At 40.3% G+C, this 255,719-nt stretch overlaps 10 protein-coding genes, 1 long non-coding RNA gene and 1 pseudogene across 21 annotated transcripts; 6 read left to right on the top strand and 6 right to left on the bottom strand.

Annotated features, from left to right (window-relative positions):
* Window positions 1–17,394: 17,394 nt before the first annotated feature.
* On the top strand, window positions 17,395–20,231 carry LOC106926659 (cytosolic sulfotransferase 3-like). The gene is made up of 8 exons (XM_015001714.2): window positions 17,395–17,491; window positions 17,657–17,789; window positions 18,275–18,403; window positions 18,492–18,592; window positions 19,240–19,366; window positions 19,458–19,555; window positions 19,642–19,816; window positions 19,897–20,231. The coding sequence occupies exons 2-8, from the start codon at window positions 17,657–17,659 to the stop codon at window positions 20,007–20,009; spliced, it is 876 nt and encodes a 291-aa protein (XP_014857200.2). The 5' UTR covers window positions 17,395–17,491; the 3' UTR covers window positions 20,010–20,231.
* A 1,222-nt stretch (window positions 20,232–21,453) lies between these two features.
* Window positions 21,454–23,838, top strand: LOC148160443 (cytosolic sulfotransferase 3-like). The gene is made up of 7 exons (XM_088011007.1): window positions 21,454–21,728; window positions 21,833–21,961; window positions 22,045–22,145; window positions 22,912–23,038; window positions 23,130–23,227; window positions 23,314–23,488; window positions 23,571–23,838. Exons 1-7 carry the CDS (start codon window positions 21,593–21,595, stop codon window positions 23,681–23,683), a joined length of 879 nt encoding a protein of 292 aa, XP_087867133.1. The 5' UTR covers window positions 21,454–21,592; the 3' UTR covers window positions 23,684–23,838.
* Window positions 23,839–34,682: 10,844 nt separating this feature from the next.
* nms (neuromedin S) lies at window positions 34,683–40,541 on the top strand. Its single transcript, XM_014974909.2, has 7 exons — window positions 34,683–34,972; window positions 36,891–36,937; window positions 37,278–37,334; window positions 38,810–38,836; window positions 38,935–38,988; window positions 39,291–39,365; window positions 40,048–40,541. The coding sequence occupies exons 1-7, from the start codon at window positions 34,900–34,902 to the stop codon at window positions 40,078–40,080; spliced, it is 366 nt and encodes a 121-aa protein (XP_014830395.1). The 5' UTR covers window positions 34,683–34,899; the 3' UTR covers window positions 40,081–40,541.
* Window positions 40,396–44,370, bottom strand: pdcl3 (phosducin-like 3). The gene is made up of 6 exons (XM_014974908.2): window positions 44,261–44,370; window positions 43,722–43,839; window positions 43,206–43,296; window positions 42,866–43,009; window positions 41,262–41,470; window positions 40,396–40,907 (listed from the first exon to the last, which is right to left on the bottom strand). Exons 1-6 carry the CDS (start codon window positions 44,264–44,266, stop codon window positions 40,759–40,761), a joined length of 717 nt encoding a protein of 238 aa, XP_014830394.2. The 5' UTR covers window positions 44,267–44,370; the 3' UTR covers window positions 40,396–40,758.
* Window positions 44,371–47,731: 3,361 nt separating this feature from the next.
* tbc1d8 (TBC1 domain family member 8) lies at window positions 47,732–69,934 on the top strand. Its single transcript, XM_014974907.2, has 20 exons — window positions 47,732–48,076; window positions 53,651–53,761; window positions 53,859–53,977; window positions 54,064–54,292; window positions 54,956–55,196; window positions 57,071–57,278; window positions 59,199–59,396; window positions 61,867–62,016; window positions 62,130–62,280; window positions 63,964–64,178; window positions 64,921–65,038; window positions 66,137–66,422; window positions 66,551–66,695; window positions 67,265–67,363; window positions 67,459–67,527; window positions 67,613–67,883; window positions 67,967–68,032; window positions 68,112–68,198; window positions 68,289–68,404; window positions 69,202–69,934. Exons 1-20 carry the CDS (start codon window positions 47,950–47,952, stop codon window positions 69,571–69,573), a joined length of 3,378 nt encoding a protein of 1,125 aa, XP_014830393.2. The 5' UTR covers window positions 47,732–47,949; the 3' UTR covers window positions 69,574–69,934.
* A 750-nt stretch (window positions 69,935–70,684) lies between these two features.
* neb (nebulin) lies at window positions 70,685–137,811 on the bottom strand. Of its 11 annotated transcripts, XM_088010968.1 has the most exons (140): window positions 137,709–137,811; window positions 136,919–136,967; window positions 136,564–136,649; window positions 134,008–134,061; window positions 132,340–132,447; window positions 132,124–132,231; window positions 131,897–132,001; window positions 131,696–131,800; window positions 131,481–131,585; window positions 130,826–130,930; window positions 130,054–130,158; window positions 129,870–129,977; window positions 128,673–128,789; window positions 128,296–128,397; window positions 128,109–128,216; window positions 127,888–127,992; window positions 127,682–127,780; window positions 126,073–126,177; window positions 125,872–125,979; window positions 125,656–125,769; window positions 125,363–125,560; window positions 125,152–125,259; window positions 124,956–125,054; window positions 124,754–124,858; window positions 123,568–123,675; window positions 123,151–123,462; window positions 122,841–123,047; window positions 122,632–122,736; window positions 122,436–122,543; window positions 122,038–122,349; window positions 121,728–121,934; window positions 121,526–121,630; window positions 121,281–121,388; window positions 120,863–121,174; window positions 120,572–120,778; window positions 120,358–120,462; window positions 120,160–120,267; window positions 119,756–120,067; window positions 119,469–119,675; window positions 119,250–119,354; window positions 119,048–119,155; window positions 118,639–118,950; window positions 118,351–118,557; window positions 118,149–118,253; window positions 117,916–118,023; window positions 117,510–117,821; window positions 117,223–117,426; window positions 116,657–116,761; window positions 116,438–116,545; window positions 115,997–116,308; window positions 115,714–115,917; window positions 115,511–115,615; window positions 115,273–115,380; window positions 114,876–115,187; window positions 114,568–114,771; window positions 114,347–114,451; window positions 114,156–114,263; window positions 113,714–114,025; window positions 113,426–113,629; window positions 113,232–113,336; window positions 112,682–112,789; window positions 112,263–112,574; window positions 111,975–112,178; window positions 111,783–111,887; window positions 111,590–111,697; window positions 111,180–111,491; window positions 109,849–110,052; window positions 109,631–109,735; window positions 109,359–109,466; window positions 108,961–109,272; window positions 108,672–108,875; window positions 108,455–108,559; window positions 108,233–108,340; window positions 107,830–108,141; window positions 107,641–107,745; window positions 107,421–107,519; window positions 107,211–107,312; window positions 107,009–107,116; window positions 105,929–106,240; window positions 105,738–105,842; window positions 105,539–105,643; window positions 105,326–105,430; window positions 105,136–105,243; window positions 104,929–105,039; window positions 104,408–104,605; window positions 104,127–104,231; window positions 103,924–104,028; window positions 103,723–103,827; window positions 103,515–103,622; window positions 103,306–103,419; window positions 102,969–103,166; window positions 102,760–102,864; window positions 102,553–102,657; window positions 101,583–101,690; window positions 101,396–101,503; window positions 101,195–101,302; window positions 101,002–101,106; window positions 100,795–100,899; window positions 100,606–100,704; window positions 100,392–100,496; window positions 99,970–100,074; window positions 99,771–99,875; window positions 99,557–99,661; window positions 99,360–99,464; window positions 99,167–99,271; window positions 98,976–99,080; window positions 98,231–98,335; window positions 96,515–96,619; window positions 94,930–95,031; window positions 94,721–94,828; window positions 93,664–93,768; window positions 93,468–93,572; window positions 93,277–93,381; window positions 93,093–93,197; window positions 92,884–92,994; window positions 92,675–92,785; window positions 92,476–92,577; window positions 91,563–91,667; window positions 91,051–91,140; window positions 89,125–89,238; window positions 88,415–88,519; window positions 87,204–87,308; window positions 85,786–85,890; window positions 84,592–84,702; window positions 83,340–83,450; window positions 82,654–82,767; window positions 82,300–82,404; window positions 82,112–82,216; window positions 81,779–81,883; window positions 81,270–81,362; window positions 79,781–79,873; window positions 79,369–79,461; window positions 76,688–76,780; window positions 75,565–75,657; window positions 75,063–75,170; window positions 74,635–74,821; window positions 73,665–73,757; window positions 72,545–72,685; window positions 72,346–72,449; window positions 70,685–71,493 (listed from the first exon to the last, which is right to left on the bottom strand). In XM_088010968.1, the coding sequence occupies exons 3-140, from the start codon at window positions 136,627–136,629 to the stop codon at window positions 71,320–71,322; spliced, it is 19,002 nt and encodes a 6,333-aa protein (XP_087867094.1). In that variant the 5' UTR covers window positions 136,630–136,649; window positions 136,919–136,967; window positions 137,709–137,811; the 3' UTR covers window positions 70,685–71,319. The 11 variants fall into 11 exon arrangements, with proteins under 11 accessions (XP_087867094.1, XP_087867064.1, XP_087867071.1 ...); XM_088010938.1 differs by lacking the exon at window positions 91,051–91,140; XM_088010945.1 differs by lacking the exons at window positions 79,781–79,873; window positions 91,051–91,140.
* A 5,551-nt stretch (window positions 137,812–143,362) lies between these two features.
* arl5a (ARF like GTPase 5A) lies at window positions 143,363–151,689 on the bottom strand. Its single transcript, XM_015000380.2, has 6 exons — window positions 151,321–151,689; window positions 147,764–147,824; window positions 147,480–147,627; window positions 145,639–145,722; window positions 144,140–144,291; window positions 143,363–144,029 (listed from the first exon to the last, which is right to left on the bottom strand). Exons 1-6 carry the CDS (start codon window positions 151,364–151,366, stop codon window positions 143,981–143,983), a joined length of 540 nt encoding a protein of 179 aa, XP_014855866.1. The 5' UTR covers window positions 151,367–151,689; the 3' UTR covers window positions 143,363–143,980.
* A 95-nt stretch (window positions 151,690–151,784) lies between these two features.
* On the bottom strand, window positions 151,785–187,545 carry cacnb4a (calcium voltage-gated channel auxiliary subunit beta 4a). Its single transcript, XM_088003851.1, has 16 exons — window positions 187,532–187,545; window positions 187,069–187,261; window positions 185,375–185,458; window positions 175,009–175,068; window positions 165,086–165,205; window positions 164,563–164,685; window positions 163,727–163,854; window positions 162,225–162,301; window positions 162,026–162,045; window positions 161,048–161,128; window positions 158,272–158,330; window positions 158,078–158,187; window positions 157,792–157,943; window positions 156,887–156,982; window positions 156,580–156,756; window positions 151,785–154,366 (listed from the first exon to the last, which is right to left on the bottom strand). The coding sequence occupies exons 1-16, from the start codon at window positions 187,543–187,545 to the stop codon at window positions 154,100–154,102; spliced, it is 1,761 nt and encodes a 586-aa protein (XP_087859977.1). The 3' UTR covers window positions 151,785–154,099.
* Window positions 187,546–188,764: 1,219 nt separating this feature from the next.
* On the bottom strand, window positions 188,765–202,178 carry stam2 (signal transducing adaptor molecule (SH3 domain and ITAM motif) 2). The gene is made up of 14 exons (XM_015000377.2): window positions 201,995–202,178; window positions 199,295–199,379; window positions 199,075–199,150; window positions 198,885–198,980; window positions 198,286–198,432; window positions 196,232–196,298; window positions 195,857–196,055; window positions 195,252–195,346; window positions 194,975–195,057; window positions 194,807–194,894; window positions 194,668–194,722; window positions 194,441–194,588; window positions 192,040–192,206; window positions 188,765–190,931 (listed from the first exon to the last, which is right to left on the bottom strand). The coding sequence occupies exons 1-14, from the start codon at window positions 202,032–202,034 to the stop codon at window positions 190,727–190,729; spliced, it is 1,551 nt and encodes a 516-aa protein (XP_014855863.2). The 5' UTR covers window positions 202,035–202,178; the 3' UTR covers window positions 188,765–190,726.
* A 1,491-nt stretch (window positions 202,179–203,669) lies between these two features.
* On the top strand, window positions 203,670–215,379 carry hacd2 (3-hydroxyacyl-CoA dehydratase 2). The gene is made up of 7 exons (XM_015000375.2): window positions 203,670–203,878; window positions 206,307–206,424; window positions 206,753–206,771; window positions 207,920–208,008; window positions 208,573–208,694; window positions 212,437–212,615; window positions 214,679–215,379. The coding sequence occupies exons 1-7, from the start codon at window positions 203,754–203,756 to the stop codon at window positions 214,759–214,761; spliced, it is 735 nt and encodes a 244-aa protein (XP_014855861.1). The 5' UTR covers window positions 203,670–203,753; the 3' UTR covers window positions 214,762–215,379.
* A 7,056-nt stretch (window positions 215,380–222,435) lies between these two features.
* Window positions 222,436–225,128, top strand: LOC148160442 (adenylate cyclase type 5 pseudogene; annotated as a pseudogene).
* Window positions 225,129–230,406: 5,278 nt separating this feature from the next.
* Window positions 230,407–239,498, bottom strand: LOC148160441 (uncharacterized). The gene is made up of 2 exons (XR_015764890.1): window positions 238,875–239,498; window positions 230,407–230,591 (listed from the first exon to the last, which is right to left on the bottom strand). It is a non-coding gene; the product is annotated as an uncharacterized LOC148160441 (long non-coding RNA).
* Between the last annotated feature and the right edge of the window lie 16,221 nt (window positions 239,499–255,719).

The raw sequence follows: 255,719 nt of genomic DNA, 5'->3' as shown, positions 1-255,719 counted from the left end.
CTCATTTTAATTTGACTAGATATTGAAAGAGTCCACAAATTTTAAACTTCTATCCATTAGCCATTTCTGAGGAGTCCAAATAGTTATTAAATGGACAGAATCAGTACATTTATATATAAAGTCCTTATAAGGGACTTGTCCCAATTCCTCAAAATAGCCTAAAGTTGTCTCTGAATATGTGCAGTGGCCCAGTTTTTGTGATCTGCTGTGAAGTAAAACATTTGCCATTCCTCCCAGAGTTAGAAATCATTTACACAACAGGCTAAACACGATGTTCTAAATTAGTTCTCATTTTAAACTTCACACACACACAAAACTCTAGTTTTAGCTGATTTTTTAAATCAAAGAGTTTCTAGAAAAATATTTATTCTTCAGCCTTGACTCTAAAGCAGCATTTCCCAACCCTGGTCACTGATGAACATTTGCTTCTTAATTTACGCTTTTAATTTATGGACGCCCTCAAATTACACAAGCAAAACCCTAAACCTACACACTGTATGTCAGCCTGAAACAAGCAAACGCTCATATTTGTACAACTCATAGAAACTATAACACTTTTTTTCCCCTGTAACATAACATTTTGTTATTCATGAATTAAATCTGATTTTTGCACTTACTCACTTTGTACCTTTAGATAAAGCACAGTTCAGTAAATTGTAAAAAAATGGGACGTGCTGTTAAAACATAAAGCTCTGAATCCAATCTTTTCATAACCACTAATCAAAAACATTACATGTATCACAATTAAGCCATAAAGTTATGCAGTCAGTAAAGGAGAAACCTTACATATTAGTTTTTATCTTCTTCATGACCCTCCTCTCTCTCTCTCTCTCTCCCTCTCCCCCTCCCTTCCACTCCAGCAGGTTTAATAAGTGCAAAGTTGTATAATGATTGCAAAAACGCTTGTGAGTCATTCTCTGCTGTGTTGTAAAAGCACCGTTTGTCCTATATGTTCTCTGACAGAGGGGAGTCTTTGTGTGGCTTGATAAGTTTGGACAAAATGGCCGCGTACGTCCAAACAGAAATTCATATTCAGATCTGAATGATGTCTGATGATAGTGAACTCTCTGAAACACCTGAGTTGTGTTTTTTGCTTGCTTGTTTGTTTTTTTCTCCTTATGAAACAAATTTCAGCGACTTACATAAACCTTTAACCCTGTTGCACAACTTGTATAGTCTAATATTAAAATGCAGCAGAGCTTCTTTGGTATGGGGGCATAAGATTTCAGCGAGGGATCATTTCACAGCCGTCGGATCGCGTGGTCTGGATAAGAATGACAAAGGACATTTTCTACTTTCATTAGAAGAAGTACGACAAAATATCCCGAAAATATCATAGAAAGTCTCTGTGTCAGAGGGAAACATGCTTTCTATTTCGATAATACAAATCAGGTTAAATAATTATGAATAATTTATAATGATGATTACACACGGGTGCAAAGAAACGCTTTATGTTTATGCTATTCAAATTTTGTGACTCATCCATACAACGTTCTATATTTGATAAGTAGCTCACTGGTAATCTACTTACGGTCCACACTCATCATAGGAAACAATGTTTCCACCTTCCATAATGGATCACAGAGCTGGCCTGAGATGGGCCACAATTTTGGCAGCATTGTGCTCCATGCTGCCAAAATTAAATCAAAATAAGGAGAATTATCTTTCCGTTGCGCTGCAGGAAAAAGACTCCGAGAATGAACTCCGAGAAGCGCTAAAGCCGAGTTCTTTTGTATAAAAAGGAATAAAAAAAAAAAAAAAAATATATATATATATATATATATATATATATGGCTGAAACTTGGACACGTTTCAGCTAAAATATTTAAAGAAGATTTTATCCAATGTTTTTGTGTCAGCCGTGGGTAAATAAATTAACATTCAGCTACTTGTTCAAATAGTTCCAGCTCCATGACTTGTAAGAAATGTGGGAAAGTCTCACCTTTCTGATCATCTATGTTGTTCTCAAAGGACGGGGAAAGGGAGAAAGAGAAAAAGGAGCTCATTCCGTCCAGTGTGCTTGAATCTCATGTTAGTCAGTCTTTTTTTTTTTCCCAGCAATTCAGTAATGTAAACAGTTCCACCTGAGTGGAAGAAGCTTCAGTTTCTCTCGCCTAGAAGTAACACGCTGGTGTTGGGCTTTACTGTGTCTTCAGGTGATAGGAGGCTGAATTTGTAACTGTCTTTATGTGACTCTGAAGGTTCAAGTCTGAATCCACCACTGAAGTAGATTTCAGGCCTGATCACTAGTTTCTATTTGTGTCTAGCAGCATGCTGACTCTTGATCATTCCTCTTTAGGTTGAAAAATTATCGCTTCCCTTTTGAGAACATTATGGCACATCCCACATGTTGATTTGTTCTAAGTATCCGTTCGGTTCTTGGATGGGTTCATGTAGTCCCCTGGTGACATCGCAATATAGAGCTGTGCATCATCTTTGTTGTTATGGTAGCTAATCATATTACTTGTTATAATCTGAGCTGGGAAGTGCATGTAAATTTCAAACAAAAGGGGCCCCAGGGTTGAACCTTGAGGTATCCCACATGTGATTTAAAGTTACGTTTTGACATGATAAAACGTGTTCTGTTGAATAAGACTTGACCCAGTCAAGTACTGTACTTCAATTGCATCTTGTTTAGAATGTTATTTTTTCATTAGTGGTGATGACTGCTGTTTAAAACCCAAGGGAAAACACCTGACAAGAGAGATGAGTTTACTATTTGAATCAGATCGGATGCAATGATGGGAAGAAGTTTCTTAAGGAAATCTGTGGGTTGGATGTCAAGTTATAGGAGTATAGTTGATGTCAAATTTCTTCTAAGTTTTTATGGTTGGCTTGATGGAACTATGTTGGGTTCTTTATTAGTCAGTGTTGCAGTTATTAATTAAAGGCAACCCTAACCAAATGGGGTTTTAGCATCGATTCAAAGGAACTCAGCGTGTCTGCATTTTTGAAGTTTTTTTGAAGACTGAGCGATGGCAGGTTGTTCTTTTCTTCTGCATAATTTAACTAAATTAATCGGCCTAATCATCTCACAATGTCATGATTGTCGGATGATGACGTTACGGATACGGTACGACACACTTTCATGTTGTCAGTTTTCTGCCGTCAGAGGTAGCCGTGATGTTCGTAGGAGACTCTCTGTATTTTCTGTACCTACGTATTGTCTTTCAGACTTTTGACTTCTTCACCAGCTTCAGGGCATTCCCTTAGGCATAGCTGGAAAACCTATAGAGTAATTCTATACCCTCAGAAAACCCACAAGGGTTAGGCTGTCAGCTAAGGGTCAATGACTCTGTATGGTGTTGGTTAACACACATAGGCATAAAAAGAGATTCTTCCAGATATTTCAGCGGTACAAAAAAGAAACATGTTAAATTGGGATCAATAGTGACAGTAAAACTTAAAAATATGTTTCTGTCTGCTTGTGAGCTCTTTTGTGTAAAACGTGTATCAGGTTTGATACTTGAGCCCTCGCCACCCCAGATCGTTTCATCGAGTATTCATCTCCTCAGTGCTTCTTCTCTGCTACCAACATCACACAGTAGGTACAGTTGTATAACTGCCCAGTTTCACTCATCTCCGCTGTGCAGTGCCGTGCTTCCCACGGCGTTCACGTGGCTCCAGTTCCACCCAGCATCAACACATGTGCCGAGGCCCCTGAACGTCACCTGTCGTCCAGTTTTTGTGTGTGTTGAGGCAGCTGTGTGTGTGTGTGTGTGTGTGTGTGTGTGTGGGGGTGTGTGTGCGTGTGTGTGTGTGTGTGTGTGGAGTCGGTGGGAGTTAATAATGAGAGCGGGCAGCGGGTAACACGTGAAGCCGGCTCCTCCTGCTGTGTCTCGCACACTTGCGGAAGGATAAAGAAGGAGATGTTGCGGTGACCATGGCAACACGTTTAGTTCAAGTTTACATAAGGAAAAAAAAACACATATCCTGCTCTTTTTTTTACTTACAATAAATTAGCATAAATCTTTACCATCTCATTCCCATAAATCATTTTGAATAGCACTTAAAAATAAAATAAAATAAAATAAAATAAAAGTGTCCCAGCGGCGACAAACCTGAGTCATTTACGAAAGTCGTGTCAGGTGGAGTGGGAGAAAATTTGGCAAACTAATGTGAGAAGCTTGTCTAAAAGGGAGATACATAAAATGCTAATGAAATGCATGTATAATTCTTAATCTGAGGACATTTTTTTCCATCTCTAAATAAATTTTCTTGCACGCATTTTTGTGGCATCTGGCAAAAAGAAAAAATTCTGGCAAAAATATATCATGTATATATATATATTTGCTATATTTGATGGCGCAACTATAGCAAAAATCGTTTGCTATATTTGCGTTATCGAAAAGAAAGATAACGCAAATATAGCAAATGATATTCGCGTTATCGTTTGCCATTTCGATACAACCTGACTTGTATTTGCATTATCGAAATAGCAAACATGAAAGAAAAAGATTAATCAGATCAGTTGTTTGTTAGAGAGATGAAAAGGTTGTGTTTCCTTTATGCAAATATCCGGATCATCTGTTTACAACTGAATTACAACTGCAGTTACAACTGAATCCATATAAAAGAAACACATGTGGACTCCGTTTTCTGTGATACTCACGGACAAGTGTGCTAAATCTTATTTTGGGACATCAGAGTGATGGGGGCCTAATACAAACACACTTTTAAGACTTTTATTAATAATATAATAATGTTCTTTAAGAAAGTGAATGATTGTTCATGGTCTCATGCAGCCTCATTTCCAAACCTGGTCCTGAACATGTATTTAAGCACGTTTTTATTTATTTATTTATTTCCAGTCGGTTGGGACACATGTTTAAGTCTCCGTTAGTTTTTAAAGCAACCCCTTTCCGCTTGGAGATTTGAATAAACTCAGATCAAGTATGTTAAGAACTTGTTTTCTATGAATGAAGCACATTTTAAAAAAAAGAAATGACATTGGTTTGGTTTAGTTTTTAAAACATCATACCGTGACCTCATTTAACGACAACAAGGATTAGGGTAGGCAGCAGAACAGATTGAACCACTAGATGGCAGTCTAAAGTCTTCTAAAAATGTGCTTTACACACTGCCAAAGTCTTCTTTTTCTTTTTCTTCTTTAATTTTTTAAAGAAACGGTTTTATTAACAGGAACAAGGCTAGAGAGAGAGGAGGAGAAGTCATGTAGCAAATAAAATGGCCAGTGGTCGGGATTCAAACAGGGGACACCTGCGTTGCGGTCTGTGTTCTGTACTATGGTGCAGCATGCTCTATAACTGAGTAATGAGGCAATCCCACATAACTGAAACTGTTAGACAACCACATAAAAATGACCAGCTCTTCATCTGTTGCTCTGACTGTTTTAAAACATATGTTTAATTTGGATTGTACAGACAATTTCATTCTAAATCAGAATTTGGAAAGAAGCAATGCATTTTTTAGGCACCTGCTCTATGTGATGTAGGATTGTGGAAATCTCACATTTTCTTGTCACTACACTTTACATCTTCACTACAGAACAAACTCCCTCTACGTACAATGGTCTTTCTCGCAGGCCGATAAAATTCCAGAACAACCCCACAACACTCGCAGGTAATTCTTGGAAGATGTCGTCATTGCAGGATTCAGAGACCCACTTGGCTCTGCTGCCCCGTGAGTCACTGGATGACTGTATGAATTAGCAGATCACAGCCAGGAAGAACAGAATGCATTTCTTAAGCCGGTGCTCTTAACTTCTCGGGCCATAAAGCCAGCTGGAGCTGCACGGTGCAGTCAGGCATGATTAACGAGAAAACAAACTTATTACCAGCCTCCCACTCCCCAACCCACATCCCCGAGGAGTGACTTCAGTCATCACATCCAGTGCACATTTCTCATGCCAGGGGAGGAGCGATGCATTGCCTTACCCACAATGGCAGCATTAATTGCTCCCTTTCATGTCGCGGTTCTGCGGATGCATTAGTAGCAAAATGGAAATGCACGTTTCCTGGGGAGACCACCTTGTGAGACTGTGGTGTAACGCCGTGCTCCATCAGTGAGTCTCAGAATAAAAACACAATACACAATATGCAGAGTATAAGTTTTATTAAAGATCTTGGAATCGTACACAAACCTCCCCGCTAAATACAGAAAGAAGACCGGGGGGAATAAAAACATTGTTACTGAGAGGTCAAGCGGTACATTTCTAGGTAAAGTAGTGTTTAAATTAAGTTTCTGCTCCCACTGCTTTCACTGGATGAGGCATTAAAACGTGTATAATGACAGAAGTCAAAGGCCAAAAACAGCACAGCCTTAAATATTCATATTTTCACACAATACGAGTAGATAAGGTGAATGACATTTTGTGCAGCCTAAATAGCTTATCATTTGCGTAATATAGGAGCTTTTAATGGCAACGCAACCATTAAAAAGCAAATGGAAAAAAAAGGAAACATTATTTTAGTAGGCTAATGGATAGAAATGAAATATGCATGTGTGCATTTATAGACCATGTGAATTCATAAGCAGATGTGGAGTAGAGCCAGTTTTGGGTTGCGGTCAACACGGATTACGACTGATTGAGGACTAAATACACATCCCAACGTTTTTCAACCTACTGCCCTACAAACTACAGTTCATGCAACATATTATTTGAGTTTCTCATTCCTCATTCCACTTCTTAAAAAAAAGTATTTTCCGTATATTGAAAAGCTATGCCAGACCTATATTCAGCCACTAATATAATAGAAATTTCCAACAATTTTCACATTCATCACAGTGACAAGGACTGTCTCCACTTTGAAGAGTTACAAATTGCAATTTTTTCAAAACATGTATATACATATTCACCAAACTCAACAGCATAGCAGATGACGGATAAAGAACGGTAAGCTGTTTTTCCACCATTAGAATATTGAGCGGCATACAGGAGGTTGATTGACAGCACTAAGATCTTCTTCTTGGCTCTGATTGGTTGTTTTTGACCGGAAGTTGTACAATCGACTTTTTTTTCCCACAGATTATCTGCCTCATGTTTTACTGTCCTTACATGGTGACAGTTTGAACAAATATGGAAAAAACACATTTTTATAAAAGTTACATCCTGCAGCTTTATTTGCGATTTTGTTTCTTTAGTGTCTGAACTCCATAAGACGGAGACGAATTCACATTGGCTCCTTCCTACCCTTGCCTGGCAGGCAGCAGCAAAGCAACCAGTGAATCCCACAGTTTCCCCAACTACAACTCGCTCAACTCAGGCGCGGCGCCATTCCCAGGTGCCAGCTCCGATTTCCGAGACAGTCTGAACGCAGCATTACCCTCTCGCTTTGTGAGAACAACGAGCAGCAAATAGGATCCCCACACATATCCTCGCAGACTGACCCCTTAACACCGCTGGGGACGGGTGTGAACGTTTGGCCCAGTCATCAGGAGTGTGCTGCTTGGCGACACGTCGCAGGTAGCCTAATGCTGCCGTGTGCCACCAATCAACAGTCCGCTTCAGAGGCTGCAGCGCCCGCACTTTCCTTACCTTAATTGCAGCTTGCATGCGACACTGACAACACCTCTGATTCACCTCAAAGTGAGCCTCATGAAGCCTGAGGTGATGTGGATTTTTTTTTTTTTGCTTTTATACGTCTACTTTTCCTCCTCACCAAAGCTAAACTTCCGTCTTCGCCTCACCTTCACTCGTCTTCATCGATGTCCAAATCCGAGAAGCTGGCAGTGACCGACTCTCCAGCGCATATCCACCACGCTGAAAAACGAAAACAGTTGAACGAACTTAATTGAATTGCTTCAATTAAGTAATTCAATTAAGTTTATTCAAATTAATTTATTAAGTTGGTTTAACTTGACAAATTTAACTCACTCAAATCATTTAGTTTACTTCAAATAAAGAAGTAAACTAAAAGAGGATCTTTTTTTTTTGGCCCTGGCAGCCTTTCTTTGAGAGAGAGGGAAAAGATTAAGCAAACGCCATCAGGCCGGGAATCGAACCTACAACTGCTGCGTTGAGGACTAAGAGGCCTCCTTATGTAAAAAGTTCCTTTAAGTAAAAACAAACAAAAAAAAAAAAAACTTTTAAGTTAATTCAACACAAAGCAGTAAGTTGTCATCACAAAACCTAAAGAATTAAGAGAAATGTAAATAAGTCCATAACATGAACTACAGCCCAAATACAGCCTGAAGCCACTTTTTAGAGTGTGTTGGGAAGCATAAAGTTTTTTTTCTCTTTAAAGCTACAGTATGCAACTTTTATATATAAAAAATGTTTTCTATGTCGTGACTGTATGCTATGCAACAAATCATCTGTGAAAAAAATCGAGGTCCCCCTGCTCTTACTATTGCCATCTTCAGAAATCCATGCTCCTGGCAACCAATCAGAGCCAGGAGGAGGGTCCTAGTGCTGTCAATTACACTCGTATGCACGCTGCTCAATGTTCTAAAGCTGAGAAACAATTTATTATTATGGGTTATCCCTTTTTTCCGCCGTCGTCAGTGTCTATGCTAACTAGCCTGAGCATTCCCGGTAGGCTATGCCCGTAAGGAAGAAGCTGTAGCGTAGCAGAGAGCAACAGGGAAAATGTGGACAGTACACAAGGATGATTCACTGCACACATTTTTTTTAAAGCTCCACAATTGTCATACTATAATCTCTAAAATCTCATTGTGTGTGCTACATTGGATTAAAAAAAGCAGCCATAAAACAACCGAGTGAATGATTTGGGCACAGACTATCACCTGGTTCGGTCTGGCACGTCCACCTGCTGCTTTTAAACAAGGCTGCTTGAGAACGGCACTGAGGTTTTATTTATTTATCTTGATTATTCATCAGACTTCAGTTACGCTTTGCAAAAATCTCTTTATTGAGGCTGTGAAGGGGGACTTTCATCACCCGAGCTGACGTTACGTTTATGTGTGATGCTTTACGGCTCATCTCGGCGGACTCGGAACGTTCGCTTATTGAACGTGCAAATCATGCAGAGCACGTTTGGGATTTTACGATTTTCTCACAAACGACTCTGCCAAGACGAGGCTTTTCCTCGTGTGCTCGGAGGTCGCAGGAATCTGGCCAGAAAATATCAGACGGTTGGGAAAATACTGAAAAACTCAGCCCCACTGCTGCTGCTGTGCCACTACCACGAACAACAACAAAGAAATCAGTTAATTTGGGGTCACAAACGTCAAACCGTGAGCTGGTTCATACTAAAATCACTGAAATCTAATCTTAGATTTGAGAACAAAACACAGCTTCCACACTGTCAACAAGTATTTATTAAAATAAAATCAAGAAGCTGTGTGTGGAGAAACTACATTTCACACACTGAGGGGGGATTTTCTTTTCACAGTGACCCTACATTTTTAAATAGATATTTGCTGAATAAAGAGACACAAACACTTTTTTTTTATCACTGTCTGAAGTTAAATCAGACCAAACTTTTCTTTTCTTGAAGTAATTCTTGTAGTTAGAATTACCAAAATCATTTCTGTTTGCTAAATGCCAGTGAACTTGGCGATAATTAAAATTTTTTTTGGTAACTTTTTCTGAATTCAAAAGTTTACATGTCAGGGATGACTGTCTTTTAAACTGCATGACTTGGGTTGAGCCTTTTGGGTTATGTCAGACAGTCCACTCATGGTGGTTCTTCTAAATAGATACTTTTGATATGTAAGTTCTGTGCTGTTTTCTGACCCAATAGCCAAAAATGTCTCAAAGTATTTCGAGAAAGTTTTAAGAGGATCTATTTCTGTTTGATCCAAGAGTCTTTGCCGGGTGCCGGAGAGGTAGGAGCGCCAGAGTTCACACCAACAACGAGTTGAACTGGGCTTCACCGGCTTTTGTTCTGTTCATGAGCTTCCTGGTGGCACCAGCAGTAACACACTGACCCATAGTTGACAGTAGGTGTTGCTTTTATTTCTGACAAAGTGACGGTGCAGGGTAGCTTAACTCATGACTCGCATCCCACTTTCTACTGATGGGAACAGTGTTGATTCACAAGTAAGGCTGATTTAAAACGAGTCCTACTCCCCAAATGAGAGTCTATGCTTTTGATGCTCAGACGAAACGTCACAAACTTCTCGATTTTTGCTCCTTTAAATAAATCTAAATTTTAGACAGTAAAGTTGCTTCCCTCATTAGGAAAACTGTTCAACTTCCTCGGGCTTTCCACAGACCTCTCCAATGATTTTAAAAAGTTTCAACCACGCTCGGGGTTTTATCAGCTTTCTGTTCCGGTCCCCTCGTTTCATTGAGATTTAGCGAATCGTCACACTAAGAAGGCGTCTTGGGTTTCTTCGGCCCTTTGAGAAGCCGTTGGATGCAAATCACGGCTGTCAGCTTCCTTGTTTTCACCTCGTTTCCACCTGCCGAGGGTGTTGCTGTCCTGTGACACGTCCTGCACCGGTCGTCGGACGTTAACACAAAGCATCTGTTTTGCACCTGCTGACTGGATGTGGAGACATGCTGAACATGTCGCACCACCCTGCTACAAAGCACAGTAATGGTGATGCATCCCTTCTCATGCCTCACGATTATAAATACATACATGCGCCTTGAAACACCTTCATTTGAAAGTTTCTCCAACCATATATTACTATACTTGACCAAAGTGTATTCAGTGCTCTTAATTTCGACAACCCTATTTAAATTGCAACCACGAGTCACCAAATCGGTAAGTAGAGCTGTTCGATGAAGGCCTCAAAGGGTTGTTGGGGAATATTACTGAGCAAACAGCATTATGAAAACACATCAGACAAGTCAGGGATAAGGTTGTGGAGGAGAGTCGGGGTCTAAAACAACGCGCCAGGATTTCAACATCTCACAGATTACTGTTCAGTTACTGTGGAAGATAAATGTAGAAATGTAGAAGAAATCCTGTTAAGAGGTTGGAGTTAGACTTGGAAAAACGGGATAAAGATTGGACAAAAACCGAGTTGAGAATCTCTGTCAATGCTCAAAAACTGAGGTTGAGAGACTTTCTATTCGGTGTGAGCGAGTCTCACATGTCTTGCTAAGAGAAATTGTGAAAAATGCCAATCAGTGACATTATTTATTTATTAACAAGGCATATATTATAAGTTTATACATCCTTTTGCGCCTTTCATTCATGATTTTTTGTAGTTGTGACATGAACTACTGGTATTTATCATTGAGTGAATGACATGAAAAACAAAAAATGGAATGTTCCTAAAGTGTCCTGAATACAAATGCACACCACACTTTTCAGTTTTTTCTTTCTAAATTACGATGAAAACTGTGCATAATTTCCCATCCACTTCAGAATTACCTGCCACTTTGTGTCAGATTCAGTAAATTTGAATATGCATTGTGACGAGGTTCCCTTGACAGATTAAAAGTAATTTTTTAAACTGATAACATTTAAACAACTGTTAAACATACTTTTTATCATTGACATTTTTGTATTAAATATATATATATATATATATATATATATATATATATATATATATATAAATATATATATATAAAATTGTCTGATGTAAGATTCTAATTTTAAATGTCACGTTTTCATTTAAAGTAAAGCTTTCAATCTGTGTGTATTTAATCTACATAATGCATAGTTCCATTTGGAGATAATGTGTCTGAAATAAATTGACTTTTCAATAATCTAATTTATTGACTGGGTCTGAACGTATCTAAATCTGCGTGATTTTATTTTATTTTTGTCTTTATAAAATATTATATGTTTTCTTCAATTTTCAATCCCACATTTCTAAATAACTTACTTATAAATGACCCCCCAATTTGGACGTAGCTTACTTCATTATAAAAACAACATGTATCTATTTTTCGTCAATGCTTTGATTTTATAAATTGTATAGTATATCCATCCAGTCTTTGACGGGAAAGTGATCAAAGTTTTAACCCGTCAAACCCAACAGGACCAACCGAGGTTATAAGGATGCAAAGGTGAACATCCTCCTCCAGTGGACTCCTCACTCTCCAATCACGTAAACGTAATTCGATCACGGTGTTGAGCAATGTCGTCGGAGCTGAAAGCGGAGCTGAAAGCGGTCTTGTGTTCCCCCAGCAGCCCTCGGGCCACATCGACCGTGTTGGATGTTCCACAGCGGGCCTTTTTAAAGGTAAGGTCAGCTCGCAGGGAAAAGCTGAGTTATGGGGCTAATAAGGGGAGGAACATTGATGTGTCTCTGCGACAAAGCGATGCTGGAGCCGTTCATTAACGCAGGGGGTGTGATAAACATGTAGAGCCAAACAAATTAAACACTGCGAACCCTGTTGTCCGTTAAAGTTAAGCTCCGACGGGGAGATTGTTGTGTTTCTTGTTAGATCAAATAAAACATTTTCTCAGTGTTAGCCTGAAAATCTTTCAATCCAATCTTAATCCGCTCCTTATCCTGGTCTGAAATCTCCCCGTTCAACATTTAACTATCTTTTAATTAAGTTTTGAAGAGTTCAGAAATTAGGACCCACCATCTTACTGAGACCATACAAAGCAATTCCACTTGATAAATACTTTAGTATTGACCTTTTGAGGGTTTACCCTTCTTATAGCTGCAAACTATGACCATTGTGCTGGAAAAGGTCAACTTTTCGACAGTTTGTAATTTTTGAGGTGTTCCTGTATTTCCATCACCGTCAAGTACATTTTACCAGTGATGCCGATGAACAAACAAGATCCTGTATCTGATTAACCTTTTCAAAATAAAAGAGGTTTATTATAATACCCTCTTAAAGTATTTGTTATGCCCCTAAAGGTTAAGTCTGGATAGGAGGTGAAGCCTTTAAAAAAAAAAAAAATTCAAATTACTGTTTAGTGTGTAGTGTTTAGTCCAGCTGCAGTCTAAACATTTAACTTTCCGAATAAAAATGATTTCTTTTTTTTTTTATCTGGGTGATTTTATGTACTCCAACCAGTTCTAGATAAAATGAGGGACTTTGTGATGGAGGAGAAGAGAAACATGGGCAGCACATTGTTATCTTTAGCAGAGATGAGTCATTTCAATGTGTTCGCACATTGTTTTGCATTTGACAAAAAAAAACAAAAAAAAACTTTAAACTGTTTCTGATCATCTGTTGATTTGTCCAGGCATGTCTGTTATACTATTAGAAAAAAAAATGCATAGAATTTTGTTTTTACCAGGGCAGTGTTATGTACTTTCCAGGCACATTGTGCCAATTTATAGCAAAATCAAGTTACCTTCAATTGGTATAAAAATGCTACATAGATTTAACATGACTTAAATTAAATTTGACCTCATAGTTTAACACCTTGGAATTGGACCTCTGTCTCTTTAACATGTTCTGCTCTTTTAGAGATTCCGCCTTCAGGAAAACATCACAAAATTGTTCCTCCATTAACGCTTCAGCAACATTATTTTACTAGCATTGCATCATAATGAGCTCAGCAGATGCACAGTTTTGCCGGGTGGTTGCTAATTGCAGCTGGCTAGTCTAAAGGAGCTGAATGGAGGTGTTTAGGTGGGGAGGGATTCTTAAAGGCGGGGCTAGGTGCACCCTGGTGTTTTGCACAACTGAATGGTTTCCACGGGAGATTAAAGGATTCCTCAAACATGCATGAAAGAATCAAATCAACACTCCAGGTTTGTTTTTGATGAGGGAATTACATTACAACATGATATAAAGCTCAAAAAAGTCGATTTGACTTTAACAGAAGCAAAAAAAAAAAAATCAATGAAATCCTATCTACTACATTTGTGACTTTTGATTGGATTTTAAACATTTTCAAAGACGGCCAAAAAGACGGGGAGTAAATAGATACAACAAGTAGTGTTTATCTCAAACTCACAGGGAAAGGAAACATTGTGCCTTTCCCGCTCCTACGGCTCCAAACCACAAGTAGGAGTTGGCAGTCGAGGACCATCCTGCATCTGAACACTGCAGCACATTTGCAGAAATGAGGCAGCTGCTGAAATCAACCAATCACTCTAAAAGGTTGCACTGAAAACCACCAAACGGCAGGACGCTTCAGCCATCACAACGCATCGCTGACGAGTCTATCCCGAGCAGCTGTGCAGGCAGAGCATGTGTCAGGTTATGGGACCCACAGGGGCATGCGGTGGGAGTGCCTGGGAAACTTAATGGGCAATATTTGTGGTGGATTGCATTGTGCTTCGTATTGTCTGGAGACGCCGACGACAGAATGAGTGTCGCACATACCATTAGATTTATATAAATCGGGCGTCTGTCCTGTGGATCTGGAGCTGTAAAGAGGCTCCAATGCACCGAAGGTTCAGCTTACTAGTTCTTAAACCCTCAAGACTCAACCTTATTCCTGCATCTATATCAAATACACAGTTCCCCCTTCACACACATTATGCAATGTAAATTACAGACCGTTTTCTTTCCTTTGTCAGGCAGATGGACGACTTTCTACTCCAGGTAAAAGAAGCAATTGATGATAGTAATACATCAAACTTATACAGCGATTTTTTGAGGGGCACTCAAGGAAGCTATACAAGGAAATACAAACGACATAAAACAAGTGGCTGAGAATTAAAAAGAGGCATATAGGCCAAGGTTAACATTCTGGTGTAGAGTCCGAGTTCTTGATGTTTCTTAGGGAAGAGAGTTGCAGAGGCGTTGGGCGGAGAAAGTTTGATCTCGCTGGGTACGGTGTTAGGTTCTGATGGGGGTCAGCGGAACGAAGGTGGTGAGAGTGACAGTGAAGGGAGTCAGTGAGATATGAGGGGGTGAGGTTATTGAGGGCTTTCCAGGTGGCGACTCTGGCCAGGAATATTTTTTGTTGAATTGGGAGCCGGTGGAGATTTTTTAAAAACTGCGTTGATGCAGGTAAGTAGACGGGCAGATGAGCTTTGAATACACTGTTAAAAAAGTCACTGTAGAGTTTACAGTAACTTACCTGCAGCAGGGTGGCCAGCTATTACTGTAATGTTAAAAGAAAAAGTTTTAGTAAATTTACTGTATTTTCTTTTACAGTTTCCTGTAATTCTATTAGTCTTACTAAAAATGATTACAGTCTTAGTGTAAATTTATTAGTTTTACTGTAATTTTATTACACTTTTACTGTAAATGTATTACAGTTTTGTGTGTGTATCAGATAAGTCTGGTACACACACAACCCTGATCCCTGACAGTTTCAGTTTTTACATAGTTTTTGAACTTTTCTTTACTGCAAACCTCTGTTGAGAAGCTGCTAATGAGGCAAACTAATGAACAACTAACCAATTCAAAAGGTATTAGGTTTTAAAATTAGACACTTTGGATAGCTTTCCATATAGCCACCGTTGACTTGTTGGCAAATTTAGGCCGTCAGATCCTAAAACATCAAAATCATTACAGCTACAGATAAAAAACAACATGGCTCTAAAACAACCATGACTCTGCATGTCAGTGATTTATGATGGGCAAAGATTTATCATGATTACATTAAGGGTCACCGGGTTTAAATGTTATTAGAGTTCAAATCGTCGTTCTTTTAGTAAAAACTCTTATATAGCAGCTACTGCATTTGTAATTTTCAAACAACCAGGTAGAAGTTTGTTTTCTGGGAAAGAAAACAAGAGTTTGCTTATGCAATTCAGGAAATGAATATATAGATTCATTTTCAATAAGATGGAAATTCCCCAAGACATTTTTGACTTCCTGGAGGAAAATTAAAACCCGGTAAAGGTATTCCACATCACCGGTCATCCGTTAACATTCATTTCCAGTAAACAGGTCTGGACTGCTCCTTGTTTCCGGGGGATCTACTGGATCTACTGTGTCTTACTTTTAACTTTACAGTAAGACACAGAAAGCTTGAGAAGCAGCAACCATAATCATTGTTTGCTTTGTTTATTAAAACCGTTGTGGCGTAGAAATATTTACCTCTTTCCATACATTACTAATCAAGATATGCCTGATTTTTGCCACAGATTATGCAAACATAAAAAAAAAAATCCAGTCTGAATAACCTTTGTCTTTGTTACTTAAAAGCAATTTTTTGACAAGTTAAAATCTGTAAATGAAACACTTCCCCGTTCACACTTATGTTATGCATATGTGGAAGGTACAGTTGTGAGAACAAGCGTGGTTATGAAGCGCTCACCAGCAGGAGTTTCAATGTGTTTCTTTCTATTTTTTCTCAAAAAACAAGGGGAGAAATTACAGTCAGCACGGAAGGTGAAGAAACAAACGAGAGAGAGCTTTTTCAGGAGCGTCATCGTTATGCAACGTGAAGTAAAAAAACAAAAAAAATGCTTCAAAGCACTACGATTCTGCCTCTCATTAACCTTGTCATTGTGGATGTTATTTAACCTGTTGGAAAATTATACCGGCAGGAACCTGGGATCACTTACGGGGAATTTAATTTTTAACAGTGTGGAGCAGAAGGAATGCATCAACAATAATGACAACTGTTATAGTGTTTGTGAGAAATGACTTTTAATTATCATACAAACAAATTTATTGGGAGCACAGCAAACTCATCACATTAGCAAAAACAAAACAAAAAAGGTAATAACTAGAAAATTCAAGTGTGAATGCTGAATGATCAGTGCCTAATGCCTTTGGTGAAAATGCCAAAAGCGTTTGAAGCCGACTGCTGCAGATTTGCAGAATGGTAAGAAATAGTCCATGCAGTGTGAAAAACCCAGATGAAAGTAAAAAAAAAAAGCTAAAATGCTAAAACTAGCTAAAATACTAATGATAGCAAATAGGCTACCACTAGCATGCTGGGTTACAGTAATAGATTCCATGAAATGTAAACAAAAAACAAACTTGTGTGAACCCTAAAATGTGAAAAGGACAGAAAGGTTTCCCTATTCCCTCTGATAAAAACAGTGGGAGAATGAAATCCACACCTTTTATGGTTCCTGAGATATCAACATTTGCTTGGAGGCACCGTTTAGCACGGTGACTACAAAAAAACATTTTCAGAGAGGTACTGCACCACCTTTGCTGCCTTGCACTCACCCCATCTCTAATTTCTACCAAGAGCAGTGTGTAAAGAAACAAAGCTCACTGATATATAAAACATCATACATACATACCACATACCACTGCATACTTTCAGGGGCCTGAAGGAGACCATGTCTCATCAGTCCGTTTTGACAATAAAAGATGATCAGCACACCATCAGGCAGGAAATGTTACCCCTAATTGAGACATTCTGCATTTAAACAGCACCTGTTTTCCTCTGTCACACACCAATTATCATATCGGGGCGACTAGAGCGTCACATGTTGATCGCAGGGCATTGTGACCGCTTTTGTGATAAAAGCAGCAAGCTTAGAAAACGAAAATAAATCCCAGAATATTTAATATCAAGCGAAAAACCTGTGACGTTTATATAGCTGCGGCTCAGAAAAACAACTTTAAACTGCATGTGATGATTGCATGATTGTCAAGAGCTACGGTGAATCCTGACCTCCTGAATTTTGAAACTTCTGCTCTTTTTATCTTTGTCACATTGCAAGAGTAAAGTGTGGAGTGTTAAATATTAACTATAAAAACTGACAAAGAGTAGCTGACAGAGACAGAGGGAGCACAAACCAGCTGGGGAACGCCACAAGAAAGGTAAACCATTTATTTCCCAGCAGTGCTAAACGAAGTCATTTATGTTTGAATTAATTTGACTGTTAAAAAACCAACATTTAATCGAGAAATGCTGCTTTTGGCTTAAACGTCTTGAACGTGTCTTGTGAGTCTTCCTGCGTCAAGGCCTGATTTATCATTTTGCAGATGAGTTCTCGACCACAACTGTACGATTTCCACGGAGTCGCGATGACTCACTGCGTCACCGACAACTGGGAGAAGGTTAAAAACTTTCAGGCCAGACCAGACGACATACTCATTGCGACATACCCGAAAGCAGGTCAGTCTACCAACATGTGCAAACAGGTCTTACAGTTTGTAGAGCATAGATGCCAGGAACTGTTCCCCTCTCCGGTAACACTTTATTTGAAGGGGAGTGAATAAGACTGACATGACACTGTCACAAACATGACATAACACCTGTCATGAACATGAAGGAGTCTTTATGAATGCTTATGACAGTTGTCATGAAGTAAATAATGACACTTTTAATGCAAAGTTGCTCTAAAAGTTGCATTGAAAGTCCATTAAAAATGCCAACTTTGCATTAAATTGTCATAATTTACAAAATCATGCAAAGTTGGCATTTTTAATGGACGTTTAATGCAACTTTTAGAGCAACTTTGCATTAAAAGAGTCATTATTTACTTCATGACAACTGTCATAAACATTCATAAAGACTCCTTTATGTTTATGACAGGTGTTATGTCAGTCTTATGCACACCCCTTCAAATAAAGTGTTCCCCACTCTCCTGCTCTGTATAGGAACTACGTGGGTCTCCTACATCCTTGACCTGCTGTATTTTGGACACCTATCTCCAGAGCGTCAGACGTCCATCCCCATCTTTGAAAGAGTTCCTTTTTTGGAGATAGCGGTCTCTACTGTAGCTCCAGGTTAATGCCCAAACTTTACTTTTCTGTTGAATACTCGTTCACTTGAAATCACCCTAGTGGTTCGATGCCTCTGTCTGTCCGTCCGCAGGAACAGAGCTGGCAGACAGGCTGCCCACCTCCCCTCGACTCATTAAGACTCACCTCCCGGTTCAGTTGGTGCCTCAGTCGTTTTGGGATCAGAACTGTCGGGTAAAGTTGACCGAGTGTGGTTTGGATAAGTTTTCAAAGTAAAGGTAGTGTTTCCTTCAGATAAAGATGACAGGAGTATGTAAAAGAAAAAAACAATAACTTGAATTCAGTTAAAACATTCCTTTACTAATCCCACTGACGATACCTTTGAGATTGACATACATTACATTGAATTAATGTTATTGAACACTGAAATTCTTTTTTTTTAAAGCTCTGATGCTCCACTATGAGCAGATATGATGACATTTTATAAGACAATTTGTCCAGTGAGGAGGAGGAAGTTGAGATGAATGTTGATTAAGTGGAAAGCCAAATCTCAAGGCACACAGTGGTTGCTAAAAAAAATAAAATAATTAAAAATAGCAACAGTGAATGGAAGCAGCTGAAAGTCTGGCTTTCCTACACATAATTGATTTATTGTTTTTACATTAAATCAAGAGTAAAATGTAATATAGTAATGAATCTTTAAAGTTGTTATTTTGAGAAGAGCTGAGATTGATGGTTTTCTAACATCAATCTCTCAGTTAAAACAGGTGTGGTTTTAACTTGACCACTAGAGGGCCTTTGTGAGTCAGAACTGTTTTAGGAATGATCCATTTTGGATCCATAATGGTTGTTGTTCATTTTGTCCATTCTTCCTTTGGTAGATGGTGTATGTGGCCCGCAACGCAAAGGACAACATGGTGTCTTTTTACCACTTTGATCGCATGAACATGGTGCAACCGGAGCCTGGAGAATGGAGCAGCTACTTCCAGAGGTTCCTGGATGGACAGAGTGAGTACAGATTGTCAGAAAATGTTTGTGTTTGGTGCTTTTTCTTTTTGGTACAGGCTTCTTACTTTTCTGTGTTTTCCTGTGGCCTCAGTGTTGTATGGGTCGTGGTATGACCATGTGGGAAACTGGTGGAAAAAGACGAAGACCTATCCCAAACTTCATTATATGTTCTATGAAGATATAGCTGAGGTAATTTATTTGTTTGAACCTTTACGTTCTGGCTGCTCCTCTGACTGTTTTTACCACAAAGTCGACATTTGATCTTGTGTTTCCAGGACACTGACAGGGAAATAGATAAACTTTGCTCCTTCCTCGGGTTATCCCCGTCAGCTGAAGACAAAAAGACCATCGTTAAACAAGTGCACTTTGATAATATGAAGAACGACGAAATGGCCAACTGTTCCAAACTCAACTTCTTGGATTTCAAAATTTCTCCCTTCTTGAGAAAAGGTAAATTATGACGCAAAAAATGAAAGTGACGGCTACTGTTTGGGAGGAAGACATGAATGATGGGTCTGTGGCTTTTCCAGGAAAAGTTGGTGACTGGAAGACCCACTTCACTGTCGCTCAGAACGAAGCGTTCGACGAGGACTACAAGAGCAAGATGAAAGATCCGACACTTCGGTTTCGCACCGAAATATAAAACTGGACCTGGCGTATTGTAGATTTCAGATGATTTATGACAGAGGTGATGTTTTTAAAATTTAGAGTAACTGAATCTCAAATCTAAAAGTGTGGACCATTTTCCCCTCATAGTTGAAACTTTTCTGCTAGTAAACGGAATCAACTTTTTATAATGAAGCTCAGGAAATAAATATTTTGTTTGGAGTTTGTATTAAATAAAGCGAAAGCTTGCTCATGAAAATTTTCAGATTTGTAAAAGGTATTTATTTGGCTGTTGTGCCGTCCAAATTTTGCTTTTAAATCTTAACATTTTTCTGGTAGTGAAGATGAAGAGGAGCTACGTTGACTTTCGGACACAGTGATGAAACAATGAACTGGGAAGGCAGGAGTCAGAAGTATAATTTAGACAGTTTCCACTGTCAACCAGTTTGATTCACAAACCAAAGGCTGGTATGTGGGATGTCAGTGAAGAAAGGGATCCTGTCAGAACCAGTAGCGTAAAAATTACATAATTTTATACCATGTAAATCCTTTGTCTGTGGCTCCCAGTCACAAACCAAATAAGATTCAAGAATAGTCCAAGGAGCTCAATGAAGTGCTGTCTTAATCTCCAAATTTACCAAATCTTCCTCCAGTTGTATATCAGATGTTCAACACAACAAAATCCGATGCCACCTCACGATTTCAAAGACCTGATGCTAACACCTGCTGCCAGAGACCACAGCATATATTTGGGGGATCTAATGGAAACCATTGTTTGTCAGAATAGAGGTTGTTTAGGCAGCAAAGGGGGGTAAACACACCATTAGTCCTGTGGTCATAATGTTACACACCAATAAGCACATTTGGGAGTCTGGAATTTTTCATTATGATCTCGGGACGTTTTGACATTTTTGTGGATAAATTTTCTAGTAAGGACACAAAATTACATTCCAGAGTTTGTAATGTCAAGCAGAACATTCAAGTGTGGTGAGACATTTCCATCACCAGAGTGTCACAGAGTGCAAAAATGTGGATGAAAGATTCATGGAACGATGGTTACTTATCAACAGAGGAGTTAGAACTTCAGGGAAAACAAATGACACCTCATCCATCCCTTTGGCTTACACGGTATGGAAAAGTCCTGTTTTATAATATGTTACATCATAAATGTTTTTCTTTGACTTATTTACCTGTTTGAAAACACCACAACCACTGAAGGTATCTGTGATGTTTTCTTAAATATCTATATCTCACAGAATGTCCAGCATGTGTGGGTTGTGCATTGAGATTATCTCTTGAGTTCTGAAACCACGGCTGCAGTAACCGTTATCAATGTACAGAGGCAAAAATGTGCCTGTAAGACCAAAGTATGGGATGTTAAATATTAACTATGAACACTGACAAAGAGTAGCTGGCAGAGACAGAAGAAGCACAAACCAGTTGGGGAACGCAACGAGAAAGGTAAAAACACTTGTTTTCCAGCGGCGCTACACGGAGTCTTTGTCGCTGAAGTGATTTTAATCTGAAATTGTTTGATCGAGGAAATGCAGGATGTCTCTCAAACATCTTGAATTTGTGTAGCCAGACTTGTGCATCAAGAGCTGATTTTTAATTTTCCAGATGATGAGTTCTCGACCACAACTGTACGATTTCCACGGAGTCGCGATGACTCACTGCGTCACCGACAACTGGGAGAAGGTTAAAAACTTTCAGGCCAGACCAGACGACATACTCATTGCGACATACCCAAAAGCAGGTCAGTCGGATTGTACTGTAAAACCTGTACGATCAGGTTTTACAGTTTGTAGCGCTTGGAGGAAACTAACAGTTTCATGTTCCTCCCTCTTGCTGACTGCCTAGGAACTACGTGGGTCTCCTACATCCTTGACCTGCTGTATTTTGGACGCGTCTCTCCAGAGCGTCAGACGTCCATCCCTGTCTTTGAACGAGTTCCTTTTTTGGAGATAGCGGTCTCTTCTGTGGTTTCAGGTTGACGGTCAAACTTTACTTTTCTGTTTACTATTCATAAAAGTCACCCTAGTGGTTCGATGCCTCTGTCTGTCCGTCCGCAGGAACAGAGCTGGCAGACCGGCTGCCCACCTCCCCTCGACTCATTAAGACTCACCTCCCGGTTCAGTTGGTGCCTCAGTCGTTTTGGGATCAGAATTGTCGGGTAAAGTTGCAAGAGCTTGGTTTGAATACGTTTTCAAAGTAAAGTCACAAGATTATATGTCACAGCTCCAAAAAAAAAAAAAGCTCCAAAACAAGAAAAGGGCTATGGGTGGCAACAAGTGGTTTGTTTCTTTACCACACTTCTGACTTGATTGTTTTAAAAATACATGTTGTTTCTTTTGAAATAAAATTCAAATTACAATTTTCTTGCAACTCCGATGTAAAGAAAGAGTTCAAACTTAATCCGATCTCACGTGTTCAAGAAGTGGTCAAAATATCGTTTTTAAAACATCCTTCCGTCATCACGCTGGACAGTCGTCAGACAAAGAGCATCTCCACCACTCCCCTCACCCCGGTGTGTTCTTAGTTTCTTAAATTGATGGGAGTGTCTACAAATTACCAACGTAATCACATCAACGCCAAATACAAAAATGATTTATAGAAAAACTAGAAAAACTAAATTGATTGAACCTATGATTTACAAAAATTCAACATAAATATCTTTATTATGGCCTCTTCCCAAGACTGCAACGCAACATCATAGTGTCTTCAGTCAGAAGCTTCTAAAAAGATGCTGTAGCACCGACAGCTACAACCACCAACAAGTACCTTTTGAAGAAACGTGGACCGTAATAGTTACGATTGTGTAGTTGTTTATTGTTGTTTTGCTACCAAGGACTGCAAAACAAACATTTAGTTTGAAGATGTCCAGTCATTCATGCAGCTGTAATGGTTGTTGTTCATTTTGTTCATTCTTCCTTTGGTAGATGGTGTATGTGGCCCGCAACGCGAAGGACAACATGGTGTCATTTTACCACTTTGATCGCATGAACGTGGTGCAACCGGAGCCTGGAGAATGGAGCAGCTACTTCCAGAGGTTCCTGGATGGACAGAGTGAGTACAGATTGTCAGAAAATGTTTGTGTTTGGTGCTTTTTCTTTTTGGTACAGGCTTCTTACTTTTCTGTGTTTTCCTGTGGCCTCAGTGTTGTATGGGTCGTGGTATGACCATGTGGGAAACTGGTGGAAAAAGACGAAGACCTATCCCAAACTTCATTATATGTTCTATGAAGATATAGCTGAGGTAATTTATTTGTTTGAACCTTTACGTTCTGGCTGCTCCTCTGACTGTTTTTACCACAAAGTCGACATTTGATCTTGTGTTTCCAGGACACTGAGAAGGAAATAGACAAACTTTGCTCCTTCCTCGGGTTATCCCCGTCAGCTGAAGACAAAAAGACCATCGTTGAACTGGTGCACTTTGATAATATGAAGAACAATGAGATGACCAACTGTTCCAAACGGCCGTTCTTTGATTTCTCAATTTCTCCCTTCATGAGGAAAGGTAAACTCCATTTAATGGAATAAAAAAGTGACAGCTACTGTTTGGGAGGAAGACATGAATGATGGGTCTGTGGCTTTTCCAGGAAAAGTTGGTGACTGGAAGACCCACTTCACTGTCGCCCAGAATGAAGCGTTCGACGAGGACTACAAGAGCAAGATGAAAGATCCGACACTTCGGTTTCGCACCGAAATATAAACCTGGACCTGGCGTATTGTAGATCTCTTATGGCAAAGGAGATGTTTTGAAATTCAAAGAAATGGATTCTGAAATGTAAAAATAGTTGAATAATTTTAACTTTTTCTCCTAGTGAATGACAAACTTTTTATATTAAAGATAAAAAAACAAACATATATGTTTGTCTGTAGTTTAATATTTCCAATGTGCACAGCATTGCCAAAATGATTGGACCATTCACTAACATTGTGGATGAGGAGTCGTGATTTGGTCTATTTCAAGTTCATGATTTTGCTCATAAACTCCTGGGTTACACTTTTTTTCTTCTTCATTTTAATTTTGGCTTCGTCGTCGTTTAACATGGTGAAATCCTAAAGGAATTGAAATGATTTGATTCTCAAAGTGAGAAATCCTAAAATTGAAAAGTTTGTTAAATTCTCCACACTCTGAAAATATCAGTAAGCAATAAGTGGACCCCATAATATAGGATTAATTTTCAAAATCTTCTACGTCTTATTATTTTTCTATGTACCTGTGAATGTCCAGTCACTGGTGATTCTTGGTGGGGTTTTTTTATTTTCAACAGAAAGTAGGTAATCTAGTCTCCCAGTATACTTATCACAACTTCAAGATACAATATATTTTGTTTTCTATTTTTCAGGTGCCCTGCCCCTTTCTAATATCTCCCTGGGGAACTGCCCAAGAATATTGTGAGAATATGTGAACCCTCGGAGAGTTTGTGCTGTGAAATCAGGGGTCAGAAAAGGTCACCTGGACATTCTGCCCGATCGGAGCAGTTAATCCCCACGCATGAAAACATGCCAAACGGCATCCACATCCAAACAACACCTGACAGAAGGCCTGTCATCTGATAAGTTACATAAAAACAAGAACACGCTCAGGCCAGCCGCTCAAATTCACATGCAGCAGGAGAGGGAGCTGTTTTCATTTAGCCACAACAAAAACATCACGGGTTACATAAAGAAAACGCAAAGGTTGTTGGCATATTAATCAGTCTCAATGGTACCTTTTGGAAATGAAATGATAAAAAAATAAATCCTGAGTCAGTACGTCTTTGGTTGATGCCATTTGAATCAGGATTTGGAGAATGTTTGCGCTTTCCCTGGAAAGACAAACAAAGATGGTTACTGGGAGGATATTGGTGCTTTGTTGGAGCGGGAACTTTAATCTACAGAGGATAGAAGAGATAAAAATAGTTCAGTGACTCTTGAGAATAGGGACAAAACAGGTCCTATGGATAAAGCACAACATTTGAATATAATATACACAAAATATAATTTTTTCAAATATCTGACTAAACTAACCTGGGTCATGTGAGCACATCAATGTATATTTTCCTGGTGTTAATAATAATAATATTCTGACTTTAAAATTTAGCTTCTTTAATGTTGTTTCAAGGTACAACATTAAATAATGCCAAAATTTGGCAAAAATGCCAAATCCTTAAATTATTTGTTTAGTTTCTACTGCAAATATCTTAATAGACTTTGATAAAGACAAAACTAATTTAGATGTAACTTTTTAGCAAGATATAAGAGCTTGTTTCAGTAAATAATTCCTGAAAATATATGAAACTCTTAAGTTTCATTGGCAGATTTTTCACCTGTAACAACATTTTTCCCACATTATAAGTAAAACAATCTGCCAATGCAACTAGTACATTTTTAACTAATATTAAGGAATTACTGACTTAAAACAAGCTCTTCTATCTTGCTGAAAAGTTACTTGTAAGTTAGTACACTTGAAATAAGATCAAACTAAGATATTTGCACTAGAACCTAAACATAAATACTTGGTAAGTTTTTGTGTTTTTGCAGTGCAGAGTGAGATGTTGCTGCTGCAATAAAAGACTGATTCATTTGGATGCTTTTTACACGTCTTCACCAGGTGTGCTGACAAATCTGTCTGTACATGCATTCAGTTTTTCAAAATAAGAGAAGAAACTAAGGTGAATCAAAACGCCACAGTGCCTGGACGCAGGATGCCAGACGACAGGAAGGCCTTTAAAAAAAAACAAAACTGTACTTTTTCTCTTGTTTTTATGCAGATGGAGTCATCATGAGGCCTCCTGCTGGAGAAACAGTTCAGCCTGATCTTGTTGAAAAACCTTTTTTTCCCAGACTAAGCAGAACAAATCAGGTAATGCTAACATCTGACAGATTCAAGTCATTTCTTACAAAAAAGCTTTCTCATTTCAACTCACCGCCCGCTGGGATTTACGTCAATATTTTTGAGAAAACATGGAACAAATTTTCAGTCTGGTTTGTTTTGTAATGTATGTAAAATGAGTTCCTCAGATTGTTGATGTCAGTATTAATTTCTTTCTATATTAACCAACTATTAGTCACTATTAATCAATTAAGTATTCCTATCGAAGTGGAAATAGAGCTTTCATTAACATTGTTGTACTGAACATTTGAAAAATTTATATATATATATATATGTGTGTGTGTGTGTGTGTGTGTGTGCATACACACACACTTTCATATGGGCCAGTTTCACTGCAAATAGCTTAATATTTAGTCAATGCCAAAGCCAGGTTAATAAAATTGTTGCTTTTTGGCTTCCTACCTGTGTTTGCAGGATTGTTGTGACCTTGATTATTTCCCTTCATTCACGTTCCTCTACTTTGGATGACTCTTTTCAACACAACAGATCTAATCCAACGGAGTGCTGCTTTATATGAGGAGAAATAAACTCGAAAGCATCTCTTCTTTTGACTCTGTTGTTTCAATTTTGAGCCATCAAGGAGGAGTCTGCAAATCAAACATCTGTGCCAAGAACCTAAACTGAGATGCATAATAGTACAAACCCTGTTTGATCGGGGTTGATCATGCCTTTCCAATCTTTTTGCTATCATTTTTGCAACTAATTTATAATTGGTATTGAGAAGTGAGATTGGACTATAAGAAGAACATTTTAGAGGATCTTTCCCCTTTTTATAGATGACTGTTATAACAGCTTGAGCAATAATTAAAAAATTATTTTATGTTTATTTTTTGTCAGATGGTGATGACAAAGTTCTGGGTCAAGTCGATTAAATATGTAATTTTAAATAAAATGTTGCAACTGGGAGCCTGCTCCTTAGCATCTTTACATTTCCAAAACATTATTTGTCATATTTGCATATATAAGGATGAGAAATTAAAAAAAAAAGGGAAAATTAAAAATCATTTTGTCCCTGTTCTCAAGAATCACTGAGTTATCAGTGTAAGAGATGTCTGCGGAAATAGAGCTTAGCATAAATGTAAAACAAATATACATGCAGGCCTCCATAAACATAACGTATGCTCCAGGGCCGTGCAGAGACCACTAAAGGGGCAGGTGCTCAAAAAAAAAAAAAAGGGCACATCTTACCGCATTCTAGGACAGAATATTAACAAAGCCACACAGCTTTCAGAGTTTAATAAACAATGATAAATTACAAAATTATGAAATATACAATCAAAGCTAAGGTAAATCTCTATACAGAGCATACAACTATGCATATGTAAGATATTTTCTTAGTAATTTCTTTCTGCAGGTCTATTTTGTTATAGGAAAGTATTGCAATATTCAAACCCGCAATTTAGCAAGATATGTAAATCAGAGCTGGTGGTTTAGCTCTGATTTACATATTTTGTCTTTACAGAATTACACTATTAAAAATATAAACAAGGGCACAATGCAACCTTTTAGTGACTGTAATCTATAAAAAAAACAGCTGCCTGTTTGCTGCAGTGGAGATGAAGATGGTTCATTCAGGAAAGCAGAGCTGCATCAAACTTTAAGGTGGAATTGCAGAAAAAAAGAAAAACACAAAAGCAAAAATTGAATTGTTAATGCATGTCACTAGGGGAAAAGCCTACTGAGTTTTGCTTAAAACTTTTTTAAACATTTAAATCATACATTTGTCTCATGAAGGGAAGTTTTTTTTGCAAAACAAACTTATTTGTGCATGTCAGAAATCTTTTCTTGATATTCTAAGTTTTTGTTTGACTCAAAGTTTTGCTTGTGATTCTCACATGACATCATGGGCAGGACCCAAAATCGCAACAAAAGATTTCTGATGTGTGCAAATAAAAGTTTGTTTGGCAAATAACTTTTTAAGTTCACAAGACAAAAATTTGTTATTTAATTTAAAAAAGTTTTTTAAACAAAATTTGTTTTAAAAAAAGAAATCATTACAATTCCAAAAGTTTTGATTACAATTTTATTTTACTTAACTGAGGTTAGTTTATTTTTTTCCCATTGAATAATTGGGGAAAAAATTTAACTACATACTCTGCGAACCAGACCCTAAACTTAAAGTCTGGGTTGAGTTTTTTCCCCTTCATTAATGACATACATTATATCTATCATGGTAATTCAGGGTGAGTTATTTTTAATTCTAAATGAATATACTTGTTGGACTATTATTTAAGTGCTATTCTCTTTCAAGACACATTTACCTAACGCCAGAATAAATGTAATGTACATTATGCAGCAAAGGAAATTAGAAGATCGGACATATATCCATTATGGAGATGATCGGTTTTGGACGGGCGATGTGCCTCGTACACAGGGAAGAAGCTTTTCAGTTATATAGCTTTGCTAGCAAAGTCGTAGCTAGCAGCTAGCTAATAGCACAACAACAACAGCCTAATGTCTGTATGATAAAAATACTGAATCGATAGATAAGAACAGTTTTTCTTTACCCGAGTGTCTCCTCCCGTTCAGTCGTTCTTCAGAGAAAAGCAGACGCAGAGGCCTGCCAGTGTCTGTTGTATTTCATTACCTTTCTGCTTAAACCGCGACTCCGTGCTGAAGCAGAAACGATACTTCAACGTTTTTTCCGTCATCTGACAAGTAGCAAGTCTACTCCACTTTATTCACCAAAAACGTTTTTTTAAATATATAATTCACCAAAAATTGTTCTGTAATCTGGAACGTTCCCTACGTTGAGCTCCAGTTAACCGCCTTATCTCACTGCGCGAGAGGCAACTGCGTCATGCGTCACGGGCAAAAGGTCAAAGGTAACAAGGTAACAGGTGTTATGCCCTGAAACGCATGCCTGCCCAAAATTGCATCCCCTCTCGCGGGAGCGCGCATCGTTCTAAGCTCTCGCATATTGACGAGAAAACGGACTGAAATATGACCGAAGAGGAAATTTTAAAGATATAACACCGGTCAGAAAGACGCATTTAGTTCAGTGTCCATGAGATGATATTCAGAAAGGATTCTTTTACTGATTGATTTTAGTTTCCTCTGCGATGCACTCTTTGCTAAAGTCTATCACATCCTCGCATGAGGGTGTTAATTATAACCTGTCAAATCACCGACGGGCTTTAAATTTTCATGTAGTTAAAAAAATAAATAACCGGTCAAATACGGAAAATATTCCGCTAACGCGACCTCTGGGTCGCATGTAACGAAGCACAGCACATGGCGCTACACCCCCCGCCACCAGGAAGGCGGCATCCTGCTACAGAGCCAAGAAGGACCGGTGGAAACGCGGTCACTCCGAAATAGAGCCGAGCCGAGCCGAGCCGGGTTGTTTCTATTGCCGGTGGAAAAGGGGCATTTGAAAGTCATCAAGCAAATCAGAACAGCGGAGAGGACTTAACAGAATGTCGCCAGTGAAAGTCCATGAGTAGCAGGAATAAAACAAGACCACCAGAGGGCGGTGTTGTCACATAGAACAGAATGGAATGGGTCAAACACGTCACAGGGTCCGAACTGCGTCACGTGTTCCCTCATGACGTAATTATTATAAAACTTAAAAGTATTTTTAGGTGTTTATAACGTGCTGCACAGTTGGCGCAGTTGGTAGAGCTGTTGCCTTGCAGCAAGAAGGTTGTGGGTTCGATTCCCGGCCCGGACGCTTCTGCATGGAGTTTGCATGTTCTCCCTGTGCATGCGTGGGTTTCCACCCACAGTCCAAAAACATGGCTGTCAGGTTAATTGGGGTCCCTCTAAATTCTCCCTAGGTGTGAATGTGTGTGCATGGTTGTCTGTCTCTATGTTCCCCCTGGGATGTGCTGGTGATCTGCCCAGGGGCGTTAACCCGCTCACCCCCAAAAGTTCAACTGGCGAACGAGTCGGGTAATGCTTCGTCCGAAACGTTACCCTCTGTGAGGGCACCTGTTCGGGGGGATACTCACAGGGGGAGGGTTAAAGTGAATGATGAATGAATGTTTTACCTCACATTCAAAAAATAACATTTTTCAGATAAAAATATTTACATGATTGTTCCATTTCTGAAACATGAGTTAGAAAAACAAAATATGAATGTGGAATCAAAAATAAAATATAAGTAAGAGTGAAGAAATAATAATATGAATTGGATATATTAAATGGGTAATTATTGAAGCCATTCAACTCTGTATTTATTTTATATTGATGTGCCGCAGCAATCTGATTGGTCACACAATTATTCGCTGAAGTTATTCTTTAAATCCATTTAAAGAATAACACCTGGGCATAACACCGGACGCTTTGGAGCGTCTGGTTAGGAAGGCCATTCAAAAACCTTGGTAGAAATGGCGCGTTTAATTTCAGTCTCCATTACATACAGAACAGAGAAAACTAAAGAGAATGCAATGTTGAACCCATTTATAGTCTAAACAGAGGAGCCGGCAGTTTATCTTGAGGAAATAAATAAAGGTGAACAAGTTAATTAGATCGTAACGTGCGCAGTTCGCTGCGGCTGCACAACCAACGCGGACGCGGCTCTGCCGCTGCAAAGAATTAAACTTAACTCACGCTGTGGCTTTAACTAATGGAGTTGAAGACGTGACCCTAACGCACCCAGAAGGAGAGCGGCGCTCAGAAGCGCGGCAGACATAACGTCTGCTCGCACGCACAGGGTAAAAAAAGAAAAGTTTAATGGATCGGTTTGGATCAGACAGATCCAACTGCCTGATGAACCAGCGCAGATTTCTCTGCAGATGCGAACCAGGAGGAATTTGTGAAGCTGTGCGTTCAGACCCCGGCAGGTGAAGTGCTGGTAATTTAAGTGGAGTCGTTTAATTTCATTTATTATAAGTTATTGGGGGCAATAGTCAGTGGTTTTTCTCTCTACCGAGAAAAACCACGGGCTGCGGACCGGTCCAAGTCTTGACCGGTCGGTGGTAATAAAAAAGGTTGGGGACCACTGACGTAGAGGACGTTTATTTGGAGTAACGAGATTTGCTTCCTCTGGTAAACATCTAGGTTTTCTGTGGTCAACTGTTCTTGTATGTTGCATTTGTAAAATTATTTTGTTTCCATCTACAGTTTAAGGTTTGTTGGCCAATCAAGAGTAGGAAAACGATGGTCGTTGAACCTTCTTTTTTTGTTGGTATTTTTAGCAGAGTAGGCAAATGTCAAGGCCTGATGGGAAATGAAATCATCATCTCTGTAAAGTTTGTCGTCAGAAGGAAGCATAAAGTTCTTTAAAATGATCTGGTAGATGGTTGAGCTGACTGGACTTCAATAAACCCCATAGACCGACACCAGGAGCAGACATGGCAACCCAAACCATCCCACTTTAAGCAACATTGATTCTTTGCTTCTCCACTCTTCCTCCAAACTCTGGGACCTTGATTTCCAAAAGAAATTAAAACTGTGGACCAGTCAGCAACAGTCCAGCTGTTTGTCCTCTGTAGCCCAGTTAAGATGTTTCTGACTTTTGTCTCAGCATCGTGAGGAATGTAAAGTTGTAGGATCTGTCTGCACACAGTCGTGGAATTTAATCACAACAACTTATGGTATTACATTATGAATCAGAAACTGAAAACTATTCATGTGACATCAAGTCACTGTTTTTGCCATGTGCCATGTGCTGTGCTTCGTTACATGCGACCCAGAGGTCGCATTAGCGGAATATTTTCCGTATTTGACCGGTTATTTATTTATTTTTTTAACTACATGAAAATTTAAAGCCCGTCGTTCATTTGACAGGTTATAATTAACACCCTCATGCAAGGACGTGATAGACTTTAGCAAAGAGTGCATCGAAGGAAACTAAAATCAATCAGTAAAAGAATCCTTTCTGATTATCATCTCATGGACACTGAACTAAATGCGTCTTTCTGACCGGTGTTATATCTTTAAAATTTCCTCTTCAGTCATATTTCAGTCCGTTTTCTCGTCAATATGCGAGAGCTTAAAGCGATGCGCGCTCCCGCGAGAGGGGATGCAATTTTGGGCAGGCATGCGTTTCTGGGCATAACACCTGTTGGCTTATTATGTTGTACAAAAAACAAAACAAAACAAAAAAATTATTTTAGTACATGTTATTATGTGTCAGAAGAGGGCTTTGAAAATAATACAAAAAAAAAAAAAAAGACCAAAAGGGCACTTTGGGGCAAGGAGCAAAAAGGGCAGGTGCTCAAGCACCCCCAGCCCCCCCCCCCCCTCTGCACGTGCCTGGTATGCTCCATGTGAAGAGCATCGGTATTATGTGTTAATTCGGAAGTTTTAAGTTGAATGTCGAAAATAAACCATGTAATTTAAGTTTGATTGTGCTAACTTTCTTTTTTAAAATACACTTAAATTCTAGCGGTGTTTCAGCATTATAACATATTCTTCTTTTTCATGACAGTAGAAACCAGAAGTGGATAAAAACTTTTATTTTCTCCCTGTCTCAGGTGACATCAGGTAAGCTTCACCAGCTTTAGGTCAGCTCGAAACTACCCAAATTATTTCTATTTTCGAAATGCCACAATAACAAGAGGCGGGTTTCACTGTGGCACAGTTCCAGATGTTCACCATCTCGAACAAACACGTATTCATATCCAGATCTTGGTTTTCTGAGGCCGTATGAGGAGAAAGGAAAAACAGCACACCGGAGATTGCGCTGCAATTTGCTTGCTATCTAAGAAAATTATGGTAATGATTGCAAGTTATCTCCTCGTGCTATAAAATCAAAACTTGTTTCCTATATAACACCGCTCAAAGAAATAATAATAATAAAAAAAACAGTCTTGTGGTTGAAATGAAGATCTTTTCTGATTCTTCTATAAAACGCAGCCTTGTCAGGTGGTGCCACAAACTGAAACCACAATCTTGTGTGAACCGTTTGCTTCAAATAAAAACAATATGGCTTTGTCTGAATCATCTGCAGATAATTAGTTCTTACCCACAGGACTCTAATCTCCACAGACAGCATATGTTGAGTGGATCCCAATAAAAACACACGCTAGCGTGTACGCAGACAGTTTTAGCATGACATCTGACGGCATGTTTTCATTCCTTATAAGCGTTTCCAACTCTGTTTCCTTTGTTTCAAACTGATTCGTTGATACGAATAGCCCTAGTTTATAATTTTCAAGATTTTCTTAACGTTTTGTTGTGAAAGCCAATCCAGCTCGTGAATCTGTGAAAGTATAAATTTGCTGAATTCATTTGAAATACCTGTAATAAAAATGACTGTCTTCCAACACAGTATCAGGAAACATGCAAATTGGAAGGGCAAGACGAATATATAAACAGAAAGTTTTTAGCCTTACTTTAATTCAGATTATAAGCTCTAATGTAATCATCTGCTCACAATGTTGGGAAAAAAAGGATTTGGGAATATTCTTGGACTTGTTAAGAATTACAACATCTTCCACATTTATTGGCACTCGCCTTCTCTTTAGTGTTTAGTTGGTCATGAGTCATTTTTAATGCTCTTTTCTCGCTCTACAAGTTTTCTTTTGAGATGATCATTAACCCCCCCATAGTGAATCATTTCTATCTTGACTCATTTTAGATCAAGGCCCAACAGTAGCCCATTTTCCCTTTACTTGAAGACTCCAAGTTATGGCTACTGTCTTTGCATTTAAAAGAATGTATGATGCTATGTCCTCTAATAAGTTCGCAGAGGCATTTGGAAGAGAAACAGGCCCGCGGTATTACAGATCCTCCACCGTGCTTAACGTCGGGCTTCAGCTGCTTTTCCATGCATCCATCCTTTTATTCACATGAACCCCAACCTGAGCGTTTGTTGCTGAAAAAGCTCAAAATAGTCAAAATTATCAACACATCTGGTTCCAATCAAAAGAGCTAGAGCACAGCAAGCTCCCATGTTTGACTCTGTGAGCCCAGTTTCACTTAGTGGAGGTGTGCGAATCGATCCAAAGTGCACATAATATCAATATCAATTTGGTATCAGTATTGGTTTGGTACTAGTATGGCAAGATCGATACTTTAGTTTCAGATTCCTGCTTGAAATGTTTGTTTATTTTTCCGCCGTAATTTCTCAATCGCACTTCAAAAAGATTTTATTTTGATTTGCTCTCAAATTGTCTTTTTTTGCAGTTTATTTAGGAAAAATGCAATATTGTATTAAAGTATTTTATAGACACGTATAAACTTTGAATTATTTTGTTCAAACCTAGAACAGAGTTTACACAAAGAAAAAAAGTAACACAAAAGCACCTAATTGTCAGTAGTTTGTGACACATCAATCTTAGAAACTATCAGTATCGGTGATACTGATACCAATACTTTGTAACAAATCAATACCAAAATACGTAGTATTGCACACCTCCACCACTTAGTGTCAAGTGCTTGCTAAACATTCCCTTACAATTTTTAGAACTTTAAAGCAAACTGAAATCACTTAATATCATTAATATTTTTAACTTAAATTACTTATGGCAAAAAAGTAGTTTTTTGTGTTTATGACGAACAAAGTGCAAATTCGTTGTTTCTCGAAATGTTACAAATACACACATATGTATTTGTTATGTATTTAGAAATGATGCAAACAAATAAACTCTTGGTTATTGCGGCAAATTCCAGCAATCAGAGAAAGAGAAGAAGTTGTCATGTTCCTGCAACGCATGACTACAACTATATTGATGTACCTGCGGCACACCTTCCTCCTATTTCCCACTTATTCCAGCTCAACTTTGGTCTAGTCTTTGGATTAATTGCTCATTTAAAACTATGATCATCCTCTAACCGAACGACAATCGCATCTATGTCCTGACGTAAGCACAGGTTTACATCAGTCCGGTAATCCCAGTGATCGGCAGCCCGTGTGGACTGGTGATGCGCGCGCGGAGGAGTGAGTGTGGAGAGTTGCGCACGCGGCCGATTATCGGATCGGCCTGTGATTGGTCGACGGTGAGGTTGCCCGAGAGCCTGCGAAGAGTTTAAAGTGCTGCACGAGAGCACGACGTGGTCACAGCAGACACGAACCGAGCCGAGCGGGTCAGAGAATCATAAACAGAACCACAAATAGGGAGGAGAAGAAGAAGAAGAAGAGCGAGGAAACGAGAGAGATGACTCTACCGACGGTGCGACAACTTTTCCTGCTGTGTTTGTTGGGGATTTTTGGATGTTTGAGCACAACAGGTGAGCGACAGGGTTTTTACCAAGTACTTGGTTTTTAATTTAATTGCAATTCGTGTTTCAGTGTCAAAATATGGACTGATAATCTGTCCGAGGTGTAAAACTCTGTGCGGAGGTTTTATAAACATTAATAGTTTAATTTGAGTAACCCGGAGGCTGCTGGGGGTAAATAGATAACAATGTCCTTTTAAGAAATGTACTTTTATTAAGGTTATACCAAATAATGCCTGAGCTCACTAAAGAATAAATAAAAGCAAATCATAATAATAATGAATTGCCGTTTTCCAACTCCATAAATATGTTTATTCATAAATGGGGGAGAAAAATATTGCTAATATTAGCAGGGCTCTGCTAGCCTGACAGGGCTTTAATGTTATTTTTTTTATCCTCCAAATATTTTATTTAACATACCTGGACTGGGAATTTAGGTAGCATTTTCCAAAAATGAAAATATTCAGCAACACATGAAAACCATGTTTCAATAAATCTGTGCTAAAAAAAAGGCAGTTATAAAAAAAACAAGAAATTTTAGAATAATAATAAAAAAAGATTTCCCCCAATTAGTGTAAAGTTTAGATTGTGTTAAAATATTAAACCAAACAGAGAAGTGGGATTAATGAAAACCAAATGTAATACCCACTTAAAGGTTGTTGTTTTCTAAAGGTGCTTTTAATCTCACTAACAAGCCTCATCCGAATGCATGTATTCCCTGATTATGGCTAAATTAGCACGGAGGCTACATAAGAAAGCTGTAAGGATTATAAATGGTTTATATTGAATATGAGACACATAACATGATACTAACTAAAGTGTATTCATTTAAATTCTACAATGTAGAACAATTCAAAGCTGTGCAGCATGCAGCCATGTTCTTCAAACTCTGTTCAGAAGTTGTTTGACGTTAAAAACAACAACAAATAAAAACAAGTAAAAGCTGAGAGGTAAATGTGTGTTTAACAAAAGTAAAGGTGCAAAAATAAGGAATGGAAAAAGTAATATTGACAGGCTAATGCTTATACAAAATATTTAATACAGGCGGTGAAGGAATGTTAAGTGATATTTGATCATTATTGTCTATAAAATATGACGTCTTTCCAGCTTGATGTGCCTTTTTAGTACATTTGATACTAATCAACATGTTAGCCATATTTAAAAACATAACTGCAAATGTCATGCTGTGAGAAATTTGGATAAACTTTACCACCTGTATAAGTAACAATTTTTATTTAAAAATAATATATGAAATTTTAGGCATTCCAGAGCAGTCTTTAAAGCATATATACTTGATCTCAATCAGATTAGATCAATGTTAAATAAAAAAAAAGACAAACTTATCCACAATTGCCAGAGTCCCACAGGCTTAGCATTTTACACATGCTCGTTTAATTCTTAATTTAAATATAGTTTGAATGATGTGTAGCTTGTGTTCAAATCTTACACACACAGAGCACCACAGTTAATCTCAGTCTCTACAACACGGTTTGTTCCTCTCCTTCCCTCTCATCAGCTCCCTTCATAGTAAGTGGCAGACTTTGCTGGAGCAACAAGTCAGCGTTATGGTGACATTAAGCGGTTTAGCCACTGGGGGTCAGCTGAAACCAATTTTTAGCTGATGTTTTGTTTGTCACTAATGATTAGATTCTCCCTAAGAGATCTTAATGATCCTGTGGATTTTTTAGTTAGATTGGATTTGAAACCGCTGCTTAAAAGTCCCCTCATTTCGCCTGAAGCCACACAGAATTACCCAGTCTTTGATTCAGTGTGCAAATCTCATTTAAAAATGGCTCAAATCACTTTTTTGGAGCTAACTGCTACGGGATGGATTAAGAGTGCACTCCAAAGTGCTGGAGATGCAGCCATATTTTTGTTTCTCATGCAACGTAATTAGAGAATGCTAACTTTACATGTCCTGTTTGTCCAGATGCCAGTCTTTTTGGACAGTGGCGGGATGACACCGCATTACGAAAGGTAGCGAAATAACTTCTCTTCATCCACCTTTTCACCACCCCTCATCAGTCCCTCTTCCCTCTTCATGGATGTTCATTTTGATGTCTCACAGTTTTTGCCATTTCCTTCTATTTTAATGGCCCTGAAGCAGCCATCTTGTTTAATTATCACAAATTAAAAGTCCAATTAAATACAATAGGTCACTCTGATGTGTAGCAGCCAGACCAAGATGAAGCAGTAGTGATGCTGAGCCGTAATTAAACCTATGGACTTTCCAAAAGCATCCATTTATTTTGAATACTATACTGTATTCTTTTAATCCGTTAACAAAATCCTAAAAGCTCTTGTTGTTTGTCCGAAGGTGCGAGGCGTCCAGAGCGACGATATGAGTAATGTGTTGTGGAGAGACCAAAACGAGGTGAGTCGACATCACAATCGCTCTGGACTCCCCGAGCGATTGGGCTGCCGTGATAACATTAAACATTTAAGATTGAGGAGAAGAAGAAAAGATTGAGCACCGCATTTCCCGTCAGCCTCGGTTCCCGAAAGAGCGATGATGTATTTTCCTCTCAGAGATAATGTGTGTCGATGATGCCATTGTTCACCAAACTCAGAGGACGTTTTCCGCAAATGGCTGCCGGGATCAGCTGAGGAGTTTCTATTAGTGCATTTAAAAAATAAAAAAAGTCTGTGATGCAGATTTCATTCTTGGAAAAAGAAACCTAAGGAAAATGAAGAAAAGTTTTATAAATGAATTGTCGGTTTTGGGTTTCTTTCAGTTTTCAGCTCTTTCGTGATTTTACAAACAGAATAAAGGGTTTAAAGAACAGAAATTGTCAAACCTCAGCCTGAGTTTTAGTGAATCTGTTCAGCATAGAACTATTCAACTCACGTTTTGATCAGTGCAGATATTTTAGGCTTTAGCTATCGCCGTTCCCAATATCTCTTGATCGGAAACAGGGATAAGTAATATGTTTTTTGTGATAAAACTAACAAATTAGCTTTTTTCACAAAAGGGCCACCCCCTGACACAATGGCACCCTGGGCGGTGTGCTGTATCTCCAACACCAAACACCGCCATCATGACAAAGTAGAAAATAACTACTTTGTTTCAATGGCGTTAAGCGGGTGGGACTGGATGCTTTTTTTTTTTTTTTTTTTTTTTTTAACCACTTTTCCTGCTTTATCTTTGGTGCCGATTCACTGAACCCATTTATAGTTTACAGCTAAATTTATTTTGAGTATAACCACTGAGATGCTATTTCTACCAGTACTTCACCTCTCCTCTCTAACTCAAGAGATTGTGTTAAGATTAAACAGCTTTTATTTCCAAATCAAATGGTGTCACAGGGAATGAAGTGGACTCAACCAGCTTTGACATAAAGTTGCAATTATCTGAGATAATTTATTTTTAGCTTGCTAGGTTAAAAAAAAAGTAAAAGAAATGTTATAATCCTGGACTTTTTCAGGGTCAAAGCTTTTCACTTGATACATCTAACGCCGAGGTCAACCTACGTCTTTCTGACGCAGTGAGTTCAGGCTGGCCTTGTTCTTTAGGACTCAGAAATTATGAGCATCCAACATTTGTGGTAAAATAAAATACAAGAAACTGGCAAATAATCAAAGACGTGCTTCACAGATGGGCCGGTGCAGAAGTAAAACACATGGAGTTGGTAAAATATGCAGAACAATTATTGGACGTTATCACAAAACACAGGGAAATATATAGAGATAGAACATGCAGAAGTACAACAACCTGGATAAGCAGACAACGCCTCTGAATTTCTCTGTGTGCCTCTTGTATATTTGTTTTCTAGAGTTATGACAGATGCAGTTATAACAGTTTTTTTCAGTTGATGTTTCTGATGTTAATCTGTTAATTTTCTTCCTCAGGAGCAAGTTCAGAATATTTTCAAAAGGGTAAGATTTGCTTAGTTTTATTATATTTAACTTATAATTTGGATGGTAAACAACAGCATGTAGTTTAATATTGATGTTTTTTTCTTTCTACCCCACAGTTTCTGTTTCATTACTCCAAAGCACGCAACTCTGTTGGAGCTGTTCAACAAGAGGTGAGACAAAAAGATGGCCGGAAGTGTCTGTGTTTGTAAAAACAAGTCCCATCACACACGGAGCATATGTACATCATTCATCGTATTCAGATGTAAATTTCCTTCTAGATGTTCACTAAAGTAATTTAAAAATGTAAAGAAAATTGGCATCCAAGCACAACCGCTGGTCGTACAAATCACTGACTAATGACAATAAAGTTGTTTTATTCTGTAAAACCAATACTCAGGGGTGGGATCAATAATTTAGCCCTTTTTATTCCGCCTAACCACTATTAATGATCTAATCTCCGTTTCTCGTTTAGTCCCACTCAGTTCACCCTTTGATGCGACTTTCGCCTAAACTATCCCAGAGGAGAAAGAAGAAGGTGCTGCTTGTGGTAAGAAAAGTTTTCACTCCTGCAGCTCTGGAAAAAAAACTCAAGAGCCCACTGCACTATAAAACCTCCTGGTTATTCCACCAAACGTTGATTTATGAGTTCAAACATTAGTATTGTTTCTAAATGAATGTGAACTTGTTTTCTTTGCATTATTTGAGGTCTGAGAGCACAGCATCTTTTTTCGTTATTTTGACCATTTCTCACTTTCTGCAAATAAATACTTTTTTTTGCTTGTAATTTCAGAGGCATGTTGTCAGTAGTTCATAGAATAAAAGAACAATGTTTATTTTACTCAAACATAAACCTATAAAAAGTAAAATCAGAGAATGGAGCAGCATGTCTTTAACTCGACTCAGAAGCCACATCTCTACTCATATGAAGTCATTTTATTAAAATTCTGAGTTGTTCCTTTAATAAGAACAAAAAGCAAAGAGCAAAAAACATCGTCTACAATAACTTATCACTCTGCAGGATGTTAAAGTCCAGACACCGTCAGAGAAAAGGACTCGTCCCATTATTTCTCCTCTGCCTTTAAAGACTTAACCTTTCAGGCAGAGAAGAAGAAGAAGTGATTAGGACGGAGCCCGAATAAATCGCATCAACTTCTTCATCACTGCTCTTGTTCATTGCCGGCTTTCACTGACATTTCTCTGCCTCTCATTACCTGCTGCTAATTGAACAGAAACTCCGAGACCTGCCAGAGGGAATGCTGTAAAGGAGGAGGAATCTGAGAAAGTCAGGGGAGGAAACGACACGCAATGAGAATGAGGAGGAGGAGTAGGAGGAGGAGCAGCTGGCAGCTCCGGCCTGGATGAGGAGTCTACCGATACCGAGCGACACGCAGCATCTCTGGCTCTGGACAGAAACATTTTATTATTTTTTTCCTGAACAGAAAATTACTTATAAAGACGAAAAAAAAAAAAAAAGAAAAAAAAAACGACCGTTCTGCGATGACGCACCTGCGTCTCGATGCTTCCGAATGTTACCGAGTTTCTCTCTAAAACAAGATATAAACACTTTAAAACTCTCATCAGCAGTGACTTTTTTTATTTCAAAAGAGAACTTTGGAAACTAAATGTGGCAAAAAGGGGCGAACTCTAATTAAAGGAGGATGAAATGTATATGTACATTTTGTGACATAATTACCATGTAATAATAAAAAAAAAACAGTTAAAATTTGTGTCTAATGGTTGTGTAAGGTTACAAAAAGAAAACAGAGGTGTGTTGTTCCAGCAGAGTGGCCTGCCCACGTGCCTTTAAGCAGGACTGAGCTCTGTAAAAATAAAAAAAAGAAGATTATATATGACAAAGGAGGTCCTGCTCGGTTCTTTAATGTTCTGTCTCCAAAGGCGTGTTCCTCTGTTGGGAGTGTTTTTTTTGTTTTGGTGTTTCTTTAATCGTCCTCGTCCTCAGAGCCGCTGTCCTTCCGTGTCGGAAGCGAACTTCTGATCGACGACATCATCTTGTCTTCGATTTGTTTCCTGGGGTTTTCTTCCAGGTCGGTCTTCACTGCGCCGGTTTCCGATAACCTCCACTCCAGCTCTGCACATAAAAATAAAAATAAAAACAAAAAGAAACACGCAAACAATGAAAAAACACAAAGGGAATATTTCACGTAAAGTTTCTCAAACTAAAAAATGAAACAGAAGAATACGGGAGGTTAAATTTTTAAAACTGCACACGATTCCCAAAGTCAGGAGTTTATTTCCACTTCAGATACAATAATTTACAGGCGAGAGCGTTGGGTGCAGTTACAGAGCGCAGAGTCAAATGTTGTGCTTCTGTTTCCTAGCAACACTTAGAAAAACTTGTAAATCTGAAATGCACAGATTTATGTACACTTCCGACCTCAGCTAAAACCAAAAAATAAAAATAAAAATAACAATGTTGCCCTACCTTCGACCTTGAGGTTCATGCCTCCGAATACGAGCGGGCCGATGAACTGGGCCTTCATCTCTCCCTCAAAGTAAACAAAGATGGTGGGCAGGTTGCGGTCGGGGTAGTTGGGGATGCAGGTGGTGGAGATGGATCGGAGGAACTTGGTCTGAGGGAATTTCCTGGCCAGGCCGCTCAGGTGCTGGTTGATCAGGGTGCACAGAGGGATGCTGGGCCGAGACCAAACGGACACAGAGATCAGCACTGAACTCTCAACTTTGTACGAAAAAAATTCATGTCTCGATAGTCTGAAGAAGCAGTAAACAAAAGGAAGTCGGGTCCAAGTTAGTTACCACAGGAACACTGACTTGTTTTAAGCGTGTCTGATCATCTATCAAACTTTGGTTTTAGGTTTGTTTTCTAGTCTTTTCCTGATGTTTAAAGTCACCACAAAAAGCAGCTTTACGCCGTTTCTCTTCTCCAGTAATGTCTATGGTTAAATTTAAAAGGCATCATCAACCTAAATATTTTGCTATAGGCTGAATTCATTAGGTTAAGTTTTACAAAATAAAATGTTCCACCATGGATTAAAAATAGGCAAAACAGGCGTTGAATTGTTTTAGCTGATCACCGGCCTTTAAAAAGCCTGACCTGCTGATTCCAATTTTGTAAGATACCAATTTTCTTTTTTTTTTTTATCTGAAAAGTTGCTAAATATAGAATAAAGTTGCCAAGTTGGCAACAGTGGAGCGATTATTGTTAATCGGGTAAATACAGACGTGCCGGGCGACATGGAGTTCAACTTTTACGACGATACTTTGTAGCACTACTGTGGTAACGATAAAAATGATGATTAAAAACTGTCACTTCTTTATTATGTAACTGCACGGCACAGCATTCATGGCGCCACGTATATAGATGCTGCCGTTGAAAAACTGGCATCACTAAGCTGCACATACAGACTTCATGTTGTCGTATTTTCTGAATTTACAATGTCAATGTCAAATTTATTTGTATAGCACTTTTAAAAGCAGGTGTAAAACTCCACCAAAGTTCTGGACAAAAGTGATGACACAATAGAATAAGTTGATGAAAAGAGAGGGGAAAAAAAATACTAAATAATAATAATGATAAGTGAATAAAATAAAAAATAACACAAATATTACTCATATTGATGTTCTTGTAGGGAAAAAAATAGAGGAGAAAATAGTAAAAAATAACATTTTACACCTTTTTTTAAACTAACTGAAATGTATTGTGACAATGATAAGTCAAAATTCTTATCATGACGAGAAACTGTTAAAAATAAATGATAAACGATACGATAAGTCCCACCCTTAGTGGGCTGGTCTGTCAGTCGGCCCTCTGTTAAGGGAGAGAAGACAGAGACAGAGGCTGATTGTCAGACCTTTGAGGAGGTAAATAAGATCAGCGGATAAGAACGGTTTGTCATGCAAGTATCAGAAGATCGCTCTGAAAAATTTAAGAAATTGGAGCAGATTTATCAGCAGCACCCCTAAGGGAAGCAGTGTGTCTTAACTTACATCGACCGTCAGCTGACCTACAGACTGACCTACAGACTGACTTACAGGTTGACCTACAAGCTGATCTACAGGTTGACCTACCCCTGCTTGTAGAGGTGCAGCACCACCCAGATCCCCTCTCCAGCCTTGTTGACCTCCTTCACGTAATCCTGCCCGGAGATTTCACCCAACTCTCCGAACACGTTCTTCATCTGAGCCGCCTTCCACTCGGCGAGACGTTTCTGCCTGAAAAGAGATCCGGTACGTCAACATCTCCGAGTCGGAGAAATCCCCCCCAGTCGACACACCATGAGTAAATACTGGACTGGATAAACCAGCATTACCACTGGACTAAATACGATAAAAACCTACGTTTTTCAAACATCTCCGGTTTTTGAGATCTTTTCACACGATGCGAGAAAGCCAAATCCTTTTTACTCACTTGTACATCTCCATGGCGGCCTCGTCGTCCTCGCCAAACTCGTCCTCGTTCTCCTCGAGTTCTTCCAGCGTCATGCTCTCGTAGGTTTTCACTGCGGAGACAACAATGAGTGACCGCTTACATCTCACCTATTTGTTGAAAATAAGTCAAATAATAAAATTTTGATCTGTTAAAATATTTAATGAGCACACGGTGCCAAATGTTTGTATGGTACTTAGCAATAATCTAAATCTCTATGATAATTTCACAGAAAGGAAATTATCATAGAGGTTTTTTTGAGGGGTGGGAATGCATCATGATATTCATTAGTTTTAATTGATGATGTTTGCAAACTAAACATCATCTAGTTTTTCCAATTATGATTCCATTAAAGCATTGACAAATATCAATTTATATAAAATATAAAGAAATGCAATCACAACCATTTTTAACGCAGTAATTGCCTCTGTGTCGTGACATCCAGTCATATCCTTATAACTTGCTTCCCGTCTCTTCCATCAAACAAAATACTCATACCAACAGACTGCTGCTGAAGGGCCACTTCCTCCTCTTCATCATCTTCAGGAATCTCTTTTGGAGGAAGGATGCCTTTCTTCCTCAGGATATCATTCCACTCTGTGTCTTCGTTCGGGTTCTTCAGGTAGAAAAAAAGTGGATAATTTTATTTTTGTTTGTTAGCTGTTTTTGACATAGTAGTAATAATAATAATTTTTAAAAAGCTGAAATTCATATATGAACGCCGAAACCTTTCTCTGTTTTACATTTTTCGTTCCATACTCACTTAAAAAACACACTACTGTTCATAAATATTGTTTGTTTAGCTGTTAATACGATTCGGGGAGATAAATTGTCATTTTAAACCGTCTCTTTCATTAATAATGTGGTCGTTCTTAAAAGTTCTAGGCTGAGATGCCTCTCTGCTAGCTGGGTGTCACAGCTTCAGTCTGAAGTGTCGTAAATTTACTTCCAGCGCTACGACATCGGGTCATAGTGAATCGCTTGGCTCACAAAAAGTCAACCGGATTCATTATGGAACCATAAAAAGTTGAGCTAACCTGCATTTTGTCAAGTAAAGAAAGTCCCTTGAAATCACACCACTGCTCTACTCCCTGTCACGGAAACAGAAGGAGCTCACGTTGGGTGATTCCGGAAGAAACTACAAAACCCAAAACTGCTCCAATTAATGCCACGTGTGCTATTTAATTCTAAAATTCGGCTAATTTCTATAACTATGTTCGTATTGTGCTCCGTTATTTTTTTATTGCTGCAGACTTCTGTGTTTTTCAGTTGACAATATCTGGAACTGTTGCTTCACTAGTACGACAAAAATAAAGGTGACACCGACTTCCTTCGGAGCTCAATATGACCAAATAAGGCGTGGGAGCGCAACATTCCACGTGACGGTGCTGACAGCGAAACCAAACAGGTGTTGCCCACTCTGACACACAGATGCAGACAAACCGACATGCTTTTTAATAGTTCGTCTGGTACATTCACTCTATATACAAGTGAAGAAGATTGAAAAATAAACATAGTTAAAAGAAAAAAATTATTTAGATAGGAACCAGGAGTGTTGTTGGGATCCTGAAAAACTGGGGCCTAAAGTCAGCCCAGAAAGTTAGACTTTTGCATGACATTGTATATGTTTTATGTTATTTGGAAAACAAACATAGGACATGTTGCACAAGTGATTGAATGTCTTACAAAACTAAATAATAACTATTAAGATCTAAGTATCAGTAGCTGACAAAATCATAAGAGTAATATGTGGTAGGTTAGCGCCAGTTGCTAGCATAAATACCCAATGAAGGATAGGTTAAAACAAACAAAAAAAATCAATAAAAACAATTCACATGAAACAAGTTGGTCTGCAAAGACTGCAGGCTATGTGAGCTTTCAGATCAGGTAACAGAGATTGTGGAATAAAATGGACGTGGCTTATGACACTTGGATGATTTCTATAGGCAGAGGTCAAGCTTGGCCTTGTCTCCCAATCCTGATACAGGATGTTCAAATCCAGTCAGTTTCAGCTGTGGTGTGTATCTGTAACTGTCAGCAAATTAAAGGGTCAACCAGTTCAGCACAGAAACACACACAACACACACTCGTACCTAATGGCTACTTAAGAGACTAATCAACCCAACTTGAATGTTTTTGGACTGTGGGAGGAAGATGGAGTAACTAGAGATAACCCAAACATGCACAAGGAAGACACACTAACTCCACTCAGAAAAAACTCAGACTGACATTTTAAACATTTTTCTTGCAAGACAACAGTGTTAACAAGTTCACCACACAAAAAGACACCCTTATACTGGAAAATGATATGTTTTAATAAAAAATACTCAAGCAAATATTTGAACATTAAAGCCACACAAAGACACAATGTGCTTTAAAGACTAAAAACAACCTACTAGTTTATTTTTTAAAAAATGTGGTATAATTTTTTGCAAGTAATATTTTTTTTCTCAATGAAGCATTTTCCTTGTTTACTTTCTACATTTCAGTTTTCTGCATATCTGCTCAAACAAGAATTTAGCAGTCCTAGATAGCTTGTTCTTAGATTGCTTTAAAAGATCTGCCAGATAATGCACAACAGGACTGTTCTATTAACCACCAGAAAAACCAGGCACAAAATCGACCTGAAACATAATTTTGATATTGCACTAAAATTGCGTTAATAGTTAAAATAATATTTTCACCAGAGAAGAACAACATGGAAAAAAAGATGTTTTATGTATATAAAATGTTTTTTTTAATTGACTTTTTTATTTTGAAAATGATACGTGGAACATTTATAAGTCAAGATACAATCAGTATTTTTTTTAATTGACTAACTTACTGCTACATATCTAGAATTAAAAACATCCATGCACAAATCAATTATTAAATTGATTATGCAGTAATTTTACTCAGCATCAATTACTATGTGTATGGAGAGGTCATTGAGATTAAAATGCTACCCATAGTGCTTTGCAACAGTTTTTTTTCCCATACAGATAAACTTTCAAACTGATAAAAAAACTGTTTCCCCAATTGTCAAGTTGATTTTGTTTCATTGATGGAAAATGTTTTAAATATTTTTTAATCACAAAAGTATCCGATTGTAAATCACATATCTTGGGCTGTCATCCAATGAGCAAGACACACTGATAAGTACGAATTAAATATGATTTTGATATTGGCATGCACTTGGCAGCCTCTGATAGATAAAAGCAAAACAGTAGAAACAGATTATATAATCTGTGGGAGTTAATTAGCTCAACAGACAATATTTGGGTTTTTCTGTAATCATTGTGAAAGTATTATTATCAGAAAATCCTAACAGGATGTTGTGGCTTAACACACTTTTCACCTTTCTTAGAATACATTTCCAGTCTGAAATATTTTTTACTTCCTGTAGTTATTATAGTTTCTGATTTTAATCTATATCATACAGCAACTCACAAACACTGGATCTTCAGCTGCGCTTTACGGCTAATCTGTTTTGAACTATCCAAATATTTTTCACATGCGTTATTGAGCTTAATTTGTACAGTGATGTTTGTGTGACAACGAGCAAAAGAATACAGTGAAAATCCAGTCACTGAAGGGGCAATAAATCTGAAGCGGAACTGGCGAAAGGGAAAGTCGGTGGAATGAAAATGATAGGATAAGAGAATCAAGACCTACCACTCCGACTATTTTTCAGGAGCCACGCATAAATTAACCTACAAAAAGATGGACATTTCAAGTAATGGCTTTTCCAACTTTTCAAATATAGCATTGGTTTTCAGTTATCAAATTAAGATTTTTTTAATTGTTATTTTTTGCATTTCCCCTCTTCTTTTACCTGTGCTATTAGGAAATGTTTGGCCATAATTATGCTGTCATTCTTTTAAAAACTATTTCAACCCCAAATACAATTAACGATTACATTCATAATTATGGATTGTTAAATAAACTGCTCTAATAATAATAATAATAATAGTATTAGCCTGTGTTTTATTTCAATCACATATTCATCGATTTTGTAGAACCTATTGTAGAGCCATTTTAAAATAAAAATCAGAAATCTTTTTCTGTCACCAACTTTCTGTCATCAGCTTTTGTATGCAAAGCAGAAATATTGTATTTTGAGATTGAGTAAAAAACAGAGTTGATTTACTTAACTTGAAGCCTGGCAAATTCAGCTTCTATACAACATTGTTGTACTTTAAAACATTACAGTAACATGTTCATGAAAGAAAGCTGAGTAAAATATTTTTTACTGTGGTTGTATATTTTAAATGCAAGGCGGCCATATTGGATTTTTGAAGTCAGTGTAAAATAAACTGTGGTTAAAAAACAAAACAAAACAAAATCTTTGTATTGATTTTAAAATATTAACATTCAGAAAACGATCAGGTTATTTTAGTATTTATTATTTACTGAGGTTGTGCTGATTAAAAAAAAAAAAAACTTTCACTTGATATAGTAACCGTGTACGTCGTTGTGTCACGTAGACGATCTTCGAACAGTGTGTACAGCTGCTGCAAGTCGTGGGGGTGAGGCTGCAAGCAAGCGGACGCGTATGAGGCGAGGAAGTCCGAAGCCTGCTGTTGTCAGGCGAGCGGGATAGTCATGGATAAACCCCGAAACCCCCCGCTTTAGCCCCAGCAAAGGCCGCTCCCAGAGCAGGAAGACGGGCGGGAATCTTCATACTCCTCCGCAGCACCGACGGACACGGCGGAGGGCTTCCTCCTGTTCCTCCCCGCTGGAAGAAATGTGGCTGAACCCGGAGGAAGTTCTGCTGAAAAACGCTCTGAAGCTCTGGGTGACCGTAAGGAGCAACGACTTCTTCCTGCTGCAGAAGAGGAGAGGCCACGGAGAGCACACAAATAAGATAACAGGTAAACAAACAAACACACAAAAAGCCCATAAGAAGCAACAGGGGGGAGCAGGCTCGTGTTGTAGGGTGAGCTGAACAGAGGGGGTGGAGGCCGGAGGGAAGCAGGTGGGAAACAATAAAAGTGGAAGGAAGGCTTACAGGTAGACCATCGGTAATCTCGGGGCGTGTGGTTCACGCACTACACAGTTTACAGCGATTATTAAAATCAAAGTCCAGCAAAGCTCGGAGGATTATCTTCTGCTCTGGAGCTGACCTCTTGACAACAGGTAACAGCTTAATGCAAACCTAGCAAAGACTGTGTCCACGTTGGTCCTTAGCCCAAAGGCTGGGCAAGTTTTTAACCAGGCGTGTTTTGCTCTCCTACTCTGTTGAAATGGCCCAAAACAAGAAGTCTGGTCAAAACACACCAAAGAGGACTTAGAAACATGTCCTTATGCACGTCAATGTTGCAACACCAAAAGGAGAAGTCCCCGAAGCACCTGCTTTACCAAACGGGTTTTTCTACTGTTTCCTATTTACATCATCATTTAGATAAGCATCAGCATGCCTGCTATGCTTCTGATTTTATTTTTTTGCTTTCCTTGAGTAAGGAGCCATCCCCACATTCCTTGAATTATTGGAGCAAAGCCGAATCCTTGCATTTTAATCTCTATACTTTTAAGCGAGTCATTTGATAAAACTAGAGACAGTTTTGCTCGTTCTTCTTATCAGAATACTTCCATTTCAGTTAAAATGAACTGAACTGAGGAGTGTTTGTGAAAACCAATATTTCTAATTCTGCCACAGAGTTTTTTATTTTTTATTTTGTTCAGTTGGATCAATTCTGGCCTTTGACTGGGCCCTTTTAACCATTTTATTGCATTTTCTCGCTGTAGGTTTAGGCTTGTTGTCTTCTTGAAATCTCCAAACACACAAGACACTTTTCAGATTCTTTTTTTTTTTTTTTTTGCTTTTTTGCTATTGAAAAATTAGACATGATTTATACATTTTCCTTTTACTTCAAAAGTATGTGTTGCTTTTTTTTTGTTACTCTATCACATAAAATCACAATAGAATACATTAAAACTTATTTGTGATGTGAAAAGTTCATGGAGTATGCAAGGCAAGCACAAACTATGAGTTAACAACAATAATGTCCAGACACACTGTCTTTACTGGAACTTCTCTGTGGCCTCGGTGAAAAATCCCCCTTGGAAACTGACTTCCAGCTGTAATTTACTATCAGACAATAACAGGGTTTGGGAGTTTTTCTGACACTTCGCTGTACGGGAATGAAAACGTTGCTTTCTTTAAACCAGGTGCTGGTTACAGATGCAGCCTGTCCAACTGCGTGTCACAATGCGGCCTGTTTGCCGTTTCCTCTAACTGGTTTCCTTTCTGTAATTGGTTTCTGTGCATCAGGGCTGAACTGACACACTGGAAGTTGGTCCCTACAGTCATATGAGCGGCACACACACTTCACACACTGCCTTCTTTATGCGCCGTCTTCCTCCTTGTGCAGAATCCCATTTGGAGTTTCTTTTTTTCTCTCTCTCTCTCATAAAACAGAATAGTGGGAACTTCCTGGTTGGGCTTCACTAAATATGTGTTTGTTCCTGTTGTTCCCATGGCAAAGGGGTGAAAGGTCAAGTCCTGATGTCTTGTTCAGGATTAACTATTTCAGTGTCCTCCACTTTGGTTTTCCTGTTCCAGTAGCAAGCAAGGAAACCTACTATACAGAGTATGAAATGAGTGTATTTAAAAAAATACTTTTAGTTTTCCATTAATTCTTACATTAAAATCACACATTTCAGAGGATTTTATTTGATGAATGCAAAATAATGCATTATTGACAACAGGAAGGAACATCCTACAGTCTTAAAAAGTTTTGAAAAAAAATCTGAAAAGTTTGGACTGTATGTGCTTAGCTTCTTTTTACTCTTCCTTTGATTAAATCTTTCTTTAGAAATCACTTTTTTAATAGCTCAGCTTTCTGTTGTTTAATCTTGGTATACATCCAGTTTCTCTGTGAAGGCCTCTGAGGTTTGTTAGAGTATTAGTGAAGCTAAAAACATTAACACCTGAACACCAACAATAAAGTCTTAAAAATGCAAACATTTTAAAAAACTTAAATACATAAGCAATGCTTAGCCTACAAGTAAAGCCTGGTGGCCCGCCAGGCTTATAATACACTGGTGGAAACCCTGGTTCTGCTGTAATGTTACCAAAATAAAGTAATAATTTTATGACTTTATTCCAAATAAAAAGTCATATTATGACTTTATTCTACTAATACAACTTTATTTTTGTAATTTAATAAAAATAAATTTTCAGTGTGGCCCTAATTGTTCCAAACAAACAGCAATAGAATGGGTTAGATTATTATCGGGAAATAAATTTACTTACATTTTTTGACAAAGCTTAAAAAAACATGAATGTTTTTACTGGTGTTTTCTGTCCAGCATATGAACACGTTTGATCTGTTTTACAGAGAAGATTGGATCTAGAATTTCAGTTTCTAGATCTGCGACACTGATTGAAATTTAGGCACGCTTCTCTCTGAAAGCTGTGAAAACAAACCTCGGGCCCCTGAATCACACCAACACATTCAGCAGGGCTGCTGAGAAGAGCTGGGAAACGAAACATCTGCAGCCTTTCAGCCTGTTGATCTCATAAAACTCCTCCCCTTTCCCCCCTTACAGTCAAGGGTACTCCATCTTGTCTAATTCTCAGATACAATGCAGACAAATTAAAGCTTATATTTAGCTTCTTAGAGACGCGATGGTTGACGTTCGGGTTTTAGTCCTCACAGCGGTGCGTTCAGTGCGTGCAGAGAAGCATTGGGGTTAATGGGTTTCCTTCTTTCAGCAGAGTAAAAGCTTTTCTGTGGTTGTGGTGGCAAACAGATGGTTTCGTGTTGCCAGGCTGCCTGTCTCTGCACCTTCAGAAACTGAAGATGGGCTTTAAATTTGCCTGAGAGCCTTAAGTACCTGCTGGCAAAGACTTCTGCAAACTTTGCTTACACCATGGTACCCGGTTAAAGTTTCTTGTTGTAGATTTCTGCACTCGGCTTTCAACATCTCCTGATGTCCGATCTGTTCCTGTTCTGTCTAGATGTTTCAGTTTTTTTGTTCGGACACCAGACCATATGGGGGCGTGGAAACGGCAAAGATTGAGATCTGTTCACCTTCATCGCATGCTGTCATCAGAGCTTTGAAATGCAGCTGCTGCATTCTGGGTACAACAATGCTGCCTCAGACGGCTCAAAAGGCTCGGAGATTAAAGTCGAGCTGGACTGGGGCTTAAAACGCAGCACTGTGGTTTGTTTCAGAGACCGCTAAGGGTTTGAAGCAAACCTGAGCACAGAGACGGCCTCTTACGTAGGAGTTGGTTTTAACCATAGTAACACTTCACTGCTGACTGAAGTGACCTGCAGTAAAGACAGACACTGAAGTGTTTACATCTGGAACCAACGATGTTGAGATATCAAGCAGTCACAGCGCTTGAGTTTTCATTTTTTGTTTGTTTTTTGTTTGACATTTGTCCATTTTATTTGGGTTTTATGTAATAGAAAACCTGGGTTGCAGGAGGGAAATGTGGAGGGAAATGTTACTGAATTTACATGCTTTTTTTTTTTTTTTTTTTTACAAATGCAAATTTGAAAAGTACGGCATGCATTTGCATTCACCCTTCTGAGTCAAAACTAAGTGGCATGTTTTTCTGCAAGTCTTTCAGCGTGTGTCTCTGCCAGCTTTGTACGACTAGAGGCAGACGTACAAAAAATCATTCCCAGGGCCACAAACGGCTCACGGGCCGCACTTTGGACACCTTTGGTTTACACGCGTTTCAAAACAGCTGCAATTTCAAAAAGCTATTTTACAGAATCCATTTCAGTCGGCATTGTTTAGAATGACGGTTTTAGTGACTGATGTGATAAATATAAAGCAGTGTAGGTTTCACATCCTCGTATTTCAATACCCTGCATCTTCTAGGTAGACAGGATGTCTGGCTCATGGACAAACTGAGGGCCGGTTTTGCAGGAGAGGAGCCTGAAACCAAACAATCTGCCTCTCATCCTGTTTTTAGAGACCCTGGAAGTCGCCAGTAAACCTGCAGCGTCGGAGCGAATCCCTCTGCTGGAAGAGGGAGCATTCAGTCGAGAGTGGTCGTTTCCAACCGTTTGCCGATTTAACTGCTGCGGTGCATTGATGCGTTAATGATAGTGGCCTTTTGAGGTACTAAAGAGGCTCTTTAGCTGTTGATGGCTGCTTTTGTATGCCATCCGTTTCTATTCGCCTGAAAATTCAGAGCCATGAAACTGTTTAAATTAGTTTTTGCGGGGTAAGTTTAATCTTCTGAGCATCTGTTGAGGCAGATGAGCTGAAGGTTTCTTTTCACTGAATCCAACTTTTATTAGGAGAAGCTACTAAACAATTAGAACCTGTTAACCAACATGGGTTCGGTCTTCATTTAGCAAATGTATTTAATTTACAAATCCACGACAAACATAAATAGCTCATTTTTACTAATATTTTTTTATCCATAACAAGCTACCAAAATCATAAAATCAAACACAAACCTGAAATTAAATTGCATTGTAGGCTGAGAGTTGACACGCGTAGCATTTCCATCAGCATATGTCTGTACTGTTATTTAGTAAAGAAATCGGATGCTTGTTTTCTTGCATTGGTTAATATCTGGTGTGGGAAACGGTCATCGTAACTCGACATTTCTGGTGACTATGAATCTGATCTCTGCACCAGATTGGAGATATTTTTAGCATGTTCATCCTTACAGCAAAGCTTAATCTCTAGTCTTTTCCTCATTTGAAATTCTTGCTTCTGCTGCATTTTTGTCGAACAGGTTCATAAGCAGACCTTGAGAGCGCCTTCATCTTGTTCTTTTTTTGCTTTTTGGCTTTTTATAACAGGCTGTTTCATGCATTTTGTGCAAGTTTGTGCATAAATATTCTTATTTGATTAGATTTAGTACAATGATGCTCATTTTTGCTCCTCCGTTCTTCATAAAGCACCACTGGAAGTATAACAAGCTTATATTAGTTGGGCTATCTGCTCATGTAGCAATCTCACTACCAGTTGCTCAACATGCCACAATTTGCTCACTGTCATGGGTGGCACTATTTAGTTTCCACATCACGACTGCTTGCATTTTTATAAAGCAAAATATTTTCAAAAGCTCAAATTTTTAACATTTATTTTCTTCAAGGGAAAAGTGAGACTCTAGTAGTGTGCAGCAACAGATGCGGGAGGGGCAATCCTGTATTACTTTTTGCTCCTAATACCTGGAGAAAATTCTGGTTTGTCCAGTTCTTTCTGCTGACTCATCGAGTGTAGACCGTGAGAAAAGTTTAGCAGGTCCAAAACCACAACTTCATAAAACTCGATTTGGCTCTTTAACAGAAAAACATGGGTTTAAGTTCATTATTTAAATTTTTTCTCAATGGAAGATCAGCTTGTCGGTGTTTACTTTGTACATGACTGAGTTTTTAATATGAATATCAAAATGAACATCACAGCCTGCTGAGATCTTCCTCTGGAGTCCAGGACTTCATTTCTTCTTCTTGTGATGTCGGCAGGTCTCCTGGTCGGGGCGCTGGACACGGTGCTGGACTCCAATGCCAGGGTCACGCCCTTCCGCATCCTGCTGCAGGTTCCCGGCTCCCAAGTCAGCTGGGTCATCGCCAGCGGTGAGTAGAACCAGAATTTTCTTACCATTTTCTGTCTGTTAGCTTCTAGCGCCGTGCGGAAACATTTAACATGTTTTTCTCCTGCTTCATCCAACAGGAGCCGCCATAGAGGAGGTGAACAAGCATTGGGACTGGCTGGTCCACAACCTGCTCCAGTCTCTGTCTGTGTTTGAGAACAAAGAGGATGCTGCCAGCTTTGTCAAAGGAAAAGTCAAGGTGTGAACCACGGCCATGATTGTATTAAAAAAACAATGCTCAAAGTGTGAGCTTCAGGTAACAAGCACAGGTGATGTCCGGTGCAGGGCCTCATCGCAGAGGAGGTTCGGGGGCGTCAGGCCGCCCAGGAGGAGGATCCAGAGAAGTTCAGAGAGGCCCTTCTGAAGTTTGAGCTGCACTTCGGCCTCCCTTCGTCAGAGAAGCTGGTGACCTACTACTCCTGCTGCTGCTGGAAGGGCCGGGTGCCTCGGCAGGGCTTCCTCTACCTCAGCGTCAACCACATGGCCTTCTACTCGTTCCTGCTGGGAAAAGAAGGTACGAGCACCAAACGGATACGTTCACACCAGCCCCGTTTAGTCGTCTTTAGTCAAACTGTAGTTCGTTTGCTTAGAAAGACTGGAGCACCTTTCCAATCGACTGAAAAAAGGGAATCTGGTACACCTACAAACCTCGGTTTCTGTCTGGTTGAAGTGAACAATGGCACAGTTCGAATGAACGTGTGAATGCAAGTGGACAGGAGACCGCTCCAAAAACAGGAAGTAGACTACAGCATAGGGCATGCTGGGTAAATACAATCAAAACAAACATGAGAGTCTAGCGCTGGCGGGAGAAATGATTTGTGGTCTTTTGCCAACAACAGAATATAAATCCTGCCACTGCTAAAATCTGATGCTGCTCCGTTTTTGTTTATATTTCACAAAGAAGGAAGTTATTCTCACTGCCTTCTTCAGAGGTTCTTGGAGCAGCGCCACCACAGGCGAGGAGGGGAACAGGTTTTTCAGAAGCTTTTGTTTGTTTGACACAGTGCAGGGTGAAAGTGAGCCACACCAGCTGAAAACATGACGGATTGCAATTTTATTTACCAATTTATTGTGCGAAAAACCCTTTCTCCCAAGGGTTCAATCGGAGCAAAAAACTCTAAATATTCTATTAATGTTAACGGAGCTGCTTGACCTGATGCTCGTCTGCCTTCCCCAGTGAAGTTTGTGATTCCCTGGGCGGAGGTGACGCGGCTGGAGCGGGTCTCCACCGCTCTGATGACCGAAGCCATCCGGGTCACCACCCGAAAGCGGCAGAGGGAGTTCTCCATGTTCCTGAATCTGGACGAGGCCTTCGGGGTCATGCGTCAGCTGGCTGACATCACCCTCAGGCGGCTGCTGGACAGCGTGGGCCTGGAGCTGGACCGAGTGCTGCAGCAGACGGCACGCATCACCAAGAGGTCAGGGCTGCTGCAGCGTCTCCGTTTGAGAAGCTTCTGGAACGACTGACGCAAAATAAAAAAAGATTTAGAAGTTTAATGGCAGAGTCTAGTCTAATTCCAAAAAAAATTAATAATTTTCTTCTTTTATTGGTTTAAAATATATTCTTTTGCATCAGTTATGTGTTCAAAATATCAAGCAAAAGTCTGATGCCTCTCATCTAAAACTTGCACAAAATCTAATGAATCCATCAGGTGAAAATTAACAAATGACTTTTGAAGCAAGTGCAAAGCACAAATTGTTATTATTAGGGTTTAATTATTTCTATTCTAGCATGAGATCAAAACTGAAAGAAGGAAGAAGGAAAAACAAAAACGGTTGCACACACTGACCACAAAGAGACCAAACTGGAAGAAAACAGGAACTAGGAAATTAACATGCTGCAGAAAAAGATTACAGTGAGATGGATACATATTGCACTTACGCATAATTAGCAATTTCAATATTTTATTATTCCAAATTGCAATTAATCTATATATTTTTTCATGAAATTATAAAAAAATAACTTTTTGATCCACTAAAGGTACATTTCTTCCAATTTGTTTGACTCTGCATTGTATCCTTTTTTCTTTTCTTGTAATCTTAATCATCAGTCTTTCAGAACGTGACTTTTTAACACACAAATAAATTTTCATTTGTACCCTAAACTCAAAGACAAGAAAAATTAACCCAAAACATAGAAACGCACTGCATTACTAAGATCAAAGATATGAGAAATTGAGAGAACATAACATATTGGTTTGATGATGATACTTTCAGGAAGTTTCATAATCTAAAAGTAGTTCAGACACTTCCGACACAGTGGAAGCACTCTGAAGGGCCATAACTTCTGCTGACATTGAATCAAGAAGCTTCCTGTATTTTAAAGTCAATAAAGAGACTGGCTTTATAAAAAAGTGACACCAATGCTGAAAAAGTGTTTGAAGAGCAGAAAGCAATGTCAAACTAAATTTGACTGTAATAGATTTAATGGTGTGTGGAAAAATAAAACTAAACTTTTTACAGGATTGAATGGGACGACTGCTCTAGTGGATATCACAAAAAAAAAAAAAAGAACGTTTATGTATAAAAATGTCGCTGAGACTTTCAAGGTAAAAAGCAAAGAGTGCTGACTTTGTGCCTCGGAAACATACCAAATATAGACCACAAACGTCTTTGTGTTTTGTTTAATTGCAACAATAAAAAAGCTGAAGCTACGTCAGATAGAAATCTGTTACAGATTCTCAATAAGATTTAGTTCAGGGCAGCTGAACTTTGACTGGGCCACCGTCCTGAAGGAAGGTGAAGCTCTGCTCCAGTCTGAAATCTTGTACAGCTTCTGACACGTTTTCTTCCAGGATCATGTAGTCTGTATCTTCATCCACTTTCCCCTTAAATACTTTAATCACAGACATTAAATTTTGCAGTAGGTCTGTCGTAATTCATTTTTCTTGCGGGACTTTTCTGTCAGGTAAAAGTTTCAATAGGACTCAAACATTTTTATTCTGTTCTGTGACTCGAAGCGGTTGAGGCTACCGCTAAGACTAATAAACACTTGCTAGCTAACTTTTGGTGTCTAAAATTTGCAAGCGTAAATTATTGCCAGCTGGCTGAATGGTGCTCATCACTGCCACCGGCTAACTTCTGTTGCCAAACAATACGACAATATAAAATATGACATTTTCTTTTGTACACTTCTGTTGGGACACAGGTCTTAAATTTCATTCATAGTGGTCTTAAAAAAGTGTATCCCTCTTATTTCTATTTTTCAAGACAGTTTCTAAAATCCCCAAACTTTAAATCCGATCTAATTCTCAGGTTCACCTCTCTGTGACCGTCTTCTCCTCTCCTTCAGGATCTTGGAGGAACAGGCGATAAGAGAGTACGTCTTGGCCTTGTTCCGGCTCCCGCGCTCGGAGAAGCTGTACGAGGTGGCGCCGTGCTCGGTGTGGACGCCGCACAGCCGCTCCCACACGGCCGGGACGCTCTACACCACCGACAGCTATCTGTGTTTCTCCAGCAGAGAGGAGGGCAGCTGCACTCTGCTCATCCCCCTCTCTGAGGTACCGAACATGTCGACTTCTTCTGTATGTAGATTGTTGGACAAACCTGACCAAATAATTGTTGTATGATGTTCTTACAGAAGAAAAGCCAGCTTTTAATCAACACAATGCTGGGCTTGAAAAGATTAATCATTCTTATTGTATATATGTACAGTTATCTTAGCCAGTCTGCCTTTTTGTTGAGCTTTAATGGACCTATACTGGTATTATCCATTCCAACTTCTCTTTAACAGCTATAAGTAATGATATTGAAAATATTCAGTAAGTTTTCATATTAAGAGTGGAGGTGACGTCACACTGTGTGTGAGAGAACGCTACTCTTTCAACCAAATCTAGGATATTTTCACCAGAAATGCACCAGACAGACGCACACTTTGTAAAGGTGAACGACTATTTATGTAACGGGTTTGTTCTTATGTTATTTTGTCTGTCTCCTGAACCTGCTGTGTCATTTGTAGGTTGAGTTAATACAACGTTAGCTGGACCTGTTGGCTTTAGTGGTGTTTGTTGGTTATAAGAAAATCTGACTTTTGAGTTTCCAGTTGATCGAACGGCCGTTTCCGGCCATCATCTGCAAGTTGAGGCTTTAAAATGTGAACGCCTTCATGTGACTCTATTGGAACTGAATCAGTATAGAGGATTGTTTTTTCTGGTTTTGTATGATTTCCTTTGTTCAAACTCATCTCTATTGAAGCCTGTGAGGTTTTCATTTCTTCCTGACAGCGGCACCTCTGTGGGCAGAGAGACTTTTTATCTAAACAAAACCTTATTTATGTGAGCAGTATATTTTCAGGAGAGCTTGTGTTTACTTTTACGGGTGCTGGTTAAAGAGTGACACGCAGGTCCTTCATGTGGTTGGTAATGTTTGCCAACTCACGCCTTCCACTTTTTCACAGAAGGTAAAGTTTATGAGTTAAATTATCTTCTTGAGCTCTAAAAGTTAATGTACATGCAAAGAAATCTGAACGCTCATCCATTTTTAAACAAATACTCACCGCTTTGTTATCCTGAATCTTTATTTTACATCAGTAATGATTAAATTCATGCTTGTTTTGTTATGGTGTCAGTGGATTTAGTGTAAGCAAAACTTATAAAGATTTCCCATCAGCCTTGTAGCTTCCAAATAGTTTTCTTTTTTTTTTTCAAATGGATTATGCTTGTGACTCTCCACATGCTAAAGTAAGCTACAGTGTACTGTAGCTTACTTTAGCATTGATGCTAATTTTTAGCACCAGCTGGTTTCCAACGGACGGGCACAGTTTGGCAGGCCCCGTTTAACTTTCTTCAGAAATTTTGCAGTTTTATTTATTGTTTAGTTTATTATATTGGATATTTAAAATATCTTTCAGTTTCAGTGTCAATTATAATTAAAAAATTATTGATCTTTGAGAATATGTTCTTGGATTTTTATGTCATTAGTGTTATATTACTTGAAAATGTTTATATAATAAATATTATTGTTTATTGCAATAAATTCTGGGACAATTTATCATCCAGCAAAATTTGCTATTGTGACAGGCATAGGCCAGATAATTTTTTTAATTTTCCTGCGTCACGCTTGCATTTTTGTATTTTATTTAAATTATTTTTAAGGAACAAAGTATAAGAATGAGCTCATTTAGTTTTAGCTGAAGTGCTAATCAGTTAGTTAGAAGAGCTGTTATAATATCTATTTTTATTTCTTGAATTATAATGAAATCCTCTGTAGTAAAATTTTAAACAGCAATATTGATCTCTTTAAAATGCTAATAAGTTATATAGATCAGCTGGATTCATGTAACTAAGAACAAGATATTTATTTAACTCGGGGTGATTCCCCGTCTTTCCGTTTCGCACATAAAGGTAGGAAGAAATTTGCTGTTTTAGGTTCCGTGTGGAGAAATTGATTCTATTTTCCTTCATTTTTTCCCCCCCAACCAGGTTTTGTCCATAGAAAAAGCGGAGAGCACCAGCTCCCTTCCCAACCCGGTCATCGTGAGCATGCGGACCAAAAAGGCCTTCCAGCTGATCGACCTGCAGGACCGCGACGACCTGGTGGAGAGCATGAACTCCAGGCTGCGCGCGCTGCAGTGGAAACACTCAGTGTTTCGCAGCAGGAAGGACAGCAGGAGGAGTGTGGTGAGAATGTCAGCAAAACCGTTTCACCGTTCTGTGATTTACTTTCCCTTTAATTATTTCACGTCGGAGCTTTTCGCATAGCGTTCCAAGCTACACATCTGCATCTCGTCGTCGCTGCATTTCTACTTCTGTGGGTGTTTATCTAAAAGTGCACATATCAGCAATACTTTGAGAGCACGTAGATGTATTTAATGTAGCTTTAGATCTGAGATTTTAATTGGAGCGCAGCAGTAGTAGTTAAAACCTGCTGAGAGGAAGAGGCCCTCATTATGGACAGTGTTAAACAGACCGACAAAGCCACTCTGACGTCGGCAGCAAACACACTTGACATTTGGAAGAGAAGCATATGAAGTTTTTGATTTAACGCTGTGAATTGTTCTTCTCTTGCACAAATATGCACTTTCACAATCGAAAAACAGTTTTGTGTGTTTTTTTTTATCTCAGATATTCTCTGCTCCCTCTCAAACGTTTGTTCCTGTGCTCACAATGTATAAATATATTTTGCTGCCATTTAATTCTTCTCCTCATGGTTTAATTTTCTTGGCGGGCATAAAATCTGCGATTTCACATCTCTATTTTTGCACTTGCAGATTGTCTCTGCTCCCTCTTGTGAAGTTGTAAATCTGCCCGACAACAGTTGCAGAAAATACAATGTGTGACTTTAGCATCACTCTCGACTTTGGGGCATTTGTGCCGTGTTCCTGGAGAGATTCTCATGTAGCGAGCAGAAGATATTTCTGCAGGATGCATTCAGTCTGAAACAGTCCAGAGACGGCACAGCATGTCTATACACAGACATAGGAGTATAATATCTGAGAGTTTTTAACTTGAAAATACACAATCTAAGATTTTTCAAAGTAAAAGTCCCTGTATCCTGCTTTCTCTTTAAATTTGTGAATTGCCATTAAGCAACAAAAGCCTCGTTAACTAACGATTCCATAAAAGTGCACACAGAAGCAGACCTGAAAGTTCAGACAGGCGTTTCGTAGGATGTGAAAGTGCTGGATGAATCAGCATCGGTGTTGAGATGCATTGTGCGGTTGAAGCAGGACGACACTTGATAGCAGGTTCATGAGGACGGACCACAGCGAGGTTTCACAAATATTTTTTTAGGTAAAGTAAAAATTCCATCTTTTTTTTTAATCAAGCATTTTACAAATCTCAAAGAATCTGTAAGCAGTGTAGAATAATTCAGTCCAGGTTAAAAAAATATTTCCATATGCGACATATTTAAGCTGATTATTAGATGCTTGAAACCACCAAAAAACAATAAAATGTTGCCACAGGACGTGACTCGTTACCACAGGAGTCCCACACGGTTGAGTACTTGGACCACTTGTCTTTCCCATAAACTCTGCATCGTGTCACTTGACCACATCATCTGATCACATGTCTCCTCATAGCTGCGATACGCTGACAGCGTCCAGCGGGCAAAAACACGAACATAAACAAGACAGACTTTGCTGTGGCAATTTTAATATTCCAATGTCTCACACTACCAGAGACTAAATTGAAAATTTCCTTGAGATGTCAAATACTAAGATACTTTTGTGAGCACACACAAAAAGTAGTTTTTGATACAGATGCAGGCAGCTTGTTGAATATATCTATAAATATATCTTCTATATTCTACTATTGGACAAATTGATCAGAATGTTAAGTCAAGATATCAGAAAAAGAAAACATGTCCAGATTAAAAAATGTTCGAGACGTCATTTTAGTTTGGCCTAGTTTTTACTTTCAAGATATTTGCAATTTAATTTGCACAAGTCGACTTTTATCTCCCACCTTAAAATATATTTTATATGATTTTAATATTGACGCCATTAAAGGTGTCTTCAATTAGAATTATGACTGTCAGAACAAAAAGTAGCTTTTGGGTCAGTTATAATTTAGTTAATTGTTGATGTCTGAAATGTATGCTTCAGATGGTCAGAAATTTATCGTAGATATCTTAAATTAATATCCGACATCACTTAAAGTAGCCAGAATTTAATTGGAGATATCGCATATGTCTCTAATAATCCATTGGTATTTTATGCTAAAATGGCCTTCCATACAGGTGCTGCCATGTGATCTGCCGGTTCGCCATCCGGGTCTAACCGAACTCTACCTGATAAAGAACTACTTTGATTTTTATAGATATTTTATGACAGTTTTGTTGCAGTAAAGCTTCTGCTTAGAGGAAGCGAACCGTTTTATGGAGATGTAATGTCGAACATTTCGAACGCAGGTTTCTGCTTTTGAAGCAGTTTTTCTCCGTTTCACATCATCACTTCCTGTCTGACTGCAAGGCGGCTGGTTTGCTCCTTATGACTGGGATTTCTTCTTTCGGCTTGTTTTGCTTTTGTTTACCTCTGTTAATTTCAAAATTGAGAACCTGTCGAAAACAGCTGCTCTCTGAAATGAACGCCTAAAATTCAACGGCGCTGACACAGCTCAAACGTAGCATCTCCACTGCCTCCCTCAGTCCTCCCCGACTCCCTACTACACCTTCTACTACGACACCGGCCTGTCGGACGAGGAGGAGGTGGAGGAGCAGGTCCTCCGCAACACCGTCAACAGCGAAGCTCTCATGACGGCCTTCCACCAGAGCCGGCCGGGAGACAACGGCAACAAGGTGAGAAGAAGAAGAAGAAAAATGCTTCTCTCTGTGATTCCCCGCCGTCCCTTAAATCAGCGTCTCTTAAAAACTCCTTTTTGTTCGTAAGAGTGTTGGTTTGTTTCTGTCAGAGCATGGAGCCGGTGAAGGAGCGGCTGTGGGACGACCATTTCACGGAGTTTGGCCGCGGCGTTCACATGTTTCGCACCGAGAAGATCCAGAAGCTGGTCGCCATGGGGATCCCAGAGTCGCTGCGAGGGGAGCTGTGGATGACATTTTCTGGTAAGAGGAGGCTGAGGAAGAGCTGGAGGGAAGGATGTGGACTTTAAAGGTTTAATGTTGATGCTCAGCACCCTAAGAAGGTATTTACACATCTGTTAAAATAAATCAAGTTTTCATTTTTGTAGCATCTAGAGCTCCAACAAATTATTTTAGTAATCAGTTATTCTCACGATTATTCGCACGATTGACATGTTTAAATTTCTGTAGATTTTTTTTTTATTTAACCAAATGAACTAAACTAAATAAGTTTCAAATAAGAAATATAATCATTTTATTGCCTAAAATGCTGGACTTTAGCGTTCTCTCGGTGAATTTGAACTGGGTGAAGCTAAAACTTTACCTCACGAGGAGATTTGGGTAGAACATTTTTACAGATAAATCTTAAATGCAAAATGTGTGCAGCTTTTGTGCACTGTTGGATTGACTTCTGCTCCTTTTTTGAGTTCATTCAACAATCAATCAATTACTAAATTAGTTGATAATCGAATAATCATGATTAATTCAATTGGTTGTTTCAGCCCCAGTAGCATCAGCTGAAACATCTGGAAAATACTAAAACGTTTATTACATTTATTAGTTTTCCGAACTGTGATGTCCAAAGTTGTTTCTGTGTTTTGGATCCAGTGATGACTTATTTTCAGTCTTTTTGTGGATTCTACTAGTTTTTATTTAAAATCTACTTGCATTTCAAAGACTAATTGACACTTTGCATGTGCTGTGTCACAGCTCATTTATACCCCAGGAAAACGATGTGCTGCAGCTTTAAGGTTCCTAGATGAAACTGAAACAATAACTCATGGATTAAATCTGCTCAAAGTGCTACATTTTCAGTACAACTACAAAAAGAAATCTGAATTTATTGCAAGAATTTATTTTTTAAGTAAATCAACAGGCGGATCTGTGGGGGGAGGAAGATTTTGAGGACACTGCACATTTTGGAAAAACATTTCTTTGTTTGGACCTGCAGAGTTTGAGCTCTTCGATAAAGTTTCATGTCACTAAAACCACTTTATAATGACTGGATCTGCATACAGAGAGAAGTGCAGATGGAGATGGGTTCCTACCTTCACATCCTCTTCTTTCCTTTGGATTCAGAGCCCATGGCACCTTTCCAACTAGATCTGAAGTCGGCAGGTTCATTTTGGTCTGTGGTCACTTCCTGTGTTCAGTCACACTTCCTCGTATTGAAACGGCCTCAGCCAGCAGTGAAGGAGAACTGGTTTGAAAAAAAAACTGAAACTGAGTAGAAGATGTACCTGTCATGCAAACTTTTCATTGAATATTTCCTCTTAGGAAGACCAAATCAAAGTGTGAGAAGTGTTTTCAAGGAAAAGATTAAGTTTTGTTTCCAAAATTGTAACTTTTAAACGGTGTCTGCTGTTGGCTGAGGAACAGGCATCAATGTTTCTGTAATTTTCCAAATGTGGGAATACTGATGTGGCCTGAGGCAGGTGAAGAGTAACGGTGTGACGTCACCGAAATCTGTCCTGTCCTGATCGACTGGCCCGCCTTATGAAGCTGAAGCGGTGAATTCTCCATTGTTTTTCAGTTCAGAAGCCACACCATGCGTGTCGGGAACCGCTCCATATTCATCAGTCGCTTCCTTCGGCGGTGCAGCGAAGCATGACGTGACGTCAGCGTAGTGAGAGCTGTTTTCTCGTCTCCCCGTCTGTTTCTGTGCAGATGCGTGCTCCGAGCTGGACTCCCACCAGGGCTACTACGCCGGCCTGGTGCAGAAGTCGATGGGCCACAGCAGCCTGGCTACGGATGAGATCGAGCGCGACCTGCACCGCTCGCTGCCGGACCACCCGGCCTTCCAGAACCCCACCGGCATCGCCGCGCTCAGGCGAGTCCTCACCGCCTACGCTCACCGCAACCCAAAGATCGGATATTGTCAGGTAAAAGATGTAGACTGAGCAGTTCTAGAGCGTTGAGAGCCAAAGTCCTTATTCGCCTTGAACCTTTGCAAACGTTGATACAACAATAAGTACAACGTAGTTTCTAATTGTGGAGTGGAATTAATAAAAGCCTGCGCATCCTTGATAAAAGTTTACATTCATGTATGTAATATTGAAGCCTTACAATGTCTCAAATTAATTAATTACAATGTAAGTTGGCCTTAAATACATTAATCAGATCTTAATTTTTGAGGTGGCAGGACTATTTAACCTCATATTCAAAGTGTTTTGTTTTTCTTGTGAGGCTTCTCCGTTAGCCAAACGTTTGAGTCGCATGCAGAAATATTTATTGGGTTCTGTGACTCGAAGTGGTGGTGGCTACCGCTAACTAGCTGCTAATTTACCCCTGCTATCTACCTAGCTAGCCAGTTAGCTTTTTTTTTTTTTGTGGGAGTGTAAATTAGTTGGACGATGTTCATTTTTGCCACTGGCTCACGTCTGTTCCGAACCCGTTCAAGGCTTCATTCGTTCTGCACAGAAAAACTTGTTCTTCTGCAGCGTAAAATATGCTATTGGTGAAGTTTTCTGATGTTTTTGTAGTATTGTTTATTTTATTTTTGGCAAACATGTTTTCCCTCGAGTCTCTCATGCTGAATCCAATTTCTTCCTCCAGCTTTGAGTTTTCAGTTTTCCGGTCTTGAGTAACTTCTTCTTCCCTCGTTGCTCTCCTCCTCCTCTGTAGTCCATGAACATCCTCGCGTCTGTCCTGCTGCTATACGCCAAAGAAGAAGAAGCTTTCTGGCTGCTGGTGGCCGTTTGTGAGAGGATGCTGCCTGACTACTTTAACCGCAGGGTCATAGGTAAGCCATCGCCAGGAAATGTTTATTGTGTTGTGGTTTAAATTTTCTTCCGAGACGCCAAAAACACCCAGAAAAGCTTATTTTTAGCCTTTAAACGAAGAGGCTTATTTCCTGTGTTTCACAGGCTGTTTATTTTTGACCTGCCAGGTGCTTTTGAAGCAATTTCCACTTCCTTTTAATGTCCACAGGCTCCTTTCATCTTTAAAGCGGCAATGATTGCTTTCCGAGAACCCGGCCGTGTGGCGCAGGTTGGACGGAAAATAATAAGCAGGAGTCATTTTTATCCTGTTAGGTAAAAGTCTAAGAGGGGAAAAACAACAACAACAAGTTAATCTAAGTGATGAGCTGCCTGTGTAATCCATGAAGTGTGTATCACTGCCTCTAAAGCGCGGCGGAGCTAATGGGGGTAAAATCTGGAGCTGGACTCTGATTAACGCTGCCGGTGTTGTGCTGATGCTGCCATCTAGTGGCCAGAATCGGAAAAAAACAAAAAATGTTTCGTTTCTTAAATATTATAAAACTAGAACGTTTTCTTTTTTAGCTAAAATGTCTGTGGCTTTTTTTTTATCTTTTAAAAATCCATTCATCAGAAAATGTTGATGCTTATTTAAGAAATACCATAAAAACAAATGAGTAATTTATTTAATTTCTGTTTATTTTTTTGTTTTGTTACATGTTATGAACAAGTTATGAATGCTTGGCTGCTGTATCATTTCAAAGATATTTTATAATTTTTGTTATTTTTCCCCCCTATGCTACCTAAATATGTACAGATGGTAAATGAAGCAAAGTGACTTTTAAGAGAAGGCTAAATAATATTATTTTTAATCTGACTTCTCCTTTTCATTCAAAAAATGTTCATTTTAAACTGTAAATTAAATAAATAAATAATAATAACAATAATAAAATGCATTGGCTTAAACCTTTTCCAGCCGCCAAAGTTAAAAATGAATCACATTCACCATCCTGACTGACCGGTTCTGTAGCAGCGGCGTGCTTATTTATTTATTTTAGTCACTTTTTGAAATCATTCGTCCCTTGTGTCATCCATGTGTGGCATCTGTAAGGCGTCTGGACTCTGCTGTCGTGCCCCTACAGGAGCCCAGGTGGACCAGTCTGTGTTTGAGGAGCTGATCAGGGAGCGCCTGCCGGAGCTGGCGGAGCAGGTCCCTGACCTGTCCACGCTGTCCTCCGTCTCCCTGTCCTGGTTCCTCACCCTCTTCCTCAGCGTCCTGCCCTTCCAAAGCGCCGTCTGCGTGGTGGACTGCTTCTTCTTCCAGGGCATCAAATCCATCTTCCAGCTGGGCCTGGCCGTGCTGGACGCCAACGCCGCGCAGCTGTCCGCCTGCACCGACGACGGCCAGGCGCTCATGATCCTCACCAGGTGGGTTCATTTTTCAGCTGATTGAGGTTTACTGATAAATCTGGGTTTCTTTATGACTTCATGCAGGACAAAAAGAAAAAAAAAGGGTTTTATGCTTGATTGAAGCTCCTTCATCGTTTCCTCTGCAGTTTTCTTGATCAGGTTGGGAGTGAAGAGTCGCCTTGTGTCCCGCCGCCGCCGCCGCCCGCCGCAGAGGAAAACAGCTGCAGCGACACCGACGCCCCGGCTGTGAGACACATAAACATCACCGACCTCATCAGCGAGGCCTTGGGGGTGAGCGCAGAGAGAGCGTTATACAAACACATCATGTTATTGAAGGGTTTTATCAGGGCTGGTTGAGGCCGATCACCGATCTTTAAGACGCCTGATTCCGACCGACACCATTTTGTCAAAGTTGCTAAATGAAGGAAAAGATCTGTTTTTCATTTATCGCCCAACACTGAGAAAATCTGGGCAGATTTATTGTTGCACTTCTTTATTTTATACTTTCTTGTTCATATATTGTCTTTGAGGACTTTGTGTTTAATGACTTTTGTATTATTTTATTAAGCTGCACTGATCTTTAAAAATCCTTAAAATCCAATTTTGGCCAACGCAATTTTTTGTTTCGTCTGAAAAGTCGCTAAACGTAACGACAGACTAAGGGTAAAATTACTTTCTGATGTTAGTGATTTTCTTACCTCTGTGTTCTGTTCTTTGTTCATACAGTTTCTGGTCTTTGTATAAGTCAATTTTACCCCTGCATTAAATTATTTCACTGACATGTACCATGTTTATACAGTGAGACATCAGACATTTCCTTGGTGTAAAAGTTGTTTATTCATCATCTTTTCTCCTGACAGAAATTCAGAGACCTGTCGGTGCGGCACATCGAGCGTCTTCGCTGTCTGCACAGAGTCCGGGTTCTGCAGGCCCATGAAGACACCATCAAGGAAAACACTGTGAGCTGCTGATCTTTCTTTTCAGTGAACATAAACACATCTTTGTATCCATCGATGACATTTGTTGTGCCGTGTGTGTGTGTGTCGCCGTGCAGCTGCGCCTGGTGTCTCCGGACGTCTCCATCTCTCCTGAGAACCTGTCCGACCTGTACGACCTCTTTAAGGTACCTCTCTCGTTCCTCCTCGGATTAAAATATCTTCTGATCTCTCCTGAATAAAAAGCGTCGTCTCCTCTGCTCCGCCCTGCAGACGGAGCACTTCATCACTCTGTACTGGGGCGACAGCAGCTCGGCGGCGGCGGCAGAAGCCGCGGCCTGGCAGCACGGCGACTCCGGTCACTCTTTCGTGGAGCGGCAGTATCGGCTGGACCGGCCGCAGTTCAAAAGCCTCTACGGGCTCCTGGCGCCGTGGCCGTCCGGGTGCAGCCAGCATATGGACACGCTCTCCAACCGCACCTTCACCCTGCTGGCCCCGGACCGGGACAACCTGGTCACCTTCAAGGACTTCGCCAGCTGGCTGGGTGGGCGGCAGAGAGCGCATCAGCTCTACAGCCGATCGTTGGAAGACAAAACTGCCTTCCTGACGTTTTCCTTTTTGTTCCAGACACGCTGTACTGTGAGGAGCTGAATGTGAAAATAAGGTTCCTCTACCGCCTCCACATTCCTCCAGGTGATTATTAACCTGATGAAACAATGAGAGTTGCTGTCAGGACTGTGAGTGATGCGCTTGGCTCTTTGCATGCCTGCAGCTCTGACAGAGAGCGAGGATGAACCGTCCCTCAGGAGCCCCCTGCTGTCCACCAACAGGCCCCTCTACGTTAACAAAGAGACTCCAGGTTCACCAACACACACGCTTCCCTCAAAGGCTCTTCAGATACCTTATGCGTTCTCTTATAAACCAGGTCTGATTACATGTGCTCTTGCAGTTTCAGAAAGTGAAGAAGAAGTGAAAGACTACCAGGAGCAGCTGAAGCAGATGCTGCAGGATTTGGTCAAGGAGAAGGAGAAAGACGCAGACAAACCTCTGCCGCTGATGAATCAGGTGCTGAAAACGAGAGCTGCTTCCAGGGCGTCTGCAGGTTCCAGCAGATGTCGTTTAAGACTTTTTAAGTCCTTTTTTTTTTTTATTCTGGCCAACATGCCCCAGCTAGCCATGGCCTCCAGTCACAGAACGCAGTGAGGATGTCTGTGTGCGACTCAAACTTTAGTCTAGCAGGAAAGTTCAGAGAAAAAAGAAACTTGAAGTTTAAGACATGTGATTAATGCATTTAAGGTCAAATTAGGACGTTTTAAAGTCTTACTTTAGACACACAAATTTAAGACTTTTTAAGGATGTGCGAACAGCCTGTACTTAGTTTTGTTCCTTCGCTAATGTGGAAGCTAGCTGCTAGCAGAGGTGGGCAGCGTACCCAGAAATGGTAAAAGTAGCGCTACTTTAGCATAGTTTTACTGAAGTAAAAGTGAAAAGTATCAGTCTGAGAAATTACTTGAGTAAGAGCAAAAAGGTAATTGGTAAAAAATAAAAATAAAATAAAAAGCTATTCTAGTACTGAGTAACTGATCAAAACATAAAGCATTTAATGTTTAAAAATACAGCATCACATAGAAAATAGAGTTTTGTAGAAATTTTGGTATTTTAAAAACCAAAATGAAAATTCAGATGAAAAACAACAAAATCAGGCAAAAGGAAAATGTTTCCAAATCCATTTATTCCAATATAAAGCTGAAAGTTTTTGCTGTGAAGCTAATAGGAAAACGTCACTACAGTAAATGTAACTTGTTGCTGCGCAGTAACAAGTTACCCTGTGGTAAAATCGAACATCTGCCCTCGTTTCCCAGCGGGAGTTCATCCAGTTCTGCAAGACGCTCTACAGCATGTTCCACGGCGACCCGGAGGAGAACGACCTCTTCCAGGCCATCGCTACGGTAACCAGCCTCGTGCTGCAGATCGGCGAGGCCGGTCACCGCGAACAGACCAAAGCGTCGGAGGAGAAGCCGGCGAAACCCACGCCGCCGTCCGACGGGGCTCTGGCCGCCGACGACGAGTGGACGGTGAGCTACGCTCAGATCCTGGCCTCGCTGCTCACCGAGCAGGCGCTGGTGAACTTCTTCGAGAAGCCGGCCGACCTGACGGAAAAAATCGCACAGGCCAAACAGAACCAGTACCAGCAGCGGGCGGGTTTGCTCACGCTGCAGAAAGGGACCAGGTGACTGTGAGAAGGACGACGGTTTGTCTGCGACGTCTGATCAAGACGGAGGCCTTACCTGCACCGTGAATCCCACAGGATGGGGCCAGAACGCCCTCCGACTCCTCCACGGTCACCACGCTCTAATCAGCCGCTCTCTACAACGTTTACACACTCTGACTAATTACAGCATTAATTATTACACGTCCTCGATCACACCGACCCGCCTGCCTTATCAGGACATTCTACCAGTCGACCTCATGAACTGATGGGACAGATTTAAAGGCTATAAAGAAAAGTTTGTTTTGTATTAATTTAGTGCTTCTGTTTCTGTCATAGGAAATGTTTCCAGATGCTCTTTATAATTAAAGACATTTTTAAAACAATTTTCAATTCTTTTCATTGACGTTGAGACATTTACTGGTTATTAGGTCATTGATTCACCAAGGTGTCGGGTCATCCATGCAGGGTTGGATCAAGCAACAATTCCAGTAAAATAAGTGGTACACAACCTTTCTACATGCCAGAAAAAACACCTTTTCTGACCTACTTTCACATGATTATACTGGGACTGCTGCAAGTTTTTAGACAGAATCAAGTTTAAACAAAATGGACGTGGCGTCCAGGACGTTTTTGTAATGCCAGCAATCGGATGGAATCTGCCAAAAAAAAAAATCCACCTTCTTCCATGACCATTCCAGGCCTCAAACATAAATCAGAAGGTCTGTGGGATGAGCAGGTTGATTAAAGATGATCTAAACACATTGTGCAAAAATGGTCAAATATTTTCAAGTTTGGAAAATGTCATAAATTAGGTAAAGTCATACTGGCAAAAGCTGCGTGTACAAATCATGAACAGGTTGGGCGCCAATAATTGTGGGGACTGGTGAAAACAAATCTCAACACTGGAACTGTTCACACTGAATAATACTCCAATAAAAGCCTTGATTTACACATAAATTCAGATAAATTTGTGTTTTTTACATTCCTTTCCACTGATTCCAATCAAGAAAACAGTTAAGTTGGTCAAATCTCTATAGGACTTTTTTTTTCTTAGTGAGCTGGTCAATTTCCAGTCACCACATTTTTGGATGTGAATAAAAGTGATGGATACAAAAGAAAAGGAAGAGGCAGAATGCTGCAGGAGGTTGTGTGCTTTATTAACTACTGATTAAACGTAGACGGCCTTCAGTCGGGACCCAAATAATCGGAAGAAACAAAACACACATAAAATGCTATCAGCCAGCCTTCGGTTCAAAAGGAGGCTTAACTCATACAACTCTTGGAGAGGTTTGATCATGGAGGATAAGTGGCACAACTAACTCTTATTCACTAAACTCATTCAGATCTTAGTCATTACTGGGTCTAGTCAGGGTTCTCAGAAGGAAACGGCGGCTCGGGACAAAAACGGTACATTAAATTACGGCATCAAATCGTTGAAATGTACAAAACAGTGGGAGGGTCAGGTTGTCGTGTTTCCCCGCAGCGGGGGTCTTGGAACGATCTGAAACAGTCCGTCGTCTATAGCAGGCGTGTTGTGTAAAACCAGTGTTAAAACGTCACGTCATGAAGCTTATGTCACATCCACAGGAGGCACGGCAACGGACTAAACGAGAAGCACGGCACAATTCAAATACTGTCAAAGAGCAACAAAACGGTGAAAAGCTACAGATTGCACTAAGCCACGGTTGGGGACGGCGGGAGGACCGGCCAGCTTGCCCTGTGGATGGGTCTCGCCCACTCTGGAGGGACGATGGGCGGGCTTCGTCTCTTAGATGGCTTCCACGTAGTTGGCGGGCAGCATGCCGGTCTTGCCGGTGCGCTGCACGGTGCCGTACATCCAGCCCTCGTCGATGGACTGCACGTTGACGATGACGTCGCCGTCTTTGAACGACACCTCGTCGCTGTCTGCCGCCATGTAGTCGTACATGGCGCGCACGGTTTTCTGCAGGAAACAAAGAGACGGAGGGGTCTGAGAAGAGTCTGAGGAGTTTTTTCACGTTCAGAACCGAGGAAGGTTTTTTTTTTTGGATGACGATCTTCGAGGGCCTAAAACGGAAATCCAGTATACAGTTTGACTTAAAAGCTCAGATGTAGGCATCAGATGAATGAATGTCTTCATATTTGACTTTTAGGGATAGATTCAAACTTTTTTTATATATTATATTCAGCGTCAATGACTGGCAGTGGGAATTAGGGAACTAAATTTAAACTAGTGCCAAAATGATTGATTTCAGCACTAGTTGACGATTTTTGAAATAATTGTCAACTAATGCAGATTCAAAAATGTGTCTTTTGTTGAAAGAACAAGACTCAGCAAGAATTAAGCAAAAACTACAAAAATATCTACATTTAGCAATTAAAATGAAAAAAAAAAGAGTTGTCTGTAAATATGTTCAACCCAAAACTTAACTGGACGAAATTCACCCGGTTCAAATTACTGCACACTTTACACTCCTTAGTCAGTTCATCTAAAATATAGTCAACAGGTCAGCCTTACACTGTACTGATAAATCGAGCATAAAGGGTTGAGGTTTTCACAGGTTGGTAAATTTTGATCTGATTAATCGTCAGAATAATCAATGGATTGATCAATAGTTTAAACATGTATATAATTCTTATTCTTTAAAAATCACTGTGTATGTATATTTTAATATCATTCCACCATAAGAAGAAGTAAAGTAAACCCTTAAATGAACACAGCATTAATTCCCATGTGTTCACGTAAACATGTGAGCTGAACTTATTCCTCCTGAAGTGTCTCTGGTGTTTCCAGAGGCGACTGCGTCCTACTGACCCCAGTGGTGGACGGGTGTGAGGGGACGGAGGAGACGGTGGTCTGCTGGGTGGCCACGGACGATGACCTCTGCTGCACCTCCACGGTCCTGGTCTGCTGGTAGCCTGCAGATATCCGACAAACGGCCGGGTAAGGGACATTCGCAGCACGAATAAAGCTCAAAACCAAAAACGGCTAAAGTGTCTCATTTGATTGTGACCCGTGGAGCTGGCCATGAAGCCGTTGCTGTAGAGAGACAGGTGGTGGTCGACGTCCTGCGACACCTCGGACTTCTCGTCGGCCATCCCGCTCAGGGCGCTGGTGGAGCGGGAGTGCTCCTTGCTGCGGCGCTGCGCTTGCACTGTCGGGTCGGAGCGGGAGAAACGAGCGGGACGTTTGAAACACGTTTAGACCAACAGCAAACTATTCACAACTGAACTTTTACATTCGCTTATATTCATTTTGCTTTACAAGGGAAGACCGACTTATATTTGGTAAGAGACAATTTAGATTACGTAAATATTTTCTAGGGTTCCTATTTTCATTAGTTTCACTTTTCTAGACTATTTAGAGGTGATTTATTTTTTGTATTTAATTAAGAAATATAAAATAAAAAAGTTCACTATATATTTGATGTTTCTAAAAGTGGGGAGGCTTTTATGGAACATTGAAAGAATAGAAAACAAAACAACAAATCAATAAACAAAAAAGGAAAGGAAGGACGCAAAGAAGGGAGGAAGGAGAGGAAAAAAAGCAAAGACAAAAGAGGAAAGAATGAATAGTAAACTTGATCAAAGGAAAGAGATAAAGAAGGAAAAATAAAGGGCAGAGAACAGAAGATATGAAGGACACGAGGAGAGAAATAAAAAGGATAAACACCAGGAAATAAATTAGGGAAGGAAAGAAAGGAAGGACACAGGGAAGGAAAAATGGTAAGGAGTGAGAAAACAATGATGGAGAGGAAGAAATTTACAGAAAGAGAAATGGTAAAACATTCGGAAGAACTGAAAGTAAACAAGAGCACAAAGCAAAAAAAACAGAAATGAAGGCATGAGAGCAGGAAGAAAGGAAGACAAACAATAAAATATACAAGAAAGAAAGGAAAGGAAGACATAAAAACATAAGAGGGAAGGAAAGGCAACATGGATAAAAAAAATCATAAAAGTACAATTTTTTCCACACTCTTCTTTTTGCATATCTGGAAAATCACCAATGCTAATCAATTTAATACTTTCCAGACTGAGTATTATTCCTGTTTTTTCTTTTGTTTATTAAATCCAAACCTCTGTCTTTTATCGATGAACCGGTTTAAATAGTTTTCCTCTGGATGTGACTCTCACCTGACATCATGTGCAGACTCCTGGACTGGATGTTGTCCTCTGCTGGGTCGTAGTCGAACACAGAGCCGGGATTGGTGCGCCACACGCGCAGATCTACACACACACACACACACACACACACACGCACGCACGCACGCACACACACACGCACGCACGTTTGAGTGGCTATCTTTGTGGGGACTTTCCATCGACTTCCAATCATTTCTACAGTTCTTCTTTACCCTTATCCTATCCCTAACCATTACATGCCTAACCCTAAACAAAACTCAATTAATTACTTTAATAAAGTAGCTGTGCTTAAAAAAAAGACCCAAACATGAAAACTACAACAAACCCATACAGTTGATCATAAAGACTGATAAGTTTGAAGTTCTGTGGTACGTAACCCGACCACGTGGTTTCCTTTACAGCGCCAATAGTTTTCCTCCAAACCAGAGTGTGGTGCAAACATCCCATTACTTGGTGTTTTATTACATTGCTTGTTATTTTAAGGCATTCACAAAATCAGCATAATTCTGATTGGTGTCAGATTTAGGATGCCTTAGTCCTAAATCTGACCCCTGACCCAAAAACAGCATTTCCCCTTGTGGGGACCAGGCTTCGGTCCCACAAGGAGGAGTGGGTCCCCACAACGTCGGATGCGTCAGGAAAATGGTCCCCACAAGGTATTATAAACAAACACACACACACACACACACACACACACAGCTAGCTACTAGAGCCAACACATAACTGACAGGAAGTGGTTCTATTTCTGCCCTCTAGTTTGTCACAGAGAAGGTAAATAAAAAAGAAACCTGCTTATTTGACACTAAGAATAGAAGCGAATCCATTTTCAAAAAGAAAATAGAAACTGCTCAGTAAACCTAGGAACCTAGAGACAATCCAAAAGTTTACGTTAGCTCAATAGCTTCAAATATTTACTGCTGACGTCTAAATCATTTCCACCGTGGCGTTGAGCTGTCCGTACCGGTTATGGTCTCCTGGTCGTGCTCCATGGCGCGTCTCCTCTCCATCTCCACCACGCGCCGCTGGATGCCACGGTAACTGATGTCGCTGAAGTCCTGCATGTTCTTCTTGACGCGCTCCGTCACGGGGTCGGAGGTCGTGGGGGTGAAGCTGCCTTTGCTCTTCTCAAAGTCCTCGTGGTATTTTACCTGCAGGAGTCAAATCGAGGTTATTTGCGAGTTAAGCGTTTTGTTTTATGATCCTAAACCAGATCTTACTTCCTGTTCAGGGTCTGGTTTCCTGTTAGCACTGATCTGCATTTATTCATGAGAATAAAGTAAATATCTGAGACTAACCAGGCAGAATCCATCACCGAATGGCTAATTCTACTCTGTGGGCCGAACGTTGGCGGTAAATGAAAAATACGGAGAACAAATAAAAAGATCTTACTCCGGAGATGATGCGCTGCGTCTCCCTGACGCGCCTCATCTCGGGCGTGTCCAGAACGAAGGCGGCCTTGCCCTGCACCTGCCGGCGGAAGCTGTCCGAGTACAGCACCTGGATGGGGACGAGCACAGCGGGCGGACGTCAGGAATACCGACTCCGCCAACGCATCGAGAGCGGACGCACAAAAGTCAGAGGATTACTGGGAAATCAGACAAATGAATTAGCAAGGGAGATTTCTCTTTTCTTTTTATTTTCTTATTATTATTAGGAGATGAAGAGTTAGAAAAAACCACAGAGTTATGCTCCAATCTTCGGAGCGGGGACTTAGAAAAGATGAAACGGAGCAGTCTGGAGGACAAAAGAGGTTATGGATTAAACGTATTCGGAGAACAGTGCAGTCGGGATAATTAATGAGATTAACTAAAGCAAAAAGGGTAAAGGGGAAGTCGGCTCGGTTAGGAAAAAGGTTAAAGGGTTTTTCTCAGAGAGCGGTTCTGGAAGGTACCGAGCTAATGTTTTCCTGGTTCCGTTTGACTCGCTCCATCTCAGGAGTAAAGACCACAGGCGTTCCCTTGGCAGAACTGTCCTTATACAACACCTACAGGATAAGAAGCACATCAGAAAACACTTAACACACCCGCCGGAGCTCACAGGTTTGGGCTCTTCGAGCGCGAACTCGTTACAAGCGAGAGAGAAAACGAGAACGCTTCTGAGGACGATGTCTGCTGGAGGAATGATGATAATAAAAAAACAGACAATAAGATTTTAGATTCACTGGAATGTTAAAAGTAGTTCATGGAGGAAAAAAAGCTTAGCTGCAGGTTAGGAAATATTGTATTAAAAAAGGCCAAAGAGGCAGGAATGATGTAGAAGATTAAAGGATATAAAGCAGCGGTGTCAAACTCATTTTGGTTTTGGGCCAAATCAAGATCATGAATGCTCTTAAAGGGCCGGTTGTGCCAGAATGTATTGATGAAACCTGATCACAAACTGTTAAAATAGCAACTAATTCCTTAAATTAAACTATATTACTGAACATCTTTTCAGTCCCTCCAGGATTTCGTGATTCCTTTTGGGTTTTTTTTACAATAAAAACCAAAGTGTTTGTAGCACTAATTTGGAAATATTATATCATCAGTTAGGGCAGAGACAGCTGTTTAGTACAAGTAATAAAGTTTTTGACAATGTTTGAGAAAAATCTGCAATAAAATCCCAATTATAATCGGAAAAAAAATAGGTGCAGGGATTTGTTGATTTTGTGTGAATTTCCACAATAATTCTCAAGAAACTGGAGAGACTGATTGGTATAATTTGGCAGTAAACAGATAAAAACTTAATTGATTTTATTGATAATATAATATTTTAGCACAGTCTAGAATCTAGAGGGCCACATAAAAAGCTACGGCGGGCCGGATTTGGCCCACGGACCTCAAGTTTGACACACGTGATACAAAGGAACAGGAGAGAGAAAGATGGAAATTACAGCAAAATGAGGTGGAGCTCAAGAATCTGCAGACTGAGCCTTAAATAAAGATGGATGCAATGAGGAGGGGAGAGGAGTCATGATGGAAACTACTGTCTACGCTCAAAAGGTTAGGAGCACACGGGGGTCGGCTTCGGTCCACTACCGAGCTGATGTGCCTCTGGGTTTCTCTGACCCGCTTCACCTCGGGCAGGTCCGGTATGGCCGTGCCTCGGCCCAGAGAGTCCTTGTATTTTATCTGGCAGACAGATATTGAAGGGTTGTATGCAGGGACAGAAGAAAAACACAAACAAAACACACACACACACACACAAAGATCAACAACAGACGATGAAGCAGAGACAGACGAACAAACACAGCAAAAATAAAAAAATAGTAATAATAATAAGAATGTTGTAATAAATATCTGTTCCTGAGAAACGAAGGAAGCATTTCATGTTAGAGGAATGGTTTAGCTCATTCCGGGTGTTTCCGCGTTACAGTCACAGTCAGAAGTATCCATACACTATTCGTTGACATGAATGCCGTATCAATTCATACCTTTTCAATAAAAGCATCAATTAATTTAAAAAATAAAACCTGGGGAATTAAATGAGTAAACTGTGTACAACTTTGGCGATTTTTCAAAACAAGAACAAGTGGATAAAGTTGGAATTTACTGTAGATTTTTCTCTGAAACGTAACTTTTTGGGAAAAATGTACTTCCAGAAGCAGCTGTGATCCTCTATACTTATTACTTGAGTAATATATTTGTTTACATTTTGTTTTTTAAAATACCAGATTCTTAGGGGTGTAGCGATACAATAATTTCACGACACGATACAATATACAATATTCTGGTCACGATACGATATGCATCACGATATTTGTTGAGCGATACAATTCACTAAGATTCAGTGCATTTTTACGATTTTCTGAAAGATTTTAGAAGGACAGAGTGATTTTAGTGACATTTTGTGTTCCATAGACTTGAATTTAGTTAACTGAAAACTGATTAAAAGCACCAACTACACAATACCTGACTCTGATTGGACAGTCTAACAGTCTGCAGCTGGACAAAATGAATCAAAGACGCAGTGAGAGAATTAGTTTCTGTCATTTAATTCATTTAGATTTGACATAAAACTCAAAAGTTTAATCGGTAATCCAGGAGCAGAGTGGGGAGATTATCAGCCTCTGTAGACTCTCAATATGCAAATAATTGCACTTATGTTTTTTCTTTTGGACACTGTGGCTGCATTTTGGAGTAAAAATGCAGCCACAAATGCAGTCTTTTGGACTATGGGGAAAAAGGCTTTTGTACCTTGGCTCCCGGAGTTAGCCGTGGCTGTTAGCTGTTTACTACTAACTGCTAAAGTAGTGGCTCCGCCTCACCCCGTAGTGATCGACTCCCTGTAGCTACGCAGTGCCGCTATTCCCCTGCTTGGATCTCTGAGTAGCTGCCTCTCAGGCTGCCAGCATGTCATAGTACTCTCAGTCTCTGATACTCTTTGTCTGTTGCTAATAAGAATGATCGATCAGCCATTGTTATCATGGAAATCCTCACTGCGCCGCGGATTCCGGCTGGGGGTTTTTCCTCTTTGTCTTCCTGCTCAAAACACAGCGCCGCTGCTGCTGCGCGCCCGCTTCTCCGTTCCGCTTCTCTTTTACGGTTACTTGCGCAACTTTACTTCGTTTCTCAGCAACAAAATACAGCCCATTGTTATTTATTGAAGATTTTACATTTCCAAAAACACAGGAATCTAATGTTTCGTTTCGTTTTGTATGTTTGGAAGCTCATTCCCTCTCGCATAATCGGAAAAGCGGCGCTTTTGACATTTCTCTTGACATTCGGAAAAATATGGTTTACTAATTTTAACACAACTCCGGTTATTCTTGGCCTATTAACACAATTTAAAAACTGGTGTGTAGTTTATAATGTGCACTTTAAGCTCAAGTTGAAAGTGAGACTGAGGGAGGCAGAGTCTTCCTGCTACACCGTAACAAACTAGACGTTAAAAAGAGCTGTCAGGCTATGGACCCCTATGGTTTAACGGATCGATACTCGCGGATGAAAAATCGATACTTTCCAAGGGCGGAAAATATCGATATATATTGCCGAATCGATTTATTTATACAGCCCTACAGATTCTGGATATAATTTCCATACATTTTCACCTGACTGATGGCATCATTTTTAAGTATTACATTTAACCAGACTCTCACTAGAGTAACTTCTTGGACGGCTACTTTTTACTTTCACTTGAATAAAATTTTTGGGTACTTTATCCACTTCTGATATCTGACTAAATATTTTTAAGCAAGTTTCTGAAATTATTTTAATTGGATATTTGACCACTAAGCGAATTGGAAACATCAGATTTCATGCTAAACTGGCTAGCATCCTAGCACAGCCCTCGCTTTTAAGCGTAAGGGAATTTTAGCCTCATTTATCCGTTTCAAAGCAGCTTCGATGCGAGTTTTGGGGTCACTGTCGTCTTGGAAACACTCTTGTGTCCAAGTTTGAAGCGTCTAGCTGTTGACTTAAGGTCAAACTGAGGAATTTATCGGTTTTTAATAAAACAATCACTTAAGATGTAGGTTGGACAATCATCCCACGACTCAAATGCAGGATTTAAACTGCAGCACTCGCATGACGTCGGCATCCAGGATTAGTGTATGTGAACTTGTGGGTATCAGAGGGTTTGATGAGTCAGTTCTCGACATCTAGGATGTTCAGGAGGAGAGTTGTTACTGGCGAGGTGTTCAGGGGAAGAGGGGGGTGAAGAGTGAGGCAGGTGGGCAGACGGATGAAGGGAAGCTAGCGGGTCGGGTTCTGTAAGGTACCGTGCTAATGTTCTGCTGATTGCGTTTGACTCGCTCCATCTCCGGCGTCTCCGGCACGGACGTGCCCTGTCCCACTCCTTCTTTGTAACGATGCTTTGAACGACACAGCACAGGAACAGTCACACACGGCGGCGACGCAACCCGGCAGGAGGTTAGTGTTCGGATCGGGAGGAGAGGAAGAACAGCAAAAAAACCAGACGGGAAAATAAATGGGGGGGAAAAAATGTTTGTTTTTTTACATTTTTTTAAAGTAAGTTTGGAATCGTTTCTGGTAGGAAAAGAAGGAATGATTTATGGAAAATAGTTAGGATGGAGGAGGAAAAATCAACTCTAGAAAGCAAAAATGATTTTTTTTTTGTGTGTGTGAGGGATGACAATCAGGAGGAGGGTCACTGCAGTGGTTTTCCTCTACCAGACTGATATTCTTCTGGGTTTCTCGGACCCGCTTCACCTCGGGCAGGTCTGGTATGGTCGTGCCTTGACCCACAGACTCCTTGTACTGTATCTGCCCATTGCAAACGTCACAAAGGTACAATGTGAGACAGCATCTTTCGTCCATCCACGTTCATTCTTGTTCAAACACAATAAAAGCGGTTAAATGACTGACTTTCCGCCTGACGTTAATGTATTTAGTAGGAACGCCACCAAAGTTCCTGCAGGTGATGAAAATGTTAATTCATGGGTACAAATTATGTTATAGTTGAGTCACTGCTACAAAGTCTGCAGATAGTGACAGCCACATTTATCAGCACTTCTGGTAAAAAAACAAAAAAACAACAACAAACAAACGGGTCTATTTGGTGTTTTCTCAGTTGGCCTTGTTTTGTTCCAATTTTCTCTGGAACAAATGAAGATCCCACTGCACTGAACCTCATTGAAAACCTCCTGGTTATTGATTTTTGAACTGTTCCTGAGTTAAAACATTATATTGTTTTTTCTAAATGAATATGAACTTGTTTTCTTTGCATTATTTGAGGTCTAAAAGCGCTGCATCTTTTTGTTATTTTCACCATTTCTCATTTTATGCAAATAAATACTAAATTTTTGCTTGGAATTTCAGAGACATGTCAGTAGTTCACAGAATAAAAGAACAAAATTAATTTTACTCAAACATTTAACTATAAAGAGTAAAATCAGAGAAACTGATCATTTTAAGTGCTCTCTTATTTTATTCCAGAGCTGTACGTTTATGGATTTATACCCCAACTTGATCAACTTACATTAAAAACTGTATAATCAAAATATGCTTCAGTTACATTTATGTTAAAGATATTTTTAAATGTGGCTCAGTTTAGGTAAAAACAAACATTTGCTGAATATATTTTTCACACACTATAAATAAACTGTAAATGAAAGTTAGATTTTTAAATTTTTTGTTGAGAGATTAAAGTACTGCAGCAATAAAATAAACACTTAAATACTTTGTTTTTTTATTTTGTAACCAGGGTTACCAGTAAATGTGGCCGGTGCTGCAGATCCTTGAGGGAGTAAATGAGGAGCCCGACTGAAGCAATTTGTCCAGTTCCTCAGTGATTACAGGAACTTTCCACAGAATGGCCAAAACCATGAAAGTAAAAATTATCGGTTGGCACAACTAGAAGAAAAAAGGGTGGATATCAGTCTATCCAAACCTATGGCCATGTAGTGTGCTGTGGAAGAAAGCCGCTACGCTAGATTTTTCGCCAGATTAGCTCATTAGCTTAGCTTAGGATAAAACAAATAAATCTACAAAGAGAACCAGTAGAAAAAATTAGCTTCATATGAAAAGCTGAACTGGAAATGTTCATGGGGAGATATTAAATGTGAAGTCAGTTCAAGTTTTATTCCCAGTTGCTCGACAATGAGGGAGCATGGATGGAGAACCGAGACGATGGAGGGGGGCGGGTCACTCGCTGGAGTACCGTGCTAATGTTGCGCTGGTTACGTTTTACTCGCTCCATCTCAGGGGTTTCAGGCAGAGCCGTCCCTCCGCCCACGTCTTCTTTGTAATGAATCTTTGTGTGGATGTGGGACGAGAAGCATGAACCAGAAGTTAGCCTGATCTTCCATCTGACTCTAAATTATCTCTGATTTAAGCAAAAACAAAACATTGACAACATACACACCAACGACACAAAAAACCAGAAAAACAAATTCAAAGCACACAACAAAACACAAAGATCCCAGCTGAAAACACACAAGCTCTGCACTAGCAGCTCTAAACGTTAGTCTACAGGAGAGTTTTAGTTGCTGTAATTTAACAAAGAATCACTAAATTACTCGTTCCAAAGAGATGGGAGCTTCAGGTCAGAGTTTGTTAAAATGAGAAAAGACAAACCCAAAAAAGATTAAAGATGTAAAAGTAGGTTATCAAAAATGGTAAAAAAAAAAAAAAAAGAAAAAAAAAAGAAAACTATCATGGGATAAATACCAAGCTGAAATTCTTTGTATTTTCTTTAACACGGAGCATTTCTGGAGTGTCCTTAACAGTAGACACTTTGCCCTTTGTGTTTTTTAGGTCAACCTGGTATTGAAGCTATAAGAAGAAGAGAGAACGGCGTGGTTAAAACGTTTCACAGCAGCCAAAAGTAGGAAATAACCGTTTCTATCGCACTGATTAACAAAGTGAACAACACGAAAGAGGGCTTAGAGAAACAAAAGGATCTAAAATATCTTCACATCTCTTTACAAACCCGAGGCGGCGTCACCGGATATAAAAGTTACTGTCGTGAAGAGCGGACGGAGGGCGTCTTTTCTAACTTACGGTGCTGAAGTTCCTCTGGTTCTCACGGACTCTCTGCATCTCTGGAGTGTCCAGGACCGGCACGTAGTGAGACATCGTCTTCTCGGCTTCCTCTTTGTATTTTTTCTGTTTCGACAACACGAGCAGATTGAAAGGCACGACGGGGGGGTCGAAACGGACTCGCAGGTCCGTTTTCGGCGGCAGCGTACCTGGCTGACGATGTTCCTCATCTGCTGAGCGTGGATGATGTCCGGCGTGTCGATGACGGTGGTGTAGCTGGCTCGGTCCATCTCGGCGATCTGCTTGTACTTGGTCTGCAGATTTCAGCATGCATGTCTTAGATCAAGTGTTTTACAAAAGCATGGGTGTCTGTTGAGCTACTACAGATTTTGTCACAGTAACTCTAACCTGTAATGTTACACATTAATTTGTGTTATTTATTTTAAGATAAACTTTCAATCAAATATACTGAATTGTGTGGCTGTAATGTGACACATTTGGCAAAGGTATTGATATTTTTGAAGACACCCTGACACATTCAGCAGATGTTGCTCAGAACAGACCTGGCTGAGGATTTCGGTGGCGTTCCTGGCTCGCATAAAGTCCGGCGTGTCGGTAGCCAAAGCCAACATTCCTTTGCCCTTGATCTCCTGCTCCAGTGCCTTCTTGTACTCCCTCTGCAAATACAAACAGCAGCTTTGTTATTCACCAAAGAGATATATAAAAACTGATTACTCTGTCATACTGAGGAAGGCTGCAAAACCCCTAGGGGGACGGGGAACAGAGGAGGTTAGCAGGAATTAGCGACAGGATTTAGGGATGGAGGAAGGTGTGGCGCTCCAATAAAGCTGCTTAAAGAAAAAAGAGTTAGGATAGTCAAGAGGATGTTAAAACATAATTATTTCTCTGTTCAAATACGACCAAACGAATTTCTAAAAATTTGAGCCTAACTACACTAAAATGCAACACTTTACATGTTTATTTTTTAAAGAAAGTTACAAAGTTTTAGCACATTCAAGTTTTTAATCACACAGAGTGACATAAAAAAAAACATGTAAAGATACACGGGGGGAAAACAAGATGTGAGGAAAATTATTTCAAACTAAAGCGCGATGGAACGTTAGTCTTGTCAAAAAGCAGGAAGTGAGGCGATGCGAGCGCAGGTGAGAGCGGGGGGAGGGGGAGGGAGTGTTATGGGAAGTCAGAGGAGAGCGTGTCGCCACCGCCATCAGCTCTCGGTCAGCCGTACCTCACACAGGATCTGAGTGGCATTCTTTGCCCTCAAAAGCTCCGGAGTTTCCTCCAGTACAGTTAGCCCTTTACCCTTCACTCCCTCCTCTAGATCCTTCCTGTACTCTTTCTACACCATGGAAGAAAGACAAGAGAGACTGCAGAGACGGCCACACAAGCAGGCAAGGCCGAGGCATATGGACAGTCAGGGCTCAAAGTCACCAAAATCTCAACAACAACAACTTAAAAACAACAACAAAAAACATTTGCTTTTATATTATTACAGCTAGAAACACTTTCAGTGGAGATGTTGTTGACTTTGGCAAGAATCCTGGAAATAGACAAGATGAAACATATTTTACAGGATAAAACAGAGGGCTGGGCGATGCATTCATTTAAACAATTCAATTTTGAAGGTTTAATTTCTGAAAAAACTTGGATTTCATTTTTTTTTGTTTCGCCAATGTAAAAAAAAATGTTCAAAGTGATATTGTCTTATTTACAGCTTTTATGTATTTGGACTTTGAATTCAAGTCAACTCCATGACCAAATGTAGCAGTCAGGATAAGACATCCTTCATGTTTTTTATTACAACAATAAAGCCATGTCATGAAAAGAATATGGTTGTATGAATACAGGAATAAAGTCGTAATTTGAGAACTCCAACACAAAAAATATCCCAAGATTTTTCCCCCTCAATTTTAAGACATTCTTCTAGTAAAATCTTTATTCGGCTAATATTATGACTACATTATTGCAATTAAACAAAAAAAAAATCTCATAGCCTGGCCAACTCACAGAAATGATGATTGAAATAAAAGATTGAAAAATATTGTTTCAAAAAAGCGAGAGACAAAAAAACATAAATTAAAATGAGATCTGGTATAAAAAAAATATATCTGATATTTTATTTTGAAGCCATATCGCCCAGCCCCAATAAAACACGTAACACAGTTTGAAACCAGCATTTCACAGAAAACATCACTTCTCCAATAAAACCGTCACATGCATAAAGACCGACGGCGAAACGAGGAGCTTTAGACGTCAGTGGATGCAGCACTAATTTCTCTGCACAGCATGCAGCGGGGTTGGAGGGTGCTGTTGGGTCAAACGAGCAAGCATCTAAAAATAAATAAATAAAAACCCCTGAAAAGGAAAAGTCAGAGGATAAAAGGTGTGAAGGTAGAGAGGGACTTCGGTTGTGGAACAGTCTTAGTATGATGAGGAAGAAGAAGGGGGCAAATTAACGGGATCAACCATCCTTCTGTTACCTCGCTGGCTATTTTGGTGGCGTGTCTGACATGAATCATGGCAGGGGTGACCTCCAAGCCTGAGAGGTTCTTCCCCTTCATGAACTCCTCATAGTCCTTCTTATAGTCTTTCTATTGGCCACAAAGACACAGACAGACAGACAGACAGAGCTCAGACAAACACATGCAGGCAGAGCAGGGCTCAAGTGCAGCTACAGCATCGTCGTTTGCGAAGCAGCTGCCAAAAACGGACATTTTTCAGCCTTTCTGGTCCAACGCCTGACGGAAATCTAAACACACAGTGACTTGGAAGCAACTGCATATAGTTAATCACTGCCGTTTAACTGATACGTAGGCTCAATCCTCCATGTTCACACACAATTGACTGTATATGTGAACTGTGTGTGTTGCACTAAATAACATCCAAGTTTCAAATAACAATAAAAAAAATCATCAATATAGGAAGTAATGAGTAAATGAAAACATGAATATGTAAAACAGAAGTAACTGAGATTGAAAACTGGTGTGGTAAATATTGTCACACCACAACCTGAAAATGTTAAATTTTTTGACTCCTCAACCATTTTATAACAAAATGTATTCATTGAAAGCACTTTGGATAAACTAAGCGTGTATTAAAGCATTAAAATAAGTTTTTTAAGATCTAGGCCATGGCTTTTCAAGTTCAGAAATGAATAAGTACTGAGAACTTGCAGGATGACCACAGATGATTCAAGCTGTATAATTGTAAACCTGACTGTGTGGCCATTTCAAGGGAAACTCCTGGAGGTGAGTGGAAACCTGAGCGGCCTCTTAAATTGTGTATTGTTAGGGCCGGCTGTGCGTCTTCAGGCTTCATAGATCCGTTTTACTGCTGACTTCCTGGCATCGTAACTGAAGTCAGAAATTTCAAAAGTCAACACTTTTCAGTTGAATTATATTCTGAGCTCAGCTAGCAATAAAAAAAGCACAATAAATGCAAGAATGATTGTTTTTAGGTGTCAAAAAGGTAATTACAAATCAAAACAGAGTGACTAAATCGTTCTTCAGTACTTCCAACAACTTCTGTAAGTTTGCGGTTACCAACCAACCAAAAAGCTTCGAAGGTGCCAACAAGGTGCTCTACATTTTGAATCTATTGAGACTCGACGGAGTCGCTGAAGCGAAGCTGGCGTCTGCAGCTGCTTTCAGCAGGAGGCTGAGGAGAGTCTTTACCTGGCTCTGCATGTGCTGGGCCTCCTTCGCGGTCACATAAGTCGGAGTCTCAAAGTCCAGCATGGGTTTGCCCTTCTCCTTCTCGTACTTCTCCTTATATTTAACCTGAAACGGCCCAAACAGAGCGCAGTGTAACATAAGTTTGATTAAATGTTGCCATCTAAAAGTTGGCATGAGAAATATACTTAGCTTGCAGACTCTCATCCTAAGATTCAGATCTGCATGTATATTTTTCACATTTAAGCCAATGTATGAGGTTGGGATGTCCTAATCCAATCCCAAGTGTTAGATTGAAGTCTAATGTAAAATCTTTTTTTTTTTAAATGTTGTTCTGCCCCATTAGCACAATGTTAGCACAGTTTCTCTAGCCAACCTGCTCATTACTTTATTGCTCTAAAGCTGGGGTGTTGGGCCAACATGTATTGCTAAATCTGCTAACAAAACTGTTCAAATATAAATCAATTCTTAAAATTAAATACAGTTCAGTCCCTAAAGGATTTTGTGATTGTTTTTCTCCAATAAAAGTCTAAGTGTTTGGGATTTAGAAATATCATTATGGATTATAGCTTATCAAGAAAATCTTAACAGCTGTTTGGTAGAAGTAAGAAATAGCGCCACCTGCAGGTTGGAGAAAACAGTCACTTAGATCCAAAAATCTGCAACAAAAACACAGAATTATGTATAAAAAGTGCAGGGATTTGTTGGTTTTGTGTGAATTTGCAAGAAGCAGGAGGCAATAAATTGATAAAAACTGTTTTGATTTGACTGGTAAAGTGATATTTAAGCAGGCCGTTATCTTGACGGTTCTATTTGAGTGTCACATTAGAGTCTAGAGGGCCACATAAAAAGCTGCGGCGGGCCGGATTTGGTCCCCGGGCCTTGAGTTTGACATGTACTGTAAAGGATCTAGGTTCTTCCGGAACAATGATCGTTGTTTTCCTCGTTAGCGTGACGTTGCAGATTCGTCTCAGTCCGTTTCAAGTGACCCAGATGGCTGCCTGCAACTGAGCGCAGTGCAGAGAGCAGCTGAAACACCGGTCACTAAATTCTACTATGTTCAAGGGAAAAGGACTAAGTTTGTGAAGCAAGAGAACATTTCCTGTGAGTTTTGTCTGCACATGACCAACAGTAAACAATTCTGTCATATTCAAACTGTGTGTGTGTGTGTGTGTGTGTTAGCATTGCTAACTTCAGCTTAGCTTTTCAGTGTAAAAACATAGTAAGCAGGATCAAAGAACAGAGAAGCAACACTATCAAACTGGGAATATCTGTAATTTTAAATGAGCAGAATTTGTAGGTGTCTAAATAAATAAATACTGATCAGGACATCACTAGTGTCGGGTGGAAATTCATACAAACTTGAAGATACTTTCAGGAAGGCAAAGTGTTTGTTGGTCCCCGCAGTTTGTACCACTTACGTTGCTCTGCAGCTCAGAGGCCTCCTTGAGATGAAGTTGCTCTGGTGTGTCAGGAATCATGTGGTAGTGACCCTTACTCTCCTCAAATTTCCTCTTGTAGCGGTACTACAGGGAGTTCCCAGTAGAGTCAGGCAGCTCAGTACAGTAAAAGGAGACGTGTCTGGCCAGAGCCTACTCCATTTCAGATGAAGGGCTCAGGCCGGACCTTGCAGGAGTATTCACACGCCTACAACTTTTCACACTTTATCACAATAAAACTTTAGGGGTTTTTTTTGTTGGGGTTTTGTGCGATAGACCAATGCAAAGTAGCACGAATTGTGAAGTACAAGGACAGATTATGCATGGTTGGGGTTAGGGGATATACAGTTTCAGACCCTGTCACATATTGTTAGCTAGATTTAAGTCTGGACTTTGGTTAGACCATTCTAATACATGAACAAGCTTTGAGCTAAACCATTTTATTTGTATTTGTCCTGGCGGAAGATGAAACTTCTCTCCTGCCTCAGTTTTTTTTGTGGCCTCAGTATTTTTAACACCTTCTTTTTCTTCTTCTTTATTCGTGTTATGTCCCCCACATGGCTGGTGACGAATTTAAAAAGGATTTTTCAAAGTTAAGGGAGCTGAATACACATGCATGCCACAATTTTCAGTTATATTTGCAACACATTTGAAAACTATCCTTCCACTTATGAATGAATCACTACATTTAGTTGGTCTATCACATAAAATCCCATGACGCTTGCGATTCCAACATGACAAAATGTGAAAAGGGGGCAGGAATACTTTTGCAAGGCACTGTAAATATTATAAACAGCAGGAAACGCTAACTTCAACCATTAATGGAGAGATGTAGTTATAAATTAGAGGATAAAATGATCAATAGAAGTTGGATTTTATGTTAGGCGATCCTTAATCAAAGTTTGATTTGGCCTACAGGAGTAAAAGTGAAGCATTAGATGTTAAAGGTGAGGAGGGTCAGGATCACTACCAGATGAGGTCTGTGAGGTTATGAGTGTTTAGATGAAGGGTCCTAGAGTTTCAGTCTCTATGCGATGATGAATAGTTTACAACAAGCTTCTAATTGGTTCTGTTACTGTTTCAACACACTACTGAGGGAGGACGGGAAGAAGGCAGCTGGGGTGGGAGCAGGAAAGGGTTAAGTCGTGATAATGATGATGATGATGATGGTGGTGGTGATGATGGTATCTTACGTCACTTGAGAGCTTGCTGGTGCTCAGACTGTGCTGCATGGACAGAGATTCGGCCATGTCAGTCACAGGTTTGTGGATCTTCTTCAGGTCGCCTTTGTACTTCACCTGGGAGGCGTCAAGAGACGAAGTTTTAACGCAGTGAGCGCCTGACCTCTGTCAGCTGATGTGAAATCAGGGATGAGGTGTTGTTACACATATTTTTTACTAAATTAACTTTAGTTTAGTCAAGATTTCATTGGTTTGGTTCATTGGTTTTTGAAGACTTTTGACCATTTTAAAGGACAACCTCAGAAGCAGCATTCAGCTTCTACGCAAATACAAATAAAAGGTGATTTATTTGATTGATTAATAAGCAATCAAACCAGAGTTCTTTTTATCATGAATAATCTTTTTTTTTTTTTTTTTTTAAACAAAACATACTTGGTACTTCATCATCTGGTGAATTTTGCAACCTTTTAACACTCATTATGATAAATATCACAATTAACTAATGAGACCATACAATCCAGACTACAAATTCTTAAACATTGTCATGCGTTTAGGTGGTAAAATTCATCCAAATCATTCTACCCCTAACGTGATTTGATCCTTGAAGAACTACGCTCTGCTATATTTGTTACAATCCTTCAAACTTCGAGGAGCCGCTCGACAGCCACCTCCACGTGTTCACACACAGAAACGGGCGTGAAGCCGGTTCTGGGATTACCTACCTCACTAGCCAGGTCATTGGCGTCCTTCAGGGTTTTGTAAATCTTGCTCTCCTTCAGGTCAAATTGAGGTTTCTTTCCTTTCATCTCCTTGTCAAACTTCTCCTTGTACTTCACCTGGTAAGGCAGAAAGGTGACACATACTGGAAGTCAGCGCAAGCTCCGTGTTGGGACAAAACAAGTGGATTTACAGACTCCAAGTGACACAAAGGCACGGTACGCAAGTGTATCCGAAAGGATTAGTAACTCAGATTCCTGACACTTTCCTTGCCTTGGACATGCTGTGTAACATTTGGCATCTGTGGACAGTACCAGTACACATTTATTGTGACCCCAGGTTGAATCTGTATGGTGAAAAACAGTCGTTCATCTTTTTATTCACAGCAGCGTAATATCTACTCTTCATCAATGCAACCTTTAAGCTGTGTACATTTACTCATCGTGAGGAAAATAATTACAGTTACCAACAACTGTACCCTCTATAATTTTGTTGAAAACATCTACTGTACTTTCCGGACTATAGAGCGCATCATACTATAAGCCGCACCTACAATTTTTTTGAAAAAAAGATCGATAGCCCTTAACTTAAAAGCTGTATCATATGAGTTTGAAGAAATTTCTCTGTCCTGCCTGCTGCTAGCATGTGTTTGTTCTAAATGAAAATTAGCACTTTCTTCTTTGATTTCCAATTTTGACTTCCAATTATTCACTTCCTGCTAAAGCGCCCCCTGGTGGTTGAAGAAAAATAAACAGAAAAGCCGCACCGGGCTACAAGCCGCATGGTTCAAAGCGTGGGGAAAAAAGTAGTGGCTTATAGTCAGAAAAATACCATAATTAACACAGGAATAAATATAATAAAATTAAATGCTTTTGAAACTTTTTTCAGCTTGAGACTATAATCCTGGAATAAAAGACAAATTTGTCTTAATCAATCATGCACCTTTTTTTTTTAAACCGGGGATGACAATAAGTGTACCTGGTGCTTTAAATGCTCTTATATGTGCATGCAAAAATATATTTTTATTATTCCATGTATACATTTCATATTTAACCCCAACCAAAGGCTGATAAATGACAGGAAAAGTCAACATCTGAACATGTAAAAACAATAATCTTAAAAGTTCAAGTTGATATTTATCTCTTAGCTACTAAACATAAAAGCATTGTTGATCTGTTAAAAAAAGTATATTTTTAAATCTACTTCTGATGCTTTTAATCTGAACAAACTGATTCATTTAATAGCCAGAAGAGGTGGTAGTTTTGTTTTCAATTTATGTATAATAATAATAATAATAATAATAATAATAATAATAATAATAATAATAATAATAATAGAAATAAAAAAAAGTTGACTAATATGTTCCACTGAGCTAGTTGAGTATAAAGAATATTTTAAGAACATAAATAACAAGTGAACACAATAAACATTTTAGAAAAGAATCATTAGCATCTCCAAAGCTGTTAGCTGAGCTGAAGTCTACAAGGCTATGCTGCCCTCTAGTGTTCAAATCATGAATAAATCCCAGCAAAGTTCTCTGAGCTACAGCTTCAGAAAAATACAGCAGTAAAAGCTTCAGTTTCAGTCTGCGATCTATCAGAAACACAAGGAAGAATAACCTGAAACTATTTTTTAAATAAAATTAAACAAATACAGTCTGAATCCCAGTGCAGCTAATGCATTTTCTAGGCTTAGCATTGAGCCACAGCTTGTCCTACTGAGGAAAACAAGGGATGCACACAGAACTGAAGGGTGCAAACAAACAGCAAGACAAATCAAAGCACAAAATAGTTTCATACACTGGATTTAAAAAGAAAATGTTTTTAGACTGCTGTAGCTCAAAATAAAATAAAAAAAAATACAATACAATTCACTTTAAGAGACAGACAGATAGCAGCATCCCTTCAGTTTTAGGACATGCGCCTCCTTACATCACTAGTCACCGCACTCATTTTCTTAATGTGCCGCATCAGTGGGGTATCATAGGAAGCTGCTCCATGGAGGGAGGCCTTGCCCTCCACCTACAAAGCCCAGCGAGGTTGTGGAATGAGGAGACAAAGACATTATGGGAGCAGAGATGAGAGGAAAGAGATTAGGATGACTAGCAAGAGAGAAGAGGAGTGGAGAAAGAGAGACGTGAGGTCAGGTTTAAGGATGGAGTTAGACATGTTAAACATGAATATACTTTATGAAGTCACAGTGACAGATTAAAACATGGATTTTAATATGAAGGAAGCACTATCACACTATCAGAGAGCTGCTAGTTCAGTCGTTGTGCCAAGAGGAGGAGTGCTGCTAAAAGCGTCACATCTACCGCAGCGAGGTAGAATGAAAACTGAACCAATGAGGTAAAAAAAAAAAAAAAACATGTTAGCAGAAGGGGTGAGGTGTGTCTGTACCCTGAGATGTAGGAAGAGAACATGATTTATTTCTCTCGTCGTACCTGACTGGTCAGCTGGGACACGTGGGTCGCCAAAGCGATGTCTGGCCGGTGGATCAGGGAACCTCCACGACTGGCCTCTTCGCGAGCCTTTTCACGGTAACCGATCTGACGGACGGAGGAGGAAACGAGAGTCAGCGCACTGGGAACAAACTCAGCTGATGTACCGGTGGTTTGTTTTGGTTCCAGATCGACATCGGAGAACGACGTGCGACGGTTGAAGACACGGCGGTCAGCGTGGCTGAGCGGTCACAGCCTCGTGAAAACAAACACAAAAAGCTAATCAAAGAAGGCTTGTGTTTCACAACGCTTTAATTATTGAGCAGTAATATCTCAAGGTGCTTAAAGTAAAACGTGATTTGAATTATTTAAATTAACCAAAACCATGATTATTGCTGCATTTACTATATTATTATTATTACTATTATTCAATTATTGTTGGTGTTTTTGTTATTAATGCTAGTTTTCAGCATTGAAGCTAGCATACTTAATGCTAGTTTCAATGATAGCATAAATACATTAGCATTATATTTTAGAAGAAACATTATAGTAGAGGAAATACCATTGTTGTAAATAATATTTCTTCATTAATTAGAAGATATCATGATTGTTCATCCACTGTAATTAAATTAAATAGATCATATATTGATTTGCTAACTATTAAGTACAGGTTTATTTGTCATATGTATGGATTATACATGTAATGTATGTAGTATTATGCATGTAACGGTGGATAAGGAGTGGGAACATTGATGCATTTACACTTCCACCCCACTCTCTTGAATAGGTAAAACAAAAGTTTTGACATTTAAGTATTTTTCTACATATTCAAACAGCAAACAAGTCCAGGAACAATACCTAAACTTTCACCTGCTCAAATCGAATCAACCTTTTTCTAAGTGTATTTGACGCTTACATCACTAACGAGCTTAGCAGCCTGGGTGGCCTTCCTGATGTCAGGACGGTCCACTACAGTAGTGTAGTGCAGGTTAGCCTTGGCATCCTTTTTGTAGGCGACCTGTGAAACGATACAGGGAGAGACAGAGAGAGAAAGTACAGTGTAAAAACCGAGCAGCACCTCAAAAAGACAAACGTTTGTGTAGAAATACTCTCACGTTGCTCTGACTCTTTGCCACGTCCATGGCATGCTGAACATCGGGTGGCACGATCATTTGGTTGTACACCGACTTGCCTCTCTCCTTCTCAAACTTCTGTTTGTATTGTTTCTGTACGTTTGGGAGAACAAGAGAGACGCAGTTCAGGACGAGGAGATCATTTGGGCACCATTGGCTGATTTGGGTACAATGTAAAAGAAACGTTGTACCTCGCTGATCAGCTTCTTGACCTCCCTGCTGTGGGCGGTGTCGCGAGTCTCAGCCAGCTTGGTGAATGAGCCGGACTGCATGATCTTCTTGCTTTCCTGCTTGTATTTGCTCTGAGAATGGGTGTGGAAGTGTGAGGACTCACATCATCTAGAGTTGATACGCTTTACTCCAAACAAAGTGGAGTACCCTTTTATTTACTGGCCCTTACCTCTGATACTAGCGTGCGCACGGCTTTGGCGTGGAGAATCTGAGGAGTATCCAGAACAGGTACGTAGTGGCCCTTTGCCTTCTCGTACTTCTCTTTGTACTTCACCTGGAGACGGTGAATGGTATGTTGATGTGACCCGTTTCATTGGTTAAACTCACAGATTACTTTCACAAGAACCACTTACGTCACTGGCCATCTCTGCATTTTTCTTGTACAGGAGAGTGTACTTGTCGTCCGCGACAGGTATCACACAGCCCTTCATCATCTCTTTGTCGTACTTGTACTCAACCTGTGAGTGAAATCATATTTAGGTCAACACTGACAAATGCACAAAGATTTAGAAATTACAGTCATGTAATAAAACAATGGACTCACATCACTCTGCTGCAGAGAGTTTTTGGCAGCGTTGATAAAATCTGGTCTGTCTGCTGTCCAGATCCACTTGTTCTTAGTTGCCTCATACTTCTTCTTGTAGTCAAGCTAGTAACAGAAACATGAGAAGCACTTTTTAACTGTTGCTAGGGTGTTTTGTGTTTCCAACAAGCGTTGTTATCTCTTTGTAGATGCTTACGTTGCTGATGTTCTTGTAGGCCTCCTTGGCAGCACGGATCTCGTGAGCCTCTGGGTCCATGTTGATCTGGGCTTTGCTCTTCTCATACACCTCTTTGTATTTCAGCTGAAAGAGGAATAAATAGTTACAAGAAAGAATAGGCTGGTTATGGCCAATCATCATGAAGTTTTACCAAATGTTTCACCGCAGCGCTGCTACGGCTTGAAATCTTTTAAATGAGATGCCAAAAAGCATGAAGAAAGGAGCGAATGGCTTCCTTCAGCTGCATGAAGCTTAGAGTAACACACTGACAGGCGTTTTAAAGCTGCAGATGGGAAGATGAGAGCTGCATGTTTGTTAAGAAGCCAACTGAAGGCTGGCTAACTGAGCAGATAGCCTGACTAATTAGCCAGCTAATATCGGCCTTATTATTCTGGAAGCATTTTGGACAGTAGGCACATTCACATAGAAACTACAGAAACTATAAAATTAGTATTTCTGCTGAAATAAAATAATAAATAAAATATTCCCTATTCTAACCATAATATTTCCATTTGTTACATTAAAGTATGTAACTTTTATAAAAAAGTGTTTTTTACATACTTCTTAAAATTTTATGTTAGACTGTCACTCAGTTCAGTATAACAGGAGCAGCGAAAAAAAAAATCAATTGACTGTTTCAGTCAGAAGCAGCCAATCAGAGCCAGGGGGTGGGACTTAGCGCTGTCAATCACCCACATGCCCTCCCTCTTGCTCTCTGCTAGGCTACAGCTCCTTTCTCACAATAGAGTGAATGCTCAAGATAGTTACCATGGCCACCAGTGATGGAGAATAAACAATTTCCCTGTAACAGTACATTTTTTTTCCACCATTAGCACAGCTGCAGCACATACACAAGCATGACTGACAGTGCTAAGACCCTCCTTATGGCTCTGTTAAAATAAAACCTATGCAGGCTACTCCAGCTTCAGTTCTGTGAAGCTGGAGTGTTTCTTTTTTTAGATACAAGGAATTAGATCATGTTTCAAATTTGTAGATGAAAACTTATGTAGAAATGTGTCGCTAGAGTGAAACTTACGTTGCTGGTGATCTCTTTGACCTTCTTCATGTGCTGCTGGTGTGGAGTGTCATAAGGCAAGGTGTATCCCTTGGCTTTGGTCTTGTTGTACTCCATCTTGTAGATGACCTAAGGAGAGACGAGGGATAATTTAGTAACAGAAATTTAAAAAAAAAGAAAAAAAAAGAAAAAATGGTATTAGATGATAGGGAAACTCCACTAAAACTTACATCAGTGATCTTCTTGCTGCGTTTGTGAGTCTCGTACTCAGGAGTCTCCAGAACAGACGTGAACTTATCTTTGGCGCGTTCATACTGCTCCCTGTACTTCCACTGAGGAAAAGGACGGGTAAAGTTAGTTTAGCTCGTAAAAAGGCGGCGTATTAAATGTTTTACATTCAAATCTGGCATTGTTTTTGCTTTTAACTTGTGAACGCAACGAGAAACTATACAAAACAAAATGATTTGAAATATCCTTAAAGCCAAAGAGAATTAAAAACATGTCTTACAGATACTTAACATTTTAGATTAAACTAAAGTAGTCAAATAATAAACTTGTAATAGTTTATTACCTATTATTATTGTAATAAATAGTTTATTACAATAAACTTGTAATAACAATTTAGATAATTACTATTGTTATATTTTCAGTTTTTTTGGATGGTTATCTGACTCCAATTAAAGAAAAGTCAGAAACATCATATTAACTTCCATCAAAAAGAACCAAGTGAAGTATTAGCATGCACAATATTCACCAAAAACATGCTTTGTGAGCCACATACAGACACAAAGATGACGATTAAAACACAAGTTACCACTACTTGGTGATGAAAGCTGCAGCACTCACATTCTTCTCATTAACCAGCTGCTCTTCTCACTGAGCTAAACTTAATATTACTTCACAATTTACCCACAAAATAATGCATTTTTACATAAAACCACAGCAGAATTATAAATTATCCCTTGTTTTGGATTTTCTCATGGAGTTAGGAGCGTTAAAGGAGCTGCTCGGTTTTTCTGAAAAGTTTGACTACCTCTGGTGATGCGATGTAATGTTGCTTTGGTAAAATGCTACATAGTAAAAATGTACACAATAAAAGAAAAAATGTAGAAAAAGAACCTAAAATCGGCACCTAATTTAATATAACAATAAATATGTAGAAGCTGTGCAGAAGGTGACTAACTCATTTTGTGATTCTGTGTTTGGTCTCAACTGTGCAACGACATTGTGTTTTAGAGTTAAAGTTTCACCGACGATGAGAGGGAAGTGATGGAGGGATTAGAAAATGAAGGAGGAGGAATACATGGACTTAGAACCACTTTTAGGAGGATTAAATGGATGAAAAACAAAATCAATGTCCACAAACACCAGGAAGAGAGAAACAATCTCTAAAAAAAAACGTCACGAAACTTGAAAACCAAATGATACGGCAAGAATATCAAATCGCATTATTTTGACTTTTCAAATTTTCATGTAAAAACATACCTCTTATTAGAATAAAACATATATTTGGGTCAAAAATGACTAATTAATGAACCTTCTCGGACTTTATTTAGGCCATTTCTGAACAGAATGTTATCTTTTTGTCAACTTGTGTAGCCCTTAACCAGCAGACTTCATCTGAATCCAAAACCATATTTCAATGTAAAAAGTCAAACAACGTCACAACCCAGTGCACTCTGGGTACATAAAGCACTAGTTTGTGAAGCTGAAATGAAAAATGTCACATAACCGTCTAATAACTCAACATCACGGACGCGGCTCCTGTGTGTTTGTGGACAGGTTACAACAGCTCACTGGTCTCTGACGGTTTACCTTGCTGCCCATAACGGACTGGCAAAGCGCTGTGAGGATGTCAGGGCGGAGAAACTCATTGCAGCCACTCTTTAGCAGATCCTTTGCTCGGGATTTATACATTTTCTGTCCACACACACACACACAATAACAAACATACACACAAAGCATGCCACAGTTTAGAACAAACTAGGAGACAGAAATAACACTGAGAGGGACTGGAGGAACGCTCCGGAGATCCGAGGAAGACACTCGGCATCTGTCCCCAGAGAGAGAGACAGAAGTGACCACCTTCGCTAGAGCCGGGTTCGAAATGTAAATGATTTAGATAATCTGTGAAGTCAAGCTGTCTCTCTCACGGAACAGATGCAGACAGATCATGCTCACTCAACACAGCAGCTGCTGTTTGAGTGGCATGGATTACAGGAACCTGCGAGGGACAAATAGGAAGAGAGACGATACAGAGGAGCCCATCACAGCCATGCGGCGGCCAGCCCCACCGGCAGGTCTGTCGACAACCTCATGCGGCGGGTGTGAGCGGCCCGGAGGACCGGCGGCGTGCGGGTGAGGCCGCCCGGTCGCCCGGCACGTCCGGGACGGTTACCTGGCTCATCTTCCTGTTCTCCCTGGCCAGCTGGTACCTAGGATCGTCTGTGGTTATGGTGAACTTATCCCTGGTCTTCTCATAATTAGCTCTGTAGATCCTCTGCTCAGAATTTCAGAAGGTCGTTAAAAACAAATGTCAGGGGGAAAAAGAAACGGAGTCCCTGGTATGTCAGCAAGCTTTAAGGAACAGTAGTAAAAAGTAAAATAAAATAACATGTTGCTGTAAAAATGGACAAAAATGTGAAATATGCATCTAAAAACAGCTGAAGGTGGTTCCCAAATATTTCCCCCCAGAAATCCTCTTTTTGTTTGTTTGTTGTTGTTTTTTCTGTCCTGGGATGGGATGCATGTTGTCATCTTTGAAAATAATCCCATCAGTATCCAAGCAACAATTTTCCATCATTTACATTTGCAACAATGTAGTGCGTTTAATATGAACATATGGGCTGATATCAATATCCAATTCAAATATTGCTGTAATGGTCGATAACTGATATTAGTATTTATAGATATTTCACTATCCTGTTGACACTTTGAAAAAAAAGACCCAACCAAACCACTGACTTCACCACTGCTTCTCTATTTCATTTAAATCCGAACATTCCTGAGCTACATCACTATCACTGACCAAACAAATATCACATGACCAGCTTCCTCCCCTAACAACCTGCAGCAATATGGATATAAAAATAGGTTGTCAATGAAGGCCCAGTTTTATTTATCGGGTTTGAACCAATATGTTAAAAAAAAACAAAAAAAAAACGGACTAACATCTGATGTAGAGCCCATCTTCCCAAACTATTTATTATTTTATACGATTCAAATTATATGAAAACACTTGAGATAAGGCAGCTATATGTGTAAAAGTGGACACCTGGGCTGCCTATTCAACAAAATGATTTCACATTAAGGCCTGGCGCCGCCCCCCCTCACCACCACAAAAAGCTGTTAGCTCCCCCAATGTTGAGAATCGGTGATTTAAGCAAAAAAATCTAATAAAATAAAAACATTTACATTATTTTCCCTCCATGTAGAGTCCAAGAGAGAAGCAAAGAGACAAGTAAACATAGTTGATCATTTCAAAGCAAATAATAATGAGATAATTTGAGTCAATAGAAGGGAAGGACTCACGTCGTTGATCAGAACCGAGGCGTTCCTTGTCGTCTCGAAGTACGGCGTGTCGCATGTGTATCTGAAGTTTCCTCTGTTCTTCTCATATGAGGCTTTGTACAGGCGCTGTAAAAAAATAAAAATAAAATAAATAAAAGGATGGTTGAAAACAAACAGAATGTATTCTTGTTGTAAACATGAATACCGTATTTTCCGGACTGTAGAGCGCACCTTACTATAAGCCGCATCTATAAAGTTTTTTTTCTTTTAATTGGAAACGTACATATATAAGCCACACTGGGCTATAAACTGCTGGTATCTCCGCCGCTCTCGGTTTTCCACAATAAATAAGATCTACTAGATTTATTAAGGACGCAGCCCTGCGTCTCCAACACCGAACCCTGGATTCGTTCGCGCCGAGCTTAGTGCAGCGGTTCTATTTCCCTCCTGTACTGCCAGATCGATAGCCTTCAAATTAAAAGCTGCATCATATTAACTTCTTCGTGTTGTTTCCACGACGAGGGGGTATGAGTTTGAAAACATTTCTCCGTCATGCCTGCTGCTAGCATGTGCTTGTTCTAAATGAAAATTAGCGCTTTCTTCTTTGATTTCCAATTTTGACTTTCAATGATTCACTTCCTGCTAAAGCGCCCCCTGGTGGTTGAAGAAAAATAAACAGAAAAGCCACACCGGGTTCAAAGCGGGAAAAGAAATTAGCGGCTTGTAGTCTGAAAAATACGGTACATGAAATGTATTTTTCCCTCACCTCACTGTACAGAGCCTTGTTCCTATCAGCCATCACCAACTCAGGAGTGTCCCAAACGTAGCACCCGATACCCTTCACCCACTCCAAGTCCTCCTTGTACTTCACCTAAAAGCACAAACAAAACCAAGAGTTTCACTCAGATATCGCACAGCATGTCAGTCCTCCTGTTGGGTGCAGCTTTGCGTACTCACGTTGCTGATGTTATCGTTGGCTATCTTGCTGAAGAAGAACTCGGGGCGGTCGGGAATGGACTTCCACGTGCCCAGAGAGTTGATGTACTTTTCTCTGTATTTCACCTGTGGAGCAGAAACGGAGCGAGTCGCAAGTCATCCACCTCTAGATGGAAAACCGGTCATTTTAGAGCAGCTCGTTTCGACCGCTGACCTCGCTGATGTCGTCAGTGAATTTGCGGTGGCACACGATGTCCAGGGCGTCCTTGTCGGTGTGATAGTGGCCCTTGGAAAGCTCGAAGGTTTCCTTGTAACGCAACTGAAGGGAGAAGAAAATGTGCGAAAAAGGTAATTTTTTTAAAATACCTATTTAAGCTCTGAATCAGAAAACATTTTCTAACAAAGACTTACATTGCTGGACTGCATGTAGGCTTTCTTGGACCGGATCAGGATAGGCGTATCAGCGATAGCGGTGTACCTGTGCTTCATCTTTTCATATTGCTCTTTGTATTTATTCTGAGTGGAGAACAGAAGACGTAACATATTAGATGTTCGTTTTAGAAAACCTCAATGGGTTCAGGTAACCTTATTTATCAAGTACATTAGAGGAAGCTGGAGCGCTTACCTCACTGAAAACCACTTTCATTTTTCTTGCGTGCTGAATACTAGGAGTGTTCATTTCTGGAGTGAAATGAGTTCTCTCCTTTGATGCCAGACTTGTGTACTGGTACTGTAGAAACAACAAAAACAAATCAAATAAACAATCAGAATATATTACAGTAGAGAAAATAATAAATAAAGACCAGGGACGTGTCTCAGCTTGCCTTGTTAGTCAGCTGCTGAGCCCACTTGACTCTCTTTATGTCCAAAGAGTCTGCGATGGAGGAAACCTTCATCATGTCCTTCTTGCTCTGGGCTCTGTATATGCGCTGAAACGACGCAAGAAAGAAACACAACAATTAAACCTGCTGCAAAGTACATGAAAAACATGCAACGTTTGAAAACCTTTAAAGGATATTGCACATTAAAGAAAGCTAGCACACCTGTCAGAGATCAGTAGATCCAAATCTGACTTAACAGAGTATAAAAAAACGTACTGAACAAAACATGTATGAATTTTATGATCCTAATGATTTTCTTGCATAAAGGTCAAATTTTTGGAGCAACAAATAGTTTGTGTTGGTCAATTACATAAAATTAAAATAATAATGTAAAAAAAAAAAAAACTTTTCCAAAAACAGCTCACATCACTGAAGTGAGTCTTCAGCTCAGTCACGCGGTTGTACTCTGGCGTATCCAGGACCACGGTGTAGTTTGACAGGTTCTTCTTAGCGTCCACCGGGTAGCTCGTCTGTAAAAGGAAAAACAGGCGATAGGAGAGAACCGCCGCTGGACAAAAAGAAGAAAGCACACCGAAAACAAACACTGGAACGGCGATGGGAGCATTTCTTCCAACGCACCCTGAATTTGTTGATGTTCCGGACGTGGACCATCTCCGGGGTGTTGTACAGGAAGCAGCCGACACCTCTCAGCCACATCAGATCTTCTTTGTACTTCAGCTAAAATGACAAAGTTCAACAAACTTGGTTGTAGAACATATTTTTGTGAAGAAGCGGGGGGCAATAACGTCTGTTTTTCTTGGACGATACCTCGCTGGTGATCTCATTGACGTGATGACAGTGCATGAGTTGGGGCGTGATAGGCATGGAGATCAGCTGGCCTCGGCTGTTGTAGTATTTCTCCTTGTAGCACAGCTAGTGGGGGAGCAAAAAAAAAAAACGGGCGCGTAAAAAAAAGCAGGTCCTCTCAACTCGGTCAAACCAGAAAAGTGAACAACGTCGATGACGGCGGCGTACGTCGCTGAGGTGTTGTTGGTTCATCTTGAATTGTTTGAAGTCAGGAGTTTCGTAGGTTGTGTGGATCTTGTCCTTCTGCTTGTGGTAAGCCTCACGATACAGACGCTGAGGACGAGAACAGACGGGAATCGTTTCGTTGAGTGAAGCTATCACTCGACGGGTTACGGGCCTCTTCGCTCGTTTCTTCACTTACGTCGTTGATGATCTTGTGAGCCTTTCTGGAGGTGACGAAGTTGACGCCTTCAGGATGAAGAGTGTAAGCTTTAGCCTTCACCATCTCAAAGGCCTCCTTGTATTTCGCCTGAGCAGATGAGAAACGACGTGTGTAACGTAGGTCAAATCGCAACACCTTAAGACACGTTCCTCTACTGCTGTCGAAAGTTTGAACACTCACGTTGCTGGTGACGATGCTGTTCATCTTGGCCTGCTTGATGAGCGGCGTGTCGCTGGGCAGAGAGTAGCCAGTGGGCATGAAGCTCTTGTTGGCCTCTTTGTACCAGTTCTAGAAGACGCCAAACAAGTTTCAGAGAGATTGTTTCACGATGTATGATAAAAAAAAAATATGTGGAATATTAACTCACGTCACTCTGGATGTGATTGGCCAGGCGGGCTCTTTCCGTTTCCATGGTAACAGCAGGGGAGGTGTGCTTGCCCTTGACGTTGGCGTTGTAATCGTAACGGTAGTGAAGCTGGACGAAGGGAAGGGAAAAAACCGATTTGACTGATGATGCTGATTGTGTTTATGATTAAATCAGGCGTGGTGAACGATGAAGGTTTCCTGTAGGATATTTATTTTTTCAAAACATATCTGAAACATTGTGCATGATGGCCAAATTATATAAATTCACTGTGTTACTGTCACTCAAATGCTGCATATGTTAACATAAGGCAGGAGTTAGCAGTGTTGTCTTTTCAAAATAACGTAAATTGTAACACTTCATATTTAAATGCATTTCAAACTCTGATTCTTGTTAGTGTGCAAATATGGGCTGTATGTAGAGCTCTGGAAAAAATTAAGAGAGCACTTAAAATGATTGGTTCTTCTGAGTTTACTTTTCATAGGTACATGTTTGAATAAAATGAACATTGTTCTTTTACTCTATGAACTATTGACAACATGTCTCCTAAATATCAAGCAAATATTTAGTATTTATGTGCAGAAAATGAGACATGGTCAAAGTCATGAAAAAGATGCTCTCAGACCTCAAATGGTGCAAAGAAAACAAGTTAATGTTCATTTAGAAACAAAAATACTAATGTTTTAACTCAGAAATCAGTATTTGGTGGAATAACCAGGAAGTTTTCAATAAGGTTCAGTGCAGAGGGTTCTTCATTTTCTCCAGAGCTGCATGTATTCATAAATCTCATATTGTTTTAAAATATATTAAAAAAATTAAATAAAAAGTGTGGCGGCTTTTATTTTGCCATGGCGCTGCGCCACGATTAATTACACATAGTGGAAACCCTGGGCAACAAATGTTAATTTAGAAAGTGGATCAAGAAAATCAATAACTTCATAACATGACATAATAATACGATGAAGATGATTACATCACTGAGGTTCTGAGCGTTCTGCTTGGCTGTTTCATACACCGGAGTGTCCGTCACCACGCTGTACTCCTTGAACGCCTCAATGCCTTTGGCTCTGTACTTGGTCTGGAATGAAAGACAAAAAAAAACAACAAATGAGCGTAAAAGACAAGCAATAAGCCACGATGTGAAATTAAATTAAATATGAATACATTAAAAGCCATTTACCTCACTCTGCAGGACACCAGCATGCTTCACACGGAGGATCTCTGGAGTGTCCCAGGCGTAACACCCGATACCCTTCAGCCAGTTCAGGTCGTCCTTGTAGAAGATCTGGGCGGGGATGACTTCTATTTAGCACTTTGTATTAACCTCCTCTTCACCTCTTTCTACTCAGAGATGCCAGTGAACCAAACATCTGTCTGACTGTTACTCACGTCACTGAGCTGCTCGTTGACTTTGCGTGCCTGGACGTACATCTGCATGTCAGGCATGCACATCCACTGGTGCAGATACTTGCGGTAGTGGATGCCGCTGACGGTGGACTGGGTGTTGCGAGCGGACAGGATCTCCAGCATGTCCGGCGGGATGTGGTTCTTGGCCTTAGTCTTCTCGTAGTTCTCCTTGTACAGACGCTGAATGGGACAAGAGGCAGACGTTTGTGCTACTAGAAGTACTTGGAGCTTGTCACGACCGTGAGTCATTCTTGACAAAGATGGTTTAACTTTTGGTGATCAGATGATTAAAAATAAAATAAAATAAATAAAAACTTACATCAAGAACCAACTTTCCGGCCTTGACGCAACGAGCAGTAGCAGGATCGTCTTCGAGTGACTTTGGCAGACTGTAGAGGGACTTGAACTTTTCATAATCCTCCTTGTACTTGACCTAAAGAAGAAAGAAGATCCATATAGTCCCACAAAGTAGTTTTAAACAAAACCACCTCTTGGTTTTGATTCTGTAAGAGCTGAACTTCAACTTACGTGGCTGAGAACGACCTTCTGTTGTTTGGCGTGTTGCAAGGCGTTGGAGTCAACTGGGATCTTGTAGCTCTTTGCCTTGATCTTATCCCAGGCGGCTGTGTAGTTTTTCTTCGGATAGGAATTGAAAACATTGCAAAAGTGTTCCAGTGCATCTTAAAAACTTTTTTTTTACACGTGAAACATTTTTTTAATGATTATTTTTACTCACATTGCTGAAGAACAATTTGAAGTCGTGGCACCTGGCATAATCGTGCGTGTCCAGAACTGTGGTGTACATGTGCTTCTCTTTGTGATAAGCCTCCCTGTAGCTCAGCTAGAAAACATAGTTTAAGATTAAAGATACATGCAATTTTGTTTTTCTGTCCAGACCACAAATTTATGACGATTTTTCAAAATCACGCCGACTTACATCACTGGCCCAGGTGTGACCCAAGACAGCGGTCACGTACTCAGGCGTGTCGGTCACAATGGAGTAGTTGTTAAACTCTTTCTTGGCGTCAGCTCTGTATTTACGCTGGAATATAACAAAGAAAATATTTTGGAGTTAATCATATTTTTTCTCTCTCTCTCTCTCTGAAACTTTAACGAACCATTTAACATGAAAATACTGACTTCGCTCTGCAGCTCGTAGGACTTCTTAGCGCGAATGATCTCTGGCGTGTCCCAGACGTAGCAGCCGATGCCCTTCATCCAGTTCAGGTCGTCCTTGTAGAACACCTGTTGAATTGCATTGGTACATGTTGTTTCTCAACAGAGGCATAAATTAGACTTTACTTTCTCAATGCTTAGAAGAGACTAAGGCAACAAGAGGAATGTTTTCCGTTTGTAATTTCAAAAAGTTCACGCGACGCGTTTGGACAACAACCCGATCGGGACGCAGCAGGATGACCTACGTCGCTGAGAATCTCGTTGGTCTTCCGGGCCCGGATGGCGTCCTCCTGCTCCGGGTGGCAGGTCCACTGGTGCAGGTGGGTGCGGTACAGGACGTCGCTCAACATGTCCTGGCAGCGCTTGGCCACCTGGTTAGCGATGATGTCAGATGGGAGGTGTATTTTGGTCTTGGTTTGGTGGTAGCTCTTCTGGTAGAGCCTCTGTAAAGATGCACATTAATACAGAAGAAGGAAGAGTCAAGCTCCATCTTCAGCCAAAAACACAACTGAAAGAAAACACCTTTATCTTTCTTTGCGAAAGTAGAAAGTGTACTTAATCAGCAACTTACAAAAGACAAAATATGAATTGATTTACATTCCTGTTTTGTGCCTTTGCTCTTTTCTACACACATCTGTACAAGTGTCGTGTTTTCCTTCCACTAGAAAATGACGAAAAACTCTTTGTTTTTTAATGTTTACGAACGTATCCTCAAGCTTCTTAGGTTTCTGTTAATAGTTAAAGTTGAATTTAGCTGACATCTTACCAGTCCCTTGTTTTTCTCCTGCTGGCCGCAGCGCATCACCTCGGGGAAGTCGACCAGGGTCCCAGCCATGTAGTGGCCCTTGGCTTTTTCATGAGAATCCTTGTACTTCACCTAACAAAAACAATGGCAGTATTCATTTTATTTACATGTAGCCAGAGGAAAATATACAATCACATGTATTTTTAGCAGAAAAGAGTAAAAACTTACATCACTGGCAATCTCCCTGCCCTTCTTGCCGCTCAGTAACGGGATGTATTCATGGTTCAGGCTGTAGCTTGTAGCTTTAGTGCTGTCCCATTGCGATTTGTAAAGTTTCTAAAATGAGAAAAAGAGTTAAAATGTCATAAATAAAAGTTTGAAGCCAAAGTAACCAACTCAGTCTGCAGATTCACGTTACCTCACTGATGGTCTTGCCCATTTCCCTGCTATGTGCCAGCTGAGGCGTGTCCTCTGAGCCGATGTAATGACCTTTTTCTGCATTGAAAGACTCTTTGTATTTAAGCTGTTGGAAAAAGAAAAAAAAAAGTGTAATGAACATTTATAAATTAATTGATTTTTCCTCTTTTTTTAAAAACTTTTAATTTATGATGTGAAGCGCTCGATTACATACGTCGCTGAGGTTGGCGGCGTTTATTTTTGCCAAAATGATCTCGGGACGATCCACAATCAGGCTGAATTTTCCAAAGCATTCTTTGGCGTTCTGCTTATAAAGCCTCTGCAGATGAAAAAAAAACCACCAAGATGAACCACGACATGACAACAACAACTCAAACAAATAGCAGATGTCGGATGCGCGGACAGAACCGTACATCGTTGAGTATTTCCTGGGCTTTCTTGACTTTGATGTGATCAACAGAGTCGGCTGCAACCCAGCCGCAGCCCCGGATCCACTCCAGATCAGCCCTGTAGACGTTCTGCAGACGGAAACCACAGCGAGTTGGGAATAAAAGCTTTGACGTTTTAAAGGATCCATACAAAAGTTCGTCGCTTGTTTGCTCACGTCGCTCTGAAGTTCGTAAATCTTCCTGGCCTGAACGACGTCGTTGGAGTCCGGCAGGCAGGTCCACTGGTGCAGGTAAGTCCTGTAGTTGAAGTCGTTGACCTGGACCTGGCATTTCTTGGCAAGTTCAAGGGTCAGCATGTCCGCTGGGAGGTTGTACTTGGTCTTGGACTTGTTGAAGTCCTTCTTGTACAGAGCGTCGCTGGCGATCTTGGCCGAGTTTATGGCCAACACCATGAGAGGATCGTCGTTGACGCTCAGGGCTCCGATGTGGTGGCCGACCTGCTTGCGGTACGACTCTAGGTACTTGTGCTACAAGATAAAAAATAAAACAAACATTCTTATTCTCATTTTGTTTTCAGTAAACAGAAGATAACTGTAAGTCATCAATTTTAGCACAACTACATCGATAGTTGGAATCTATTGCAGCAAAAATCACATCTCATGATAAATATAAAAAAATTCAACTAATCTTTGAAAGAATAGAATACAATTTAATACAATAGAAATATCTTTTATTGTGTGCACCAGCAGCAAGTTAAAGGTAAATGCAGATTCAAATTAAGGTGAATGAATATAAAAAAAATTTAAAATAACAATAAACAGAGCTGGAAAAGAAAACACATGCAATAAGATTATTATAATTTGTCAATATTTAAAGTTGCATGTAGTTTATTCCGATTGACTGAAGGCGCCCCTGAAAAACCACATATGAGCAACTTTAAAATGAAAAACGTAACATTAAGTTAGAATCTCAAACCTCAAACTTTTTCTTTAAATCCTTTAATTTGTGAAATCCAGTCATGTTGCCATAATCATCAAGTTAAGAGTCACAAAAATGTGAATTATTTTTCTATCTTTCAGAATAAACTTTGAATAAACAAAGTAATCAGATTTTGTTGGGTTTTTTTATTCTCAGTAACATGAACAAGGTATGTTGTTTATATCTACATGTAACCAAAATGTTAAACTACAATTACAAACAATAAGCTATAGATGCAGACGTGTACCTAATTTCTCCATACCAACACCAATTCCTGTACAAACTCTTCCTGTGTGAAATAAACTCCCTCCACTCACCTTACTCTGCACTTTAGTCGTATTGATGCACTGTTTAATCGGTACGGCGTCTCCAGGCATGAAGTATCCAGTGGCTTTCACCTTGTCCCATGCTTCAGTGTACAGTTTCTGCATGAAGGGAAGACAGGAAAAAAAAATACATGAATCCAGAAACGGTAGAAAATTAAAGTGAGCTCGAACTGAAACGTGTGACAAACCTTACCGGGTGGATATTTTTAGCGACCTCTCTGGCCGTAGCGAGACCGGGAGTGTCGACCAAAGAGTAATTGGTCTTATCCTGGTGCCAAGCCTCGCGGTATTTGGCCTGAGAAGAACGAAACAAAAAACAAGACATATGTGACACTGCGACGTCTCTGCAATGGAATTTTAAACGAAGCATTAAAACAAATTCATAAAACAGGAAAAATGTTACCTCGTTTAAGACCTCAGCAGCATTCTTGGCGCAGGCCAAGTCAACTCTATCGGTGGGAACAGTGAACTTCTGTTCGTCCAGCTTGACCCGGTAGCCTCTCTGTGAACAAAAGCAAGATTAAATCTAAAACATATCGACCTCGAAGTACCTTTTAACTTAGTATGCGTGTAACGTGGAACATATTTAAGGTGGTTTGAGGATGGTTGTGTGTAAAACTTACATCAGCGAGAATCTTCTGCGCATGCTTCACCTTTACAACATCTACACACTCGTGTGGTATCCACCCGCAGCCCTTTATCCACTCCATGTCAGCTTTGTACACAGCCTAGAGGGAAAAATTCATTTAATTAAAGCAGGTAGTGATAAAATAACAAATGGACACTTTCCAAAAGCATCTCCGGTAACTCACGTCGCTCTGGAGGTCGTAGGCCTTCCTGGCCTGGACCACGTCGGTGGAGTCTGGAAGACAGGTCCACTGGTGCAGGTAAGTCCTGTAGTTGAAGTCGTTGACCTGGACCTGGCATTTCTTGGCGAGTTCAAGGGTCAGCATGTCTGCTGGGAGGTTGAACTTGGTCTTGGACTTGTTGAAGTCCTTCTTGTACAGAGCGTCACTGGCGATCTTGGCTGAGTTCAGAGCCAGCATGATGAGCGGGTCGTCCTGGACGCAGCGGGCACCGATGTGGTGACCAACCTGCTTCCTGTATCCCTCCTTGTACTTGTACTAAAAGCAAAAAAAACATTAAAGGAAGTTAGTAAAAAAAAAAAAGAAAAAGCCTACATTACAGATGTAGGGCGATTTTCTTCTCTATTACATCACTAATGATGTCCCTGGAGGCTTTAGCTTTCAGCACAGATATGGCGTCCTCCTTGACGTGGCAGGCTTTGGCCTTCTGCTCGTCCCATGCTTGTGTGTACAGTTTCTGCACAGAGCACAACAAATTATTATAAGGCGTCACTTTCAAACCAGGAGGCAATTTCAATAAGATCAGAACCGGTGCGTTATTTTCAAAGCGAGGACGTCGGCACAAACTTACATTGCTGATAGTGATGGCGTTGGCCTTGGCCAGCTCGTAAGGAGGAATGTCAGGTGGGATGTGAATGGTGAGCTTATCTTTGTCCCAAACTTCCCTATACTTCCTCTGTTGAAGAGAAAGAGAGAGAGAGAGAAAAAGAAAAGAAAAGGCTTTATTAAGTTCTCATTTGTACAGATATTTGTACAAATTTTCAGTTTTAATCTGCTTTCCGACTCACATCGCTGAGGTTTTCAGCGTTTTGCTTGGACAGGACGATAGCTGGGAGGTCCACAACGCTGGTGAACTTGACGGTGCTTGGGTGCTGGCGGTAGAGTCTCTCGTTCAGAACAGCCTGGGCGTTTTTAACTTTCACCACATCCACGCACTCATGGGGAGACCAGCCGCAGCCTTTCAGCCACTCCATATCCGCTTTGTAAACAGCCTTAAAAAAACAACAACATATACGTTGGTTTTATGGGTGATTCTCTTTCCATTCATGAATTGGCTTAATTATGACATGTGCTCACATCACTCTTCAGGTCGTAGGCCTTCCTGGCCTGGACCACGTCGTTGGAGTCGGGCAGGCAGGTCCACTGGTGCAGGCGAGTCCTATAGTTGAAGTCGTTGACCTGGACCTGGCATTTCTTGGCCAGTTCAAGGGTCAGCATGTCCGCTGGGAGGTTGTACTTGGTCTTGGACTTGTTGAAGTCCTTCTTGTAGATGTTGTCGCTGGAGATCCTGGCCACGTGAGCGGCCAGCACGAGCAGAGGGTCGTCCTTAACGCTCAGAGCACCGATGTGGTGGCCGCACTGCTTGCGGAAACCAGCCTTGTATTTGTACTAAAACCGAAAAAAAAAAGTATCTCCATGAGTTCTTGTGTCAGGTGAAACCATTTACATAGAAAATGTTTGTGACACAAACTTACGTCGCTGATGATGTCGCGGGACGTTTTGGCTGCGAGGACAGAAATGGCGTCTTTGGGGAGGAAGTAGCCCTTGTTGATGGCATCGACAAAACCTTCACGGTAATATTTCTGTGGAAGAAACAAAAAGCGATGATGTCGCGTCCCGTTCACTTTGTGCTAAAAACCAAATACATATAAAGATCTACACATTCGGTAATGATCTTTGGAGTAAATAATTATTTAATTATGTTAAAAAACAACAACAAACGACTAAAAGAAAAACATTGCATTACCAGACTGGTGTTGAGTTTATTCTGCTTTGCCAGCAGGATCTCTGGAGTGTCAGGTAAGATGTGCAGGTTGAGCTTGTCCTTCTCCCAGGCCTCAATGTACGCTTTCTGTCAATGCATAAAATGTGTATTAAAAACCACATTTTCCTTATTAAGTAGTTTTCTTAAGAGAATAAAACTTTCTATAAAAAGAAATGGTTAAATTTAGCTTTTTTTTGTACCTTGTTCATAGTCTGGGCGTTAGCTTGCGCCAGAGCATATGGCATATCTGATGTATTGGCAGTGAACTTGAATTGGCTGGGATGCTGCCGGTACTTCCTGTCGCTCAGGATCTCTGCTGCTTTCTTGGCTTTCTCCACATCCAGCGACCCAATTGGCACCCATCCCATTCCCTTGACCCATTCCATGTCGGCCTTGTACACAGCCTATGTGAGCGGGGAGCAAAAACCTGAGTTGGACTAACTCTTAGACAAATAAATACTCAAATTAAGAAATGTAGCGTTGTTCAAGCTTAAATAAAACCCCCTTCTATATCTCTTTAAGTATTTGTCACAACCACACATTTTAAAGTGTTTTATCTGGATTTTATGTGATAAGCCTGTCCAATTTTGAAGTGGAACAATTATTAATATACATTTATAAATACTAGATGAAAAGAGTATTCACAGTACAGTATGTATTCACTCTCAATAGATGGGTTTTAACATTTTTTACAAATCAAAATCTGATAAGTGCAGCATGATCCATTTGAGTTCAACCAACACTTTACAGGTTCACTTTTGACTGCAATTACGGCAGCAAGTCTGAACCAGTTTTGGTCTTTTTTTTTTTTTTTTTTTTTTTTTTTACAAATCTAGAGTGAATGACAACAAGTCTTCTCTAAATTATATTCAAGTTCTGGACTTTGTTTCAGCCACTTTAACACAAAGACGCTTTTATCAAAGCATTCATTTCCAGCTCTGGCTGTTAGTTCTGTACAGATTAAATAATAAGCTGATTTGGTGATTCCTGAGACCAAATTTTCAGTAACACTTTATTTGAAGGGGTGTGCATACGACTGGCATGACACTGTCATAAACATGACATAACAGTGTTATAAACATGAAGGAGTCTTCATGAATGTTTATGATTGTTGTCATGAAGCGTCATTTTGTAAATAATCACACTTTTAATGCAAAGTTGCTCTAAAAGTTGCACTGAAAGTCCATTAAAAGTGACATTATTTACAAAATAATGCAAAGTTTACACTTTTAATAGACTTTCGATGACGAGTGCATAAATATCGACGATTCATGACAGCAGTCATGACGACTCCTTCATGTTTATGACTGTTGTCATGTCAGTCTGATGCACAACCCCGTCAAATAAGATTTTATAAGTTAGTAATGCAGATTAAAAATGAATGTATTTACACTGAAATTTTAAAGTTGGGTGCATATTAAGCAAAACTTTCAAGAATCCATTTCAATTTATGGTTAAAACGTGACAAAGTATCAAAATAACCACTGCAATTCTGTAAGGAACTGGACCATAAGTGGGTTTCTGAACTCACGTCGCTCTGTAAGTCGTAGGCCTTCCTGGCCTGGACCACGTCGTTGGAGTCCGGCAGACAAGTCCAGTTGTGCAGGCGAGTCCTGTAGTTGAAGTCGTTGACCTGGATCTGGCATTTCTTGGCCAGCTCAAGATTCAGCATGTCTACAGGGAGGTGGAATTTGGTCTTGGACTTGTTGAAGTCCTTCTTGTACAAAACATCGCTGGCGATCTTGGCTGAGTGCAGAGCCAGCACGATGAGCGGGTCGTCCTGGCAACTGAGCGCTCCGATGTGGTGACCGAGCTGCTTGCGGTATCCTGTCTTGTATTTATACTTTGAAGAGACAAAAACAATAAAATAAAATAAAATAAAAAGTTATCTTAAGCAAAACCACGTGTCAAGGAGAAATTAAAGAATGATATGTAACATACATCGCTGATGATTTCTCTTCCGTGTTTAGCGGCAACAACGGAAACAGCGTCAGGCATCATGTGGTAGCCCTTTCTGAACATAATCTCGACACCTTCTCTGTAATTTTTCTGAAAAAACAAAAAACAAAACAGAAAATGTAAATTGCAACAGGACTAAGCGAAGCTAGATTAGGTGTACGTAGGTCAGACTTACATTGCTGATGTTGTAAGCGTTAGATCTGGAAAGCAGGATTTCAGGAAGGTCTGGGATCATATGGGTCTTTAATTTGTCTGCTTCCCATGCAGCGATGTAGTTTTTCTGTGGAGACGGGGGGAAAAAACACAGAAAATTAAGTCAAGATGCTCCCAAGAACATCATCAGAATCCAAAATATATGCATCTTTACCTTATTGATGGTCTCTGCATTTGTTTTGGCTAAGACCAGGGGCATGGCAGTCATATCGGTTTTGTATTTAAATGTGTCCGGTTTCTGCCTGTAGAGACGGTCGCTGAGAATCTTGGAGGCGTTCTTGGCTTTCACCACATCCAGCGAACCGATCGGCACCCATCCTACACCGATCACTTCATCCATGTCAGCTTTGTACACAGCCTGAACGAGACAGTCTCAGTCTTAGAAACTACGTAAAGACAGCTGCACGACGTAATAAAGTGAACATGTAACATGGGTGCTCACGTCACTCTGGAGGTCGTAGGCCTTCCTGGCCTGGACGACGTCGTTGGAGTCTGGAAGACAGGTCCACTGGTGCAGGCGAGTCCTGTAGTTGAAGTCATTGACCTGGATCTGGCATTTCTTGGCCAGTTCAAGGTTCAACATGTCCACTGGGAGGTTGAACTTGGTCTTGGACTTGTTGAAGTCCTTCTTGTACAGAGCGTCGCTGGCGATCTTGGCCGAGTTCAGAGCCAGCATGAGCAGAGGGTCGTCCTGGACGCAGCGGGCGCCGATGTGGTGGCCGACCTGCTTACGGTATCCGGTCTTGTACTTGTACTGATGGAAGCGGAAGAAAAAAAAGTTTATCATACAACTTTTGCTTTTAACATTTTATTTAAGAATTAGTCAATTCTCAAATGGACACTACAGTGTGTGGGACTTACATCACTGACGATGTCCCTGGAGGTCTTAGCAGCCTTGACAGAAACTGCATCTGGAGGAAGGAAGTAGCCTTTTCTGATGGTTTCCTCAAAGCCTTGTTTGTACAGTTTCTGTAGAAGAATGAAAAAATAAAGAAAATAAATGTAAGAAATAATTTAATATGGCATTAACACACCCCTTCTGTTTATTTTATTTACCACATATACACTCATATGTGGTTTTATATGAGTTTTGTTGCATATATCTCTATAAATATTGATACTACTTTTACTCATGTCACTAAAGTACATGCTGTATTGTTTATTTAGTATCTTGGCCTTAATTTAGTAACCATGTCTATAGACTCTGGTGCAACAACTGTATCTGAGCAGTATCTCAAGACAATGTAAAATAAATTGGTAAACGCAACTGGAAGAGACGAGATTAGAAATTACGGCAAACATACAACTGATTATCAAAGCAGCAAGAAAGAAATAGTTCTGCAAATATTTATGGAATTCAAGGAAAGATTTGCAGATTGTTTATATTATTTGTAAAAGAGATCATACTAACCTTGCTCATGTTGATGGCATTTTGTTGAGAGAGGACAATTTCAGGAGTGTCAGGCTGGATGTGCAGCTTGGTCTTTTCGTTCTCCCATGCCTCAGTGTAGAGGCGCTAGCAGCATAGCACACAACATTAGCATTGTTGTGAGCAACAATGAAACCATAAATGGTCGTACAAATCCACATGAAGGTCAGGTTTACCTTGTTCATTGTCACCGCATTGTTCTTTGCCAGCACAAGGTTCATGGCATCGATGGGACTGGTGAATTTTACGGTGCTGGGGTGCTGGCGGTACTTCCTGTCACTCAGAACCTCTGCAGCTTTCTTGGCTTTCTCCACATCCAGCGAACCAATGGGGACCCAGCCCAGACCCTGGAGCCACTTCAGGTCGGCTTTGTAGACGGCCTGGAAAACACAGCAGGCACAGTTTGCATAATTTGCGTAGCGAAACGAGATACATGAATGAGGGAAATTACAAGTACCACATACGTCACTCTGGAGGTCATACGCAAGTCTGGCCTGGACGACGTCGTTGGAGTCTGGAAGACAGGTCCACTGGTGCAGGCGAGTCCTGTAGTTGAAGTCATTGACCTGGATCTGGCATTTCTTGGCCAGTTCAAGGTTCAGCATGTCCACTGGGAGGTTGAACTTGGTCTTGGACTTGTTGAAGTCCTTCTTGTACAGAGCGTCACTGGCGATCTTGGCCGAGTTCAGAGCCAGCATGAGCAGAGGGTCGTCCTGGACGCTGCGGGCGCCGATGTGGTGACCGACCTGCTTACGGTATCCGGTCTTGTACTTGTACTAGACAAAAAGAGGAAGCAGCGTCATAGTTACCAATCAAACCCAGTAACCGGGGTTTGATTTATAATAAGAAGCTTTGATTTAAAAAATGATCTATTTTCCAAATACTTGTCGTTTAAGAGTAACTTACATCGCTGGCAATGTCTCTGGATGCTTTGGCTGCAATAATGGAAATGGCGTCACCGCGCAGGTCGTAGCCTTTCTTTTTGGAATCTTCATTCGCCTGTTTGTATTTTTTCTGTAAACAGAAAAGGGAGATGTTTCTACAACGTAAACGTAAAGCCAGAACTTGTTCGCACCGTCTGTTTAGCTTGAACATACCACACTGTAGATGACATTGTTTGCTTTGGCCAGAAGAACGTCCATAGCGTCAGGCATGACATGGATCTTTGTCTTTTCATTCTCCCAGGCTTCGATGTAAGCTTTCTGTGATCACAGAAACCAACAATCACGAGAGATCAACAAACAAGGGAATTTTGCGTAACATATGATTTAATGTGATTTCTTAATGAATAGCAAAAGAGAATAGTTTTGTTTCTGACCTTGTTCATAATTTGAGCGTTGGCCTTTGCTAGTGCCAGGGGCATATCCTCAGTAGTGCACTTGAATCTGAACGTGCTCGGGTGTTGACGATAGCTCCTTTCACTTAGAATCTCATTAGCTTTCTTCGCCTTCTCAACATCCAGGGAGCCTATTGGCACCCATCCAATACCCTGCATCAACCTGAGATCCTCCTTATACACAGCCTGGACAAAAAACAAACAAACAGAAATCAGGTATTAAGCAGTCACTTCAATAATAAACAGAGCAGGTATGAATTTAAAGCAAAATTATGAAATGGGACTCTTACATCACTCTGCAAATCGTACGCATGCCTGGCCTGGACGACATCGTTGGAGTCTGGAAGACAGGTCCACTGGTGCAGGTGAGTCCTGTAGTTGAAGTCGTTGACCTGGATCTGGCATTTCTTGGCCAGTTCAAGGTTCAGCATGTCCACTGGGAGGTTGAACTTGGTCTTGGACTTGTTGAAGTCCTTCTTGTACAGAGCGTCGCTGGCGATCTTGGCCGAGTTCAGAGCCAGCATGAGCAGAGGGTCGTCCTGGACGCAGCGGGCGCCGATGTGGTGGCCGACCTGCTTACGGTATCCGGTCTTGTACTTGTACTAGTGGAAAGTAGAACAGAAACATTACTAAGATATAAGATGACACATTCGGAGCAGTATATCGTAAATAATTACGGCATCTTACATCACTGGCAATGTCCCTGCATGTCTTGGCTGCGATGATGGATATGGCATCGGCACGCAGGTGGTAGCCCTTCTTCTTAGCATCTTCATTATCTTGTTTGTAATTTTTCTAAAAATAATCCAAACACATTCAATTGAAATTAATTCTACCAACTTTTATTAATCAAACCTTAATAATTTTAACTCAGAACCACTTGACCATTAGGTTGAAGTTAATTCAGTAATTTAATCATACTTACCAAGCTGTAATGATAACTGTTTGATTTAGCAAGAATGACGTCCATGGCATCCGGCATGATGTGGATCTTTGTCTTTTCATTGTCCCAGGCTTCACTGTATGCTTTCTGCAGGTGTGAGGAAATAGAGGGGAAGTTATATTGCAGTGACAGAGGACAGACACTTTGATGAATGTCTTGTCTCAAAAAACTTGATGACAACGCACCTTGTTCATGATCTGAGCATTAGCCTTAGCCAGCGCCATTGGCATGTCCTCTGTAGTGCACTTGAATTTGTAGTTGCTCGGATGCTGGCGATATCTCTTTTCACTCAGGATCTGACCAGCAACTTTAGCCTTTTCAACATCCAGTGAACCTATTGGCACCCAGCCGACACCCTGCAACATCCTCAAATCCTCCTTGTAGACGGCCTGCACAATAAAAAGAAGTGGTGTTTAAATACTTCACTTAGTCTGTCTGTCTATGCAAATTAAGCAGACTCATACTCACATCACTCTGCAGGTCGTATGCATGCCTGGCCTGGACGACGTCGGTGGAGTCTGGAAGACAGGTCCACTGGTGCAGGCGAGTCCTGTAGTTGAAGTCATTGACCTGGATCTGGCATTTCTTGGCCAGTTCAAGGTTCAGCATGTCCACAGGCAGGTTGAACTTGGTCTTGGACTTGTTGAAGTCCTTCTTGTACAGAGCGTCACTGGCGATCTTGGCCGAGTTCAGAGCCAGCATGAGCAGAGGGTCATCCTGGACGCTGCGGGCGCCGATGTGGTGGCCGACCTGCTTACGGTATCCGGTCTTGTACTTGTACTGCAAATGAAGAACAAGACATTGTAGATTGAACAAAATCAGAAAAATATATTACTTATATTGAAAGGCTTAAGGAATGTCGTTCCAACATCAAAAAGCTGGTAATGAGTTATAATTAAATTATCTTACATCACTTGCAATATCCCTGCAGGCTTTTGCTGCAATAATGGAAATGGCGTCATTTCGGAGGTCATATCCCTTCTTCTTTGCCTCTTCGTTTGCCTGCTTGTACGATTTCTGCATAAACAAGCAATGATGATATCTTTAGGTATCTTTTTTTTTAAGTATATAAAGCAAATACTTCAAAATTTAGAGCGTAACGTTTTGATTGCATGTAAAATGACTCACCTCGCTGTAGATGACTTTGTTTGCTTTGGCCAGAAGAATGTCCATAGCATCAGGCATCACATGGATGGTGGTCTTGTCTTTGTCCCAGGCTTCAGTATAAGCTTTCTGTAAAGTGTTTAGATTTATTTAATACAGACAAAAGCTGCTTTTCAAAAAAAGAATTGACTTCATTATTAAGTTAAAGCTCTGCAAAACAGCAGTGTAGTTTAGCTCAGATTAACTGAGTTAAACTCAATTCAGTTGTTGCTCAAGCAAAAGTAAAATAAATAAATAAAAACTATTTGATGTAAAAAGACTTGAGATAATCCGTCAAAACATTTGCCTTTACGCAGATAACACATGCATTATTTTAAGTTACAGAAATTTTCTTCTGAGGCAGATGAACTCATTACATTTACCACATTAAAATGTGACATTAAAAAAACTATTTTGCTTTCATTTTTTGTAAAAAAAAGGCTTCCTATTAATTTTAAATATTATTCTCACTATTTCTTTCCATGGGATGCCGTTATCTATCTTCCCTATGGTGGTTAAAAACAGTACAGGCAAAATATGTTGCTTTATACCTTGTTAATGATCTGATTATTAGCCTTAGCCAGCACCATTGGCATGTCTTCAGTAGTGATCTTGAATTTGTAGTTGCTCGGATGCTGGCGATATCTCTTTTCACTCAGGATCTGACCAGCAACTTTAGCCTTTTCAACATCCAGCGAGCCTATTGGCACCCAGCCGACACCCTGCAACATCTTCAAATCCTCCTTGTAGACATTCTGAAAAAAAAAAAGGTTATGTTATGGTACAGTGTCATCAGTTAAAAGAAACAAGAAAGGAACATTTAAGTATTGATACTTACATCGCTCTGTATGTCATATGCATGCCTGGCCTGGACCACGTCGTTTGCATCCGGCAGACAAGTCCAGTTGTGCAGACGCGTGATGTAATTGGCATGGTTGACCTGAATCTGGTTCTTCTTGGCCAGCTCAAAGGCCAGCATGTCCACAGGCAGGTTGAACTTGGTCTTGGACTTGTTGAAGTCCTTCTTGTACAGAGCGTCACTGGCGATCTTGGCTGAGTTCAGAGCCAGCATGAGCAGAGGGTCGTCCTGGATGCAGCGGGCGCCGATGTGGTGGCCGACCTGCTTACGGTATCCAGTCTTGTACTTGTACTGCGCCGGAAACAGATGGAGATTCTCATTTTAGTTTCTACACTCTAGTGACGGAACAAAACAAGATGTGTAACATAAAAACACAAACACTTACATCACTTGCGATAACAGTGGAGGCTTTGGCAGCCTGAACTGCAATGGCATCAGCACGAAGGTTGTGGCCCTTCTTCTTGGCCAGCTCGTTGTCCAGTTTGTACAGTTTCTGCAAGGCGAGAATGAACAGTTGTACTGACAGTTTAATGTGTTTTTATTTGTATTTCTGGTCAGATTGCATCTATCGCTTGTAACAAAAGGTAAGATAAGAAGTGTAGTAAATTAGGTTAATACCTCACTGTAGTTTTTCTTGTTCTCCCGGGCTAGAACAACGTCCATTGCATCCGGCATGATATGGATGCTAGTTTTGTCTTTATCCCAAGCGCTTGTGTAGGATTTCTAGAACGGAGGGAAAACAAATCCATTTTAGAAAAGTGAATTTGCTGCCATAGGTATCCGAAAGGATGTTGAATTTGTGAAAAGTTTTAAAACGTACCCTATCCATGATTTGGTTGTTGGCAGTGGCCAGAACCAGGTCCATAGAGTGCATATCTTTGGTGAATTTAAAGTTGCTGGGATGCTTCCTGTATTGCTTTTCACTGAAAACCCTCCCCGCTGTTTTGGCTTTCTCAACATCAAGTGACCCGATAGGAACCCATCCTATTCCCTTAAAGTAGCTCTCGTACTCCTTCTTGTACTCATTCTGGAGTTAAACAAACACAGAAGAATCAGTTGTACCACCAGAACATACAACACAATTGATTACGTAGGACTTTCTACATACGTCACTGGCAATAAACTGCATGTTGCGAGCCAGCTCCAGGCCCATGGCGTCGGGAAGGAGAGCGTTGGTGTGCTGGATCTGTCTGTACCCGATCAATGTCTGAGCAGCGGAGGCCTGCTTGGCCTGGACCACACTCCACATGTCCACCGGGGTGTGGTACTTCAGCTTGGCCTTGTGGTAGTCCTGCTTATAAAGCTTGTCGCTCTGTATCTTTGCCACTTGCATGTAGTGGACCAGGAGCGGATCGTCCTGGATGCTGCGGAAGCCAACATGGTGGCCTCTGGCCTTCTCGTAGGCCAACTTGTACTTGTACTGCGATGGTGAAAACACACTTTCTTACTCACACAGCCCCCAAAGAGATATCTACATACGCATTTTGGGGTTACAGAGGAATGTTTTGACAGCTTACATTACTGGCAATAGTGGTACCAGACTTGGCAGCCACGATGGCAATGGCGTCAGCTTTGAGGTTGTAGCCTTTATTTGCCATCTCCACCACTCCGGCTTTGTACAATTTCTGTAAAAATACAATTCAATGTGCAGAAAAAAATGTGTTGAGGTAAAATACATAAAAAAATACGTTGTTATTGTCAAATAGTGAGTTCTCCTACATTGCTCATGGTGAGGGCGTTAGCCTTTGCCAGGACAATCTCTGGAGAATCTGGCATGACATGAACTTTCAGTTTGTCTTTTTCCCATGCTTCAGTGTATGCTTTCTGCAAACAAAGACATAAAAAAACACTCATAAATAATTGTTTTTGAGAAAAATATGACAGATTTTTTTCTGGCTTGAACGTCGAAGTAGAGGTTAAAAAGAGAAAAAGTGACACCTTGTTCATGATCTGGTTGTTGGCCGTAGCCAGAGCCACGTCCATGGAATCCATTAATTTCTTAAACTTGAAGTTGGACGGATGCTGCCTGTACTTCTTCTCGCTCAGGATCTCGCCGCCAACTTTAGCCGTTTCGACTGAAAGTGAGCCAATGGGGACCCATCCGATACCTCTGAAGTAGTTGTTCCATTCAGCCTTGTAGTTCCACTGCAAACAAACACAACTTGTCAGCAAACAAGGGCTTAAATCCTGTTTCTCGTGCTATTTTCTTTCAATTGCAAACTCACGTCGCTCGAATTGAAGTTCATGTTGCGAGCGAGCTCCAGGCCCATGGCGTCGGGAAGGAGAGCGTTGGTGTGCTGGATCTGTCTGTACCCGATCAATGTCTGAGCAGCGGAGGCCTGCTTGGCCTGGACCACACTCCACATGTCCACCGGGGTGTGGTACTTCAGCTTGGCCTTGTGGTAGTCCTGCTTGTAAAGCTTGTCGCTCTGTATCTTAGCAACTTGCATGTAGTGGACCAGGAGCGGATCGTCCTGGATGCTGCGGAAGCCAACATGGTGGCCTCTGGCCTTCTCGTAAGCCAACTTGTACTTGTACTGTAAGATTGGATAGAGATTTGTTTATAACATATGAATGTTTATAGAAAACTAAATTTCTAAGTTGGTCCTCTAGTCTGTGTCTATCTTACATTGCTGGCAATTGTGGTACCAGACTTGGCAGCCACAATTGGAATTGCATCAGCTTTGAGATTGTAGCCCTTATTGGCCATCTCCACAACACCGGCTTTGTACAGTTTCTAGAGAAAAAGACATTAACATAAGGTTGTTTACGAAAAGCAATCTCTCATCTAGTACATATCGATTTGTTGTGTAAATGAATGGCTTACGTTGCTCATGGTCTGAGCATTTGCCTTGGCCAGGACAATTTCAGGAGAATCTGGCATGATGTGGATGGTCAGTTTGTCTTTATCCCAAGCAGAGGTGTACGCTTTCTGGGGATTTAAAAAAAAACAAACAAAAAAAAACACAGGAATAAAAGAAACATTTCTGGAAAAAGTTTACTGCTCATATTTTGTCACACAAATTTTAGTTAAGCTGCACCTTGTTCATGATCTGATTGTTGGCAGTAGCCAGGGCCAAGTCCATGGAGTCCATCAGCTTGCTGAATTTAAAGTTAGACGGATGCTGCCTGTACTTCCTGTCGCTCTGGATCTCACCCCCAACTTTAGCAGTTTCAACTCCAAGGGACCCGATCGGTACCCATCCGATGCCTCTGATGAATTCGTTCCATTCAGATTTGTAATTGACCTAAAAACAACAAGACACCTCATAACACTCATCTGTTATGAAATTTAAAATGGTACATCTCACACAAAAAAAAATGACACTAACATCACTGGACAGGACATTCATATGTCTGCACAGCTGCAGGTGCATGTTGTCGGGCAGAAGCAGGTGGCTGTGAGGAATCTTCCTGTATCCAGTCATGGTCTGAACGGCGGAGGCCTGCTTGGCTTGGACCACGCTCAGCATGTCCACCGGGGTGTGGTACTTCAGCTTGGCCTTGTGGTAGTCCTTCTTGTAGTTCTTGTCGCTCTGTATCCTAGCAACCTCCATGTAGTGAACCAGCAGGGGGTCGTCTTGGAGGCTGCGGAAGCCAACATGGTGGCCTCTGGCCTTCTCATACTCTTTCTTGTACTGGACCTAAATAAAAAAAAAAATTAAAAGTGACATGCAAAGTGTTGTGAATGCATTTTAATAGAATCCGATTGTTGTCGTTATATGATAAGTTACTACAGAAAATACATACATTGCTGGCAATATGTCTGCCGTGCTTGGCATGGAGAATGGGAATAGCATCAGGCTTCATGTCGTATCCCTTGGCAATGTCTTGCACCCATTGTTGCTTGTAGAGACTCTGTGAAAATCAATAGAATGGATGTATGGATGAATGAATGAATTTTCTTTTGCATTTTCCAACTGTGAAGAAAATTTAAAACAAATTCCTTTTCGACAGGATGTAGGAACCCTGTAAATAAAATCTTTTGCTCTAACCTCGCTGATGGTTTGGGCGTTGAATTTAGCTTGGAGGAACTCCGGGCTGTCAGCTGGCAGATGATAGGTGTGCACGAATTTTTCACCAGACGCTTTGTACGCAGTCTACATAGAAGAAAATGGATATATTTTGTTAAAAGAAAAAAAACATTAATTTGTTCGTGTTTTGGAAGAACTGAAATGATCGACAAACGGTTCCTACGTTGTCCATTAGCTTTGAGTTGGCCAAAGCCAGACACATGCTCATGTCGTCGGTCTTGGTGGTGTGCTTGAAGGAGCTGGGATGCTGGCGGTAACCTCTGTCATCCAGTGCAGCTTTGGCTGTCTTGGCTTTCTCGACATCCAAAGAACCAATCGGTACCCACCCGATACCTTTGAAGTAGTTGTTGTACTCTGATTTGTAGACATTCTGTGGATTAAAAACAAAGAAACAAAAGCATAACACAAAGGAGCATGACATGTTACATACTGTGCTAAAATCACAGTGTGATGTTACGCCGATGAGAACATACGTCGCTCTGAATCTCCATCATGTTGCGGCACAGCTGCAGGTGCATGTTGTCAGGCAGCAGGAGGAAGCTGTGTGGGACCTTCCTGTATCCAGTCATGGTCTGAACGGCGGAGGCCTGTTTGGCTTGGACCACGCTCAGCATGTCCACCGGGGTGTGGTACTTCAGCTTGGCCTTGTGGTAGTCCTTCTTGTAGTTCTTGTCGCTCTGCATTTTTGCCACCTGCATGTAGTGCACCAGAAGGGGGTCGTCCTGGAGGCTGCGGAAGCCAACATGATGGCCTCTGGCCTTCTCGTAAGCCAGCTTATATTTGTACTGCAGAAAAGCACAGTATTTATTAGCGACGTCACTGTAACGCTGAATTCCTCGGCAGTTAAACGTGAGCGTAATGTGAAACGTACATTACTGGCAATGTCCCTTGAAGATTTGGCAGCTAAAACGGGAATAGCATCTTCCTTCACGTGATGTCCCTTAAGGATATCTTGGCGATGGGCGTAGGTGTAATAGTTCTGCACAAAAGCACAATTCAGAACATTACAAACATAGCAACACTTTCATTTCTGTGCGACGTATTGATTGAAAAGCGATTACACTGACCTGGCTGATGTTTACAGCATTGTACCTGGCTTGCATCAGTTCAGGGGTGTCGGCTGGGAGATGGTAAGTGTGCATGAACTTCTCTCCACTGGCTTTATAATCTTTCTGCATTGTTGTGAATGAAGAGTTTGGTTTATGTTCATCTTATGAAAACAAAAAAAAATGAAGTCACAGAGTAGAACTAAGAGTTCCGATTTTTATCTCCTCACCACATTCATGATCTTGGCGTTTGCTTTGGCCAGCTCCATATTCATGGAGTCCGTAACGCTGGTGAATTTGATTGTGGACGGGTGCTGCCTGTACTTTTTCTCATCAAGAGCCACCGCCGCCGCCTTTGCCTTCTCTACATCCAGGGAGCCAATTGGAACCCAGCCAGTTCCTTTCACCGAAGTCTCATAATCCATTTTATAGTAGTTCTGCCAAACATGACAAAGCAGAGCATTGTTAGAGTGGTTAAAGAGAACCATTTCACTAGATGCTGTATTGCAAATATTCCCAAAAGAAACAACTGGAACTTACATCGCTGACGTTGTAGTTCATGGTGCGAGCGAGCTGAAGGTTCATTGCGTCAGGCAGAAGGAAGTAATTGTGATGGTGCTGCTTGTAGCCGGCATATGTCTGCACGGCTGTGGCGTGCTTAGCATGGGCCACGCTCAGCATGTCCACCGGGGTGTGGTACTTCAGCTTGGCCTTGTGGTAGTCCTTCTTGTAAAGCTTGTCGCTCTGTATCTTAGCAACTTGCATGTAGTGGACCAGGAGCGGATCGTCCTGGAGGCTGCGGAAGCCAACATGGTGGCCTCTGGCCTTCTCGTAGGCCTTTTTGTACTGGACCTGGGTGTACAAGCATAAACTTGATTGTGGGAAGTTGCGTGATGTAGCACAAAAAGTCAGGCCATTCAGTGTACGGTGTATGAAATGCCACTTTAGAAGACTTACGTTGCTGACAGCGTGTCTGGCTGCTTTGGCAGCAACAACCGGGATCGCATCGGGCTTCAGGTCATAACCTTTGGCGATTAGCTCTTCCCAGGCGTACTTGTAGTAGTTCTGAAATAAAATTCAAATTAATGATGACAAAAGCAATTATACACTGTTACACAACAAATAACATTTTTTGGAGTTATGTATAAGGGTACATGTATTTTAACTCTACTGGCTCCCCACAAACACTGCTCTGGATGGAGAAGCTGAACTAAAAGACGATAAGATAAGGTGATAACTTTTACAAAAAAAAAATTGTTTTTTTGCATATGTGTTAAAACGTTCATTATGTTTTGATTGAAAGCGCTAAGATCTTCCTCCTGGCTCTGATTGGTTGTTTCTGACCAGGAGTTTCATATTTCTGCAGGTGGCAGTAGGACCACATGGAGGAGCTTGATTTTTTCTTATAGATTATCTGTCAGGACCATTTTAACGAATATGTAAAAAAAAAAAAAAAAAAAAAAAAATATATATATATATATATATATATATATATATATATATATATATATATATATATATAAATATATATATATATATATATATATATATATATATATATATAAATATATATATATATATATATATATATATATATATTTTTTTTTTTATAAAAGTTACTTACTACAGCTATAATAATGATTTAATATAAGAAAATAGAAAAACTGACCACATGATTTATATATGACAGACAATATCTCAAAGGAATGTGATTGGTTTTACAATATACTCTGAAACTTATTCCATAGGTAAAGTTAGACTTTACAGCCAAGCGTAAATAAAGATTAACAATTAAATATTTGGTTATTTGGTTAATTTTAAAGCCTTTAAAGTATAAGGGTTTTGTATGCAGCCTGGATAGTGGAGAAGTTCTTGGCCCTGTTGCCTTGCAGCAAGAAGGTCCTGGGTTTAAATCCCGGCCTGGGATCTTACTGCATGGTGTTTGCATGTTCTCCATACTCCAGCTTCCTTCCACAGTTTTTGGACTGTGGGAGGAGAGTATGTCTTTTGGAAACGTGCACATGCTGTCCATCTCTTGGGACCCTGTGTACCTTCGCCCAATGGCCACTGGAGAAAGGCTTCAGCTCCCCCAGCAGCCCTACAGTGCCAAGCCAGTGCAGACATGTATAGATGGATGCGCTACCTTGCTGATGTTGTAGGCATTACACTTGGCTTGGAGGAACTCTGGAGTATCAGGAGGCAAAGAGTACTTTTGATGGATTTGCTCCAGACCTCTCTTGTAGAACAGCTGTGTGGATAAAAGGCCGTAAGAACTCGCACAAACATAAAGAAATAGACTTAAAAAAAGCCAAAATAATTCAGAGTTCACTGGGCGGTGGACTCACATCACTCCTCTGAAGCTGGTTGACTTTAGACTGCAGCATGATGGGATGGTCGTCTATGGCTGTGAATGGAATCGTGTCTGGAGGCTGTCGGTATTTTTTCTACAAGGACAAAAGTAGGTGTAAAATAAAGACATTAAATCTTTCTCCAGGTAACAGATATGATTGTTTTAGCAGGGACACTGCTTCTCACTCGTACCTCGTTGAGAATCTCAGCAGCTTTCTTTGCCTTTTCTACATCCATGGAGCCGTACGGGACCCATGGGGTTCCTTTGACGTAGTTGTTGTACTCAGCTTTATACTCATTCTTTGATGGAAAAAATAAACATAAGGACGTCAGCGAAAAGAAATATCTACACATTGGAACATAAACAAAATGTGAACCATCTTGTAAAATCTTGTCTGCTTACGTCACTCTGGATGGCGTTGGCTTTCTTGGCCGTGTCCAGCAGCACGCTGTCGTAAGGCAGGAAGTAGTTGGGGTTGATCTTCCTGTAGCCCGCCATGCTGGCGATTGCCTGGGACTTCTTGGCCAGGGTGACTGATATCATATCCAGTGGTGTGTGGTACTTGGTCTTGATTTTTTCATAGTTCTTCTTATATTCGCGCTGTGGATAAATCAGTGAGATTTGGTTTGAGTATTCGTTTTTCTTTTCTCGCCAATAATGAACTCGATTTGATTGATTTGACCCTGACAACTCACATCACTTTGGATTTTGGCAACATGAACCGAGTGCAAGATCTTGGGGTCGTCATTAATGCTGAGGGCTCCAACCATGTGTCCCCTGTTCTTCTCGTACTCCTTTTTGTACTTAACCTGCAGGGACAAAGCAGAAGCGTGGCAATAAGATGATAATAAAAAAAAAAAATTATGAAACTGAAAACAACAACGCAGACATTTATGAGGGCAGGCGCTTACGTCGCTGGCAATGTTTGTGTGAGCACGGGCGGCCAGGATTGGGATGGCGTCACCCTTGATTTCAAACTTCTTTGCTTTGGTTTTCTCCCAGTCGTACTTATAGCAGCTCTGCAACGACAATGAGCGGCCGCTAACGAATCCGAACACTCAATCGGTTTAAAAAGCGATTCGGTTTTAGAGACGGATTTGAATTTTACTCACCTCGCTCAGGTTGTAGGCGTTAACTCTGGACTGGATGAAGAAGGGGTAGTCTGGGGGTAGGGTGTACTTGAACTTTGTTTTCTCAAACTTTTCTTTGTAGTTCAACTGCGAGAGAAAAAGCATTCGATTAAAACCCTCTGTTCTGTTTGGACCAATCGTCCTTCGGTTTCCCGTCAGTAGAGGGCAGCAGTACGCTGACTTCGGCTTCTCCGGCTCCTTCCTCCTTGCCAAGGCCCTATCTGATGACAGATTTTATTCTGGGCCAAGTGAATGCTTGTTTCTATTTATACTGCAGAGAAACGGCTCTCCAGTTTCCATGGAGCCCATAGAAAGACATCTGGGCTACACGGATGATTGGATACAGTTAACGGCGATCCGCTTTAGCAGGAGAGTTTTGATCTGAGGCCCCAGCAGATGACTTGAAAACATTACAAACAGTAAATAAATGTTTTTAAACCACCTTGCAGGTTACATCTCAGTAAATTAGAATATCCATCTCGATAAGAGATGGATTAAATTTACATTTTGATAATAACCTGTGGCCAGCTAATAAACACACCTTTGATAAAAGCCCCAAATTTCTGTATTTTTTCATTACTTTGTTACTGGTCTAATGTAACATTCTAAACATTAATGTAATCTAAATAATGTGTTTCACTTGGTAAATTGAGTGACATAAATAAGTGAACTTTTAAATAGTATTCAAATTTATTTAGATGGACCTGTTTGTGAAGAGGAGATCGCAACACTGTCCAGGTGGAAGTTTAAATATAATTATTATGTTATTATTATTATTATTATATTATTAGCATATAAAATATCCTTCTTTCCATTCTTGTTAATTCTGAAACTTTGATGATCCATCTGAAACATAGTCGGCCCCTTAACATGTAATACAAACAGAAGTTAGACGCACAAGTCTATTTAAAGTGGCCAAACCTAAATATGTAGGCTGAAATACATATTAATATCAGGTTGAATGTAGCTTGGAAAGTTGCACGTCGACCACTCATTTTTGATTACTGAGCACGATGGGGTAGCAAAGTCAGCATTTTCGAACCTGACTGAAATTTGCAGCTGCCAACATGGACAAACAAAATGGCTTCTCTGAGAATATTTTATGGCTAAATGTGACAAAGATGCAGCTGTTTGGCCACAATTTAAAGAAATATGTTCAAAGTAAACAATCACTTTGACTGCCAAAGAAAACGGTCACTATCAAGAACGGTAGCTGCTGAGGGTTTGTACTGGCGCCTCGCACAAAGAAGGAAATTCTGCAGCTTCACTTCAAATCGACAACTAGATGGTTAAAACTTGGACTAGGCTTCAAAGAGGGGCTTATGCCAGAAACCAACCAGTTCAAATGTGGTCATACATCTGCTGCACAATGCTAGATGCTTGTTAATGATCACAAGAACAAATATTAATCGGGTTGTACATAAATATTCAAGCCTTTATTTATCAATTTTATCCTGGTTTTTAACAGACATGACGGTTCACCCGTTTGTGGTTTTAAAAAAGCTACTTAAAATGTTATGCTGTACAAATGCCTCGCTAAAAACCGTCTCTGCTTTGATATGAGACTGAAATGGTTTCAAATGTCACATACGTCACTTAGCTGCTTGGCGTTGATGCTGGCTTGGACGAGGACTGGCGAATCCACCACTTGTGTAAACTTCACTTTGTCGGGATGTTGCCTGTAGGTTTTCTGAAAACCACCGAAGAAGAAAACGTGTCATGCGTACAACTATAGATACAGACAGAAAGGAATCTTAATGAGAGCTTGAACGTACTTTACTGGAGAAAACTACTTACGTCACTGCACTGCTGAAGCTTCTTCGTAGCCTCGTACTCAGGTGTGACCGTTTGAGGGAAGAAGCATCTCGTTTTTATGTCTTCATATTCCGCTTTATATAATTGCTAGGGGGGCGGGGGGGATATGCAATTAGAAATTGTTGCTTTGAACGAGACAAAAAAAAAAAATCTTAGCTCAACATAATGATTTTGAGTGTAAAACTCTCCGTTCACACACGTACCTCGTTCTTAAATTCCTCAACTTTCTGGCAGTGAACCATGTAGAGGTCTTCATAGCTGCCGATATAATGTCCCTTTACCTCTTTGTCATACTTCTCTGTGTAACGTATCTAAAATGTTACAGTGGACAAATTAATGTATTAAAGAGAAAAAGAGGAATGCTTATTTGATAAACCACCAGGTTCTTACATCAGAGAACTTTTTAAGCACTGAGTCCATCTGAAACTTTGGTGTGTCACAGTAGTTGATGCTGAAACCCCTGGACTTCTCATAGCTGGCCTTATATACTTTCTGTTAAAGGAACGAGAAAAAAGATAAAAAACAGCGTTAAATATTGAACAAAAATATGAAATAAAATATGTATATAAAATGGCAACATACATAATTAAAAGATAAGTTAATGTGATTCAGAAACTGGTTAGAAAATAAACTACCTATCTGTTTCAGTGACTAATAAGAGAAAATAACAGTAAATATAAAAAAATTTGCTACATTTTAAACACAAAAGAAAACAAGCACTGGACTATATTTACGATAAAACAAATAAGAAACTGAATAGGACCCACATCACTAAGGATGGTGCCGGCGTATCTGAGCTGTCTCAGGAGCGGATTCTCTGTAGCGGGGAGTGTATTGTAGTCACACTGGGCTTTTGTCTTTTCAAACTCTTTCTTGTATTGGACCTAAAAGTAGGAACAGAGACATGTGAGAGAAAACAGACAAGCAGTGAGGTTTCACTTACGCTGCTGATAACGTTGACCAGTTAAACTGAAACTAGCTAAGGCACAGAAAGGTTTTAAACAGCATATAAAATATCCTTCTTTCCATTCTTTCAGGGTAAAGTCGTTCTAATGAGAAGTGTCAGAGTGATTTGAGTTTTCTCTGGTCGGCATTGAGCAAAGTACTATCCCCTCCCCCACATATTGCAGAACACTTTTACCTCGTTTAAAAGAAAGATAAATTCAGCTCCCTGAAAACATTTCAACAGTCATAGAGTGTAAACTAAAATGGTGCCAATTATTGCTGTTTATAAACTACAGTTGGCAAACCCTACCAGAGCAGATAGCATGACTAACCAGATAAAATCATATTACTGTATTAAAAACATCACAACAAACAATATAATACTATTCTACGAAATTTACTGGATATTTTTTCTTGTTTTTGATCAGGCCAATGTACAAGATAAAAAAAAAAATAACAGAATCATCAGCTACCATGATTGTAACTACTAATTTATGTGGTTTATTCGTTACTAACATTAATGATAATTGCTACTTTACTGTCTGAAATAAAATCTAGCTAAATCTTGTTTTAAAATTTGGGTTTTACTCAAGTCCATTACTAATTGAAGCAGAAAATGCTGCTTTAATGACATTTCAATCACCGCCACCTTTCTAAAACGATGGTCTAAATCATTTTTTTGCCAAAAGTAATTTTTTTTTCTTTTTCTATTTTTTTATGCATAATTAATCCTTTTAGCAAAAAATGACTCCGGCTATTATTTTAGGAAGGTGACGATATGCAACATGTTCACATTTCCAGTGAACAAGCAGAAAGCTGCTTATTGATCTCTCAAAAGCTGAAAACAGTTGAAATGTTGGTCCTGTGGCAGGCTGTAACTGCGGTGAATCGGCATGTGAGAGTTTCTGCATCAGATTGGACTCGGCTGACTCACGCAGTGCTCTGACGGAGAGCTCAACTCGCTGTCGAGTCTTCCACAAATACAGGAAAAACAATCAGACGCCTTCCTCTGAGCTTACCTCACTAGCAGCAATGCGAGCCTTCTTGCATGCGTCGTACACGGGCGTGTCTGTTTGCATGAAGTAGATTTGGTCTTTGATATTCTCAAACTCTTGAGTGTATTTTCTCTGGAAAATGAAGTTGCACAACAATAAGACACAAGGGAACAAAAGCAGAAATAATGACATTCATCACAGCACTCACGTCGCTGAGATTATCCATTGCCATCCTGGCGATGGCGATGTCAAAGTAAGGCGTCTCACACCACTGACCCCTGACATTTTTATTGTAGTCTTCCTTGTATTTAAGCTGTTGGGGGGAGAGGGGGGACAAGGAATCAGAGTTAATTGTTGCTCTAGAGTAACAATGATGGATCTGTAACAGTGTCGCCACCCGTTCATGCGTTTAATAAAAACACAGGAGGAATCAGAAGAATTTCTGAAGCTATTGTTAGCCTGTCCCTTGCAGCTCAGCGAGGACAGTAATGCTAAAGAGCAGGTGGCCGGTTATTCCTAGCAGCAGCTCATGGTCGGATGATGTCTGTGTTTCTATAACGGCGCATAACTGCAGACGATTTTATCCGGTTTTGTAGTTGTACAAGTCTTGCACGTAATGCCGAATTGAAAGAAAAATAATAATTTCACCAGTGATTCGTGTTGACTTAGGTATCGATTAATGCCACACATATCAACACCTACACAAATAGTGATGTTTTTTCCCACATCTAGAGTGGGAATGTATGAACTCATTGGAGCTCTACATGGTAATAAAACAGTCATTACATATCGTACAGAAAGCCTTACGCTGTCTCTTTAAATTTGTTATTTGTACACTGTAAATATATTCTCTCTGTCTGGTTAATGCACGCACAGGCATAGCTGAACCTGAGATGAAAGAAGGGATTAATTCATCAACGCTCCTGCCTTTATTATCATTTCCTTAATGGTAGAACGTGATTGGACGGAGTTGTGCTTACGTCACTGCGCTGATGGGCGACTCTCTTGGCCAGCTCCACCTCTGGAGGATCGGGCAAGGACGTGTACTTGGCTTTGCGCTCATCGTGTCCCTTCTTATATTTAATCTGTGGGAGGAAATTTATTAAGAGGGGTTTCATTTAAAGGAATTATTAAAGTTCAATGTTTTTCAAGCAAAAGAAAATGATTGACAAAGATGGATGAAAAATTTATATTTGTAATCCTTTTCATTTGTACATAAATGCTAAGCAAAAAACAAAAACAAAAACAAAAAAAACCATGCTATGATGAAAATTTCAATTTTTGTGCTTGAGGAATTTCGATACAATAAATTTAATGTTCTAAATGTTCATATTAAAACATTAAAAAACTTCCACTAATATTAGTCAGAAATCTCCATGTAACATTTTACATCATATTATATCCATACTGTGCTCCGTTCTGGATATAAAATAGAAACCTATTGTAAAGCACTGTGTACATTCACCCAATCAAACGTAAGACGGGGTTCAGTCGCTTCCGCAAGGACAACTGATGGGAACGTTGGGGTAAGACGAGGCCAAATTGATATTTTAATATATTTTTTTCATTTGCAGCTTTTGTATTTTAACTTAATTTATTCCCTGAGGTTTGATCATTCAACCTAATTCGGCTTACATCACTGAGGACCTCCTGAGCCTTAGCCACCCTGCGCAACTCAGGGCTGTCGCTGTAAGGGTAGTACATGGTCTTCTCCTCGTCCCAGGCTTCTGTGTAAAGTTTCTGGAAACAAAAAGTTATTTTTAATTACAGAAATAGCAAAACTATATATATATTTAAAAAAGAAAAACATACAAGCAAACAGTAACTCTTGAATTCCTGACTGAATTTACCTTGCTATAGTTAGCGGCGTTCTTCACAGCCAGAACCAGCTCAGGAGCGTCGGGAGGCAGCAGGTACTTGTCCTTCGTCTCATCCCACTTCTGTCTGTACAGAACCTAAAGCAACATTATCAGAGGTCAGTAGCAACATTTGATATCCTGCTAATCTGTTTCAAAATGTCTACACGCCGACGTAAGGTTGAGGCTGCTCACCTTGCTGATCAGATCTGACACATGCTTGACGTGGACCACCTCTCTGGCGTCACCGCCGTACAAGCTGGTTGTCCGAGCCTTGTTTCCCTCCATGCGGTATTTCACCTGTCAGCAACAGGCTTTCGTGACTTATTTTGGTGAATATTTCAATTTTTTTTGTTGTTGTTAGAAATCCAAAACAGCAGTCTTTTTGTTCCCTTAGAGTGCGCGACAGGTGCTAGTGATACCTCACTAAGCTGCTCCTGGGCCTTCCTGATGCGAATCAGTTCAGGGGTGTCAGGGGTGAAAGCGGGAGGCTCCCCTCTGGACAGCTCATAAGCTTGGCGGTATTTATTCTGCCGAGGATACAGAAAGATATCGTCCAGTTTGAAGAAGCAAACAAAAGCAAAATACCAATATAGTTATATCATAAAAAAAGCCGGTAAAAGTCACGAGCGCCTTACGTGGCTGTACTGATCCAGCATCTTCTGGCTGTGGGCCAGATAGGGAGTCATAAACTTGGAAGTATCGACCTTAGCCTTCCTTCTGACTTTCCTGGTGGGCAAGCCAGACTGCACACGGGAAGAGCAAAAACATCAATTTATTTATCCTCGCAAACAGAGCTGCCGGGAAATGAAAGCGCTCTTTCAAAGCAAATGAAGCAAAAGGTGGAGATAAACCGATGGAGGAATCCACCGGGGCGAGGTGAGGCTAGCATCCTTCCAAGCTAACAAGCTGTGCTAGCTTGTTAGTTTAGCCATTACCCTATTTACTTACCTTCACTAAAAAATAAAATAAAATAAATTCTCACAAAGACTTTATTTAGCATCAGTTATTCCAACATGGATGCCAGTTTGTGTCATTTTAATCAATATGGAAGAAAATCATGCAGGGTGAAGATATAATAACGAGTGTTAAGCGAACACAAAACATTCCTTTAGCCAGTGAGTATGAGTCGCGTGGGGTTTGATAGGAGTTTGCAAAAATGTAGAGACATTTGTTTATTTTGATTTATACAAATTGCAGGAAGTCTCAAAAATAAACTCCCTACTGGTATCCGTCATGTGTTTAATGGTTTTAGCTTGAAATGGAGACAAGAAGCATGCGACGAGTCGTCAGGTAGTAATCACAAAAGAATAACAGCTTGATTAAAAAGACCAAAATAAATAAATAAAAGGATGAATTTCTACAGATATGAGTTTGGAAAAAATAAAAATAAAGATCAGATCTGTTTTTGTCATGTAACAGGACCTCGCCTTGTTTCACTTCATATTTGTGAATCTTTTGCTTCTCTCTTTTTGTCCATCTTCTTTGCATACTTTTAGTGTGAAGTACACAGAATGCACTGCATCATTAGGTCTGTGGGAGTTTCTTATTCTGCTGGTTGTAGTATGAAGCCAAACAACATAAACCGCCCTCCATGTTGTTGGGAAGTGAAGACGTGAGTCCAAGCCTTGTTACTCACAGCGTTAGTTGTTATGAAGAAAAGGCCAAGATTAGGTAAGTAGCCATTTTCTGACGTAAACAGATCGACACAAATGTCTGATTTGACTTCTGTGTTTGATTGTCTTTCCTCTTTTGTAGAGCAGCACTGTGATAAACAACACTCACGGGAAAAGAGGAAATCATAACCAAATGCCTCCTGATGAAAATTTTGAAAAGTCAAATTTATGTGAGAAATGCTTCAGTTTAAATCATTTTAAAGGAAGCGGTGGGGATCATGAGTAACCGAGGCAACGTTTGATTCTGTAGTAAACAATATTACTGAATGAATGAACCCGATTTAAAGGCTGGATCTGTAAGCATTTAATGTTTGTGGTTATGCTAAAGCGTTAAAACATCGAATTGATTTTGAGGCTTTAACAAGAGATGCCGACAAATGAAAGAGCGTCCTGTGTGTGCACATTTTCTGCATCCATCTAAAAAGTAACCAAAGCCCATAAACAATAAAAAAATAAATAAAAGTAGTATCTAATGATACAAATCATCTTTACAAGTAACATACAAACCCAGCAAGGTTAAACAACACATGCTTGATCAAATTTGACCTTCTGTTTTTGTTCCATTCAGGCATGCAGACAAGCTTTTCCTGCCCTGCTTGAGCTGTTGCACCTTGGGAGGAGGTGTTTTACCTGAGAGGACTTAGATTGCTGCTCAGAGTACGTCGTTGTTGTTGTTGTTGTAATCTGCTCAACATATTACAAACGAAGGACAGACTTTTGGATTCCTCACCAAAACAAGTAACGGGAGAAACAGCAGATCACTTTGTGTGGATTGAGGTTGATTTTTCCCACAGCTCTGGTGTTAACCAACGACTGACACTGGTGTTTTTTTGTTTTTTTTGGGGTTTTTTTTTGTTCTTGAATGCCCTGGAGGATATTATCTGCAGGGGGAATAGCAGGAGATTCTCATCCTGGAAATGCTACAGACGAATAAGAACCCCCGCGGCTGCAAATAAGCTGTGATGTCACTGTGGCAGCAGTCGACCTGAGCCTCTATTAAGCAGAGGACTAAATGCGTTAATATTGTCTGTGCTATTAAAGCCGTGCTGCTCCCCGTCTTTGATCCCTGAAATAGATTTAGAAACACCAGATGAGAATATTTCTATTTATTTCATTGCCCGTTGCCTTTGTTGACCAGTTGCTACAGCAGAGGCAGCAGCCTGCTTAATCCACATTACAGGGTAATAAATATATTTATTTTTCCACACATTTACATTTGAGCTACAGTTCATTTGAGTGCTTTAAAGAAATGAATATCTAACTTGTTTTCAATTGAATTAGCTTAGCTGTAGGTAAGACCTTTGATTTAAGTTGGTTTGATGCAACAAATTGTTGCTTTTGATGGTAAATATGACAACAGAAAAAACCTTAAGCTTAAGGGGGGACTATGTGTTTAAAACCTGGGAATCTTTTTTTTTTTAATGATGATTTTAGTTATCTAGAAACTCCAGAGTGTTTTCTGTAAAAACAATCATCTGTGTAAATTATGTTCTTTATTAGAAATTAGACAAATTGTAAAAAATATGTAAGAAATAAAGAAAATCCTTGGCCAGATGTGTAAAACACACAACATTCCTCCTCAGATACTGGCTATTTGAAAGAAAGACATTGTGTTTTGAATGTGAAGCACATTTTTGGAGCGCCTTAACCCTAAACTTAGTACAAATTAATCTGATTTAGTCTACAGATCAAAACGGCTTCAATAAGTTTGAAGTTTTAATTATTATTTTCCTGTTTTGTGACTCTGCTTATGACTTTATCTTCAACGAAATCCTTCAAATTTACCATAAGTTGAATCGGACAACCAGAGCTGAGAGAAATAACATCTCAATCGTTTTAATCAACATTTGTAAGAGGCTTAAATATCCAAATCTATCAGACAGGGGAGAACCATAGGCATGGATGAACTCAGACTTTTTTTTTTGTTCCTCAGTGCGTCCATCCCTACTAAGCACAACTTTCACAACAGTAAAGTTAACATGTTGAAGACGTGCATTGGAGCGTGATTTATAGCTCGTCTCGTTTTGCTGCCCTCGCTCTCTCTCCCTTTACGTCTCCATCTCCTCAACTTCTAAATTTGTCTAAACGCCACTCAGAGATCTCTGCTCTCCGTTTTTTTTTCCAGGTCAAAGCAATTTAATGACACTTCTAAGTAATAAAGAAAATAGAATTAAAAGAAACAACAACAAAGGATTGAGAAAACTAAGACATAAATTGAATCTTGGCACTTATTATGCCAAAAATAAAATAAAAAGTTACTCTGTAGTTTCTAAAGTAAGCTACGTATTTTTCATCATGTCTCCCAACAGCACTATGTTTCTCCCCATTCTGTAGATTAGACAACAGCCGTCCCACATCCTGCGCAAGACAATGCAACTTTTCTCCACAGTATAGATGAAAGTACTAGTGAAATCAGAGCGTATCGATTTTGCACCTGTCCGTGTGTCCCACCTCCCAAATGATTTGCGTCTTTGCAGCGAAAGACAGCAAATCCGTTTGTTGATGTGTTATATGGGAGTCAAACTGACTGAATGAACAGTGTTTTTGCCCGAGTCGTTTGGGCTCCCCTATAAGACATCAGCAGTACTGTGAATGTAGAATACAAGGTTAACCATAACCCCGTTTCCATTGGAAATTCAGGATTAATTGTTAGCCTTCTGCTTTCACTCTTCCATCAACCACTGTCACGGAGACAACAAACACAACATGAAATGATGCACTGGTATGAGACATGTTGTAGCTACAGGCCTCATTCGCGTAACCTGGAGAAAGCACACTAATTCACATTTAAACAAGTAATAAAAAACAAATAAATCCCTTTCAGTATTTACAGATTCAAATCCATGTATTTAAAATCTATGGCTATTGCTGGTTGTTGCTCATGTCGTGCAGCCAAAATATCCACAATTTAGCAAGGAAATAAGTTTCATTTAAGAGTTTAATGCTCCAAAACTGTTGTCTGTTTAAAAAAGAAACTGCATGGCAGCAGGTATGGACACATGATACACATGAAAATTGCATCTCTAAGTATTATAGTCTAGGTAATCTGGTTGAATCTACAGATCCAGCAAATGATCCACGTGCTTTAATTCAGTAAAAAGGTGAAAAACAATTGGCAATACAGAAAAGAGTCTTGCATGCCAGTTTGTTTTTCTTTTGCTAAGAGGTGAGAAGACATCCACTTACCACCCCCATGATTTCTTCATCTTCCTCATCTCCAAACTCGTCATATTCGTCACCAGTGTCTGCCATTTTGGCAAGTTTTAAAAGCTCTGTACAAAACAGAGATGATACTTTCAGGCATTCGCGGTTTTAACAAGAACAGAAGTATTAATCAGCCCGTTATTCTGGAACATACAACACTCTGCATGTCCCCTACTAACAATAATAAAAATAATAATTAAAAAAAAAATCACTCATGCAAAACTGTTAAACATCCCTCTCTCATCTTAGTTTTTGGGGAAAACAAAAAAAAAGAAAGAAAGAAAAACGCTAGCAGTAAAGTTCTACAGTATTTCCATAGTAAGGAAGCTTCACTTGCCATTCACAAGGGGCTCAGTCTGATTCCAACTCTGTGATTTGCCACACACCTAAATAAAATGACAAAACGTGTGAAACGTCTCAACAGTAGTGTTCATCAGCGCATTCACATCAGGACAGGAAGGTTCAGAAGCTAATTCTGTGTTTTTGGACCCCCCAGTGCATCAAAAGAGCCCCCACCCCACCCTTCTGCCCCTTGACATGCCACAACACAGCTGAGGGAACGGTGCCTCCTGGCTGAAGGTTGGCGACAGCTGCCCAACGGTGCTTCTGCTATTTGACATGTAAGCTAATGCCAGAGCCTGATTGGCTGACTGTGTTTAGCAAATGGAGATGCAATGCCTTCTGAGGCTGCAGGTTAAATATAGGGCGGCATATTAACTACCTTTTTTAGCGTCTGATTGCCAGATCTCGAGATTTAACTTAAATCTTATCTGTAAAACTAGGAACCATGTGCACCAAAGCCGACGTAGAAGGGGGAAAAACAGAAGAAAAAGAGGCATCAGCTTGGTTTTAAAAGAGATCAAAGTGGTGAATGCTGCTGGGATTTCAGGTAAATCCAAAGCTGCGTCTGGCCCTGATGTTCCTTCACTTCCTCAAGTTCTTGCTTGTTAGGTTATTCCTTCAAAACGTACGAAAGCGTTCTTGCTTCTTAATCCACAGTCAACTCCTTTGGGATTCCAAAGGCCAGTGGGGAAAAAGAAACGGAGACAGTCCAAGCTGATGGAAAGCCATGCAGGTGGTATAAAAAAAACGTGGGATTTTGTAGATTTATCCTTTCCTTTGCTTACCAGTTATGCTTAAGTTTATTGGTCTCCCAAAGCCGCCAAAGCCTTCCCAGCCTCCCTCCAGAGAAACGCTGGGCGACAGCACACAGCTGCACTTTCTACCCAGGTTATCATGTGGCTGACGCAGCCAATCAGAGGCCCGACCTCTCGGGTTTCAAAATCTAAATATACCTAAGTGATCATTTCAGAAAGGAGCACCTGTCGAGACGAACGCATCAGCGGTACAGTTAACGAGGGAGGCCAGAGGGAGCATGAGCTGTCAAGTCTCAAAAACACAATAGGGTCCCAGTGTGAATGTTTTTTTTTTTTTTTGTTTTTTAACTTCTGTTATTTTCTTTGAAAAGTTCTCCTGAAGCTGAACAAGCTTGGGTAAATATATGCCTCTGAGTGGAGAGGACGAACATCAGGGGCCAGGCTGTTATCTGATGAGGTCGCCCATCAGCTGACCCAGAGCTGGCTGCATCCTGTCAATAATCAGGTCAGCAAAGTCAGAACTTGGCAAACTTTTTTTTCAAGTTTTTAAAAGTTACATATATATATTTTTAAAAGCTAATCTACTGCACAAGTACATAACCTTATCCTCTCGATGGAATTTTCCTTCTTCTTGCTGGGGTACAATTATGCATTTTCCAGGCACATAATGTCATTTTATAGCAAAGGAAATTTGACACCTTGAATTTGGGCCTCTGTCTCTTTAAAAACTCATGCTGTTTCTGAAAGAAACTCAGCCTTCATGAAGTTGTCACAACAAGGCTCCTCTATTAACCCTTTAACCACGTTTTTACCGACGTTGCTCTGAGAAGTAGCTCATATAACGAGCTCAGCTGATGCTCAGTTTGCTAATTGCTGCTGGCTAGTCTGAAGGAGCTGAGTGGAGGGGATATCTAAGAGGTGGAAGCTGAAAAGCGTGGAAACCGCACCTCTGAAGAGCTGTGCCTCGAAGACGGAGCTAGGTCTGCCCAGGTGTTTTGCACAGCTGGATGGTTGCTGTGGGAGATTAAAAGGATTCATAAAAGACTCATGGGGTTGTGTTCCCACACTCTTAGATTTGTGGTCACAACATGACAAAGAGCATTAACACTTTGAACACAAGAACAATTTGTTCCTTTTTGGTTTGCTTTATTGTGAAAGGTGCGAATCTACCACTGGATTGAGTTTAAACTATGGGAAATTTCTAGAAAGCATAAAACTCATTTGTATCTCAGCTACGGCTTTTCTGGGTGTTTCTAGGTCTTACTGTGTCAGAGTGAGTTGGTGTCCGGTTTCCACAGACACCAACTCGCCAAGTCACTCGGTGATTAGAAATGACAGAATGGTTACAAGGAAGAAGTCGCCTAAATCTGCATTCAGGACAATAACTGTAACGTTTATAACAAATGGCATGGTGACAAATTCATCTGACTACATACCTACGTTTATCTTGCCACCACACAGAGAGGAGGACGGTTTAAAAAAAAATCTCCAGAACTCGCTGGAAGAGTCTGCAGCAAAGAGAGAGTCATCTTGAGGTCAGAGAGTGTCCATAATTATTTATATACACGTTTAATAACTGTGGATTTTGATGTTTGTAGAGCATGCATTATAATTAGAAATTTAGTTTTGCTTTTATCATATATGATGAAAAGACTGCGACAGACTGGCGACCTGTCCAGGGTGACCCTGCCTCTCGCCTGGAACGTTAGCTGGAGATGGGCACCAGCACCTCCTGACCCCACTAAGGGACAAGGGTGTAAAGGAGATGGATGGATGGATGGATGGATGGATGGATGGATGGATGGATGGATGGATGGATGGATGGATGGATGGATGGATGGATGGATGGATGGATGGATGGATGGATGGATGGATGGATGGATGATGAAAAGAGCAAAACTAATATGCTGTGTTTGAGAGCCTTGTTTTAATTAAATACCTGTAGAGAACTGCTAAAACAGCTGTGAAAGAAAATATGATGTTCACTTTTTTTATTAGATCACAAATTATATGTTGTTTTTTTCATTTTCGTTGAATATAAAATGTAAGAATTACCATCAATTTTCTCTTGTATAATAAAATGTTGATATTTTCTTCATTGAGGAACCTGATAAGCAAAACAAACGTTTTCTCTTTTTAACCTAAAAAACTAAGAATTTTTCTAGCATACGTAGTTTTTATTATTGTTTTTTTATGTCAGGGGAAAATATATATACGGTATATAAGAGTTATATCGACTTGGCAGATCTGGACAAATTTATTCAGTGGAGCTGAAGTCAAATTGACCCTATAGAGTGTAAATGTTAATGACTCTTATTGTTTGGGTTTTTTGTGTGCCTTAAGGATTCTGGGGATTTAAATAACGTAAGAAACTGGATTTAAAGTAGAAATCATCTGGTCTTTAACATAGAATTGACATGATGTGTAGATTTTCTTTCCTTTTTTTTCTTTTTACCAAAGCTGTATTTAAAAATAATGTGCTTCTTATTTCTGGCATGTCTATATACTCACTCTTTGTCCCAAGAAGAAAAAGAAGGTGGACGGTAGCAGCTGAAAGATTTTTCTCTTTGTTTTGAAAAGAGTCCAGCATCTCAAGAGGAATGCTGCTTCATTACAAAATAAAAAACAAACTAACCCAGGAGTTCTGATCTCATTTTTAAAAATAACAAAAATGTTTTTAAAGGCTGAGTTAGCCAAATAAGAATTTATGATTTCTTTATCGAATATTTTCTGACGTGTCCCATGTGTCCAGTTTTTTTTTAAATTTGTATTTACTACGATGTAATCCAGGGCAATATAAGAAACAGAAGAACAAAAATGAAAACAATATATGATTACTGGTGTTTACTCCCAACAAAATTCATTATCATATGATAATTGTTGGTTGTTTTATACTTTCAATTTCTGTATTCGTTTACACCATTATTAATGTAATTCTCTAGGCACTCACTCACTAATATGCTGAAATGCGAAGCAATTATTTTAGGGATACAACCGAAAATCTGATTTTCCGATACGATACCCACTTCCTTTTATTTAAAACCTATTCAAATATTTCCTATGAATAGGGATACATCTTTCAAAACTAGACCCAAATGCAGTATTTAAACTTCTATCCACAAAATCATAAACAAAATACTAGAACTGTCCTTGATTGAACTGTAGATTCAGCAAACTGTTTTAATTTAACTTATGAGTTTCTCCAAGGTTCACTTATTGGTCCCTCACATTTTAACCAAATTCTCATTAACCTTGAAAGAAAGCTGGATGTTTTAAAAAGAAAACTAAATATGCAACCTTTTCAGTTTTCCTTTAGTCGAAGCTCAGTGTTATTAAAATCTATTTGCTTCATCATTCTTATTTTAGTTAGATTTTTTTAAGCTGTTTTTTGTTGGGGTTTTTTTTTTTTTTTTTCTGGTAATATAAACAGTATACAGATTTCAAATGCTAAAGAGCATCGCAGTCATTCAGTGAAAGCTGCAGTAAAACAAACAAGCATCCAGGAGGGAGTTGCATGATGCTTAGTCACTGGAAAAAATGACTGATGACCAGGGACACAACAGCTGCAGTACAGACAACTACAACAGAGATACTGCCAGCAGCCAACCTCAGCCCATCAACATGTACAGAAAACATCCCAGTGAGGTAAGGAGTCTCAAATTAAATCATCTGGTTGGTTACAAAGTGACTCTGTAACGCTGGGATGGTTGTTTTTATTAATAAAGACCCTGTAAGCCAATCGATCATCCAGAAGTTTCTCTTACTCTATCTTCTTTTTAATTCATCTAACAGGCTTTTTACTAGAATTACATCTGAGGCTTGAGACGGCCATGAAAGACGTTGATTTTGTGTCTTTTGAACTATTTGTATGTTCATTTTTGTGCTAAGTGTTTTGGGATCGTTATTATGCTGAAGGAAGTTATGAAGTTAGCAGTTCAACATCATTCCAGGACATTTGGAAGAGAAACGGATCCACAGACTTTCTGTTCACAACGCCTGACAGTAAGAAATGTCTGGGTTCTCATCCAGCCTAGCAGTCAGGGAATAGAAATGGGTCTTTAGTTCACGTCTTATGACCCTGTGGAATCGAAAATCAGAGATTTCCAGTTAGAACTCCCTTGAAACTTGGAAACTGAAAAAAGGAAAGCATAATCTAAAAAAACAAAACACATCCAGGGGTGTCAAACTCATTTCCACATTGAGCCACATCAAAAATCTGAATGTTCTTAAAGGGCCGGTTGTGCCAGAATCTGATGATAAGAGCCATTAAACTGTTAAAATATGAATAAATAGCTGTTCCTCCAGGAGTTTTTTTGTGATGTGATGCTAATTTAGGAATATTTGTAAGGAATTTATTTGAGATAATGTATGATGTTACATGTGATTTGACTACTTGACATTAAGTAAGGCTGAGGCAGCAGTCACTTAAACTCAATGTTTTTGACCAATTTTGAGAAACATTTGCAGTAAAAATCAGAAAAAATGTGGAATCTGTTGATTTTGTGTGAATTTTGAGGAAAAACTGGAGGGACTTATTGATGTACGGTAATTTGGAGCCTAGAGGGCCACATAAAAAGCTACGGCAGGCCAGATATGGCCCCCGTTCCTTGAGTTTGACACATGTACAATATACAGTGTGTACAGTTATTAGGAAGTTGTTTTTTTTACCTACTTCAACTTGAGCTAAAGTAGGCATCTTTACTAGTTTGATCCAACCCATCCATTGGTTCTGTCAAGAGCTGCTCATCTCATCTGCCCATAAAACCTTTAAAACATCAATTTTCAGATTTCCTTGGAACTAATCTGGGTGTTTTCAGTCATCCTGACCTTGCTTATGTCTCTGAGTGCTGAATATCTTGTACTTCTGTTCAGTCCAGGCAGGTTGAAGTTCTGATATACGACAGCCTGTTGTTCCTGGGAGCTTCCCATTTGATTCTTCAACACTGTTGACCATTTGTAACAAAACCTTTGCTGGTCATACACTAATATCTTTGAAAATGTCAAGAGTTTCCACAGTTTTCCCTTAGTCTTTAAACCTATAGCTGACAGAAACTGATAATTTTTCACACCTCAATTTAGGGTATCGATCTCCTTGGCCACCGCTCATACATTACACAAACACACACCACCTTACATCCAATAACTAGTAGAAGTTTATGTACAGCTCAGACTTTATTAAAATAAGTCTACTAATTGTGCAACAATGAAGTTATGTTACCAATTATTTGGTTAAAAAAGGAAGCAAATCACAGGTTGAATTAAAAATAAAATCTTAATGAAATAAAAAGTTGAATTTCTTTGAAGTCTTTTTGGATATCTTCACCAGAGATACTGTCTAATTGATGTGGTTTTATGTCTTCTTGGAAACATCCAGGGCTTTATTAGTACATTTCAAAGCTAACGCTAATCTCTTCAACCCTCGTTGTGTGTTCTCATTCTGACCCGATCCCCCCTCCTCCTCCTCATGCATGGTTCACTCCGCTCCACTCCTCTGGTTGCTCATCACTCCCTAAAGAGTCAGGAAACATGAGCTCAGGCAACAGTCTGCCCCCTAAAGGGCAAAAAAAAAAAAAAAAAAAAGGCATAACCCCACAATTAATAGACCGAGATCAGATGTAAAAACCCTAACCCTTAAGAAATAGTTTGGCCTAAAAAACCCCCAAAAAACCAAAGAAGTTCACCCAAACAGATAAAAACACTTTATTTTAGTGAATTTTCATAGGGACTGATGGTAAGAGGGCATATTGTGACGTTTCACCCTCAATCGAGCAAGTTTCAGTCACCGTTGACCATCATCACTTGAACATTCTGCTGCAGGCACCAAGTTAAAGGAGAATACTGGACTGTAACACACAGGGAGGAGGGGCGATGAAAACCACCACAGCCAGTTTGGAAATACTGCAAGGCCACCGTGGGCTCGACTCATACAGCTGAAGAAAGAAGTCCACCTACAGCTCCAAGTCAGACACTTTGACTTTTTTTTTTTTGTCTGTTTCTGAGAAGGAAAACCGTGCAGGAATTTCACCTTAAATATTCTGTTTCTCTGTGTCCCTCTGGAAAAATAAAAAGTTTCTTTCCTTGATCCGAGTTAAATGTCTTTAGTCAAATAAATTATTACAGGAAAAACACAAGATCCCGCCAACTGTCTGTCCATGTCAGCTTTGAAGGAAATGATGTTGAGGGGAAGGCCGTCCCAACGACCGACCTCGTCGCATCCTTTAGTCTGGAGGCAGACAAAAAAAGAAAAAAAAAAAGAAGAAATAGAACGGGCACGCTTGTAAACAAATTCATGAGGGTCGTCATCATCTCACACGGAGCCGTGACATCATCCACTCAAGACCTTGACACAACCTGGAGGCGACAGAGACGAGCCGGTTAGGATAAGCTTCATAATGAATGTTTTTATGTTTTTTCTCCCAGATAAAAACACAATGACAGAGTTCAGTAGATGTTGTTCTCACCCCTCCCCGGTGAGGGCGCAACAGGCCTGGATGTGCCACTGGTGGTCTTTGACGGAGGTAAGTTGGAGGCTCTGGGAGATTTCAGCCACAGTCATGCAGCCTTTCACATCCTGCTTGTTCGCAAATATCAACAGACCTGCTTTTCGTAGATCCTGTGAAAGAAAAGGAATGATATTTTTTACTAGTTTCTTTTCTCTTTTTTTCTAAATCACAAAAAAGAACAAACATGCCTCGATAATTCAAAACTAGCAGAAAGGAATCATATTCTTATGTTTTCTTTCTAGCAAAGCAGAAATTAAACAGATGTTAAAACCTCGGAGGGTTTTGTAACTTCCTTTCTTTGTGTTTCGCCATTTAGATCCAACACCAAACACAAGATGTTTAAGAAACTTTTTAACCAAATTTGTATTTATAAGCACAAATAAAGCAGAATAAAACTAATAACAAGGTGTATGCACACACATAAAACATAAATTAAAGGCTTAAACATGACTTCAATTTGAACACAGGAGCTCAAACTTCATCACAAGATGAAATTTTGGACTGATGTCAGATATTAATACTGCTGTTATGGGCGATAATTGATATTTACCATATGCATTTCCAAATACTTTGTGGACACTGTAAAAGTGACTTCACTACCCACATTACATATTCAAACGGGAACAAGATGGAAATAAATATTTGGTCCAGTTTTAGTTATCGGACCGACACTGATATGTATAAAAAAAAGACTAACATTGCCTGATACTGATGTTAAAGCCGATATATCGTCTATCCCTCTATAAAACAAATCATAGAACAAAGACCATCCAATATGTATCATGTATTCACCATTATTTGGTTTTTATTGCTTAATCTACAAGTTTCAGCTAATCTCAAAAGCCCAAAGCTGATTCCTTTGTTCTTTTCATTTAACTGAGAAGGATATTCATACTTTTGCTTTACTTTCAACTGCACCTCAGCTGTAGGCGGCAAGTCAGAAAACGTTGCAAGAAAGTATTTCTTCAAGCTTTCAAGCATCTAAACTTATGTTCCTAAAGCATTTTAAGCCTTTCTAGACAAGATTATAGGCACTTAAAGTCAGAAAATAACTAAAAGGAGCCAGCAAAAAAAACATGACAACATTTAAATGTAACACCAGAGAAGAACATAATCTTTGGTGCTTTCTAATGTACAATAACAGACTCCAGAGATAAGAGCTGATGAGACAGTTCTCACTCTATAACCAGATCTGCTGGGTGTGAGTCACCAACAGTGACTTGGCTCAAATTACAAAGAAAAGCTCCAATCAAAGGAGATTAGGCACAAAACAAACAATAAATACCTCCATGAATATTGTTCTCACCCACCACGGCTGTATCATGTAGCATAAGCTAACAATGACAAGGGTAATGAATTATTGATTTCACACACATATATGAGTGTGTGCATGAAGCATCTTCAGTGGAAATGCGTCTAAACCTGCTGATTTATAAACATACATGATTATGACTCACTTCATGTGCCAGCATTCTGCAGAGCTCTTCTTTGGTCACCGAGATCCTCTCTCTGTCTGTGCTGTCAACCACAACGATGACAAACTGGACACAAAGGAGAGACAAACAGTCTATTAATAACAGAACTCTGCATCTTACATTTTCAAGAACAGAGACGCCACATAATCAGTCACACTCTCACTAGCCATCAACATTCGCAGTTATTTAGAAGTTAGTGTGAGAAGCCCACACACACATCCTTTAGACAAATAAAAATTCTTCTCACTGTTATTTTAACTTTTTTTTTCTCTCATTGCAGACTTTATAAGCGCAGGGTATTTTCTGTCCTGCTCAGTCAAGTTCACACTACATGATCTGAGTGTCTCAAAAAGGGTCAAAAAATAAAATTCATCATTTGTTCATGTTCATACATAAGCTAAAATTAATGAGTGGATATTGGAGAATCCAAATAACGCCATTTTGTAATAATGGTTCCTACAACATTACATAAAAGGCTGCCTTTTACGTAATGGTAAAATGGTATTTTCAAAATTTAATTTCCAGCTCTCTTCATGGCATTTTACACATTTGTATACATAATGTTTACGTTTTCTGTTTTATCCATATATTTCACCAGCGACGGAACAACACGATAAACATGTTAGGGTCTAACGCTGCCGTCTGTCCGAGAGATACTTTTTTGATGTTGCTGTCTTTTAATAGAGAGTACACTAAATCTGGATTGAACTGATCTACAGCACAAACTGATTACTTTAGAAATTTTTCATACATTTTGTTTGTAAAAAGAAAAAAGCTTTAAGATTTCCTAGTTTAACTGCTTTAAGTCCAGATTAAAGCACAGACTCAAAGATGTGAGAGAGAAAAAAAACGGTTAGCAATTTAAGTTTCTGCCACAGCGATAAATTACATCATTTATCATTAAGAACAGGTTTTGTTAAATTAGAGGTCTAATTTTCAGATAATAAACAAAAAAGAAATGGGAACTTCATTTTCTATCTCCGTAACTTTTCTAAACTCCACATGAACTCTTTATGTGCACTTCAAAAATACAAAATCTTACCACGTAATTTTCATCTAGTTTCTAGTGCAAATATTTTAGTACACTTGAAATAAGACTAACTAAAAACTAAGCTTTCAGCAAGAAATGGGTGCTTTTCCAAATACACAATTCCTTAAAATTGATGAAAAAGTCCTAGTTCCAATAGCAGATAAATTAACTTGTAACATGGGAAAAATGTCTTGTTACAAGTGAAGTAATCTGAAAATGAAACTTTTACTTTTAAGTAATTATGTACTTAAAACAAGACTCTATATCTTGCTGAAAAGTTACTTGTAATTTACTTTTGTCTTATTTCAAGTGTACTAGGACATTTGGACTAGTAACTAGACCAAAAATACTTGGAAAGATTTTGTGTTTTTGCAGTGTGCCGTTATTTTTTACAGCATTTGACATCAGCTGAATAAATGAATGTTTCTTCAGCTGTAACCTGCAGAGATATGCAGCAAGTAAACTTACTAGAGACGTAATTCAGTCATTTGAATCAGCTGCGTCAAAGCGAGGAGACATGCAAGTACCGAATTTGGTTCTCAAATGTTTCCTTCAGTACAACAACCTGGTTCTTCTTCTTCTTTATTTTTTTTTGCATAAACAAATTTTAAAAGGTGTTCGTAAATCTAGAGCTCCACTGCAAGCTGAGATAAAGCTTCCCCGAAAAAATACATCAGTACTTAGTGGAAAACAATAATCTAAAAATCTGTGCTTCATTTACATTTTCTGCTTTAGATTACATTTTTTTTTCCCCACAAACGGCAAGATAAAAGCAGCTGGGAACAACAACCACCTCTGTGTTGGTGTAGTACGTATTCCAGGACGACCTCAGAGACTCCTGGCCTCCGATGTCCCACATCAGAAAATGGGTGTTGTTGACCACAATTTCCTCCACGTTGCTTCCAATCGTAGGAGAAGTGTGCACCACCTCATTCATTGAGCTGCAGAATCACCCAAAGAATAACAGTTATCGAACACGAACACCAACGTGTCATATCTCAACAAATAAGCTTCGTATTTACTGAGAAAAAGCATGCATATTTAATGACTTTCATTGTAGCTTACGGTGTTACTTACAACTGGTAAAGAATGGTAGTCTTGCCTGCATTGTCCAGGCCAACAATAATGACTTTGTGCTCTGAAAAGCAGAGAGGCAACATATCAAATAATGTGCAAACAACCATGAATTCATAATGTGGGTTTAGCGGCTGGGCATTGGCCACGTGTCTCTTACATAAACTCAGCAGATGAAAGCTGTGTTTTCTGACGTGGAAGCACACTTCCCCATTTTTTTTTTTTTTTTTTTTAAGGTTTTGTTGCCCTACATTTGAAAGTAGTTTGAAAGAGGGTCATGAGAGAGGGGGAAGACACGCAGCAAATGTAGTCAGGCCAGGAATCGAACCTGCAACCGCCACCAAGAGGACCAGGGCCTCCATATGTGGGTTGTGCTTTGCCCCTGCGCCACCACAGCACCCACACTTCCCTTTTTGGGTCCTGGCTGAGATTTTGAAAACTGTGAACTCTTTTTAAAGTCACAGATCAATCACAGCAAAACTGCTCATGAGGGGACTGGAGCACAAATATTTACACGCAGATGCAATTATTATGGGGAAAGGTCCAAAGAACAGGTACCATGCTTAAAAAGAGAGAGAGAGAAAGCTTTCTCTGTTGATTAAGTAGCATCTGTTATGGCAAGAATAACAGTAATAATGAAAAAAAGTTCCTACATTTAGATCCTGTGACAACAAAAAAAGAGGAACAAAAACCAGTTGGTTTTGTTCGTAATTGTCAAATGAGCAGAAACTGGAACATGATGGGAAAAGATAAAAGTCCCCATAAAATTATGATGTTCTCTTACTACACTTTCTGATGCGAGTCATATCTCTGAACTACGAGGCTGATTCAGTCACATTCAAGACCAGGTGGTATTAGATTTCTGTTATCTGCTCTTGATATTTGTGTATTTTTTAGAATATCAAAACAGAATCGTTCACAAACGTAAAATTGAACTTGAGACCTGTGAAAAAAAAAGATTATTTTCAGGAGTGTGGCACTGTGGCACATTTATACTCTTATTATTCACGACATTGTGACACCTGAGCATTTTACTACAGTAATTTGATTAAATTCCCATTACAAAGAATATCTACACAGTGTTTCCTTGCTAATCTACTCAACGGTGTTTCCTCCGCTCGCCAACTCAGGTTATTAAATTCTCTCACTTTCAGCTTAGATCCATTTGCAATAATCATTTGTTTTTCTGTCTTTTTTCTTGATTTGGTCATTTTCCTGTGCGTTTCTGTTTTTAACCTTTAAAAGACCCTGATTGAATCAAATTGGCTCCATGAAGATTGATAGATTTACTCTACTGAACACAACCTTCGTGAACAAGTCAAAATGAAATTATAATGTTTAGGCAATGTTCAATGGCGCTACATTGGTCCTGTCATTCATTCAGATGTTACTTTGACAGGTATAGCTGGCCCAACAGATCTCTTTGCATGAGTGGGGAGTTTACGCAGGACGATATTCCTGAAAACCTGGCAATGCTGGCGGGAGGGGAGCTAATGCAGTCCACCAGCGGCCCGCTGTGTTCCTGAAAAACTTTAAAAGTTACAAAAATCTGAAGGTGCATGACCAGGCATCATAATTTGGAAACAGGCAGGTGGAAGGTTTTCACAGTTCAATGCATTAACTACAAACCTAGCTTAACTGTTTTTGCCTGTCTCTGCGGTGTATACATAAAAAAACCCTATTTAAAATAAACGACACTTAGCCTGGCGGGGAGGCAATTAAAGACTGGTGGGCCGCCAGGCTTGTCATACACTGGAATCAGCCCTGATATTGTTTTCTAAACAGACTAATACCAATACAAAAATTTTATTTCTACTGCTTTTACTAATTCATATATGAAAAAAGTCTAAAAACTGCAACGTAAACCTGCTTCATTAGCTCACAAAATTAAAACAACTCACTTGTCATCTTAAGTTACCATTTGATGCAGTAATATAAAGATTCAAACTCTACTTGGTACAGTAAAAATGAGCAAAACTTCACTAAATCTGATTTGTTCAGCCTCCTTGTTCAAATGGGATCCTTATTCCGTTTTACGTCTCTTTGTAAAAGAAATGTGGCATCACTTGTCAAATTAACAGCATCTCATTCACTGGAACTATAAATTCAGTTCAAGTAAATCAGCACTGGATATTTTAGTACAAAACCCCAAAATGTCTCGTGTAAACATTTAAGCCTCCGTTATAGTCACTCAGAAAAATGAAGCTGCAGAGGCTTGAAAAACAACTCTGTGGGGAAGCTTATTTCAGAAAACCTTTGATCAACAAACAGTGTTTTGCTCAGATGAGGTTGTGCGTACAGCTCGCTGCTCTGCCAGCTAAAGTGCAACTGGAAAAGAGACGGCAAAGAGTAAGAAAGGTCACGCAGGTGTGAAATTCTGCAGCTTGCAAACCGTTTGTATGAAGAAACTGTTAACATCTTTACATGTGGGCTTCATGGGGAGGATGTGAAGTCAACGGTAGCAATGATGAAGATATAACATTTTCAAACCCCTCTTCCATACTCACACAGATTTGAAAAATTTCAAAGCAAAAGAAAGATCCTAGCTATAAGGGTCTTTTTTTTTTTACTGATTCAAATCTTTAATTGTACAAACTAACCAAATACTATGTGGCAAACGTCACAAACACTGTTAAGACACATTTTTACCAAGATTCTCATCGGGATGCTTGTTTTTATTAAGCTTAGTCTAAATTATCTTCTGTCCCTTTAAACATCATATCTGGTACTAAAGCAGTCATTGTAGAGCACACTGGAACATTTCAGGGCTGCTTGGCAATACAAACTGAACAACAAAAGATTTAAATAAACCCTATAGGAGGAACTGATCTACATAAAATACAGAAAAGCTAAGGGATTATCAAGCAACAGCATTTTAGTTTTCATTAACTAATGCACCAGACGCATTAAACAGAGTTAGCTTCTGAAGGCATGTACTGAGAATAGCTGACAGTTTAAAATGGCACGACGGTGAGGGTCCAAATCAATAGATAAATAGTAATCTGTATTATAATAACATACTTCTGATAAGGTGACGAGCTAACAGTGGCAGAGCAAAGTCAATGTGATTCACCCATTGATCTTTACTTGCCCCGGTAATCATCTGCCGTGCACTGTGGAGTGCTCTGTTTGTGTACCGCCTCCTCTCCGCTCATAATGCCGGTGGCATCGGTTCAAACTCAACGGGATTCACGTTACAGGGGGTGTCGAAAAGACCTGTTTACCGATTCAAGCTCTCAAGACGCGGTTTCACTTACCTCCGCTCCCAAAAGCTGGGAGCATAAATAATACAGTACACGGCTAATCAACACTGAGCTAGTTAGGAAACAGTGCTCTTCGACAAATGAAAGCAAAACAGTGGATTTAAATGAGGGTGATTTTCCCCCACACGGTCACTTTAATCGTCATGACAAGAAACATTTCTACATTGTCATGCACATAAAGCTGGCTTCTTGGCTGCTGTGAGGGAACAGACCAGTGGGCCTTCTACGACCAAAGAGGCCAATTAGCTTCCACGACTTCCCATAATTTCACATCCTCTACCAACCGAGCACTCTTACCTTGGTGATTGAAAAGCCTCCATAGCTTCGTAAATAGTATCCCCATGACTAACGGTGAAGTTTGTTCGATGCCAGCTTTGGAAATATCGGCTACCACTTAGCTAGCTAGCATTGATGATATGTATTGCTATCAACTTGACCTAGCTAGCTAGCCTGGTAACTACACCGACAAATAGCTGTAAAAGTGTTTAACTACAACCTCCATGGTGGTATCGCCTAATATTACTTGAGAAGTCCCTTTCCAGAAGACATGATATGGAAATATGACGGCTAGGAACGAGAGAACCAAGACGAAAGTGGTAACCAGTGTGGCTATGTGGTTGATATCAGCTGGCTGTTCTGTTGTAAAGTGCGCTGAGCTGTCAAGTTGGCGCATGCGCACTATCACTCAGTTGCAATATAATATAATATAATATAATATAATATAATATAATATAATAAATATAAAAAGGATAAAACTACCATCCATACAACAGTGCAGTTTATTTCAATACAGTTGTAAAAGGATGATGCACACATACATTCTAATTAGTTTATCACTCTCTCACAACCAGTTTTCATATTTTTATGTTGGTGCTAAAACTATACTATTTGGAAAAAACAAAAACAAAAGATTTTACTCATTTATGACCCATAGAATGAAAATAACCGCTGCATGTTATAATACAAGGCTCAAGAGTATATCATTGTAAGATTATGTTCTATTTTTCCTGTTTATTGGCAGTGTACATTTAAATAAATAAATAACAAAAAAAAAAAACCCGGAAAATCCATTACATTTAGCATGAAACAGCCTGCAACAGAAGTGAAATTCGGAAAGACATGAAAGTGGTTGATCACAATCCTCTGATTTTCCCTTAAATTGGTTATAAATGGTAATCAGCAGATCAGGTACTGAAAAACTAATTTTTCTTCATTCGTTAGGCACATAAAAACTTAAAACCAGTCATTTTTCAAGTTGTAAACACATCAATAAATAGCATGTTCTTATAATTTGCTTTTTGTTTGGTAAAAAAAATCAGATAAAGACTAGCACGTAGTTCATATTATATTAAATTCAAGTCTATCACCTCTATCAAACAGGAAACAGGGAACATTTGTTTCCTGTTTGGTTAAAGATAGTTACATGTAACTGTTAGTAATGGCTAGCAAAAGCTCTAATGGGTATAGAAAAGTCCTTCCTTTGTTCTGTAGTTTTCCATTTTTATCCAAGGATTTCTAACGGACGTTAAAATAATGTAAAAAGTTACACCTGAAAACAAAGACGACGGTCAGGATCAGCTTCTGCCCGGTGAACATTTTACAGTTATTATAAAACCCTTTTAAAAAGAAATATTAATCTGAATTATATGCATTACCTTGAATTAAACCAATGGAATGTAATCAGATTTACCAAAAGTAGAATTTTTAGGTTTCTCTTCTGTCATTTTTGACAATATTTACACATGGAAGCCCTCAATATATCACAAACTAAAATCCACTCTTGTATTTTCATAATCATGCCTTGCTAAACTCAGACAAAAAAACAAAAACAAACGAAATGCACATCATAGCATTCCACTACAGCTACAGTGCCTTACAAAAGCATTCGTGTTACCACCTCACTCCTTAATGTATTAGATTTAAGGTGTTATGTGGTAAACCAACATAAAGTACCAGATCATTTGGAATGAAAGGAGAATGATACATGCGCTTACATTTTGTTTTGATTGCAGCTTCAATCAGGAGATCCAGATCAGGAGGCTGACATTTTTGCCTATTGAAGCTCAGTGAGATTACGTAGAAATAATCTCAACTGGACTTTGACAGGACCACTTTAACACTAGACACCTAGCATACCTTCTGCATACTCCAATAGTTCTTTATTTCCCCCAAGATTGATGTTTTTTTTTTTTGCTTCCTCTTTAGCAAAAGAGGAAGCAAGAGGTGCCGCCACCACCGTGTTTCATCCCAATTAAAAATTCAGCTGTGAATACTCTTGAAAGACACTGTATATTAAAATAATACACCCATAATTATCCAGACGGGTAAGATAACAAAACGCTACACTTCCGGGTCTTGGTGACCCCTCATTCCTGAGGTTTGGAGCTTTAAACATCTCTGTATTTGCGCAACTTTGCATACGACCGATTGAACAAAAATGGGAGTTCAGGGAAAGTAAAGAAGGGGATTCGGGAAGCTACTGGATGAACTTCGAAGAGGAAAATATATGTAATGTTGTAAACAATTAGCAAAAGTCAAGAATTTTTTTGAACAAGCTCGCTCACGTCGAGGACGGTAGCACACAAATGTATTATTAATGGCATATTTTTGCTTCCCTCATGTCTTAAGATACGTTCAAACAAGCACTCAGTTGCTGAGTCGCAGCCGAGTTGCTGTCTGGCACCGGCTTTGCAGCCCCCCACCTACATGCTACAGGGGCAGCCAGATGGCAGGGAAAGTGTAGAAGACCCCACTCTTTCACTTGCTAGTTGATTTAACTTACAAGCTACTTGTGTGACACATTAAAACAAGCTAAACTTCCACCCTTCGTTTAAAACATAGTTCTTGTGCTACATGTCCACCCTCATATTCACGTCACAGCAAAGGCAGTTGTTTCTTCTTTTTATTATTATTATTAGGTTATAAATGTCCATTTGGCAACAACAACCAAGGTCAAAAGGGGGATATGAGGTACTACACAGACATAAGAGATAGTTCCAGTTCACATGACTGAAGTAGACTCATCAGGTCGCCACCGCCGCCTCAGCGATCGTGTTCGGCGCGGGCGACTATCGGCTCACAGCCTGTGCTTGGCGGAGTCCTGGCTGTAGCCTCCTGGGGATCCGCGGTTGCGGTGAGGCTTGTAAGAGTCCTGGTAGGGGTCTTGGTAGTCCTCCTCCATCAGCGGAGAGTGGTCCCTGCTGTGCTGTGAGCCCGACGACAGGCGGTTGCGGTTCTTCCGGGCCCGCTCGTTGTGATAGTTCTCGTCCGCAGGCATCAGATTGCGGCGCTCGACGGGGGAATGGTCGGTAGTCGTGTGGTTGCTGTTTCGATTCTTTTGGGCCTATTTGAGAGAGAAATATTATGAATGTGCAGTTTGAATGTATGCATACTGCATGAAAAAGCCAATTTCCTCACTGTCTGACTTTAACGCAGACCAAACTTGTCCTGTTTTAGGTTCGCTAGGATAACCAAAATTGCCGAACAAGTGAGAGAAAGAATATCCTCACCTTCCTAAAATGATGGAATAAGTCATTTTTTCCAAAAAGTTTTTTTTTTTTTTAACTTAAATAATTTTTTGGGAAAAAAAAAGAGGTGGCGACCTCCTTTTTTTATTTCCCAAAAATCATTTCTGTAGTCAAAACATGACTTAGGTCAATATTTTAGGAAGGTGACGAAATATATGCTTAGTACTTGGTAGAAATATCCTTTAAAAAGGCAGATGTTTGGGTATTCTTCCACAAACTTCTCTTCGCTTGAGTTTTGACCAATTGTCTTTATTTCATGGTATTCTTCAATTAAATTCTTTGACGCCCTCACATTTCCACCACGTGTCTTCAGTATGATTGTTTGAATAGATGAAGGTTGCACCATCTTGAAATTGTAATCAAGTCGAAACCAGACTCAGTGAGGTCCACTATTCTCTTCCTGATTGTTTTCTTTCCCTTATGATGTCACACCAGGAAGCAGTGTGTTTTAAATAAATCCCCAGCTGTGTCTCCATTTAACTCCAATGTTGTGAGTCAGATCCTTACAAAGCACCGACATTTAAAGGAAGATTGTGAAGCAATGAAAACAAGACTAGAGAGGACTGTTGCATGAAACAAAGCATTCAATCTTATCCCAAAGAAAATTGTGAAAAGAATAAAATAATTTCTAGATGGTTTAACTTCTAAAATCACACGCAAAGCAGAACAGACTAAAAGTAGAACGGGTCTTAATAAGAGTAGCTGGATATCTGCCAGTGTTGTAAGTCAAATTCCAATCTGACGTGAAGAGATCCGGAAAATGTTGCCGGATGACTTGAAGCCAAACACGCATTCCTTAAACGTGAAAACAAAGGCCTGTGACTCACAGAGCACAAAAAAGAAAAACAATAACTTTTGGTTGAATGGAAAAAAAAAAAATAAAACTGTCCGATGTGATGATTTGAAACGTGTGGCTAACAAATCAAAACACACAGCCAGTCTGGTAAAGAACTCTAAACATCAATTCAAAAACTCTTTATAAGTAGCAAAAGAAACTTAAGTAACAGAAGGGAAAATTTCTGGTCCATAGCAGATTCCTTGGTTTGCTGTTGCAGGAAGCAACATGAAACTTTCTGCAGCGTTTGTGTCATGATGAGCATCATATGAGGAGTGGCTGGTAGGCGCAGCCAAAAACCAATCCTCTACCTCGCAAAGGTATTCACACCTCTTAACCTTTTCCGTATTTTTGTCTTTTTGCAATGACAAACATCAGTGTATTTCACTAAAATTTCTGAGGCAAATAAAAATGGCCTGACTGTGTCTGCAAAGTGCGATGCACATCGTGTTTCCATCACGAGGCTCAAGAAACAAACCGGACATGTCAGGGAGAAAGCTATGGAGAAGTTTAAAGGAGGGTTATCACAATATCACAAACTCTGACCTTTTTCACCAGGCACAGTTTACATCATCAAAAGAAAGATAGCAGCAAAGAAGTAGACAACAGACTTGTGGGAGGCATATTGCATGGATGTATTCCCTGAGCATGGAGAGGTTAGAACTGATTGCAGTGCTATTCTTTTAAAGAAAAATGGACAAAAATCTTAGTCTTGTGGATACATCCAAAGACCTGTGGCTTTAACTCAAGTGAAAGGTTATTCCACAAAGTATTGATTTGAATGCACTCCATACTTCTCAGATTTTTCTTAGAAAAGAATAAAAATACAAAAAAATCAGGCGCCATGTTCCTTTTACTTCATGATTATGCTCCACTTTGTGTTGCACTTTCACAGAAAACACCAACAAAAAACACTGAAGTTTATGTTGGAAAAAGATTAAGGTATATGAAAACATTTTTCAAAGTTTTAAAAGACACGGGTGAATAATAAAGTGTTTGATCTGAGTTTTATGGTTAAGCTTGATTTGAATGGTTTGATATTTTGACGGGTCAAAATGGCAAAAAAAAAAAAAAAGAAGATAACTACAAAACTATGAAGAACAGTTCAATATTCAATTACATGTAAAGAAAGGTGAAAATGAATTGAAAATAAACGAACGAAAACAAGCAAACAGAACCCAACTCTGTGTTCACCTGGATGGCAGCCGGATACGGGGAGAGAGCAGTGGAGCCCAGATTGCGTCCCAGCAGGGGGTTGAGCGGCGTGCTAAGTGAAGTGTGAGTAGCGCGCCAGTACGCCTCCAGGTATTCAGCCAGGTGTTCGCAGGCATCTTCAAGCTGGTTCTCGTCCAAAATGATGTCAAACATCTCCTGGGGTTGGGGAGGGGAGAAAAGGGGGAAGGAGAGCCAGGAAAAGTTGCTGGAGTTTGCAAATTTCGTCACTCGTGGCTGCAGAGATAAAACTAATAACAGCATTGGAGAGTGCTTAAAGTTTACTCACAGATGGACACTGGGCTAGTTTTTCTGCTGCAACAAGCTGCACGTTCAAGTGTTTGCTTTGGGACTTCCCTCGTGATTTGATCAGACGCTGCAAGACCTGTCAACACATTTAAAGGCAGAGAACTCAGTTAAATGTCTCCAAATATGGAGTACGTACAGCTATAAAAATTCATGCTTGTCATTAGAATACTGTTTTTTTTTCTTAGTAATTTTTATGCCTTTCAAAAGTATTAACACTTTTTGAACTTTTCCACGTTTTGTCACATTCCAACCAAAAACTTTGATCAGTTTGATCAAGGATTTTATGTGTTAAGCTAACGCAGAGTAACACATACGCTTGAATTGGAAACAGCATTTTCAAAATGTCCACCACTAATCAGAACTAAGCAAACCTCTACCACATGATGAAATAAGATGGTAAAATTGTACAGTAATGTTAGTGTCAGTAGGTTGTGTTAATTAATGACTTTAGTTCACACTAGAAACTCAGGTTATTCGCGTAAGATTAGCATATCAGCTGCTATGTGGATAGCAAAAGCTAGCTAGCCACGTTCACACAAAACTACAAATAAACATTTCAAAAGTGTGGCATGCATTTGAATTTAGTTGCCTTTATCTTGTTACCCCTAAATAAAACTCTATGTTACCGATTGGCTACAGATTACTCTGAACACCATCCCCATAACGAAGCATGGTGGTGGCAGCATCAGGCTGTGGAGATTTTAAAAAATTAAATAAATAAATCTGAGAACTGTTAGGTCGTAGTTTGTGTTTTGTTTTACTTTGTGTCGGTTTGTCGCGTAAAACACCAAATAATATCTGCCGGTTTTAACTTGAATATAAAAAAGTTGAAGTGCTCTTAACTCCAAGGCAGTGAACTTTTACATATTTTGCTTTCAGCCTTACCTTAGGAGATGACACCTTAACATGGACAATAATGGGAGCTAATGAGGTCTTGATAAGCTGTGCTGGGTGATTAATGGTGTCTGCATCCAACACCACCAGCTGTAGCGATCTGGCCAACTCAAAGATCCTTTCTATTTCACTCTGGACCTCAGCTGCAAGAAAACAAAGACACACAGCAGGGCGACTGTGAACAAGCAGCTGCATGAGACTGAACGCGAGACTTTAATCTGCTCACACGCACACGAGACATGCACATCATTGAGTGAGACAGTTCCTGTAGCTTTACCGAGGCTGGAGCGGGTGTTGGACCTCTCAATGATGGCCCGTTTACTGGGGTTGTTAAGTACTGACCTCTTGGCCAACGATATATCGGCGGTGACCCTAGTGATGGATATCCTGCAACGAGGCATACACATGAGTGAGCACTGGCAGCCCGGCGGCGGCCTAATGAGGGACAGTTTGTTAACGCTGGCTGCTCACCTTCCATCGAACCTGTGCTTCAGGAAGTCAAACAGCGCTTTCTGCATCATATCCGTCACCTACAGCCACGAGTCAGAGAGACGGAAGAGGAAGTAGTGAAAAGACTGAAAGCGAAAACGGCCGTGGTGTTCAGTACTGCCAGACCTTACAGGTTTCTTCTGTCCTGACATTTTTTTGTCATGCAAAAATTTTAGATTGTCGAACAAGCTTTCACGTCAGAGATAAGTTTTCAAATGAGGATTTCATTAACCCTCTAAGTACACAAAGTTATCTGACGTCGTCAAAGAGCAACCTATGAATGATACCCAGTGGGTAATGAAATAAAGACTTGAAATAAAATATTCTGCCAACCGATGAATAGAAAGAGAAACATTTTGAAAGTCCCACTGGTGGTAGTAAAACGTCCAAGGTTGCTATGTTTCTTCAGTACTAGGATGACTTGATGTAGTCATGAACTTTACTCTCTACCAGACAACTGGGAAAGAGAATGCCAGATTCAGATCACTTGTTAATCCAAAGCACACATGGAAGTCCCTCTCTAAATGGATGCACACAAATATTTTTGACTAGCCTCGCATGTATATCAAACGAGGATGATGTGACTTCACCCAAAAAGTCCGTTCATGCTTAAAAATGCCTCCAATGTGGCTGAATTAAAACTAAAGTGAGCCAAAAATTCCCTCACAATGATGTAAAACATTAATGGAGTGTTATAAGCTAACTCTTAAAAAGGGTCTGGTTGTTTTGGATACCCTTTTACGCCCCCCCCCCAAAAAAAAAACATAATTTGCTTTCTGTATTTACTCTGGTCATGTTTGTCTGATTGCAATGTATGAAATCATCTGACATATTTTAGAAGGGACAAAAATCGCAACAGACGAAACATTTCAATGCCTTCTCATAGCTCAAGAAATCGTTACACAATAATGTCTATAAAAGCTCAAAATACTCATGCTACCTACCACACATGTACTATGTTAAAATGCAGCAGAAAATGGACAGAAGGATCCTATTACTCCTTGTAGCGCGCTTCCCAGTGAACCAGATCTTTGCATTACACACTCCACTGAGCCGGAGCCTCCGATATGGAAAGCGTTTTGAAGAAACTGCAGCAAGGGCACCATACAGGTGAGTAACTGGAGCAGTAACACTGCAACTTTTAATTTAACCTTTGCTGACGGATATAAGTGCCGTTTGACGGCGTGGTTTGGATTAAAACCTCAAACTCAAGGTTAAATAATCGACAATCAAATGGAGGAAAAAGAACCACAGAGAAGCTCTACTGGTGGCAGGTTCTTCCAAATGCTAACGCTTCATTTAGAGTTTAAAAGATAGCGGTAGACAGCTAAGTAATGTAATTAAGAATGAGACGAGTCCGTTGAGTATTAAACATATTTTCATTTACATTAAAACAGCTTGGTTATTCTATTGAGACTGAGGTTTTGTAGAATGGATTGAAACAACTGGTTGAACATTACGACCCAGTTTGTCGGGTTAGAGTAGAGAGCAGTTCGGTCTCTTCAGAGTCCGCCATTTTGAACCACGCAGCCTAATCAGAACTAACCACCAATAAGATGATAAAACAGTGCTGCTAGTAGGTTGTGTTAATGACTTTAGTTCACACTAGAACCTCAGTTTATTCACTTACGATTAGCGTATTAGCTGCTACGTAGCTAGCAGAAGCTAGCTAGCTATGTTCACACTTTCACATAAAACACAGTTTTCAAGAAAAAGTAAGAACATTTTGTTTGGTTGATTAAGTGACCATACACACATTTCCTTACTTTCTTGAAATGTTTGTCGTAAAAGAAACTGTGAGATATAGAGAAAGAAAAACTAAAGGGCAACTCAGATAAATAATGAAATAAAGATACATGTTTTCGTACCAGAGAATTACCCCTAAACATAAAAAATAAGCTTTCTGGTGTGTGTGTGTGTGTGTGTGTGTGTGTGTGTGTGTGTGTGTGATATGTGAATCAAAGCACATGTCACTGTTTCTGCCTTTGCCAAATCTTTAATTTGAATAAGTCAAATAAGCTCGATTTCATTGTGTCTTGATGCTGTTTGTGATGGAGCATGGAGCACTTGCATGTGCGCTGACTGACAGTGTAGCTGCACATCTGTACTTTTATTAGATTGCTTGTGATCCTGCAGCTCTTATGTCCTCAGAGAAGAGTTTACAGCCACAGAAGGTCAACTGTATCATTTTAACAGGAGGCTGACGCACCACACAAATCTCCTTTTCACCGTCACCTACTCAACCAGCAAAAATAACAAATCCACTTTTTGTCTGCTCTACCTTTGCTTAAGGGAAACAAAACCAACAGCAACAGACGCCCGGCGTGAAAAGGATTTAGGATTTTTTAATGTTTTTTGTTTCTTTTTCGCCGTCCCACACACTTCATTTCAAAGCGCGGTTCACATTATTCTGTGTTTCTAATTTCGATCCGTGCTCCACTTTTTCAGACTGATGCGGTTTACCCAGAAGGTTGTTGCCAAGGCAACGCCGGGACGGGAGGCGAGGAGCGTGATTCCATGACAACTGACTTCAGCGCCCCCCGTCACCTTTCTGGGTTTGCATTTCCGACCGATAATAAGTGAGGAGATTTGATTTTTAATGTCGTGTTTGTGAGAGCCGACGAACAAAAAGTCATCACTGCACGCAGCGGCGTAGAGTTACACTGTTTGAGAGGAAAACTGGTTGAGAAATAAAAGTACTCCAGTTTATGATGTGAGAATTACCAATAAAAAAGAAAAGAAAGAGGTTGAGACTTGCCTCGTAGCCTTTCAGGGACGGACCTACCAGGACCACCGGCCTCATGGACGGAACCACGTCGTACGGCGGGACGTGTTCAGCCTGGAGAGGTGACAGCACACACAGCTACAGTCACATCGCGTGAGTGTCACTCAAGCTTTCCAACTCGCTCTGTGGCCCTCCAATATGTTTAGCAGCAAGTGGCTGTTTTATGTATCGCTCCACTGAAACCAAACAATTGGGAGGAATGTTGACGTTGATTTAGTTTCAGCATAAAGCCTCGTAAAAGTCAGTCAACTCAAAAACATTTTCCTTAGATATATTCATGGCTCAGTCAACCTCCAAAGCTCAAAGTTCAATTTAAAACCAAATATTAAATAACGACATTAAAAATTATTGTAAATATGTAGGAGTTATCCATCCAGTCTGACTGAATTGGAGCTACTTTGTGAAAAAGAATTTGCAAAGTCGTCAGTCTCCAGATCTGAAAACCTAGAATATAGAGCCATAATACAACCGCAGCGATCGGCGAATTATTCACTCTGGATAGATTTGCAATGTGCATTTTTCTTTTAGAATGTGTGCAAAAATGTTAAAGCAGTGTATTATTCCCCCACCACCACCTTATTTACAGATATGCATAACTATGTGTTTGTATATTGCTTAAAATCCAACTAGAACACAAGTTCACTTATAACATATTCTTGGGAAAAAAACACACAATTTCAGAGGGGAGTTTGCATGTTTCCTCTGTGCGTGTGTGTTTTTTCTCTAGACCTTGGTTTTCTCCTATAGTCCAAAAACATGCAACATATGTGCTGCCCTTAAATAAGAGTGTGTGTGTTCACGGCTATTTGGTCTGGCAACCTGACCTTCCAGTTATTAAGCATAAAGTTATGATTAAGAAGGTAACAAACACATTGTAGGCTGTTAGGTGGAATTACATAATTATTATTTTGTTTATATAACAGAAATGTTTAGGAAATCAATCACACTTACCACTTTTTGTTTTTGCTTTCCTGAAATTAAAAGTGGCAAAAGAAAATGCAATGAAGTGCACTGCAAAAATTTCTTCATTGTAGTCATATAAGAAAAAAAGGAACACAATCAAAGCAATACAGAGGCAATAAAATTCAGTTTTGAAAAGATAATGATCTTTTCTCCCCCTCAAAATCAATAGAGTACGTATGGGAGTCACCTGCTGAGTTTGGGTTTGGTTTGAACGTCCCTGACACCATTTCTCCCAGACTGGAGGAGGAATTTGCACTGGATTTGCTGCTGCAGTGATGAAAGTAAAGAGGAAAGAGCAAAGAATCTGATAAATCTGAAGTTCTGTGTTGCATCTGTTAAAAAAACAAGCAAACAATGCAATTAGGGCGCATTTAAATCATACAAAGAAATCTCAACTTAATGTACCCACGTTTAATTCTACATGGAAATTGAAATAAAAATAAAAAACAGGCAAAATGAAAGCGTTCAATCAATGTGAAACGTCATTGTAAAGACTGGTAAATAAATAATATACATAACTAAATAAAAATAAAGATTAGATTAATCACCGCATGAGTCAACAGTCCTGGCTGTTCACGGCTGAACACCGGGGGAGTTCATTAAGCGAACCGAACTCTATTTTTTGCAACAAAAGACTCACAAAAGCAAAACGGTCTGAGCTGCCAGGTCTTTAATCTGGCAGCGTCGTCTCAGCATCACTAATCATCTTGTTGGTGAAAACCCAACAGTCCCATCTGATGGAAAATTTTGCGATGGCTGCAGTCCAGGAACACCTCGGCGAGGCTGGACCACACGGCGCAGCCTGGCGGCTGTCCAGCCGACTTCTTCCTTATGTGTTTGTTTCACTGCCAGCCTGGGCTGCTCGTCCCCGAAGTGTTTCTCTCCTAAACACAAACCCACAACACCCTGCCCTTCCTTCAGACTCTCCGTACCCCTGGTAGCGCAGCATACTACTGTGAAAATTATTCAAGTGTGGGAGAAAAATGGACGTATGTTTTCCATATTTCCAAGTTAGCCACTTGAATTTCAGGATGACGGCCATATTCTTCAAGATGGCTGCCGTTTTTGAGCCCTTGAAACCGATTATTGATATGTCACCCATTTCCCATTTTGGTTGTCCTAATGGTTAGCATTAGCTTCAGCTAACATTTTTTATTACGTGCTTAGCAGTTTAGTGTCAGCTGAGCTAAGATTTTAGTTTAGTGAACCTAACTTTTTGGTTAGCAATAACTAGCTATTGGTGATTTTAGTTTATTGCAACCATGGTGGCCATTTTGAAAAACGTAAACCAGAAAATATGACTTCTATCATTCAAAACATGTAAGCTAGTTTGTCTAATTTGTCTAATTGGTGATTTAGTCCTAAAGTTAATTTTAATATAATAACCGTCTTGAAAAGTCAAATGATTATCAGTAAATATGATTTTTATGCGTCCAGTTTGACACCAGGTGTATTCATCTGTGATAAATAGTGGCAAAATAAACTTTCTTTAATGAACATGGCAGACATCTTGAAATTTGGAGTAGCTAATCATTATTTTTTTCAAAACAGCAAGCTCTAGGAAACATCTGTGCCAAAATTGTTTTTTTTTTTGCTGAAATGCTCAATCATCTGCTGCAGTAATTGCTACCTGTCGACCTTTAGGTCATCTGCTGCCACTCCTGACGTCTCCACCCGTCCGATGCTCACCTGTGGAAGCGTCCTCGCTTCTGCTCCTGCTGCAGCCGGATGTTTTCCAGCTTCAGCGGGCTGGGAATGAAGCCGATGTCGCAGCCTTCTTTCACCAGGCGGCCAATCCACCAGTCGTTGTTGTACTTCTGCGAAACAAAAGGGGGGAAATAAGCTGGAAAAAACACAAAACTTTCAAGATTATGTTTCAGTTTTCGTTCAGAGAAAGAGAAAGAGGTATACACCTTTATTTACATTAAATAAAGAGAGGAAAAGTGAACAAAACTTAATTTTTTAAATGAAAATACAATATTTGGGTCCATTTGGGTCCAGCTGATAGCTGCATCATTGTCAAATTGCCTCTAGATGATTGAAACTTTCTAGCTTTCTCAGTGTTTAAAGCCTTTTGTTGTTGTTTTATGATCTGACCCTGTTTTAAACACCGCCACAGCCTTATCCATGAGCTTTCTGTGCGTTTCTATGTCCTCCTAATGCTGTTTGTTTCTATTATTCTCCTCACATTTGACAATTGTGAATTTTTTTTGTTAGCATATTACATGACATCCAGATAAAATGTAGTTCACTGGATATGAACACTCCTGCAAGACAGTGAAATTTGCATTTCAGTCCCATATTTTTTAGAATTGGGCGTACTACGGTGTTTTTGTGCAAGGAGGAAAAAACGCAGGTGTTCAAATATCCATATCCTTATTTTATGAACATAGCAGCTTTAATAAAAGCCTTGCACAAAACTCATAACCAAACAATTATAAAAGTACTGCTTGGTTGAAAATGTTACAGTATGGAACAAGTTCGGCGGTCCGCAGGTGAAGTGATAAACTGCGCGTATCGTGAACCTCTTTGATGTGGAGGAAGTCCTTGGCGTCAAACGTGACGGCGGTGCCGGGGACAGGAACGTCCTCCTCCAGCGCTCCGCAGTAGCTCACATTGGTCCTCACGGCAAATGCCACTGCTTTACTCTGTAAAAGGCAATAAAAGTTAATTATCGTCAAATTTGGCTCTCATTCCAAGGCCAGAAAGCTTGTTTAACACAGAAATAAATCACAGTTTGTAATAACTGCTGTTGTTTAGACTTCTTTGGGTGAGTGTGACTGAAACTGATTTTGCAGGAACACAATGACTTTTTAAAATCATTTAATTAAAACAGGACTGAATCCTGAAGTCACTGAATTCATCCAAAACATTTTAAATTTGAATTTCATACAAACTAAAGGCATAGAGGGGACACGTTCTCCATCTCTTCTTCTAAAACTGTAAAAGTCTGAACATTTGTAAGGTTCTACCAGACCTGCCGCCTCGGCCTGCAGGAGTTTCATATAAAACTTGATTGCCTTGTGAAAAATCCCCATTGAAACTAACCTTTGCCCTCTCGAGCTGAACGGTGGCCTGCTGCTCCCTCTCCTGTCGGCCGCCCTCCTTCTCCTCCTCCAGGGACACGTCTGAGTCAGACGGTCGGCTTGTGTAGGAATCAGCTGAGCCCTGCAGAGCAAGCAGGGAAAGAAAGTAACACCCACCTGTAACTAGACGCAGTCAGAGGTAAATAATAAATAATAATAATAGTGTACGAGCACTATAAAAGTGATGCAGATTGACCTAGAGAAGGTAAGTATTGTGCAGCTGTGACAAAAGCGTTCGCCTGCAAACAGACGCATGACCCGACAAGAACCTGTTAATGAAATGAGCGCAGAGACAGAGCAATGAGTGGGAGTGTTAATGTGTTTGTCGTTTTTCATGGCTGGTTTGTGTTATTTCTCCTGTGGGATCAGAAGAAGACGGATGATAAATCGTCTGAACTGAAAGATTCAGACACTTTTATTTTTCTGAACATAAAATCACATCCGCCAAGGGAATTGTTTTTTTTTTGGGTTCTTTGTGGGTATAAATAGTTTTTTAAAGTTACTTCTGTGTGAAATCCAATTACACAGAGACGATCACTGAACAGACATTTTCAAATTCAAATTTCTTAAAAGGGTGGATTTCTGAAGTCTAGAATTACCAAAACTATTTCTGTTTGATAAACACCAGAATAGGTGGCTGTTTTGTCAGACTGTGACTCCCATACACACATTTACTTGTTGTTCCAACCCATGTTTGCCTGTCTACGCCCCGTCGATCAGCCTGACCTCCAACTAAACCACATGAATCTGTTCCTGTCGGCTTTGTACCTCTGTTTTGTGGTCGTTCTGAAAAGGGACTTATGCCCCACAAGTATTTCTACACCTCAAACTGTCCCCATCATAAACTTTACTGTATTTTATCAGGATCGTATATGACTGACTGTCACAAAGTAACCTGCAGTTATGAAGTGGAAGAAAAAGGAAACATAGTTTTCAACATTTTTTATGAACAAAAAGCTAAAATCTCATCCTTTTCTTTACAAAAGACTTCAAGCTCAGGTGGAGTCTGTGAAAATGAACTCTGACCTGCTCAGAGGCACAATTTCTGTTTTCTATCAGCTTAAAAAAAAGAAAAAATATCTTTTAATAAATACCACAGTAGTAGTACAGCATTAACAGAATTGCTTGAAAAAAAACCATAGGTGAATAAAATTGTCAAAACATTCAAGGTTTTTAATCATTCACCAAAGGCATTTTGTCATGATTTGTGGGTTGGTGAGGTGAGGGAAGACGCAGGCAGACCCAGGATGAAGGCGATGAAGATTGTTGATGAAATAACCTAAAAGAACAGAATACAAACAGGTTGCACAGGGAGCAACGGGGAAGACAGAGATGTACAGGATCCGACAAAGACAACAGGTGGGACTAAATACACTAGGAGGGTAATCAAAGAAACGAGACACAGCTGGGAACAATCAACAGGGAAGACAGAGACTCAGGCTAATAAACACAGAAAACAGATCACAACACTTTTTCTCAGCAAGAGGCAGTAAAAGTAAGGCAGGTATGCTAAAACCACCAAAGATTGTCAAATGACGATATTAAACAAATATAAAATAAATAAATAAAAATAGCAGAATGTTGGATTTTACATCTGGACAAATCTGAGCACAGAGGAAACCTCTCCTCCAGCAGAAACAAGCTTCTTACCAGATAATGTTTAACATCAGGTGGATAATCATGCTCCTCAGAATAGCCTGGTTTTTCTTCCTAACTAGTTAATAACCTATCAGATTTTCTGAACTACCACCATTATATCTAAGAGTCTGACTACAGAACAATGAGGCGGGGATGTGTGCCTCTATTTATAGCATTTATAGCCTTTACTTACAGCAAATGTTTACAGTCAGAGCCTTATCCAGGTAAAAAGTGCTCTGAAATTCTACTATAAAGCTAATTCGTACTTTGTACAGCATCCTCTCGGCTTGAGTTGTTGAAGTTTAGCAGGGGCGCACAAAGCCCAAGTGCCAGATTAATACGAGCACCGTAGACATTTTCTGGATCCTTTTTTCCCATTTTTCCAGCTCTTTACTCACATGTGTGAACAGTGTCTCTGCAATGCCTGCTGTTTGAGTTTAGAAATGAAACAAATTCAGTTTTGAGGACGCCTCTGTGACGAAAACCCCAAGTTAGTAAAATGACCACTCATTACAGACTCGAATACACATTTTTTCCTATAGCTGTTACGTGCTGACCTATATTTTTTTTTTTTGCTTGATTTATTCACACAGCAAAAAGAAGAAAAAGAACAAAAAAAGTAGATGTTTACCCCATGAGATAAGAGAAATAAGAGTTTCCCACAGAGCAAACTGGATAAAAACACAGCCTTGTAGTGAACATCAAGCAAAATACACCTATACAGACAGGAAAAAGAGGAATCAGTCAGAGAAAACATGAATCCAGAGGGACGTTTTTCACTGATCCGGTTGTCTTATCTGTTTCTAAGATTGGCTGGGTTGCTGCTGCTGCTGCTTTGTGACAGAAAATCTGTACTTCACACTACAGCTGAATAATTACCGGATTAGCATAAACACTGAGCAGTTTCTTCACAGCCAGAAGAACAACTAGATCCTGTTCTAAGCTACAGAAAGTCTCTTGGATCCAAATTTGTACTCCTGACACACGGGCATGGGAGGAGGAGGTGTTCTGCTGGGTCACTAACCCTTAACATCAACATACACTCACCTGCCTGGTTATAAGGCTCATTCAGACAGAAAATGTACTTAACATGCACATGTGAATAGGCCTGTCACGATAAACAATAAGTCAATTAATCGCATGATAAATTAAAAGAAACTCAATTATTTTCTTTTGTTTTGTTTCTCTCTCTCTCTCTCTCTCTCTCTCTCTCTCTCTCTCTCGTTTTACCATAAATGAATGACACAGGTATTCAGTCTGAATTGGTCTCAACTATCTCGTTTTCTTTTTTTTTTTAAGACAGTTTTGCCTACAGAGACTCCATAATTCATTTGATTTATTGTTTCTGTTGCTCTCATTATTTATCTTGGATATTCCAAACGTCTTCCGGTTCCAGCGTTTAAATGCTCATTGGAATTTAAAGATATTGATATTTGAGAATGTGTTCTTGCATTTTTATGCCATTATTACCATTACATGACTTGAAAACGGTCTCAAGACAACAACATTATCGTTTATCGCAATAAGTTCTGGGACAAATTATCGTCCAGCAAAACTTGTTATCGTGACACATGAATGGTAAACGACCTGTAGTTTTATAGCGCTTTATTGCTTGCTGATGGCAGGAAGCCAGAGAATCGTAGCCACAGCTGCCGTGAGGCACAAGGACACAATGACGGAGCTGAATGGAGCAGGACTTGAACCGTCAACCCACTGGTTACTAGGCTAACTCCAGCCACCTTCACCTCAACAGCTTGAAAGAGGAGCAGTGTTGTGACGACTGAAAGAGTGTCACAAAGAGCAGGAGTTTCTTAGACATAGAGACTCTGAAGATCTCAAATGCCTTGAAAGTCATCTTTGATGTATGCAGCATTTTTATAACGACTGAATGTAACACGGCTACTTGGTTGTGCTATAAAATGGCACCGTGTGGCTGGAAAATACATAATGGTGTCCCTTTAATACGTCTATCAGGCGTAACCCGGACTGTCAGTGTTCACAAATTTTGGAAATTTTGATACAGAACAGACAGGAGCAGAGAAGACTGACGAGTTGAAAGGCTGCTACACCAGTATGGCTGTCTGAAGAAGATGGAGGACCTGTGGGAGCTTTAAAACCCCGTATAAGGACACGATGAGGTAAAACGAAAGCATCGAGGAGGCAAGACAACAGGTGAAGGGAGGGATGCCATCCTCTGAGGCACCTGAGAACTGAGAAGCCCAGGTGAGTCCAGCTAAGCTGAGAGGTGAAATTGTTTCTAAAATGAAAACATCGTTAGTAAGAAGAAGTTCTAAAGTATCTTCTGTAAATCTATAAATAGGCGCAGACGCACGCACGGTGCCTATCAAGAAGTCAGGATGCACCACAGCAGAAGTGACCCTTGAGATGCTTGACCCTCAGATATCGGTTGTCTTTCATGTGGGGCTGTCCAGATTCTGGGAAGCCTCCACTGGGCAGGCTGGTCACTGTGGGAGCGGGGACAATTGTACAGAGATGAAAGGACCGAGATGAGTGCAAAAAATAGGGAGTGGTCAGAGCAACAGCCACAAACAAGCATATTATAGTCAGCAAAAGCCCAAGACATCAGTATGTGCTCCCTGCCACCCAACCGGAGCGACTTAAGTATGGTAGACAAGAGGGCAGTCGCGATAGACGCAGTAGGGATGTCAGGAAAGAACGCAGAGAGCTCAGAAGAGCAAAGGGCTCAAATAGGAAATAAAGAGGTTGTCGAAATTCAAAGCCTGTGTGGTGCAAGCAGTCAGTGAAGCACTTGGTGCTTCGTTTAATTATGTCAAGCTATAGGCTGCTGTAATGTTTCTGTTTCTTAAAATCTAAATCTCAGTCATACTCCATAACCTGGCTTAGATACGGTCCTAAACACTGACTTATCAGCGTCACAAAGTCTTTAGGAAATGTGATCTTCACCGATGAGAGTGCATCTCTTTCTTCCCAAGTGTCCGATGCTGGAGCCATTAGACAGTGAAAATTATGCCATGTTCCAGTCACATGCCTGAATGTGGAGTTTGTGACGCTTGATGCAGTCACACAAGCAGGCAGCGTGTGTGTGTGTGTGTGTGTGTGTGCGTGTGCGTGTGTGTGTGTGTGTGTGTTTGCGTTTGTTTGTAATACCTTGTGGGGACGATTTTCCTGACATATGCTACGTTGTGGGGACCAGTCGCTCCTCGTGGGGACCTGAGCCTGGTCCCCACGAGGGGAAACCCTGTTTTTGGGTCAGGGGTCAGAGTTAGGGCTAAGGTATGAATTGAGTTTTGGTTAGGGGTTAGGGTTAGGTATGTGATGGTTAGGGTTAGGAAAAGGGTAAAGGTAAGGTTTAGGCTGTAGAAATGAGTAGAAATGAATGGAAGTCAATGGAAAGTCCCCACAAAGATAGCAAAACAAACGTGTGTGTGTGTGTGTGTGCGTGTGTGTGTGTGTGTGTGTGTGTGTGTGTGTGTGTGTGTGTGTGTGTGTGTGACTGATGGTGAAGACAGTTGGGAACAGATGGCTGTTTCCAAATTGCTTAAACATTGCTGAGATACATACCATTCAGCTGGTTAAAGAGCAGCAACAAAGCTGTTTGTCAGTTTTCTGTTTTTTGACTAAAAGGGTAAACTCATTTTCTCTAAAGTCATGGTAGTTTGAAAGATTAAAACAAACACAGCAAAAATTCATGAGGCTAGGTTTTCTGGTTCTCCTTCTAGCCCATCAGACCAGGTGGATTCTGGTTTCCGTATGGTGGATGTTCAGCATCCTGCCTCCTAAGCCAAATGGTTTGAAAAAGTGCAGTGCAGCAAAAAAGCTCACCTAACAGATGATAGCACCATCTGCTGCCTGTGTGCATGCAGCCACATACCCAGCTCATCATAAAACATGAATAAAAGCACATATCTATAGTTGAAAGCAGAAATACACAACACACAAGATTTAATGTTTTGATTTTTACGTAAAAAAACAAAAGAAAATTAAAGGAAAAGGACACCAGTCTTGAACAGTTTGACACCGCTGTAAACCTTTACAAACATGACTCAGGTTAGCGAATTACTGAACAAAAAAACTATGAGCAGTGATCTCCACAAATCTGTTTTTTCAGAAAGAGCGGAGAAAAAACAGAAAACCCTTAAGACGTTTGGTACAAACCATAGAGAAAAGTAGTCGTTACATTTTGGATCTGACTGAACAATGTGTCACTGAATGACTGTACTGGTTGTATTTATCGTGTGTTTTGGTATAACTACAAACGATTTTGACCATATTTGTTGGTGACATTTGCTGCAAATAGGCGCTCTCTCAATAAAACGAATTGAAACTGAGTTGAGGTAAATACGTGGATACTGTTGAAGAAATGCTGTTAAAAGCTCCATAACATGTGAGGATAGGATGGAAGTTCACATTCCTGCTGAATGTGCCAAAAGTACAATCAAATTATTAAGACCAAGGCCCATTTATGTGTTTGAATGGCTTAGTCAAAGCATGGACCTCTAAAATAACTGCGAAACATTGCTAAGACTAGAAAGCTGATGCTCACATCCACTCTCCATCCATTCTAACCTAGTTTGAGCTGTTTTTGGAAAGAAAAGTGAGGAAAATCTTCCATCACCCTGTAGCTCCTTTGTTTGTCTATAACATCAAGTTCTGACGAAATACTCTGGAGTTTGTGCTTGTAAGCTGACAAAAGAGGGAAAAGTTGCCTTTCTGAGACAAAAAGAAAAATGTGTAAAAGAAAAATCTGTTATAATCTTCAGCAAAAATCTCCAGTACACACAGATCTTGTACAGCCTGACCATTTATTTTGGGTCATTCGTGAAAATGACATATTGCGTCTCAGTGTTGGAATGTGCAGCTTAATTTTCTGTCCACGGAAACATATAAACAAAAACAACAAATGTTTATCACATCAGAAATAATGCATGGTGCATTGCTTCAAATTCTGCCCTGCTTATCAGTCCCAACCATATTAAAGTCGTCGTCTTTCTGAGCAGAACGGATGTTTGGCGTGAAAGAAAAATAGACGTTTTGTTTGCACGATAAAGTTAACCCTTTCTAAGCCGTAGCCTCAGTGGCAAATGTCCTGAGTTTGTGTTTGTGACAGTGTTCTTCTGTTTGCAGACAAATAAAGTGGATAACTTTAGACCCCTCCTCACCTCTTTTTCCAACAAGTGCCCCTTTTTGAATGCGGAAGCCTTGTTCAAAGCCGGATACGTGGCTTTGTGAGAATATGACGACTCCGGCAGAACAATAACTCGATGAAAAATGAACGCCACAGTGGACGTGTGCAGCAGTAAGTCTTTAAAACCAGCAGGTTCGGGCTGGAAGGACAGGGAGAATTAATGCCTTGGTTCGGGGCTTCTTGGCATCCCCGCTAATGATCCATTCAGAGCCAGGGGAGTCTTTTCTTGATACAAATAACTGTTATTTACAGCCTCATTACAAATGAAATCTATAGACCGGAGGACTGGAGAGAAAAAGGAAGAAATAACCCTCCCCCCCCCTCGCTCCCCACCCTCCCAACGCTACAGGCAACTACAGACAATCGCCAGCTTTATTTTTAGACAACAACTACTTCATTGCAGCGCCTATAAAAAGTGTTCACCCACTGGCTGTTTTACCATTTTCATTGTTTCTACGACTTAATCACCATCAATTAAACATTGTTTTTTTTTTCTTTTATAAAAAAATACACAAAAAAACCCTGTAATGTCAAAGTGAATACTGATTCTTTTTTTTTTTCTTACAACAAAATGACAATTAAAAAAAAAAAAGTAGCACCAAATAAATTATTCCATAAATATTCACCGTCTTTAAAGCTACTGACCTAATTTAACAGAGGTCCAGACAAACGGTGCTTGCTCACAATGAGTGGTATGGAGACCTGAGTGCAGTGAGTTTGTCTCAAGTGACTGAAGCATAAAGACACCTCTGTCTTAAAGTCCATTCATTGGTTCACCTGGAGGGTTTTTTTTGTAATTTTTTTTTCTGTTAAAAAAAGCCAACATTTGTTGATCATAATTGATTTTCAAAAGCAATAAGAGGGTAAAACATCAAAGGGGCTGAATACCTTTTTATAAACAGTATACTGGTACTTGTCAAGATTTTTTTTAACTTTTGCTTTAACACATACAAAAGGCTTTTAGCTCTCCGGGGTTGCTTGCTCGTGGTCGAACTTCACAGCTCCTTCCTGCCTTGCGCCGTGATAAACTCCTGGCACCGTTTACCCATGAATCAGTGCGATGATGTCAGTCCGAGCGCATGTCACTTTGGAGCATTTCCAACGTAACTATCGTCGACTTCAAGAAAGTCAAGTGGGCGGTCTTGAGTCTGTCGGCCGACACACTCGAGCCTTATCTGTGCAGACGCCACGGCTCAGCGTTCCTCTCTCTGAAAGCATTCCTTCTGCGGCGCATCCGGCGGCTCCCATCATGACCGGCAGCAGCCTGGAGGTCAGAGGGCGCAAATGTCTCCAGGTCTGGCCTAAAAACAGCCACTCCGCCTTACTACGGGCACCTCAGCAGCTCAAGTCGTAGTACAACCACTATCAGCGAGGGCAGCAGGCTTCCTATTTTACATAATAGCTGTTGTAAAGATGAGTCATGCGTTTGTGTATGGGTCAGTGCAGTAGTGGCTGTAAAACCGCTTTGTAGTGCAAATACCCCCACGTATATTTTCCTACAATAACGCTGAACTCGATCTGCAGTTTCCTCCTCAGAATAAGAATGTGGACTGTGATGCTGGGGCCACAAATACAAAGAGTGACTGACAAACCTACTGGTGTCGTATTTAGGGGTATTCCTGACAATCCCTTTAAGAAAAATTACACAAAAGCGTTTCCAGATTGGGTTGATCAATTAGTAACCAATGATTTTCTGTTTCCTTTGGGGTATGAATGTGACGTCACACACAGGCCTGTTACTTTTAATAGACCGGAGCAGGGTCTGTATTTATTTTGCCACCATGGTGAAAGTGAACATTAAAAGGAGACATCATCTGGGGTGATGTGTGGTGGCGCAGGGGTAAAACACAACCCACATAAGGAGGCCCTAGTCCTCAATGTGGCAGTCGCAGGCTCGATTCCCATTTGCTGCATGTCTTCCCCCTTTCTCATTACTTATAAAAAGAGAACTAGGGCCAACAAAACCTTTGAAAGAAAAATCTGTGAACTCCACATTTCTGGTCTTTATCAGTGAAAGAGGTAAAGAAACAAAAGTGTGTAGAAGTCGCAGCAATCAAGTTGAGGAAAAGGAGTGTGTCCAGAGAAAACCAAAAATAACCTTAAACCTTAAACAAACCATCCCCAAGGGTAAACATGATGGTGGCCGTATCATGCTATGGATGAGGTTCTAAAATTCACTAAGGTTTGTAAGTGACAGAGTCTAACATGAAAACTTCACAAGGAACTCTGGATTCTTTTCCTGTTCATTAGCTGTTGTTGCTTCCCTGCCTCCTCACAGACAAGGAAAGTTTTATTTCCCAAGAAATTTACTAAAGAGCACCAAATCCTGCCTTTAGCCTCCTGAACTGGAAAGGCAGCACCCCAAGCATGCTCCATTAATTACCTCCAGATCCCTGCAAACAACACGTTGGGGGTTGGTATCTCCAGAAATCTTTGTACCTCTTGTTTGTTTTTTGGCTTAAAAATGACATAAAATCCAGTCCAAAATAAATGAGAAGTGTGACTACCTATAAAAGGTCTCTAAGAAACAGGTACTGTATGTATTGGGTGATAATGGGCCACATTCCCTCTGCCTGTCATGTTCGGGATGCGGCCGGAGCGGCAGGTGGGATTACAGAAGGGTCTGAGCCTCAGCACGCTCTGCCTCGGCGGGATTCCCTCATCCTTTTCTGCCGCCAGCGCCTCTCTGTTGCCTTTGTGAGGATTTTTCTGTTATGAGTTTAACCCATATCCCACATATGCCTTGTTGTTTTCCAAAAATCGATAACTATGCTTCTATCTTTGGATCAAAAGGAAAGCTAGAGTCAAACCGCTTTACGAGATGTTAGAGATTTCAGCATTGACTTGAAAACCATAGACAGGAGGAGAAGCTGTCATTTGGTTGAAAGTACAAAGTGGGAAAACTGGCACACCTAAACACCCCTGATCCCTCCGTTCCCAAAGAAAGATGCATCCTCTGCTTCCCCTTTGAGTCTCGTGGGTGTTTCTGCGAGGTCCAAACCAGTCAACGACAACATAAGAATGTTTCGGCTTCTGTGCCGCAGACCGTCCCCTCAGACCCCCATACCCCGTCCACTTACCGCCTCCGAGTCTTCGAAGCCATGGAGGTAGAGGTTATCGTACATGGAGGACCGAGATTCCTGGAAAGCGGATCCCTAGCGCGAAAGACCTGATCCGGAGAGGACGGATGAGGAGGAGAGGGGGGTCGAAGAGCGCACCAGTAGCTTCTTTCTCCACATGAAGGTAGACAGCGCTGAGCCCTCACCACAACAGAGAGGCAAAATACAAAAACAAAACCCCAAAAAGGTGGAGTGCTTTTTATCTTCCTGATGCGGAACGGAGCGTCAATGTCCACAAGTGGAGCGAGTGTCCGTTCCCATCATAAGGCAAGACTGGTTATCCCCCAATTCACAAGAGACCTGGCGTTTCATCTGCCTTCAGAGCTCTGGTCTCTCCAGTCAATCCCTTCCTCCCTGCACTGGCTTATGGCAGCGCTGGGATGCTGCACTACCATTGGCTGACGGAGACTCCAGTCAGCATGGCTAGGCTGTGAGTAAGGAGGAGAGACACACACACAGAGAGAGAGAAAGAGAGAAACGGAGACGGGGGTGTCTGAAGCCTGAGAGCATCATTAAGCAACAAGATGTGCATGTGTGCGCGCACAGATGTAACCGTGGATGTGTGTGTGTGTGTGAGGTAGTCTCTTAAAATAAACAGCCATTTGCAAAGACTGACATTTCATTTACACATGCAGAGGTGACGGTGGCTGAAGGATGATACTTTAAACAGGAGCCAGGACCGACGTTATCGGTGCTACTGGTGTGTTTCAGGAACCACTCACGTCTCTGCAGCTTCACGGACACAACGGGGCCGTTAAACCAATCCATCAGCGGCAGCGGCACACAAACTGATCACACAACAGCACATCGATGCCACGAGCTACTACACACACCTAAGAGTGTGTACGGATCGGCTGTTTATATTTGCAGCCAACCACAAACACAGGACAGGGGAGAAAGCTACTCCGATTGCAGGCGTTCTGAATGACGTTTTCAGTTCATCCGACCTACCATCATCTCAATGCTGACGTAGCTAATAATAGAAAAACGGTTGCTAGTGATATGGAGCTCAGAAAGCTGGACGTTTTGCATATTTCACTTTTAAACAAGGGCGATAAACAGAGTTGAAATCATCTTTAATCCCAGAGATTGTGTATGAGTGTATGAGTCTTGAAATGTTTATGACCCTGAAGTATTTGTGACTACCAACTGATGTCACCATCTGTGAGTAAATGTGAAAGTACATTTCGTTACAGTATCATTGTGAGTTTAGAGATTATGCATTTTTAGCCATTTTCACATAGAATGAAATATAGACAACTGCTTCTAGCCAGAAAGGTAAATTTATCACTTGTTTTGTAACTCGTTATGATATGGTTCGACATATTAGAATCTGCTTTTCTTAACAAGACAGATTCAATATCTTAAAATTCCTTTTCATGTCTGTTTTCGTTTTAGTTCAGCTGAACAACTTTATTCCACGTAGAATGGGCTTGGAAGCTGCTTGTTTTGTTTTATTTTTAGCTTAAAGATAACATAAAGTCCAGTCCAAAAATAAAAATAAGAGGTGTTTTCACTAAAGCCTAAAGGGGGAAATGAGCAACTGGTTTTGTACAATGTTTACCAGAAATAATGAAGTTATTTTTCACTAGAAAATCAATGCACTTTTTTTGCATTCTTCCTATAACTAAAATATAAGTTAGACACACTGGAAAAGTTGCAGTTTTTTTTCTTTTAGACTCGTCTAAAAATGTCTAGCCTGTGATTTTGAAAGCTAATATATCTATACAATATTTAATCCTACTTTAATTTATGCAAGAATCCCCATTAAGTGAAAAAAGTACTTCTTCATGCTGATTATTAAATACACTTGAGACTGACCAAAAACAATATCTTTCAGTAATGACACAGAGATGTGCAAATATTTAAAGGATGAAAAGCTATCTGAAAAAAACAACATGGAAATAAAAGCGGAATTAGAGTGAAAACATAATTTGTTTTCCGCTCATTTTGTAATATTTTGAGCCAAAAGAAACAAATAAAACTCAAAAAATAAAAACACGCAACCAGGTCCTCTAACTTGCTGTTTAGCTGTTTAAATTCAAGTGAATTTGGATCCCAGTTGTTGCACGTACAGGAAAAAAAAAAACAGAGCAACAGCACCCTCTAGTGGCCGTTTGTGTTAAGCAATCAAAATTAATCAAAATTTAATCTCAAACTCTGCATTTTGTCCTTTCCTAAAACATGTAACTGACATGCTTCAGCCGAAACAATCAATCTACATTTCAATGTGGACAGTAACTCCGGGTTTCCAGCAATTTTCAGCTTCTGACAAGCTTGAGTCCTTGAAGCTTGAAACTTAGCCACTACTGGACGTTCAAACAGTACAGTAATCCCAAAAATACATCAAACGTTGTTTTGAGATGGATAAGGCAGGCTAAAATTAGGTTCTTCAAGTAAAAATAAAAGTTGGCTACTGACTTAAATGCAACTTAACTCTGAGGATAACTGTGCGGAGACGAATGTTCAAAAACGTGGAGCGGCAGGATGTGCTCACGGATTGGTGATTCGTGGTGTCAGTGATCTCAACAAGCAATTCACGAATTAAGGGCAGCTGCTGACTTCAGCCGGGTGGCCTAAATAGTGGGAGATAAGCCGTGTGAAGTCCAAACCTTATCACTTTCTAGGCGGGGAGCAGAAAAAAATTAGGTCAAAATCCAAGCTGGTTACAGTGACGTAGGGTTTGAAGACGCAACTGTAATAAAAGAGGTGCTCTACTGCATCGGACACCAGCGTGTAAGCCGAAGAAAATCTGGATTCTCCACTAACATTCAAAGCATAAACACACACTGTGGTGCTGAAGAACTAAAATATAGACCAGATGCAGTGACTGGTCTATATTTTCTATATTCATCATCATGCGCCTACTTTCTGTGTATGTATTTTGACTGCTATGTAGGCTTTTAGGTAGACTACCTGTATTTTCTATCACCACCCCAAGTCGTCAGTGGAAGCCCTAAGGTACGATTTATAGTACATTTGAATTAGAACCCAGTTTCTAACATAATCTATCATCCTAGAATGCTGAAAGAGAGCTGCAGCTGCAGCCCGAGTGTTTCTGAAGGTACACGTTGAGTGCAAGCAGCGTGGCTTTTATAGTGGACGCTCATGTTGGTGGGGAATTCTCCAAAAATGAGCTTTTACAAAAAACTGAGAGGAGCACAGCAGACTCCGCAACAAAACGTTTGGTGCATGCTCCCTCACACCCATTTCAATGCATCGACTATAAACCTGGCATCTTAAAGGTTATTAAATCTCCATAGCAACCATTAGAGGTCATCAACATGACAATCAGTTCTTTTCAGAAATGATGCCAAAAAAATTGTATTTTCCGTCCTGTAGGACGTGGTGTAGGGGTATGGGATGCCATCTGTGTGCTTTAGTCAGATGAGATTAAGATTCAGCTTTTCAACAACAAACCTCGGCACAAAGCGATAGATAGATATGTGGAAAAACATAAGAGGCCCACCATTAAGTATGGCGACCAATTTGTGACGGCTGTTTTTCTTCAAAAAGCCCCATTGAACCGTGTTGGAGTCCGTGACCGCAAGAACTCTGATGTATCGTTACTGAGTCCGAAACATGCAGCCGATTTAACGCAGGAATGCTTCGCAAGGTCGACCTTCTTCCATGGCCCTTTCAGTCTCCAGGCCTAAATCCTACAGAAAACCTGCGTTGTGAGCTGAAGAGACTGTGTGTCTCTCTGTATATTACAATCTCATTCGTGTTACAACTGGGAACAAAGAACTGCTCTGCTGGTGACTTTGTTCAGTTCCTAAACATATCCACCAAATGCAAAAAGAAATGCACCCTACTTTGTACACTTAAAAAAAAAACAACAACCTCAAGGGACGTAGAAACATTTAGCTCTCGAAATCAACAAATCAACATTAAGAAGGTGAAGACTACGCTGTGCCATTTCGGCGCTGCAGTTTGGGATTACTCTGCAGCGAACATCTGCTGCTGTGTCCTCTTTTAAGGAGCCGAGAGGCTGGCCCAGAAAGCGATCCGACGTCCGCACACCAGCTACTCATCCAAGCATCTGTCTGTGTCAGCAGAGCAGGGAGAGGCCCCCCTGCAGCCCACTGATGTGGTCAAATAAAAACCCAGAGGATCTGATCTCTATACTGTCCCACACATTATGAAATCAGAACAACGTGTAGTCATATTTTATTCTTAGGGTATTTTTAGCTCGTTTGTTGTCTGTCCTGCTTTTAATGCCGTTTATTTTCAGACCTTTACGAGCTCATTCACGTCACTGCAGATTTCTCTACTTCCTCTGAACGAGTTGCGCATGAATGCCCCGTTTTCTGCCTGAGTAAACTCTCCTTTACAAACATTGTTTTGAATACTTTTTGCAATTGTGTATGCGTGTGTGCACTTCAGAAAGGCCTGTTTAAATCTTGTAGACGTTGCTTTCACCGTCAGTGAACCAACCATGAACCAGCTAAAGATTCCTGAACATAAATCCAGTTAAAGTCCCAGAAGCATTTGGGAAACTACAGGTGATGATATTACAGTCTAATGGTTTAGTTTTGGAGATTTTTTACTTTTTTTTTCATCTCTTTTGGTCCTGTGTATGGTGAAAAGATTTATATATGGGTCCTCATCCAGTCTAGTGTTTGTGTTTCGCCGTTTTTACACCCCAGGAAAGAAAAAGACAACCGATTATAAAGGTTATGTTTTGAGAAACTCATGTAAAAACAATCATTTTAATTTTTAGTGGCTATTATTCTCTGATATCAAGGATTTTGTTAAAAAAAAAATAAAACTTTTCCACGGCATACATACACCTAAATTAAAAGTAAGTTTTTCTATTATTTACTTTTATTTAGATTTGTTTTGTTTGTGCAGCTTGCATTGTAAAAAGACATAAGAAACAAACTGACATCCTCAGCACCATCCTGTAAAAACAACAACAAAAAAAACAAAATAAAAAACCCGTCACCTGTCTGCATCCTGGAGAACTCGTCCCTAAAGCAGGCACAGTGCTGCTTTCAAGGAATGGGGGGAAATCTAGTTTAATCAAAGCTGTACTCTCATGTAAATAACTTTTTTCTTTTTCTTCCTTTGCTTTTAACCAAACCTTCTGGGGCTGACCTCTGTTGTCGAAGGGTGGCTGGTTGCTATGGATACACGAGGGAATCAAAGAGAGCCCACTCGCTCTTCTTCTCACCTGATGACGAACGCGAGGACGATGACACAAATCACAGCGGGGGTGTTGTGGAAAAATTAGCGAGCGTTTGATAAGGAGAAGGAGCGGGCGACGGCTTTGAGGTCGATCTCCGTCCTCGTCGCTGACTTTTGATTCAGGTTTCCTCTTTGCGTCGTGCCTACTTTCTTTTCCCTTCCTGTTTCTTCCACTACGCCGCACATCCTCTCTCTTCCTGTGGATTTCCGCCACAATCACCCAACAACGTCAGTCGACAGGATATGGAATAGTTAAAGCTTGTTGTAATTAAATTAGAAACTTTCTCACTATCTGAGTTCACATATATATGTGTGTGTGTGTGTGTGTATATATATATATATATATATATATATATATATATATATATATATATATATATATATATATATCAGAAAGTCTCATTCAAGTCTCATTCAAGATGTGAATGCAGCATTGAGAACAATCCCTACCAACACCATAACAGAAACCAATGAGCTGATATACAACTCAGCATCAGTGATCCTTGAAATGCTTGGCTATAAGAGCAACCATGAGACCCAATATCCATCATGGAAAAGACGGTTAGAGGCTAAGATCAAGATAACAAGGAGGGAAGTGAGCCAGCTGTCAGAGCTCCTAAGGGGTGCAATGAAAAAATCATTACCCAAGAAGTACAGCCAGATGTCCATACCTGAAGCACTCGAAACTGCCAAACAAAGACTCCAAGCCTTGGCCAGCCGCCTAAAGAGATACACAAGAGAGAATGAAGCCAGGAGGATTAACCGGCTCTTCTCCACCCAACCAGCTAAAGTGTACTCTCAATGGCAGGGTACTAACAACAGAGCAGACCCACCAAGGCTGGAGACTGAACAATACTGGAAAGGCATATGGGAAAGGGAGGCGTCCCACAACAGCAATGCACAGTGGCTAACCTCTCTACGAGAGGACCACAGCAACCTCCCTGAACAAGCCCCAGTAACCATCACTGTGGCAAATGTCCAAGAAAGAGTCTCAGGTATGAAAAACTGGACAGCACCAGGGCCTGACATGATCCATGCCTACTGGCTAAAGAAACTCACTGCCCTCCATGAGCGACTGGCAGCTCAACTGAACCAGCTGCTACAAAATGGGACTCACCCTGAATGGTTAACTGAAGGGCGTACAATCCTGATCCAGAAGGACCCCTCAAAGGGTTCAGTCCCATCCAACTATCGGCCGATAACCTGTCTCTCTACAACATGGAAGCTCATGTCAGGCATCATAGCGGCTAAGATAAGCGGACACATGGATAAATACATGAGCACGGCACAGAAGGGCATCGGCATAAAGTATAGTAGAGGAGCCAAACACCAACTCCTTGTAGACCACACAGTCGCCGGAGACTGCAAAACCCGACACACCAACCTGTGCACCGCTTGGATTGATTACAAGAAAGCCTATGACTCAATGCCACACACCTGGATCATTGAATGCTTAGAGATGTACAACATCAATAGGACTCTAAGAGCCTTCATTGCAAACTCGATGGGGCTGTGGAAAACCACCCTTGAAGCCAACTGCAAACCGCTTGCACAAGTGTCCATCAAATGTGGCATATACCAAGGAGATGCTCTGTCCCCACTGCTGTTCTGCATAGGTCTGAACCCCCTCAGCCAAATCATCAACAAGACTGGCTACGGATACCGACTTAAGAATGGGGCCACAATCAGTCACCTCCTCTACATGGATGACATCAAGCTGTACGCCAAGAGCGAGCGAGACATCGACTCACTGATCCACACCACCAGGATCTACAGCACTGACATTGGGATGTCGTTCGGACTAGAGAAATGTGGCCGGATGATTACAAAGAGAGGGAAGGTCGTCCACACAGAAGGGGTCTCACTCCCAGAAGGAACAATAGCAGACATAGAGCACAGCTACAAGTACCTGGGAATACAGCAAGCAAATGGCAACCTGGATGAGGTCACAAGGACAGGAGCCACAGCCAAATACCTCCAACGAATAAGGCAAGTCCTGAGAAGCCAGCTCAATGGCAAGAACAAGATCCGTGCAATAAACAGCTATGCCTTGCCAGTAATCAGATACCCTGCCGGAATAATTAGCTGGCCAATGGAAGAGATGAAGGCTACGGATGTTAAGACTCGGAAGCTACTAACCATGCATGGAGGGTTCCACCCCAAATCCAGCACCCTGAGACTGTACACGAGCCGTAAGGAAGGAGGCAGAGGACTAGTGAGTGTGAGAGCCACTGTCCAGGATGAGACATCCAAGATCCATAAATACATCAAGGACAAAGCCTCAACGGACGATGTGCTCAACGAATGTCTCAGGCAATGGGGAACAGAGGACAAGGTGCTGGAGGAACCATCATGGGAGGACAAGCCCCTACATGGGATGTACCACCGACAAATAACTGAAGTGGCTGATATCAGGAAATCCTACCAATGGCTGGAGAAAGCTGGACTCAAGGACAGCACGGAGACCCTCATCCTGGCCGCCCAGGAACAGGCCCTAAACACCAGAGCAATAGAAGCTCAGATCTACCACACCAGACAAGACCCAAGGTGTAGGTTGTGCAAGGAGGCCTCTGAGACAGTCCAGCACATAACAGCAGGGTGCAAGATGCTGGCAGGGAAAGCGTACATGGAACGACATAACCAAGTGGCGGGCATAGTGTACAGGAACATCTGTGCAGAATATGGACTGGAATCCCAGAGGTCAAAATGGGGGACACCCCCAAAGGTGGTGGAGAATGACCGAGCTAAGATCCTGTGGGACTTCCAGATCCAGACAGACAAGATGGTAATGGCGAACCAACCGGACATTGTGGTGGTGGACAAAGAACAGAGGAAAGCCGTTGTGGTGGATGTAGCAATACCAAGTGACCACAACATCAGGAAAGTCACCCCCAAACTGGAGCAGTGGCTCAAACAGATCCCAGGAACAACATCAAACATCTCAGTCCAGAAATGTGCAGTTCTAGGCACAGCCAAGATACTGCGCAGAACCCTCAAGCTCCCAGGCCTCTGGTAGAGGACCCGAGCTCAGAGGATGAAAGAGACCACCCGCGGAGGGTGAGAAGGAAATATATATATATAACGGTTTTTGAAAGTAAATAGTGCTATCAGGAATATAAAGCTAACTTTTTAAGAGGGATCTCATCATTCATTTTGGGTTTCCTTCTGTTTTTCTAATTCATAGGAGGGATTTTATTCGGAGGATCAATTTGAATTTGTTTCAAAGTTTCGAGCATGAAGGAGGCAGCAGCAGCAGCAGCAGCATCTGTGTTCAAACACGCCAGCCTTTATGAATTATATATGGTTGGCGGACGGTTACAAAAGCAGCTCCAGTGCAAATCCAGGCCATTTTAATACCCTGAACTGAAGAAGGGCACAGAGGCTCAGCGTCCCCAGCAACCGACCGACCGATTCCTTCACTTGATGTTAAAGCATAGTGCCGTTTTTATGCCACGAAACGATGGATCGAGGTCAGGAAAACAGACGAGGTGCACTCCAACTGCAGACTCCTTTTCTAAAGTTTCTGCGTTTTGATTTCTGGCGTTAAATCTGAGAATTAAATCCCGTGGTTTGCTGTTTGTAGATCCAGTTTTGTGTTTCTTTGCTCTAAACGGCTCCTGTCTGAGTGAGCGTAACTTGCTGCTTCAAACAAAGGTAGATGCTTCACAGATGACCTTACTTCTCCAGTAATTAACGCCTGCCTGCAGTGTATTAATTAGCATCATTTTCACTGCACGTGTTTCAGCAGGACAGCATTTGAGAAGATTTAGGACAAATTCAGTCTCACTGATATTTTTTTATTGTTATAATTCAAAGTATTTTGAAAACCAAGCCTGGAAATTTGCAGTAAATGTCTAATCCTTTCTGAGATGCTGCGTTAATTTAAAAGAAAAGTTAATTGGTCTGGTCCTGAAGTCAGCCAACAAGAAAGATCCAAACCATGTGCAATTAGCAGGCGTGTCCAAAGCAGTTCAAGAATGCTACAAATCTCATCCGCCAGCACAGGTGACTGATCAAGATGGATACTTTTTAATGTTAAATTTTAAATACCATATCATTATCAAACCACAGGTTTTGTTTTCTCGTTAAAACCAAAGTAGGCCACGCCCAAATCCCGTTCTTAATACTGAAAATTAAATCAATTCTTTTTCTTTTGGTTCTCAATTGAGCCCAAAAGAATGTGCAAACTGGATGCTTTTTTATATATATAAGGCAAATATGCAATTATTTATACATGCAAATAATCCAAGTACTTTATTTGTTCAATTAAAACCTTGCATGCTTATGCTTAGTCTGTTCTTGAGCAAGAAAAAAAAAAGACAAGAAATTTTCTCTTGATTTTGGCACAAAGTGTTTAAACCATTGGCTTAACGTGTATTTATTTATGATCTGTTGTTGTTACATATGCATACAGCAAGGTTTCCCTCAGAAAACCTGCTAAGCCCGGTGGTTGGGGCGCTTTATTGGCGCCCCAACCACCAATAATTGGAAGGTTCAGGTATTAATTGGAAGATTAATACCTGAACACCAACTATACAGTCTTAAAAAATGCAAACATTTTTAAAAGATTTTAAAAAATAAACAATGCTTAGCCTGGTGGGGCACAAGCAAAGCCTGGTGGCCTGCCAGGCTTATAATACACTGAGAGGAACCCTGACACAGGAAGTGGGTGATTTTATTTAGCTCATAACTCCAGCATAACTCTGTTCCTTGTTTCCATAGCAGAACCTTAAGATAAAACAGACAGAAGTGAATCCTTCCCATAAAACAATCTTTTATTTATTTTTTAAAATATGCAGAATTTGCCCAAATTTGTGGGGGAAAAAACTTAAATGAATGATGTGAAAACTTCAAGAAAAGTACAAGCAAACAAAAATAGGGAGGAGAATGAAGAGAAAGAAAAGGTGTGTCTAGATAAGGTCCATTAATAACAACCTTGGGGTTATTAATGTTATTAATGCACACTGCATCCAGAATTTCAGTGGATTTATCAAACTGCCATCAGACATGCAGGTGGGAGGAACAAGGAGTGAGAGATGGATGCTTAGATGGGGCAAAAAATAATTACCCAAACGACCCCCACAAACCCTCCCACCACAAGCAGCTGCAGCCACGCTGATGAGATTCAGGCCCCTACCTGTCTGAGGATGAAGCTTGTGGACGTGGTGCTGCCGTCGGACCTCTTCAGGCGGCTGCGCCTGGAGTAGGTACCTCGGTTGCCCTGGCGATGGCGAAAAGACGTAGAATGAGAGTGAAGGACCAAGTCCAAAGGAGCAAAGTTTCAAATACACAGCAGGAAATATTGGACATTTCATTTGGAGAGCTTAAAAAGTTGGCCTTTCTTCATGCTACAGCCACAAACGTCAACATATTTTATCGGGTTTTCGTGTCATAGACAAACACAAAAGTGGTGCATTTTGAATGAAATATTTTGGAGAAACATGTTTTACTGAAATGACCACTTCAGGTGTGTCTCTCAGCAGGTTTGCACACCCACAGAGTGACGTTTTTGCCCGTACGTCTTTGCTGAGCAGGTCCCTCAGAATGGAGGGTCTGGGGACAGCGGTTTTCCAGGTCTCGCCACAAACTTTCACTGGGATTTAGGCCTGGACTTTGATTATACCACGTGAACCATCCTGAATGTTTGGGAAGCATCCATCACAGATTGGAGTCTTTTGCAGATTTTTTTTTTTTTTTTTTTTGTACCCAAGATTTTTTCCCACATATTCTGTCTTTGCGATTTCTTTGGTGCGATCTTTCGCCTTTGTTGCGATCCCGACAGAAAATGGAAAAACATCAATACTTTTGCAAGTCACTGTCCTCTCGCTGACCTATTTTCGTTCACAGTCACTTTGTTCCAGAGCGATGAGGTAACGCCGCCTCACCTGGAAGTGGAGAGCAAAGGGATGGGGGGAGTGAGGAGTGACGTATGATAAACGGTTTCACTCCTTATCTCGTCTAGCTGCGCCTGTGTGTGGCATCCTGTTCCCCGGTGAGTGGAAAGAGCATCTGGACGCTTTCAGATTTCCCTGAGCTCAATCTGCACCTCAAGAGAAGATTTCAGGAAAGCTCCAATAGAAAAAAGCAAAACACTTGAATAGCTCACAAAGCAGAACTAAGGGAGGGATGCCAAAATTGACCCAGTGTTGTGTCAAAGTAACTTCAGCATCTTCATTTATTTAGTGTTTTTTTTATGTATTAATAATGGATCATTTGTGTGCAAACTCCACATTGTAAAAAGATGCCCAAAATACTCTAATGCTCAGTAAATCGCATACATAATTTGTCATTGTTAAAATTATTATATATTTTTGTGAATGCATGTTTTTCTTTTCTTTTTTCCCCCCGATATGTAAAATAGCAACTAAAGAAAGTAAACTGCGCTGGGATGTAAAAAAAAAAAGAAAAAAGAAAGCGATCAGAACCGCCTAATACGTCACATAATGAGCTCCATCAGGAAATGTTTAATAATTGAGAACCTAATTTTCTTTCTTTACGCGGAGCCCCTCTCACAGGCGCTCCTCTCCCTGACTGATGAAGACACCTCAGGGAGATGTTAGGAGTGATGAAGAATGGGTCTGTAGTTACCACTGAGAGCAGTGGTAATGAGTTCAGGTTCTATTGGGGGGGGGGGGGTTCGTGTTAGTTTCTGAAGACTAATTTCAGTGTCTGGTACAGTTTTAGAGAGATTTTGGTTTCGTTTTTTTTTATTATAATTTACTTAATATTCCAAACTTCTGAAGACGTATCATTCTCTAACTATCCTCAAAAAAGTACATATTGTCTTGTTTTCTTTATTATTATTATTTTTGGTGTGTTTTCTCCTCCTACCTGGAACACAGGCTTCTGCAGCCCGTCTGCTATCCCGTGTCGGGTGTAGATGTGCCGGGACATCTCAGCCAGTTCGTCGGTCCACGGCGGAGGCTGCCGCTCCGCGCCGCTCCACTGGAACTGCTGCTCCGTCTCCGGCTGCTGCTGCTCCGGCGGCGGGGGGCAGTTCACCGCCGGCTCCAGCTTTACGTCGCTTCACGCCAGCAAAACGGAGGAGAACAGGTGCTGGTGGGTCCCACTCTGCATCAGAACTGGCATCAGAGAGCCTTTTAACCCTCCTCCTCCTCCTCCTTTTCTTCCTCCACTCACATCACAAGCTGTGCTGCGTTCACGTTCAAAGGACAACTCCAGGATTTCAGACACACGATGAAAATACCATAAATTAGTTACAGTGAATACAAAAACAGATTTTTAAAAATCCCAACAATTTATCTTTGTATGTGTTTCACTGTAAACAACTTACATTTCGAAAGACATCAGTGAACGAGTGTAAACAGAGCAACACTTTGTACCATGACAGCTGCGGAGAAAAAAAGGGAAAATGGTCGCAGTGGCGGTACTTTCACTGATATCCGCCATGGGCCAGCCGCTCCTTTTGGGCTCCACACACAACACACGATACTGGGTTCACAAGTACAGGACATTTGAGTTGTTTTTCTCTTAGGAAACAGTAAATTTTTACATAAAAGGGCTTTATAAAGCCATATTGTGTTTCAAAGAATCTCTAATCTGTGGGAAATACTTAAAATATTTGACCAGTGGTTTCATTACATTAGGTAGATTTAATTTAAGCCTACTTAATGTAATGAGCAGGCTTATATCAATTCTGGACAAGTCACTGATGGTCCATCACAGAATATTTCAAACATGTTCTAGTAATAAAAATGTATAAATCAAATGGTGTTTAACACTTTCATTTATTTTTTTTTCATTACATTGCAAATTTAAAGTTGGCAAACCAATAACTTTGGTTGCTAAGGTGAAATTATGCAGAAATGTGGATTTTTATCAGCAAATACTTTTGTTTTTGTCCCTTTTTAACTGACTTAGAGAACATTACCAAACTATTATGTTTGGTAATAGTTTGGCAACTATTACCAAACATGCTCAGGAGGTCATGTTATTAAATTCTTAAGATCTTTGCTTTTTCTAGACGTAGAAGAAAAATACATTTCAGTATTGTATGCATGTAAAATATGCAGAATAAATAAGCCAATTGGTTCAATTGTTGGACTTAATGGATACAATTTAAAGATTTCCCCCAGAACAGCCAAAACGTGGCCCAGTTTATCCTCTCCCTCGGTTTATTTTAGGTCCTAAATTTCTTCATTCATATCTTGTCAACCCGGTGGAAAGTTCTGGCTTTTGCACCTCGTCAACACAAACAGATGATAAAACATTCTCAGTCTTCCTCGGCAGACTTGATCGGCCAACTTGCAGTGTGTGTTTGTTTTATTGTAATCCTGCACCAGATTTGAGGAAAGCATCCACACACACACGCAGTCTGGAACAGCAAATGCTCACCCAGAATATTTACCCCCGTGCAGATTTTATTTGCACTTCAACACCACACAGCGCCGTCATTCCAGCTGCACCTATTTCAGAAGTACAGCAAGCAGTTAGAGAATAAATAAAGCATGCTTTCTAGGCGGATTAAAAATATTAAAAACAAAAAAATAAATTGAGGAGGGATAGGTTAATTTAATTTCTTTTATTTTAAAGAATATTTATAAGTTTGCTCTGTTACAAAAGCAGTTTTAAAATCCCGGATAAAGAAACCTTTTCTGGAATATTTCAAATGTACAGAATTATACAAATCCAAAGAGGTTGCTAACCCAATGTGTTTGTCATTATTTGATTTCTAGAGAAGAAGAAGAAAAATAATAAATCAAGGCATTCAGTGGTAAATAAATGTTTACAAAGCTAAGGTGCAATATCAACATGAAAAATAAATCCAGGTATTTTCACATTTAATGTACAACTCCAAGAACAGCAGGGTGCTATAACTTTACACTTTCTGCTAAAACCACTGATGACGGGGGGCTGAAGGGGGTCACTGCAACACGGTCGGGAGATTTGATGGACGCTACTTTCATTTTATCTGAAAAACAACAGAAGGTTCAAAGCATGGCGTCTCACGTTGAGATGTTACTGAAAACCTCTGCAAACAACCTAGACAAAGAAAAAGCAGAAGCCAAGAAACGAAAAAACAACATAACTAGTTTTAACAAAGCAAATTACACATTTTATAATAGCCATATATATATATAATCAAATCATGTGCATATTTGATCTTGAAATATGTTACGAAATTAAAAGATTTCAATAATGTACATTTGCATAAACAGAGACTCTAAAGTTCCACTGAATTGAAGAAACCCCTACTAAGAGAGAGATGTAATAACATTCAGATGACGCAGCATTTTGTACGATTAACGAACTAAGAAAGTCGAGTAGTTCCCCCCATGACTTGACGAGCGTTTGAAAACCCTACCTTGATTTACAATGAAGAAGTTCGGACACGGAAATCCTCAAACGCACACATAGAAAGGAAGGAAGAAAGAAAGAAAAAGCTCAAAACTACATATTACATAAAAGTCTTGGCAGAATGCAAGGCAGCGCGTTTGTGGAAAAAGCGGTGATTCGTTTACAGTAATGCTAAAACATTTTTGACATTCAAAACATGGATGCTGGTGAAGGTGAGGAGCTGGCTTTACACACAGAGAGAGAGACACAAGTCCCTTGACATAACCTTACTCTTGGAATTAAAAACAAAACAAAAGCAGGATTAGAGCTCAAATCATATAGGAAAGCTGCTGCAAATAAACCTGAAATTTCTCCCGTTTAGCCCATCATGCAGTTTTTCATGCATCGCTTTGTAGTTTAGGAAGAGCCCAGTTCTCCCTGCCCACGTACATCTGGTGTTTTCTGCTTTGTTTACCCTCGCCGGCCGCTTTCTGTACCAGACGCGTTCTGACCGCAGCGTGCCGTCACGCGGCTCGCACGTCGGGAGCGAAGAAGTACACCGCCGCCCCCTTAACCCCCGTGCCAGTCGCCAATGTATTTTGCTCTTGCCAAGGCTTGTGTTCTGTTTGCGCGTTGCCTGAAGTGCGAGGATGGGTTTTATTCCTGCCTGTGCGTGTTCTTTTATTAGGCCGAGAGCCTAATCCTTGCAGGCTGCCGACCGGAGGGCTGCAGCTGCTACGCCGATCTCCCTGCGTGAGCTCCAAAACGAGGCTGTGTGAAGGTAAAATGTAAGCGTCTCTCCCGTCCGTCTGAAGTCTAGTCTAGTCTCTGGCGCCAGACGTTACATTCAGAGGGGGATTCTTCAAAGCTCGCGTTGAAAGTAGCGCTGTACGGAAGCAGTATTTCTGCTGAACTGTGAATCGTGAAATGCTGATAATCAATACGTTAGATAAATAACAGTGTTTCTGTGTTCTGCCTCGCAGACGGCAGCTGACTCCTGACTCGGGTGCTCGCCCGGACACATTTCAGTTCCCTCAACAACAACATTGTAAGGCCAATGTCTCCTAATGCAGAAAAAAACAAAAACAAAAAAAACAAAAAAAAAAAACAAGCAAACAAAGTTCAACTTGATTGAAAAGAAACTGGAATATCAGAAGAGGGTAGCTGAAGGTCTGCGTGGCTGTTTAGAGATTTACAGCAAAGGCTGCTGGTAGTACGCTGCCGGCGGCTGCTGCTGCTGAGCAGGAGGAGCCTGGTGAGGAGGAGCAGCAACAGGGTAGGACACAGGAGCCATGTTAGCCGCGTTGTGATAGGCTGACATATCCATGGCCACGCCCGCCTGGCCCAGGTAAGGAGCACCGGGAGCTTGGGTCATGTACTGGGAGTTCATCCCGCTGCTGCGAAGGAAACACACATATAATTATTTTACTACTGGAGTCAAACTGGAATGAGAGATTGGTGAGATGTTGAACAAAATCTACGTCTAGGACTCATTAGGTTCTTAGGTTTTAAGAAACAGTGACTTGCAGAAGCATTCATACCCTTTGAACATTTGGTTTCTCCCTACAGAGATTCAATGTATTTTAAAGGGACTTTTAATCCATAAGAAGTCCAGTTTTCCTAAAGCTGCGAATGGGATACAAATAGAGGGAGGTGCTCTGTTCATATGAGACCAAACTCAAAACTTTTGGTCCTACTTTCAAAATGCTATGCTATCTGTTCTCTTCATGTCAGAGTCTCTGGTAGACCCGGTTCGATTGGGGATAAATATACCAATATTTGTTACATTTTCTGGTTTGGCTCTCTTTCACACTGGACTGTGCCAAACGACCCAAACGCTTCACAAACCTGTTCCCCACCTCGCCTGTGGAGGCGCTGCACCAAGAGCGACTGAAGGAAAACACACCAAACCCTCAGAAGAAGACATGACTGCAACTTTCTTGTTCACAAAACGTAAACAAAAATGATGTAAGAGTCAGATGTAGCAGTTGTAGGATTTCACTTTTGTCTCTGGCAACAGACCACAAGTCATTTCTCCCGCTAGCACCAGACTCTCACGTTTGTTTTGGTTGTATTTACCCAGAATGCCAAGCGGTATACTCCTGCATTTTTAGTGGCCTCTGGTCCACCTGGCATTCACAAATGAATTCAAACTGCACCAGAGTTCACTTCAACCGAACCGACGCCTAGGTTTTTAGGCGGAATCATTTTTTTTTTTGTCGATTGCGCGTTCACACTTTCCCCAAACTAACTGGACTTTCCAGACAAACAAACTACAGTTTGATTAAAGAGAACTAAACAAGGCTGTTCTGCATTCACCCTTGTGCTACAGGTAAGGGTGTTGCCCCCATCAAGTCAGATAAAACAAACTCCAATAAAACACCCTGATGTTTACTGATGTAGAAAAAAAATGGATAAAAACTCTTTGGCGCCGTTATTTTTTATTGGAGTGCATGGAATCCCTATTGACAGCCTCCGATCTGCCCTGTGGCTAATCCTTTTTACCTCATGTAGGGAGGCTGAGCAGCCTGGCTGTTAGGGGGCGCTGTGACGGTGGGGGGTATTGAATGCAGCGGTCCAGGCTGGTCGTTGGGCAGAGAGTAAGGCTGCGCAGGAGGAACCTGTGGGCCGCCGGGGGGCAGGTACGGGGCACCAGCTGGTCCGAGGTAAGCCTAAGAGATGAAGAGCAGCTTTTAATATGAATTATTATTTTAAGATTATGTACTTTCTCAAGAAAACAGCAAAGGAATAAAAAAATAAAAAAACAGGTGTTAAATAACATCCAGACATTGAGTAGGTAAATCTAAACCTACATAACAAAACGGTTTTCCAAGGTTTTTTTTCCCTCTAAAATTTCTGACACCAATTTTAGACATTTTTTTTTACGAGCAAATGTTCAACTTTTTCCAAGCCAAAAGACAGAAATGTATTTTTCTAGAAATTTTCTGAGATTTTTTGGCAAAAATTTGCTCCTCTTGTTTTTTTTTTATATGCGTAATGGCCCTAATATGTTCTCATAGTTTTCTAAGTGAAACTATAAATTCAATGCCTCATCCATCAACCCTGATGAGTAAATTTTCATTCAACATTCAAAACTAATTTTCCTTCACAAAATCAAAGTAAGTTACATCATCTTTGGTATCCCGTTAAAAAAATAAAAAATAAAATAAAAAAAATCTAGCAAACGGGAATAAGAAAACTACTAAAGATTGGTGGAAATCCACTGAATCTCAGGCATTTTCCTTGAAATAAAACACAAATATAAACTGCTGCTGTAAAGGTTACTTTTTAAATTGGCTTCTGAAACAACTAAAAAAAAAAAGCCTCAAGAATGGCAAGAACAGCACTGAGGGGCACTCGAGTGCAGACCTAACTGGTGACATTGATAGACTTTGAAACCTGCAGAGAGAGTCGGCGCCATCAATCATTACTGAAGAAGAAAAAAAAAAAAGTTGCTGCTTGAAAAGTGCAAAACTGCTCCAGCTTCTCAAAGGAGGGAAAAATGCTGACTGTAACCTACCCAGAAAAACAGAAAAAAAATGAAAAAACACATAAAGACAGAAGGTAGTAACTGAACCCAAATGTAAAGCGGTCAACGCTTCACGCGTTTGTTCAACATTGTCTTAGTTGACTCGCTAGTAAATCAGAATAAGTAAGCAGAATATGAGTATTAAGTTCTGTGATTTCATTGCAGAGTTACAGAAAAGCAGCGTAGAAGATTTTTTCCAGAACAAAACCTCTGAACACCGGATCTTCACACTTCAGCTTTCTGAACTGTGAAACGGCTCCAGCCTTAAATTATGCATGACAGCTTTGCTTCCTATTGATTCTGTACATGCTGCAGAGAAAAGGGAACCGGCAGCGCTTTGCAACAAGGAGATGCGTTTCTTGTTTGTCCAGCAATCTGGATTTATATTTTTATTTTAAACCAACTTATAAAAAAATACTCATCTTTATTTTAAAAAATACATAAAATAGCTCGTAGGCGACCATTTCCTTTAGCGATTTGTGAATCTCGCCAGTTCCTGTCAAGCTAGTAATGAACATTGTTCAGTATCCAGTCATTAGTGAGGCTGAGTTCAATCTCGCTTGATTTCTTCACATTTTTTTAAAGTTTGGATTTAGGTGAAGCTGCAGAGGAATTGCATAATTTTATCCATCTTCCAATTTTATTTTATCTATGCATTATTTACTCACCAGTGTTTTACAGCTGCAAAATACATGCAATCATAACAGCCATCGCAATGTCAGTTTTTGCAATGTCAGAATTGCAGAGGACTGTTTGCAGGGTGAGAGGAATCAACCAAGTTTATTTGTACAGGACATTACATCACGACAACATGAACCGCATCATAAACGCATCGTGTAGTCAACTGTTGTGAAAGCCAATAACATTTTGTCAAATACCATTGTTAAAAGTCATCGATGCACTTCAAATATGTGATATGTATAACAGTTTAAAAAAAAAAATCTGAAAATGTTGGTGACAGTCAAAATCTACGCAATTTAAAATTTCAGCAATACTATCATAATTACATATTGTGCAGCCGTACTACCTTTACTTACATTTAATTTTGTTTTTTAAAATTTTAATTTATTTCCATACATCTTTAGGTAAATTACTTTATTCTTTGCAGTTAATATTCATCTTATTTTATGCTTAACGTAAATGTAGGCTTCTTACATTTGACTTTTATTGTGTCCAGGTGTGTGTGTTGCCATGTATGATGGTGAATTTATTGGGGTTTTGTGTCATATCTATGATATTTCTACATTAGATTTTTCCTCTGAAAGAAGTAATTTTACTTTACATTGGTGTTCATACGGTTTATAAATGAAGTTTGATTGAAAACACCAATATAATTTGACAAATAACTTTTTTTTTTTTTTTGCGAATTGTTCTGACCTGCATGGGCACAGAAGAGCCAGGTGGGCCGTACTGCGTCTGCATCTTGGAGTACGCGGCGTAGTAAGGGGCTTCGTTCATGAGCTTGGTGTAAAGCTCCAGGGCCTCCATGACTTTCAGATTGAGATCCGACAGCTCCGAGTGATGCCTGCGGCGCGGAACGAGACGTTACATCGTTTAAGTTAACGCTAGCGTTTATATACGGCGAAAATTGTACAAAACGACACCTGTCGATCTCTTGTAGCTTCTCATCAATCAGCGGGTTCATCTGTTCGCATGCACCTGTTCAGTCGGAGGGAGAGAGAGAAAACAGTTTAGATAATGATAACAGTTGATTTACATCTACAGCAGCGTTTAGATGCATGCCTTCCAGCTGGATCAGCTCTGCGGAGTCAGGAGTCGCATCTGCGGGATCCGTGTTCTGCAGGAGCGCCAGCGTTCTGTCCATCTTCGCCTGCGGAGAGGAAACAAACGGCAGGTTGATTAAGAGGCTGCGTGGATCGATGAATGCATATTCATCAGAAAACCAGTTACCTCGTCGATGTAGACCGGCTCGGGCTCGGCTCTGATTTCCAGACTCGTCTCCTCCGGAGTGGCCGACTTCTCGACGTAAGCCACTGTGGAGGAAGTGGAAGTAATTAGAGACAGCGAAGCATATCTGCTCCCGGGTAAATCGGGTAGCGGTGCAGAAAGGCAAGAAGAAAAGGGCAAATATAAGCACAGGGGAGAAATGTGCGTGTTTGCGTTATGGTTCGGAAACTATGCTGTTACAGAGTAAATAAAAAAAAAAAAAAAAAGAAAAACAACAAACCTGGCTCTGGGTCGGCATTCAAATCGGTTGTGACAAAATTTGAGGGGAAAAGCCCGACTCCTCTGTGGTTTTCCCCTTTCCACCAATTTGGATCACTGCAAAAAAAACAACAAAAAAAAACATAACAGAAATGCAGATCAATTCAAAAGTCCTTGCAGGTTCAACCTATGCATGCTAACCACAGAAAACAATCCAAGCAGCGTTTGGAGGATCTACAAAACACCGTCAGGAGGTAAAACTCTCCTGACGCCTGTGAAATATCCTCCAAATATTCTTTACAATGTACAGGTTTTATTTTATTTTCCATTTTAGTAAGGCTAGCTAGGCCAATCGCTAAAATGCTAAAGACAACTTCAAATCTGATTTCAATGATCATATTGTCTCTTTAAAATATTTCCACTGTGTTTCTGCAGTGACTGCTCTGTGAAAGAAACGACACAACGTCGCCATGGTTTCCAAATCTACATATTCATGAGCGTTTTTTTTCTTCTCTAAAATGCATCATTTCCCTAAACTTATCCAATCAGATCAGTCGATCTGCATCCAGAGGTCTTTAGCTGATTCAGCAGCTTTGACTCATAAATGTGCGAGTTATGAAATATCACCTGTCGTCCAGAACTATAATAAGTTCTCCGGCTTTGAAGGTGAGCTCGTTGTCTTCGGCTGCTTCAAAGTCGTAGAGCGCGCGCACTTTCCGGATCTCTTGCCCTCCGCCGCCGTTAGTGTTGGTAGGTGGGTCGGCGGTCAGGGTCAGAGGTCGTGTTTCCGCTTGCTGCTTCTGTTCCTGTAAGGATAACTCAATGGCTGCGAGAGGAAAAAGAATTTAAAAAAAACCCAGTTTTTAAATTGACTTTTTTTTCCATTTAGAGGAATAAAATAAGAGACAAAAGGCTTATAATGTAATTTATAAAACAACAATGTCAGACTTTTACTGAATAATGCATCAAACTGTAAAAATATGCGGTGTCCGTCGTCTTTACCCTTGGCCAGGTCATCGTCGTCTGGCGTTTTGTTTGGAGCCGGTGTGCTGACCTTTGTGCTGGATCCCTGTGGTCAATATAGAAACATAAGGTCACATCTGTGTGAGTGGATACACAACAGAGGGAGGGAGGATTGAGTGCTGCACAAAGACTGAATGGGGGAAAAAAACTGGTTTCCTGCCACCTGCAGCTCATGCTGGGTACCACATGTTGCTCAGAAAGAGTTCACTCCAACGAGCAGGCAGAGAGTTTTACCGGCAATAAATATAAAGCATTAAAGAAACAAAAGGAGTAATTTCCTGAAAATCTAAATTTCTGCTTCAACTTAAATAATCTGCGTCGCTTCCGGAGACGTCGACGCGCACGCTGTGTGGCCAGCAGGCAAAACGACAGCGAATGGGTTTAATGTTATGCAATTCGATTCAAATAAAGAGAAATGCCGGCGCAATGTAAAAAAAAAAAAAAATATGACATTTGTGTTCAGAATGGATGATAGGCAAAGGTAAATACTGGCACAGCTTGAGCCATGCAGCCTGCTGATGTTTGCTCATGAGCTTTCACAGATTAAATGTCATACCTGCTGCCTCGTTGTGGCACCTGCCTTCCAGCGAGCCGCGCTGCAGCTGCTGCGGCGGCTGCTTCCTCACACCTCAACTAAACCCAGCGCTCCTAATGGCTTTTACACTTTAACAAAGATGTTGTCATCTAGTCCTGTTCTACTTTTGTTATTCACTCTTGGAAAATTTATCTCATATCAAATTGCACTGCAAAAATATTCAAACATTTAATGAAAGAGGATGTTATGTTATCTTGCGGACCTACACGATGTAAGGTTCGAAAACATTTCCCAAATAAATCCCACTAGCCTACACTGACATTTGTGGCTGTAATGTAACAAAGTGCATTCATACGAATACTTCTGTATCACACAGTGTGAGATAAATTATGTCAGCAATAAAGCACCTTTAGAAATTCGGTCCGACTATCAGACAACAACATGGTAGGTCAGAGACTTTACAACAGCTGGAGATTAAAGTCTACTTCAGCCTGTGACTCATACATTTAACATACAGTGCAAGAACCATGTGGAGGAGCAGAAACCACTGGAAATCATTTTTCAACAAAAATTGAAATTCTGCGTCAAACAAGCAGACATTAAAACATGCTGTTTCAAACAAACTCTAGAGTCGTTTGCGTAAGGTGTGAATGTGGTCAGACCTCGAGCCAACACTGGGTGTTTGCTGTAACCACAGGGAGGTTTCTGTTGCATTGTGGGACACGGTAAACCCTAGCAGCACATCTTTTTCAAAATCCCATCTTCTCAAAATCAATCAGCGCTTAGCATTCGTGGACGACTCATGGAGAGCGAGTGTCGCACAACACAAAAGTATCCGTCCAGAAAACGCAACGTTAAATAGTGAAGCGTAACTTAACAAAACTTTGTTCAGGCAGACATTTTGCGTCGAGGAATTTTAATAGTGGAGGTTCTTCATCTATTCGATGGATTGTTACAGTGATAAATAAAATGTCTCACACGCTGCTCTTGCTCTGACTTTAATTGATTGCTAGTTGGAAGCCAACACAGACCGAACGAGAAATCAATCTCAATTGGAGAAATCCCAGATGGAGCGCTGAAAGGAGATGAGAATTGGGCAAAACTGCACATGAAGTCAATGGCCAGGCTACAGAGAAACAGACACTGATATGGTTAAATTCTCCATATTTTCTACTAGCTCAGAACGCAGCATCTTCTTCATGGATGGACATTTGGTTTGGACACATCCAACCAATAAGCACACGAAACGTCCCGGCCTGGTTTAGTGCGGAATCGGAACCACCAGAAAAAAAAAATTACAAGATAAACTCATCAACCGATTTGGACTAACTACAGATTCTAACTTAGAAACACCCTTAGAGGTCTGGATGTGAAGTCTGATGCGTCTTCAACAACAATTGACCTAAAAACTACTTTCCATGTAGCTTTACACAAACAAATCTGGAGTACAAACACAAAACCTCCCACAGAGTCAACATGCCATTTACTTTCCACCCACCTGTGAGGTGGCTGCTGGGAAGCTGACCCCTTCCTCTTTCAGGCTCTTGATGGTGGCACCAATCAGGCTGAGCTGGGGGTCCTTCTGGAAGCCTTCTGCCCACTCCACCATCATCGCCTTTAGCTTTTCACACACCTTAGGGTGGGCCTGAATATTACAGGAAACACAAATGTATGTCGCTCGCGTCTGAACCAGATCACTGCAGCTTCAGCTGAATCCTATTTCAGCCTTAAGACCAACCAAATGTTAAAAGTTTGTATGCAGAAAACTTGGAAATAACTTTAATAAGTATGAAAACTGTGAAAGACACTATGAAGTGTAATTCAATAGATCACCTATTTCCAAATATTGTTCTCCAGCTTCAAAAAAGTATACTAAACGCTGCAACTGCTTTGATAACTTTATGCTGCATGTTTATGAGAAATCACTGAGCACTGAAGGAGTGCCCCATTCCCCAGTGGAATATTTTAACCAGTAGCTTAATTAAATGCCGAGGGATTAGGGTAGGGGTATGGATAAACATCTTACACATGCGGAATAAAAAACAGGAGACGAGCAAACATAAATGGAGTTTGAAAAGCCTCTGGCGGGACACGTACCTTGTTCAACACACTGCGAACCTCAGCAGAAAACTCCCTAGAGCAGATTTCCAGATGGAATATTTTGCCACAGTTTGATACGCAGGCACCCAGCAACTGTAACACAAGACGGTGGCGTTTTACAGCATATATATATATATATATTTTTTTTTTTTTTTTCCTTCTTCTTAAATTGCTGTGTGAAACTCACATTGAGAGCCTGCATGGCAACATGGGGCACTTTGTGGTTGACTCTCTTCATTATGGATCTCAAGCTGTCCTTTGGTCTGTATCAAACACAAAACAAACAAAAAGAAAAACTAATTAATTACCAGAACAGGACACTGTATCTGTATATCTAAGACCAACTTCTAGTGTCCCAAACAAAAACAAAACTTCTGCTGAAATGTGAAAGCCTTTCTCCGTCTCACCCGTTGGTCGTCGTTCCAATTTTGTCACAGATGTCCATAATGAGCCCCCAGTCGTCTGTTGTGTTGTTTTCGTTTGTTGCCTTCTCTGGAAAATATGCGAACATGGACACATATGGTGAGGCGAGAGAACAAGCTCGCTGGCATCATGGCGGCTCGTTCGCCATGCCAGCCCCAATGGGTGGTGTTGGAACGTCGAGCGCGGAGCGGCTGTATGTTTGAGTTAACACGTGTTGCGTAAGGGCCTGGGAGCCTAAGTTAGAACAATACCTTAGCTGATGAATCACAAAATTCAAGAAAATTTCACAATTTACACTATTCCAGTACAGGAAGTTGCCATTTTTCTCTGTAAAAGTAAAACCGCAGACCCGACATGTTACTCAAATGTAAATGTCCAGTGAAAATTAATCAGTCAGTAACCATGTTGGATTTCCGTGTTAATTTGGAAACTTAAAATCTACCTCTACTGTTATGATGGAGGTAGATTTTCTGTCAAACCACAAGATTCTGAGTAATACAAGGGACAGGAAATCCCCCGAATGAACATTTGTCACAACACTCATGACTCTTCATTTCACACACTGCGCCATTGTTGGTCATACAAGAACTTGGTGTGTTGCACAGGCCGACACAGCAGGACAACCAGGAAGTTTTGAATAAAATTTACATGGACATCATGAAAGTTGTATCTACAGTGGCCGGAGAATTACCATTAAATAACAGATGGCAATAATTTGAGCTGAAAGAGGCATGTTATGAATTATAACTTTTGTTCGCTTGCAAATAAAAAAAAGTAAAACTCGCTGAAATGTCAGTAGTTTCATCACCATCATAGCGTCCTACCCCGCTTTCGCCGCTCATGTCAAAGTGCTCCATTTTGATGTTTTGCAAACTGCATTTGAATAAATGGCCAACAACATGGATTAACCTGTAAAGCCAGTTACCTGAATACAAATTTTTTATTATTATTTCAAATGTCAAAAAAAAAAAAAGACTAATTTTTCAAATTCGCAGCAAAATGTTTGTCTCAGTGATGCTAATATAAAAAATTTAAAAAAACAATATTGCTTATTTAAACTAAATAAAACGTAAAACCCCAATTAGAATTAGACCGTAGTCTGGTAACAAGACGTTTAAAAGTGATGGTTTGATTCTGTTGTAGTTTTAAGCTGCATCTGACTTATATTTCTTCAAGTTTTCACTAGTTGTTTACATTATAGTGCCTCCACTGCTGGTCAACTGGCTTACAAAAAGGACTACAACACTCTTTCCATACTTATAAGAAGGAAAAACCCTAAATGTTCAGAACATTTCCACTCATTAAATATATATATGTACAAGGTTTCTCCCTGAAAGTCCAGTGATTGGGCGCTGGGGCAGTCACTCATCCAGCGGCCTGTCATGTTTTTGAGTTAAAATATGTTAAAAGTTGACAGGAAATTTGAAAATATCACTTGATAATCATGATATTGAAAGATTGCAAGATTAACACCTAAACACCAACAATAAAGTCTTAAAAAATGCTAACATTTTAAAAATACTTTTTTTAAGAATAAGCAATGCTTAGCCTGGTGGGGGCACAATTAAAGCCTGGCGGCCCTCCAGGCTTATAATATACTGGGGTAAACCCTGTATTTACATAGTAATAATGTGGACGCAAAATAAACTCATCCATTAATTAAAAAAAACAAAAACAAAAAAAGTAATGTTGTTTTAAATCTATTGTTGGAGAAAAAGAGAAAAACAATGGTGTTCAATGGACAAACGGTTGACATCATTCATCATGTGCAGGCTGAGGGAGTGCCAAACGTTCACTTTAAGGAAGGCCCAGGGGCCGTAGCTTAACTAAGCCTGACAGGAGGCGGCTTTTCCCACTTCACTACAGTCCATGGAGTCTAACTGCATAGCATAGTGCTGTATAAAAACAAATGCTAAGAATTTGATGACTTAGATAATTTGGGACTTAGTTTGTCTTAGTTTGTTTTTTGTATGACTTAAATGCCGTTTGTGCTGCTGAAACTGTCAATTTAGGTCAAAAATTACCCCTTTAACTTGATATTTTGACCCATTATTACACTTAAACACATGGCAAATATTTGAGATTCATGCCTGAGAAAGTCTTTTTTTAACACCAAGCAAATTATTTTTTATTTATTATTTATTATTATTTTTTAAAAGTGCTTAAATAATAAATTATGTTCTAAAACAACACATTTCAGATTACACTATTCTTCTTAACTTTTTTTATGCATTTCTGTTATTAATTGTAAACTAAACATCCTGGAATTTTAATGCGATTAACATTACTTTCACATCGTATTTTGAACCATAACATGTTCTACAACAGCTCTATAAATCAAAAATAAAGCAAACAAACTACAACTACTGTGGTGTTTTGGGAACAAGTTACTGATAATTGTTACTGATAATTTAGTTTTTGGTCAGACTCGAAGTTTGGTTACCAAACAGTCCTCAACACAACCAACCAAAAACCGCTAAACAAGCTGTTGACAGCTCATCAGTCTGTGTATTATAAGTTAATACTTATGTCCATACTTGTAACTGTTGACATTACAGAAGCTTTCAGCGCTTAAAACACTCCACATCGAACTACAGCTGCTAAGTTAGCATTAGCTTCAGTTTCCGACAGCAGCACTGACTCAGTTAAAACTAAAAGGCCCCCAAACCAAGCGCTATACTTACCGACATCTTGGTCGAAGGGGTTTTGGGAAAACAAAGGCATTATTAACGATGAAAAAAAGAGAAACCCTACTCCAGGATAAGGGAAAAGTAGATGTGTTGCCGAGACTAAACCTAAACAAACGTCTCTTCCTCCTTGTCCATTAAAGTTACACCAGTTGCTCTTCCGGAAGCCTGGCTGTCTCGCATAATGCCTGAGCAGTATTACTCAAATCCTATGCCTGTGTCTGTGAGAAAGAGAGACAGAGCTGCATGTAAGTCAAACTTTTTAGCACATTTTGTGAGCTTTATGTAAACGTAGTTTGTTTATACATAATACAGAACGTTATGCGCAGATTAATAGAACGGGAATTACTAAATAATCTCCATTTAAAAGTGACGTTTCGGTGCAATTTCTAAGTGAAATGGGGACCTCTAGTGGAGAATTAGAGGATACCCAGTCGGTTTCTGAGATTCGGTATCTGCAGAATATCTGCACAAAAATGTTTTTGTCATTTACAAAAACAGCTTTTGCGAAAAAACACCAACTCTTCATTTCAAGTTACAATACATTATTTTCTACACTCACCAACTTTATCAAAACACGGACACTTGAACTCAAAATGAAATTATTTTGTCAAAACACAATGTTATTTTTCAATTCACAAGCTACATTCAGTCAATCAGTTTAAAAATCACTATCAATTGTTAGCATGAGTTTTGTGTTTTCTGTTCCCCCTACATAGGACACGTAGCTCACCACTACTGGAGCTGGAACCTAAATATATTATTGTATTGTTTTCTGTATTGAACACTTTTGATAATTAAAGCAAACATTTATATTAAACATCAAGTTGGTTTTTTGTTGTTGTTGTTTTTTTACATTGCATCTGCTTCAAAACAAAGTGAAAAAATAAATTAAAATAAACTTTAATATTTTCAAAAACTGCCATACATTAAACACACAATTTCCTTGAACATTATATGGCATTGTTAAAAAAAAGAATTATATATAAAATATAAAAGTAGAAACATATTATGTTTGCACTACTGGCCGCAATCTGTTCTTCATTTGGTACAAACACAAAATGAAACATGATGGCCCAGCATATTGCCCGACAATCCCGGGCGATTTACTAAACCCTGCCATTTTCACTGTTTACATTTTCTTTTCCTCAATAAAATATCATTATTGATTTATTGCCCAAATGTTTCTTGTATTATTCAGTTTGATCTACAGTACACCTCATCACTTGGGAGTTGAGTGTCCATATTCTAAGCACAATCAACAACATTTTTTCTTTATTGAATATAGTAGAAAAACTTCTGGAGTTTTAGAAGCATAAATGTGAAAACTAAATAAGCTGGAGATAAGTGGGTTTTTAACAAACGGTAGGGGGCGCGCTTCTCATTTACTGAACCCTAAACACTCAGAAAAAGGGTCCAAGATGAAGTCTGAAGCCAAGATAAGTGCTGTCTGTCTCTGTCATTATTTCTACAAGAGTCTTATGCAAGGCAAGACATTGGTGGTGACTCATTCTGTTGAGGTGAATATAAACAAAGTCTAAAGACAGCTCAAATAAAAATATATTATCTGATTAAAATATAACTTAAGTCCAAGAATCGCGCTTTTCCAACGAGTAAAAGTGAAAGCGGAAGTAGTGAGCAGCGGTAATCTTGCTTCAGGTGGATGCTTGGTGCAGTAGCCCCTGCTCTCTTCCTGACTCGGTGAAGCTGACAGCCGCCGTCGTGCAGGACCAGCGAGTGTTTGGGGGTTGGAGTCATGTCGGCAGCTGCTCAGGGGACCAGCAAAGCGGCCCACGGTGATGTGGCCCCGAAAAAGAAGAAAGGACCGGGCGCCCTGGCCACGGCCTACCTGGTTATTTACAATGTTGTTATGACAGCCGGGTAGGTAGCGTGGTTCCTCGTGCTAACCGTCGCCGTGGTGGAGCGTGCGTTTGCGGTGTTTAGCAAATCAGGACTGGACATAAGATTACATTTCACCGTGTGCACTATGCTAATTTAGAGCTGTTTTTAAAATACTGGTTATGAAATAAAAACACAAACCGTACGACGCTCTATAAATGGACTTTTAAAGAAATAATTTTTGCACGGCTTCCGACAGCTTACAGCGATTAACATAAGACGAGCAACAGACTGACAAGCAGTCGAGTGTGAGTGAAGAGTCTCCACTGGGTTCCACATTATAATATGCAGACAGATGGTCCATTGTTTGCGCTTTGTGCCTTATGCCCAACACCGTCTTTAGAGTCAGATGTGCATTGAGTGAACTATTAATAAATATACACTTTTAGATTGAATCTACTTTAAAAAATAAAAAAGAATGATGAAGCGCTATAGCAATCAAGATTTTCCCTGATGAGTCTTTGAGGTTGTAAGGCCTCTTTTCCATCACCCTAATCTTTATCCTGTCATATTTCTTAACACATATTTAAAGTTAAATCTGTTTCTACCTACAAGGTTTCCCCCAGAAAACTTGCTAAGTTCAGTGGTTGGGTGCCAAGGCAGTCATTCATCCAGTTAAAAAATGTTAACTCTGCCATTTTTTGAGTTAGAAAATGTTTAGAGTTGACAGCAAATTTGAAAATATCACTTGATAATTATGTGTAATTGAAAGATTGGAAGATTAATACCTGAACACCAACTATAAAGTCTTAGAAATGCAAACATTTTAAAAAGACTTAAGTAAATAAGCAATTCTCAGCCTGGTGGGGGCACAAGTAAAGCCTGGTGGCCCGCCAGGCTTATAATACACTGGGAGAAACCCTGACATACATAAGTTTAACTCCTACATCTTTTTCTTTAACTGAGCTGAATTTGAAGCATAGTGGATGTTGGACTGTTTGCGGTGCTTGATGAGGCCACAGCAGCCGACCAATCAGATAATTGTCTGTGTGAAGGTCAGCCTCTTTAACTGCTCACTTTACACACCAGTTATAAACACGCACAGGCAAATAAAATTTGACTTCTCATTTGACAGAGAATTTAAAGGGAATGTAATCAGTGACAGAAATAAAATACAGCACTCTTTAGTTTGGATAGTTGGGCTTGTAAACAGTACAGCACATTGCTTCCTAAACAGTCCAGTCTTTTATTTCATAACCTCAGACCAGCAGCACTGGCTAATAAATCCCTCTACGTGTCCTTTTATTGCTCTGACTTTTTTTTTTAAACTGTTGCACAATGACGTGGTGGGCGTTGTTTCCTCACTGCTCCAACTGGTTCGGTCACATTTACCCCACTCGGTACTGGTGCATGGTATACAGTGCCTGCTTTTGTAGTGGGGAAAAAATGTTGGAATTTCAGACTTGCAAATTCTTGAAATTTCTTTAACTGGTAGAAGAGACTTTTGATAAGTATCTTCTACTGATACTCATCAAAAGTCTAAATTCAATGACGTGGCAGGTAGATTTGTGCCAAACACACACTGTGAAAGAGTAATTATTGAGTAATCATCTCTCTGCCTGCCTCTGTGTTCAGAAAGATGTGATAATTTCATTGATACTGTGGCGTGAGAAAGTGTTTGTCCCCTTCCTGGTCGGTTTCATGCGACTTTCTGCACATCAAGCCGATTTAAATATTAGTCAAAGGCAACAAAGGTAAAAAAAAAAAATGGAGTTTTTAAATGAAGGTGTTTATTGTTAAAGGGAGGAAAAAGAATCCAGTCAAAGTCTTGCCACAGCTTCCCAATACGATTCAGGTCAGCACTTAGAAGAAAACCCAGCTTCTTTTATGTCTTTTTTAGGTAATTGTGTCTGTGAGCGCCACAAACACAAATATTGTTCTTGGAAAACATTCTCATTTGAAATAGGTCTCCTCAGGATGCCAGTTACTCAGAAAAGTGTGATTTATATCAGTAAGCAGCACCACATTTAATCATATCATCAAATTTACTGACATTAATGGATGATCTCTTGGAAAAAACAATGAAGAAAATAGCAAAAATAATATTTCCAATAATAATGTCAATTTTAACCGTTAGGGAAGGTCTATGCTTTATTTTTTTAAAGCAAACATATTTTACTCCAGTTCTTCTTTATAAGATTTTAAACCACTCAAACAGTGTTACTGAAAATGCCAGCTGTAACTTTTTAGAACCTTGGTATTATTTGACACCTGCGAATGCTCTAAGTCTCATCAAAACTTGGTTAATTTAATTCATCATAGTTCTTCAAAATTAGACCTCAAACTGTTCTGTTCTTTGCACTGAACTCCCTTCAAATGGACACTAGTCATCCGCTAACCTGATAGGATCATCATTTATTAAAGAAGCTAAATCTTTGGAGTGTAACTCTGTCCTCCTCTCTGCCTCCAGGTGGCTGGTGATCGCGGTGGGTCTGGTTCGAGCTTACCTGGCCAGGGGAAGCTACCACGGCCTTTATTACTCTATAGAGAAGCCGCTGAAGTTCTTTCAGACAGGAGCTCTTCTGGAGGTTAGATAAACACAAACGCCAAGACAGTTTAGACTTTTCATACCAGGCAAGATGTACCAGTGTTGTGTTGGCACACTGTTTCTGAGTTATAAATGTTTTTTTTTTTTTTTTTGTCTTTAGATTGTTTGGCTGTGGTAAATATCAGACTGATAACCCAGCATGCTAAACAATCCTGATCTAAAGGCACACAGCCAAAAATGCACGTTAAAAACTTTTAGCAGACAAGGTTCTGCAGCGCTGTGTGCCACATGGTTGGAAACAGTTACCATTCGGTCTTGTGCTTTGCCTCTAGAAGCTCACTGAGTAATTCTCTGTTTTTATTTCCCAGATCCTGCACTGCGCCGTAGGTGAGTGTCTGTGCAACCCTCCTCCTCTCTGCCACTGCTTTCTGTGAACACGCTGCTTAAGGGTTAGGAGTAGGAAGCCACTTTTAAGATCTAAACAAACTTTATTAATAAACAAGTCAGTCAAAGTAGAAGCTCTGAATGGGCTTATAGAGCAAAATTAGTGAGAGTTCTTCATTTTTCTGCTTTTAATGAGTTGGGAAAAGATTGACTGCTCACAACCAGTCAAGAAGAATTTGGCCAATTACGACCACTGCCCTCTTGATTGGTGCATTCATATGTTTTTAACTACTTTATGACATTCAGGATTTTGAACGATCTAAGCAGTTCAATCAGAAAATATTTTCACCTAAATTTCACTTGCGGTGCCGTCCGTTACCTGTATTTTTAAGCTAGCTGACCTGTCCCGCTGTCAATAATCCTCTGCAGCTGAACTCAAAGCAAATTGCTCCTTGATTTCTCCACTGTCCTGATAAAAATGGACATTATCTACTTCTGAACGGTTGTTAAACTGCAGACTAAAATCCTCGGGAGAACTACTTGTCATTATGTATTGTTTTTTTTCTAGCTTTTCAAGCGACAAATTCTCTGAATCCAACATTGCTAGCAGTGCTAGCGGCTAACATCATTGAGTTCAAACAACACAATGTTGGATCTGATGTCTGTAACCTACTGCTGTGGTTTGAGCAAAAGTTTGAAGCCTCAGTGGGGAAGGTAGCTGTTGGCCATGGCAGCAGCTGGTTGCCATAGAGACTGAACACAGAAACTGGTTTTCACCAAGGAATTGAAATCATTGCATTAGCAACCTCCATCGTCCTCCGACAGGTGCTTCTCCCCTCCAAAGTGCAAGAAAATTACTCTTTAGATTAAGTTAAAAATCTTCACTCTACTAATTCTACTCTCACCTTTTGAGTATGGAGAAACGGTTTCTGTACAAAAGGACATTTTTGGGATTGAATGTCTTTCAGTCAGATCTGAGTTGTTCGAACTAAGGTTTTGCGACATCTAACAATTGGTCTCTTTGTAAATATTAAATGTCCAACTTGGGGGCGGGACAGCAGATGACAAGTTCCTGAAAATGCCACAAAAGTCCTGCTGAGACCCTGTTTGTGTTGGAGCATAAACCAGTTAAAGTTTGGTCCTAATTTCAGGAATCGTGCCGTCCTCTGTGGTCCTGACGGGGTTCCAGGTCATGTCTCGGGTCTTTCTCACTTGGGCCGTCACTCACAGCGTCAGAGAGGTATATTGACCTTATTTACATCTATAACCCAGTAAGCCAAATCGACTTGTCTTTATTCAAATTGTATTTTACATGTCTTTAAACGCTGATGTTCCAAAGTGACCAGATGATGTACTTTTTGCCCTGTTCATAGATCGGAGAAAAGTACGTGTGTGAGTAAAAATAGAGGGTTTTGCTGGAAGATTTAAGGAATGAATCTGTTAGATATCCGGAATAATTTATGTTGTGTAACTCCTTTTATTCTCCAAGTGTGGCTGTTGTACTGACATTTTTCTTGAGCTTTTCCTTTTCTCTCTTGTGTAAGTGCCTGTGAGAATAGTCATAGTGTTATTGAGACAAAGTGTGCCTATCTGTCTAACATCATATTTGCTTTGGTTGTAACTTAATATCCAAAGAAAGTGTCGACAAGCCTGCAGTGTGATCTGACCCTAAAGCATCCGAAACAAACAGCATGGTCCTTGGTTGACAACGTTTAGGAGATTTTCACGGCAGACCAAAGCATGATGCAAGCCCCTCTGTTACCTTGTCCTCCATCCATCGTCCTGTGTGTGTGTGTGTGTGTAGGTGCAAAGCGAGGACAGTGTGCTGCTGTTCGTCACAGCCTGGACCGTCACAGAGATCATCCGCTACTCTTTCTACACCTTCAGCCTCCTTAATCATCTGCCGTACCTCATCAAGTGGGCAAGGTAAAACATTCCTCTGCTAATCAGTTCAGGGTTTCCCCTCAGAAAACCTGCTAAGTCCCGGTGGTAGGGGTGCTAGGGCACAGTGGCCCATCACATTCCTAGATTACAAAATGTGGAGGTGCATGAACAAGCACCATAATTTGGAAATAATAATGTGTCAGGAATGGCACAACTGGTGCGCATCCGCTTGCACCCAGTTCAGTGTGTCAACTGCAAACCTAGCATAAGCCGTCTTTACCGTCACCAACTGTGTTTCCATTACAAATTTGTGCAAAACTTTGTCAATATGTCGGGAGAAAAAAGACAATTTCTCAATTGCCGTGTTTCCATTAAACAATAAATGCTATTAAAATGAGTTTGTTCACGAAATAAGTTATTAAAAAACATCATCCTCCCACTTCCCGTTGTTGTTTTCTTGTCTTAACATCCGGTTGCTGATCACGTGTCTCGTGTGATGCAATAAGTGTTTCCATTGCAGTTTTGAGAAAAATAATCCACACCTCATCCAAGCACCAAAACTTTTTATTACAAAACGAGAATTTTTTTTCCGAAATTGACATGTTTCCATTAAATAAATGTATTGATCAGTTATATAGTCAATGGAAACACGGCTATTGTTACTGGTGTATCAGAAACTCTATTTAAAATAATCAAAAAAATGCTCAGCCTGGTGGGGGAGCAAGTAAAGCCTGGTGGCCCGCCAGGCTGTGGGAAACACAACCTCAGATTTTTTTTTTTCACATTTGGTTACATTATAATCAGATACAACCAGCTGCCTTTTAAAAAGACATCTTCTTCGAGGTGTCTGAACAGTTTCGTAAAGCCCTGCATGATGCTAGGTTCTATTAGTAGCTTTACAATGTGTTTTTTGTGCACCTATCTGTACACCCACTCATGTAGTGCTTCCTGTTATATATTTGCACAGTTTATCTAAGCAGCGTTTTAGTCGCACAGGACATTGAGCACATAAGGAGCAATGGGGCGATTCATTGTCCTGCTCAGTGTGCTCGACACCTAGATAGGAGCCTCAGCTGCACCAGTTATGGACTGGTCAGTGAGAATCCAGTGCTGTCAACTCTCAGTCCGCATTAGGCAAGGAGATTTAGTTTGATGCTAGAAAATTTAAGACCAGTGTGGAAAGAAAGATAAAAGAACATTTCTACAGCCATTAAAGGACTAGAGGAGCTTTGCTTTATTTATAGATATTTTTACTTATAGAAATGAAAGTAGGCTTGGTTACATTAAACGTTCTCAGTGTTTGAAAAGCATGAGAAATGTACCACAGTTGGATCTACTAACACACATTTTAAACAAAAATGTGTATCATGACCCTAACTGCTATCACTGCTAAAATAGATTAACACGGTTAATCAAATCAAATTATTTGATTTGTGATTAGAAACACGCAATTACACATCTAGAATAGTGAATCTTTTTGTCCTTCTTGGTGTCGTAATTCAGTTCAATTCAAAATTAGTCCAGCACTGACGCATCTATGGTATGTCTTAATTCTATTCATCATCAGATGACTACATAGCCAAAAGATTTAAATTCAGGTTTTTTTATAGCGCCACTTCACAACAAGTGTCATACTGAGACAAAACAAAAAAACTCTAAAATCTACTGTGGTAAAGTATTAAGATTCCCCTGAATCCTTTATTATTAAAGAACCAAACATTCAAAATGTTGACCTTCAGAAAGCCAGCAGAGATATTGTCCAAGATCACTGTAACGAATGACAGGATTGTTTGCCCCCGAGTCATAATTGTATGAAAAAAGGGCTTCAAGGATTGTAGTTGCAAGTAGACTTTATTCTGAGCTTTAAGATTCCTAAACTTTTTTTTAATAACGTGAAACGATTTAGCGTTTGTGAAACAGTCCAGCAAGAAGCTTGTGGAAGAATACTCAGAAAGTTTGACTCGAATCATACACTTCTAAAGGAAATCCACCCAAGATGCAAAGAAAATATGTGTAAACTTGAAGTCGGCTTGCAAAAACCACATTTGGCACGGTCCAACTGTCTCTCTCTCCCGTCGCTCCGGCTGAACGAGGAACCTTAACTTTCCCAAGTAGCAGACTCTAGTGATAGCTGGGAGTCCTCTCTGTTTTTGTTTTAGTGTCCTTAACGCTGTGCGACGGACCCTGCAGCCTCGCACACTCAGTTCTACCGTCAAACAACTCTATGTGTTCAGGTTTAAAGCAACGCCGCATTCACTGAAACGGCTGCTCTTAGTACGATGATTCGGATTGATGCTAGAGACCCAGGCAGGAAGGAAGCTTTGGGGCTTCCAGGGCTAGGTTTTGGTGTGCAGTAGAGTAAATTGTAAGGATTGTTTTCCCTGCTCAGAGTTGGAGGACAAAACTAGCAGACTCTGTGGCTGTGATCATGCAGATTGTGGATGTTTTGTCTAGGTCTCTTACTGCCCCAATTACCCTCTTGTTACGTGTGAACGCTGTAACAGCGAGGCAGTAGCACTTATTCTTATTTTTTTGGGTCCGTTTAGATTTCCCACCATTATTTTATTTTGCAAAGAAGCTGGTCAAAACTTTCAGTCTGTAGATGTGCAAAAATGGTAGAGCGATGCCTCAAAATATGGCTTCCCAAAGCATTGCCTCAGAAAGGATGAGTACAAATGAATGCTGGGATCCAATTTCTTTAAAAAATAAATAAGTACTGTTTTCTTCCCACTTCACACAACTTTGTGTTAGTCTGCCAAATAAAACATCAACAACAAAATACATAGAAGTTTTAAAAGGAAACAAAAAAAATCTGCAGAGTAAAAGTAACGTCTATCAAAGCCATCCTCGTTATTGAAAAGGCATCAACAACATCCTACATGTCATCATAGAGCAGGTAGCATCCATGTGAAGCAAATTATCAAACACAACTCCTCGTATCTGTTTCCACAACCAAAACGGACGTCTCTATCTCGCCAACAGGATTTTTTTTCTGCGTCTAGAACCAAGGCAACAGTCGTTAAGTGCCTCCTTCCCTGCGGTCTTTGTTGCTAGGTAGCAAATGAGGCCGCTGCTATATTGGTATTCGAGTTTCAGTTTGAATCGCCCCCTAAGAGACAGAAAATTGGTTGCACTTCTGTGAAACATTCAGCGTCAGGAGTGGACAGTTTTTGGGGTCTGAGTTGCTGGATTGAAGGGGAGGATGCTGAAGTTTTTCTTTCTGATGTTTTTTTTCCTCTCTCTGTAGAAGAAAGAGCGCAGCACACCGCTCATAATTAATTTCTCATCTGCACTAGTTTTTCTTCACATGGTGTGAAAATGAACAGATCACTGGATTTTTTTTTTATATTAATAAAAATCTTAAAGCTTCCAGAAGCAGCTTTGCATCTCTAGTGTTTCTTTTATCTACTTATTATTGATTCCTATGAGGTAATAACATGCATCATTAAAGTTGGTTTATTCTTGCTTTATTCTCCTGTGTTAGCTCCAAACCGCATTTTTTATCACCACTTTAAATGTTTGTTTGTGTTCCCTTTGGTTGACCTTACAAGAACTGAATCCAAAGCACATATTTTTTTTAATCTAACCAAATAAAACTATCTGGTATTTTTAGCCTTAGCTGCAAGTTTTGAAAACACTTTTCTTTTTTCTTTTTTGTTCCAACCTACAGCATAGTGATGCCGCCCACCACTCAGTGCCTCGTTGCAGGAGCAGTCAATAATAAAGTATTAAGAATGATTATTTATTTCCCTGTGCCGTTTTCTGTCTGAACCTCTCCCTGCAGGTACACCTTCTTCATCGTTCTGTATCCGATGGGAGTGAGCGGAGAACTGCTGACCATCTACGCAGCTCTGCCGTACGTTCAGAAGACGGGCCTGTACTCCATCACCCTCCCCAACAAGTACAACTTCTCCTTCGACTACTACAGCTTCCTCATCCTCGTCATGATCTCCTACATTCCCCGTGAGTAAGCGAGCACAGTTTGGGTTTGTTTTTTTGGGGGTTTTTTTACCGTTTTTTTTTTACCGCATAAGGAAATAAAATTAAAAAAAAGAAAGAGGAAGAACGTATTTTTCAGTTTTCGAAGCGTCAGGCCTTTTGAGTTCTTCCTACCGAGATAAAGTGATGATTTGGAGAGCAAAGAAGATGTAGCGAATGCGTAAATCACTACTGCAATGTGAAATTTATATGTAAATCTGATGAATACCAATTAAGAAACGGGTTGCTTTTTTGGGAGTTTCACAAAGTTATCAGTTTATGGGGAGAGTGTTTACCATCAGATCCTAATTTATTGGTAGCTGGAGAGTCCAGTCCCTCCAGCTAGTGGTTTTCAAACCTCATATAATCAGAAAAATCTTAATTTTTAAACAATAGTAGAAACAACTCAGAATAAAAAAATTCTAGATTGGGTATCAGTGACAGTGTTCCCCTGTCCCTAAGGGCAGATCTATTCAGTCTAATTCTATGCTTTGTGCTTTCAGTGACTACATGCTTTATTATTTATTTTACACTCCTAATTGCACTTTCTGAACAATTTGAAAGGTTTGCTGCAGTTTGAGCCGGGTAGTCAGCCTGTTATCAGTTTCTTTATTATTTATTTTACATTGGCTGTTAATACTGTGTTGTTTTTTACGTGCTTGACCCAAAAAATTTGTAATTTAGTACATTTATGTTTTTAAAAAAAAGAAACGCTTTTTTTTTTGTTTTGTTTTGTTTTTATGTATCGGATGACATCAGCCAACACTAAACCTCAGATGTTTGTATCGGTACCGGGAGTGAAAACAGTGGATCGTTGCATCCCTATGAGAATCACTCGCAGACCAGTACTACCTCTTCCTCTGAAATGTATTGCAATTGCTGGAGCACTTTGCATATCAATCACTAGATCCGTCTTGTTTTTTAAATTTCTCACTGAAAGTTGTTTAAGTTTTGCGTTAGTTCCTGATTCTAAGTTGTGATTTCAGAGGTATAATGAACAAAGCAGGTAGTGGGGTTGGGTGTCACGATTAGAAAATGTTTACACTCCTAAAGCAAAGAGATTATGAGATAGGACACATTTCCCACAATGCAGTTTTGTGTTTTTGCTCAGTTTAAAATCAAAACAAAAGAAACTTTTTTTAAAAATTATTATTATGGTTGGGACAAAATGATGATTGGTATTAATGATTACCATGGTAGCAGTGAAGGCTGCAGTGTTTCCTGAGCAGGTTTAGTATATTGTGTCAGGCTGTGTGCCGTCTGTGAGAACTGTTTGTGTAGGGAGCCCTGTTGAGACATTTAGAGCTGTAATCATCATAAATGCCAAAGTTTCCTGGCAGAATAATAAACGGTGACAGTTTTTTCTTTTGGAATTAAATATAGTGCTGTGGCTTTAAGTTAAGGGATCTTCAAATAAACCTCATTCGCTTGTGTTTTCTATTTCACTTATATTATGATCAAATTGGTTTTACTGGAAAATTATATTATTAAATATTTATTCAAATGTAATAAAAGAAGGGGATCTGTTAATCGCGTGATGAATTAAAACAAGGTCAATAATTTCCTCTTTTCTTTTCTCTACCAAAAGCTTAACGACAAAAATCTCCAGCCTGGTGCATTTGTCTCAACTAGCTTTTCTTTTGAAGGACAATTTTGTTTACAGAAAATTCATATTTTCTTTTATTGTTTTTTTTTATTCATTTTGGATGTTCACTAGAATTTAAAGTATATTGAGAATGTGCTTTTGCATTATTATGCCATTACCATTGTATCACTTGAAAATGTTCTCAAAACAACGTTACCGTTTATCGCGATAATTTCTGAGACAATTTATCGTCCAGTGTCGTTATCGGATAACTGGCGATCTTATTTTTCCTCCTGCGATTTAGTTTTTTTTTGCATGTAGTTGTGGTCGTTGCCTCTTCTGCTCATCTGCAACGTTACTCTAGATGCTGCGAATCTCCTCTCGGTTCAAGAAGTTAGCGGTTTTTTTTCTTCAGATTCACTCATTTTCCCTGCGCTGGCCGTAACGACGCCTCTCCCCTCAGTCTTTCCCCAGCTGTACTTCCACATGATGCGGCAGAGGAAGAAGGTGCTGGGCCACACAGACGACTACAGCAAAGTGGAGTGAGCTGTGCGGCGCTCAGAACGGCTCACATGAGAGGAAAGCAACCAAAACATCCCATAAAGAACAAATCAGTGTTTTTAGTTTTCAAACTGCCAAAACCGAACCCTCCCCTCCCCCCGCCCCGTAGATCATCCTATCATCCACACACTTCATTTTAATAATTTAAATTTTTACAGCAATGTAAGTACGACATACAGACATTCTGGATAAACTTTTGTTTTTTTTGCGTATTTATGAACAAATTGTGATTACATTGAAGTTTAAAGAAACGATGAGCTGCTCTGTGAGCATCGAGCAGAGCTTGGACAAACCTAATCTGAACAGAATGATACACTAATCGACCTTTGACCTCCTAATAAACAACACCGAAGTGGAGAGTTGACTCGGATCCTCACCTCCCACTGACGTTTGTTTATTCATTTATTGTCTTTGATCCCCTCGTGGTTTGCTTTAGGCTACTGTAATGTAGAAAGAATGAGTTGGAGCCTAGCACTGAGAGTTGGTGTCTCTAGGTTTTGCATCCTTTGTACAAATTGATTTGATGATTTCCATTTTGTGTAATTTATTGAAAATTTGACTACATTCCACATTTAGCTCAATAAACTTTTGTTTTCCATCCCATGCTTGCATGCTTGTTTTTTCTTTTTGTTTTATTATTATTATTTTAATTTTGTGTCTGTTTATTTGTTTGGCTTGCCTTATAGTACAGTGCCTTGCTAAAGTACATGCTTTGCTTTGTGCCAAGGAGAAATTGATGGATCACCACACGGCTGGCCATAATTGTGATGCAGAAGTAATATACGATTACATTTTTTTTTTTACTTGTGGAATGTATATTTTGCAGAACCACATCCTCCCACAATTATTAACCAAAACGTTTTAGACTTGTCCCCACATGTTGAGATGAATTCTCCTCTTCGTCATAACAAATTGGCACAAGCTCAGCCAGATTGGGTCGATCGCATCTGTGAAGATCAATTTTTAGGTTTTGCCTTAGATTTTCAATTTGATTTTAGATCTGGTGTGTTCTAACTCATTAACACACACGTCAATCTAAATCTTCACCGTATCTTCACAGTGAAGGTCCACTCCAATCCCCAGTCTAGCAGCTTCTCTCTGTTTGGCTCCATCCAGCCTCACCGTTCCTGCTAACGACGACGTTCCATCTGCACACGGCTTTCTTCTCACCACTCCTTATATAATTTTCACAAAAATGGCACAAAATCTCGCTAAAATACATTGAATACATTGCTGAAGGGGCAGGAATACTTTTGCGAAGCACTGTATAGTGATTCATTTGTCTGCTCTTGCCATCATGAATGGTGTCCTGCATGATCTGACTGTTTCTTCGGTTTATGTTCAAATACCTGGTCCATCTTTGTTTCCATGTTTCTCTTCTGTTCAACGTGATATTTTTGACTGAACTTCTGCTTTTGTGGGTTTTCACCATTTTGTTTCCTTTTACTGAAGAAGAAGAAGAAGAAGAAGAAGAAGCGGTACAGTTTGGCATAAAAACAACTGATAGCACAACATGCTGTAGCAAAAAAGTGTTTTAAAATGAGATGAGCTTTGATTATCTAAGACAATTGTAGCCTAAGTAAGTGTTGGATGTTTAAATTTGTTGACTTCTATTTAAAAAAAAAAAAGATGACAGAATTGCTTTGCTTCAAATGTGTGGTTAAATATTGAGGTGTGTGAGCTGAAGTAATATTCTCAAGTGAAAAGCTTGTGTTTGTGGGTAAATTATGTCTGGAGTTGATTTTTGAGTTTTGACCTTTCTCTTTTCCGTGAGCTGAAACTGTCACACTTAACGAGCTAACAAAAGGACTATTCAAACTTTCTACCTTTCTGCTATATTTTGTTTTATTTTTATAAGACTGAGGTACACATATGATATCTGATATCTAGCCACGTATATGTCTGGAAGTTAAGGTTTTAGGTTCCTCAAAGACAATGTCCATCATGCGGTGCAGCAGTGAATCACAAAATGGTTTACAACTGTTTTTTTTTTTTTTTATATAATTAAAACATAATTTATCAGTGGTGTCACCCTACTGACCACTCTGTTTGTAGCTTCTATGTTTTCATCTCTGCTGCTGGACACACTGCCGCAGGGACGTGTGGATTTCAAACAACAATCGAAAAGCTGGTTTTGTGAAAAGCTGGTGGCAGGAATCTCAGAGCTGTTCCTGCGAATGCAGATGTTTACTCTGTGTGGGTGAACTGAGAGGCCACCGGGTCTTCAGAAAGTATTCTTGACCTTTTTTGTTTTAGTCACAACCACAAACGTCTATTGAGTTTTATGTGATAACACAACACAAAGTGGTGCATAATTTCAAAGTGGGAAGAAAATATCAATGTTTTTTTTTAAAAAAGATGTGGAAAGTGTAGTCTGCTAGATTTTACATAGACCAGTGGTAAAAGGGGCTGAATATAAACTTTTTCAGATTTTTTTTTTTTTGATGTATACTTTTTTGAAAATTGTCGTTTTTCTTCTACTTCACAACCATGCACCACTTTGTGTTACTCTGTCGCATCAAATCTGGAAATGCATTCCAGATTTCATACAGCAGCAGTAGCTGCGTGGGAATAGTTTTACAAGGCACTGACTGCTTTCTCTTTGCTGAGGAATATGTTAATGTTTTCAGAGCAAAGCCGACACCATCTTCAAGTTGAGATCTTGCTCTATTTAACTTTTTTAAATGCTGATCTCTCTCTCTAGACCAGCTGTGTCAAACTTATTTTGGTTTTGGGTCAAATCAGGATCATGAATGCTCTTAAAGGGGCGGTTGTGCCAGAATGTATTGATAAAACCTGATTACAAACTGTTAGAAAATCATTAAATTCTTAAACAATATTACTGAACATCTTTTCAGTCCCTCCAGGATTTTGTGATTCTTTTTGTGATTTTTTAGCAGTAAAAACCAAAGTGTTTGTGGCACCAATTTGGAAATATTTGCGATATTTACGCTCATTTATGACGGTAAATGTGACTTTTTACTCGCTGCATAGATCATGGACTATAATCTGACATCAGTTAAGGCTGAGGCAGCTGTGTAGTACTAAGAAAGTTTTTGACAATTTTTGAGAAAAATCTGCAATAAACTCCCAATTATTAGCACAAAAAAGTGCTGTGGTTTGTTGAATTTACGTGAATTTCCACGATAATTCTCAAGAAACTGGAGGGACTGAACACTTGGTGTTTAGTCTACAAACTAGAGGGCCCCATAAAAAGCTACGGCGGGCCAGATTTGGCCCACGGGCCTCGAGTTTGACACACGTGCTCTAGAAAAACAAAGTTTCCTGTATTGCATTCAGATCTCCTTTGTCAGATCAGTTAGCTGTTGTTTCCATTCTCCTTCATCGACGGTTGAGCATGATTTGCCTGGTTTGTTGGAGATACTCGGCACAACACATCTGAAAACTGCATGAAAGCGTTGATGTAGACGCTTCGAACGATGACTTGTCTCATAACCCAAGAAACAAACAAACAAAAAGAAAAAAAAATGGGGGAAAACATAAAACGTAAGCATGGTATTTTTCTTTACATCTGGTTCTGTCGAATAAAAGTTTTGATACCAAACCTCTGCAGGACGTCAGCAGACTGACGGGTACGATCACTGAGTATACATATATATATTTACAATAAACCTAAAACATGGTAAAGCACATTCGCTGTTGTGTTTGTGTTGCTATCATTAAAATTGATAATTGCTGTTGTAATACCCCTCATTATCTGCGCACAGAGAGTGAACGGCTGTTTTGTGTGTTTTGACTTAATGTCCCTGTGAGTCACTTTAACAGCATGTAGGAGGAAACACTGCATGTCATACAAGCAGCAAAAAGTCTTTAAATCCATTAACTAACCAGGCTGCTATTCATGAAAAAGAAATGCAGCTGTATGAAAATTAGAAGAGTGGAAAGCCACAGTGAAGGTCCTCTCTTTATATATATTTAGTATATATTTAGCCTTTCATGTGAACCAGCAAGTCCAAAGAGGATAAAGTCTTTGTCTTTGAATCGTCATGGGGAGAAGACAGCAAACCTAAGTCTACGGTTTAATGCCCAGTATTCTACAATTCATTCAGGTTTTCCACTCACTTCCAGGTAAACGGATGTAGTAATGCAGACTGATTCTACAAAACATTTTTTTTTTTTGAAAGACTGAGCTACTCTTGGGACCTCACTGAATACCAATGTTGTTATACCAAAAGAATAAAACAACTGAGAGCAACATCTCTGACGTGGTAGACCGACGCTATAAATGGTAAAGCCAGGTCAAAGTTTCCTGAGGCGTACAAGTTCAGGGACGGGCAATTTTATCACTGAAAAAGTTTGTTTATTACGTCTTTATGTTTTTAGGTAAGTGTATGGGTGCTAATGCATGGGACAGCAATCATTGAAAACGTTCCCATTTCATGTTGGCTTCTTCGCTTCTTAAAGAAGTGTGACTTAGAAACTGCAAAAGAACATAACCTTTTCATGCATAATGGTCACTACAACTATCTGAAAGCCATGTTCTTGTGCTTCTTGTGGATTTTTATGTTATAAATGCATCACAGACCACTGAAGTGGACACTAATGCATCATAAAATACACCACCAACTACTGGCCATCAACTGCAAATGCAAGAAATGATCTTTGTTAAAGCCAATATGGCCGACAGACAAAAACGCATGCCGACCAACCCGGTCCCTCCTTCTACTGTAGACGACTCTGGCAGGTAAAAAAAAACCATTGTGACATCAGATAACCTCTAAAGAACAATAATACTGATGTATTTTTCAAATAACAACTTTGTGTTTGGAGAAAATTACAATTGATCACCTAAAAATATATGTATATCTTTTTTTCTTTTACAAATTTTTTTCCCTACTTTTTATGCCTTAAGAAAATAAAACAAAAATTTAAATCCTGACACAAAGGATCATAATTCATGCATGAAAGGGTTAAATTTCAAATTTACTTATATTTGTGAAACAAGCAGTGGAGAAGCTAGTAAAAATAGCATTTCTGATGTCAGATTTGTTTTTTTTCTCATTAATGGAAATCTATCAAGGCAACAGTAAATCAAAAATTCTTATCATGAATAGAAATGCTCACGATAAATTATAAGCGATAAACTAAATGCCCTACTACGGTTTGCAGAGAATAACTTTCTGCAGAGACAAAATCTACAGACTTCTGAACCTCCTTTGGCCAACAGACTTGCTCAAGGATTTTAAAGGAGATTTAATGGGATGGATTTCCACGATGAAGCTGCTTCTTCACCAAATGCAATGCAGACTGTCGGCTATTTGACCATTGTCAGAAGAAAATCATTCGGTTTTCCTGCATTATTTCAAAGTTTTTGTGCAGAGGGGATTATTGTCTTTTCTCAGGAGTTGCAGTTGAAGAGCTTGTCAACTGTTGAAGGCATTTCAGTTGTTTAGATTCATGGGTGAAAGAAAAAGAAAAAAGTTGGAGATTCATGTACTTTATGATTATTTCCATCAATCCTTTTATTAATCACCTCATATGTCTGCTATTTTAATGTCTGTAATGTTGTTGAGAAGTGTGATTAACTCTGATGAAGAAGAAAAATGCTCTAGGTGTTTTTTTTATTATTATTTATTTACCTTGGAAAAACAGTCATAACGTCTTAACTTTTTCACATCTTGTCATGCTTCCAGCACAAAAAGCAGGATCATATATTTAGATTTCATGCTGTGGACCAACATAAATTTGTGCATAATTGTTTAGTAGAAGTTACAAAAAAAATGATTCATGGTTTTCAATTTTCTTCTCAGTAAAAATTTGGAAAGCGATACGGAGCCTTAGTTACTCTGATGCTCCTAAATAAAATTCCCTTGAAAAGTCCCCTATTCGTCAAATAGAGTCACGTTGTGTGTGATTTCTCCTCGGTGTAAACATGGCCATTCAGTGAAGGACTCGACGGTTTCGATCTGTATCTTAAAACTGTGAATCGATCATCTTGATTTTGATTTCGTCACCGACACGATCATTCATGTCGTGTTTGTGGAAGAAAGCCCCGAACACGATTCAAGTGACAATTTAATTTCACGAATGAACGAAAGCCTACGAGTTACAAGAGTTTGTTAAAGCAAACTCTTGTAAATTGACCGAATGTCTAAAACTGCCACTGTAAAATTGAATTTTTCACTTTTCCATCTATTTCCGTCACCGCAACCCCACCAACATCTCGTGTTGCTGCTGACATCTAAGAGAAGCAAACAAGCAAACAGTCATAAGATGAGCAAGAGAAAAGTTGCACAACTCGGACCGAGATCATTCTGTGTCCGATTTCTATCTGAGCTCCCAGTTTTTTTGTTTTTTTGTAGTTGTTTTTTTGACGGAGATCTGAATGGAGGCCATTGTTCTCTAAAGCCGACAGTGTTTCACTCTGAGCGGATTCCAGAGGGGGCGCAAGGAGCACAGCTGGAGGTGAGACGGTCATGGCCGAGACATGTGGCTCGCCATCACATGCTTCCGCTTTATTCTCATTAGCACCTAACATGGGCTCGAACGAGCCAAATGCTTACTTTTCATTCCTAAATACGTAAATAAGTTTCCAATAAGGATGGGTGTTTGGAAGAGTCGAGGCGCATTATGAGGACAATGAGTAAAATCATTTGACCAGTGTCAGGTATTCATATGGGTGACTGGGCTCACCGCCCAGGGCACCATCGCCTTGGGGATGAGAGATGACCTCTATGGAAAAAAAAACCCAAAACAAACATTAGCTGGCAGTTCCAGTATGAGCTTCACTTGCTTGTTGGCATATCCTGCTAATGTAGACTGAACTGGAGCTTCTTTAAGAACGCAGTGTGAACGTTGTTAAACCTTCATTTTGTTTGTTTGGACGAGTCAGGAGTCACCTTTCACTAAGATATGTGAGTTTCTGGATTATTTATTCTGAAAAAAAAAAAGCAGAGCGAACACAAAGCATTTGACTCCTGGTCCACTCACATTAAAGATCGACTTACTTGAAAAGCTAAACTCATACGGACATAAAGCTACAGACTGAAAGATATCTTCAAAAGATCAGTTTACGTGATTCCAATTCACAGCAAAGGTCATCACAAAGTGCCTTATAAGAAAAACAGATTCAATTTCTACACTGAAATAGAACAGATCGGTTCATATTCAGTCACATCCACTATTATTAGATCCTAGAGAATTCAGTCTAACACACCTGGAGGCAGAAGGTTGTTCAGTGCACGCACTGTAGTGACGGGGAAAAGCAACAACTTCCTCTAGGAAGTACAGTCTCTGGGATGAAAGCAGACTGTGACATCGGTCTTGTCAGTTTTTGTTTTACTGTTTAGTTTGTTCGATTGTGTTTATTTCGAGAGTGGTCTAGATGACAAATCCAAATATCTGGTTGTAAATTTGAAAGATGTCGCTTTTATCTTTTGCTTTCTTGTGTATCTTCCTTGTGTAATTTGGAAATGTAAAACTGGGTTTGGAATGGGGCCTGTTAAATGTGGCTCGCCCTTGGCCCCGTTCTTCCAGGAATCGCCACTGCAACTGTAAAACGATTAATGAGCGAAGTAGTCTAATTTGATACAGGCTTTTTATTATATATAGGGTAGAACATCATTAACTAATGAATGAAAAGAGCCTTTTAAGTTTTCAACCACGAACAGGAGACCACTGAGAAAAGTAAAACTGCAGTAGAGACTACGTATGTATATATTTTTTTATTATTCTTTTGGAGTTAGAAGGTGTTGACTATTGAGGTCCAGAAACCATCGGAGCGAAGAGGAAAAACATCCGACCCCTTGGTTGGTCCATCATACGTGGTTTTTGCGTGTGCGGGCTTTCCCAACTGCGGGGTCACCGAGTTCCGCCAATTCATCGAAAGGCGTCCGTGGGGGTCGCGCAGCCTCCGGATCGTGGGCGCTGGTGGTGTGTGGGGGGGAGGAGAGGAGAGAGATTGACCGGCCCGCGATCCAATAGAAGCTCGCCGGAGAGTGACTCACCCTCTTCCCCTTTCCAATGGAAGCGCGGCGGAAAGGCGGGCCACAGGAAGCACACTTGGTTGAATGATAGTCGGAGCGACAATCGGCGGCAGCGGCGATCTGTCTGTTCATTGGGGGGGGGTGTGGATTTGTTTGTGATGCCACGCTCGGAACGGACACCGACGGCTCTCGCCGGAGGCTGCGGGAGCACGCTCTGAGCACCCGAAGGGCGCCGACTCTCCCTGTGAAATGCTCGCCGCTGTCCGGCTTGCGGATCCACAGCCTGCAGCCCGCCGGACACCTCGGCAGTGAGCGATCTGAGCGGCGATGATGGACAGCTGTTGGTCATCGACTGTGCGGCGTTAGCGGGCTGACGATGAGCTGCTGGCGCGGCGACACACGCTGTGCGGTTGACCACGACTGCCAAAGGAGGACGAGGAGAAGGAGGAGCGGCTGAGCTCTCTCCTCTTTGCTCCCCGTGTTGTGAGATGATCGTGATGTTGATGATGATGATAATGATGATGGTGGTGATGATGATGATGATGATGATGATGCCTCGTTTTGGCCAAACGTGTGGCTACCGTCAAGGGTGAAACGTTTTTTTTTTGTTTGTTTTTTTTTTTTTTTTTTTGCAAAGCACAGGTGCATGGAGATCGTAGGTGCCAACATGCGACCTCGATTTATTTATTTTATTTATTTATTTTTTTGGTTTGGTTTCGATGCTCATCGCAGGAGGCGACCACAGGAGTACAGGAAGCAGATCGGCCGTAATGGATTCACGGTGTAACTGATGGCGCTGCGCTATGATCTCCGGGGATCTTCCGAGTTGTGTAATGCATTTATTCCATTTACAAGGCGCGCTGCCGTGCAACCTCTCCACGGATGAGCGCTAATTGGGGCCCCGATGATGTAGAGCCAAATCCACCTGGATCAAGCGCTGCTTCCCCCCTGTGACTTGTCATGTTCAATTGATTTCCTTTTTTTTCTTTTTACCCCCAAAGGATTGTTTTAGGCCACTTTTTTCAAAATTAATGTTTTTGTTTGTTTGTTAGCATTAAATATGTTTAGATCGTCCCCAAAGATGAAGAACTCACTTTGTATGAGACATTTAAACCGAGTCAACCTTGTGACTGAATAGTCCCCTGACTTTTTTTTTCTTATCCCCCCCTCCCCTCCTCCTCCTTACGCCGTCAGTGGAGCGAAACTTTTCCTGTGTGACTGTTTATCCGTTGCGTCCTCCATCCACAATGTCCAGATCAAACAGCGTCAGCCCGCCCGGACTCGGTGCGCCCGGGCTGAGGGGAGGGACCGAGCACAGGTCAGCCTGGGGAGAGGCTGACTCTGTGGCCAACGGGTGCCCATACTCAGCCAGATCTCCGCGCAACAAGCTCACCCGCACCAACAGCCGCTGGAGGCAGCAGCAGCAGGGGGAGGAGGAGGCGGAGGATGTCGATCCGGAGCGCCGGCCTCCTCCAGGGCGAGCCTCCACAACCGTCAGCAGCAGGGTCAGCTTCAGGTCCCGCTCGGCTTGGCAGGACCATGGCGAGGAGCCGGAGAGCCGCGGCAACAGCAACCCCGCGTCCGCGAAGCGCGCCGACCTGGCCGAGGTGAGACCCAAGTCCGTGGAGCTGGGTCTGGAGGAGCGCCGAGCCAAATCGCGGAGCGACAACAACAAGGGAGAGCGGGAGGAAGACGGGGTCATGCCGGAGGTGAACGTCTCCCTGGTGGCGTGCTGCGTCAGCGTCATGCACGTCTTCAAGTCCAAGAAGTTCCAGTCGGAGAAGCTGGAGCGGCTCTACCAACGCTACTTCTTCCGCCTCAACCAGAGCAGCCTGACCATGCTGATGGGGGTGCTGGTGCTGGTCTTCACCGTCATGCTGGCCTTCCACTGCTCCGGAGCTCCGACGGTCACCTACGTGGTGGTGTTCTCCCTGGCCATCTTCCTCACGCTGGTGCTCATGGTGGTGTGCAACCGGAACGCGTTCCACCAGGACCACATGTGGATGGTGTGCTACGCCGTGATCCTGCTGGTGATCGTGATCCAGGTGATCGGCGTGCTGCTGGTGCAGCCCCGCAGCGCCTCGGAGGGCATCTGGTGGACCGTGTTCTTCATCCATGTCATCTACACGCTGCTGCCCGTCAGGATGCGCGCCGCTGTCATCACTGGAGTTATTCTCTCCGCCATCCACGTGGCCATTTCTTGGATGTTAAACGGAGTGGACAGCTTTCTGTGGAAGCAGGTACGTAATCTGTGCGGATAGAGGTTTGGAGAGTTTTTTTGTTTGTTTGTTTTTTTATGCGCGCGGTTCGTCGTGCGTAAAAAAGAAAACATTAAAGACGCACAGGAGTCAAAACCTGCAGCTTGTTGAGCGCCTTTCCACTTAATCATTTCTGTCGTTCGGAACAAAGTCGAGAGGAATAAGATGCAGACAGTTTATTGTTTGGAGCTTTGGAATAAAAGTTCTAAAATAAGCAAGGGGTACGGTGGGGTGGGTGGGGAGACGTTTTTAGAAAGTGAAATGTTTGTCGCTCCTGACGACTGACGGGACTGGAGAGTCATCGGTTTTAACTGGACAGGCAAATAAATGCCTGCAGAAGGGAACAAAGTGATGCTGAAAAGTTTTGATCAGCTTCTGTACAGGGAGGCACGTTTCTGCATTGATGGGAGTGAAAAAAACAACAACAACCTCTTTTGTCTTTTATAGAGTTGAATCGAAATCCTGATGGTCTGTTTATTTCAGCTTTTTGGATTCAGTGGAATCAGCTTCCTGGGTCATGATCAGAAGAAGCTTTTACTTCACTTTTGCAGAAATTTGAAAATTATTTGAAGGAGATTTTTCTTTTAATATGAAGGATTTGTTTGGCTTGAAAATGGGATGAATTTGAAGTATTAAATCCTTTATTTATTTATATTTTTACAATGTAGTTTAGTATTTAGTTTGAGTTGGGAACAGTGATTAAAAAAAAAACACTGAGCCTTTTGTTGTGTCATTGTGAGATTTCTTATTCAGTTTCTACCAGATTAGTGCTAAATGTGTTTTTTTTCCCCTCTATTTTTTGTTTTATTATTACATGGCTCTGCGTTTTAGTGAGAGTAAAACTTCAATTTCTTCGTTTCTCTGCTGTTTGGCTCAATTGTTACTTCACAAGGAGAGCTGAATATCCATATCTGTCATATTTCTTTTTAACAGAACCATTACACTGTTTGACAAGAGTCAGAATTGCATTTTTTGTGGTCAGAAATATCTAATTGTGCTTAACTTGTGTGATCTAGATTTTAACTAAGGGTAAGAAGAGGACTGCATGTAAACTTTGCTACTTTTTGTCAGATTTTTTAAAAAAAAGGAAAGTTTGCATTTGTTTGATTTTCAAAGAGTCTGTACAGATAGTAGCCAAGTTGCAGAGTGACAGCTGACTAATCACTGCTTGATTTTCTTTTTTCCTTTTTTTTAACCCAAAGCTTCCTTTCAGTATCTGCATGTCGAATGTCACTTTTGGGGATGTGTGCCATGAAGGGAAGTAAATTCACTGTTGCACCTTGAATAAAAAAAAAGAAGAAGAAGTGCAAAGGCACAAAGTAAAGATAGGATTTGATTTATTGTCTCCTGCTTGCAAGAAGTGCAGCCGTGTAATTACTTTTTTGAAACGGCAATAAGATGCAGCGGATGTTAATTAGGCCATGTTTGTTTGAATTTATTGCAAAAACAACTCGTGCGGGCAGCGAAGATAAACTGTGAATACCCAGCACTCATACAGCACATGTGTCAAACTCGAGGCCCATGGGCCAAATCCAGTCCGCCATAACTTTTTAAATGGCCCTCTAGATTCGAGACTAACCACTAAGTGTGCTTAAATGTTATGTTATCAATCAAATCAGTGCAGTTTTTATGTTTCCTGCCAAGTTACACCAATCAGTCCCTCCAGTTTCCTGAGAATTATCGTGGAAATTCACGCAAAATCAACAAATCCCTGCACTTTCTTGCACTAATTGGGAGTTTATTGCAGATTTTTTCTCAAAAATTGTCAAAAACTTTCTTACTTGTACTAAACAGCTGCCTCTGCCCTAACTGATGTCAGATTATAGTCCATGATCTATATTATAGTCACATTATTGTCCATATAGTAGTAAAAAGTTGCATTTGCCATCAGAAATAAGCGTAAATATCACAAATATTTCCAAATTAGTACCAGAAACACTTTGATTTCTTTTGCAAAAAATCATCCAAAAAAATCACAAAATCTTGGAGGAACCAAAAAAATGTTCAGTTTTATTATTTAATTTTAAGAATTCATTGATATTTTATCAATACATTTTGGCACACCTGGCCCTTTAAGAGCATTCATGACCTTGATTTGGCCCAAAACGAAAATGAGTTTGACCCCCTGCTCTACAGACAGACAGACGCATTTACCATAATAACTGGGGAGAGATTTGATTAGTTTCTTAAATTCAGATGTAAGAGACAACGGAGATTCTGTTTCCAGGAACAGTTTTGGAAAACCGAAATTATTCCATCACACTGTTTTACAGTACTGATAGGTTTGATTCACAATAACTGAATTAAACCCACAACGTGTCCTGGTTGGGTTCAACTCCTGGTTTCTGTACGTCTGTTCAACAATGTTCAAGTAAAAAAAAAAAAAGAAAAAGAGGACCTTCCCACAATGCCTGCCGATTTAAAATTTCTGATTCCAAATTGCTCTCATTATTTGGAAATTGTGCTTGCCTCTTGCTTTGGGGGGTGGGAACCGATGACAGATGTTCTTGTTTTACAAATGTGGTTCTGTAATGAGCTCAGTCGGGCCGGTTTCAGAGGATGTTCTGTTTTTGTCATTGTCCCTCTGCTGCATGTCATAGCGTCCAGGTACTCCTGCTGGTGTTTCAGTAAGCACTTCTCATGGCGAGTAGACAGATGCTGACACATGCTGGTTTCATTTACCCGGCTCCTTTTTTTTTTTTTTTTTTGAAGATGCGCTCAGTGGAAAAGTTGACTTTCTCCAGCTCATTGTGTTCTTCTTACTCTCAAACTGCTGCACCCTTTGTTGTTTGCGCCTTGCTGTAAAATGGCTTGCCACTTTTGCAGGCCTTGTTTTTTTTTTTTTTGTTTTTTTTTTGTTTGTTTTTTGGCCCTGTGGAGCTCGTCATAAACATTCGCTTTTAACAGCACGGCTCTTATTTGTTAAGCACTTTCATAAGAATGCCTAAATGAGCAGGGAAATTTTGAGCCTCAGTGTCTTTTGCATCCGAGGACGTCCCTGAAGAACGTGGAGGATGGGAGGATGTGTTAAGTTTACAGATTTCTCCTGTTATATATATATATATATATATATATATATATATATATATATATATATATATATATATATATATATATATATATATATATATATATATATATATATATATCTGAGTTGAGTTAATAGAAACAGTTTTGAAATGGGGGAAAAAAAAAAGAAGCCCGATCCACCCTACATTTGTGTGAAAAGATCTTTTATGTCACCGCTGAGGAATTTTGGACCGGTCTTTGTTGGAGAGAATTGTTGTTTCAGTTGTGCCAAATTGGAGGGTTTTCTAAGACGAACAGCCTGATTCAAGCTACACCACAGCGTTTCAATCACAGTCGAGTCTGGACTTTGACTTGGCCACTCAAAAAAAACAAAAAAACAAAAAACAAAACTTTGTTCTGGTTTGTGAGCCATTCAGAGATGGTGGCCTCACATATACCAGCGGTGCTTTTCAGTAGCAGTGCTACATTTAATAGTCGCGTGTAAAATTTTTATCTATTTATTTTTTGATTACACTACTTTTGAAAGTCCAAAGTGAAACTTGCTTCGTATACAACACGTCGTTATTTCAATCCCAACAAAAGCAGCGAGTGCGCCTTTATTGCAGGGGACATTTAGTTAAAACGCCTTTTTTAAAACTCAACGAAGCATCCCTCCGTCTCAATTATCATAGGATCTTCTGCACTGTAAACTTGCAAAAGAATGTGTCAATTAGCGGAAAGCCTGGAGTTTCACTCTTTGTTTTGTTTTCGAGGTCTACTGTTTGGTTACGTAAGCAAAGTCCAGGCTGGTTTATGGTGTGATTGTGTGGCAGCGGCTTGTTGTGCTCGTGTTTCCAGCGGAAGCCACGCTGGTCTTCATGCGCTGACGTGGGAACAAACTGCTGGATTTGTTGTTGTTTTCATATCTGATCTCCCCTCCTCGTTCACTCAGAACCTTGTTGCTTGTCGGTAGTTACTAAAGGTTCAGTGTTTCTCATGCTTTCCTTATCATTTGCATCTTTTTCAGTTGTATTTTCTGTTGATTTTAAAGCTTTTCTCCCCTTTAAGAGCACTTCCGTTTCTGAACTGTAGAGGGAGCTGTGTTTGGTCTTCGGGATGAATTTGGAGAGTGGGTGGTCCAGTTTGGAGCCAGTTCAGGTTTTGGTATCGTTTTTGGTTTATATGAACAGTCATGAAATATTTGTCTCATAAAGAAACATGAATGAGTTAAGATATAGAAAACAGTTTTTGTCCATTATGGTTAAGAGAAAATATTTTTTAGATTATTATTTTTAAAAAAAGGATGTGTTCATGTTAATTCACAGATTCAAACGCTTATCCATGAACTGGATTTTGAGGGTGATCGTGTTCATATCTGTGAGTATAAAGCCGATTCCTGACTCGGTACATGCTAGCAGACCAGCAGCCCCAGGATTCCAGAGGTAATGGGTTTTCTGGCTGCCTAATTGTGCTGCTTGTAATGTGTGGAAATTCAAAACAGATGCCCACAGTATCTGTTTTTTTTTTATGTTTACCCACCTTAGAGTCATGGCACAATGATCTGTTTTTTGACCAGCTTCTGAACGCTTAAGATTTTTTTTTCTTTCATAATTTATCCTCATCCTCTATGGAAGCTTCCAAATACTTGCTGTTTAACTCAGCGGGCTCCTGTTTCAGGTATTTGATGTAAAATGAGCGTGGATGTAGGCCAGCTGAGGATGTCTTTAATAAACCGGCGCTGACGCATTCTGCTGCATATTCAGAAAACTCGCCTCTGTCTTCCTGTAACTTAGCAACGGATGGTATGTCACACAAACGCCGACCAACTTTTTTTTTTTTTTCCTCCAGCACCGGTGTGCTCGTACTTCCAGGCTTACGCCGTTTTATTATTCTGACTCTAACAGAGGAAAAGGATTTCAGGGGAAAAAAGTATTCAGCTTATCCTTTCTCTCGTTTTTCTAAATAAATGTTTTTAAAAAATGTGTAAAAAGTGCTAATAAAAATTGCAAGTTAAAAAGAATGTGCTTCAGCTACGATCTGAAAAGTGTCTTTTTCATATAGGTGTCTAAAAAACTAAAAACAAAGCTTCGATCCTTCGATCAGGTTTTACATTATTGTGACCGGCTGCTATCGATATCGATGCTTGGACATGAACTGATTTAGCTTTACTTGAGCGGAGCCCATCATCCCGACAGGAAGCTGCAGCCACCAATACGGTCTCTCTGTTAATGTCACTGTGAATGTCATTGTAAATGTAAAAAACAAAAAATTTAAAAAATCTAAATTTTCTTTAGGGAAACTTGAGATTTGCTAGCTCCCAGTCGCATATCAGCTAATTCCACAATAACGTGTGCTTGTGCTGATGCACTGACGGCAAGAATCCTCACATGCACAGAAAGATCAAATTTGTCTCACCATTTTTATTTTTTTATTTTTTTTTGGAGTACATTTCAATTTTCCACTTGTCCCCTTGCTTTTTAGCATCTAAAACCTTCCGAAACACGGCGTAAATGATCGCTCTGCTGTTGCTCTGCATCAGCAGAAAACTGATCTGATGGTGAAATGTCAAACAGATGAATAGTTTCCACGCTGTGTTTTTTCACTGAGTGTAACATAGTTAAAATGGTTGAGGTTAAATCCTGCTAAAATGCACCATCTGCTGGTAAAAAGTTGTATTGCATTCACCCTAGAAAGAGCGAGGTATTATGGGTAATCCTCAGAGCCATGAGGATCACTGACGAGGTAACGTGTCTCTGTCATGTGTTAAAGAAATATTATTAATGCATTTTGTGAAGTGCGTTTGTGGTTGTCGTTTTTGCATATTGTTGAAATATGTTCGGTCTGGGTCACGCTAGTTCTGTTATTATGTCATTTTTGTCGTGTTTGAGAATGTTTAGTTCGTGGGAAAGTGCAGTGGGAATTTCCCACGTGGTAACATTATGGCTCCTCCTTGCAGGAGCTTGTTTTATGCCAGAGACTGACCTTACCTCCATGCCCGTTCTGTGAAATGCAGGTATGTTTTACCAAATCTCCTGTAGCAGATGGTTAGCATGACACTGAGTTTTATATTAACAGTTTTATACAATGATGTGGTTAATTTATGTTTCTGCATTGTTCTAAAATGCAAGGTTATATAAACTAAAACATAAAAATGGCATCCAGTAAATAAAATGTCAGCATTTTATTTTATTTTTCAGAACATTTTAATTAGTTACTTTATTTTCTCTAAAAAGGAGACTCACTGGTTGTCCTTTTATTGTAAAACAAAATCCACTATACGATCACTGTAATTTTAAATTATTTTATTGTGGTTATTGTATTATGGGTAATCCTCAGAGCCATGAGGATCACTGACGAGGAGCTTGTTTTATGCCAGAGACTGACCTTACCTCCATGCCCGTTCTGTGAAATGCAGATGGAGAATTAAAGAAACAGCTGATGCCAACTTGAGCAGCTCCTTGTCGTTCATTACCACACCGATAGAAGCCACCAAAACCACATAGGCCACAATGGTGCCGTGACTCGTCGAGAACTACATCGGACCGGGCTGGTGACTTCTGATCCTCACGTCGCTGGAGCTCCACTGTGTCATCTGAATTTGCAACGGAAGTCTAAGTAGCGCATCTGAGTGTGTTTGTACATCTTTGTGAAAGGACATTTCTTTTGAATGCTCTTGGACTTTTGTCAAGATGAGTTTCAGTAATTTTGGACAATCAAATGTGACTCCACTCTGTATTGGCAGAGGTAGAGGGTTCTCTAACACCCCTGTTCCATTTTCATTGGGTAGTCCATCACTTGATGTACATACTGTAAATGACTCATTGGTGACTGGGGAAACTGTTACACCCAGTGGTCAGACCTGTCCTACTATTCAACCTCCTCAGTGTTCTAGCACATCTATCCAAGATTCTCATGTTGATAATGCTGGGCTAGTGGATCGGATGAGCACTATTGTCCAACAAATAGGGCAACAGCTGGCTGATAGTGTTATGGCACACCTGAACTCAAGCAGCCCAAGTGGAACTGTAATTGAAACAACTCGAAATGAGAACCATCAAGTCCCATGCGGCTCACTGGATCTTTCTCAGGTCCAACTCGTCTCCAGAAGCCAGGTGAAGGAACCACCTATTTTTAAGGGGGAGAGTTCTGATACAGTTACAGTTGATGAATGGGAGGACTCGATGAAAAATTACATAAAAAAGAGTGGTGTGCAGCAAGAACACCAGGCTGAGGAGATCCTTATCCATCTTAGAGGCAGAGCGAGGGATGTTGTGAGGTGTGGAATACGCAACTGTGGAATTGATGTTCAGCGTAATCCACAAGCCATCTATTCGCTTCTGCGCAAACATTTTGGGTCTGATCAGTGCTCTCCCGTACCACTTGCTGATTTTTACTCCACCCGGCCAAGAGAGAACGAGGATCCATTCGAATATTGGCTAAGATTGAATGGAGCAGCTGATGTTGCTGCTAACCGACTTAAAGAACAGGGTAAGACCTTTGACAATCCAAGTGTTGAAGTCACTCGCATGTTCATCAGATACTGCCCATGTAAAGATTTAGCTCTCACCTTCAGATCCAAGACCATAGAAAAATGGTCGGCACAAGATGTTCAGGAAGTGTTGGATGAGTATCATATGGAAAAGGGACTGCGGTCTGCTGAGAAAGAAAGCAGAATCAGTGTGAACCGAGCAGAAGTGGCCTGCACAGCGCCCACATCTGTTCAAAAGCAGGAACTGCAACAATGTGTGGCCCCAGACAATTCCACAATGGAAAGACTGATTGGCATGTTGGAGAAAGTGCTACTTCAAGCCCAGTGCAACTCCCAGTCCAGCAGAAGGCAACCTGTTAAAAACCGTTTGCCGACTATTAAAGGACTGAATGACATACCATGTTCTGTGTGTAATGATAATTCTCACACTGCACGTATGCACTGCCGACAGAACAATCTGTGCTTCTTCTCTCATCTTCCTGGCCATTCAAGTCGAAACTGCAGTCAGAGAGATCAGCTACCTTCCCACGAACTAACAGGAAAACTGAAAGATCTGCGTGGAGGGGAGGACAGCGCAGATCCTCTTAGTGACACTCCCACCTTGGATTCTTCTGATGATGACTGTGAGACTCTGTACATTAATTACAGCAGCAAGGTTCCACCACAAAAGACACTGATTGTGCAAGCCCCTCAGAGACTTTCTAAGACTGACAGCTTGTTCTACACGGATGTGACTGTTGGAGGCACACATTCCCTCAAAGCCTTGGTTGACAGTGGATCAATGGCATGCACCATGAGTGAGGAAGCAGAAGCAAAACTTTCAAACTATCTCACGAACCTGGATAAGAAACCAGCCGCTGATTTTGTTATTGTTGGATGTGGAGGTCATGTCGTCACACCTTCTGCATTGTATGAACTCACTCTAACAGTTTTTGGCTTTAATGTCATGATCCCTGTTCTAGTGGTTCCGGGCCAATCTGATGAAATGATATTGGGCAGTAATGCTATCAGATGGCTGATTTCACGAATGAAAGTCTCTTTTGATGAGACAACTGACTGTTCCTCTCAGAGAGACATTCACAAAGACAATTTGCCCTGTTTAATGTCTCTGCTGTCAGACTCGATGTCCTGTGACCCAGGCATGAAACCCATCAAAGTGGGCACAGCCAAACTCAAAAGGTCTGTTACTCTCCAGCCTCTAACTGAACATTTAGTTTGGGCCAAACTGCCTACATCTGATGTTTCTTTAGTTGGATGTTCAGTCATCATTGAACCAACTCAGTCCAAGTGCAGACCCAGACAAATCCTAGTGGGGAGAGTTGTAGCATCATTGTATGCTGATGGTTGTGTTCCTGTCAAGATTGTAAATCCAACTGAAAAACTTCTCACTCTGAGAAGAAATGCAAAAGTTGCCGATGTGTCCACTTGTGTTTCTGTACATGACTTCACCAAACCTGAGTGCATCCAATCCAACACACAGTACACCAAAGACCCTGTAAAAACACCAGTAACTGACGAGGAGATGTCTCACATTCTGAGTGAAATTGGACTCCAGGACTTGGACTTCTCATCTTGTGAAGTCTCCCTTGAGTGGAAAAATAAGTTACTGCAAATAATTCGGCAGTATGAATACATCTTTTCTCGGCATAAAATGGACTGTGGGGATGCTACAGATTTTGTGCACAGAATACGTCTGGTGGATGACAAGCCCTTTAGGTTACCATACAGGCGTGTTCCGCCTTGTCATTATGAAAAACTGCGCACTGCTCTGAGTGAAATGGAGGAGTTGGGAATTATTCGTAAATCACAAAGCGAATACTCCTCTCCTCTGGTTCTGGTTGTGAAGCCGAATGGAGATCTCCGTATCTGCAATGATTTCAGATGGTTGAATGCGCGAACCGTTAAAGACGCGCATCCATTGCCTCATCAAACAGATGCCCTCGCTGCACTTGGTGGGAATGTATTCTTTTCCACCATGGACCTGACTTCAGGGTTCTATAATGTGAGACTACACGAGGATGACAAAAGGTTTACTGCCTTTTCGTCTCCTTTTGGCCTGCATGAGTACAATAGGATGCCTCAAGGCTTGACCAACAGCCCCGCAACTTTTATGCGGATGATGATGTCTATTTTTGGGGACCAAAATTTCACTAGCTTGCTATGTTATTTGGATGACCTGATGGTCTTTGCCCCATCTGAACAGGTTGCGCTTGATCGGCTCCAGATGGTTTTCTCTCGTCTGGCTGCAAATAACTTAAAACTGTCTCCCAAAAAGTGTCACTTCCTTCGTAGGTCAGTGAAATTTTTGGGTCATGTGATAAGTGAGGATGGTGTAAGCACTGATCCTAGTAAAGTTCAGGCTATCAGTGAGGTACAGGAAACTGATCTTATGGAGCCTGATGGTGAGACACCATGTGCCAGGAAAATTAGATCCTTTCTTGGGATGGTCCTTTATTATCATCACTTTATTGGGAAGTGCTCCGTTAAAGCTAAACCACTCTTTAGCCTTGTAGCTGAGCCACGAGTGACAAACAAAAAGGGGCGAGGCAACAAACCCAAATTTAAAAAGGGTCGGGTTAAACTGTCCCCATCTGACTGGACTGATGAGTGCAAGGAAGCATTTAAAACTTTGAAAAATGAGTTGATAAGTGGTGTTACCTTGGCTCATCCAGATTTTAATGCTCCATTCATCCTTGCAGTTGATGCCTCTTTTGATGGCATTGGAGCTGTTTTGTCACAGCTTCCTCCTGATGGAAAGGTGGCTAGACCGGTGGCTTTTGCCAGTAGGACTCTCTCACGCTCTCAGCTAAACTATCCAGCACATCGCTTGGAATTTCTTGCTCTGAAATGGGCAATCTGTGACAAGTTTAGCCACTGGCTTAAAGGGCGTCATTTCACAGTCTGGACAGACAACAACCCATTAACGTACATACTAACCAAACCAAGGTTAGATGCGTGTGAACAGCGGTGGGTGTCCAGGCTCGCTCCCTATAGTTTTGATCTGAACTATGTTCCTGGTAGCAAAAATGTTGTCGCTGATGCCTTGAGTAGAGAACCATTTGTTCAGTCATGCATGAGCCATCGCATTGTAACTGAACCATATACCGCACTACTTAACCAGGTGAACGGTGTGGTGGAGAAAACGGTCCAAGACGCGTTTCGTTGTACGACCAACTGTCAGTTGGTTGTTGAATGCACAGATGACGATGCTGAGGTGCCCTCACCAACTTCCCAGACATCATTAACATCACAAGATGTGTCAGCTGTTCTTGAGGCACATGAGTCTGGAGGTTTCAGTCAGATGAGAGCCACTGATCCAGCTGTCTTGCAACTCAGTGACACTGATCAATCTGCCTTGCTGCCAAAGAGTGAACTTGCTAATTTACAAGGTCAGGATGGTGTGCTGGGCAGACTTTTCTATTATATGCAGCGTCACAGGAGACCCACCAGACGTGAACGAGCAAGTGAGTCACCTGGTGTTTTAAACCTGCTGAGACATTGGCCTAAGCTTGTCATTAAAGATGGCCTGATTTACAGAGTTAAGAAAGACAAACAAATGAACATGACAACTCAACAGTTTCTTGTCCCTGACTCTTTAAAAGCCAAAGTCCTCCAAGGAGTGCACGACTCAGCTGGTCATCAGGGCCAGGCCCGCACACTGTCTCTCGCCAGACAGAGGTTCTTTTGGATTGGGATGGAACGTGACATCATTAACCATGTCAAGTGTTGCTTTCGATGTGTGGTTGGCAAAACTCCAGAACCTAATGACAGAGCTTCCCTTGAAAGTATTCAGACCTCTGAGCCAATGGAGCTGGTCTGTATTGATTTTTGGACAGCTGAGCTCTCAGATAAGCGTAGTGTGGATGTCCTAGTTGTAACGGACCACTTTTCCAAGATGGCACATGCATTTCCATGCAAGAATCAGTCAGCCAAACAAGTTGCTCGTCGTCTGTGGGATGACTTCTTTTGCACATATGGATTTCCTAAACGCATTCATTCAGATCAAGGAGCAAATTTCGAAAGTCTTCTCATCAAAGAACTTCTGGAAATGGCTGGCATACAAAAATCTCACACTACACCGTACCACCCGATGGGGAATGGCATTGTTGAACGTTACAATAGAACCTTAGGAAACATGATACGTGCACTTCCTCTCCAGTCCAAGGCAAGATGGCCTCAGATGCTCAAAATGCTAACATTCTGCTACAATTGCACTGAGCATGAAACAACTGGATTTGCACCGTTTTTCCTTATGTTCGGCAGGATCCCGCGCCTGCCCATTGATGTGGTTTTCCAGCACGCTCTGTCAAATGGCCCAGTTGTAGACCATCATGAGTTTGTCTCCCGCCTCAAACATGACCTCTCTGTGGCTGCCCGCATTGCCCGACAAAACAGTTCATCAGAACAAGCCCATCAAGCAATGTACTACAACCGCAAGGCTAAAGGTTCTCCTCTCGATGTGGGTGACAGAGTTTTGGTTGCTAATCGTGGTGAGCGAGGGAAGAGGAAGATTGCAGACAAATGGGAATCAACGGTATATGAAGTGGTGTCTGTGAAGCCTGATATCAATGTGTATTGCATCAAAGACCCTGTCACATCAAGGACAAAGGTTCTCCACAGAAATCTTCTCCTCCCTGTCAACTTTCTTACTGCTGCTGCCGTTTCTGATGATGTGGACAATTCCTCTTGCCCTTCCACAGCAGGAAGTGGACCTTCTCACCCTGTTGTGCCTGATGAAGTACAGGACAATGAAACTAAAACTGTGAACTGGCTTTTGCAGATGGACGGAAATGGTTGTATGGATGAAGTTGTTGTAAATCACCCTGACTGTGCTTCTGACATTCCAGTATGTGGTTCTTCAGTAGACATTGTGTCTCCTGTCTCAAGTGATGTGACCAAGGATTTGCCTGAACCTCATCTCCCTGAATCTGTTGCACTGTCAAGCTCTCCTGAACCAGTTTCCAACCTTACAACTGCAGCTGTCCACTCTGAGCTCATTCAGCATGATCTTTCAGCTGAACATAGTATTGACACAAAACTGGACTTGCCCGCAACTGATGTTATTTGCACTCAGCCTTCTCGGCTATGCACTAGGTCGGGTAGGCCTGTTAAGCCTCCGGCCAGACTTATATGTGAAATGAATGAACAGGTTGTGGATGATTCAATGTCGACTGTGGACTCTCTGTTTTCCTTTGTAAAGACAATGTTTGCTGGGTAGATTTGTGTTAATTCAAAGTTTTTTGGGGGTTGTTTTTTTTTTTTTTTTTTCTCGGTGATTGCCTTATAGAGCAACGGTTGAATATCAAAAGGTGTAAATGGCATCTTTTGGGTCTGTGTTGGTGAGAGTATTGGCCACACTCTTGCTAGCATTATTCCTTAGGGGAAGTTTTGAACTGATGTGACAACTATGTGCTCTCTTTATCGCACTTTTATTTTAGTGCTGTGTGTGCTTGTTTGATGCAACCCCATTTTTAGCAGAATTTAAGGGGGGTGTATGTAACATAGTTAAAATGGTTGAGGTTAAATCCTGCTAAAATGCACCATCTGCTGGTAAAAAGTTGTATTGCATTCACCCTAGAAAGAGCGAGGTATTATGGGTAATCCTCAGAGCCATGAGGATCACTGACGAGGTAACGTGTCTCTGTCATGTGTTAAAGAAATATTATTAATGCATTTTGTGAAGTGCGTTTGTGGTTGTCGTTTTTGCATATTGTTGAAATATGTTCGGTCTGGGTCACGCTAGTTCTGTTATTATGTCATTTTTGTCGTGTTTGAGAATGTTTAGTTCGTGGGAAAGTGCAGTGGGAATTTCCCACGTGGTAACATTATGGCTCCTCCTTGCAGGAGCTTGTTTTATGCCAGAGACTGACCTTACCTCCATGCCCGTTCTGTGAAATGCAGGTATGTTTTACCAAATCTCCTGTAGCAGATGGTTAGCATGACACTGAGTTTTATATTAACAGTTTTATACAATGATGTGGTTAATTTATGTTTCTGCATTGTTCTAAAATGCAAGGTTATATAAACTAAAACATAAAAATGGCATCCAGTAAATAAAATGTCAGCATTTTATTTTATTTTTCAGAACATTTTAATTAGTTACTTTATTTTCTCTAAAAAGGAGACTCACTGGTTGTCCTTTTATTGTAAAACAAAATCCACTATACGATCACTGTAATTTTAAATTATTTTATTGTGGTTATTGTATTATGGGTAATCCTCAGAGCCATGAGGATCACTGACGAGGAGCTTGTTTTATGCCAGAGACTGACCTTACCTCCATGCCCGTTCTGTGAAATGCAGATGGAGAATTAAAGAAACAGCTGATGCCAACTTGAGCAGCTCCTTGTCGTTCATTACCACACCGATAGAAGCCACCAAAACCACATAGGCCACATGAGCAACACTTTAGTCTTGCACCGGGGACATCTTTTGCTCCGTTCTCCTCATCTGCCATCCATTCGCATTAATTAGTTTGTCTCCTATGTTGAAATACCAACTCATGGAGAGATTATTTTCAGGGGAAATTTATAAATTGTGATATACATTCCCCCCCAAACCTGCAATCAATCGGTTTAGTGTGGTAACTCTTCTGTGGGTTAGTATTCCACTCGAGCTGCAAGCCACAGCTCAAATTAGATTTGCGATGTTAATGTGGTTGTTCTCTCTCTCTCTCTCTCTTTCTCTCTCTCTCTCTCTCTGTATTTTTTTACACTTTTATCGTCCATGTAAATAAGACTATTAATCTTCATTTAAAAATCCCCAACAAATATGTAGACCAACTCAGCATTATGTGACAACTACACATTTAATTTGTCAGCAGCTGTTTATTTTATGTCGGGTCTGACTGGAACATTAGCGGCGGTGAAGAAGAGCACTTAACTCAGATTTGCAACAACACATCCATTAAACAAAAAAAAAAAGACAAATGCATGTTTGTCCTGACAGTTGATAGAATTGTGAGTTAAGCTTAGATGGTTTTCCAGCCCTGCTGTGCATCCTTAATGGGACAAAAATCCTAAATCTAGAAATTAACCTGTTTTAACACCGCAATATTTCTGCAACATCTACTGATAACTGAGTGCAGGACACTGTTGGCACCATCTGCTGTAAAAGCCTCTGTATATTTGAAACAATGTGCTTCTCAGTTAACTCCTCACATTCAGGTTGAGGGTGTGTACAGTATATCGGCCTAAATCCTAGTAAATATCAGAAAACCGTCAATCCGAAGTCGCTTTACTCTGGGATTGGCCAGAAGTTGGAACTAAACCGTACATCCAGGTCGATTTTTAATTTCCAGGCATCTTTAGCTCGTGAGTCAGAGGGCAACGCTTTAAGGCTAAAAGAAACTGTGTGAAATTCATCCATTTTTCTATGATATTAAACAAAACATAGGATCCACAAAAGCTTTGAGCTCTTACAAGGGGCCTGAACTCTTTATTTGGTCAGAAAACATTGCCCTGTCACGGTTCTGTGCAGCACATCAGGATCCTGGGAGCAGCAGTGTTACCTTATGTGATGTGTAGACCACATGCACATGCATGGCTTGACTAGCAGAGAATCTGAAGGAAGAGTGGCTTCACGCCGGGGCTACAACCTCATCACATCCACATCTGACTCCCAACGGCCTTCATAAGCCTCTGAAGTGCTACGTGCATCAGGTGCACACCTCCAAATTGTGCACACAGGCTGGATGCTGGAAGACTGACGGATGTTGAGTCGTCCAGAGTGAAACCACAAATGCAAAACGTTCTTGACAAAACCACTGAGGAGCACACTTGGCTCCATACGCAGAGATAAAGAGGTCGAGGGAAAACGTAATTAGCACAATGTGGATTTTATTATAATTTTGCGGTAGCTGCCATATGATTCCTTAAAAAGAAAACTCTGAACCTATTTTGTATGTCGTATCAATTATCCTCACTGCACAGAGAGCCGTTCCTGGATGAAGAGTTGCAACAGATTGCTGTGATACAAAACCTCTTCATCTGCAGCTTCATCTTCTAATGATTAAAATGTTGATGGTATTTCCAGACTCAAACTGATTTTGGAGGCGTAGAAACCTCTGAGATTTTCCAAGTTTGATGTTTGATCGGCCTTGGAGATCCGATATTGTCCCGTAACTCGTTGAACTCATTATGTTACAATGCGATGCTCAACTGGGAAATCCTCCGTCTCGTCTTTAATCTCTAATCCAGCATGTCGCCTAACAGACTGGTGATTAAAAGCTAATATATTTTTTGCAATTTCTGTCCTGAATCGGCCCTAAACTGAACATCATGACCTCTTCTGAATGGTGATATAAGATGGATATAAGATGAGTTGGGGTTTTTTTGTGTGCAGTGAAATTATATAGAGCCTCTTTAATGGAGTCACTGGTTGAAAATACAGAGCTGGGAAATGTGCCTAATGTGCCACTTGTATGTTTTTGTTGAGCAAAACCATTCACTTCTCAGAAAGGTTTTAAAAGCCTTTGCTATGGCAACGGAGGACCAAAACCTCCTGTACTTGTGTCCTTTCATCTGTTTTATCCTGCTCTCATCCTTTATTTGCTTTAGTTATTGTCATTGGATTGTGACTTTGACCAAGTCTTGAGTAGCAATCTACATCATTATAGTTTGGGATCTTATAGCGGTATATTTTTAGAGTGTCACAATTGGAGTCACTTCTTTCAAAATTCACGGGTATGGAGTTCTTGACCACCACGACTATTTCACCTCCCAAAACCGATTAGGTACTGGAAATCGTCACACACCAGAGGTTCACGTTACTCCCAACTGCGACACTCTACCTTGCAGGCAGTGGGCTCAAGTAGAGAAAGATTCCTGTAACCTACTTCAGATGTCAAGGATTTACCCCCAGGCTCTTGATGTCAAGGTCATCACCCACAGTTGACATGAGGAGGGGGCCCCTATCGCCGTAGTCGGTGGTAGATTTCTCAACACCTGTTGTGAACTGTCCCTGAGATCAGTGAATATCTCTTAAATCGTAGAGGTAAAAGAAAGCCGCTCCCTTCCGATGAGGCCTTTTCCTCGAGTCCAGGAGTTTAAGTATCTTGTAGGACGATGAAGGAGGTGAACAGATTGAAGAAATGCGTGCACTGCTTTAGCCTGTTGTGGTAAAGAAAGGCCGTAGGCTTGTAGCTGGGCTCAACCTTAGAGGTGAGGTCAGGGGCACAATCCTCTGGGTTGTAAGCGTTGGAAAAGAAAGCAAACAGCAGCAGGCGTACTCCTCTACTCTCTGCACAGTTCTCAGTCTCCATAACAACTTTGTTAACAGCCACACATTGACTCAGGCTTCTATAGCAACAGAAGAATACCACGTGAAACTCTTTAACACGATATGTAGGTCTTTCTAATGCATTTATTGTGCTGTTGTGATGATGTCGTAACCAGACTGGAGAGGTCTTTTCATCAGACGTCTCTTCTTCATCAGCTTGACCACATTTTACGTGTGTTTCTCTGATCACATGTATAATAAAGCTTTTACTCTCATGGTATCTACTATCCACTGTCTTACTTTTCAGTTTGTCAACACATGATGAACCTGCAGGTTTCTTTGGATTGCATTTGTTCTCTCTTTGTGTTTCCACGTGTCACGGTGACACTGCTCGGGTCTACTCTCATTTGAGGAGAAATAATTTTGAGCTACTTTGCTTTTTCATAATTGCGCTGACCTACAAAACATCAGATGGCTCGTCTATTTCAAAAGCCTTACCTTTTCAGATTATTATTCCTCCCTCACCTAAATGTTCCTGACATCCTCAGCAGGTTTGTTTTGTTTTGTTTTTTTTCCTTTCAGTAATGGTAAGTAGTATGAGTGACAGTACTTCACAAACAATAACCAGTTATCCAATCTAACATACCAGCTTAAGCATTTATTATTATTATTATTATTATTCAGGGTAGTTGTACTGTGACTACCTGGCTTATTCTTTCTTTTTTTTCCACGTCTGTTGTTTGTGTTTGTGGTTGTTTTGAAGCTTCATGAGGGCCGTGGTTCCAGGACCTTGAGAACAGCTGGTCATATGCCGTCCCGCTTTTAGTTTCTCCCTGCAGGACTCCTAGCATGAGACCGCTGACACTGTGGTCTCATTGTGTCGGCTGACAAAGCTTAGCTAGTTCCTTCATGTGTTTTCTGAGGGGAAATCCTTCTTAGTCTAAGCAAGAAACTGTCATCATGAGCTTTGTGTACAAATGTCTGGAAAAGTTATCAAATAAATATACTTTTTTTATTTTCCCCCACCCATATATCACGGATTTGGAGGGCAGTTTTAGTTGTTCATGTGGTGATATGACTGTCAGTCTTTTGTTTTGTCTTGATGTAAAAAAAAGGGACTGTGAAGTGTTGTCCACCTTAAAAAGTCAATGTCCAGAGTGTGGAAGTGATCTTTGCAGGCATTTTCTACATCTGGTTAAAAAAAAACAACACACGCACACAAAGGCTATATTGCAGTATCAAAGTATGCCATGGTTTGATCATTGTGCACTGTCAGTGAGCTGGCTGAAAGAAGGCTACCACTTTTCCCATTGCTGAAAAGAATACCATGAGTCAATTGAATAGACACCAATTATTTTTTTATGTAGTCTGTGCAGTTTGTTGCAGAATTTATAGAAGAGTTTGTAATATCCAAGGGTGTGCGCCACAAATCACTAGAAGAACTAAACTCTGCAGTAGTTCCAGTGTGTAGACTACTTTCTAACTTTTCAGACTTTACTTTGAAATATATTTATTGGGCTTGATTTGTTCATACATAAACTTTAATTTCTGAGGAGAAAAATAATGTTTCAACTGCTTTGGATCGGAAAACAGGAAGACCTCACAAGTTATCGGAGAACGTTCACTAACAGGAATGTTTTTTTGTTTTATTTATATGTACCCCAATGAACACCTCCTACAGTTGCATTATTGTCATTCTGCAATCATGTTTCTCAAACCTTCAGAACTAACGTTGATGTTGACTCTTATCTTTTAACAGTGGAGAACAGGGGAGCCAATGCATTGCCATGTCCTCACTGGTTCAGTTTTCAACAGGTGACATAATTCTGCTCCCACTCTGATTGCCCTACCCTGCTACACTTTTCCTGAAACTTTTTGAAATAAAACAGCATTGTTGCCTGTGTTGTAAACCTAGAGGTGCAAATTACTGAATTAGCTTTCTCTGCTACTACATAAAAATTTGTGAGTCTAAAGGCACTGAGATAAAAAGACCTTTCTCCAGCACCTTGTTTGGACAAACGGGTGCGGCTGCGTAGGAGCAGTCTGCAGAGCCAGGTTCTGTGAGACGCTCTGCATCAACACTCATCATGCTATCCCACATGTCACCTATATGTTACTGAAACCGTGGCGTCGCAGTTGTCGTGTCGTTCCGAGTTCACACTCTGGAGTCCGTTCTACACCGTTCTGCTTGTTTTCGTTGGAAGCAGTGTATTAATTTCAGCTCTGATTGAACCGAGTGTCCACTTGGAGTGAAACTCAGTTTCAGCGTTAATATTACAAATATGTTTTGGTTCTGTTCCGACTTAATTTGTATTGACTTTGGCCTTGAGAAACTGAGCCCTTTTTCTGCTCACTAAATATGACAGTGTTGGCTCTGGTAGAAACGTGTTAATGCTCTCATGATGCACTCCCACTTTTTTCTTTTATTTCCACTGCTATGCAAAACATTTAGATATTACAAGATATTATAAGAGGCTGCTTTAAAAAACCCTGATCTTTTCTGTACAGTAAGAACAGTTTTTATGATTTTACAATGTCATAATCCTGCCCATCCATATTTGGAGAACCAGCAGAATAACCAATGAGAGATGCTTCTCTCATAAATGTCATATTGATTGAACGCTACTTGGTCTGAAATGTTTTTGTTTTGTTTTTTTCTTACATTAGGGCGTACATTGTTTGTAGCTTATGCTTCAAATGATTGTAATATTTATTTGCTCATAGCAAAAGACATGACGAGTCTCATGATCGTGTTACTGACTCCTTTTGAAACGCGACTCTTATTAAACCCTGGTGTGTTTTTCATGCAATACTGATGGGTTAGTCTCATAAATCACTACTTTACCGAATCACCTTTTTTCTTTTTTTTTTGGAGTTCAAGCTACAAAACTTCCGAGTGTATTTCTCCACCAGCTTTCTACATCGGATGCAGAGCCTGAAATTTCAAGTTCAAGCTCAGACTAGATGGAGAGCATCTGTGACCATCAGTTCTCAGGTCAGGGTTGTCGCTTGGTGCCCATCTCCAGCGAGGCGGGGTACGACCTGGGCTCGGTTCAACAGCTATGTCAATACACTCCATCCAGAACATGCAGCCGCCTTCTGGATTTATATTTAGACTAAATTACACAGTTTACTATTAGCTGATTTCTAGAAAAAATGGTTTGAACTGGACCGTAGTTTGGGGTCTCGTAGTGAAGGGCGTTAATTATCAAGGCATACCACTCAAAGTTTTTTTTTTTTTATCAAAAAAATGTATCGCCATGTATCGTTTCGCTTTCTCTCTTCAGATGATCTACTTTGTATTGGTCTGCCACATAAAGTACCAATAAAATATTTACATTAAGGTCGTATGATGAATAGTTTTGCATGAGACTGGTATGTACAACACAAACTGGCCGCTGTTTGCCTCTCTTAGTTCTCAGCATCCTTTTGTTCTTAGAAGAAAAGGATAGTGTTTACAATTTTTCAAACTGTAAACGTCCCCACCCTGTTTCGACATCATCCAGCAGGCTGTCACCGTTTCCAAGTCTTGCATATTCAAGGCAGATAGAGGTGGAAATCGCAAATGAAACAAAATTTTAGCAATCAAATGAGCAATCCTGCTGTCTGATGAAACTTCTCCGTGCTTCTATAAAACCACAGTGAAGTTTCCATAATTTATCACATCGCCCGCTGCCAGTTGTTGGCGAACCTGCTTCAAGCGCTGCAGACAGAACTTGTTTGGAACATTTCCTGCAGTCCTGTAGTTCTCGTCTTGGTTCAAGGCTTCTTTCTTGTTTACCTGAGATGAGATTCTGACAGGACATTTGTCTCGAGTGCCTGTTTTGGTGCAGAGACGGATTCTCCTGAAACTGTTCACAGCTTCCTCCTGGTCCTTGTTGCCGTGCAACCGCATAGCTTACTAATCATCAAATTATTTCTTTTGATCAGGATTTGTCCTTTTCTACTTGAAGTACAACTTGTGCTTTACCCTAAGATTGACCTCCCTAGCTGGAGAGAACTGTACCTCGGACCAAAAAGTGATTGTAAAAAAATAAAAATAAAAAAATGACGACTACAGTACATAATGTAATCCAGAAAAAAAAAAAAGAGGAGCTGATGTGTTGCCTGTCTGCTGGCCTGTGTGTGTTGTGCCATATTTACTTTAATTAGTGGAACCCTGCTTGCTGCTAGTACCAAAGGGAGTGCTTCCTGGTATCATATGTACAGGCCCGCCTCATAATCGGTGGACAGAGACAGTAAATCTCCCCATGGCTGGTCATGGCTGCAGCTGGAACAGAAAGTGGATACCAGATTCATCCTCATGAATATAACCTGGATTATAATGTGTGTGTGTGAGTGTGTGTCTGCGTGGGTGGGCAGCCTCATGTCTGAAACCATTAGAATGCATGAAATCTCAGGAAGCAGTTAGTCCACGCTTCTTGGCAGTATCTAATGTGTTGTTCCCCTTCCACCTGGTCATATTCTGTGCTCTCCACTTCAACCAAAACTCATGATTGATTGGTCTCAGTAGATCCAGGACAAAGTTGTATTTTATTAATAGGAAATGAAAATCATTTGTTGCTTACCAAGCAATAAGTAAGACATTGAACATGTGCACTCTCTCCCTGAAATGACGATCATTGCGATGACTTCCTGAATGCACAGTTTCAGAAAAGATCAAGAGCTTCTTAAAGAGACAGAGACCCAATTTCAAGGCGTTAAAATTACAAAGTCAACTTTCTTCTAAGCCATGTTTGATACATACAGCACTTTAATAGCAACTGAAGGTAACATAGTTGCTTGATTGCACTATAAAATGGGACTATCCGGCTGAGAAACCCGTAATGCTGCCCCTTTAATAACATCTGTGGCCTTCTTAGCCTGAAGCTGCAATAACCCCCTCCCTCCACTAAACAATCTCAAATATGAGTGCAGGTACTTTATTACAAAGTCCAGTATCAACAAAAGAAGAAAAGCTCGCCTCCATCAACCTGAGTCGTGTGTGCAGTCCCATGAAATGAAATGAGCCTCTGTGCATGTCGCATGTCTTCTCCTCACATGCTGTCGTTGTGGAGGTGGCGCGTGGAATCCATTGAGCTCATTATGTTGCCGTTATGCAGATTCTAGGATGTAATTTCATTATCATCGCTAACGAATGCCAATCTTTGGTCTGGTCTGCACATCATTAAAGGCTAGACATGATAGAAATCCTGCTTTGCCATTAAACAAAAATATTCTCTAGTACATGCACATTTACCGGTGACTCATCAGCAAGATGAGGGTCAAACAAAGTGCACTTAGTGTGGTATTTATAGGGCCGATTGTGCAACTCTGCCCTGTGATATCTTAGGTAAAGACTCAGATCTTTTACCCAAAATGACCACAAAGCTTATTAAAGGTTACCGTTTACCATATCATAGAACATATCGTTTACCCGTCTTTAAATTTAATTCTACGAGAAAAAGATACTCTTCACTGTATTGTGAGGAACATATAGAGATGTTAAGATTTGTTAAACTCTATTTATGAAAATAAATGGATGTTTTTCTCTAAAATTGCTCGATTCTCATTTCGTCTTGAATCCAGGATTATATCATCCCACCCATTTGTGCTACCTATTTTTAAAGTCATGCCTATAAACATTCTGCATGTGCACATTTGAAAAGATTGTCATGTGCTAAACAAGTTGAGTAAATGCAGAAATATGAAACTACTGCACATGTTTCCCCTCTTATTGATAAATCACTTTACATCTGACAAGCAAATCTCAAAGAAGACAGTTTAAAACACAAAGTGATAAATAAAGACCGTATCAAATCCACTTTGTTCGACTGAATCATGCTTGTAAAAGTTTTTTTTTTTTAGACTGTTGTCTGCTGTATTTATTCTCACAGGATCTAGATTAGTGTCTCTGCACATCTGCTTTTTCCCTCCCTTTTTTTTATATTTAGAAAGGACCTGTTGCATCGAGCTAAAGCAGACTCTTAAATTACACAGGGTCCGGATCAGGAGAGAGCAGAGCCGAGCGTCTTTTGGCTCTGAGGTTATCGTTATCCTTTGGCTGGTTGTCAAAGAGCAGACTTATCCCCTCGGATCCCTGGGCAGCGATGTGTTGTGACCGCGGAGCAGCGGTCTGGCTGTGATAACGCCGCCGGTCTCCACCGTCCCGCCTTATATGGACGGTGCCGGAGAGCCGCAGCTGCTAAACGGGCTTAGCCGGATACGGCTGCTCACGAGTCACAGGTCAGAGTTAAGTTGTAGCTGTCATCCTCATGAAGCCACCCTGATCCGAGTTATGCCTTGCCAGCGCAATCAAAGGCGGCACAGTTCCGGTGAAGTCGTCTGTTGCCGGAAGTGAAGGTTTTTGGTGGAGCCTCTGGATTTCAGGCCGCCCAGGAAATGTAAAGAGCTTTGTTTATTTATTTACTTGTTGGGGTTTTTACTCCACCTGGTATCTTATTTTAACTTGCCTCACATCTTTGTAAGTAAATGGTTTCTAGTCCTCATTAGATATGTAATGCATAAAAGTTTTTCCTGCATATTTTTTTCTCCGTTCAATCTTTCTTTTGTTGAAAAGTGGAAAGGCTAAGAACAAGGTGAATACAGCTTTGTTTATAATTATGGGTCTCTTGGTAGGCAAATGATTGAGAAATGACTTATAAAGGGGAATTTTAATTGGTCATCAAAGGGAGGCAAAGAGGGAATGACGTAAAATCAAATTTTTAAAGGAGTTTTTACATCTAGAGATTTAGTATTTGTATATTTCTTCATTTAAGCTTTGGTTTAATGTCATTTGTTAGTTTTCTTGGATTGTTCAGTTCCATCGTTATTTTATGTGACTCATTTAATTTAGGTGAGCGTGTTTGGTGTCTTCTACTAAAACAGTTTTTAGCTGATAAAACGTGGACACCAGTTTTCACATGCAATTTTTACTTTCTTATTGTGACTTCTGCTGAAAGAATCATTTCTTGGACTCTGTTTTTTCCCTCGGGGAATACTTGATGTTTTTGCGTCGAATGATAAAAGGCTCACGAGGAAATCCTTTCAGAGGTCTAAAAACTGGGGAAAACCGACACTAATTATGAACTCTGAAAGCCTCGCTTATTTTCTTCTCCAGCTTGTCTCCAATAAGTGTCTTTTTTTCCCCTAAAATTTATTTTTTGTGTTAGTTTGGAGTTTTCTTCAAATAACACTGTCATTATTCTACCTTATTGGCTACATTTCACTAAACACATCCAATTACACTTCAATGAGGTTAGAGAAATTGTGAAAATTCAAGACTAAATAAAAAAGCAATCAAAATACAAAAAAAGATTTTCAGGCATGTTAGCATTCCTGCCTGTGATTAAAGGCAGGAAGACTTTAAAAATCAATTCATATCCACTTACAGACAATTATTGTTGAAATACTGAATGAACTGTTTGCAATGTTTTGGATTATTTGAGCATCTGAGTTCAGGCGTGCAAAACAATGTAGATATAGATTTCTAGTTGTAAGTCTCCTTGCTCTGGCATGGAATCAAATGATGACACGTTAAAAGGTTTCTTTTAAATTGAGCTGCTAGGAAAAGCTGTCACCGTCAAACAACCATTCGAAGTGTTTTGGTTGGCCCATCTGCATATTTTAAAAGGTGCTTACAGAGTAAACCGTCCATGAAACCGGCCAGTTGTAGCTGCGATTCTGTCCGACGGCCCTCCGGTTTGTTTTGGCTCTGTGCTGAGGAAACCGCGGCGTGGGCGTGTTTGATCACTCAGAACATGTCCGCTGGCCCCCCAGTCTGGCTATCAGACACCCAAGTGCAACAGACGGGCAGACGCAGAACATCACAAAGCCGGTGTGGATTAAACTGTGAACCGAGGAGCTGAGTGCGAGGCATGTGACGCACGTTCATAAATTCAGGCCGAGGCAGGACACCTATTCAGTTCTCCCCGCATCTTTATTTTCCTGCCAGATATCAGAAATTCACTAGTGCCACGGCTAACAACAAAATGATACCAAGCTGATAAACATGGAAAGTAGAAGAACCTCAGCAGTATTTCTTTTGAAGTCCATCATAAAATATTCAAAGCAAAACCGCTCACTCTGCCAGAGGCGGCCGTGCTGTTTCAAAACTGGACTGACTTGTTTTGGTTATATATCTGATTTACCCCCACTCCAAACATCCTTAAAAATTTCACTTTTGTGTTTTTACTCTCATCTAAACCCAATATTAAACATCTTTCCAGTTCAGAGAGTTTTTCCAGGAACCAGGGTTGTTTCCTGAGACCTTATTTTCCCACCGCATCTTCTTGGATAAAAACAGATTGCAGTGGTCCAAATGTGACCCCTGGAATCAGATGTTTAATTTTATTCTGGAGCTTTGGAGTGAGGATCCTACCCACTTTCGATTGGTTGAATTTTCACGGCATTATTTTTCAGTCACACTCCTCTGCAGGCCACTTAAACCCTGTTCCCTGTTTTTATATGTACTAGCCAAAAATGTTTCGGGGTTTTTATTGGAATTTTAAACCAAAATAGATTGGTGGGTTATTGTGAAATGAAGTCAAATTAAATGATTTCCAAAAGTCAATCGCAAATACGAGTGTGTTGCCATAAGAGCAAGTTGACCTTGCATGTAAATTACACACAGGTTGAGTGTATTTGGGCAAAGTGCTTCTGAAGGCAATTAGCTGGACCTTGTTTTATTTAGGGTACTTTAAGTAAACGAGGTTAAATACTACTTCCTTTAGGTTCATAATTATGTGCTAGCAATAAAACCCGCTGAAGTTTGCGGTTGCAACGTGAGATTATGTTGAATAATACAAAAGGGGATATTAATAACCCTCCAGTCTCTGTAATGTTTTTGGGTTCAAACGTTTCGCTTTAGAATATCATTTATTTTGCAAGGCACAAATAAAAACAGCCATGACCCTGGAGGAATGAGTTTTGTTTACTGTTTTTTTTTCTTTCTTCCACAGACTCTGTTTTATTTCTGTGCTTGCAGCCATCTGTCACGGCTGCTTATTCGGAGGGATATTTGTTTGCTTTTTAAAGAGACGTTCATCTCTGCTCTTCCACGGACACCATAGAAAAGGAAGTGTGCAACAGTGATGTGCATTTCAGCACAGCCGCAACTTTTGCACGGATCTTGGGGCGATTTTACATAAGGGCCTTCATAGAGTTGAAGAGTTACGGCTTGCAACTTCCTCTCAACATCGGCTGACATAATTTGCTTAAACTGAACTGCCGTCCAAACGGATACGACGAACAGCCAAACGGAGATTAAGGGTTCAGGGTGATAATGTGCTCTTGGATGAAGATTCAGGATTGCAAAAATGGAAACCACCCATAGACTGTGCAATCAAGCAGTCCTTGATTGCATTATTATTTCTTCGAAAGAGGGAGAATTATTTTTGTTCTCTTTTGATCGACGGCTATCCGGTTTCTCTGAACGCCGTTTGAGGTTTTTCCTTGGACTTTTGCTGCTTTTCCTCTCGTCTTCCGTCCAGATTTTGCTCCAGATTTTGCTCCTGAACACGAGAGAATGTTTGACGTCGTGTGTCCGGGAACTGAAAGTTAAGTGGAGAGGTAGAGTTTAAATGGAAACGTAATAACCCGATGACGAGAGTTTATCCAGAGGCTCGATCAGAGAATTGCCCTCAAAGAGGCCTTCATATACTCGCTTGCAGAAACGTTACTCAAATTAGTTGTATTTTTCATCCAGTTCAGTTCCAAATTTAGCTGCACGGACCAATCATGTTTCTCTAATTGGTGTCAAATAAATAACAGAGGAGTTGTGAGATTCACGTGCAGCATCAAAGGGTCAGACGAGGCATGCCTGGTATGTTGTGTTTGAGGCTTGGTCCTTTTCCCACTGAGCTAGCTCTCTCTCTTGACGAGCCTTTTCTCTCTTACATACTTCAACCACTTGTTTTCTTTTTAATAGGAATGACCGATACCGCCTAGTATCTCCAGTTTCATCTGCAGAGGAATCTTTTCAGCGGCATTAAATGACGCGCGGCGTTCGATCGGTTGGTGCACGGATTAAAAAGTGCCAAATATAATAATGATGAACTGTTGAAACACCTCCTCTGTCTGGCTTTGTGCCATCGCCAGGATCTTTCTTTTCTTTTTTTCCCCCGTGTTGAACAAAGGAGGAGTGATGACGGGAGAGAAAGCAGCTGGTTTTCCTAAATGTAGAGGGAAAGACGCGAGCTCTGAGGAAGAGGCAGTGATCCGTCAGTATCATCAAGGTTTTGCTTTGTGATTATTCGGTGAAAGGATCAGCGCTGCCAAAGACGGGGAGTGATGAATCGTCGGGTTGCTTTGCAATAAAACCCGCTGAAGTTTGCGGTTGCAACATGAGATTATGTTGAATAATACAAAAGGGGATATTAATAACCCTCCAGTCTCTGTAATGTCTTTTGGGTTCAAACGTTTCGCTTTAGAATATCATTTATTTTGCAAGGCACAAATAAAAACAGCCTTGAGTGCAGCTGGTTCCAGCGTTTTGATGTTGCTGCAGCACCAGCAGCAGCAGTCGGGGTTCAGGAGAAGAGTTGGCATATTTTTTTATGACAAGATGATTAAAATGAATTAATGCTGATGTATCAAGATAAAAATCCTGCTAACGTTGTGCATCTTTTAAGTCTGACTCTTTGATTGTTCTGGTAAGTTACTAAAAAAAAATAACTTAAATGGATCTAAATGAAGATCTCCATCATGTGTGTTTGTCGGGTTTTGTTTCTGAAAATAAGACCAAGATGGACATTCTTAAGGGATTGGAAAGCCCTCAAAAAATATGAAAGCACCACTTTTGGAAGATGTTTGTTTCAGTTTTATTTTTTAAGTACAGAAATGCTTTGGCAACTTCCTGGTTGTTTCTATTTGCTCCTACTATATTTGCATATTATATTATTATTTAATTATATTTGTTTATTTTTATTTTTTGCACTGCCTTCAAGAGTTGCTATTTTTTCAAACTTTGGTCGCGAAATCTTCTCATACGACGACTATAGTAGAAGCTTCTAATGTATGTGCTTTATGTGAACGAAGCGTCAAAGCAGTGTACTGGTTGTGCTGTCATCAAACTAGTGAAATTCACAGCTGATAATTCAATAGTCGATGAGATCAGTGGCAGCAATACGGCTGACTCCCCAGGGCGCCACTTTTAAAATCTTTTTTACATATGTCCTTTTAACTCCAAAGATAGTGTGACCGGCTTTTTGTTTGAAGTTGGAAACGTGACGTTATACAAACTTTAAAACGGGTAACGCTAACGTTAAGCAAAAAAAAACACAAAAAAACAGCACATTGTTTAAATATAAGTTCTGACTAATATGCAAATGGGAATACCTTGAATAATAACTTTAGTTGCTGCTATCTTTAGCGCAAAGAAATAAAGTTGACATTGGTATCTGTCTTGTAGTTTGCATGTGAAGTGTTTGACAAGCGCTGCATCGTGTGCAAAGCAGCTTCAGACTCTGAAACTGAAAACTTTTACTGTACTAAATTTGTACTTTTGAAAAGGTTTAAATTTTCAACCTTTTCAAAGGTTGAAAAGGTTGAAAGTCACCCCTTTGTAGTCACAAAGGGGTGACTACAAATAGTCACCCCTTTGTAGACTATTCCTAAATAAATAAGTTTTTCTTTCTTCCCTTTCAGCTAATAAACCAGAGTTTTCAGTGAGGAAAACTAACACTTTCCTAGTCATTTTTATGATTTCAGCTGCCAAACTTATTCCTACTTAACGTCTAATTTTTGTTTTCTACCTTGCACTCGTCATCATAAACCACCTACTGTAAAGCTGTTCTTTATTGGTATGGTTTTCTTGTGAGGTGTGCCAGTAGTGACCTGCTGTCCCGGCAATATTTTATAAGATACAGTCAGAAACACAATAACATTTTATTACTGTTATTATTACTTTTACAGCTGTCACTAATAGCGATATATCAAAGACATCCATGCTTCTCGTCCATATTACTGAGGCATTTATTGCAGTATGAATACTATTCCTCTGCTCCAGTAATTATTCAAATTGAGTATTCCTGGACTATTGGCCCTCCCTGTGAACAAAACATACGCCCACACAAAGAGACGCAGCTAAAGCGGTTTGCACATTTCAAAATCTATTTGGCCTTTTAGTCACACAGTGCTAGCTATTATAGCCCAGAATGTGTTGGTATAGCTGCAAACTGACTCGGTGTGTTGCCGAAACAACCACTGGCACGTAGAAAGGCGTCATGGCACTATGGTGAAAAAATATGAATTTAAATGAATCTGAGAGGAGACAGTCGACATGAGTTCATCCTGTTTCCCTCTAACCAAAGCAAATTTAACCAGCTGTGAGATTACTACAACCTGAAGGTTTTTTTTTTTCTGTATCTGTAAAGTAAGCGTTTTATGGTCACCTGGGAGTTCAGCGACGCTTTAAACTTTGGATACCTTTCAACAACACCGATAGAGGTGGTGGAACATGAGTTCAGAGAAGAGGACCCAGAAGTGCTCTGCATGTTTTCCTTTTCTTGTTTCTGTTGTTGCCATTGACTCCTGATCAAAGCTTTAGCTGAAATGCGTCACTCAAAAAAATGCGACTGCAACGTTGAGGTAGGACTATATGTTAAGTTTAGCTAACATATAGTAAATAAGAGCTAAGATTCGCTCTTTATTTTATTTTTTTTTTTGTTTTATACCTATATTCTTCACCTGACTGGTCTTTGGCTTTGTTTACTTGTCCTTTTTTGATAAATCATCAACCCTTAAGTTCCGCCTATGAGTTGTTGCTAAGTGCTAGCAGGATGACGCTGAATTGTCTGCCGTTTTCTGAGGTTTTGGGGTACAATAAGTATTGTTAAACTGTGTGGGGCAATGCTTGGAGGACGACAGGTTTTCTGCGCTCTGAACCCCGCTGGCAGCTTTTTGGAGCGAACGGTAGGAAGAGCGCTGAAAGAGAGAGAGAGAGCGATCCGATTACTCGATTAATCATAAAAAATATTCTTTTACAACAGCCCTACTTTATGCTATGTGTAAAGGTTGAGGGATCTTGGTAGCATTCACCGACTCAGTCTGCGTGGAACTATTGCAGTTGTGAATTTTCTGAATTTGTGATGTCATGTGAAGCCAGTTCACTGTCTTCTGGCAAGCAATGCATGAATGGAGGTGAGTACTTCAAGAACAATGAGGAAGATTTCAGAACACTTTACATTGGACAGCCATGCAGTGGTTGTGTAAAATACAGCATTAGTGACCAGAAGCAGCGACATGTCTCATTTTGAATTTGAAATCTCCAAACACTCCACAAAGGTAACAGGAAAAATGATAAATTATCTGTTTATTCATCATTACATGTTAAATACAATAGACTATTTAGAGGAAGCTTGAGTTAGAGCTAGTCAGAGGGAAAGAGGATTGGAAATTTTTACAAAAATTAAAGCTAGCATGTCTAAACTGTTTTATCACAGGTTTTTGTTAAATTTTCTTTATAAAACTTATTTTTTCCAATGGTGCCTAATTTAATCTTTACAAGATGTCATTTCTCCTCTTGACAAGTTCTGCTTTTGATTTTGAAACGTTATTTTGCTTCCTGTGAGAGTTTTTAAAGCTTTGGGAGTGAATTAGTTCGAGTGCCATGCTGCAGTCCTGTTGGCCCTCTGACCCTCGCTCCAACGTGGATTTTATATTTGGAAGAATCTCAGGTTTCTTTGCTCTTTTGAAGCACAAGATAAAAAATTAACCACACTTTTTTTTTCTTTCCTTCTTGTCTGTGAGCTTGTCTTTCTTCTTCAAAGGCATGACTCACAGAATGACCTTTTAGTTACCATGAGTTTCCCATCTCCTGTGAGGCATCGGGGCCACTTTAAAGCAGCTAGATGACACCGTTGTAAACCAGAACGCCGAAAATATCAACGGCGGAAAATGTCTTCTTCGGTTGTCAAAAAGCTGTGAGGAAAGAAGTCGGATGCAGTGTTGAGTATTTACTTCTGTTGTCTTATTTACTTGTCTTTCGCTGTTTGTATTCCTCACTTGTTTTGTTGCAAACACGAAACATGACTCATCTGAGGT

Source organism: Poecilia mexicana, unplaced genomic scaffold (genome assembly GCF_051168715.1).
Source record: "Poecilia mexicana isolate PSO_F unplaced genomic scaffold, ASM5116871v1 scaffold_2, whole genome shotgun sequence".
NCBI lineage: Eukaryota > Metazoa > Chordata > Actinopteri > Cyprinodontiformes > Poeciliidae > Poecilia > Poecilia mexicana.
The sequence above is the reverse complement of the archived record's forward strand: the minus strand, read 5'-3'. Positions and strand labels throughout refer to the sequence as shown.

Coding starts and splice junctions, on each gene's coding strand:
- LOC106926659 (XM_015001714.2), top strand. CDS start 17,657: ATGAGTTCTCGACCACAACTGTACGATTTCCACGGAGTCGCGATGACT. Junction 17,790..18,274: donor TGCGACATACCCGAAAGCAG/GTCAGTCTACCA, acceptor TGCTCTGTATAG/GAACTACGTGGGTCTCCTAC. Junction 19,556..19,641: donor TCTATGAAGATATAGCTGAG/GTAATTTATTTG, acceptor TTGTGTTTCCAG/GACACTGACAGGGAAATAGA.
- LOC148160443 (XM_088011007.1), top strand. CDS start 21,593: ATGATGAGTTCTCGACCACAACTGTACGATTTCCACGGAGTCGCGATG. Junction 22,146..22,911: donor TTTGGGATCAGAATTGTCGG/GTAAAGTTGCAA, acceptor TTCCTTTGGTAG/ATGGTGTATGTGGCCCGCAA. Junction 23,039..23,129: donor GAGGTTCCTGGATGGACAGA/GTGAGTACAGAT, acceptor CTGTGGCCTCAG/TGTTGTATGGGTCGTGGTAT.
- nms (XM_014974909.2), top strand. CDS start 34,900: ATGACTCTACCGACGGTGCGACAACTTTTCCTGCTGTGTTTGTTGGGG. Junction 38,837..38,934: donor TTCAGAATATTTTCAAAAGG/GTAAGATTTGCT, acceptor TCTACCCCACAG/TTTCTGTTTCATTACTCCAA. Junction 38,989..39,290: donor TTGGAGCTGTTCAACAAGAG/GTGAGACAAAAA, acceptor TTTCTCGTTTAG/TCCCACTCAGTTCACCCTTT.
- pdcl3 (XM_014974908.2), bottom strand. Junction 43,297..43,721: donor CCTTCAGCAGCAGTCTGTTG/GTATGAGTATTT, acceptor TTGTCTCCGCAG/TGAAAACCTACGAGAGCATG. Junction 43,010..43,205: donor GCCGCCATGGAGATGTACAA/GTGAGTAAAAAG, acceptor ATCTCTTTTCAG/GCAGAAACGTCTCGCCGAGT.
- tbc1d8 (XM_014974907.2), top strand. CDS start 47,950: ATGTGGCTGAACCCGGAGGAAGTTCTGCTGAAAAACGCTCTGAAGCTC. Junction 62,281..63,963: donor GCTGTGGATGACATTTTCTG/GTAAGAGGAGGC, acceptor GTTTCTGTGCAG/ATGCGTGCTCCGAGCTGGAC. Junction 67,364..67,458: donor ACACCATCAAGGAAAACACT/GTGAGCTGCTGA, acceptor GTCGCCGTGCAG/CTGCGCCTGGTGTCTCCGGA.
- neb (XM_088010968.1), bottom strand. CDS start 136,629: ATGGCAGACACTGGTGACGAATATGACGAGTTTGGAGATGAGGAAGAT. Junction 122,544..122,631: donor ATGCTGTAAACATCAGCCAG/GTCAGTGTAATC, acceptor GCTTTTGTGCAG/AACTATTACACCTACGCCCA. Junction 107,313..107,420: donor CTGCTGAGGTCTTAAACGAG/GTAACATTTTTC, acceptor CGTTCTTCTCAG/GCCAAATACCGCGAGGCTTG.
- arl5a (XM_015000380.2), bottom strand. CDS start 151,366: ATGGGGATACTATTTACGAAGCTATGGAGGCTTTTCAATCACCAAG. Junction 147,825..151,320: donor GAGGCTTTTCAATCACCAAG/GTAAGAGTGCTC, acceptor TCTGCTTTTCAG/AGCACAAAGTCATTATTGTT. Junction 144,292..145,638: donor GCAGAATGCTGGCACATGAA/GTGAGTCATAAT, acceptor TTTCTTTCACAG/GATCTACGAAAAGCAGGTCT.
- cacnb4a (XM_088003851.1), bottom strand. Junction 157,944..158,077: donor CAACACCCGCTCCAGCCTCG/GTAAAGCTACAG, acceptor GTTTTCTTGCAG/CTGAGGTCCAGAGTGAAATA. Junction 154,367..156,579: donor CGTATCCGGCTGCCATCCAG/GTGAACACAGAG, acceptor TCTCTCAAATAG/GCCCAAAAGAATCGAAACAG.
- stam2 (XM_015000377.2), bottom strand. CDS start 202,034: ATGCCTTTGTTTTCCCAAAACCCCTTCGACCAAGATGTCG. Junction 198,433..198,884: donor TTCGCAGTGTGTTGAACAAG/GTACGTGTCCCG, acceptor TGTAATATTCAG/GCCCACCCTAAGGTGTGTGA. Junction 194,895..194,974: donor AGCCGGTCTACATCGACGAG/GTAACTGGTTTT, acceptor TCCTCTCCGCAG/GCGAAGATGGACAGAACGCT.
- hacd2 (XM_015000375.2), top strand. CDS start 203,754: ATGTCGGCAGCTGCTCAGGGGACCAGCAAAGCGGCCCACGGTGATGTG. Junction 203,879..206,306: donor AATGTTGTTATGACAGCCGG/GTAGGTAGCGTG, acceptor CTCTGCCTCCAG/GTGGCTGGTGATCGCGGTGG. Junction 212,616..214,678: donor CATGATCTCCTACATTCCCC/GTGAGTAAGCGA, acceptor CTCTCCCCTCAG/TCTTTCCCCAGCTGTACTTC.